The sequence below is a fragment of the Protopterus annectens genome, chromosome 4.part0 (assembly GCF_019279795.1).
Source record: "Protopterus annectens isolate FY-2018-M chromosome 4.part0, PAN1.0, whole genome shotgun sequence".
NCBI lineage: Eukaryota > Metazoa > Chordata > Ceratodontiformes > Protopteridae > Protopterus > Protopterus annectens.
This window is the reverse complement of record NC_056733.1, coordinates 887,661,735-887,913,494: the sequence shown is the minus strand read 5'-3', so window position 1 is coordinate 887,913,494 and position 251,760 is coordinate 887,661,735. Positions and strand designations below refer to the sequence as shown.

The following is a 251,760-nucleotide window of genomic DNA, read 5'->3' as shown; positions in this document are numbered from 1 at the left end:
TCTTGAGCTGTCTCATACTCAACCAGCCTTTTCTTCATTTCACCCTTTGATTTTTGCAGTTTTATCACCTCGTCTGAATATCTGTTTACAGCTTCTTCCATTTTTTTCTAGCCTTTTGTTTGAGTTAATATATCCCTTCAGTGTTTTGTTTATTTTAATCAGGTCTGAGTACGTTTGACTTATTTTTTCCTCTAGGTTACTAGAAATCAAGTCTTGAACTAAAACTAGAACTTGCATTTATTTTCATGCAGAACAGCTGCAGATTTCTTCCCCGGCAGTGTTTTTTCTTCACCTTTTGTGATTGATTTTCTTTCAAGTTTTCTGAATTTCTTCTTTGTAGGCATCCAGGCAGTGCACTTCCTAGACACTTAGTGAAATTTACCCAAAAAAGGCAAGTTCACTGGCTCTCCTTACTGAGTTTCTGTTTTCACACTGGGAGAGCTGAAATTGAGCTGTTACTCAGTGTGCAGCCATCTTGGAAGTCTCATAATGCCTTCATTTTTTAAACAAAAAAGTACTTACTTTTGTATCTTTATCACACACAGCAATTACGGAAAAGACTAACCCACACCCCTCATTTTAGATACCCCGACTACATACAACACACTTGCTGTACTGTATAACATGCAATTTATATCATGAAATGTTTTATACAAATATTAAGAAAAAAAATTTTACTTAGTTATTTTTATTTTAAGTGTCCTTCTAAATACTAGTGACATGGAGTGGGGTAAATACTTTTCAGTCCACCCAGAGGTATAACAAAGTGAACAGAAGTCCATTCTTTCTCAGCCATTTTTTCTTGTAATGGCATATGTAACAAATGTGATCATGCTTTAGAATCTGACATTTATTAACTAGTGTGTGTTGCTCGTCGTCTTCCTGTTCATATCCTTCTCCCAACACCAGACACTGGTTCAAGTCCAAAGTACTCCAGATTCTTCTAGTCAATTCCTTTGCTTTGTCTCTTAAGTGTTTTCCTTAGGAAGATTTGAAAAGGTTTCACTGACTAAGTCTGTCTATGACGTCACAATGATAGGCAGAACCCCCTTCTGTTTGATGGCTCACTTTTTGGTGGACAAACTTTTGTATTTCATCCTCAGCTTGGTCTGCATCAGAAAATATCTTTGTTCCTCCTAGGAAGATGTTCTGAAGACAGTTGGACACAGCAACTTGAATCTTGTACCTGCGTCTTGACATTTCCTGATTGCTGTGATAAATTTGCTTCTTTTCTGCCTGGTGTAGTGAATAATCATTTACCATAAACACTCGACTGTCTCCTATTTTTAATACTTTGCCCTTTTGCCATGGTTTTGTAATGATTGACTCTTTCTGCTGATGTGGTTGAATCTTTACTAATACAGTTCTTTGCTGCTTTCCATAGCCAGGTTTGGAGGATACACTCTATTTTGCCCTTTCAGTTAAGAAATCCTGCTGTGCAATACCAGTCCAGTTGCTTATTTGTGCTTTTATAAAGTTAATACTGTCTGTTCCTTCCAGTTTCTCAGGTACAGCAAGTTTTTTTTCTATGTGGTCTGTCCTCTAACTCAGAGTTTCTCAAACTATGGTCCGAGGCCTCAGGATTTTTGTTTAAATTATTTTTTATATAACAAAAAAAGCCATGCAGAGCCATCGCGACTGCAGTGTCACTTAAAAGAAGGGGTGAAATAGTTCATCCTGCAATGCCACCACGCCTACAGCACTACTTTGAGGAAGACATTTGTACATATGGTGCCATGTTCACAAATGCTTGCTTTTTCATGTTCCCTCCTCCCTCCAAGCTTCAACAATCCAACATAAAGAGATTTTTTTATGATGGACGTCTAATATTGTTGCCAATTTGCTCATACACTGCTTCAGTATCAGACATCCTACCATGCAGAGCAAAGTTTCAAATGACCCCACTCTTTTTCTACACTAGCAGCTGTAAACATCTGACTGCAGTGATCTATTTTTCTTTTCATTTTAATTTCTGAACATCAGAAGAGAGGGGAGCAAAACAGCAAGTGTGCTGCTACTGCAGCTGTTTTCTTGGATCCGTGAACAGTGCAGTTGCTTGAACTGCGAATGGTATGTAAGCTTCAAGTTTATTTTTGTAAATGTGTATAAGGTGAATAACACGAACTATTATAAAATTTTCGTGGCAAATTTATTGCTGTGTTTTAAGTATAATTCTGACCAAGTTTTTGTTGCGACGAAAGTACTCAATTTTATATTTAAATGCAGCATTGAATGTGGTGTTCACCTTTCACACTGCTTTTCATGCCTAGGGCAGCTTTCGGAGATATTTTCTGTTTATTTTTTTGTCCCTCATCTTTATCTATGATTTTTTGATGGTGGATTTATGCATACTGCAGATTCTTGCCTCATAAATTTTGTAGATTTCTGGCACTTCACTGAGAAATGTCACTAAGTAAGGGCAGAAACTTGACTTTCAGACTTCATATTTTTCAGAAAATGTACAATGAGAACACCTGTGCTACCAACTTTCTTTACAATTAAAATATGACTATAAAAATGTGTTCTTTGTATTGGACTTGGCTAAAAATAATAATGGGCCAATGTCCATTTTTTGCTTGCAAAGAAGTTGAAACGTATGGCTGCAAAGTACAATTTTTCAAGTATTTTAAGAGCACTATTTAAAGTGTGTCCCTGAGTTTTGCTCTCAACATTCTATTTTCGAAATGTGGAACAAATGGGTAAAATGTGGACCAAAATTTGGGACATTTGCTAAGAACTTCACATAAGAATTTCACAGGATGGTTAAATGTTACTTTATGTTAATAAAAAATACTTTTGATTAATTATAGCCGCTTGAAAAATACGTTGATAAATGTATGTAGACCCTTTCAATGTGGAACTCTGAAGATGGAGGACTTTTTAGGACCCAACTTGAGGAGTGTTCCTTGTAATGAGGTGCACTTTGACACAGACTTTCCTGATTTTTTTTCGACTGCAGTCATTAATTTGTCCTCTCTTAACAGTAAGCCTACCTGAGATGCTCCTTGCTGACTTTAATCACAAGTATTTCTTCCAGCTGAAAGCAAAATCATGATCACCAACTTCATGATTGTGCTTTATGTTCATGTGTCAAAAAGTGTATCCTTTGCTGCTTTCTGGCCTCCAGGTATCTAAGACGCAGAGTTCAGTCTTTGTACATGTATCCCTGTCCTTCAGCAGTGTATTTTAATGTAAGGACTAACAGTCATTCTTAGTTTTACCGTACAAAAGTGTTTTTGTTCAGTGTTATGAATATGTAGTTTTACTATTTGTATTACTACTTTGCCCTACAGGGAATGTCTTTTAAGTATTATAAATATGTGCAGTATTTCTACTGGTATTATTAGGTTGCCCTACAAAGGTGTTTGATACAGTTTGCTGTCTTACAAAAGTATACATGGGATGGCATTTAACTACTTTAGCAATAAATATATTTGTGTATAGTTGTACGTCTGATGTAAATATCTGGGACAGTGTCTGCATAGCAGGAGTGGGGAACAGCATTTCAGAGGACAGGTCAGGAATGTCTACTTATCCAAGTGGAATGGCCAATGAGTATGTCCCCTCCAGTATGAAAATGTGATATGTTAATATTTCAGTTAGTAACTTGCCCCAAAAGAAGTTTATAAGGCATTTCATAGTATCACATGAAATTTTTGGCAGTACTGAAAAAGCTGCTGTTGTTTCCTAGTAGTAGTATGTAACTACACCACTGAAATGTGCATGTGTCGCTTTTCACCACCACCAAAATGTGCATTTGTCGCTTTCTTCATGTTTTCTAGCTGGTGTTTAGGATTTTTCTAAGTAAGATGTTGAGAAATAGGAAGAGTTTGATACCTTTCCACTGACACTATCGCTGTAGCATGCTGCTGTCTTTTCTGGCAAAAACTGTACTCTGTATATAATGGCAAACATTTGATTTTTAGGCTTTATACCCTTCAGGAACTGCATGCTGCTGTAAGTCCTTAAGTAGGCAAGTGCAATATTTAAAATATGTCCCTGAGTTTGTCTCTGTCCATGATTCTAATACATTTCCGTCTCTATTTTTGGTTGTGTCCTTGATTTATGATGTTGCAAAATATGCCTGATTTTTATATATAAGTCTACTTGAAGTATATTCTGCAAGTGCTACTTTTCTGTGGATGGGAATTCAAGAGCTGTGAGTACTATGCTGGGGGATGCTGTGTGCATATCTATCAGGTGACCCATATTTTGCAGAATGTCCTGAATTTTGGCTCACTTCTTGTTTGTTCCTTGTAAAACGTGTGCCTTTACCAAACTGAGGACAACAGTGAGGAAATGAGACATTTTATTAAATGTATAGTTTGTCATGAATGGAAGTGATTTGGAAGAAATGAAGACCAAGAGAGTCTGTACTAGTTTTTCTAGGAAGTATGATCCTTCATATATTGAGTTGGGTTTTGTAGCCGTAGTAGATGGTGAAATAGTAAAATGTGTGTGTGTTGTATGCAGAGAAGTACTGGCAAATGAAGCAATGCAACCATCAAAGCTTAAGAGACGTTTACATACAAAACATAAAGAAATAAGTTCAAAACCAAGACAGTTCTGTGAAAGAGAGAGGACTGAATTAAAAAGTAAACAGATGCAGATGTTCACTGTTTCATGTTAACCAAAGAAACACAAAGCCTAAGTACCAAGAACTGTGCAACCATGCAAAAAATGCATTAGGCTGGATAAAAATTCCTTCTACATGACATTACAAGCTAAATACCAACACAACCCCCAAAAATTTTGGAAAAATATAAACCAGCTACTAAAATCGACCCAAAAGGCTACCCCCAAACTAACCATCCCTGACACTAAAGTTCCCATCAAAACACAATTCAACTCCCACTTTGTGAACTCAATTCTATCCTTAGTATCACAGGACAGTTCCAACCTCACTATCCCCTCAACACAAATAATACTAATCAATGCTTTACCCTCAAAACAGTTTCCACCACCTCAATCAAAAGCATGCTGTCCAAACTAAAAACCTCGTCAACAGCAGCCGACCTACTCCCCTGCTATTTTTTGAAACTCTCAGCAGATGCTATTGCTATCCCAATCTCCACTCTCATAAACAGATCAGTTGTTGAAAACTATGTGCCCAAACTCTGGAAAATATCCTATGTTACACCCATACATAAAGGCAGGACCTCCACTGAACTTAGTAACTATAGACCCATTGCAATACTCTTCCCCCCCTGGCCAAAATTCTAGAGAGGTGCATCATTACCCAGGTGCTAAAATATCTCCTAGGCAATGACATCTTGTCACCTACTCAACATGGTTTCAGACCTGCCTATAGTACCACTACAGCCCTTCTCTGCTTCAAAGATGCAATAAGCCATCTCAAAAACGAAGGCCTGCAGGTGTCAACTCTTTTTTTGGATATGTCCAAAGCATTTGACAGTCTCACACTAAATCCTGCTAAACAAATTAAATCAATATCACCTATCAAATTCCACTCTTACCTGGTTCCAAAGCTACTTAACTGACAGGTACCAGACTGTGAAATGGGAAATTCTGTCTCTTTTCAGCTACCCATAACTATAGGAATCCCACAGGGTTCTATCTTAAAATCACTACTATTTACAGTCTTCACAAATGACCTCCATACCTCCACACAGCATGCATCTGTCATTCAGTATGCAGATGATGCTACCTTAATCTGTGCTGCACAAAATATTCCCACCCTCCAGCAAACAACTCGACTAGTATTCTCTGACATTGAAAACTGCCTTACCAATGCCCAATTTATCCTCAATCCAAAGAAAACTCAGTTTATGATTACAACCAGTTCTAACAAAAACACTGATAAATCAGTTCACTATCTACGCCACAAATGCTACTCCAGTCACTCCAGTGGCACAGGCTAAGCTGTTGGGAATAACCATAGACTCCCACCTAAAATTTCATAGTCATCTCAACTTAACTATTAAAAAAGTACATGCCAAACTGGGATCACTCTACCGTATCAAACCTTTTCTTACCAACAACACAAGATCAGCTATTGGTCACTTCCAGCTTCTATCCACCCTAATCTATGCATCTCCTATTCTGGGTAATCTCAACAAAACTGAACTAAGCAAAATGGAAGCCTGCTATAACAGAATCGCCCGCTTTGCTGCAAATTGCTCATATAGAACTCATCACTGTACTGCTTTGAGACAGCTCCACTGGCTTCAACTGCCCAGCCTCCTAGCCTACAATCAGCTCTGCCTTTGTCACTGTGTCTGTTACCTCCCCAATAAGTGTCCTGTCCTCAAAAACCTAGTACATCACTCAGCCAAAAGGCCTCTTAGATTATCAAGCAAACTACTACTACAAGTCACCAACAGCTATAATAGCTTTGGAGACGCACTATATAGTAGTTCAGTGACAAAAATGGAATTCTTTCCCCACTAGCATACAAAACACATCGTCCAAAACCTCCTTTAAAAACCTCATTAGGCAACATCTCAAGCAAGGTTGGCATGAGTGCTCCCTAGGCTAGTGAAAGTGGGTAAGGTACACATAGTAAGCCTAGAGTACTTGATAATAGTTTTCACTCTTACTCACAAACACACTGGCTAATGTACAATGTATGTACTGTACCTATGTACTATGTATGTATTCTACCTATGTTCCAAATTTCAGCTGTACACCACCAGTCTATTAATTACCTTTATTTTTAAATTAATGTTTTCTTGTTTGTTCTCTCCACTGTAACTGCTGATGTGCTGCATACCACTGTAAAAATATGTCTACTGTAATTTGTGTATATACTGATCATGTCTAAATATCTGACTGTATCTGTAATTATTTTTCTGTGTGGAGCTTTTCTCCCCGGGCCTCTGCTGAAAAAGAGCCTTTTCGGCTTAGTCAGATACCCCCGGTTAACAAATATAAAATAAAATAAACACTGGTGCTTTGCAAGATTCTTAAAGCACATACAGTTGCTGAGACGGTGAAAGAATGCATCAGAGATCTTTGTCTGGAAATGGGTGAGTCTGCAGCAAAGAAGGTAGCTCAGGTACCACTTTGCAGTGACACCATAGCTCGATGTGTTCAGGAAATGACTAATGACATGGAAGAGAGCTTGTAGAACAGAGTTTTATTCATTGCAGCGTGATGAATGCACAGATATTTTTAACATGGCAATTCTTTTGGTATATGTACAGTTTGAACATGATAGTAATATGGAGGAAGAATTATTTTTCTCGGCTTCATTACCGATAAACTCAAGCTGAACTGTATAAAACTTTGAAGGATTATATTGTTAACAAATGTGGCTTGGAGTTTTTTTGTGTAGTAGTGTGTTCTGATGGTGCAGCTGCAGTAACAGGAAAACATTCTGGGGTAGTTACCCAGGTTAAGGAGCTTGCACCAGAATGTAAATCAGCACACTGCTTCCTCCATCGCCAAAGTCTTGCAGAAAAAAAAAATGTCAGCTGAACTTAACAGTGTGCTTAGTTAAAGATAATCCAATAAATTCTTGATTAATTCTCTTTATTATGTGATAGCATGGAAGCTGATCATAAACAACTGCTATTGCTTGCTGAAGTGCGATGGTTATCAAGAGGAAAAGGTTTGTCAAGAGTGTTTGAACTACGGAATGAACTATTAGTGTTTCTGCAAAACAAGAAATCTGTTTGTTCTCAACTTTTTAAAGATATGAGCTGGATAGCCAGGCTTGCTTATTTGTCATATTTTTGGTATTTTTATTGATCTCGATACTTCCATGCAAGGAAGGAATGCAGCATACTTTTCTGTAGCAGATATGATTGAAGGGCAGAGACAAAAGTTAGAAGCTTGAAAGAATAGTTTCTTCGAATTGTTGTGGACATGTTCCATAATTTATCAACTGTTGTCAATAAAGTAGGTGATAGTGGATCTGTGAGAAAAAATGTCAACAAACACCTTATAAATTTGACAGAGTGCTTTGCATTTTACTTTCCATCAAAAGAAGATCCATGCATAGGAAATTCATGGATGCAAAATCCATTTCTTTTATCAAAAGAAAATTTAAATTTTCCTATAACTTTACAGGATAAATTGTTGGAACTAGCCACTGATGAAGGATTGAAGATGAAATTTGAAAATGCAGCATCACATGGCTCAGTTTGGATAAAAGTTAAAAGTGAAAATATCATGAACTTGCTGAAACTGCTTTAAAATCACTTCTTCCATTCCCGTCAACATACCTCTGTGAGACTGGTTTCTGTAGTACGAGTGCTGAAACAAAACATAGAAACAGTTTAGATATACATTATCCCATTCGAGTAGCATTGCCAGCTATCCAACCTCGGTTAGATAAGTTAATAAGCAAGAGACCAGCTCTTTTGTCTCATTAAAAATGAAGTATGTATTTAACATGCTCATTCAAAGTGTGCTTATATAGATATTTAATTTAAGGACTTGCTGTTTCACTGATGATGTTTGCTTCGTTAGTCTTTCAACTTTTTCTGATTTTATTAAAATTCTGTTTGAATCTAATAAATTGTCTTGTATTTTGTCTGTTTTTTTTTTTTATTCTGTTTTCTAGTAATTAACTTTTGTTGTAGTTGACAAATGCAGGAGTACCCAACAGACTGGAAATAAAAACAAGTGGTCTTCCACCACAGATAATTTTAACAAGCACTGCTCTAACTACTGTTTTTTAAAACAACTATGCTTGAGAAGTCTCCTACTCAGCCAGGCTTTTCTTCATTTCAGCCTCCGGTTTTTGGAAGCTATCAATTTATCTGAATAGCTGCTTAAAGCTTCTTCCATTTTTTCCTGGCATATTATTTGAGTTGATATTTTCCTTCAGTGTTTAGTTTATTTTTATCAGCTTTGAGTACATAATCATTTTTTTTCCTCCAGATTATTAGAAGTCATGTCTTGCAACAAAGCTGAAGCTTGAACTGCTTTTTGGTGAATGGCTGCGGGATTCCTCCCAAAGAGTGTTTTCTCTTTAACTTTTCTAGTTGATTTTCTTTCAGGCTCTCTAAATTTCTTCTTTGCTGGCATCTAGGTAGTGTACTTACTAGCCATTAACTGAATTTTACTAAGGTGGCAGAATTATTAGCCCCTGTCTGTTTCTTTTTTCACACTAGGAGAGCTGACATTCAGCTGTTGATTAGTGTGCAGTCATCTTGGAAGTCATATCATGACCTGTTTTTACAAATACTTTTAAGAACAAAATTATTTTATTAACAGTTGCTTCCTCTTATTAACTTTAATCTGTAACTCTGTTCTAGACAGGAAAAAGGACCTCAGTAAAATGAAGAGTCTGCTAGACATCTTGACTGATCCCAACAAAAGGTATGCTGAATTAATCATTTATTGTTCTTGTTTCCTTTGAGAGAGTTACCCATGTGAAAAGTAAAATGATTTTGTTTATTACTATCAGTTTGGCTTCTGTAGCTATCCACAGTCTCTTCTCCATTGAGTTTTTGGGGATGGGGGTGTGAGATGTTACTCTTAATATGAGCTTGTGTTTTTGTTTTTTTTAATAGTGTACAAGTGGGAATGAACTGGCAATAAATGGGGCAGAACACGCAGTGTGACACATTAAGCATACCAAGCACATGCTTCCATGTGTGTGACAGTGCGAAATCTACTGCACCCCTATCCCCAATTATTGGAATTAAATATGATAACAGTATCCCTTTGTTGACAAGGTAGGTCCACTAGACACACAGTTCTTTTCAAGGGCAACCTGGGAGCAATGTCTGGTTAAGTGTCTTGCTCAAGGTCACATAGTGTGTATATGAGGACTGAGGGAGTCTTTCCCTGTACTATAGGAAGTACAGCTCACTGCCTCAACATTCTACACCAACTCTCAGGTGCTCAAGGTCACACAGTGTACGTATGAGGACTGAGGGAGTCCACCCCTGTACTACAGGAAGTGCAGCTCACTGCCTTTACATTCTACACCAACTGTCAGGTGCTCAAGGTCACACAGTGTACGTATGAGGACTGAGAGTCCACCCCTGTACTACAGGAAGTACAGCTCACTGCCTTTACATTCTACACCAACTCTCAGGTGCTCAAGGTCACACAGTGTACGTATGAGGACTGAGGGAGTCCACCCCTGTACTGCAGGAAGTACAGCTCACTGCCTCAACATTCTACACCAACTCTCAGGTGCTCAAGGTCACACAGTGTACGTATGAGGACTGAGGGAGTCCACCCCTGTACTACAGGAAGTACAGCTCACTGCCTCAACATTCTACACCAACTGTCAGGTGCTCAAGGTCACACAGTGTACGTATGAGGAATGAGGGAGTCCACCCCTGTACTACAGGAAGTACAGCTCACTGCCTTTACATTCTACACCAACTCTCAGGTGCTCAAGGTCACACAGTGTGCCTATGAGGAATGAGGGAGTCCACCCCTGTACTACAGGAAGTACAGCTCACTGCCTCAACATTCTACACCAACTGTCAGGTGCTCAAGGTCACACAGTGTACGTATGAGGACTGAGGGAGTCCACCCCTGTACTGCAGGAAGTACAGCTCACTGCCTCAACATTCTACACCAACTGTCAGGTGCACAAGGTCACATTGTGTGCCTATGAGGAATGAGGGAGTCCACCCCTGTACTACAGGAAGTACAGCTCACTGCCTCAACATTCTACACCAACTGTCAGGTGCACAAGGTCACATTGTGTGCCTATGAGGAATGAGGGAGTCCACCCCTGTACTGCAGGAAGTACAGCTCACTGCCTCAACATTCTACACCAACTGTCAGGTGCACAAGGTCACATTGTGTGCCTATGAGGAATGAGGGAGTCCACCCCTGTACTACAGGAAGTACAGCTCACTGCCTTTACATTCTACACCAACTCTCAGGTGCTCAAGGTCACACAGTGTACGTATGAGGACTGAAAGAGTCCACCCCTGTACTACAGGAAGTACAGCTCACTGCCTCAACATTCTACACCAACTGTCAGGTGCACAAGGTCACATAGTTTACGTATGAGGACTGAGGGAGTCCACCCCTGTACTACAGGAAGTACAGCTCACTGCCTTTACATTCTACACCAACTGTCAGGTGCTCAAGGTCACACAGTGTACGTATGAGGAATGAGGGAGTCCACCCCTGTACTACAGGAAGTACAGCTCACTGCCTTTACATTCTACACCAACTGTCAGGTGCACAAGGTCACATTGTGTGCCTATGAGGAATGAGGGAGTCCACCCCTGTACTACAGGAAGTACAGCTCACTGCCTTTACATTCTACACCAACTGTCAGGTGCTCAAGGTCACACAGTGTACGTATGAGGACTGAAAGAGTCCACCCCTGTACTGCAGGAAGTACAGCTCACTGCCTTTACATTCTACACCAACTCTCAGGTGCTCAAGGTCACACAGTGTACGTATGAGGACTGAGGGAGTCCACGTTTACTTTTTATGACAGCTGTTGAAACTTTTTCTATGAGAAAAAAAATAAAGCTAGGAAAGTGTTTTTTATTGATATCACATGATTTTTAGTAACTTTTAAATAGGAGGATTACTTTTTACTTATATGGCAAAAAAGTTTAATTTAAAACTACTTTTTCTGAGATAAAAGTTTTGTTTATTTACTTTCGCAGACTGAAGTTGTGTTTAAAGTGCTTCTGTATTTTTTTATTGGGGAAAAGCTACTTTACCACTTACCTGTATTACTGACTACTGTTGCCAGGCTTCCCAGGGAATATGGCATCTTTTTTGGGTTAACCATGGAAAAACCTACTGGTTCCTTCTTCCAGCCACAAACAGAAGAAAATTAACACCCTTTGCCACCACAGCAAGCTGCTAAGATCTAAGTCCCTTGACCCTTCCAGTTCAGCTGTTTGTGGTAAGAGAAAGAGATTATTCATTTTCTGAAGAAATTCTTGAATTTGAACCACAAAATGATCATGAAGGGGCAGATTTTATTTTGTATTATCAAGTTGGTAATAGTGTGGCTTCTGCAAGTCCCTTCAAATAATTCTCTTGTACTGAAACAGTTTCCAAACGGAATCATCTGTTTCAGTAGGAATATAACATTCCACTGCCTAAAGAAGTATTCCAGTTTATTGCATCTGGATTTTCCTGAACCTACTCCATTTCCTACTGCACTGTCAACATTGGAGGATGTTTTTGTCTCAGCCTCTTATTTGCCTGATAGTGCCCCCCTGCTGCCCTGACGAAAGCATGTTACAGGTATGTGCTGCTTAACATTCGGGATAGACTTTATCCCATAGAGCATTAAGAGAACACCCTATACTTTGCATTATGCTTTGCTTAACGTCAGTCTGCACTTCTGCCATTTGCATTTACATCTGCTTAGCACAGTATGGATGTAAATGCAGTCGGACATTGTGTGGAAGGATGTTAAGGGGTATAGATAGATATAGATGTACATACACACACTAATCACAGGTCAGTCCCAGCAGCTACTACTCTGCCTTTTATAATCCTGAACAGCAGACTAATTAACACATTTGCTTCCTGAGATCTTCAAAGCCAGGAAACTACTTGCTTCCTGAGTATCTGAAAAATGGTATGAGTTACAAAAATGTAATATGTGGAAGCTGATTGGTAGGTAGTGTGCTTTACATTGGTGTTACCATCAGATTGTCTGCATATCTTGATTTTATATTGCAGATATTAGAAAGGAAAATATATTTTGTATGCCAAACTTAATTAGTGTGGTCAAACAATTTAATTTCTGTAAGTATTAAGTATGCAAGATAAATCCAAGATTTCAGTGGCTGAAATGTTCATCTGTTTGAGAGCTTTAGCAAACTGCTTTTCAGTGATACTGCAGAAGCTCTTCAAACTGCACATATAATAGCTTCACAATATTTAAAAACTAATATTAATCTATAAAACTGTGTGTGTCAGATGGCAAGTATCAGTGGCAACCTAGTGATCCTTAATGTTTTGTATAATATGGCACGATTTGTTCTCCTGTAGGTCACATATCTTTAAAAAATATAACTAATAGTCACAGTTGCTTTGCCAAAAAAAGCATTTATATTTGAGAATGTCTTCAGATAACACAGCATGTCCTAACCCTAGTTTTTACCAGTCCTCGTTGTTTGCATGCACCATTGGTAACATGATAGTGTCACAATGTCCTAACCTTAGTTTTTTACCGTCCCCGTTGTTTGCATGCACCATTGGTAACATGATAGTGTCACAATGTCCTAACCTTAGTTTTTTACTAGTTCTTGTTGTTTGCACGCACCATTGGTAACATGGTAGTGTCACAATGTCCTAACCTTAGTTTTTTACCGTCCCCATTTTTTGCATGCACCATTGGTAACATGATAGTGTCACAATGTCTTAACATTAGTTTTTTTACTGTCCCCGTTGTTTGCATGCACCATTGGTAACATGGTAGTGTCACAATGTCCTAACCTTAGTTTTTTACCAGTTCTTGTTGTTTGCACGCACCATTGGTAACATGGTAGTGTCACAATGTCCTAACCTTAGTTTTTTACCGTCCCCATTTTTTGCATGCACCATTGGTAACATGATAGTGTCACAATGTCTTAACCTTAGTTTTTTACTGTCCCCGTTGTTTGCATGCACCATTGGTAACATGGTAGTGTCACAATGTCCTAACCTTAGTTTTTTACCAGTTCTTGTTGTTTGCACGCACCATTGGTAACATGGTAGTGTCACAATGTCCTAACCTTAGTTTTTTACCGTCCCCATTTTTTGCATGCACCATTGGTAACATGATAGTGTCACAATGTCTTAACCTTAGTTTTTTACTGTCCCCGTTGTTTGCATGCACCATTGGTAACATGGTAGTGTCACAATGTCCTAACCTTAGTTTTTTACCAGTTCTTGTTGTTTGCACGCACCATTGGTAACATGATAGTGTCACAATGTCTTAACCTTAGTTTTTTACTGTCCCCATTGTTTGCATGCACCATTGATAACATGGTAGTGTCACAATGTCCTAACCTTAGTTTTTTACCAGTTCTTGTTGTTTGCACGCACCATTGGTAACATGATAGTGTCACAATGTCTTAACCTTAGTTTTTTACTGTCCCAATTGTTTGCATGCACCATTGGTAACATGGTAGTGTCACAATGTCTTAACCTTAGTTTTTTTACTGTCCCCGTTGCTTGCATGCACCATTGGTAACATGGTAGTGTCACAATGTCTTAACCTTAGATGTTAAGTTGTCTATCTCGCCTTCATTCTTGCTGGATGGGTTCGGAGCCGACCTCGGCTCCACTGCCACTCTAAAAGCTCGAGAGTTGGTTCCACCGGCTCGAGGCTCCCCTTATATCCCACAATGCTAGGCGAGAGTTACCTCAGATCTCGTTTGCCGCTACAGCTATCGAGGTTGGTTTTCTACCGGTTCTTGGTAAGTGACTTTTTCTTGTGTAATTTAGTCTATCAAAACCCCTTTAATTTTAATATTTTTACTTATTTCCCTTAGTTTAGAGAAATTTTTATCCCCGTCTAAAAAATTCCCGCTTTTTCCCTCAAGAACTTTAGGTTCTTCCCTTGGGCCTACAGGCCTTTTCTCTTCCCTAGTGGAGTGTGTGTATTATTTTAAAATCCTAGTTAGTGGTTTTATTATAATTTAAACTTGACAGGGTGTAATTAGTGTGTTTGTGTGTGTGTTTGTTTACACCTGTTTAAAAAAATGTCTAAGGAAGCAAAGGTCTCCGGATTCAAGAAGTGTGATGCGTGCTGTCAGAAAATGTCTCTGACAGACGCTCACACTTCTTGTGTCTACTGTCTGGGACCTTTGCACCTGCAGGACTCCTGTGCTGTGTGCCATGGCTTCAGCCCCAGGGTCCTGCAGGAAAGAAAAAATAAATTGATATTAAGAGGCTTACTCAAGCCAGAGGATTCCCTTTCTGTTTCTACAGGGAAGCCCTCTAAGGCATCTAGGTCTTCGGCTCCGACAACTGAGCCGAGACCTAAGGTTTCTCAACCTCTGCCTTCATCGGCTCCGGCTGGAGCCGATAAGTCTCAGTCCACAGTTTCTGTGGCTCCCTCGGCCCGGAGCCGAGGTATTAAGTTCCGTGTCGGCTCCGACCAGACCTTCGGAGCCGACAACTAGGAAGAGGTCCAGGTCACCATCTCTTGGCTCCGTTCATTCGGCTCCAGGATCTCCCCTGCTGTCTGAACGGAGCCAAAGATCTCACTCCTCTAGGTCATCGAGGCTGTCGGATCATGACCTTCAGAGGGTAGTGAGTCGACTTAAGTCCGAGGCACTGGCCCAGATGCTTCAGAGCCTGACTCATCAGTCGATGCCTGCCCCGGTCCATCATTATATTCCTCCTTCGACTCTCTTGAGCTCGGAGCCGGGTCGCGTCGGAACCGAGACTGTGATAGCGTCGGAGCCGATACAATTGTCTTCGGCTCCATCGTCGGCTCCGATTTCTTCCTTGGAAGAATCTCGGCGCCGGACTTCCCTCGTCGGCTCCGAGGGGGTGAGTGGCATCGGACCCTTGTCCGACCCCCCTCTCCCTCTCGGTGCTTCGGCGCTGGTGAGTTCGGCTCCGACATCGGCCTCGGAGCCATCACTGTCGGTGCCGAGGGGGGTTCTTAGCTTCTCGGAGCGGGGACCTCTGGCTCTGCCTGACAGGGGTGCATTCGAGGTCATGCGGAGTGTGTTAGAGCCTATCTCTACTCCACAGTCGGTTCCGTCAGCCCCTCCCTCTACAGTGCCTCAGGTTAAGTTGACTCACTCCCTCATCCCGGACCGCAGAGAGCCAGCTCCTCAGGAACCCCCTGTGGGGATTTCATCCTCTTCCGAGGCCTCTCCTGATTTGGCAGAAGAGCCCCCTCGGAAGAGGAAGTGTAAGAGGAAACACATTGACTCACCTGAGTCCATCACGTCAGACACAGATTTGGATGATTCTGAGGGTTCCCCCCGTTCCCCTTCTGAAGATGTCTCATTTGCAGACATCCTAGAGATCCTGAAACAGAGGGGAAATTGGCCAGCCCTCAACCCTTCAGAGGACGAATCTGTGTATCTTGAGGCATTTGGCTCTCGCCCTTCCACCTCCTGGGTGTCCCCCCCCCTTGACCCCCTCATGCAGGTGGTTGCTAAGAAGGCATGGACGGCTCCTGATTCAGTGGACCCCACTCCCAGGAGACCCTCCAAGTTCATAACGGCACCAGCAGACAAACAATTCTTAACAAAAGGAGTTTCTGTGGATGCTATGGTGGTAGCTGCTGCCACTAAGAAGGAGCTAGCTGATCCTTCAGTACCTGTCCATCCACCTAACAAGGAATCTAGGTCCATGGACAGGTACGGGAAGCTGATGTTCTTGTCAGCGATATTTACCATGCGTTCGCTGAACTACCTGTGCCATTTTACTCGTCTTCAAAGGGACTTGATCAAGGAAGCGAGTGAAATGTTAAAGGACCCTACAGCTGCGGGTTTCCAAGATAAGATGAACACGCAGCTGGCTACCCTTAACTCCATAACCAACTCCTCCATGCGCCTTCTTTCTTACGCGGCTGATGGAGCGAGCAGAGCCGCAGGGACAGGTGTGGCCTTACGTAGGCATGCCTGGATGCGGCTATGCAATTTTGGACCTTCAAGACGTCTTTCACTAACTCCCCATTTGATGGATCATCCCTCTTTGGTCCTCAAGTGAAAGAAACCTTGACTAGGTGCGAAACTGATGGCAAGACCCTTTCTGCCGTCGGAGTCCGTTTTTCTACTCCTTCTAGGCCTTACCCCAAAGGCCAGAAAGGTGGAAAGATGTGGTTCCGTAAACAGAGTCATTTCCCCGCCAGAGGCAGAGGCGGGAATAACAATGGTAGACGTCGCCCTAGGGGCAGGGGGGGTCCGCAGAACCAGGGCAATCGGGAAGTCTTCCCTGACAAGCCCTTTCAGCATCCCTGAGGTGTTGCCCGACTGCCCATCTTCGGAGGCAGTCGGGGGAAGATTGTCACTGTACCCAGAAGCCTGGCTATCCCTGACTCAAGACAAATGGGTACAGTCCATCATTTCCGAAGACTATTCTATCCCCTTTCTTCGCATTCCAAATCAGTCAAAAAAATCCCTTCCAGATGTTCCACCCGCTCAAAGGGATCTAGCGGTTTTGGAGATTTCAAAACTGCTTGCAAAAGAGCAATTCAGCCAGTTCCAGCAGACCAGCAAGGATCCGGAATCTACTCAAGGTTCTTTTTAGTTCCAAAGAAAACAGGGGACTGGAGACCAATTTTGGATCTCAGTGTCTTGAACAGATCAGTCAAGAAAACAAGATTTCGGATGGTCACGCTGCAATCCATCCTTCCCTTTGGGCAAAGGAAACTGGATGTGCTCTATAGACCTTCAGGATGCGTACTATCACATAAAAATGAACAGATGCTCCAGAAGATTCCTCCGCTTCAGGCTGGGAACCAGTCATTTTCAGTTCAGGGCCCTGCCCTTTGGTCTCACCACTGCCCCCCGGGTGTTTACCAAATGCATGGCAGTGGTAGCTTCTCACCTGAGACGACAAGGATTCCAGGTGTTTCCATATTTGGACGACTGGCTCCTCACAGCTCCCACCAAGCATCTCCTTCTGATGGCCAGGGATTACACTTTTCGCATTTGTCAAAAGCTGGGTATTTCAATAAATTGCGAAAAGTCTGTTTTGTCGCCTTGTCATACTATTACCTACATAGGCTAAATCTAGATACAGTAAACATGTCTGTAGACTAACACATCAGAGAATAACAGACATTCACAAACTGGTATCACTCCTTTTCAACAACAACAGAATCAAAGCCAGGTTAGTTCTGAAAGTGTTGGGAATTATGGCAGCGGCCATACCTCTGCTTCCATTAGCCAGATTCCACATGCGGATCCTTCAATGGATGCTCTTTACTCAATGGTCATACCAGCAACTTCCAATGTCTCACACCATTGTGATCACGCAAGCGTGCAAAAATCATCTCATGTGGTGGATGTCTTCCCTCAGCTCTTGTTGGGAAGACCCTTTGTTCCACCTCCTCCGGTTGCTACTCTGACAACGGATGCCTCCCTGATCGGGTGGGGGCATTATCAGGGCAGGACGGTCCAGGGCACATGGCAACCAAACGAATGCCACTTGCACATAAATGTTCTGGAGATGAGAGCAGTGCTTTTAGCGTTGCAAGCCCTTCAAGACTCTCTTCCCTTGGGAACGATTGCAATCCAAACAGACAATATGTCTGTAGTGTGGTACATCAACAAACAAGGTGGAACCAGGTCATACCCCCTGTGTCGAGAAGCACTCAGACTGTGGCAATGGGCGATTTCTTCTCAGCGGTTTCTGATAGCAATGCACATCCCCGGAAAGTCCAATCAAATTGCGGACAAGTTGAGCAGAGCTATACTCATGCCTCACGAGTGGTCTCTGAAAGACTCTGTAGTGAGAGAAATTTTTCTCAAGTGGGGTCAGCCTTGCTGCGATCTTTTGCTACTCCCCAAAACAGCAAGTGCAGAGAATATTTCACTCTATTCCCTTTACCAGGCCAACCCAGCAGAGACGCTCTAGTCCAAGTTTGGCCCGGGACTTCTGTATGCATTTCCTCCCTTCCCACTAATCTCTCAAGTGATACAGAAAGCTATCGCTCAGAAGGCCTCATTGATCCTCATTGCTCCTTACTGGCCTCGACAAGTGTGGTTCCCCTTTCTACATCGCTTTCTTGAGCGACCGTGGAATCTGGACCTAGTTCCAGATCTTTTGATCCATCAGTCGGGTCAGTTTCATCGCTCCTCCCTCCCCTCTGAACCTCACTGCTTGGTTCCTCCAGTTCCAACCTTAGCCAGGCTTCCTCAATTATCTCACTCTGTTAGAGATATTTTGATAGCTTCCCATAAATCTTCCACTCGGAAGATTTATTTGAGTAAGTGGAAACGCTTCACATATTGGGCTCAAGGAAAGGACATAGATCCTTTCACTGCTTCCATCCAATTAGTCCTTGATTTTCTAGCTGAACTCTTCCACGCAGGTTCATCTCCCTCTACACTTAAAGTTCAATTGGCAGCTATTTCTAATTTTCATGTGGGTATTTCTGAATCTGCCTTAATGTCCCACAAGCTTTGCAAAGCCTTTTTGAAAGGAGTTTTTCTTCTCAGACCTCCTATAAGAAATCCTCCTTCTCCTTGGGACCTAAATTTAGTTCTTGCTTCTTTGATTCTCCCCCCTTTCGAACCTGCAGTCTCCTGTTCTTTAAAATTATTATCATGGAAGACTCTTTTTCTGGTAGCTATTACATCAGCTAGAAGAGTTTCAGAGCTTCAAGCACTCAGCTGTCGGCCTCCTTATCTTTTGTTTCATAAGGACAGAGTATCCTTACGAACTAACCCGTCCTTTTTGCCTAAGGTGGTCTCGACGTCGAATCTAAATCAAAGCATTGATCTACCTGTCTTTTTTCCAGAATACTCCAATAGGTCTGAACAAAAATTACACTGCCTGGATGTTCACCATCAATTGAGGTACTACTTGGATAGAACAAAACAATTCAGAAAATCTGATCAGCTGTTTGTCTCCTATGCGGAAAGCAGAAAGGGACTTTCAGTTTCAAAGGTATCATTATCCAGATGGCTAACATCTTTGATTTCCCTTGTATATGAAATTAGACATCAAAAGCTGCCTAATAAACCTAAGGCCCATTCCACCAGAGCTTTGGCTACTTCTTTAGCCTTCCAAGACAGACTGCCTATTGACACCATTTGTGCAGCGGCTACTTGGGCTACTCCTCACACTTTCATTTCTCATTATAAGTTGGATTTAGCTTCTAGGCATAGAGCTAACTTTGGTTCCACTGTTCTCAGGAGTCTGTTCCGTTAGGCCACCCGGGACAAGGTGCTAGGGACGCGGTCCCATCCAGCAAGAATGAAGGCGAGATAGACAACTTAACATATAGAGATGTTCTTACCATAACGTTCCATGTTAGTTGTCTTCTTCTCGCCTTCTTCTTGCGTCCCACCCTCCTTCCCCCTGGCCTGGATAGACCTAGAGGAGTTGTGATTGTGACCTCTCTTTCTACCACCTCTTTCTTAGACATATGCTGTTATGCATATTTCCTGGTTCAGGATGTAGGTCACCCTTCTTTCTTCCTGTTGTTAGAGGTGGACTCTGTTTACAGTTATACTGTTACTATTATAAGCTGGGGTTAGCTTACAAACGAGATCTGAGGTAACTCTCGCCTAGCATTGTGGGATATAGGGAGCCTCGAGCGGTGGAACCAACTCTCGAGCTTTTAGAGTGGCCGAGTCGGAGCCGAGGTCGGCTCCGAACCCATCCAGCAAGAAGAAGGCGAGAAGAAGACAACTAACATGGAACGTTATGGTAAGAACATAACTTCTATTTTTTTACTGTCCCCGTTGCTTGCATGCACCATTGGTAACATGGTAGTGTGTCAATGTCTTAACCTTAGTTTTTTACTGTCCCCGTTGCTTGCATGCACCATTGGTAACATGGTAGTGTCACAATGTCCTAACCTTAGTTTTTTACTGTCCCCGTTGTTTGCATGCACCATTGGTAACATGGTAGTGTCACAACTCTTCTTTCCTCCTTCCCTGCAGCATCAGCTCTCTCAGAGGGTGAGAGAAGCAGGCCCTCTTCTTCATCTTAAAAGGGTTTTATTCAAGAATGTTTCTGGTTCTAAAGAAAGATTTATTTATTTATTTATTATTTATGTATTTTATATTTGTTGTCCGGGTTTGTCCAACTGGGCTACAATTGCCTGTTTTCAGCAGAGGCCTGAGGAGAAAAGCTCCAACAGAAAAATAGAAATTTTACATACTGAATACATATAGACTACATTCATCAGTACCACACATTATTACAATACAGTGTCGTACATTAAACTGTGCCAAGTGAAATGCATAGAAATACATTCATCAGAGGGATATATTCAAAATTACATATTATATACATAATAGTGCAATAGTTACATAGCTGAAATATTTTACTAGTTATGTTTGTACAGTGATGTACCAAGAGGAGAAGATAAAGTAGTAAGTTTGTTTATTGAAGGGAAGGATGAGAGAAGGGAAGTAGAAGGTTATAGGGGAATGTTTATGGGGGATAATTACATTGGCAGGTCTATTTTTCATGAATGTATTTTCTTGTAGCGGTATTGAATTGATTGGGATGTTCAAGGGATATTATATCTAATGGTAGGCGATTTCAGGCCTTGGAAGGGTTAAAGCTATAGATTAGTTGACCCATTTTGGTCCTTGGTTTGTAGATTTTTAGTAAACCTTGTTCAGAACTGTGGAGTAATCTAGTGGGTAGGTAATGAGAGATTAGAGATGCGATAGTTGGACAGAAAGAGGGTTTGTAGAGAATGAAGTGAATCTGAAACTGATTATACTGAAGCAGGTTAGGTAATTCTAGCCAATTTAGTTCTTTTAGTGAGAGACAGTGATGGGACTTGTAAGAATTTTGGGCAGCAAATCTGGCAATCTTGTTATAAGTTGTTTCTAACTTGTTTAGTAGTCCAGTGTTGAGGCTGCTACACCCGTCTGCTTCTGTGGCTCCCCTCGAGGAAACAGTTTCAGAAGCGCCATCTGGCACATCCGCAGACATGTCTGAAACATCTAATGTGAAGTTGTTCAATCTCGCCGTTTGTTCTTGCACACGGGTCGGAGCCGAACCCTCAGCTCTGAATCGGCCACATCCCAAGCTCTGCATCTAAGAGAAGCTCGAGGCACAGTCCCTATCCCATGATCCCCTGCTGCTAACCCTCAGATCTAGTTTGCCGCTGCAACAGGTCTCGTCGAGTGAGAGCTCGGGCCAGTATAATCTATATTTTTTCTACTTATATATACATATATTTAGCCAAAATTCTTAGATTTTTGAAGTTTTTGATTGGATAGATAGTACAGTATAGTAGTTAGTATGGTGTAGTTGTGTGTGTTTTAAATTAGCGTTAGCTTGTTTGGGAGTGGCTGCCTCTAGACCTTAGGCCATTTTCCCTTTTTTCTGTCAGGGCTCTGGCAGAAACTGTTACTGATAATCCCCTAGTTAATCGATAGTTTCCTTACTAGTTGTGTGTTTCTTAGTGACAGTACATTTTATATTTTTCTCTTGCTGATATAAATTTAGACTACTGTTATTATTATTAGGATTAGTGTGGTGTGCTTTTTACATGTATAGTTGCATTTGCTTTTCTTTCTAAAAAAATGTCAGAAAAAGCCAAATCTGGCTTTAAACGTTGCCAGTGTGGACAGAAAATGTCCATAACTGACAACCATGTTTCCTGCGTCTATTGTCTGGGTCCTTTCCATCTTCAAGAGGATTGTTCCATCTGCCACTCGTTTAGTAGCAGAGTGATGATGGAGAGACGCAGGAAACTGGTTGAGAGAGGTCTCCTGAAGACGGAGTTTCAGGAGACATTGGACAAAGGCGGACCAGCCTTCAAAGGGGTTGAAGTCTTCGAAGGTATCGGAGTCCAGGTCATCGGCTCCGAGTACCTCTTCTAAGATTCGGTTGCTGGCTCCACAGACCTTGGAGCCGAGCACCGAGATACTGCCTCGAGTCGAGGTTCAGGTCTTTGAGCCAGAATCAGAGGTACCCCCTTCATCGATCCTTCGCTAGGTGACCTCTTCGGCCCCTTCGACCCATTCCTGTAGACTGTCTGGCACCGATGTGGATCGAGTGGTGCAGAAACTGATGGAGAACACGGCCTTATCCAAACTGATTGCGGTTTCGTCCCAGTTGGTTTCGAAGCTTGAGACCCTTCCAGTCCCATCTCTTGATCCTCCTCCGAGACCCGTGGAGTCATCGGAGCCGAGAGTCGAGGATCTGATGATCGTGGATCCACCGGGGCCGAAGCCTTCCTTAGTGCTCTCTGCTCCACTGACCTCGACAGCCTTGGTACCCTTCAAGGGGTCTCGGAGCCAACAATCTCTCCTTGGTTCTGGGGGGGAGAGTCGAACCGAACTTTCAGTTCCGACTCTTCCCCTCGGTGCAGATTAGTTCGGCTCCGTCCTCTGGATCGGAGCCTGTATTTCCAGGTCCGGGGAGGCCACCATCTTCTTCGGAACCGGTGGAACCCTCGGCCCGGGGTTCCGGTGCTTTCGAGGCCATGAGGAAGGTCTTGTCTGCTAAGACTTTCACATCATCAGACTCCTCTTCTCCCTCCCCAAAGGGTCCATGTTCTGTCGCTGCACCACTGATCCCGGCCAAGCGTAGAGACCAAAAGCCTCAGTCAACCCCAGAGGGTGAACCCTGCTCCTCGGAAGCTTCACCAGATGCCCCCTCTGATGATGTCCCGAGAAAGAGGTTGTGCAAGAGGAGGCACATTGATTCCCCACAGGAATCTCTGACATCGGATACCGACTTGGATGAGTCAGAGGGGTCCCCACGGTCCTCCTCAGAGGATGTCTCGTTTGCCAACATCCTTGAAATTCTCAAGCAAAGGGGTGACTGGCAGTCCCTTGCCCCCACTGAGGATGAGTTGGTGTTACTGAAGGCTTTTGGGGCTCAACCTTCCACCTCCTGGGTAACTCCGCCCTTTGACGAGTTAATAGCTCGAAGGCCGTGGGAGTCCCCTGATACATTGGAACCAGTCCCTCGGAGGCCCAGTAAGTACATCACTGCCCCACAGGATAAGGCATACCTCACCAAAGGGGCCCCAGTTGATGCTATGGTGGTGGCAGCGGCCACCAAGAAGGAAATGTCTGAAGCATCTTCCTCTGTTCATCCTTTTAATAAGGATTTCAGGACGATGGACAGGTACGGGAAGCGCATCTTTAGTTCAGCAACGTTTTCCATGCGATCACTGAACTACCTCACTCACTTTACCCGTCTTCAGAGAGATCTCCTCAAGGAGTTGGGAGATGCTCTTCAGGGTACCACAGATGCTGAGGTCTCAGACAAGGTGACAGCACAGCTCAATACCCTAAACTCTATCGTGAACTCGTCCATGTGGCTCATTTCATATGCAGCCGAAGGATCGAGTAGGGCTGCAGCTTCAGCGATCGCTCTGAGGAGACAATCCTGGATGCGCCTATGCTCCTTTGCGGAAGCCTTTAAGTCTTCCTTTATGCCCCTTTTGATGGCTCCTCCTTGTTTGGGCCCAAAGTGAAGGAGACGCTCACTAGGTGTGAGCAAGAAGGAAAGACCCTGTCTGCCGTTAGGGGTCCGTTTTTTCGTCCCTTCTAGACCATATCCCAAAGGGCAAAGAGGTGGAAAAATGTGGTTCTGGAAGACTCAGGGAGCTTTCCAATCCACACCTAGTGAAACCCCCTCCAGAGGCAGAGGAGGGGGAAGGAATGGAAGACGCCACCCAGGTGGCAGAGGGGGGTCCGCAGAACCAGGGCGACAGGGATAGCGTCCCTGGCAAGCCCTTCCAGCACTCCTGAGCGAAGGCCCAGCTGTCCTGCTCTAGAGGCAGTCGGGGGTCGCTTGGCTTTATACCCAGAGGCCTGGCTAAATCTCACTTCAGATTCCTGGGTAAAAAGCATAATAACCAGAGGATACAATATCCCGTTCTTAAACAATCCTCCTATCCAAAAAAGATTCCCAGATGTTCCACCCAATCTGAGGGATCAGGCAGCCATAGAAATACAAAGGCTGTTAGAAAAAAGAGTCATCCAGCCAGTCCCGGCAGACCAAATAGGATTCGGAACTTACTCAAGGTTCTTTTTAGTTCCAAAGAAAACAGGGGACTGGAGGCCAATACTGGACCTCAGCAAACTCAGTACCTTCGTGAAGAAGGAAAAATTCCAGATGGTCATGCCACAATCGATCCTTCCGTTTCTTCAAACGAACGATTGGATGTGCTCTATAGATCTCAAGGATGCGTACTACCACATCAAAATGGCCAGGCCATCCAGAGATCACCTGCGCTTCCGGCTGGGAGCCAGTCATTTTCAGTTTCGAGCTCTGCCCTTTGGCCTCATCTCAGCCCCCAGGGTGTTCACCAAGTGCATGGCAGTAGTGGCGTCCCACCTGAGACGACTAGGATTCCGAGTGTTTCCATACTTAGACGACTGGCTCCTAACCGCCACCACCAGGCATCACCTATTGCAAGCCAGGGACTATGCAATCGATCTCTGTTCCCACTTAGGCATAACTCTAAACTTCGAAAAATCTGTCTTATCGCCCTCACAGCATATATCATTCATAGGAGCAGAATTGGACACTACCTTATTCCCTGATCAGACTTCCCTATTCAAGGGTCTCAACCCTGAAGGAACAGGTTTCTGTTCTCCTAGAAAACAAAAGGGTCCCAGCCGCACAGGTTTTGAAAGTTGTAGGTATGATGGCAACAGCCCTTATCGCGGTCCCCCTAGGGAGAATGCACATGAGGATCCTCCAATGGCTACTCTTCGCACAGTGGTCTTACCAACAGCTGCCGTTGTCACACAACATCCTACTCACGGAATCGTGCCAACGGGATCTTCGTTGGTGGATGAACAGTCAGGAACTTACGATAGGCCGCCCGTTTGTTCTTCCTCCCCCTTTAGCCACAGTGACCACGGACGCTTCCTTGATAGGGTGGGGGGGGACTTTTTCAGGGGAGAACAGTTCAAGGCCAGTGGTCGGAAATGGAGTACAAACTGCACATCAATGTCCTAGAGCTAAGAGCAGTGTTCCTAGCGTTGCAACACTTTCACGACTACTTACCTCAGGGAACAGTGGCAATTCAAAAACAAGCAAGGAGGAACCAGGTCTTACCCCCTATGCAGAGAGGCCCTGAGGATCTGGCAATGGGCTGTGTCCACGGAACGCTTTCTCATAGCAACGCACATCCCGGGGGCGTCCAACGTAATAGCGGACAGGTTGGGCAGAGCCATCCTGTTGCCTCACGAGTGGTCCCTCAAAAATCAGGTAGCAGAGAGAATTTTCCGCAGATGGGGCCAGCCTTGCTGCAACCTTTTTGTTTCCCCCTTGAATGCCAAATGCAGAAGCTATTTCGCCCTACTTCCTCCTCCCGGGGGCGCCCCCAGGGACGCACTTGTAACACGATTGGCCCCCGGGTCTCCTATATGCCTTCCCCTCCTGTTCCACTAATCTCGAAATTTCTGCAGAAAGCCAAGGGTCTGGAAAGGACGATCACCTTGATAGCCCCATTCTGGCCTTGACAAATCTGGTTTCCCCTTCCTCCAAGCTCACCAAATAGAAGAACCTTGGACACTGTACCCAGTGCCAGACCTGCTGACCCACTCGTCAGGAGTTCTTCGCCCCTCTCTCTCGTCCCTCAAACTGACAGCATGGCTGCTCCACTTCCCAGCTTAGCCAGGTCGGATCTTTTATCTCCAGTAGTACAACATATTCTGATTTCTTCCCACAAATCCTCCACTAGAAAGTTGTATAAGAGCAAGTTGGGCCTCCAAACAAGGTTTAGATCCCTTGGTTGCTCCTATTCACAAGATTCTGGAATTTCTATCTACTCTTTTTCACCAGGGGTCTTCAACATCCACCATAAGGGTATAGCTGGCTGCCATATCTAATTTTCTTGTGGGAGAAGGAGGCATGACAATTATGTCGCACAGGCTTTGTAGGGCTTTCATGAAGGGAACTTCTCTCCGACCACCTATTCGGAGCTCAGTCTTTCCTTGGAATTTAAATCTGATGCTATCCCAACTCATGCTTTCGCCATTTGAACCAGCTTCGGCATGCCCACTGAAATACCTTTCTTGGAAAACTCTTTTTCTGGTGGAAATCACCTCGGCCCGCAGAGTGTCGGAGCTGCAGGCACTGTCAGTTAGACCTATTTCACCCAGACAGGGTCACCTTACGTACTAATCCATCTTTTCTACCAAAGGTCTGCTCAGAATCGACTCTTAATCAATCCATAGAGCTTCCCACTTTTTTCAAGAATCATACCAATAAGCTGGAATACATGCTTCACAAGTTGGACGTGCACAGACAACTGAGATTTTACCTAGACAGAACAAAAGAATTCAGGAAATCGGACCAACTATTTGTGTCTCATGCAGACAGTAAGAAAGGACTTGCAGTCACAAAAATCACGCTATCCAAATGGCCCTCAGACTGCATAAACTTTGTTTATTCATCTTCAAATCAGCCTACTCCCCTCAAAATTAAAGCTCACTCTACTAGAGCTGTTTCTACTTCTCTGGCACATGCGGCACTCTTGCCTATAGATACCCTTTGTACTGCAGCTACCTGGGCCAAACCTCATACGTTTATTACTCATTACGAAGTGGACAGGGCCTCCAGGGACAGGGCTTCCTTTGGTTCCACTGTCCTCAGGAATGTTCTCCCGTGAGCCACCCAGGGGTTAGAGTCCTGGGGACGCTACCTGTGTGTAAGAACAAACGGCGAAGTGAACAACTTCACATAAAGAAGTTATGTTCTTACCATAACGTTCCATGTGAGTTGTTCATCTCGCCTTTGTTCTTACATTCCCGCCCTCCTTCCCCCCTCCATGTTCTGGAGAAACAGGTACGACTCGTGGCTAGTCGTCTTCTCATGGTTCCCTGTGACTGCCTGTGCCCATGTATGCTTGCGTAGTCAGACAGGTATAACATAGTTGCCTGTATTTATATTTACCTTCTAGGGATATATGTGTATAGGTAAATTTGGTGCGTATGCATGTGTAGGCAGGTAGATATGTTGTTACCTGGTTTCTTTGCAAACTAGATCTGAGGGTTAGCAGCAGGGGATCATGGGATAGGGTATGTGCCTCGAGCTTCTCTTAGACGCAGAGCTTGGAATGTGGTTGACTCGGAGCCGGGGGGTTGGCTCCGACCCGTGTGTAAGAACAAAGGCGAGATGAACAACTCACATGGAACGTTATGGTAAGAACATAACTTCTTTTTATTTCCGAAGTCGAGGGGAAACCAGGTTCCTTTGGATGCCCTTCTGGATCTCAGGAATCCGAGTCTTTCCTTTGGTAAGGCCTCAGAATGTAGGCTTAAAGTGTCTCCCAAAACTACTCCTTTAAAAAGGAAACAAAAAACTAAACATTTATCTACCCGTCCTGAAGGACCACTGGACTGGCAGTCTTTTACTCAGTCCCTGATGCAGGCCTTCATGGCCCTTAAGCCTACAACCTCCTCAGCCCCCTCTCTTCCAGTGCTCAGCCCAAGGCCTACTTCTGCAACCTCACTCCTTCCCTCTATTCCCCAGGAAGAAGAAGAGGAGGCCCTCTCGTCTTGCTCTGAGATGTCTATCACCTACTCATCCCAAATAGCCTTCCCCCTGGAATCTTATTCTCCAGATGAGGATTCCGTTGAAGGAGGTTCCCCTTCAGAGGACATAACATTTGGTGAAACTATCACTAAGATTAAAGAATACTTCAAATGGAATACTTCCCAAATGACAGAAACTCAGAAAAGATACTTTGAGTTGTTTCAGGTTGAATCACCCTCCCCATCAGCCATTCTTCCAGTGATCCCTGCATATATTGACGCTTTTACGTCTTGCTCTAAGAACCCTGACTCTCAGCTACTTGCGCCAAAGAGACCACACCGTTTCTATAAAGTGCCTGATGACCACAAATTCCTAGTAAATCCCCCCTTGTCGGACCCCTGTTATAGGTGTGGCCCCAGATAGACTATCTAGACTGCTCCCTTTGTCTCTTTTACTTTCAGATAAGGACAGTAAAATTATGGATAGGCTGGGCAAGACTTGTACCTCTTCCACCCTGGCCTTCAGAGGAGTTAACTGCCAAACACATGTGGTGAAGTATGCCTTGGACTTGGTATCCCAAGCCTCTACACTTCTGAACTCCCTACCTGACTCTCCTAACAAAACTGAAGTACCATCTAAGCTGTCCCTGGCATCCCAGGTGGCCAGGCACTCCTTTAGATGCACTTGCAGGTGATCTAGAAGATGCCTCTGCTGCGTCATAACTGCAGTTCTGCGTAGATACTCCTGGCTTAGGCTACAACTACTGCCAGAAGATTTTAAGTCCTAAATCCTAGATGCTCCTCTTGATAATAACCTTCTGTTTGGTAAGCAGTCTGCAGAACTATTTAAAAATCTACAGGAGAAGAGCAGAGAGCTACAAGATGTTAAATAACTGCTGATATCTCGTATACCCAAGTACTGTAGAAAGTATCATGCCAAAACATCCTATGTCAGAAGGGCCCCCTCCATGACCACCCCGTCTTCTACCAGGCATAGGAAAGGGACTAGGAGGCAGTCCTCTTCAAGGACTATCTCTTCTCAGCCAGCCCAAAGATAGTCCTTTCAGGACAGAAATAATGGCAACAATAAGAACACAGCAAAACAAGCCGGAGCCAAAAACTTAGAGTTTAATATATTAATATATTAAACTCTTTAAGTTTTTAGCTCTGGCTTGTTTTGCTGTGTTCTTATTTTCAGCAGTTTGTCGAGAGTATATTGTTTGGCTTAATGGCAACAATGCTTGACTGCCTTGCCCATCTCCCCATGTCTTCCACTCTCTCTCACTGTCTGCCCCTTTGGAAAGAAATCGCCACAGACCGCTCAGTGCTGGCAATAGTGGAAAAGGATATTTCCTATCCTGGTAGGAAAGACCCACCCCACAATGCATTTCTTTTCCACCAAAAATCAGCTTCACCTAATTCCCCACATTGTCCAGGATCTACGGGCACAAGGCACCATAGAACCTGTCCCATCAAGACAAAAAGGAAAAGGCTTTTACTCCAGACTTTTCCTAGTTCCAAAAAAGGATGGACCATGGAGGCCAGTCCTGGACTTATTCGTTCTAAATCTTTTTCTAAAAGTTCCTTCTTTCAAAATGCTGTGCCTACAAACCCTGCTTCCACTATTGCCACCACAAGCATTCATGGCCACTTTGGACCTGAAGGTGGCTTACCTTCACATCCCCATTCACCCAAACCACAAGAAGTACTTGTGCTTTGGTGGGTCTTGCTCTCATTTTTAATTTACTGCCTTGCTTTTTGGTTTGTCCACTGCACCAAGGGTTTTTACCAAATGCCTAGCTGCTGCCATAGCCTTCTGCAGGACCAAGGGCATACAGATCTGTCCCTACCTAGACGATATTCTAATTCTTGCAGAAAAAGAAGAGACCCTCAAAAATCATCTCCATTTCCCCATGTTCCTACTCCAGAGACTGGGTTTCACACTGAACCTCCCCAAGTCATCTCTTTCCCCAGAACAAGATCTTCCTGGGTTGCAGGATTTGGACAGACCTAATGAAAGCATTCTTAACCCAAGACAAAGTAATCTCCGTGACGCATTTCCAGGACCTCCTCCAGGTAGACCAGCTGTCAGCAAGACAGTTTTTGCGTCTTCTGGGTTTTATGGCAGCCACCATCCCTATGTTTCCCCTAGCCAGGATGCACATGATGAAACTACAGTGGTATTTAAAAAATGTATTGTCCCAGCACAGCCATCCTCTAGACTTCCAAATACCCTTCCTACCTTGTCTACAAACAGAACTAAGGTGGTGGATACACAGGTTCAAAGGAATCCAGGACTACCCCTCCTACCCCCCTAAACCAACTCAACATATGCACACAGATGCCTCGGATCTGGGCTGGGGGGCTACTATGAAGGGACTTGAGGTGCAAGCACCTTGGCAGGCATCCCTCTTGAAACCTGTCAACGTCAGGGGAATGACGGCGTTTCATTTAGCCCTGAAGGCTTTTCTCTCTATCCTTCAGCCAGGCCCAACACCACTGTCATGTGGTACATCAACAAATGGGGGGGCCAGGTCCTAACGTCTATGCAGGCTGGCAATGCAGATTTGGGAATTAGCCTCACTGAACAACTTATCTCTACAAGCAACATACATCTCTTCCCAAGACAACCTTCAGGCAGATGCTCTAAGTAGATAATTCTCTCTACATCACGAGTAGACGTTATACATGGAAGTTTTCTAGACATAGTCCACCGATAGGGTACACCATATGTAGATCTGTTTGCCTCACCCCAGAACAGACAACTGAGAAAATTCTGTACCAAACACCACACTCCCCTGGCTTGGAGAGTGGGTGCTTTCACCATCTCATGGAAGGGATGGTTTCTGTATGCCTTTCCCCCTTCTCTCTCATTCAGAAAGTCCTCCTGAAGACGAGGAGAGACGTACCAAAAATCTTTCTGGTACTCCCTATTGGCCAAGGCAGCATTGGTTCCCCTTTCTACAATCCGTCGCTAAGGGCAGTCACCATGTTACCTCACAAGGTGGACCTACTCACAACAGAAGGAAACTCTCATCCATCCACACCTAGAAATGCTGAGCCTTACAGTCTGGGTGGTAAACTTCTAGTACCCCTCAGACACTGCTACACAGAGGATGTGCTTTCTATCCTGCGGGAGGCCAGGAAACCCAATACAAGGAGATTCTACACTTCTAAATTGGAGATATTTTCCAAATGGTGTTTCCAAAGACATAAGGACCCCCTTCTAGCGGATGTCCCTTTAGTCTTAGCTTTTGTGTGTGAGCTGATTAAAGCATATCTTTCATACTCTTCAGTGAAAATGCACCTGTCTGCTGTCTGTGCCTGCTTATCCCTGGAACCTCCTTTACTCTCCAGGTTGGATGTTAAATTATTGTTAAAAGGGGTCTTACACATAAGACCACCCAGAAAGCCTACTCAACCACCCTGGGACCCAAATTATATCCTGGAGAAACGTATGCTGACTCCATTTGAACCAGCCATCTCTGCATCCCTGCAGATGTGCACATGGAAAACAGTTTTGCTGGTAGCCCTCACTTCAGCAAGAAGGGTTTCAGAGTTGCAGGCACTCCTGGCATGCCCTCCTTACACTATCTTCCTTAAAGACAGGGTGCCCCTGCGCACCAATGCTTCCCTCATGCCCAAAGTGGTCAACGAGCTATCACAAAATCAGTCCATTCACTTGCCAACCTTCTTCTCCTCTCCCCCCAGAATGACAGTGAGAGAATACTACACTCCCTGGATGTTCAGACAATTAAGATTTTATCTGGACAAAACCAAGTCTATCAGAAAGTCAGATCAACTTTTTGTTTCCTTCCATCCCAGAGCCCTGGGCAAGGCAGTCTCCAAACAGACTATTTCCTGTTGGATCAGGAAAAACTGTCTGTTTCTGCTACTCCTACCATGGAAAAGACCTGAATCGGGGGATCTCAGGACTCATTCTACTAGAGCAGTAGCTTCTTCTAAAGCCTTCTTTAAAGGCCTAGACACAGCTACCATCCTTGAGGCAGCCACCTAGTCCAGTGTATATACCTTCACCAAACATTGCAACCTAGACCATATCTCCAGAGCAGGTTTCGCAAGGGCAATCCTGCATGGATTTCTGGAATCCTCTACCTCCACCCTTTCTCCTTCCTGAGCTGTGGTACTCTCTCACAGTAAGAGTACTGCAACATGAGAATAGAAGGACATAGAATAGTTGTGTAAAATCTTACCATAAACATAGATGTCCTTCTCTTCTTGTTGCAGTATTTCATCCCTCCCTCCTGACCTCCTAGTTTCATATCTATAGGTCTAGGGTCCTTCACAGAGCCCCTACCAGCACTAGGTTCATTTTTGGAAATTCCGTGGCATTCCAGCAGTCTGAAGGATATATTTTGGCAACTCCTAGGCTACTGTCCGACTGGGCAGTTAGTTCTGAGGTCTGTGCATACAGACTTCACATTTAAGGTCCCTGGTTTATGGGTCTATGTGTGACGTCCCGTTCACCAGCAGCAACCAGGCTGAAAGCTTTTGTATAGGCGCTGACGTTCGGGTCGACTGAGGCGGAGGATCCCACAGTAAGAATACTGCAACATGGAAGAGAAGGGCATCTATGGTTATGGTAAGATTTTACACAGCTATTCTTTGTAAGGTACAGTATCAGGAGCATATTAGAGGCATAGAAGTGATAACTGTAAGAATCCCATAGTAGTACATTTTAGAAAACATCATGCAAGTAATTTTAAACTTCTTAGAGGATGTATTTTTCAAATGGGTGAACTGACAGTTTTGAAAAATAAACTGCTGTATAAAGAAGCACTTTATATTTTAAAATATGACACTTTAAGTCTTGGACTGAATGTTGAGCTTAATTGGAAATATTTGATTAACTGAAATGTGTTCATAATGTAATTGATTTAAGTATTTAATGGGTGTGTTTTTTCTGGTATTTTGTACTCCTTGAAGACTTTGAGGCCGAGGTGCTAGAGTGAATAACATTTCCTATGGATCTTGTTGGTTTTTCTGTGGCTTTATTTATTTGTGGCTGCAGTTCATCCATATATGTCCTGTAGAGAGACATTGATCCAGAAGTTGTGTTGACCATGTATTCTCCTGCCCTTGTGCCATCAGGAGATGGGGATAATGTTTGAGGTAGTTTTCTCTTCTGCTTGGCGTTCTTCTGGGTCCCCTTTTTTGGTCAGTATTAAATATTTTGATCTTTAGTACAAATCATATTAGGGGTCATGGGTAATCCCTGCCTGCCAGTACCTCGGACACCTGAGCCTGTAATTGAATCCTGGTCACCTGGACCATAGTCATAGTGTTATCCTTCTACTTCATGGTGTTAGCTGGAGGTCTTTATCTTGTTTGGTGCCATTATTGAATAGCAAGCTCTTTCCTCTAGAAGGGTAGTTTTCTTTTGTAATGGAGAGCAGCTTAGCTTCCATATGATGTAGGATGTGCAGTCGTCTCTGCCAAAGCAGACTCTACAATAACCATTTGGAGATGAGTTGTCTCTTGGTCCTTGTAGCCTAGAAGATGAAACTTCTTCAGAGTCCTCTACATCCAGTCAGGCAGCCAGTTTATCTTGTAGTATCTAAATAAGCAAGGTTTCTGGAAGGGAGTGAATGTTTACTTGTCATTGTGTTGTAGTTGTACACACTTTTGTCAACTGCTAAAATTCCCATTAATGTGAGCAAGCTGATGGAGTTTTAATCACTTCTGCAGTTGTGTCCAAGAGTTGCACATTCAGAGGCCTTTCCTGGTCCCAATCTTCTGGAAGTGGTACAGTCTGGAAATAGATCTCCTCCTCACTTGGGAAAATGAGATCTTACTCCTTTTCTGTTTGGTACAGTAGGGCAATAGTGAGAGGTAGTAGAAGGCATGTTCTCTCTTCACTTGCTTTGAAGAGACCTGTACTCATTCCCATCACACTTGGTGATTCCATGCCTCACTGTGAAGGTTTGAGAAGAAAGGTGAGATGAACTCTCACCACCTTGTGATGGCTGAGAAGGGGATTGCCTTCAGGCTGTCAGGTCTCTGGTCATGCAGAAAACTTTTCTAGTCCAGACCAGTGTTCTCCACAGCTGTGCCAGTAACCATTTGTAGCTCAGAGCCTGACTTCTGATTCAGATCCAACCTAGTCCATCCATGGTTACCCACATGGATCTTCGAGGTTCAGGCTGCAAAGAAATCCTGCACTTCGCAGGCCTGTGTCTTGAAGTTGGAAGTGGTGTACTCCATTTAGATGGATCCTTGTTTAGGGAGGGATGGTCTTGCATTTGCTGAGTATTTGCTTTCCAAGTGGATAGACACTTGAGGGTAAAAAGAAGAATATGGCAAAATGCCCACTCTCATAAAATGCTGTGAATACCTGATCCATTAGAAGAGTGCATGCATGCATGCAGTACAACTTTAGAAATGTGTCTGTTGCAAACGTCTGTTGTGTTGCTATGTGACTTTTTTGGTTGTCAGTTCACACCAAATGTTGTCTCAGCAGAGATTCTGAATCAAGTCTCCTTTGGTAAGAGAATACTTAAGGAATTCACTTTCTGAGCTCCCATTTTTGTGGAGATGTTCTTTTAGTTTGTCCCAAACAATAGTCCGTCAAGGAGGGTCCTCAGTGTTACAGATAACAGAAGTAAGTGTTCATAAAGTTCACTGCTGCTGTATAATTCCTTATATATAGGAATTGAGCCATGAATTGTCAAATTGATAGTCTGTCTGGCAATTTCCAAAGAGCGATAAGAAACCAATTTAGGAACATTTTTTTTTCAAAGTTTCTTATTTAGAAACAAACTTTAACAATAAAGCCATGCTCTGAACCAGAAATCTCAGAGCCTTCCTGAAGCAGAAGAAGCTTTTTGCACTGGGCCAAGGGATTCCTTCCCAGGAAAAGTCAGGGAAAATGTCTTAGGAATGTGGAAAGACCCCACAAATTAAGGATTCTGTTGGCTGGTAATGCATGGCCATAGTTGTAGTATGTGGGTTATATAGCTTTAAATGAGTCACTGACTGGCTAAAGGAATCTGCATGTCATATGGTACATACTCCTTTTAGAAGACTAAATAGGCAGTTCATAGTGGCCAGAAGCTCCCCCACAGTTTCCCCTTCTGCAGATTGACAAACATTCATGCATTATGTCCTGTAGAAGTAGGGAAATGATTGCAGAAATGAAGAAATATTTGATCTGATGTCGTCAGTCTTCATCTATTCTTGACTGTTGGGTGTCTATTCCAATCCTCAGAACCAGTCCGGCCATTATACAGCTCGCGCCAGCTAAAAATCTCTTGAGCTAATAAGTCTACTTACAATGCCTCTCCCCCCATTTACCTCTGATCTCGTTTGCCTCTTGCAGCTAAGTAAATTTTAAAATATTTTAGTCTTTCTTCCTTTCATTCTCATAAAACCTTAATTTTCTTCATATTTCTACCCACCTTTTCCTCTGTGTGTTTCCATACCTGTTGGTATCCTTTTCCTACCATCTCTGGTAGTCTTTCCTCTCTCCCTTTTTCTTTACCATTTTGTGTAGTTTTTTCTTTCATAGTTGGTAGAACTCCCTTTTTTTCTTTTCTTTCTTTGATTTGTGTGTGTGTGGTGTGTTTGTTGACTTCTCCTCTGCTACTTGTCAACATGGCAAAATCATAAGGATATGACTGGTTTTAAGCAGTGTCAGGACTGCGGCCGAAAAATGCCTAACTTTGACGGGCATTTGGCTTGCATGTATTGTCTAGATGCTTCTTATTTAGACATGTAGTGTGCTATCTACTAGGCCTTCAGTACTAGGGCCTTGGTAGAATGACAAAATAAGCTCATTCTTGAAGGGCTTAAGTCCCCTTTTGAAGAAGCTTTATCCAAGGCCGACAAGTCTCCTAAGACCTCTGGTTCCAAAAGCAGTTCCTCCATGCCTGTGTCTCCATTGGCACCGACATCAAGAAAGCAAAAGTCTCCTTCTGTTGGTTCCTCCTTGGAACCAAGAGCTAAGGTACCGAAGCTCTCTGAACCAATTCCTTCTTCGGCACCAGTCATTTTGGCACCTTCGGCACAAACTCTGACATCAGCACCGACACTGGCTCTCCTGCACTGGCACCGGCTTCTTTAGTTTCCATGTCTGTGCCGACATCTCCTTCTGCACCGCAACCAGTCACCCCCCTCTCTTTGGTGCTGAAAATTGATCCGCTATATACACCCAGGATAAAATCTTCCCCTTCCATTAACCCCTTCTGTGGTCAACTTCCCAGTCCCCTTTTAGAAAGGCCAGAATCTCCCTCTTGTTTGTCTATTCGCTTCTCCAGGAGTCTTATAGAGGTTGATGTAGTGAGGTTGATGGACCAGCTCCTCACCGCGAGCAGTCTCTGTCCTTCTTCCCAAACCCCTCTCCTTCCTGGAGCAGGAATCTTTTTCTCCCAGAGCTCCTCCGGCTGTTCCTCCTCTGACCTGTTCGGTGGATTTAGAGCTCCCCGCTCCAACTGTTCAGGTTCCTTTTCCTCCAGCACTGACTGCCCCCTTCCCTTCAGTTATGGACTCTGCTCTGATTTCCTCTGTTCCTTCGGAACCAGTGCAGTCTGAGATTGTGGCTCCACTGTCCGGGTCCAAGAGGTTTGGGTCGACTCCTGTTTTTTCTTAGGAGTCCTTTCCTCTTGGGACTCCGGCGACTGGGGGTCCTTTCTTTGTGCCAGCCTTGGAGGTTGGTCTCTCTGGGCAGGGTGTGACCCCCATTCTGAGTTAGTCTTTCTCTGTTCCAGGCTCCCATTCCTCCTTAGGGGTGCCTGCTTTCCAGGCTATGGAGAGGGTATTGGCCACCACAGGTTCTCAGTTGGCTCCTACTGTATTGGAGTTTCACCCCTCACCCCTTTTTACCAGGAGCTTCCACCAACCTCTGTGCCCAGACAAGTGAGCTCCAAGGTTGCAAGATATCCCAACTGAGGACCCCCCCCCCTTCTTCCGAGACCTCCTCAGACATTGCCACTGAGGAGCCTCCTTGGAAGAAAACATGTTAGAGGAAACACCTAAACTCCATTGAAGAGGCAGATTTTGATGATGGGGAGGAAGTGCAAAGACCCTACCTCTGAGGAGTCTGTGTACTTGCAAGCCTTTGATTCTTGCCCATCTACTTCCTGGGTGACCCCTCCCACTGACTATCTCATTAAACTGATCGCTCAGCAGGCTTGGAAATCTCCTGACTCCATAGAACTGATTCCCTGGAGACCAGATAAGATCCTTTTTGCACCTGAGGACTGCCAACATTGGGCTCAAGGGCTAGCAGTAGATGCCATGGTCATAGCGATGGCCACCAAAAAGGAACTCGCTGAGGAAAGTTCCTCTGTTCATCCCCATAACTGAGAGTCTAGAGCAATGGACAGATTTGGAAAGCAGGTCTATGCATCATTGACCTTTGTCTTAAGGTTCTTGAATTTTTTGGCACATTTTACTAGGCTCCAGAGGGATTTTATCAAGGAACTGTCTGACACCCTAGCAAGAGCTGTATCTGATAAGGTCCAAGAAAAAGTGGCCTCTGGGTTAGTTACCCTGGAATCTATTTCCAAAGTGTCCATGAGGCTTTTTTCACATGCAGCTGAAGGGGTGACCAGGTCAGCTGGTTCAAGTGTTGCTATTAGACATGCCTGGATGCACCTGTATGAATTTGCGGAGCCATTTAATTATTCCTTAGTCAATGCTCCTTTTGACGGATGATCTTTGCTCTGCTCCAAGTTAAAGAAACTCAAGGCAGGTGTGAGAAGGATGGAAGGCCCTATCTGCTGTGGGCATACATTTTTCCACCCCCAGCGATCCTGTGCTAGGAATCAGAGGAGTGGGAAGATGTGGTTCAGAAAATCCCAAGGGCCTTTCCAGGACACGTGGTGAGAGCTATCTTGGAGGCAGAGGAGGAGCTTTAATATAAGACGCCGACCCTAAGGCTGAGGTGGCTCACAGAAACAGTGTTCCAGAGGCTCTTTCTCTGGCCAGCCCTACCAGTGCTTCTGAAAGTGGGCCCGATTGCTTATGTCTGGAAGCTGTCGGGGAAGGTTTTCTGTGCATGCAAAAGCCTGAAGACAGTTAACCACATATGTTTGGGTACAGAGAATTATTAGCAGAAATTATTCTGTCCCATTCACCCTTTATCCCAGACTAACAAGTCTTTCCGATGTTCCACCCAATCAGAGAGACCAAGCAGCCTTAGAAATTCAAAAGCTGCTACAAAAAAATCATCCAAGAAGTCCCACCAGAGCAGATAGGATCCAGATTTTACTCAAGGTTCTATTTAGTGCCAAAAAAGACAGGGGATTGGAGACCTATACTGGATCTCAGCATTCTAAACAAATTTGTATAACGGTCCAAATTCCAGATGGTCACGATTGAGTCCATACTTCCCATTTTAGAGAAGAATGATTGGATGTTCTCAATAGACCTTCAAGACGTGTACTACCTCATAAAAATGGACAAATGCTCCAGAAGGTTCCTCCGCTTTTGGCTGGGAGCCACTCATTTTCAATTCAGAGTGCTGCCCTTTAGTCTCACCACAGCCCCCAGGGTGTTCACCATATGTATGGCAGCAGTGACAGCTCCCTTGAGACTGCACGGATTCCAGGTGTTTCCAAATCTAGACAACTGGGCCATCACTGCTCCCACCAGGCATCTACAGTTCTAGCAACAGAATTCACTTTGCATTTGTTCCTGAGCTTGGGAATCAGTCAATCAAACAAAATCTCAACTAAGCCCCCCGCAAGATTTAGAATTCATGGAAGCCCGTCTGAACACCATTTCTGGTGTAGCCTCTCTTCCCTAACACAGATTACAGAAGGTAAAATCCCAAGTACATCCCATTCTTTGTAGAAACAAAGTACCAGTGTTTCTAGTCCTTCAAGCATTTGGGGTCCATGGCAGTGACCATCATTGTAGTCCCATTAGCGATGTTCCACATGCACCTGCTACAATGGCTTCTAGCATTACAATGCTCTATTGTAACCCACTCAGTGAACTACCCCATATTAGTCACCAGCTGATGCAAAAAAGACCTAGCCTGCTGGATGGAATCTGAGGAAATCCTATTAGGCCGTCCTTTTGCCCTCCCCCTTCAACCCAAGACCATAGTGACCACGGATGCTTCCCATATTGGGTGAGGGGGAATTATCTGGAAGAACAGTCCAAGGCATTTGGCCACCGATAGAGGTCAACCTACATATCAGTGTTCTGGAGTTAAGGGCAGTGCTTCTAGTGTTGCAAGCCTTTCAATCTGTCCTCCCCCTCGGAACCATTGCGATTCAGTCAGACAACATGTCTGTGGTCTGGTACATCAGCAAACAAGGGGGAACCAAATTTTATCCCCTGTGTCGAGAGGCCCTGAGAGTGTGATAATGGGCTGTTTCTTCCAACCACTTTCTAATAACAATGCACATCCCGGGGAGTTCAAAGGTGATAGCAGGCAAATTGAGCAGATGCATTTGACTGCCTCACAAGTGGTCTCTCAATCCCGAGATAGCAAGGAGAATTTCTAGTCGCTGAGTGAGGCCAGCCTTGCTGCAACCTTTTTGCATCACCCCCAAAACAACAAATGCAGAAGCTACTTTGTCCTGATACCCACTCAGGGGGAGTCACAGAGGGACGCTCTTCTCCTCGATTGCCCCCCCCCCCCCGGTCTCTTCTATGCCTTTCCCCCTAATCCCACTTTTTCTCAAGAAAGCAGCCAGGTTGAGAAGCAAAGTGATCCTCATTGCACCCTATTGGCCTCAACAAATTTGGTTCCCTATCCTGTGGCCTCATCTAGTTCATAGTCCATGGATTCTGAATCCAGTTCTAGACCTGCTGTCTCACCCTCAGTGACTGGTGCACCCCAACCTTAAAAACCTCAAGCTGACCGCTTGGTTCCTCCAATTCCACTAGTTGTATGTGTGGCTGCAGCAGTACATCACTCTATGCCTTTCAGGGTCTCTCTCTGTATATCTCTCTCTCTTTCTGTATCTGTGCGTCTCTCTCTCCCCTTGTCTCTGCCTCTCTTTGGTGCAGAAAATTCTGCTGGTTTCCCATAGACCATCCAACAGGAAACTTTACCTTAGTAAGTGGAGGAGATTTTCAGTCTGGGCATATGATAACCATCTCGATCTTTTCTCTGCTGTGGTGGAGAAAGGTCTAGAATTTCTAACTATTCTTTTTGATCAAGGGGCCTCCGCCTCCATTAGCTTCCATTTTTAATTTCCATAATGGTTTTGGGGACCTTCCTCTTAACTTTTCATAGACTATGTAAAGTGTTCCCCAAAGGAACTCTGCGTTTAAACCCTACATTTAAAGACCCTCTACCGCCATGGGATTTGACCATTGTTCTCCAGTCTTTGGTGATTTCCCGTTTTTAGCCATCAGCAACATGCAACCTAAACTTTCTTTCATGGAAAATGCTTTTCCTCATAGCTGTAACTTCAGCAAGACGAGTTTCTGAGACGCAGGCCTTATGAAAATCCCCTTACTTAATTTTTCACAAGGATTGAGTTTCACTCAGAACCAATCCATACTTTCTTCCACAGGTAGTCTGAGTCCAACATTAATCAAACCATAGACTTGCCTGTTTTCTTCCCCAATTTTTCCAACAAAGTCGCGTATTGTGTACATTTGTTTGATGTTCACAGACAATTATGTTTCTATCTCAACAGAACTAAAGAATTTAGAAAATCAGAACAGTTTTGTTTCCTTCTCCTGCCCAACTTTAGGGAAGTCCATTTCTATAGTTATCTTGTCAGAATGGCTAAAAGATTGTATTACTTACATATACAATAAAAACAATTTCAAATTACCTGTGCCAGTGAGAGCACACGCCACCAGGTCAAAGGCCACCTCAGCTGTTTTCTATTCCAAGGCTTCCATGAATGAAATATGCACAGCAGCAACGTGGGCTACTCCACATACCTTTATCATTCATTACAAATTAGATCTGATCTCCTGGGGAATAGCTTACTTTGGTTCTATGGGGATCTAAAGTCCAAGTCCTTCCTAATCCATTTCAAATGCAACTTAGACAGTTGGATGGGAAACCGGAAATTCATCCCTGGTTTAGCACCTATGTCTCTGATGCAGACAGGTAACCTGTAAATGGTTCATCTCCCAGGCCCATGCTTACACTTATCAAGGTTATCAGAACTCGTCAGAGATTTGTGATGCATGGCTAGGCGTAAAAAAGGCCCAAGTGGTCATTAGCCTAGTAAACACCTGTGAATCTATGAACCTGTAAAGTAGCTGGGGACTCTGTCCCAACAGTCAATCGATGAATATTGAAAACATCAGATAAAGAATTTATGTCTTACCATAACATTCAGTCTGTGTTGTCAGTCTTCATCTGTTCTTGGGATCCCACCCTCCTTCCCCTCCTATGAATTCCTGGGGGAGTGAACTCCTGTCCTGGCTGCTTTGTTAGGGTTCACCTTGACCTTGAACATGGCTTCTTCATATGGGGCTAATGGTTCTTCTGGCTTACTGTAAGTCTGCAAACTCGATCTGAGGTAAATGTGAAAGAGGCATTGTGGGTAGACTATTGGCTCGAGACATTTTTGGCTGGCGCGAGCTGTTTAACAGCCGGCCCGGTTCCAAAGATCGGAGCCAACACCTAACAGTCAAGAATAGATGAAGATCACACAGATGGAACATTATGGTATGACATAAATTCTTTTTATTTTCAGAGTTTGTTTGGAATTATATACGTATAATTTGCATTTAGAAAAATGCTGCAACTGCAACCACTAGGATTTCTCTCATTGGGAGGATGTTTAGAAGAAGACTTGAAACTTTGTATTCAATATCTCAGTTTGTTCCTTGTTGTCATCAGATAAAGAAGCCTGAATAGGTACAGTGTGTCACATTTGTGAATGTCACTGGGAAAGCTGCATTTAATACTTTTACTTTTCTTTAAAAAAGATGAAAGCAGAAAAGCAGCAGTTGAAGAGATGTTCAAGAATAAGTCTGAGCCTAGAAAAACTTGTCATTTATTCCGCTTTTGTTCTTCATAGAAATTATAGATGGCTTTTGATACTGAGATACAGAATTGAGTCAAAGATTGCAAATTTAGTGAGTTGTGTGATTCATTACTAAGAAATAGAATAGTTGTATAACAATTATCAGACAAGGTGGAGGCTTTTAAGAGATGCATACCTGAGCTTATGAGATGCTGTGGACAGGTGTAGAGGGAGAAGTACAGGTAACGCAGATAAAAGGTTTAACTGAGGTAGTAAACATGACTAAGGTAAACTGTGATCCAAATTAAAAAAATAAAGAAATAAATAAGAAACAGAATAAGAGTGCTTTATATTATTAATGGTGACAGAGAGCCATGACAGGCACGGAAAATATACTAGAAAGTCAAGTTTCATTTACTCGTTTTGGCTGTAAAAATTAAAGGAGGTGGTGTTCCTGTTTCTAGTCAGTTTTGCAAAATTTGTGGTAAATTAGAAAGAAGCATTTTGCAAAAATGTACAGAGTAAAAACTGAAAATGTTAAAAATAGTCTAACAGAAATGTGAAAGAGTTGCACCAACATATTTGGATGCTGTTGAAGTGAAAGACTTGGTGCAGTAAAATCTGAAAATGTAACAGAAGCATTGAAACAAAAATGCAGGTAAGGCATCCTGCAGTAGATGCTGAGAATTAAACAGCCTGTTGAATTTAACCTAGACAAAGGTGCAGAATGTAATATGTTTGAGGATTATTTCCCAAATCCTTAGGCTCAAAAGCACATAAAAGAGCTGAGTGCACATTTTTGCATATTCAGGGCATGAGGTAAAGCCATTGGGCCAAAATTTACAAATGTTAATATAAAAATAAGATCAGGATCGCATTTCATATAATATCATTTATGTTGTATAATTCTGGTAATATTTTGGGCTTTTTGCCATATGGAAAGCTAGAAATGATAAAATCCATTCACATTTTGAAAGCAAAGTGAGATTGCAAGTGCTTCAGTCACGTTCCTGCAGACATCTTTGAGAAGTCTAGCAGTGATATCCTCCATGACTTTGCTTATTTATTGTCAGCTTTAGTAAATTCGCCACTAGAATTTAAAGCCCATATAAATTCAGATGCTACACCAGTGATGCTTACTGCAAGGAAAAGGACCAGTAGTGTAGAATCAGGACTCAGCTTTCTGAGCTCTTTTTTATGAGGTCATTCTGTTCCTTCAGCCCAACCAAGGTGGACCAGGAGTTTGATTTGAGTAAGAACCGAATTCTGTAGAAAGTTTGTATTGTCAATAAGAATCAGTTAGAGACAAGATAATGAGTGACTAGTGTGGTTGTATAAGATCTGAATAAAGTTACTAAGAGAGGACCACGTTTTACCATTTTTTTTAAATTGTAATTCCATCCAACACACACACCTTCCAACTTAAGATATGCTGCAGTGGGTACTTCAATTCCACCTGCATTCAAAGCTCCACCCTTCTACTAGTGCCTGTCACCATCCTATGAGATACCCCAGTGCTTTCCCTTGTTGAGAAAGAAGAGGGCTGTCCATGAGAAACCACCTTTCATTTGGTGAGGGGTGCTCTTGCCCTTATACCTGGAAGTGGAGCAGATATTTGGAAGTCATCATACTGTGATCAACTCTGAAATGTGTGTTGGTGAGGACTGTGGCATTCCTATCTGTATGCATAGCCTGGCTGTACTTGCCATTACCATATCCCGGTCTCGGTTTACTATCTTTTTAGCAGTCTCTACAAGTTGAAATCGCTAAGTAATGCAACCAGAATGTTGCAAGACTAGAATGCCAAGGACTACTTGTTTGAACAGTGTCAAACCTCAGATCTCCTGACCTGCCTGAACACAGGAACCAAGTGGTAACTTGGGTCTAGAAAGGGGGGGGGGGCAAAGCCAGGTGTTCCAGCAAGTATTCGTAGGCATTCTTGTCTTGTGACCTTCTGGTCACATTGTTAGTGATTCAACATTGTAGCAATATGAAAACAATAGTAAACCATTTCGGTTTGGTGGTAGCTATGGTAGCTATGGTCAGCTTCCAAGTATATTGTCCCTTCCCATCACCTCCAAGGAGAGGTGAGCAATCTTAAGTCTAATCATTCCTATCCTCCCTTTCTTCCCCACCAGCAAGCCTGTGCACTAATAACCAGACTCAAGCTGCCTGTGGCATAGTTTGGGCTTTATCCTGTGTGCAAGTGGCACTGGCTACCTACTGGTTATAGTTGTGGAAATGGTTTCTGTATTGCTAAATTATGAGCTCTTTTCAGATCTAGATTCAAACCAGGTATTGTGACAGGTAAGACATGATGAAAAAAGTTTCAAGTTATGTGTATTTAGTATGCATTAAATAAGGTACATTTTGCTTAGAGTTATATTTATTTCATCAACACCACTGGAATTTCAGAGAGACATTTTACTAGTAATTGAAAGCTTCATAGGTGTTATATCTGTTATTGGGAGCAAGAAACAAAGACTGATATAAATACTAAACAGGTAAATGTTGCTCAATTTTAAGTTAAGTAAGAGCAAATGTAAGAATGACAGGTCTGAAATCAGTGGATCATATAAATAAAGAGGGACTGAAGAGTGGTACAGGGAAATCAGAACACTTTTGCAAATGCCAAAGCCGGAAAACCGTCAAAAAATTAGGTTTCTGGGATTTGTACAGTGTCCTTCACTATGCATCTTAAAAGAGCTGTTAAGAATGAGTTGTGGCCGATAGAGCTGTGAATAAGACAGTAGCTTTAAAATGATGAAGAAACTCATTTTAGATGCACAAACATTAGATATTTTGATAGAACTATACCAGCTAATGTTGCGATTAGAGGCCTGTTAGAATAGTTGATGAGCTATTAGTTGTCCGTGGTTAAAAGATATTTGCAGATGCATAAGAGATAATATGCTTAGATAAAAATGAATTATTAACAGTAGTAAATGAATATCGCAAATATGATTGTCTGTGGCAAAGTAGTACAGATTAGAATGGATAAACTCTTGCAAAGAATTTTCAGAAACTTTTGGCACAAAGAGCTTCCAAGATTACAAAATTATGATTTGAAAGGGAAATACAGACCAGTCTGGGTCCTTTCCCTGAGCTATTTAAGACAGGGCTTGCATATGCCTTGGCAAAAGCACATCTTTTAGTCCTGTCAGCTTGCATACTTCCCACTCACCTTTAACATTCTTACAACCAGTCAAATGGTTCTTAAAGAAGTATTGCATTTGAGATCACCCAGAAAGGAAATTGCTACTCCATGAGACTTGAACCAGCAGCAATTTTACCCCTAAAGTTTCTGAAATGGAAGATAGCATTACTTCCTGTTTTTACATTAGCCAGTAGACTTTCCAAATTGCAAGTCTTCATGTGGACAGAGACATTTTTGGTGTTAAATCAGGCCATACACCTGCCATTTTTTCTTGGAACAAAGAGGGGCAAGTTTTTTGCATTCTTGGTATGTTGATAGGCAGCTGAGTTTTTGGACAAAAATACATCAGAACTTCAAAACAGCTTTTGCATCCTTTAGCTCTAAAAGTGGAGGGAAACAAATGCCTGGCACACCCCTTCTTTTTGTTGCTCAGCTGTTGAGAAAAACTTAGGTAGACCTCTTAGATATCACAACTAAGAGCACAACAGCCTCTGCTTCCTTCATTTGGGGGTGAGTATAGTGTGTTTTAGAAGCTGCAATATTGTCCTGTGTCTGAAACATTATGTGGTGGGCACCTCTGGGGTCAGATCAGGGTTTTCCACAGTCATCTTGGAGAATCTCCTGCAACCTACTGTAACAAACTCGTATGCTTTCTCAACATTGTGAGCTCTGGGAATTGTGCCATTAGTTAGTGTATTTCAACAGTGATGCATATGATGAACAAAGTACAGTTTTGTGTGAAACTTACCATAATATAAAATGTATGAGTAGATTACTTTTGCAGTTCAAGTCCCTCCTAGCCTCCCCTCTTTTCCATTGTGCATCCTGCAGCTTGTATGGGGTACTTTTCTTTCTTTTTCTTTTTTTTTTAAACCATTGCACCAGTTCCCCTTCAGACATCCACATCCATTCTGCTAGGGCCTCCAGCCTCCTCCAGTCAGTTTGGACTTGGAGGATTCCAGAAGCTGCCTTGATTCTTACACCTGGAGGGGGAGCTTTATGGCGGGTCTTACCTTTGGTCAGTACTTTGCCTAGGGACCAGTCTGGGGGCCTTCCACATTGGACCTTGAGCAAGAAAGAGCCAAAGATGGAGCTGGGCGGACAGTAGCTTTATACTGGGACCATGCTGACATCTCAGGTACACAAATGTTCGTTCAGGAGGTGGAATAGTACAAAGCTGTGGAAGCCAGACTGCCTGTGACAGGAGTCCTCTTAGGCACTACTACTACAACAGTTATCCACTCACGGATCTACTTTTACAGTAAGCTCCTTAGAGAACTGTACTATCACTGCTGGCACACAAATAGAAACTGTGCCAACCAATGATTTCCTATATTTTGTTAAGGAAAAACGAGTGATCGGGAGTTACCTCTAGGTAATAGAAAATGGTGAATTTGAATTTGTCTACTTTATAATAACCAAATGTAGGACACCCGAGCTTCTTTCTTCTTGTCTTGCCAGCTACAGAGGTTTGAATACATCCTGGCATTACATTATAATTTCCTTGGCTGCAGTGCGGTGTCCCTTTTTTTGAAGAGGGCAACCTTAATGAAGCTGGTATAATGCTGTTTTGTATAATTCTTGGAAAAGGTGTTTGCAAGGTAAAAAGCTTTTCATTATGATCTGCTGTTGGTTACATTGAATGCTGGTACCTAAATTATCAATTTTTGTTTGCTTTTTTGGCATAGGTGTCCTCTGAAGACACTGCAAAAGTGTGAAATTGCACTAGAAAAGCTAAAAAACGACATGGCAGTGGTGAGTCCGAACATTTACTATTTATGACAAAAACAGTAATGTTGATAAGAACTGATGTTTATCATAAAGATCACAGCTGCATCATTATTCATAAAGACTGGGAATTGGCTACAGGTGGATGCCCAGTTGCCCTGTTTCCCTGTTGTGGAGCTTGTTTCCTCCCCATGACAAGGCAATCAACTGGCAAGCCCAGAAGAAAACGAGATAATAGCCTAAGTCTGTAGTCCTCTTTATGTGTGGCAGAGTAATTCTCGTTCAGGCAGCTACCAGAGAAGAAAGTACTGTTGAAATGTTGTTGTTTTACCAAACTGTAGAAGGTATCCCTAACATTGGTGTTTTTATTGCAGTTTTGGAAACCTTTCTAAGACAGGTGACATCACTGGAAAAGATCACTGGGCATTCCTGTGGGAGACCAGTTCTGGTGAAGGATTATTGCCATTAGAAATGTGATCCAGGGACCATTGAAGAAGTCTAGCCTAATTTTCATTTGCCTCAGAGCGCACTGTATGCCCAGAGTCATCACAATGTAGGTAAATGGAACTGCTGATATGGCACCACACTAAAAACAGCAGAACTTTGGAGCACCGCTAAAATAATAGAAAAGTAAAAAAGAACTGGAGAAAGTGCCATTACGAAAAGAGGAAAAAAGCAAATGATAGACTCCTCAAGTATGAGTGATGACAAGAGCCAAGAGGGGAAAGCCAACGGGAAAAGGAAAGATGCATATATAATTGTAGGTAGCCGAGAATGAAGAACAAGGGTAAAAGAGAGGGAGCTAGTGAGCCTTGAAGCAATCTGATATGAGCTGATGGAGGTGAAGTGCACACTACCTGAAAATCTTGTCACATAAGGAAAGAGACTTGAGGTGGTAGATGGCCTAAACATGCATACAGCAGGCATACAAGACATATCGGCTGAAAATAAAGAACTGAAAGTGTGGGCTGATATAGCAGAAGCCCAGCTGGATTTTCTAGAAGCCAGAGTAGATGTTGATGATGGGGTAAGATACAAAAATATTAAAATCACAGGGAGAAATAAAATGAGATGGTGTAGATGGTGCTAAGGATATGAAAGCACATTTAACTAAATGGACTAATATCACTGAAGATCAAATGCTAATTGCAAGATCCTGTAGAAAGGAGTGATGGCCTAGTACAAACTAGCCTAGGAAAGCCCACACAGTGATTTTTAGATTTCAGTCATGTGCGTTGAGAGAGGATCATGTCTGAGTTGTGGAAACGAGACAAAAAGTAAATAATTATGAGAAAACAGTTTTTATAAGTCAAGACTGTTTCTATGAAACACAGAAGTTAGAGTGCTTTTATACCAGCTATGAAAGGATGCAGGGAAAGAGGTGTGAAGTGGGGCTGTTGTATCCCATCATTGATGAGGTCGTTTTCACTGACCCTTGAAAGAATAAGCAGCTACCCCAAAGGTGCACTGGACTTTCTGAAAAAGCCAGCAAACACAGGAAATACCCAACATTATCGGAGGACCACAACACCCAAGGGCAAAGCTTAAAAGAGCAACCAGAGGAACATGGAAAGAGAGAGAAACAGAATACTTTCTGCTAGTTAGGAAACAACAGCATTTTTTGTAAACACCCATTATTAAATTATCACTTAAGACATAGGCAAGCATATATTAAAATAAAAAAAATGTTGGCATTTTTCGATTTATATGCAATATACATTACATGTATTTTCTTTGCTATCATCAGTCCAACATCACAAAAATTGCTGAATTTCTTGCCTTCCTTTAAACCTTACTCCTGTACCTCCTCCTAAACATTATTATGCATGTATTGCTACCACAATTTCCATGTACTTAGATTTAATTTGCTCCTTCTCTTTTCTAATGACCCCTTCCAGTTCTTTTGTCTCTTTTATAATATTAAATACCTCAAATATAGTTAGTATACACTCTGATTTCCATTTTCTAGGAGTTGCTTTTATGGCAGCCAAAAGAACTAAAGTAAATAAAGCCTTACTATGTCTAGACAATTCAGATCCAGTATCCCAGCTCAAAAGAATCGTTCCATTACTTACATCCATTTACTCACACAATATTTCTGATAGAGTACTCTGGAGGGAATTTTTAAAATCTGCCAACTCTTTACACTGCCAGCACATATATTCCCAGTTACCACTTTCTTTTTTTTAAAACACGTTTATTGAATTATCACTTGTGACATAGGCAGATTTACGTAAAAGTAGTCAAACTGTATTAACACGTTCACGTTTGCCCCAGTTACCTCTTTCTTCTGCATCACACCTCCAAAATTTGCTATGTACCTGAGGAAAAATTATTTGCACTCTGTTTGGGGTATAAAAATACCTGTGCAAACACTTGATAGATCCTAAACCTTCTGTACTTTATTGCATACTTGGAAGCCATACATGTGTCTTCCCATTGTTTTCTTGTAAATTGCTATTCCAGTCTCTCTTACCAGTCTTTTCTAATCTCTTCTGATATTCTTATAGTTATCGTGCAATGTTTTATATCATCTACTAATTATCCCTTTTTTTTAAACAGGTTCTGTTCTAGATTCAGCTAAAAACTCTACCAGAGCAGGTCTTTCACTTAAAATTCCCGTATCTCCTTCTCTTTGCCTGTACTCTGAGATCAAGCCCTGGGAGGGAAGGTAGTATCTAGCCTGCAATCTAAATGTCTTCTTGACCTTATCCCACTCTATTACTTTTCCTGCTTGAGTTATTTGCTCTCATTATATTGGTTCCATTGCCAAGTTTCTCCAGTAAATTCCAGTCCCCCCTTGACTATTTTTTGTACCCCTGCTTGCAGTCATCCTTGTTGGCAAAATTCATTTCTCCGCTCTTATATTGGCTTAGTTCTCTTCTTAAAATACTTAAATACTTTTTGCTACTTTATGAATATACTATTGTGTGTGATGGTTATTATTTTTAAGGAACTGCAACCAAAATCCCTCCATGTATTTCTTGAACTTCCCCTTGCTTCATCACCTGTTTCCATTTTGAATTATAATTTTCTGCTTGTGCTGTGTATATGAGCCTCAACTGTGTGGCTGTAAAATATCCCTTTAAGTCAGGTAAACCTAAACCACCTTGTTCACACTTCAGGCCTTGTACATCCCAGTAGAGTAAACCATAGTGACAGACTAAGAAGATCCCAGAAGGACAGTCACGAGTGGAAACTTGGGACAGAGGTCTGTCTGGATTTGGTTCAGATGTCAGGAACACTTTAAATAATTCAGTTTGCCTCCTTTCAAAACAGGCAGTTGGAAAATTTCTGTTCGAGGCATCCTTCAGCTATGCTTGAAGAACAGAAGCATTCTAATTCCCTTGGATGGGAATATTTATTTTATGCATTTTCATCTATGCTCAAGATACTTCTGAAGGTTCAGAAAAAATTACCAAAGATCCTTGTGGTGGACCTCATTTGGCCCAGGCAAAGTTGGTTCTCCCTTTTAAATTAATTAGGCAAGGGCAATGACCACAAGTTTTCTGATCTCTCTCAGTCTAAGGGGTGACGTGCACCCCAACTTAGAATCAATCCAGGTTATCAGTAGCAGTTGCTCTTTCTTTATACCTTTTAGGCACTTGTTCCATGAGGATGTGATGCAGGTATTGAAGTAGGCAAGAAAACCTGCAAGTAGAAAATCTTTAACAGTGGAAGAGGTTTTCCAGGTAGTACCCAACTGATATCAGAACACCTGGTATGATGTCTACCCCGTTGTTTTGAAACATTTGTGTGAGCTGCTCAATGATAGCTTATCTTATGCTTCTGTCAGGGTGCATCCTTTGGCCATGTCATCTTGTCTGCCCATGGATTCCCCTCTTTCTTCTCTTTTGTGGTCAAACAGCATACGAAGGGAGTGTTGCACTTGACACCCTTGAAAACAAATTCTTCCTCCTCCTTGAGATCTTTGTTCTTGAAAATTGACCCCATCTCCTTTTGAACCCTCCTTCCAGGCTGGTTTCAGGTTCATCACTTGGAAAACTGTTTTGTTTACATTTCTGATATCTGCAGGGTGAGTCTGTGAGCTACAGGCTCTTACAGTGGGACAGTCTTATCTGATTTTTCACAAGGGTAAAGTGTTCTACACCTGAATCTTTCTTTCATGCCAGAAGTTTTCTAAATTTACCCCGAGTCAGGTCATCAGTCTCCTATTTTTCTTTCTAGAATCTTAAAACACGTGAGATACTATTCTACATATGTAGGATGTGCATGGGCAGCTCAGGTATTACCCTGGCAGAACTAAACCCTTCAGGAAAGCTGAACAGCTGTTTCTTTTCTGGGGCTAAGAAAGGTTGACCTGTCTCTCTAAGGAAATGATTGTTCTTGGGTTGTTCACTACTGTTGTTTTTCTGTTACTCTGCTGTTTTTCTGTTACTCCCACCATGGTATATCTGTCCCAGGCAAGATTAAGGCACATTCCAGCATAGCCTTATTCTCTTCGGTGGCATACTGGAAAGGAGTGGACTGTAGAGGTAGCATGTTCTGGTCCTGTGTTCTTACCTTTACAAAGCACTACAAACTGGATTCTTTCTCGAGCTCAAATTTCACACTACCCTAGTGGCAGCACCCCCCCTCCTCATTATTTTGTGTATAGTTCCAACCTTGTTGTGGTATTGGGTGCATTTGATTATTTGTGTTGGTGTTCTGTGGCTGCAAATTGGTTGGTTTCAAGCAGTTCTTGCTTCTGGTCCTCTTTGGTTCATCCTGCTTAGCACTAAAAGCCTGAATAACTGACTCTCTGTAATGAGGGGTGAGCTTCCCCTGATGGGAGGGGCTTAGTCAACCCCCTACCACAGGGAGTCAAAGGAAGGAATTCTGACCTCTGGAAAGCTGCCACTGTAGGTTGGCTGTGCTGGCATAGAGCCCATATGCAAATGAGGCTGTGTGAAGTTTGAACATTTACTGTTACAGGTAAGTAGGACTTAATGCAATCGTACTTTACTCAACCAGATGGGTTTGTAGGACGAGCATAGGCAGAATGGTGAACGGATTACGTGCAGAACATGGCTGGAGGCATCCAGCACAGACAGCAAAATGGGCTTGATGTGGTGAAAGTGGAGGGGAAGGGCTACGTTTAACAAGGTAATGGCATGGGGGAGGAAGTGAAGGAGGTGTGAGCCTTTATGGAGACGCAGTAAGATTTTATCCAGTCGCTAAGTGGGTATTAGAAGTCTGAAGTCCGGACAGTTGAAAAAAGTGGAAAGTTAGACTCAAGATATGGAAAGAGTTAACCAAAGTGATCGCTGGGGAGGGGTGAATGCATGATTTGCTGCATCTAGGCTCCACTGTCTTATCAGAAGAGATGGTTGAAGTGTCTGCAAGTAGGACCAATTAAGACGTGTGTCCAACCCGGCCCTTGCGCCATGCTCCTCACATCCTCCATCCTCCCCCTTTGACGTTAAAGTACTCATTAACAATTTTTTATTTTTTTCCCATGTGTTTTCGTCGTCGTCCTTTATCTTTATGCATGATTACTTAATTACTTTTTTTTTTTTTTGCCAGCGTCTTTTCAAGCTGGTATGCATCTTGTAAAAGCACCGTCATGTCGTTTTTGTGCAACTGAGAGAGGAACTACAGTGAATTACTACACAGTACATCTGCAGTAACAGGTGTCAAATTAGTTTTTTTATGGAGTATTTTTTTGAATTTGTGTTTTTGTCTTGATGTTTTTTTTTTGCCCAGATAGGCGTGTTTTGATCACAAACATCAGAATGCTAAATGCATGCATCAATAATGCAAAAAAAATGCAACAAAGTAAAAAGAAATGGAAAAAATGCCAAAAAACAGACTACAACCAGGTCTGAAATTAAATGAAAGACACTGTGAAGATTCTGATCTAAACAGATGCAAAGAAGCCAAAAAGAGTGAAGTCTAAAGTTTGCAGCGTTTTAAGAGATTGAGGGAGAGAGGGAGCAATTTTTTTTACAAGCATTTTTTTGTGAGGTTTGGTTTTATTTGAGTTTCTATTTTCATGCATCTATCAATGCATTTTATGGCTGGCAATTTGAAAATAAAATGCTGAAAAGATAAAGTTGAAAAAGATGTAGTTATATACATAAAACCACCATATTACACCACATAATAATTTTAATATATTAATTATTATAATAAGTTTATGTAAATTGACTTTGCTCCTTTCCAAACCCATCTCATATGTTCTCATATGTTCAGTGTAAAAATAGTACATGACATTTCATTACATGAGCCATATGATGCATGGAGGATTCTGAAGACAGAAAATACCTTTCAGAAACAGAAAATATTTATAAAAAATGTTTTTTTTTAATGTAAAAATTTCTATGGCATAATTAAGTACATCAAGATTAATTTTAAATTTAATTTTTTCAACAAAAAACAAAAGAATTTTCAAATTAAATAAAAGAACAAAACAAACAAAACAAATAAATTTAAAATAAAAAAATGGATGTTATATATGGGTATATAATATTATTTTTGTTTTATTATATTTATTTATTTTTGTTTATGTTTATTTTATTTATTTATGTTCCAAGTTCATCCAGTCAAAGTGACCATTTTTTTTGAGGGGAGGCCCAAGAGGTTTTCAGACTAGGCAGTATTTGTATTGACAAAATTTTGTGTAGGTAACTACTGAAATTGAGGGACTTTTGGGAAATTGACTATATGTGATGAATACAGGTGAAAAATATAAATGATTTAATTTTTTTTGTATAAATATATATAATATTAATATATGTAATATTGATATTGACATGATGCCTATAGTGAATGAAAAAATGAAAATAAATAAAGTTTCTCATTTTTGCATTCTTTCCATTTATTCTACAAATGCTGCAGGTAGGTGGGTAGGTAGGGTTGATACCCCTGGTGGCCTAGGCTGGAAGGAGCCTGACTAGATGGTGGTACCCTGACTACCCTTTATTGCAAAATGCAAGAGCCCCCTGGCCAGTCAAGTCAAGCAGCACTGGACATGACACAGCTTTCTAGGATAGGAGGTCCATTAGGATGTCCAACATTAGGAGATTTGATTATTCCTCTAGTCTTTTGTCCTCCAAACTTTGTTAGCCAAAAGACCTTCTGTGTTAGCCTGTATCAGAGAGTATATATACCAAAAGAGAGGACTGAAGGACTTGAACCTGTACTCCACTTGTCTCTGGTCTGAAGTTAGAGAGTCTGCTACTTTCATCGTGTGGGGGTTAGGTCAGTGAGCAGTTGGCAACCATCTTGTGAAATAGGATTTATAACTAGTTTAGTTGAGTTTAATATAATTTCAGTGGGGGGATGGTGTGAAAAGCTTGGTGAGATCTAATTAAGAGAATAGGTTGAAAGTAGCATTCTCAAAAGTGTTAACCTGTACCAGCCAGAAGCCAGTTTGTTGAGAAAAGTGTGACTTAGGGAGTGCAATGACTTCAACAGTGGACAAGGAAGAAAGGCTTTTGTGGCAATTGTCGCTCATCTTGTGTATTCAAATAAGACGATGAGGCTTGGATGTTCGTTTGTTGTTTATTACACAAACACATCAGGATGGATGACTGAAACATAAAACCTAAAACTGACTGACTGCTCACTTAAAATGGCACCCTTGCTTGCACATGCTCAGTACTTATATGCACGTACCCATAGACTCTTAACGGTCCAACACACACACACTGATCTGCATCCTCCTCTTTGACTATTCTGTCATGCAAATGGAAATGACATTTAGATGAGCATGCATATTATACAGACATATACAAACAATAACAATCATGTCCAGGTCGCTGTGTATCTGGTACTAGTCTTGAGATGCGACCTGACCTCATAATGTAATAATCAGAACTGCGTTTACCAACAGAGACGGTCACTGGGGAATGTTCTGCTTCAGGGTTTTCAGGATACTTTCCGGAACGAAAGATGAAATGTTCTCTGGAACAGGAACATTGGACAATTCACTCTGAGAATTAGTCTCTCCATTACAGGCAAGATGCTGTAACACTGGCTCGGACACTGGTAGTAAATGTTTGATTTCGCCTAAATTCCATCCCTTGTGACTCAATGATGTACAATCTTGGTTCCTCTCACAAATGTTTCACGGGTCCTATTAAGTCAAATCCTTTTACTGTCTGCATCCTCACTATCTGTCCTTCTTTTAATGGATTCAGAAACTTGTTGCTTTTGTCATAGTAGGACTTTTGGGACAAGCTCTTCTTTAGAAGTTGAGCTTATACTGCTTTGTTGTTTTTAGCACTCAGAATCAACAAATTCTTATTGACTGGTAGACTGGTTCTGGTTTGTCTCAAGGGAAGTCTCTAAGCAGGTAAACCAAGTAAACTGATGCGAGAAATGTTTCTGAGATTAAGCAGATTAAGAAAAAGTCAGTCTTCTCTTTTGGATTTCTCCAACACCTGTTTCGCACTTTGAACTGCATGTTCAGCCAATCCATTAGATTGTGGGTATTCATCAAATCTTTTGAATTGCTGATTTGTAAACTGTGTGCCATTGTCAGAAATGACTTTGAGGACTACCATGGACAGAAAAAAGCCTTTTCAGTTTCATAATGACAATACTAGAAGATAGGTTAGGAAGTAGGTCAATCTCGAACCAATTATAGTAAGAGTCTACTAATACCAAGTAATCAGAAAAGACAAAGTAAAACACCGTAAGGGGTAAACACGGTACTGCTCAATAAAAAAGTAAAACCGGTGATTAATAGCAGAGCAGTCCACGAACCATGCAGTCCATATAAAAATTCAAGCATAAAGTAATGATATCTATTTTATTTAAAATTGGTAAGCACTTTTGCATAAAAGCTTCTTCAGACCATCAAAAGAACAATGGTCACAGTTCATTTAAATACTATACATCTACGAGTCAGCTTATACTATAGCACAAGTGCATCAGTTTAAAGTGGAATCAACAAAGCTAGCAACATATAACCATATCAGGCACATATCAACATAATCAAACTAAGCCTTCCATACTTACCATATGAATAAACAATATATATTTATGAAAAACAAATATAAAAAATAAATACACATAAATAAGCATATATATCTCGAAAATGTATATGACTTCTCGAAAGTTTCCTAGATTTTTATGTGGGGTTAATAGAGGCTCTCTCATTTAAGGCCTTGCCTCTATCTGCCCTAAACCTCACTATCCATTTTACTTCCTTACTCTCCGTTATATTCTGAATGTCACCTTCCCGTATAGTGGGTTTAACTGGATCTATTACCATGAATTTAAATGTATGTTCATCACCCTGTGCCATAATATGTTTAGACAGAGCATTAATTTGTGATCTAACGCTAATATTGTAGACATGTTCCCTCATTCTGTCTTTAAATAGCTTATCCATTTTCCCCACGTAGAATAACCCACAGGTCACACACTTATCGAGATAGACCACATGTGATGTTCTTCAGTTTGCACTAATCTCAAAGTTAAAATGTTGGCCTGTATCAGGGTGTATAAACCCCCCTGTAGTGTCAAGATGGCCACAAAAGTTACAATTTCTACATGGATGGGTACCACTCGTACCTTCAATATGTCTAGCACTATTCCTAAGATGACATAGCAGTCTCTTCAGGTTACATTTGTTCTTATACAAAAAAGTAGGATTCTCCCCTACCTCCCTCTTGACTGCTGGGTCAGTAGTTAAAACTTGCCCAGAATTTAAACAGTTAATCAAGGATGGGAAAGTGAGGTAACAAGTGCCTCAGAACTATGGCATTCATGAAGTTGTTAAAACTGTTACTACCCCCTCACAGGAGGGAGGAGGAAAGACTGGGACAATTTGTAATGTACAGAGTTCATCTATTTCAGCTCCGTTGTTATCTGACCACAATGATGCCGCATTACAAAATAATATGAATACTATTGATATGTCATCTGAGGTTAATGGGCTTGCACATGTAGGAAATGTACAGCCTAAAACAGCATTAACCTCATGTGCCATACCTCCTATATTACCCTCTACTTCTGTAACAGCCTCCTACCCCCCAGTACCCTTTACCCATCAATTGGGATGAAGGAGCCTACAAGGACTTGGTCCAAAAGTCGAGGAAGGCAGAAGCAAAAACCTCTCTATAGAAGGACAACTGATTTAATCCATCAAAAAGATATGGAGTCAAGTGGGGACTCACTAGTTTGAAATCTTTCCATACGCATTTTAAATAGAGAAGAATTATCTGTATTAAACAAAGGACTAACATTTATTCCCTCCAGGTCTAGTGATTTAAGTGAAACTTTGATGTGAAGTGTTTCAGCAGGAATGTCATGCTTAAACTTGAGTTTGGTAATTCATTACATAACAATACGAGTACTTTTAAAAGACCTAGTTTATATGTCTATCTATATAAATATATATATATATATATATATATATATATATATATATATATATATATATATATATATATATATATATATATATATCCCTAACCCTCACCCATTAGTTGCAGCTTTTAGTAAAATGGTGGAGGATGATTTGTATAAATTTTATGGTGACAAACGGATACATAATATGAATAGAAATGTGAAATTTAATCTAGGCTATAAGGAATGATGTGCTTAGAATCATCAGCTTGCAGGCATTTCAATCATGATCAGGCCTGCAGATAAGGGAGGCCCAAATTTACTCATGGATAGATGTAATTATGTTAGAAGCATGAATATTATGTTAAGTGATGACCATTTTTTTTTGCCATGTTAATATGTTCATAGGTAGGTACTAGGCTGCCGGCCCGAGGGCCTACTTAAGCCTAGTCAACAAGGTTCCCTGGTTTACGTCACCCAAGAAAGTTATTTTCCTGTGCCACTGTCAAGCAGAGAGACAGCAGTGATCCCCAGGGTGTATTTCCTATTTCCCATCCACTCATCAAGATTTTTCTTGAAGAGTGCTAATGAAGAACTTTGCTTGACATAAATGGGTAGCCTGTTCCAGGGTATGGGGGAAGTCTCTGGGACAGGAATCTATCCCTCCCGCATGTCCTGTTTATTGTGGTGACAAGGTTTAGGTCCCTAGACTGTGTAGCTTTGTGGGATTGGGATTTCTTTAGGTGTAGCATGTCCAACAGCTCTGGGTTTGACATAGCTTTATATGTTGGGCAGAGATCACCTCGGAGTAGGCGATATGCTACAGAGTAAAGCTGGAGTTTTGAGACGGTCAGTGTAGGACGTCTGTTTGAGGCCAGTAATCATCTTTGTGAGGTACTTCTGTGGCCTTTCCAGCTGCTGCAGATGTTTTGTGAGGTGCATTCCAAAAGGGGTGTTGTACTCTATAGTGGGTCTAATGAGTGTAGAGTAGAGGTGAACATTGACCTCTTTTTTTCCTGGATGAGAACCCTTTTATGATGAGGTGTGCCACGTAGAAGGACTTCCTGACTACTGTCGCGATGTGACTATCAAAGGACAGACTACTGTCCACCTGGGTCCCAAGGTCTCTTATCACACATTCGGTGTCAAGTAGACTGCTGTCTATGTAGTAGTTCATGAGTACAGAGTTTTTACCAAAGGGGATTACAATGCGCTTTTTGGCATTGAGCTTGAGGCCATGGCTGTGACACCAGGCATCTGTCTCAGCAAGGCCCTTCTGTAGGATTTCTGCATCATTTGGGGACTCGACTATGGTTCCTAGTTTGCAGTCATCTGCGAACTTCATTAGCCAGAGGCTTTCTGTGTTAGTCTGTACTTCAGAGAAGTAGATACCAAAATGTGACCAGACAGTGTCCCAGGCTGCGTCCTACACGAGCTCAAAGATGAACTAACCCCTCACCTAAACACAGTGTTTAAACTCAGCCTCTCCACAGGCTACGTGCCCACAGAGTGGCGCACAGCAACGGTTATTCCACTCCACAAAGGTGGAGCCACAACAAACCCTGGGAACTATCGCCCTATAAGCCTGACTAGCTTGGTCTGCAAAGCTATGGAGTGCATCATCATGGATCTCATTAACAGAGACATTGGAAATCTCCAAACACTGAACCCTACCCAGTTCAGCTTTAAGGGCAGATCATGCCTCCTAAACCTGGTGGACTTCTTTGAGACAGTTCCCAAGGTTATAGACGAGGGAAAGGTAGTCCACACAACCTACCTAGACCTTGCAAAGGCCTTCGACACCATTCCCCACTCAGGTATTATGGACAAGCTCACCAGCCTGAACATAAACCCCTACGTCACGAGATGGGTTGCCAACTGGCTCACGGGCAGAACCCACATGGTAGGAGTTGCGGGAGCTAGGTCTGACTCTAAACCGGTTACAAGTGGCATTCCCCAGGGCTCAGTCCTAGGACCCCTCCTGTTCGGCATATACTTCTCAGAGGTACAGGCAAGCAGAGGAGGACTATGGCTAACGAAGTTCGCAGATGACTGCAAACTAGGGGCTATAATTGACTCTCTGGCTGACACAGACATCCTCCAAAAGGATCTCACTGAGACAGATACCTGGTGTCAAAACCATGGCTTCAAGCTAAATGCCAAAAAGTGCATAGTCATCCCCTTTGGAAAAAACAAAGTACCCACAAAGTACCACATAGATGGTAGCCCCCTAAATACGGAAGATGTAATAAGGGATCTGGGGACCCAAGTAGATGGAAACCTCTCCTTTGATAATCACATTGCCAAAGTGGTTAGAAAATCCTTCTATGTGGCCCACCTAATCACAAAAGGGTTTGCATCCAGATCGAAAGAGGTCATTGGGCCCCTCTATGCATCACTCATCGGACCCATCATAGAGTACAATGCCCCATTTGGGATGTACCTTACAAGACACCTGCAACAACTGGAAAGACCACAGAAGTACCTCACCAAGAGGATCACTGGCCTCAAGCAGATGCCCTATGCAGCTCGACTGAAGAAACTCCAGCTGTACTCTGTTGCATACCGCCTACTCAGAGGTGATCTCTGCCTGACATACAAGGCCATGTCCAACCCAGAATTGATGGGCATGCTCCACCTAAAGAAAATCATATCCCCTCGAGCCACACGTTCCAGGGATCTAAACCTCACCACAACAATAAATAGGACGTGCTGGAGGGATAGATTCCTGTCCCAGAGACTTCCCATGCTCTGGAACAAAATTCCAATCTACATTAGGCAGAGCTCCTCACTAACCCTCTTCAAGAGAAACCTTGATGAGTGGATGGGAAACAGAAAGTTTACCCCAGGGATCACTTCAATGGCTCTGCTGGACAGAGGCACAGGGAACTAATCTAAGGGGGCAGCGAAAGCCAACACATTCCGGCTAGGCTTATAAATGCCTTCGGGCAGATAGCCTAGTACCTACCTATGAACCTAGGAGAGGTCCAAGGACTGAACCCTGTGGTACTCCATTTGTCACTGGTTTGAGGTCAGATTTGGAGTATGCAACTTTTACAGTGCGGGTTCTGTCAGTGAGCCAGTTGGCAACCCATCTTGTGACGTAGGGATTTATACCTAGTTTAGTGAGTTTAGCTATAATTCCAGAGTAGGGGATGGTGTTGAAAGCCTTGGCAAGGTCAAGATAGGCTGTGTGAACCACCTTACCCTTATCTACGGCTTTGGTGACTGCCTGAAAGAAGTCGATCAGGTTCAGGAGGCATGATCTGCCTTTCACAAACCTGAACTGGGTGGGATCCAGAGTTTGGAGGTTACCAATGTCTTTGTTTATGAGTTCCATGATGATACGTTCCATGGCCTTGCAGACCAGGCTCGTCAAGCTAATAGGGCGATAGTTCCCGGGGTCAGTGGTGGCTCCCCCTTTGTGGAGTGGGGTAATTGTTGCTGTACACCATTCAGTGGGCACAAAGCCTGATGTGAGGCTATGTTTGAACATGGTGCTTAGGTGGGGAGCCAGTTCGTTCTGAAGTTCGTGTAGCAGCCTGGGATGTTGTCCGGTCCCATGGATGCTGTTTTTTTAGCTTTAGAGAGTGCAGCTTTTACCTGTGTAGTTGTGATTACAGGGACTCTGCATGCTTCCTGTATAGATATGGGCCCTTTAGGAGGTGGTTGGGGGGGGGGGTAAAGTTAGCACTGAACCTGTCTGCCAGGATGTTGGCAATATCAGTTGGTTCTGTAATTTTTATGCCGTTGTGCTGTAACTCAGAGCAGATCTGGGTGTTGCCATTGAGATTCTTGACATAGCTATAGAATGTTTTGTGGTTGTCCTTCGAATCAGTGGCGATTTTGTTTTCGTAGCTAGCTTTGGAGGATCTTATAAGGAATCTCAGATTCTTACTGAGGCTGTCTAGGGAGCTCCTCCACTCATGGGATTTTACTCTTTTGCAACAATTTCTTCCTTCTGTTTTACAGTTTGTTTATGGCAGGGGACCACCAGATTGGCTTCCTTTTTTTGGAGGATAGCGTCTTGGTTCTGTTTGAGATAGCACGATCCATGCACTCGTGTAAGTGCTTAGAGTGCATTTGTGTAGGATTCAGCAGTCGTAACTGTATTGTCCATCTGCATGGGTGTCATGAAGTTCACCACTTCTGTTTTAAGAAGCATGAAGTTTGCTTTGGAGAATTTTTTTACCATGGTTTCCTTAGTGGGGAGTGGGGGCGGGATGTGGATATCAAGGGTGATTAGCTTATGGTCAGATCGGGCCAACGAGGAGTTGACTTCAGGTGTGGAACACCGATCACTCATGTTGGTAATGACTAGGTCTAGGATATTGTTGCCACTGGTGGGGGTGTGGATAAGTTGATCCAGGGCATTGGAGTTTATGAATTCCAGAAAGCGTTGCGCGAAGGAGTTGGTACATGAGTAGTTTTCCCAGTTAATGGTGGGGTAGTTGAAATCGACCATTATTAGGGTGTTTGGTGGAACCCTAATATTTTCCAGTACATCAAGAAAAGAGGAGTTGGGAATCCTGGGGCATAGTGGGTGATCTGTAGCAAGCTACAATTTGGATTGCAGTTTTGCCCAGAGTTAGTTGCACTTGGATAACCTTGGATGCATTGTGCTGAGCAACTAGGCTGGAGTTGTGGATATCCTTAATTAATATGGACACACCTCCGCCTTTGGTGTTCCGGTCCAGGTTACATGGCCGAAAAGTGTGATATGAGTTATAACCCCTAAAAAAGGCACTGTAGGGGCAGCAAAAGCCTTAGCCAGTATCTGGAATCCCAGGAGCGACAGGTGCAGGCCATCTCTGGCAAAGCATCGTGGTCTGTCGACCATGTCATCCCAAGCAGACAGATACTGGATCCCCTTAGAATGACACCAGGAGCTTATCCAATTGTTGAAGTCAGTCATTTTGTCCTTGTACTGTGGTATCATTCTGGGCGATGGCAGAATGCTACTCAGGGCTAGGGTCATACCTGCCTGGGCTACAAGATCGGAGAGCCCTTCCATGTCTCTTTTCATGTAGTCCAGGGAGGTACGTCTCAGGTTGTTCACACCAACATGGACAATGACAGAGTCATATTTGTACTTGTTGTGGAGTGACCTGAGTGCGTGGGTTATGTGGCGGATCCTGGCACCCGACAGGCAGCTGGCAGTAACCTTCTCCTTGTTTAGCCTGGTGAGTGGGACATCAGTGTGGCTGACTATAGAGTCACCTATGACTAATTTAGATAGGATACACCTTTTGCAAGGGAGAATCCTATTTATGTTGGAAGACTTATTGAAAAGTGGAATGATTGATGTGAAATTGTATAAGTTTCTGAAAGTGGAAAACTCATTATTACCTACCATACAAGGCTTACCCAAAATTCATAAGCATGGTCAAAATCCCACAATGAGACCTACAGTTGCTGGGAGAGGGAGGGTTACCGAGCCCTTCTCCCAGTATGTGGAAAAATGTTTACGGCCCATTTTGGATAACAATTTTATATTGAAGGATACTAAGCAATTTTTGATCTATCTATATCATTATAGTCGCTCTATGACATTGGACCCTGATTTTTATTTTGTTACATTAGACGTACAGTCCCTTTTCACCATTATACCCAATGCCGTAGGAGTCCAGTCTGTACAAAAATATTTATATAGATATAGTGAATATGGGGAAATGTAAATAGATTTGATATGTTTGTTTTTAAAAACGATATTGGAGAACAATGTTTGGGTGCTCCGGTTTCCTCCTACATCCCAAAGACATGCTGTAGGTGGATTGGACACTCCAAATTGGCCCTAGGTGTGAGTGTGTGTGTGCCTTCTGTGGAAGGTTGGGTGCCTGGCTGGCAACTCGACACTGTAAAACTCCACTGCCAATCATGAGCGGACAGGTGATCCGCTGTGGCGACCCCTAACCGGGAAAAGCCGAAAGAAGAAGATTGGAGAACAATGTTTTCACCTTTGAAGATCATGTCTGTTTACAGTGGGATGGTGTAGCTATGGGCAGTTGTGCCAATAGCTACACCAACATTTTTATGACACTGTGGGAGGAAGAGACTTTGTTTAAAATTAATTTATATTCAAGTTATGTTAAGTTCTATCTACGTTTTTGTCGATAACCTGTTCCTTGTATGGGTAAGTAAATCTAGTGACTTGGAGAGATTTCTGATGCAACTTAATAAGAAGCATGATTACTTGCAATTTACCAAGAATTATTCTCAAACCAGGATAGAGTACTTGGATGTATATGTGGAAAGGTAACACAGGGGTATACAGGAAACACTGCTACAGGAATACTGTTTTACACCCAGTGCATCTTTAGAAATGTTAGAGAACAGGGGATGAGGGCCTCAAGGTTGAATGCGTCAGATGAGGGGTTCAATCAGGAGTTGATTGAACTGATTGGTAGATTAGTTGACAGGGGCTATGGCCCCGCTGAGATAGAAAGGAATTTCCAAGGGCTTGGCGACCTCAGGCAGGATGGAGTTAGACCCTGTTATTATTCCACTATTGACATTATGAATTATCCAATGGGAGTACCTCCTTCCACTGGTATGAAAATACCGATGTTCTTCACTACTGATATTAAACCTATCACAGATATCATCAGGAAAAATTGGCAAGTTTTAACTACTGACCCAGCAGTCAGGAGGGCATTAGGGGAGAGTCCTACTTTTTTTGTATAAGAACAAACGTAACCTGATGAGACTGCTGTGTCATCCTAGGAATAGTGCTAGACATATTGAAGGTACGAGTGGTACCCATCCATGTGGAAATTGTAACTTTTGTGGCTATCTTGACACTACAGGGGTTTTTATACACCCTGGTACAGGCCAACACTTTAATTTTGAGAATAGTGCGAACTGTAGAATATCACGTGGTCTATCTCGATAAGTGTGTGACCTGTGGGTAAATGGATAGGCTATTTAAAGACAGAATGAGGGAACAGGTCTACAATATTTGAGTTAGATCACAAATAAATGCTCTGTCTAAACATGTTATGGCATTGGGTGATGACCATACATTTAAATTCATGGTAATAGACCTGGTTAAACCCACAATACGGGAAGGTGACATTCAGAATATAACGGAGAGTAAGGAAGAAAAATGGATATTGAGGCTTAGGGCAGATAGAGGCAAGGCCTTAAATGAGAGAGCCTCTATTAAGTCCACATTAAAATCTAGGAAACTTTCGATAAGTCATATATATATATATTTTGAGATATGTATGCTTATTTATTTGTGTATTTAATTTTATATTTGTTTTTTTACAAATATATATTGTTTATTCATATGGTAGATATGGAAGGTTTAGTTTGATTATGTTGATATGTGCCTGATTTTGGTTATATGTTGTTAACTTTGTTGATTCCACTTTAAATTGATGCACTTGTGCTATAGTATAAGCTGATTAGTAGATGTATAGTATTTAAATAAATTGTAACCATTGTTCTTTTGATGGTCTGTAGAAGCTTTTATGCGAAAGCGCTTACCAATTTTAAATAAAATAGATTTCATTACTTTATGGTTGAATTTTTATATGGACTGCATGGTTCGTGGACTGCTGTGCGATTATTCACTGGTAATACCAAGTAATGTTGACTATTCCATTAAAAAAAAAAATCTGTAGCTACTGTCGACCAAGGTAGTTCAGGAATCTGGTTTAGTTGAAGTGGTTCTTTTTGTTGATGCAGTTTAGCACTATTACAAACAGAACAAACTTGAGAGTTCCTTCTCAATATCTTTTGACACTGAAGGCCAAAATACTATTCTTCTCGCCCTTCTTGTGGTAGATTCAGTTCCTGGGTGGCCACAATGCAAGATTTTAATATACTCTTGTTGCAAGGATTTTGGAACAATCATACCATCTTCCATCAAAATCTCTTCTCTGTAAGGAAAATACTGCTGCACATCTACTGGTAAACAAGATTGCTTTGATGGTCATCCTCGACTGATAAAGTGGTTGAGCTTCTGGAGAACTGGATCTGATGCTGTATGAGTTCAAAGCTCATCAAGATGTGTGGAAGAAAAATTTCTCACTTCCATGATTTCAAAATCAGGTTTCTCATTTTCATGCTGTTCAGTGTTACTCTTTTGGGCGATCTGGGTAAAGTATCAGCAAGATAAAGAAGATTGCCTTTTGTGTAAACCAAGTGGAAATTGTACTTTTGTAATTTTAACATCATAAGTTGCAATCTCGCAGGAGCTTTGCACATTGGCTTTTTCACAATAGTGACCAAAGGTTGGTAGTCGGTCTCGATTTGAAAAGGTCAGCCTTAAATATAATCATGGAACTTTGAACATGCAAACACAGTTGCCAAAAGCTCTTTGTCTATTTGTGCATACTGCATTTTGGTTTGAGTTAGAGTTCTGGATGCATAGGCTACTGGTTGGCTCTCTTAAAGAATGACTGCACCAAGACCAAACTTTGAAGCGTCACAGGAAAGAGTTACTGGTTTGTGAACATCATAATATCTTAAAGTGGGTTGACTGCAATTTTCTGTTTCAGGACATCAGATGCTCTTTGGTGTTGTTCTAACAAGGACCAGGTTGCATCTTTGCATGTCAGCTGTCTTAAAGGTGCTGAAGATTAACTCAAATCTGGAATGAATTTGCTGAAATAATTGACCATACCAAGAAAACGTAAGGCTGTGACATTGTCTGGAGCTGGCATCTCAAAAATTGTAGTTTGCTTGGAAGGGTCTGAACGTAAACCTGAAGTGGTAAACAAATGACCCACATAAGTGACTTCTTGCAACCTAAATTTACATTTCTGAGGATTTAGCTTAAGATCCACTTCACGAGCATGTTCCAGAACTTTCCTGAGGTTTCTATCATGTTCGACTTCACCATTGTCTCCTACAAGAATATCGTCTACTATTGTAACACAGGGATAGCCAGAAAAAAATGTGTGCCATCGAATGCCTTCACTGGCAGAATTTATCCCAAATGACATTCTCAAAAATCTGTACCTTCCAAATGGCGTACTAAAAGTAGTTAGCAAAGAAGATTTTTTATCAAGCAAAATTTGTTAAAATGAACTATTTGCATCTAAGACAGAAAAAAATAGTGGCATTTGGCATAAGAGCAGCAACTTTTTCAACTGTACACATTGGATGATGAGGTCTTTTTAGTGCTTTGTTCAAATCTCTTGGATCAATACATATTCTAATATCATCTGAGATTTTCTTATGAGCTACCACCATGGAGGATACCCATTCAGTTGGTTCTTCTACTGGGCAAATTACTCCTAGGCACACCTTTCTGTCTAGCTTGGCTTTGACTCTGCCTTGCAAGGCTACTGGAACTTTCTGTGCTGGTCTAATAACTAAGCTTGCCTCGTGGTTTAACTTCATGCAGTACACAACTGGGAGTTTGCCAGAGTTGTCTTCAAAAATATCAGCGTAGTCCGAAAAAATTGTGCAAACTTTTCATTGTTACAAGTGTTTATAAGGGGGACTTCTTCATTAAATGAAAGTAGTCCCATTCGCAAACTTTGAGGCCTAATAATGACTACACATGTCTCTTGACTAAGCAAAATTGCATGTGATAGCTGTTCCCGGCAGAATAACATGAAAGCACTACTGAGCCTTCAGTTTGAATTTCTTCACCACCATAAGCAACAAGCTTTGCACACTTTGCTAGAACAAGTTTCTCACCAGATTTTACTTTAGCAAACACATCTGCTGACAACATTGCCCTTTGAATAGGTCACATTAAAGGTGGGAAAAGTTTTGAAATTCTTTATCGTGGTCTCATTTTTTTATATCACAAAAAGCTGGCATTTTAATAGGGGTGTGTACACTTTTTATATCCACTGTACATCCGTCTTTGTCAGAAAAAGCAACCTGTATGAAAACAAGAAGTTATGTACTCACCATAACATTCGATGTATGTAGTCCATCTCGCCTCACATTCTTACCCGTGGGTTCGGAGCCGAATATCGTCTCCGACTCGGCTGATTTTACTAGCTCGAAGTCTTTCATTGGCTGGGCTAAGCAGGTATCCCATGGTGCACTGCTCCATATCCCCAGATCTAGTTTGCTGCGAAACTCATTTGTACTCCATGCATACATCACATCCAGGTAAAGAATAAGGGAACTCTGCAGATGACAACCTAACCTCCAAATCCTCCAGGAAGGGGGAAGGTGGGAGGGTAAGTAAGAATGTGAGGCGAGATGGACTACATACATAGAACTTTATGGTGAGCACATAACTTCTTGATGTTATGTAGTCCTATCTCGCCTACATTCTTACCCGTGGGACAGCATCCCTAGCACCTACATCCTGGGTGGCTCATAGGAAAATACTCCTGAGAACTATGGAGCCAGACGAAGACCTGCCCCTGGAGACCACGTCCAATTTGTAATGAGAAACAAATGTGTGAGGAGAAGTCCAAGTAGCTGCAGCACATATATCATCCATTTTCAATCTGGCTTGATAGGCTGTGGATGTGGAAACAGCCCGAGTAGAGTGAGCCTTGACCGGAAATGGCAGATCTTTACCTCCTGCTTGATAGATGAAAGAGATACAACTAGATATCTAGCTAGACAGTGTGACCCTGGAGACCGGGGAACCCATTTGGTTTTCCGAAAAGGAAACAAAAAGTTGGTCAGACTTCCGGATATCTTTTGTTCGGTGTAGATAGAAGCGTAATTGTCTATGTACATCCAACTGGTGAAATCTAAATTCTGCCTTGTTAGAAAAGTGGGGAAAGAAAACAGGCAGCTCAATGGACTGATTTAGGTTAGACACGGAAGCCACTTTAGGAAGGAATGAGGGGTTTGGTCTGAGAGAGACCCTGTCTTTATGGAAGATTAAATATGGAGGTTTGATAGAGAGGGCTTGAATTTCTGAAACTCACCTTGCTGAAGTGATTGCTGTTAAGAAGGCAGTTTTTCAGGTCAAGAATTTCAATTTGCAGGTAGCTGCAGGCTCAAAAGGTGGTAAAGTAAGGGCTTGTAGAACAAAATTGAGATCCCAGGGCATGATAGGTTTGGACACCGGGGGACAGAGCAACAGAGTACCTTTCAGGAACGCCTTGCATATTCTATGCGCCATGAGACTAGGCTCATTCGCTACGTGGAAATTAGAGATCGCCGCCAGTTGAACTTTGTTGGTGGCTGATGCGGACCTCTGATGGAAAAGCATAGACAAAAACTCCAAAACTGCAGCTGTTGGAGCTGTGCAAGGCTCACTGCCTCTGGTATGTGCCCAGATAGAAAACCTTTTCCATTTACTAGAATAAATCTTCCTAGTGGATGGTTTATGAGAGGACGATAATATATGAACCACTTCTGGTGAGAAATTATGTGACTAACGATGGAAGTGGAGGAGCCAGGCTGTCAACCGGAGGGTCATCAGGGAGGGGTGGACCTGTCCCGACATATGTGTCAGTAAATCTGGTTGAGGGTCCAGAGTCCAAGGAGTATCCACAATGAATTACTGAAGAAAGGGGAACCAAACTTGTCGAGGCCAGTGTGGAGCAATCAGAATGATTCTGCTTTCCAAGGATTGTGCTTTCTGAATCACCTTTGACAGCAGGGGAAATGGAGGGAAAGCATAAAGCAGACCGGAGGGCCAATCGTGAACTAGAGCGTCCCTGGGTGATCAGCGTGAAGTAGTTGCTGCATTTCGCATTGAGGGGGCTGGCAAAAAGGTCGCAGCAAGGCTGACTCCATCTGCTGAAGATTCGCTCTGCAACCAGGCGATTCAGGGACCACTCATAAGGCATCAAGATAGCTCTGTCCGCAATCACGTTGGACTTCCCTGGAATGTGCGTTGCCACCAGAAACTTTTGGGTAGTTACTGCCCAATGCCACACTCGCATGGCCTCTCTGCACAGAGGGTATGACCTGGTTCCCCCTTGCTTGTTTAGATACCACACTACTGACATGTCTGTGTATCACAATCGTCCCTAGAGGAAGAACACACTAAAGTGCCTGCAGCGCAATTAGCACTGCTCTCATCTCTAGGATGTTTATATGCAGATGTATCTCGTGTTCTTGCCACGTGCCTTGGACTGTCCTGTCAAGGTAATGCCCCCCCCACCCCGTCTGGGAGGCGTCCGTGGTCACCGTGGCAACCGGGATGGGTGGAACGAAGGGCTTCCCCTGTCCAAATTGTTGGTGCACAGCCACCAGCCGAGGTCCTGCTTGCATCTGTCCGTGAGTAAGATGGGATGAGATGGTGGAAGTCTTTGGAGAGACCATTGAACAAAGAGGAGCCATTGGAGAATTCTCATGTGTAATCTCGCTGGAGGGACCAACATGATTGTTGCTGCCATGGTCCCTAGGAGCTGGAGAACCCATCTTGCCTTCGCTTGTCTCAGGGGCATCAGCATGTGTATCTGTTGTAATACTCTGATCCTTTCTTGCGGTAAAAATGCTCGCATTCGAATGGTGTCTAATTCTGCTCCTATAAAGGTGACACGCTACGAGGGCAATAAGGCAGATTTTTCCCAATTTCTTGTTATACCCAACTGGTGACATAGATTGATGGTAGCGTCCCTGGTTTGAACTAGTTGGTGCCTGGTGGGAGCGGTAAGGAGCCAGTCGTCCAGATACGGAAACACCTGGAATCCCTGATGTCTCAAGTGAGCCGTCACCACCGCCATACACTTGGTGAAAACCCTGGCGGCTGTGGTGAGACCAAAGGGCAGGGCTCAAAACTGGAAATGACTGGCTCCCAGCCGGAAGCGTAGGTGACTCCTGGATGCTCTGTCCATTTTCACATGGTAGTAAGCATCCTTGAGGTCGATGAAGCACATCCATACCTCTTCTCCCAACAATGGGAGAATCGATTGTAGTGTGACCATACGGAACTTGTACTTGTGGACGTAGTTGTTCAGTTGGCTGAGATCTAGTATGGGTCTCGGGTCCCCTGTTCTTTTCGGCACCAAAAAGAATCTTGAGTAAGTCCCTAATCCGATTTGGTCTGAGGCGACACGCTGGATGGCTCCTTTTTCTAGCAGCTGTGAGACCTCTGAGACTGCTTGATCCCTTTGACTGGGTGGTATGTCTGGGATTTTTCTGATTGGCGGGTGTTCTGATGAGAATGGAATGAGATAACCTCCGGAAATGATCCGTAATACCCATCGGTCCTGGGTAATGCTTTCCCTGGCTTCTGGATATAAGGAAATTCAACCCCCCAACTGGCTCCAGATAAGCACAGTCGGGCACACCCTCAGGAACAAGAGTATGGAGAGCCACGAAAGGAATCACGGTCTCCCTAATTGCGGGGGCCCCCTCTGCCTCTGGGGCGACGTCTCCCTGAATAACCCCCCTCCCCTGCCTCTGGAGGGGGGTTCACCTTGTGCGTCAGGAAAAAACCTCTGTGATTTCTTGAACCACGTCTTCCCCCCCTGCTGGGCCTTGGGATAAGGCCTAGAAGGAAGGGAAAAATGGACCCCTACAGCAGACAGGGTCTTTCCCTCTTGCTCGCACCTGGTGAGGGTGTCTTTCACTTTGGTCCCAAACAGAGGAACCATCAAAGGGGGCATCAGTGAAGGAAGACTTGAAGGCCTCCGCAAAGTGACACAGGCGCAGCCAGGCTTCTAAGGGCGACCCCTGAGCTTGCTGCCCTACTCGCTCCCTTGGCTGCATATGAAATGAGCCGCATGGATGCGTTAACAATGGAGTTGAGGGTAGAGACCTGAGCGTTAACCGTCTGAGCCACCGCCTCAGGAACGTTACCCGCAAGAGTATCTCCTAACTCTTTGAGGAGATCTCTCTGGAGCCGAGTGAAGTGAGACAGGTAATTCAGCGACCGTAATGTAAAGGTTGCTGACGAGAGGGTACGCTTCCCGTACCGATCCATGGTCCTAGACTCCTTGTTAGGAGGATGGACGGATGAAGAAGACTCTGCTACTTCCTTCTGGGTGGCTGCCGCCACCACCATGGCATCCTCAGAGACTCCTTTAGACAAACTCTTTGCCCTGGGGGGGGCAGAAAGAAACTTGTTGGGACACCTGGGCACGGGCTCCACAGAATCAGGGTTCTCCCACACTCTTCGACAAATCAGGTCAAGGAGTTCGTCGAAGGGTGGAGACACCCAGGAGGCGGAGGTTTGAGCACCAAAAGCCTTAAGGAATACTGACTTCTCCTCAGAAGAGGCTTTGGAAGGCCAGTCACCTCTTTGTTTCAGTATTTCCAGGATATCTGAGAAGAAAACATCATCAGAGGATGACTTGGGGGACCCCTCCGATTCCTCTAGGTCAGTATCAGAGGTGAGAGACTCATCTTGGGAGTCTATGTGCTTCCTCTTGCACATTTTCTTTCTGGGTGGGCTCCTCAGGCACGAACTCTGAGGGACCCTCAGAAATTTGGGGACCACTCGTGGGGGTATCCCTAGGCCCTGGTGCTCTGCTGTCCATGGATGGGTGGTGATCAGAAGCTCTCACCGGAGTGGTGGGGGACAGAGTGACCGACCTGCCTGATGTAGCTGACGATCTGGCCAGCGCGGTCTGCATAGCCTTGAAGGCCGCCCCCCGCCCCCAAATCCGAAGAGCGACCAGTCTCCGAGGCCATGACAGGGGTCGGAGTTCCCCGAGCCGATGCACTGAGAGGGAGGCTCAGAACCGAAATGAGCCCCGAGATGTCCCCCTCGGGCCCGACCGAAGAATCCCGAGTCCCGAGAACGGGGTCGGGGCCGATGCTGGTACCGATGGAGCCAAATGGGGCATCGGAGCCGGCCTAGAAACATCACGCGGCGCAGAACACTCCGGCTCCGAAGACAGAGATGCGCTCGGAGGAGGAATGATCGAAGACAGGGTCGGGACGGGCTCCGGAGCTGACTGGGTCGGAGCTGAAAACAATTTTGCCAAAACCGGTGACTGGAGGAGCCTCTGAACCACCCTATCGGCATCCACACCCGAAAGGGTCCTGGAGGATTTGGAGGACTGGGATGGAGAATGCGAACTCCTCTCAGGAGAAGCTGGTCTGAGACTGGGCGATCGGCTCCTAGGAGGTTCCAGTACATTTGGAGCCGACGTCGGTTCCGTCAATACCGATCCTTCCTGCGGCCCCGAGGACAGTGGAGCCGAGGAGGTCGATGCAGTTTTAGAGATTTTCTCCGGAGGCTCCGATGAAGCTGACTGAGCCGGAGATCTCTTTTTTGACTTGCCAGATTTTGACTTACCACTGGAAGACGAATCCATAGCCTCCTCAAAAGAGGGTTTTAATAGTCCCTTTAAGATTAGCTTATTCTTTCTCTCTTGGAGAACTCTAGGGCTAAACGCATGACAAAAACTGCAGGATTCCTGCAGATGGATGGCTCCTAAGCAGTAGACACAAATGGAATGCCCATTGGTAATGGACGTTTTGTACCCACATTTAGAGCACTTTTTAAAACCTGAAGGTTTGTGCTCCTTGGTATCCTTAGACATCTTAACTGCTGCGCCCACAACTCAAAACCAAGTCTGAAACAATACACAGGCGTTCACTGTATAAAGGCGGGAACGACGCTAAAAGTAACCAACACTAAAACAGTGATCAAACACACACCAAAAACTAGCACAAACTCTGAACAAGGGATTGGAAGCCGAAACCTCTAAATTAAACGGTCTGGACCGAACTCACACAGAAGGCAACAGAGGAGAACTAGGCCCTCTAACTGAAACGGGCCTAGCCCAAGTGAACATTCAGTGGGATATCACACAACAATCACACAAACACAATACTTGACCAACTAGACAAACTTAGACAATTAGCTATGAAAATAGCTTTTGATAGGAATCAAAATTTTTCTTAAGCCAAGAAAAAAGAGGGTACTTAGCCGCAGCCAAGCGAGACCACGTCCGAGCTACACGAGCGGTAAACGAGATCTAGGGATATGGAGCAGTGCACCATGGGATACCTGCTTAGCCCAGCCAATGAAAGACTTCGAGCTAGTAAAATCGGCCGAGTCGGAGCCGATATTCGGCTCCGAACCCACGGGTAAGAATGTAGGCGAGATAGGACTACATAACATCATTGTACTCTTGCTCAAACATTTTTCAATTTTCTGCAACATTTATTATCAAACACAAGTGGACAAGGTTTGCGAAAGCCTCCTGTTACGCCAACAAATTTGTTGGGTATTTTTTAGACACAATACAGACTTGGCCCTTGCAATTATGTCAAACATGCACACCAGGTACTTAAATGTTCAACTGCACAACAGTCTCTTTGAAATGACTGTATTCTGCAAAATAACTGTACTGTAATACTGTACACACTTGCCAACACTGTGTGCACTTTGGATACTTTGAATAGCTTTAGTTAATATGAAAAAGAAACACAAAGCAACAAAATACGGTAGTTATTCCTTTTTTATACATTTTATGCGATTCAAAAGTTTTTAAGCATTTTTGTATGCATTTCAAGTACTTTTATCAATGCATTGTAATTGAGTAAAAAAATCATTTAAATGGGTTTTAGTATCTGGAATTATCTTTCTGACCTGTTTGCGAGTTGTTTGAGCTTCGGATGATTCACTTGTGTATATTCCTTCAGTTGTAACTCCGTGCCTCATGGTTTTGAGGACGTTTCACTTTGAATTCCATTCTGGCACCATGTCACTCGTCTTGTGTATTCAAATAAGACATTGAGCTTGGGTGTTCCTTTAAGTTGTTTATTGCACACAGTTCAGGATGGATGAATGGAATATAAAACCTAAATGAACTGACTGCTGTACACATACATGCTTTCACTCCAGCTGCTCACTCAAAATGGCACTCTTGCTTGCATGTGCTCAGTACTGATATGCACGTGCCCATAGACTGGAATGGCTGTTAAGGGTGTAACACACACACTGATCTACAGTAATGTTGGCTTACTGCTGGCATGCATAACTAAATGGCATAACATGTATTTGAGAATGTGGCCAATGCAGTCGCATCTAGCTGCTGTAAGTAAAAAGGTGGTTTGTTTCAGTATTATGCTCCCCCTAGGTAATGTAGTCTGAGCAGCTAAGCTCCCCTAAACCTAAAACCCTAACGTCTAACCGTAACCTTAAATCACTAATCCTAACCTAAAACTCTCTCCCTAACCCTAAAATCCTAGTTCTAAGGCTAGCCATATCCTTAATTCTTAACCCTAACCCTGTATTAACAGTTACCCCAAAATTGCAAGTCAAATGGACCACTGAGAATAATATGAAAGATGACATAGTAGCATTTCTGTTAATTACATGTTTACTTGTAGAAGGGCTTGCCCTCTGTAAGATAGTGGGGACCGATTTTGAACAGGTAAGAGGTTGGGGGAGACTGGACAGACCAGCTCTACAGAATGGTTAGCAGAACAGACTGGTAGGTTGGAAAGGAACAGTCTAGTGATCATACTTTTAAACTAAGCTGTAAGGGGAAAGGGAATCTGACAGAAACAGAATTGGAGATAGGTAGCTACTAAGGCAGAAGATGTAGGGTGAAAAAGAATGTAACAGAGGAACAAACGGGTAACTAAGCATTACTCAGTATTTTCTTATCTGCAGTGCAGAAAGTCTGACTCGAAATATGTGAAATATTTGTTCAAAGTAAATATAGGTCATAGTCAACATAAAGTTAAAAATAAACACACAAAGAAAAAACATGTTTGGCCCATTTCCAAAGTTAGTATGAAGAAAACTCACCCCCATAGTCTTTTTTTTTTTCTTTCTTTCAGCAAGAAGTACATTTTCTCTCTAACTTCAAAATCTCATTCATTAGTTAACATCAGACACTTTGTAATCCAAGTTACAAGTAGTAAAAAAAATGGAAATAAAACACACATCGCAAATTCCATAAATGCCTCTGTAAAGACCTACTCACACTACCCCCAGTAGCACGTTTAAGCATTTTGTTTTCAGTCCCTCAGCAGTAAATGTTTATAAATGTTAAATTGAAAGAGCATTCAAAAAGCAGATGAGCAGTAGTCTCTTTTACAGATAGAAATGCCTGTGTGTGGTAATAGCACCTTTCATCCTTCTAGCTGCATTTGAGAACAGTGCTTGATGGAATCCTTTCAGGGGCAGACATCCAGTTTACATCTTGTATGTAAACTGGAAGACCTACTCCATTTGTCAGTTATTTCATACTTATTTGTCTCTTTCTTATGTGGTACCAAAAAGTAAGAAAAACACACCCCAGTCTTTAACTCGTCCCATATTTTTCTGTTGATTCACAGAGTCTCAGTCCAGACTTTCAGGACCTTTACCAAGTTGATAATTTACTACGAAAATAGAAAATTAAAATGCACAAACAACTTTTTCTCACCGAGTTATATTCTGTAACCCACTTCACTGGATTTACTTTTGAACCCCCATATTGTAAAAAAAAAAAAAAGTCAGCAACCTCATTTCTAAATGTGATGGACACAAAAGACTCATCTTCTATTTTAGATTCCACCTGAGCTACCACCAACTCAAGCAGATGGGACTTTGGTTTAACATTTTGTCCAAAGAACATCACACTCAGGAGTGTAGCACCTCCTTTATGCTGCACTGCAGTGTCAGCAGTCTGGTGTGAGAACACGACCCATAGCCTTTTGCACCAAAGGTGTGTGCGCTACCAGTGACACTGCATAGGATGCAGATCATTACTTCTGTTCCTGATAGCTATGTAGGCCTTACTTCACATTGTCAATTAAAGACATAATGCATCCAGTATGCTACATACAAATGCAGACTTAAAGAGCTTCCCTGGCAAATACTTCCCTTTACGTAGAAGAACTTTCAGTACTTTCCATCCTCAGCATCACACTCTACAGACCACTACATGACAACCTAATAGCTAGGTTTTTCCATAGCCCCCATGCGCAGCATTGTCGTAGCTCTTCTCTTGATTTAATAGAAAAGCACATCTGTCTGGCTGTTCTTTCCTTAGTCAAAAATGTCCCATAATATTCTCAGACAATCAAAAATGCTCTTTTTTTCCACCCATGTATGTAAGCAACCCTGCTCGGCATGTGTGTAAAAGCTTCATAATCAATTTCATGTGTATATTTAATAAACAAATAGTCCCCCAGTTACATGCATCTCAATAAACAAATAGTCCTCCAGTTACATATATCCCATAGTCTGTTTCATATCTGTTTTAATAAACACAGTACCCCAGTTACATGCATCTCATAATCACTTTCCTATCTATATTTATAAAGTTTTCCAGTTACATATATCTCATAATTTCATATCTGTATTTAATAAACAAATAGTCCTCCAGTTACATATATCTCATAATCACTTTCCTATCTATATTTAATAAATAGTCCTCCAGTTACATATGTCTCATAATCACATTCATATCTATATTTAATAAACAAATAGTCCCCCAGTTACTTATATCCCATAATGACGTTCCTGTCTATAATAAATAGTCCTCCAGTTACATATGTCTCATAATCACATTCATATCTATATTTAATAAACAAATAGTCCCCCAGTTACTTATATCCCATAATGACGTTCCTGTCTATAATAAATAGTCCTGCAGTTACATATGTCTTATAATCACTTTCATATCTATATTTAATAAACAAATAGTCTTCCAGTTACATACACCTTGTAGAATCCCTTTTTTTACTTGGGGGAGCGCCCACCTTAATAAACCGTCATCTCTGTTGTTTAAAATACATTGAAACTTTTCCACCAACTCATCCTGAAGTTAAATGGTTCAAAACTGTATACACTTCATAAGACAGGTTCTCTCACTCTGGAAATGTGCCTTTGTCTTCTTCCTTTGTAACCTCTTTTCTTTTGCCAGTGTCACTGTCCGTACCATGCACTTTCCAGTTCACGTTATGTTCATTAACTGTTTTTGCCATGTACCCTGTAATATGCTTAGTCAAACCATCAGTAGTTGAAATGGACATTTCCTTGCCATGCCTAATTCTTTCATAGTGAAATCTTTTCATCTCCCAGCATTTCAGAAAGACTGAGCAATCTCTACCTGCTCAGTGCATGCCTCCACACTTTGGCAGATTGAAAGCTTTCCCTGTGGCTAGTCTGCTGTCTTGTTGCTGATTTATTTTCTTCAGTTTTATTCAGCACAACTTTTCCTGTTTGGTCATACCATTGCAGTAACATCATTTTGTATTATTCATGTTCATTTTCAGTTCAGCACACCTGCCTGCTCGGTCTGTGCAGTAAAACTAAAACCTTGCTTAAAGTCCCTCACAGTTATATTTTTAGTCATAGAATTACCAGTTTTCATTTCATGAGCCAAACTAGACATCCGGTTCTGAATATATTTATTCTGGAAAAGGAACGCAACAGTTTCCGCATTTTTCCAACTTCGTACCACACACCTCAGCCAGTATTTCTTTGTTTATAAAAAACCTGCACATTTTGATTTCCGAACATGTCATACCTCTAAGTAGAATAAACAGTGCAATGATTTTGCCCACTAAAAAAAGTAATATTTACAGACTGTAGTACATTTTAATCCAGTACTTATTTTTCCAACTGCTTAATGTCAGCTAAATGCTTTACAACTTCCCTGTCAATAATTATATGTAAAGTCCTAGCCCTGCACAGTATTTTTAACAGAGTTTCATGGAGACTTATGTGTGTGTGTGTGTGTGTGTGTGTGTGTGTGTGTGTGTGTGTGTATGTATATGTGTGTATGTATGTATGTGTGTATATATATATATATATATATATATATATATATATATATATATATATATATATATATATATATATATATATATATATACACAAATATATATATATATATATATATATATATGTATATATAAGGGAGAGAGGGATGTGTGTGTGTGTACATATATATATATATATATATATAGTTTATAGATATGTGCGTATTTGTATTTTTTCTAAAATTTTACATCAATTAATATTCTTTTCACACAAGTGCCATTTCTTCAGCACAACCCTGTACCCACCCCTTCAAACCTATCAACACCTGTGAACATTTTTGTTTTACTATTTCTATAACTTTGCAGTTCCCCCAATCCTTTTCTGACTGTTGTATTTTGTACATGCTAAGACAAATGCCCTTCAAAAGTAAAATAAGCATAGAGCTGTTCCCACTTTCTGTTAACTGATTTAACACTGTTAACATTCAGTGATGCACTTTTTTATTATTCGTAGATTGTTACTAGGCTAATGACCTAGGGGACCTTTCTAAGCCTAGCCAAGTCTTCCCGAAAGAGTAATGATGTTCTGTATCCAAATAGGATGTTATGGGCCAGGCATTTATAAGTTGCTTCTGTCCATAAAAGACATGGGTGCCAGGCTCGGTTTAAATTTCCCATTATCCATCCAGTGGTCTAAGTTGCACTTAAAAACTAGGTAGTAGACGAACTTATTTCACATGGATGGGAAGCCTCTTCCATAGAAGGGGAAATCTCTGGGATACACATCTGTCTGTCCAGCCATGATGTTCTTCGTGTTTCACTGTTGCAGTCCTCGCATATGGGTTATCCGGCTACCCGTAGCCCTCAGTCGGCCCGAATACCAGAGTCCTTGGTATATGACGTCGGCTGCCGCCGGTTGTAAAACTGACGTTAGAACGTCAGGTGTAAAGGGAGGCAGCAGATGCCATTTCCTCAGTCTTTCTTGCTGCGGAGCCTGAAGCAGATGCAATTCGCACTAGTGCTGGTCGGCCGTTTGCCTTCGTTTTGCTTTCTGACTACCAAGTTGACAAGTTGAAGACGCCTTCAGATAAGTACCCCGTTCGGGATCCTCTTTTCTTGCTTTAACGAATGTCAGATAAAGTTAACTGTCTTGCCTGTGGAAAACACACCGTGATTTCCATTCCTATTGTATAACTTGTTTGGGCCTTGAGCACGACTTCCCTAACTGCGATCTCTGTGCTTCCTTTAACCCGCGTACTATATGCCGTAGAGCTAAGATTTTGTATAAGCATTTCGGAGTCTGGCCTAAGTTCATCGGTATGGCGTCTTCTGGTCTCCCGACTTCGGATATACCTAGGAAACACAAAGACAAGGACTGCAACAGGCCTAGGGTTAAATCTGCCGACAACGCACTGGTGAAATTGGTAGTCAGCACAGCGGTAGTCAGTGAGGAGCGTTCACAGCCCCTGAAGTCCACAGATTTTCAGCCGCAAGCCTCTGCCGAGACCTTTACGGAGTCCTCCATGCTGCAGGCTGCTATTTCGTCTTCAGACTTCGCTTGTCGCTGCCTCAGATGGGTCCGGAGCCACTTTGCAGGCACCGGCTTCTGACACCTCTTCTTTTGATATGAGACCAAAACCAGACAGACTACCTTAGTTCAGACTTCTGCAGTTGCTAGGCCTCCCGGGTCCCTCCGGATTGCTAGTAAACCTTCCAGCCCCAAACCTGCTCACAAGCAGGCGTCGGCCTCCCCTTCTGTGCCTCAGTCCCAGTTGGTAAAGATGGCTGGTGATCATCTTTCCCTGATTAGGGGCTCTCACCCCCCCTTCAAAGAGGGCTAGGGAATTATCTCCTGATGTTTTGTCCGTCTCAGATTCTGAGATTTCCAGTATGTCTGCTGGTGAAGGAGGACATTCTCAACTTTTTTCTGGCTTTGAGGATTCTGATGCTGAAGACTTGATCCCTTTTGCCTCCCCTCCAGAAGATTTTTCCTTTGGGGATACTTTGAATACCCTTAGGGAGCATTTTAAATGGGAATGTCAGGATTTTCCACAGTCTGAAAAAAGAATCAAGGAATTTTTGGATTTGCCTCCGCGTAAGCCTCTGGCTATACCTCCAGTTTTGGAAGTTGTGGATGATGTTTTCATGGAAAATTCTTTTAACTCCTAATTCTGTTCCTTCTGCCCCCAGATAGGTATTATAGGGTTCCTGATTCTCATTGATTCCTTTTTAAAAACTGTACTGCTGATCCAGAAATTATTTCTCAAGGCCCCAAGGTTGTTAAGGCTACTATTGCTAAAAACCCTGTGCCTTCTGATAAAGGAGTCTAGGGCCTTGGACATGTGGGGTAAAAAAGTCTATACCTCAGCAACTCTTGCCATTAGATCTGTGAATTGTCTTTTTCACATGTTTAAGTATCAGCAGCATACTTTGGAGGCTGTTCAGGCTAAACTTGGAGATATTATAGGAGTTATTATAATGCATGTAAACTTATTATCTACAAAATTTTGTAACCTTGATTGCTTATGGAGCTTTTCTCCCCAGGACTCCATTGAAAACGGGTTCACTTTGGCCCAATGGACTATCCTGATAAACCAACTGCAAATAAATAAATATTCCTTCCATGACAGAGAACAAAGATTTACAAGACTTACTGAATTCTGCTACTATAGTTAATAAGCATTCACTTCATTGTGGTTTTGACACTTTGGAGGCTTCCTGCATAGCAGCAGCCACTGGTTCTGTAATTAGAAGACATGCTTGGCTCAGGGAGCAGCCTCTTTCTGAACCTGTTAAGTATAAATTACTGGATGTTCAAGCACAAGGACAATCTTTTTGGTAGTAAGGCTGAGGAGATACTGAAGAAGTTGGAGGATAAGGCAAAATCTACGCAATCTGTAAAAGATTTCCTTCAGGTTCAGCCTCCTCGGTTTAGTAGGCATTATCCTTCCAAGAATTAGTCTTTCCCTGATCTTGGCAAGCAGGGTCGCTCTAGGCCTAGGGGTTTCAGATCTTCCAGAGGGCAACCTTCTGCCCCTCAGAGGGCTAAGCAATGGCATTCTTTTGCTGCTAAATTGGGGAGTTGTAAGCCAGCTCCCCAGAGCAAGCATTCTCAATGACTCCAGCCTTCTTGTGCCTACCTCTGCTGGCCCTGGGTTTCCTTTGGGGGGGGAAGGTTAGCCAGGTTTGCAGAGGTATGGTCTACAGTCACAAACGACAAATGGGTGCTCAATACAGTAAACCAAGGTTACAAGTTTTACTTTCACACCTCCCCTGTTTTACAAGGGTACCCAGACATACCCAGAACTCTCAGGGCAGAGGTAGAAATTCAGATTTCTTCCTTGCTGACTATGGGGGCTATAGAGCCAGTTCCTGCAAATCAGACAGGCCTAGGTTTTTATTCAAGATGTTTTCTGGTACCCAAGAAAGGGGGCACCTGGCGCCCTATTCTGGATCTGTATTTTCTAAACACTTTTCTGTTGATTCCCAAATTCAAGATGCTCACCCTTTAACAGTTACGACCAATGCTGGGCAAGGATTCATGGCTGGTAACGTTGGATCTAAAGGAGGCTTATCTGCACATCCCAATAAGGGAAAGTTGCAGGCAGCTCCTTAGCTTCAAGGCTGGGAAGCAACACTTTCAATTCTCAAAATTGCTCTTTGGCTTATCTACTGCTCCCAGAGTTTTTACCAAGTGCCTGGCTCCAGCCATTGCCTTTTGCAGGCAGAGAAACATCCAAATTTATCCTTACCTGGACGACTGTCTCATTCAAACAAACTTCCCAGAACAACTAGAAAAGGATTTGGATTTTGTGAAGAACACTCACCTCTTTGGTTTACACTCTCAACGAAAAGAAGTCAGTTGGTTCCTACAAGGGAGATTGTTTTCCTGGGAGCAAGTCTGAATACAGCCACCCATATGGTATTCCACCCTCAACAGAAGCAAGATCATCTTTCAGCTTACTTCATGAACTTGGCAAGTATGACCCAGCTTCTGCAAGGCAATTCCTGCAAGCACTGGGGTTCATGCTTTATGTATTTTTATGATCCCATATGCAAGGCTGCGTATGAGAAAAGTTCAATGGTACCTCAAGAATCTTTGGTGTCAACACACTCAGGGCTTAGACTTGATTCTCCCCTGATTCCCTGTCTGCAAATGGAGTTCCTCTGGTGGGCAACAGCCTGTTCTCAGAACAAGGGTCTTCCTTTCCGCCCACTACCTGCCAACCAGACTCTCACCACAGACGCCTCAGATGTTGCATGGGGTGCTCATCTGGAAGGCAGGGGCATACAGGGGACTTGGAGCAACCAGCAGATTCTTCTGCACATAAACTTAAAAGAATTGATGGCAGTGCAGCAGGCCTTGCTGGCTTTCAAGGACCTACTCTACCCTGGGACTCTTATGATCAGGACAGACAATACCACAGTAATTTGGTACATCAACAAGCAAGGGGGACTCACTCTTACCCCTTGTGCAGACAAAGCATGAGACTGTGGTCCATAGCAGCATCCATGGGCTTGCATCTAATAGCCCAGTATCTCCCAGGGAGGCTAAACTCCTTGGCGGATCATTTGAGCAGACATGTTCTGGATCCTCACGAGTGGCAACTGAACAAGGACATTTGCCATTGCATCACTCTTCATTGGGGCACCCCACAAGTGTATCATTTTTCCTCTCGCAACAGTCATCTCCTTCCGACCTTCTGCACCAGGGAGTTTCGCAACAAAGCTTGGAGGGTGGATGTGTTGTCCTTCCCATGGACACATCTCTCAGTTTATGCATTCCCTCCTCTGCCTCTTCTTCCCAAAGTGCTGCTAAAGATAAGGGATGAAAAACCAAAGGCGATTCTGATAGCTCCGGATTGGCCCAGGCAGCACTGGTATCCTCTCCTTCGCAGCCTTTCACAGGCTCAGCCTTGGCATCTTCCCCTTGTACCAGATCTGTTGGTTCAGGGATGGGGGAAAGTTCCTTCATCCTCATCTTCAAACTCTGCATTTAACTGCCTGGCTAATACTTTAAATCTTTCCCTGCAGGTGGTTGAAGTTCTTTGAGGCAGGAGGCCTAGCACCAGAAAATCCTATCCAGATAAATGGAAGAGATTTTGCTCTTGGATGCAGGCTAAAGGAGAAGACTCTTCTCATCCTTCTCTTTCCCTCATTCTTGACTACCTAGCAGGACTGCTTAATGGTGGACTTTCATTTTCATCAGTCAAGATTCATGCTTCAGCAATTTCTGCTCTCTGTTATTTTGATGAAACAGTTCCTGAGGGGAGCTAGTAATCTTAGACCTCACAGAAAGAAGAGGTCCTACTCCTGCTTGGGATCTTAATTTTGTCCTGGAAAAACTTACTCTGCCTCCCTTTGATCCAGCTGCCTCTGCAGATTTGAAGTTTCTATCCTGGAAGACTGCTTTCCTTTTAGCTATTACTTCAGCTAGAAGGGTATCTGAGGTGCAAGCCTAAATGGCAATAGAACCTTTCATTCAGATCGAGTTTCTCTGAGAACTAATCCCGCCTTCATGCCTAAGCTAGTTTCCAGTTTAACCCTTAACCAGTCTATTCACCTGCCTACATTTTTCAACAATCCCCAAAATAAAGATGAAAGGATTCTGCACTCTCTCTTGATGTGCATAGACAGCTGAGATTTTACTTAGGACTAAATCCTTTCGAAAATGTGAACAGCTGTTGGTTAGTTTTGCTCCTGGGGCTCAGGGTAAAGCCATTTCAAAACAAACCATCTCCAAATGGCTTGCTCATTGTATTCACTTTTGTTACCTACAGCATGGGAAGGTTCCCCCTCAGGGTATTAGGACCCATTCTAGTAGAGCAGCCTCTACGTCTGCAGCCTTTCTGAGAGGTGTGCCTACTAAGGACATTCTAGAAGCAGCTATTTGGTCTTCTGTCCATATTTTCACAAAGCATTGCACTCTACCTTTGTTTTCTAAATCCAGGGCTGGTTTTGCCTCTGCAGTTTTGCAGGGCCTTCTTACCAACCCTTAATCTGTGGTCCTTCCCCCACCCTTTGTCTTTTTCCTGGGCTTTGAGAATCAACCCATATGTAATGACTGCAACAGTGAAACACGAAGAACATAGTGCAGTTGTGTACACTTACCATAAATGTAGATGTTCGAGTATTTTCACTGTTGCAGTCCTGGTTTCCCACCCTCCATTCCCCCTTTTTTCCTAAGGCACAGACTATATACATTTTTATTTTTTGTATGACGTGTCCGGGGTGCTTCCTTCCTGGGTTAGTCTTCTTTTGGGGGCTCCTGACAGTTAAGGCAAGAAAAACTGAGGAAATGGCGTTTGCTGCCTCCCTTTATACCCGATGTTCTGACGTCAGTTTTACAACCGGCAGCAGCCGACATCATATACCAAGGACTCTGGTATTTGGGCTGACTGAGGGTTACCGGGAGCCCGGATAACCCATATGTGAGGACTGCAACAGTGAATACACTTGAACGTCTACATTTATGGTAAGTGTACACAACTGTACTTTCTGTTTAAGTCATGGACAAAATTCAAAATTCAGGACCCTAGATCTTGTATTTTTGGTACTGTTTGATTTGCAAATATGCAGGAGATTTATATGTGTGGGATTTGTGGATGCCTTGTAAGCCAGGCATAGATCACCCCTCAGCAATCTATAGGAGACTGAGTTGAGGGAAAGAGCTTTATTGTGTTATGCATAAAGCAGGATTTGTTAAGGTTTGTATTAGTTTTGTGAGGAACTTCTGAGGTCACTATAGTTGCTGCTTATGCCTAGTCAGGTACATACCAAAGGGAGGATTGTACTCTGTGATTGGTCTGATAAAGGTGGAGTACAGTGGGATAATGATCTCTTTGTACATAGATGCCATGGCCTTATTTACAAATTGTGCAACATAAAAGGATTTCCTCACCTCTGTGGCCACATGGTGGTCAAAGGTAAGTATGTCACCAGATTCTGACCACTGGGTTGATTCCTAGGGGGGCATATTATCAATGTGGTAATTAGCCAGGATCATTGACTTTCCAAAGGGTACAATTATGCATTTCTTAGCACTGAGTTTAAGACCATGGTTTTGGCACCATTTGTTAGATAGAGATAGGCCTTCCTGAAGAATGCTTGTGTCTGCAAGGGAGTCAGTGATAACCCTCAGTTTGGAGTCATCTGCAAACTTGGCCGTAAACCATTAGCATTTCCTACCATTTCCGAGAAATAGATGCCAAAAAGAAGCAGGCCGAGTACCGAGCCCTTGGGAACTCCCCTAGTGTTTGGCATCTTATGGTCAGTGAGCCAGTTGTATATCCAGTAGGTGATGAAAGGGATTGTACCTAAATTAGTGAGCTTGTCTAGAATGCCTGAATTGGGGTATTGTTTCAAAAGCCTTTGTCAGGTTGAGGTAAGCTGTTTGTACAGTCTTACCTTCATCCAATGCTTTGTTGACCCTCAGAAAAGTCCACCATATTTAATAGGTATGACTTTCCTTTTATAAGTGAATACATGGCTAACTACCCTAAAATGCTATTTTAAGCTTGAGTAATAACTTAAGGTCAAAACTAAACCCTGTACTTTGTATATATGAGGTGAAGACCTTTAACCATTATGCCTAACCCACCCCTTCTTTTTTTTCACTTTTTGGGCTATGTATTTCTTTCTGCATGTTCGTAGCATAGATGTTCACCTAGGTGTCATTATCTTCTCCTGAGTCACCTTCTTCACTTTTAGTATTTTCTTGTAGAACACTAATCTTATTTTTAAACAGCAGTCCTAGATGGACCTTCATTTGCTTTTAACAGTTTGTCTTCTGCATGCCCCCACAACAGAGAGACTGCATCAGCCTATGCTTTAGAAAGATTAACATTCACTTTCTTTTTATGTGACGAGGCACCCTTTTTGGAGTAGAGCCATTCTTTTCTAGCAGAAAATATATTCCCAAGCTCTCCTTCGGCATGCTTATTGTATTCACTAAATTTAGGTAGTATTTGAAATCATTTGCTTCCATGTTGCAAAAACTTCAAATTTTACAGTGATCCCTGTCATGACATTTTTCTGTGCAATACAAACTTTGCATCTTTCTAGTTATTTTTAACATGACATTGCTTTTCACAGTGAAAGCAAGATGTAGGATAGTCTGCATATAAAAAAGGACACTTCTTTTCAGAAACAAAAACAAAACTGGGTAAAGGTACACGCTGACCCATACCATCCTCCATTCCAGAATCATTCAGTGTTAAAAGTATACTTTGGGGTCTTGCAGAATATCATTTTAAGACTGCAGCCAGACCTTAGAGTCAACAGCTAGCAGTAGTAGTTTGAACAGCTACTTGCTTTTTGAAGTTATAATAAGGGGCAAACTTCATAGTCTTTCCACAGGATGACCTCTGCATGGAAAGCATAGTATGAAAAGCCATCTTCGTCCTGAACTTCATTTCATATGGTTGTAATACCCACAGAAGAATATGTCTGTCTCCAGGTTTCAGAAAACCTAATCCTTTATAAAGAAGACATCTTCCCATAAACATTATGGCAGGTATTTTATTCTTTGGCCCCCATAAAAACAATGCATCTTTCAATAGTAAGGGTTTTATTTTATACCAGCTGATTTAACAGTGTCTCCAAATGATTTTAAGCCACCTTCCTCTGAGTTTCTCATAGGACGCGTCTCCGGCTTTTTCTCCCATCTTTATTGAGAGAGAAAATTAGGTGCTGAACAGCCACCCTACTCTGCCAAGTTTACTAGACACTGATTCAGAACCTGGAATAAATCAGCTGGTGTACAACAGTTCCAGACAGTAATAAAAAAAAAACACCACAGGGTTGCCAAGCAGGAATATGTTACCAAATGTTTTAATATGAGTTGAGCACTTTCATTGTCAATTTTTTATTAAATGAACTTCATCAGAACTGAGCCATCTAGTATTGCTTCTGCTTTAAAAAAAGAAAAGCTGTGTCACATGACTGTCTTCTCCCAATCAACGTTATCCTTAGTATCCTTACACTGACACGGAAACATTTTTGGCAGCTGTCCTGGAAATTTCTACCTCTTCCACCATGGCTAAACCCAATTAATCTTTCCAGGAAGCATTAGTCTGAGTTTCATATACACTGTCTTGCTTCTGAGACAAAACAACTTGTTACAAAACATTACTTTCCATAGTTTACCTTCATAAGGGTTTACTCAAGCATAATGTGACCTCTGTGACCATGCAGGAGGAGGTGGAGTGGGAGCTACAAACTGTGATGAGAAGTAGAGTGCAGACATTACAGGTGTCGTGAAAACATAGGCCAGTGACAAGAGGAGTTAAGTCATCGAAGTGTCTGGTGTAGTTTTTATGCGTGACAGAAAAGGATGGAATGGAGAAGGAGTAGCATTTTGCATAAAAGAGGGCATCTGTTGAAAGGTCATAGTGGAAGAGGAACACCAAATCAAGTAGGGCAAGGGTGTGTGGACAGGGTCAGAACCTGTACAGGAAGGAGGGGAGAGCTGATAGGTTGATAGCAGTCATCCTCAAGTTATATGCAGGAGATATGATGCAAGAGACTGGAGAGGCGAATAAAGAATAAGAAGGAGAATGTAATCATTTCAAGGGCTGTAAGGCTGCTAATAGAAGATGGGAAGCGTCTGAGATGCAGTGGTAGAGAGCACTTATGAGTTGATTACATGTTAGACTAGTAAGGGTTCCACCAACTCGTGCAGGACTGTATCAGAAAAGATAAGTATTCTAATTGTGGTCCTAACCAGTGCAAACTTTGCATCTGCCTTCACAAAGGAAAGAAAAAGGGAGTGCACCAAATCTCAATTCCATGCATGCTTGTCAGAACTAGTAAAATTATGCATCTTTTGTTCTACCATTTAGTGCGACAGAGTACAGTGAGGTAGTAGAAGATAGTGACACTTTTTTCCTGAGATTTCTTAAGAACATGTTAATGATATGATTATGAATAGATTTCAGCTTGAAAATGTAAGTATACTTGTTTGCCAGGATCTGAATGGCAAAAAAAGAAAAAGAAAAATACAGCACCCAAATGAGTAGCTAGGACTGTAACTAAACCATTACAAGTATTGTAGCCAATTTCTCAGAATACTAGCTTCATAGATTTGTAACCATGGTATTCTTTTTTGTAATCATAGGATTTTTGTCAGCTTGTTTGGTATTACTATTTTGAAGGTATACATAAGCTTTGCCTAGGATCTTCTTCCTTGACATCTGCTCTGTCCTAGATTCTGTGTGGAACTCCAGTATTACCACCATTTTGTCTTTCCTTTTCTTTGCCCTTTATCATTTTTCAGGTCAGATATCAGCCCCATATATAGTAGGTTTTTCACGTTTTCCAGGCTGACAAAGAGGCTGTGGGCTGATAATAAGCTCACTGTGCACACTCAGAAGTGTATCCGCTGGTTGGGTCATGTCTCACGCATGATGGATGGCCAAATACCAAAAGACCTAATTTTTGGAAAGCTGAAGTCTGGAAAGAGGCTGAAAGCATGACCCAAATTGTGCTACAAGGACATATACAAGCTTGACCTTGGTGCTCTCTCCATCAGCGCAAACCCTGGGTATTTTCTCAGCTCACACAATTATGCCTGGAAACAGGAAATGAAGGAAGCTGTCACTGTGTATACATGAAACCATCTGGCCCAGGAGAGCAGAGGATAAGAAAGCCCTCAAGAAGATCCGTGCCCGTGATACCAGACCGATGACTGCCTACTGCTGCTCAGAATGTGGAAAGGACTGCCAGCCCCAGATCAAGTTGCACAGCCATTGAAGACATTGATCAAGTCAGTCCAACAGAGGCGTAAACCCATGATCCTTTGGGATAGAAGGATGCCTACATATAGTAGGTAGTCCTGATCTAGTATTCCAGATCTGTCTTTAGTCTCATATTATTCTAGTATTTTTCCTCCCTATTTTAATTGTTCATCTTTTTCCCCGTGTGCTCTTCTGTTTTAAGACAAGACTTTGTTGTCAGGCAGCTATCCTACTAATAATCGCTGAGTTTTTGGATAACAGTTTTTTTTGTGAAGATTTTATGTTGTGATGAGTTTCACTGCAGTATGTTCTGTTGTGCGAGCCAATAGTGTGCTTTTTTCCTTTTCTCCTGTGGTATGGCAATGGAGTTGGTGTATATAATTTTCATGTACTTTAAGTGTTGTGGGGGAGTGTTTTTGTGTGTGTGAGTGTGTGTGCGTTTGCGTGTGTTGGTGGGTGGGTTAAGACAGTTTCTGCTTTTAGTGGTGTTTGGTTTACTATTTTCACATTTAAATTTTCAGTTAACAGGGAGCCAAAAAGATTGTGTCTCTAGTAGGTAAACCCTTTCAGACAGTGACATTGACATGTGCAGCTACAAAATCCTGCTGAGGCTGCTGTGTTTTCCTCTGCGATTTCACTGCAGATCTGCACTGAATTTGACCACCACCCTCATCACTTTACCTGCTTTAAAACATGACATTTGAACCATCACATAATACAGTTGAAAAATATTTTTTTATACAGAACTGTATAAGTTTTACCTCTGATACAGCCTGTAGTGGTAGCTCTCTAAAGATATAACCTGGAAAGTATGACATCCATTGAACCAGGCTGTGCAGAAGTGTTAGTTTCTATATGCGATTTATTGGTACAGTTTTCACTGGAATGTAATGTGACACTTGAATACATTTACTTGAGACTGTAACTGCACCCTCAGATTTAATTGCAAATCCGTTCTGAGTCTGACCTCACAAGATGTCTGTTTCACATGTGGCATGTTATAATTTTTTTTCTTGTGAAATATGTAACTTTTTTTTTTTTTCAATTCGGATGGTAAGACATCTCGGTAAAGATGTATTGTGGACCAGTACTGTACAGAACTTACTATACAAATTAATTAACACCCCCCACGCACTTGTTTATCTAGAATAAATACCTCTCTAAAGGTACCAGAATTCAAGATGCTAACCTGACTACTTTGCTGGTGACCTGATTTTGAATAACAACTCTGGCAGCTGTAGGAGCCATTTGGGGAGGATGGAGTGCGAATGCTGCCAACTCACCCATTTGGAGGGGGGTATTTGCGAGACACCCCAAAGGTGACACCTTGTGGAAGCACTGTGAATTAGCTAGTGGATTTCTACCGTGCTGAACTTGTGCTGTCATAGTGCATTTGTATCCGAGAGGGATTTGGTATGTCGAGACAGCAGTGGCAGAGCTCAGAGCTGACAAGGGGGTAAGGGTGCTCCAAATGAGAGAGGGGATGCTGCCCCCCAACTCAGCACCAGCAAACTGGTCTATCTACCACCAAATTCATGCTGGACAACGAAAAACTGATTGGGTTTCATAAAGGAATCATATATTGCCTAGCATGAGGAATGCTGTGCTGCAACCCCCTCTCTTCCCAGAACAAGTGGGCAGATAGAGTGCTGGTAGTGTAACCATCGGGTGAGGTCAGGGAGAGGCAACTCTTGGACACAGCTAGACAGCCTTCCTCAGTCAGGCCATGGTGGAGGTCTTGCAAAATACTATAAGAAAGCATCCCCAGAACTCCATGAAAGCAAAATAATCCTGAAGGTATTGGAGTACATAGCATCTGTGATCCTGATGGTACCTCTAACAAGTCTTCATATGTGAACTTCTCCACCTGTTGTCAGTACACTTAGTCCTTGTAGGCGATTATCCTTATCCCGCCCTCCATCCAGCAGGAGCTAAAGTGTAGGTACTGCAAGTACAGAGAAGCTGTGGGCTTTCATTCAACAGGCACCCCACTCATTCAGTCTACAGCCTGGAGAGCTCACTCGGATGCTTAAGGCAGATCAACATGAATAAGGGGATAGCAGTGATCCAGGCCCCAGGGCTTTCAGGCATATGTGGAAGCCAAGAGTTATGCATCTAATGGCAGGCAGCATGGCCATGATGTAGTACATAAATAGAAACTCATTTAGTTATTTATTTATTTGCAGTTTGTTTACCAGGATAGTCCATCGGGCCACAAGGAACCCATTTTCAATGGAGTCCTGGGGAGAAAAGCTCCAGTAAATTACAAGTATATCAAGTTTCAGAATTACAAGATTACAGGATAACAGTTCCTACAAATTTTACAAAACAGTTAATCGGACATTAGAAAGAGAATACATGGTATTGAGAGTTTCAATAAATTAGCCTCTGAAAAATTCCATTATATACAAATTAAGGTAGTAAAAAAATGCAAATTCCTTCTGGAGGTTATGGGCTAAAGGAAGTTATTAGTAGATACGATTGGGTAAAGAGAGAATTATAGTAGGATGTTATGTAGGAAAAGAGCTATTAGTAGGTATGTTAGGCAGAGAGAGAATTATATTAGGATGTTATGTAGGATGAGAACAAGTGTATTCCCATTGTGAGATTAGGTGCGAGTGAAGTAAAGTTTTCAAGATAGAGGGACTGTTAGTGGTACGGATAAGAAGTGGGAGAGAATTCCAGTGACGTGCTAAGCAGAAGGATAGAATATGTTTGCCTGGAGGGCAGGCAGGTAGGTTTATGCAGCTTGATTAGGTTTTGGAACTTAGATCGAAGGCATCTGTTTGGACAATGCATTTGGAAGGTAGAGGCAAGGGACAGAGAGAGGGGCAAAAAAAAATTGTGTGTGCCTGGATAAGTTGGATATAAGTAAGATAATTGGGAATTCAAGCTAGTTCAGTTGGTGCAGGGAGATGCAGTGATGGGTATTGGATCTGTGGGTAGTTGCAAATTTTGAGATTTTATAGTATTAGTCAGTGGACACTCTACAGGCTAGCAGTGACTACTTCGTAATAGTCCTAGAGTCTCACATATAGCCAAGGGCTTTGTATATCTCTTCCCAGCAAGACTCCATAGCATATAATCTAAGCAGGTCCTTAAGGTGATCTGGATAATAAAGGAGGAGGGGCTAAAAATGATGTTGATAATTCCATTTTGGTCTAAACAGCATTGGTTCTTCCTCCTGCTAGAAAACTCCATGGAGAAACAGTTCACCCTTCCTCAGTGGATGAAAGTTTTGACACAAATCTGCAGACTTTATATTGATACTTTGGATGATATTGCTGTGCTCTACTTTGGGCACCATTTGGTAAAGGGTATGCTTCATATCAGGAGGAAAGCAAGAAAGCCTGCTACTACAGAATCCTACCTAAAATGTAAAAGAAATGACCATGGGCAAATGAGATTGTCTAGATAGGACTAAAAATGTGTAAGACCAACTTTTAATATGTTTGGCTGCTAAAAGGGAATGGAAGTCCATTTCCAAGCAAGGCATCTCCAAGTGGTAGCACCTGATCAGCAGGTTGCAGTAGGCCTCCACTGGATAGGATTGTACCAAGGATTCAGATGGGGGAGTTCCCTTCTCTCAGCTTCATGGGCAGGTATCTGCTTTGTACTGGGAAGCTGCTGACATCCCGGGATGTGAACTTCTTGCTGATCAAGAAACTGAAAGGTGCTGTGAAAGCTGACCCAGAAGTTGGGCCTTCTGTGTCAAAAGTACCAGTGGCTTTATACTACTGCAGTGACAGTCCTATTTGAATCTGATATTATGGGAAGTTCCCTACACAACCGTAGTGTTAATTTACATGCATACTGTCTGTTTGGAGTGTGCCCCTTCTAATGAGATTCACCTTCTTTGATTGTAAAAATGATCCTTAACTATATTGGTCAGATTAGTGCACTTTAGCTTGTTGCTGTCAGATTCATAGGTAGGTACTAGGCTATCGGCTCGAGGGCCTAAGTAAGCCTAACCAACAAGGTTCCCTGGCTTACGCCACCACGTCACATATTCGTTTATTCTGATCAGGGAAGTCCATTAGATTAGAGCATTCCACTGAGGATGTGCGCTCACCGCAGTGGTAGTCTAATTTGATTAAATTTAATTTGTTTGTGTCTTTCGGCTTTTCCCGGTTAGGGGTCGCCACAGCGGAACTCCGGTCCGCTAATGATTGGCAGTTGATTTTTACGTAACGGCTTGCCAGGCCTCACGCACAACCTTCAACGAAGGTGCGCCCATTCACACATGTCTCCACGCAGAAGACGCTCTAGCTGAGAATCGAACCGGACAACGTCTTCCTGTGAGGTGACACCACTACCGCAGCACCACCACCGCGGGTAATTTGATTAAATTTAATAAGGCTAAAAATTTTAACTTTAAGTGAGTAGGAATGTTGTTTTTTATATTTGAGATTTCTATAGAATGAAGGACACCTTATACTGCACATAGTGGAAAGAAAATAGAAATTTAACATGTAGTCATGGATCTTCGTGTTAGCAGAAGAAGGGTTAAGATGGTGACCATGTTTTTAGATCGCGCTAGTTATCCTTTATAAATTTAGTAGATATAGATAAAGAATTGTTTCACATACTTGATGTAATAAATTAGATAAAAGGGATTAGACAATCAAAATAGGTTTACAAATGTTAAACAAAGAAGAATGCTTCTGAGAAAAATTAATATCATACTCTGGCCACTGGATGGCAGCAAAGTGGAAGCAAAGAAACTAAGGAAAATAAAACCTATTGGTATGACATACTCGGCAATTATAACCAGTAACATAGCAGATGGAATACTGCATATTAGCATATTGCTGACATATGATGGGCCAATGCTAGCTATTTTAACCAGAAGCAAAGCACCAATGACTGGCGTTATGAGACTTTCTACCAATAGAGACTGATGTTTGTGTCTTTTGGCTTTTCCCGGTTGGGGGTCGCCACAGCGGAACTCCGGTCCGCTAATGATTGGCAGTTGATTTTTACATACCGGCTTGCCAGGCCTGCCGCACAACTTTCAACGAAGGTACGCCCATTCACGCATGTCTCCACACAGAAGACGCTCTAGCTGAGAATCGAACCAGGCAGCGTCTTACTGTGAGGCGACAACGCTACTGCAGCACCACCACCGCGGGTCTACCAATAGAGACTGATAAGTTAATATATTAGCATAATTTTGGCGCCATTTTTAGATAGTAGCCATAGGCTACTCAATAATGAACAAGAAAGTCTACTGGATATTCAAACAACAAAGGCGAATGAATTGATATGATAGGCTAAGAAGTTAATTAATTCCAAATCCTATTGGTTAGTTTTTGTATACATATAAAGCATTATTATTAAAAGTTAACAATCTGAAGAAGGCTAAACAGCTGAAAGCGCTCATCATTTTACATGTTTGGAATTTTACAAGCTGCTTTTATTTTATTATTTTTTCTATTAAACCTGTTTGCAGTCTGACACAGGACTTTATCATGGTGGAATTTTTAATGTGCTGTGGTGGATTACGTTGCTCCATTTTTTCCACTGGTAAACCTTCAACAAGTGTTAAGATAGTTTTTCTTGAATTTTATAAATATATATGTATTTTGTGTGAGGAGTTGTGTGTATAAGCTGTTGAATCCTACAAGTGTGGCTTGACCTTTCAGGTGTATGTATAGTCCAGGACCTACTGTTGAAAGATGACCACTGATATGGCGTGTTTTCATATGACAAGACCACATATTACTGCTACAGCTGTTTAATGGCAGATCCATGGAATTTATGCCGAGTACTGCTAAAAAGGACCGGGACAACACTAAATTCATTTTTAGCACATATTCTTGCTTGGCTGACTTTGGACAGTGCATGTCCTTCAGTCCTACTGATTTTTTTTTTTTTATTTCTCCAACAGCCTAGCATGTTGCAAATTGACTTGAAGTAAGAGTAGATACAGAAAGAAGGTACTTTGTGGCAGGCCTTATTAACCCTTACCTCATTTTTCTTTTTCTTGCTTCTTGGGCATGGGAGATGTTTTTGGGTCTTGTTCCAGTGCTGTTCTGAAAGGTTATAAGAGCATAAATTTACTAAGTAGATGGGATCCCCTGCCTCACTGCTGCTTTACAGCATTAAGGTGAAGTACAGCACTTTTCAAATGCTACCCTGCATATTTTTGTATGGATTCCTTGCAACCCACCTGCAAAAGGTTTATTCTGCTGGTGTTGGCATCTTGCCAGTGCCTTTCTCACAGAGATCTACTGCTGTGTTTTTAAGTAACTGCTCTTTTTTAACTTATTTTCATCAGTTTCATTTTCTAATCCGTACTTTTGTGTTTCAGCCCACTCCTCCTCCTCCTCCTGTTCCCACAGCAAAGCAGCAGTACTTATGTCAGCCGTTACTAGATGCTGTCTTGGCAAACATCCGCTCTCCTGTGTTCAACCATTCCCTTTACCGCACCTTCATGCCGGCCATGACTGCAATTCATGGTCCAACAATCACGTATGTTGCACTTGTTTTATTCATGTGTGTGTTGTACAACTTTTGTGGGGCATCAGACATGTAGAATATGTTTGACTGTACGTGGGCTGCTGTGTGCTTTTGGTTATTAAAGTGTAAAGTACACACACAATGTGTGTAATGGTAGAAGTTTGTAAACATTGTCATTGCCATTTCTCCTTGCTCTGTTCTCAGGTGTTTCAGTACCTCTTGAAGAACCAAAATGTTTTTGAGGATGTGCACTGACATGAGATTACAAACTGTGCAACTTCACACAACTTCTGGGTTTGGGTTTAGTTGAGTTTTAAGAATACTATTTCATGTCTCACAGATGTAATGCATATTTCAGAAGTGAAATCATATTTGCATGAGGCACAGATCTTTCTGTAACTTGTATGAAGAGACAGATGGCTGGTACATTCTGGTGTGTGTGTGTGTGTATACATATATATATATATATATATATTTTTTTTTTTTTTTTTTTTTTTTTTTTTTTCTTCTTCTTCTCTCTAATGGACTAAGTGATCCTGAAAGGTGATTTTGCTCATCTTTAGGTTATTTGCTGCAGTACATTCCTTAGAATATGATTTAGCTACAGGTGGATGTCTGCATTCTGGCTAAATTTCAGGATGGATACCCTCTTACCAGGTGCCAGGCAACCTCGTACATGGAGTATAGTCAGCAGCCAAGGAACTCTGCTCTAAAGGGAGGACTACCCAAAACCATTGTCTGTTCACTTTGTCATTCTCCATTGTGTGACTCCAATAGGAACTTGGAGATTTTCAACAGTATAAATACCATTTAGTTTTTTTTCGTTTTTTTTTTTTTTTTTTAATGTTAGATGTTTACTTTTAGAATGCTAGCTGTTGTAATGCTTTTCACGTTCACATTATTGAGTGACATGATGTCCCTGGCAAGGGAGCCCGCAGGATTTTTTGCAGGGGGGTGCAAACCCAAGCCCCGCCCATGCAGCCCCCCCCCTCGGTTGCCCCGCCCACTCAGTCCCCTCACCCACACAGCCATTCCAGTGTCCTATTACGTGGCTATTTCTCCCCATTTGTCATAGACACTGTTCAAATCTCTGTGTGCATACTGTTTTATGCTTTACTTCTACAATGATTACAGATATCTGGATTTCATTTACAACTTTTATTTCAAATTTTATAGCACAAACACTGACAGACATTTACTAAACCTAAACAAAGCAATAGTCTTACAATGAAAACAGACTTGGCATTAAAACTTCTCTACCTTTGAAACCCACATTGAAACCCACATTCAACGAACATGCATCTGGCCAATGGCGGGGTAAGTTTACCTTTGGCCCGTTTCCAAATCATAGGCTCCTTGCACACATTTTTAGAAACATGCAAGAGTTCTTTGATTCACCTTCCTGACTTAATTATACTACATAATAATTGAATTATATCCCTTGTATAATACAGCACCACTTGTTAGAGTGCGTTTTAAAGTTATAGTTCTGAGCATCTTTCCTTTAAGCAATGAAACAAATCATATGAACCAATAATGACAGCCTGCCCAATTCAGAACATTTCAACCATAAAGGAACACTTAAACTTCTGTCATACAATCCACCAATATCAATCAGTATGCAGAATCTCTGCAGAAGTAAAAGTCATCTGAATAATTCCACATTAAAGAGATCTGAAACCAATGAAGAGGTTGTTGCTAGAAAAAACTTTATATTTCAGTGTTTCATTTACAAATTCAGTGCCTGTTGCCCTTGAAGAATAAATTGCATGTGCTACATTAAAATAAATGGTAAGTTGGTATATTGCAATAGGGAATGGGTGGCAGGCTGAAAAACAGGTTCATAGTTATTAGGTGTCTCATCCAAAGGAGGACATACTAAGAACTGCAGTACCATACCCCCTTAAAATACAAATGTACATGCTGTATGAATAGAACCTACAGCCCTTTGCATAAAGACGCAAGTATGCTACCTGCTGTGCTAACACTGCTTTAAAATTATATACCACAATAATGATACCATTTGCTAAACAAAACAGTTGCACCTAAATTTCACCTATTAGAGCTAACTAGGGAATTTCTCTCTGACTCTGTCTCTCACACACACACATACACACACACACCTCAACTTTAGTGCAAGAAATAAATAAATAGATTTTTTCAAAATTACAACTGTAAAATCTGTGTGACCATGGTGTGTGTTTGTTTTTGACAGAAAGGTATAAGGGAACTCATGGCTATGTATATAGATGAATCTCTCTGTACTGAAGTACTCCCTACCATGATGCTGCTTTAATAGTGTGTTTGCATTCAGAAACTTTTACAGTTTTTATACTGAATTTTATAGCTACATGAATTAGAAAATAACCAATTTCCTTTTCAGAGCCTAAGCTAAAAAGTCCACTCCTTACAAGCACTGCTTCCCCTGGAAAACATCTATATATGCATCATCACAGAGACCTAGTTAAAGACCGATGACAGCACTCCTTTAATGCAGGATTTCAATACCTGCCACAAGTTCAGGCCTATCACCAGAGATGAAAAGGTGATGGTGTCTACATATTCTTAAAGAACATTTCATCTCCAGACTTGCTAGGTGAGATAATGATGTGGAATTCCTCTGCATCCAACTTTGCATTAACAAAACTCCTTACTGTGTCATACCTAACTATAGGTCCCCTCTATGTACCCCATCAGTCCATATCTCCTACCTAACTAATATGGTGTCCCTATGCATTAAGCCAACACAATTATTCTAGGAGACTTCAATCACATTTTCTTCCAAAACTGCCATTTTGAGGAAGGATTATTAGGGGAGATCAACATTTTGAGCCAAAATTGGGGACAATGGAGAGGTTTGGATATTCCTAATTCTACAAAGCGATTTGCACATACCTCTCAACCTCTTAATGCAGGAAATCTGGACAAGGCTAAATATATTGGGGAACATACAAACACTAAAAATTGCTCGTGTATAAACTTAAGAGTTGATAGAATAACAGGTCTTGCATTAGCATGCATTTTTCTGAAGGTTATGACGTCTGAAACTCAAATGTCTGTCATTTAGTGACTTCATTGTATGAGGAACAAACCAAAAATAAGAAGCAAATATCTATTCATTCTGCAAAGATATGGACAACTGAGAGGTATAGTTCAACCGGGGCTGTCTGAGTTTGCTACCCCCTCACAAAATCATGGTCGAATGGAGCCTCCCCCCTGCAGCCATTCCAATGTCCCATTCCTTGGTTATTTTGCCCCATTTACCATAAATACTGTAATGTGCATACTGCTTTACTTTTGCGATGATTTAGATTTCATTTGAAAGTTTTATTTTACAGCACAAACTAATACATGTCTGTTAAAGCAATGCAGTCTCACAATGAAAATAGACTTAACATTAAAACTTCTCTGCCCTTGAAACTCACATGCATTGAAACAGCATTGAAACCCACATTCAAAGAAAATACATTTTGCCAGTGGCAGATAAATATTAACTTTGGGCTGTCTTCAAAATCATAGGCCCCTTGAACATAACATACACATGCTCTTTGATACACCTTCCTGACTGTATTACATTATATTCCTTGTACAATAAAGTACAGTTGTTAGAGGGCATTTCAAATTTATTGTTTTGAACATTTTTCCAGTAAACAATGAAACAAAATGTATACACCAATGACAGAACTGCCCAGTTCAGAACATTTCCATCATAAAAAGTCTACTCAACCTTCTATAGTCCACCAGTGTCAGTAAAAAATATGCACAATCTCTGAAGTAGTAAAATTCACATTAAAGAAATTTGTAACTAATAAAGAGGTTGCTGCTAGCAAACAACTTTATATGTCATTGTTTCATCTACAAATAAAGTGCCTGTTGCCCTTGAAGAATAAATTGCCTTTGTTGCATGCAACAAAAAAATAAGTTAGTAATACCGCAATAGGGAATGGATAGCAAACTGGTAAAAGGTTCATGGTTACTAGGTATCTTTGCCAAAAAGGACTACAGCATCTACCCCCTTTACAACACAGTACAGTATCAGTAATGCATCTGCCTACTGTGGGAGTAGAACCCACAGCTTTCAGCATCAAAAGCAAGTACACTATCTGTTGTGCTATTAACAATGCAAGCAGACTAAACATAAGCAGCACTAAACTTTTGCTCTCCTGTAGCTCTCAGGTCCTTATAAAATTTACTCGACACTCAGCTGTATCTCTGAACTTTGCAGCACAAGAAATCTGGAAAAAGCCAAAATTTATTGGGGGGGGGGGACAAAAGGCCAAAAACCAGGGACACATTTTAAACATTGCTTGTATAATGTTGGAAAGTTGCTAGAATAAAATGCTGCATTACCACCATACATTTCACTGCCACGTCTTGAACGCAGGGGACCCTGTGCAAAACAGTCAGAGCAACATACCTCTATGTCAAATCAGCTGTTTTGTGAAAGAGAACGACTGAAACTTAAATGGCTACCATTTAGTGAATTCAGTTCTCACCATAGCACAGCTGTCAACCTCTTAGCACAAAATACCTGAACAAAGCCAATACTGGGTGAATACAGCCCCCAAACATTCAGTGAATTCAGTTCTTACCATAGCTCTCAACCTTAGCACAAAACCTGGGTGAAGCCAATAATGGGGGGGATACAGTCCCAAAGACAGGGATACATTTCAAATATCCATCTTGTACACTTAGAAAATTGCTAGAATAAAAGCTTTTGTTACCATGCACTTTCTGAAGAATATGATGTCTGATGATATTCAAATGTGTCATTTTTTTTTTTTTAACATTTGTTAACCAGGAAAGTCTGACTTGGGAAAAGTATTATTTTTAGCCTAATACTTGTTTATTACAAGGTGATTTTAGGGGAAATGACATTTTAGGGATAATGGAAGCTACAACGTGGGTAAAATTAGCACCAAATTGGTCAGATTACACACACACACACACACACACACACACACACACACACTATATCCTTGGGATCAGAATATGTGAATATTGTGGATGGATTCAGTGCATTGTTGGACAGCATTCTTTCATTTTTCTTGGTATTTTTTGAGACCCTTAAGTTTGTCCACTGCTGCCGTTTTTTGTAATAGTGCTCTTAAGTTCCTCACTGGCATTAATTTCCTTCTTTCATTATACAGTTTAACATGAGAGTTCCATCAGAAAGGTTTAGTCCAGAATTCATCCCTAGACTTAAGGCAGACTGGTACAGACTTTTCTATGCAGCTTTTCAGGGGGTACTAAAAACTGGAAGTGAATGCAGTAGTTCTCTCAGTTGGGTTAACTTGGAGGATTGTTGGGAAATTTTCCAAGATCTTTTCCAGGTCAAACCTAGTTCAGCTTGCAGAAGTCCCTAAAAGAATGGTCTCATTTGGTGGCAGGGTACTACCACTAGGAGCTCATCACAGAATTTGTACCACCGGTGCTCAAATTTTTGCGTGAGTTACTTTCCCCTGGCCTCACTTATTCCTGTGTAAAGGTTCATCTTGTGATCATCTCAATATGTCTGGCCATGGATTCTCCTCTTTCTTTGTTGTTAAGCAGTTTTTGAAAGCAGTTTTGCAACTGAGATCTCTTTGTAAACAGGTTGCTCCTATTTAGGATCTCAGTTATCTGCTGGGGAAATTGATGAATCAACTTTTGAACCTGCTCATTACACTGATTTAAGGTTCTTGACTTGGAAAACTGTACTCATTGTACTGACATCTGCAATAAGAATATCTGAGTTTTAAGCTCTCATAATTTTCTATACCCCCTAGGGTATCTTTAAGGACAACCCCTCTAATTCATGCTCAAAGTGGTTTCAGAGTTTACTCTGAATCAAGTCTTCAAATTTCCAATTTTCTATCCTGTACAAAAAAAAAACGTAAGGAGAACAGATTCTGCACATTCCCCATATTCTGGGAATACATAGGTAGCTCAGGTACTATCTTCCGAGAACTAAAACCTTTTAGAAAAGCCAATGATCTATTTATTTTTTATCAAGAGACAAAAAGGGACACTGTGTGTCTAAGCAGACAAATTTAAGGTAGGTGTTCTACCCTATTGTTTTTGTTATTCCCACCTTGGAAACCCATTCCAGGAAGTATCAAAGTACATTCCACTACAGCCTTGTCTTCTTCGACAGCATACTGGAAAGGTATGGACTCTAGATGTATACATGGTCTTCTGTGTATACATCTACAAAGCATTACAAACTGGATTTGTTTTCTAGGCTCATGTCTAACTTTGATAGCACCATTCTCCAGAGGCTCCTAGATCTATATCCATCATTCTGCAAGGATGGATAAGCTTTAGTGCTCATATATCCTAAGGGCTACCGCAGCACTTGGAACATAGTATAGTTGTGTAAGTTACATGTATTCATACTTATTCCATAGAAAAGGTGCATTATTGCACAACCTGTATCATATTATTACATGTGCAAATGCACAATGTTTCCAAAAATACACAGGAAGAAGCTTTAAGACAGTTATCTGAATGCTTAACTACAAGTGATTATGTACATAAGTAACCAAATATGTTAGTAACATCAGCAGATGAATGGTAGATATAACTGCAATAAAAAACAGTTCAAAGGAGAAAAAGCAGTAGCTGACAAATGGCTAGGATTCAGTACATCGGTACTTGGCTAATGAGAGAGAACCAACCAACCTGACTGACTTCTAAGAGTTTTGAAAGTGAGATACTAATAGGTGTGTCAGTGTGTGTAGTAAATTATAAGTCAAGTAGTAATGTTGGTGAAAGCAAGTTATGTATGAGGAAAAATATGGTAAAGTGTTAAAAGGGCAAAAAAGAAGGTAGGAAAAGTAAGAACAAAAACTGGATTGTGCAAATAAATGTCACCTCCCACTGGACCCCAGCATGGTTTCAAATGAGGTCACAAAACCCTTACTGCTATATACAATGTCACTGACAAAATATACATGGCTAAGGACTCTCTTCCTAATAAGCTCAGTAAAGTAAGATTCTGTTACTGCTAAATGGTTCAAAAACTACCTGGAAAGCAACCTTAACAATTCAGCCTTGCAGGTTTAAGAAAGATATTGGAATTTACATCAAAGATTTCCTAGAATATCTGTCTTAGGCCATATCCTGTTCTACTTGCACATTAATGACATTAAGCCTACCCCCTGACCCCTTTTACAATTACCCATTATGCAGATAACATCATGTTTTCACAGATAGCACCCTCCACCAATCAAGTCCAGAAACACTAATACATTTGACTTAAACTCTTTTTGCTATAAAATGAATCACCTTACTTTTAATACAACTACATTATGCCAGAAAGCGATGACAGATTTGTGTTTTTAACTATGGATGAGGAAATGTGGGAGAAGACAGGTGGATACAGTGTTGAATACATATTCTGTAACCATATCTCACACATACACACACACACACATACACACACACACACACGCACACACACGCGCACACACTACTCACTCTGAAAGTGTGTCCCATCTTCCGCTCATTTCCTCCCACTGTGAACCGGTCCCATCTTCCGTCCATTTCAGTTTCAGTTCCCGCTCGTTTCCTCCCGCTTGTGAACCCAAAACCGTCCGTCCGTGAGAGTTCCCGCTCGCAAACTTGAAAATATGCGCGCGATGATGTCAGCATGCCCGCGACCGGACTTCTTAAAGAAGAACGCATGATGTCAGCACGGACTTCTTTCTTCTTAAAGAAAGAATGTCCTAAAAAAAAAAAAAAAAAAAAAAACTTTTTTTTTAAATTATAACATTATTCAGCCGATTCCAGGGGGGGTGCAAGTGCACCCCCTTGCACCTGCCTGCGGGCGCCCTTGGTCCCTGGGTAATGTTTGCTGTTCGTCTTCTTTCGGCTTTTCCCGGTTAGGGGTCGCCACAGCGGAACTCCGGTCTGTTAATGATTGGCAGTAGATTTTTACGGTGCCAAGGTGCCAGCCCAACCTTCAACGAAGGCACGCCCATTCACTCATGTTACCACTAATTATGCCTTTAGGGGATGGATTCCGTCTATGTTTGGTGTTTCTTGTGTTTCAGAGAAAATGTGGTGATGTAGCTGTGAGCACAGTAAAACCTGTAAATAATGTAATACTACTAAAACTTAGAAAGTCTAAAAAATCTCAGGATCAGAGCTTATTTTAGCAATCCTGTCTTGGGTTGAGATTTACTGTGGAGTTGACTTGTAGGGGAAGTTTTATTTGAATTTATATTTTATTTCTTGCCACTGTTTTTCACTGTTTGTAGGAAGGAGGGGATAGCTTGTAGACAAGAAGAATTACTTTGATTTATATTTTGTTTTACCTTCAATTTTCACTGTTAGTTGATAGACAGTGATAGGTTTTAAACAGGCAAAACTGTAGGAGCCTAGTCAGCTATAAATTCACACAGACTGCAGAGAAGACAGTTGAGAGATTATATAAAATTCTTATCTTGGTTTGTGAGTTATTGATCTGTACTTTTTAAAAGAAGTGCAACTGTGAGCAATTGTGAATGAACTGCAGCTTTTGTCAGAGTTGGTACTTAGAGTATGGTTAGAGCAACAACTTTACTGTATTTAGTTGCATATTGTTTGTGTGATTTTTCTCATAGAAGTTTAAGTTCTCTCTGAATTCTGTTGTAAATGATTTTGATTATTCTTTTTGTCATTTTTTATTCATCTGCAGCTGAATAAGGATTCCTTAAATGACAATGGCATTTATGATTTTCTAAAGCACAAATATCTTGTACAGTGTAATGCGGTGTATATTTAAAGGTAACACCTGATAACACTGGTGATCTGTATTCTTCATGTCAAAGGTTAGATTTGCTTACTATTATTAGTAGTAAATCTAGACTTGCTGAAGGTGGTGCAGTCTCTTATCTTCATTAAGGACTGGCACACCTCCAGACTGGTTTGCCAGCATGACGCACTGGAATTACTCCAGGTGCAACTGACAGTTGGCAAGACACCCATCCAAGTTATAGCCAGCTATAGACCCTCCTCCATGACTCAGGACACCCACTCCTCCTACCTGGACCTACTTGACTCCATCAAGGTACCCCCTAACACTCTGATCCTTGGTGTCTTCAGCTACCCCACCATAGAGTGGATGACATACTTGTTACTGAAACTTATGATCTTTCATCCATCTAAACCTACTAACCTCCCAGCTAACTTTTATATCACTGCCAGTAATAGGATTTTCCCAGATTCCCAAACAAAACTATTAGGTGTCATAATCAACAGACTAAAATTTGACATACACATTTCTAACACAATTAAAAAGGTCCACAAGAAAATGGGAACAATGCATAGAAACAAAAAATTCTTAACAGACGCTGCAAGAATAGCCATAGCTAGAACCCACCATCTGATATTGTTAATCCTTGTTCAATCCTTACACATGGGTATCGGTTCCAACCTCAGAACCAAGCCGGCCATTTTCCAAGCTCACGTCAGCTTCAAACTCTCGAGCTAAACTTGTACCCACAATCCCCCTCTCCCTGTTACCTCAGATTTCATTTGCCACGTTGCCATTCGGTCGTGTCAAGCTAAGTATAGTTATTTGTTGTTGAATAGTCTTTCATATTACTTTTCTGTCAGAAAAGTTTCAATTTCATTGTCTCTTACCCTATCGCATCTAGCGTACATATTTTCTTCAGGTTTTTCTGCTCTTTTCTCTACCTTTTTACCGCAAGGTATTCTCTCTTTACCATTGTTTGTAATCCTTCCCTTTTTTTCTCATACCTTCGGGTATTCTTTTGTACCATTGCTAGTACCCTTTTCTATTGATTTATTTGCTGTCATGGCAGATAAGAAAGGTAGTCCGGGGTTTAAGCGGTGTTCTGATTGTGGACACAAACTTCCTACTTCTGATGCACACTCTTTGTGCGTTTATTGTTTGGGGGTGTCCCACTTGTCTGTTGACCCGCCCTGTACTAGCTGTGAAAACTTTTCAAATAGAACTTTGTTGGAAAGGAAAAACAAGCTGTTGCTGAAGGGATTCTTAAATCTCCCTTTTCAGAGGCTATTTCTGGGTCGGAGGCCTCAACCCCTCCTAGAGCCCATATGAAAATCTTGGATGTTCCTACCAAGGCTAAATCTTTGCCTTCGTCACCGGCTGGGGACTCCCGCCAACCAAAACCTAAAAAGGCTAATGTTTCGGCTCCGGAGCTCACTCAGTCAGCCCCACTGCTTTCTGTGCCTAGACCTTCGGCTCCATTAGTGATTTCAGCTCCGTCTTCTTTTGCAGCCTTCACTATATCGGCACCGAGGGGTTCCTCGGTTCAGACTATTACCACTGTATCTGCACCGAACGTTTAGTCGGCGTAGACCTTGACCATGTCGATTCCGACATCGTCCTCGAAACCGACTCCTTTATTGTTGACTCCAGTTTTGTCGGTTCCAGCTTCGGTACTGACAACCACTTTGGCACCGATCCCTGTGTCGGCACCGATGACTTCTTCGTTGCGGACACCCGTAGTCCAGTCTCTCTCAGCACCGTTGTCCTGTTGTCCTTGGTGCGGACTGGTGAGATGAGCACCGAGTTTGCTTCTTCTGTGACAGGCCTGTTTCTCTTTCAGTTTCCGTGAGGTCCACTAGAAGCCTTTCCGAACATTATGTGTTGCGTCTTGTGGAACAGGTGCTCTTGGCCAGAGGTATCCCACCCCTCAGGAACTATCCTTCCTTGGGAGGTGATCACCCGTCTCCAAAGACCCCTTCTTATTCTCCTCCATCATTGCCTTTGAAGTCCATGGATATAGCACAGTCTCCCCCTTCTGCAGTCCCCTTTATGGCTCTCACTAAGGAACCGCAGTTGCCTTCGTGGCAGGAAAGTTTTGCTAAGGCCCAGGATGTCAGTTGTGACACGCATAGTTTACTGCTCCACAGCCATCCAGGGACTCCAGGTCGGCAGGCTGAGCCACTTGGGGGGTGGGGGGTGACCCCTGCCCCAGACATTCACTCCTCTTCAGGTGGACCAGCCTTCCAACTGATGGTGAAGGCTTTCGCTGCTGCTGGTGATACTGGACTGTCTGTACCTCCACCCTCCTTGTACACTGGTTTCACAAGTCATACCTAGCGGGCACCGGGTGCAAGGGCCTGAGGACATATTCCCACAGGAATCCCCTTTTCCACTGTCTTCTCCAGCTTCTCCCGCTGAGGAGGTCCACCGGAAAAGTTAGTGTAATAGGAAGCACATGGACTCCACAGAGGAGTCCCTCACTGAAGACACAGATTTTGATGAGGGGGAAGGATCCCCCCGGTCACCCTCTGAAGTATCCTTTGGTGATATCCTCGAAATCCTGAAACAGAGAGGTGACTGGCAGTCCTCTTATCTGACCTCTGAGGAATCTGTGTTCCTACAGGCCTTTCGCGCCCGGCCCCCTACCTCCTGGGTTACTCCACCTGCCGATGAGCTTGTCCGGCTTATCGTGCAGCATGCTTGGAAGGCTCCTGATACCGTCGAAGCTATTCCCCAGAGGCCAGATAAGATTTTGTCCCCTCCTGCTTCAGATCCTCATTGGTCCAAAGGTCTTCCTATGGATGCTTTGGTGGTGGCGGCCGCAACAATCCATCCGCCTAACAGAGAGTTCCGGGCCCTGGACAGGATAGGGAAGCGCACCTTTGCATCAGTGATCTTTACTATCATGTCCCTGAATTATATGGCACACTTTACCAGGCTTCAAAGGGTTCTGATTTCTGAGCTCTCTGAAACCTTGGCTGGTGCCATGTCTGATGAGGTCCATGACAAAGTGGCCTCTCAGCTGGCCACCATTGAATCAATATGTGACTCCTCTTTGTGACTGCTATCTCACGCATCAGAAGGAGCAGCGGGTTCAGCTGCGGTCTTGAGAGGACACGCCTGAATGCGCTTGTGCAATTTCGCAGAACCCTTTAAGGCTTCCTTTCTTAACGCTCCCATTGAGGCCTCCTCATTGTTTGGGCCCAAAGTTAAAAGCACACTGGCCAGATGTGAACAGGACGGTAAGACCCTTTCTGCCATAGGTGTCCGTTATTCTTCCCCTCAACGTGCTTTCTCCCGAAACCAAAAGAGTGGGAAGATATGGTTCAAGAAATCTCAGGGTCCTTTCCGTGACACACAGGCCGAGTTCTCCCCAAGAGGCAGAGGGGGAAACTCACAGGGAAGACTCTCCTTTTGGGGCAGAGGGGGTCCGCGTAACCAGGGTTCCAAGGATTCTTTCCCTGGTCAATCCTACTTTCGCTCCTGAAGGAGCGGCCCAACTCCTTTCCTCTGGAGGTGGTTGGGGGACGTTTCTCCTTGTACCCTTCTGCCTGGCTAACCATCACCACCGATTCTTGGGTACAAAGGATTATAACCAGAAGTTATCGTATCCCCTTCCATCTTTGTCCTGCCCCTTCAAAACAGGGAAGAAGCAGCACTAGAGATAGAAAAGTTGCTAAGAAAGAGAGTCATCCAAATAGTCCCTCCAGACCAGATAGGATCCGGATTCTACTCAAGACTATTTTTGGTGCCAAAGAAAACCGGGGACTGGAGACCAATTTTGGATCTCAGCGTATTGAACAAGTTTGTGAGAGTGCAAAAATTCCGGATGGTCACAATACAGTCTATCCTCCCGCTTTTGGAAAAATATGATTGGATGTGCTCCATAGATCTTCAAGATGCGTACTACCACATAAAAGCGGACAGGCCATCAAGAAGATTTCCGTGCGGGAGCCAGTCACTACCAGTCCAGAGTACTGCCCTTCGGACTCTCTACAGCCCCCAGAGTGTTCACAAAGTGCATGGCAGTTGTCACAGCTCACTTGCGACTTCAAGGACTCCAGGTGTTTCCATACCTAGATGACTGGCTCATTTCCACCCCCACCAGACATCTACTGGAAGAAGTCCTGGCACTCTCTCCTCGCTGCTCAAAGGCTAGGCATAACCATATACTGGCAAAAATCCAATCTCACCCCATCTGTCGACAGAATTCATAGGGGTTATCTTGGACACAAAGAACTGCAGAGCTGCTATTCCAGTGCACAGAATTTTAAGGATAAAACAACAACTGATTCCAATCCTTTCAAGGGAGAAATCCACGGCTTACTCTGTCCTACAGCTGTTGGGTTCCATGACAGCCTCCATCACCATTGTTCCCTTGGCCAGGTTTCACATGAGGCTTCTACAATGGCTACTGCTCACCCAATGGTATCCTTTTCAACATCCTCTTTCAGCCATGATTCGAGTAACCCACAGGTGCAAACCGGATTTAAATTGGTGGATGACACAATCTGTCACAATGGTCTCACCCCTTCTCCCCCCAGCAACCCAAGGCCACAGTGACCACGGACGCCTTCTTGATAGGGTGGGGGGCTATGTCAGGGACAGGCAGTCCAACGCACTTGGTCTGAACTGGAGGCCCATCTGCAAATAAATGTTCTAGAGCTGAGGGCGGTGCTTCTGGCGTTGCAAGCATTCCATCCCCTGCTGCCGTCTGGGACAATTGTGATTATAGGTTCATAGGTTGATACTAAACCAGCTTGTCTCATCCCCCACAAGAGGAGATAACATTCTGAACTTGGTTCTCACCAACATGGGTGACCGCTGCACCACTCCCATAGTATGTTCTTACCTGCTGAGATCAGATCATCGGTCTGTCTCATTTGAAGTTTCTATCCCACCCAACCCCCCCCCCACCCCCCCCTGTAACCAGGCAAAAAAACTTCTCAAAAGCTGACTGCAACCTCCTAAGGGAGGGTATCAGTAGCTTCACACCACCGCCCCCCTCAGAGAATGCAGACAACTATGCTGAACAGTACGCCAATGCATTATACAGGCACCTGTACAATTGCATGGACTCAGCCGTACCAAACAGAACTAAAACCTGATCCTCAAGGAATCTGGCTTCTGTACATCCTATCCACGGTCAGCCCACCCAACAGACCTTCCAGACTTCTCTCTCCTCCTCAGTCCTCTCCCGAGTCCCTCACAGAGGAGGTACATCAGAAGAGGGACATGCAAGAGGAAGCACGTGAACTCCCCCTGGAGTCGTTAACCAAAGATACAGATTTTGATGAAGGAGAGGGGGCCCCCGCTCACCACTCGAGGACATACCCTTCGGAGATATTCTGGAAATTCTGAAGCGTAAGGGTGAGTGTTCTGCCTAAACCCCATCTTCCAAGGAATCGGTCTTTCTGGAGGCCTTTGGGACGGGCCCATCTATGTCCTGGGTAACCCCGCCGACAGACAAACTTATTGATTTGGTGTCCCACAATGCTTGGAAGGAAACTGACACCATGGGGCCCATTTCTAAGTAAGCAGAGAGATATTTGAGCCCCCCTGCCAACCATCTTCATTGGAATGAGGGCGTCCCAGTTGATGCTGTCAGTGTCGGCCATAAAGGAGTGGGCAGAACAAAGCTCCACTGTCCACCCCGCCAAACAAGGAGCCTTGGGCGCTGGACAGACATGGGAAGCGCATTTATGCCTCAGCCACTTTTTCTGAGAGCACTAAATTACCTGGCCCATTTCACCTGTCTGCAAGGGGACCTGGTTCAGGAGATTACCAACTCCCTGTCAGAGTCCATGTTGGCGGAGGACCTCCAGAAGGTGTCTCCACAACTGGTCACCCTATCCTTCCTAGCCAGGTCCTCGATGAGGCTGATTTCCAGTGTGGCAGAGGGAACCTTACAAGCTGCCGGAACAGTCCTAGCCTTTAGGAGACATGCCTGGTTAAGGCTTTGTGGGTTTCTGGAACCATTGAAGGCATCTTTTGCTAATGCCGCGTTCGATGGTTCTTCCTTGTTTGGACCATTATTCAAGGAGACGCTCACCCGCAGTAAACAAGAAGGAAAGACCCTATCTGCCATAGGGATCAAGTTTTCTTCCCCATAAAGGACCTTCTCAAGGAACCAGTAGCGGGAAGAAGATGTGGTTCAGGAAGTCAGTGTCCTTTCCAAGAGGCTCACAAGGATTCCTCATCCAGAGGCAAAGGATGAGGATTTAATGGAAGGCGCTGTCCCAGGGGCTTAGGGGGTCAGCAGAATCAGGGCTTTAGAGAACCTTTCCTAGACCAGCCCTACTAGCTTTCCTGAAGCATTGCCCAACTCTTCTACTCTGGAGGCATTCAGGGTACAATTTTCCTTGCACCTGGATGCCTGGACAGAAATAAATGACATCTGGGTGCTGAACATATCTAGAGGATACTACATTCAGTTTTCCCTTCCTTCACCCACCAAAAGAAGACTCCCTGACATACCACCCAGTCAGAGGGAGCAGGCTGTTCAAGAAGTTCATAAACTTCTGGTGCCAAAAAAAAAGGGGACCTAAGGCTTAGGATCTGAGCAAATTGAATCTGTTTGTCAAGCAGTCAAAGTTTTGCATGGTGATGGTTCATTCCAGTCTGCCTTTACTGAGTAAGAAAGATTGGATGTACTCTCTAGATCTCCAGGACGTGTACTACCACATAAATATCCACAGATGCTCTCGGAGCCAATCGGAGCATTGCCCTTTGGACTCACCACAGCCCTCTGGTTGTTTACCAAATACATGGCAGTGGTAGCAGCTCACCTGAGACTGCAAGGATTCCAGGTGTTTCCATACTTGGGCGATTGGCTGCTACCTGCACTGACTAAGCATCAACTGGAGCAGGTGGTACAATTCTTACTACACTTATTCAGCCATATCAGTAGGGGATCACTATAAACATGACTAATTCAAAACTGACCCCTGTACAAACCATAGAAGTCATAGTAGCTCAGTTGAACTACTCTAACATATAAGGCCTCTGGCTAACGAAGTTCGCAGATGACTGCAAACTAGGAGCCATAGTCAAGTCCCCAAATGATGTGGACATCCACCAGAAGGGCCTTGCTGAGACAGATGCCTGGTGTCAGAGCCATGGCCTCAAGCTCAATGCCAAAAAGTGCAGTGTCATCCCCTTTGGTAAAAACTCTGTACCCGTGAACTACCACATAGGCAGCAATCTACTTAACACCGAATGTGTGATGAGACCTTGGGACCCAGGTGGACAGTAGTCTCTTCATTGATAGTCACATCGCCACAGTAGTCAGGAAGTCCTTCTACGTGTGGCACACCTCATCATAAAAGGGTTCTCATCCAGGAAAAGAGGTCATTGTTCCCCTCTACTCGACACTCATTAGACCCATTATAGAGTACAACGCCCCTTTTGGAATGTACCTCACAAGACATCTTCAGCAGCCGGAAAGGCCACAGAAGTACCTCACAAAGAGGATTACTAGCCTCAAACAAATGCCCTACACTGACCGCCTCAAAAAAACTCCAGCTTTACTCCATAGCATATCGCCTTCTCAGAGGTGATCTCTGCCTAACATATAAAGCTATGTCAAACCCAGAGCTGTTGGACATGCTACACCTAATCACCTATTATTGCTGGAGCTGGAGCCTTCCTGTGTCCTGACAGAGTGCTCTTCAAACTATCTGGAGATATACAGAGCTGAGTATATTTTTCTGGCACTTCAGAGTTGTGGACTGGTAATTGTTTGACTAATTTTATATCATAGCTGGCTGACTTCAGAGTTGTGCGCTGTTATTTTTGCTTCACTGTATAGTTTTTCAGATCTCTGCTGAAGGTGTTGGTTTTCCCAAACCCCCCACCCTCCCTATTCCTGTGTTGTTGTTTAAATTTGGAGGCTTTTGCAGTTGCCCGCCCCCACTGTAGATTTTATCTGGGACACTCCCCCCAGTCTCATCTTTTTATCTCATTCTACCTAATCGACTCCTTCTGCACTTGTTTTAGTCATTTTTAATTTAATTGCATTTTTTTAACTGTTTGGTCTAACATTGCTACATACTCAAGTGCGCTAGCTTGCACTGCATTTTAATTGTTTTTACTGCTGTTTTAGCTATTTTCTGTATTTATATTAAAAAAAATACCTTTCCTGTAACTAGTGTAGTCCAGATTCAGATTTGCTGTATCCAGGACTTGTATGTAAGCTTCTGAGCCCCCCACCCCCAAGCTTTCTGTGTTGGAGGGAAGCCTTCTAGCTTATCAGTGGGAGTGATAAGCACTAGGTAACCTGTCTACCACATAAGGAGTGGTTCTGGCCCAGAAATTGTAGTTATTGGCCATTTGGGCAGTTTTTCCATCTCTCTCAACTTTCTGATTTAAAAGCCCGCATTTGCACTTGTTTCCCCCTTTCCTGTAACTAGTTTAGTCCAGATACAGATTCTTAGTTTTAGCACTTGAATTTGCTTGTTCATGCTCAGCATTTGTTCAGAACTTGTGAGCACTAAATAACCTACTAATTACTACAGCACTCAACCTTCCTCATTACCTAGAGGAAAACAGTTCTGGTACTTACTTCCCTCGCTTGCTTAGAGAAAAACAGCTCTTCTACTCACTTTCCTCACTTATCTAGAGGAAAATGTTTTTTTATTCAGGCGTGTCCAAGGGTCAGCTCCCAGTGTTCTCTCCTGTCTATCTGATGAATCTGGGCATCTTGGGGCAATGTAGAAATTGCCTCATATACATAGACATCCCTCTCATCCTACCACCTAACACTACAACCTGTGAGAGATGCACTTATATAGCCAAACTAGAGGTAAAGCTCTCTCCAATCAAAACTGAACTTGACAGTCAAGAGGAGAAGGTAAACACTTGCACCACACCACACTCATCACATAATCTCACTAAATCTACACCACCAAAGTCCACACATAGTAACACAAAAACATTCGCGAAGGCTCTCAATAATCTGTCTAAGCAACAGAGACCTCCAAAGCAGAAACGCAAGCAGCCTGCATCCCCGAACACAACCCAATTGAGACATAGCCCGCAGACTCAGTGTGCCACTCAACCACAGCCAATAAGGCAAACCAACGTACCCAACACACTAGTCATAGGTGACTCTATAGTCAGGCACACTGATGTCCCACTCACCAGGCTAAACAAGAAGAAGGTTACTGTCGGCTGCCTGTCGGGTGCCAGGATCCGCCACATAAACCACGCACTCAGGTCACTCCACAAGTACAAATATGACTCTCATTGTCCATGTTGGTGTGAACGATCTGAGACGTACCTCCCTGGACTACATAAAAAGAGACATGGAAGAGCTCTCCGATCTTGTAGCCCAGGCAGGTATGACCCTAGTCTAGAGTAGCATTCTGCCATCACCCAGAATGATGCCGCAGTACAAGGACAAAATGATTGACTTCAACAATTGGCTAAGCTTCTGGTGCCATTCTATAAAGGGATCCAGTATCTGTCTGCCTGGGATGACATGGTCGACAGACCACAATGCTTTGCTAGAGATGGCCTGCACCTGTCACCCCTGGGATTCCGGATACTGGCTAAGGTTCTTGCCACCCCTATAGTGCCTTTTTTTAGGCAAGGTTCAAATGACAAATTCACCACCGTAACAGGAACAGGCAAGCAAAAACTGAGGGTGATACAACTCAATGCTAGAAGTCTAAATCTCAAAATGCACTCACTCGAGACACTCTTTAAAATGGAGAATATCGATATCTGTGCAGTGACTGAGACCTGGTTCAAGGCTCCAGAGAGCATTCCTGCACTACCAGGCTATAACTCATACTACACTTTTCGGCCATGTAACCTGGACCGGAACACCAAAGGCGGAGGTGTGTCCATATTCATTAAGGATATCCACACCTCCAAGCTAGTTGCTCAGCATAATACAGCTGAGGTTATCGAAGTGCAACTATTTATTTATTTTATTTTACATTTGTTAACCGGGAGAGTCCGACTGGATACATGTCCATTTTCAGCGGAGGCCCGGGGAGAAAAGCTCCAAGTACATAACAGACATATGAACATTGTTAATGCAAAAAAAAGGAAGATAGTTGAGTTCTAAATACAGTATAAAGATACATCACATCTTGGGGAAAAAAAAAAAAAACAACAGCAGCATATAAAAAAAAAACATAGGTCAGTTACAAAGGCGAGGCGCCTTGTTAAAAAGCGGTTAAGGATAGTGAGGTAAGAGAAGGGTAAATGATAGTGGTTAATCAGGTTTGGAACAGGGACATTGCCAGAGAGTATTGAGATGGGGTTTAAGCTTTTTTTTGAATTGTAGGAGTGAGGGTTCTGAGGTGAGCATGGTCGGTAGGGAGTTCCACATTTTACCTACAAAGTAACTAACTCTGGGCAAAACTGCAATCCAAACTGTAGCTTGCTACAGATTACCCACCATGCCCCAGGATTCCTCCTCTTTTCTTGATGTACTGGAAAATATTAGGGTTCAACCAAACACCCTAATAATGGGCGATTTCAACTACCCCACCATTAACTGGGAAAACTAGTAGTGTACCAACTCCTTCGCTCAACGCTTTCTGGAATTCATAAACTCCAATGCCCAGGATCAACTTATCCACACCCCCACCAGGGGCAACAATATCTTAGGTCTAGTCATTACCAACATGAGTGACTGGTGTTCCACACCTGAAGTCAATGCCTCATTGGTCCTATCCGACCATAAGCTTATTACCCTAGATATCCACATCCTGCCCCCACCCCACCCCCATTAAGGAAACAATGGTAAAACATTTCTCCAAAGCCAACTTCATGCTTTTTAAGACAGAAGTGGTGAACTTCATGACACCCATGCAGATGGACAATACAGTTACGACTACTGAATCCTACACAATTGCACTTTATAAGCACTTACATGAGTGCATGGATCGTGCTATCCTCCAAAAAAAAGAAGCCAATCTGGTGGTCCCCTGCCATAAACAAACTGTACAACAGAAGGAAGAAACTGTTGCAAAAGAGAGTAAAATCCCATGAGTGGAGGAGCTCCCTGGTCATCCTCAGTAAGCTGCGATCCCTGATAAAATCCTCCAAAGCTAGTTACGAAAACAAAATCACCACTGATTCTAAAGACAACCACAAAGCATTCTATAGCTATGTCAAGAATCTCAATGGCAACACTCATATCTGCTCTGAGTTACAGCACAATGTTACTAACCCAACTGATATTGCCAACATCCTGGCAGATAGGTTCAGTGCTGAGGAAAGGTTTTAAACAGCGAAACAAACCACAAAGATGGGAGGAAGTGCCACAATAGTATCCTGGCTGGCGGGTGCCAAAAAGTTCACAAAAACAAGCGGTGAAGTAACCTTGGCAAAAACAGTAGGAAACCACGCTACTCCGAAGTAGTAAAATCCAAAAGTTTAATAGAAACTGTACCACAATCCAAAGACAGAACAGTATCGTGAAACGCTTAAGACATGCGTTTTTCGTTCAGGTCCCTGCCTGAACTTCATCAGACTTACGGCAGTGCTGCAAACAGTCTCACCTTAAATACTCTTCTTCCTTAGGAATAAATTTAAAAACACAGTACATCATTTAAAAGGTAGTACATCATTTACAAGGTACTACATCATTTACAAGGTACGGCAAACACTCAATGTCCAGCCTTGAATGTGTATAGAACTGAACCGGTACTACATACAAAGACAAAAAAACAAAAGGATTGTGTAGTGCATTAATAATGTAAAAAATGTATAAAATGTGTAAAATAAATTAAAGAATTATTAAAAATGGAATGTCGTATGTAGGTTCATTAAGGATGTTTTATACTTAACAATTTCAGTTATTGATGGCCTTATAACGAAAAATATAGTTCAGACTAACAATGCCTACCTGACCTGTGATTATACAAAACATGTATATATAAGAAAGTTGTATATGATAATTACAAGAATTAGTATATTAAATATGTACATTTAAATTATTAATTATAAAATTTAATAAGAATGTTTAGTGAAGATTTAGACAAATCATTAACTCATACAAAAAGTCAGATAAATACAAGTATGAATGTGGTAAGCTATTGAAATAAATCACCCAACTACACCACATTCAAAAATTGTACAATTCCAATGGGGTATTGAGGAAAATTACAATAAAGTGTTACAAAAAAATACTACAAAAGGGTACTGCATAAAATGTGATGGTAAGTAACTAGAATTGCAGTAATGGAGACCAGCAGAATGGTTATGTTAACAGGACATATATCTATCTAAATAAACTGTTCAATTTAAGAATACAAATGATTGAACAGTATTCATTAAGGCCAGGTTCTCTATGTGCTGCTAAACGTAACTGCCAACATAACTCTTTCTTTTCTAATTGTAACCTGAGTAAATTTTCATTGGGCAAATTGGTATTGGTAGGGCATACTTGATCGATGACCATGAAGTCAAAGCTGTGGTCCACATTAGTGCCACAATGTTTTGCAAGGGCATTTTCATCCTTTCTGTTATTAATCGCATAACCATGCTCATATACCCTATCCCTCAGACGTCTGTCAGTCTTCCCTATGTAAAACGCGGGGCATTGTTTGCACTGTGCTAAATAAACTACACGCCTACTGTTACAGTTGAAACGTTTCCTAATTCTGAAGGTATGTGAACCCATTGTAAATGAATCTGCTGTATTGATGAAAGCACACTGCCTACATGCTCCACATTTTGAAGTACCTCCCTTAGTCCTTATTACTAAGGGCTTCCTTTCGAGCAATTCTTTCATGTTGTTGCCCCTCTTAAAGGTAATGGTAGGTTCAACCCCAACTAATTTAGTGACGTCTTTCTCTAAGGATAGACAAAACCAGTATTTCTTAACTACTTTGGAAATCTCAATAGCCTCAGGGCAATAGACAAAGGTAAATGAGTTAACATAATTTTTCTGTCTCCCCAGTGGTCCAACTACAGCAAGTTCAGGACTGTTGGTACTGGTCGAACTGCTACTCAACAGTTCCTCCTTATTTTGTTCAGTTTGTAAATCTAACCTATTCTGAATACCCAGGATTGCTGTGTAGACCCCACGCTCTCTTTTCAGTGTGACCTCCCCAAAGATGTTGTCCAGGAATGAACTTGGGTAACCTCTGTGTCTAAACATATGGTATAGGTTGTCACACTCTCTAGTGAAGTCTTCTGCAAGGGTGGTCATTCTTGCTAATCTTACCAATTGGCCTTTCACTACTGATTTCTTTTGGTAGTGAGGATGGGAGCTTAAGAAGTGTAAGTAGGTGTTTGAAAAGGTGCTCTTCCTATATATCTGGGACGTATACTGGTTCTGCCTTTTACTTATAATAGTATCCAGAAAACAGATATCATTGGTTTTAAAATTCATGGTAAATTTCAGAAAGCCAGTAGTGGAGTTGAAAAACTCAACCAAGTCCCTTGCATCTGCCTCGTCTCCTTTCAGCAGAATAAAGATGTCGTCCAGGTATCTTTTATACAAGCAGATACTAGATGACCAACTACTGCTGAAAAGGTATGAGGTCTCCCAGTGGGCCATCACCAAGTTGGCGAAGCTGGCACCCACTGGTGACCCCATAGCAACTCCAATTTTTTGCAAGAACAACTTGTCTCCGAATGAGACAAAGTTATTTTTTAAAATGATGTCTAACAATTGTTCGACCAAGTTGCATTGGTCACTGGAAGCCCCCCTTGACCCTATGAACTCAACTACCCATTCAATTCCCAAATCCTGGGGGATACTGGAATAAAGGTCACATACATCGACGGTTAAGAAGTTCAAAGAACAGTCAAAAGTCACGTCCCGTAAACTTTCCAGAAATGACCAAGAATCTTTAAGAATTTGGTCCTCTCCCTCCACAAATCTTTTGAGAATTGAGTCAACTAGCTTCGCAGCAGGATAAGTGATTGACTGACGGGCGTCAACAAGCAAGCGAAACGGTGGGTTCTCCAAACTTTTATGAAGTTTGGGAATCCCAAAAATTTTGGGGATCCTAGGGGCAAGCATGGTTAAGTATTGACTTTGTTCACCTGTTATTAACCTGTCAATAAACAGGTCATTTAAATGTGACTTAATGTGCTGGTGGGCTTGGTTAAGCTGATTCCTGCTGACCATTTCATAAGTGTCCCTTTCCATTAGTGTGAACATGATGTTCATGTAATCAATGTTGTAAACTATTGCAAGTCCACCCCCCTTGTCCGGTTTCATCAATCTCACCGGTAGTTTCCTAAATGTAGACAACAATTCCTGTTCATCTTTGGAAATGTTAAATTGGTGAGTATTCTTTATTCGGGAAGTTATTTCCCTGAATTCTAACTCACAAAGGTGTTCAAAAAGATGAAGTGAGTTGTTGAGGGGTGGATTAAAACTACTAGGGACACGCAATGGGTCAACTAGGAAGCTAGAGTCAGAGTTATTAAACATCATGTTGAGGTTGAGCTTCCTAATGAACATTTTAAAGTCCAGTAATAAATCTACAATGTTACAAGCCTGTGAAGGCACAAACGTAAGTCCTTTTGCAAACAGTTCAATGAGTTCGCTGTCAACATGACACTCTGTGTAGTTATAAATTTTAAAGTCAGCATCCTTATTAGTCACTGTCTCAAAAAGGGTCAGTCCCACTGTTGGTTGGTGCTCCGGGTGTTGTAACGTCTCACTGGAGCCACTGGTCATTTCTGTTTCCAGCTCGACCCCCTCCCCCTTCTGTAGTTTTTTTGTTGTTGGTTTGGGATAACCCAGTCGTCATCTTCAAACACGTCTGATGTTGGATCGTGTTCAATTAACACCCCTGTCCCCGTAGCATGTTCTTCATTGGTAGAAAAGTCGTCAGTATTGGGAACAGGCCTATTGTTGTTCTGTCGGTTGTTACCTGGTCTGGTCCGAAATCCTGCCTGTTGGTTACGTTGGTTACTTTGTTTTACAAAGGTATGGTTCCGTTGTCCAAGTCGAGGGTGGGCATTGCTCGGGTTTGGGAACGCTGACCCCTCATCATAGGCTTTCAAGTCCCTATTAAGTTTTTTAATTTTTGTCATCTTTAGTTTAGTCAGTTGTTGGGCAATACTAGATAGAGTACGATTGTACTCGAACTCATATCTCTGAAAATCCAAGTCGCCCTTTATTTCCCTTTCAAGTACTGCAGTTTCATTTGTCATACTGTCAAGTTCAATTGAATAGTATTTGACCATACACTTTAAAATAGCTAGCCCATAGTTGTTAAACAGGCCAATCAACTCGTTATAGAAGTCAGAACCAAGTTCTAAACCGTTTGGGTATACAAACAGTCTCAAACCCTTAGGCACTATTTTTTCTTTTAAACACTTGTTAAGGTAATTGATTTCTAGTTGCTTTTTCTTAATTCTGTAAAGTTTATTGTCAAACATTTTTAACTTTTCGGTCAAAGAAATATCACTTACTGTGCCATTCTGTTCCTGGGCTACATTATTCAGGTTTTCCATATCAAGCTCATCACATAACCAGTTCCGCGGGTCAAAATTAGTGCTGTGCCTTCCTTCAGGTCTTGAAATATTTCCCCTATTGGTTCCACGGGTTTGCGTTCTAATTTGAGAATTAGAACTGCCCTGATTCAAGACTGGACTCCGTACGGAGTTCAAAGTGTTGTTCTGTCCTTGCTGGCCAAGTAAAGAAACACTCTCCACCTTTTCAGATAGACGATCCAAACGAGTGTTAATGAGATCCAAGAGCTGGGTAAGGTTACCCTGGGAAAGGTCTTCCCCTTCTTGTCCGCTCGCCATCCTCGATACGTAGACACCAACTCCTAAGACGAACTAAGAACTGAGGAAAGGTTTTAAACAGCGAAACAAACCACAAAGATGGGAGGAAGTGCCACAATAGTATCCTGGCTGGCGGGTGCCAAAAAGTTCACAAAAACAAGCGGTGAAGTAACCTTGGCAAAAACAGTAGGAAACCACGCTACTCCGAAGTAGTAAAATCCAATAGTTTAATAGAAACTGTACCACAATCCAAAGACAGAACAGTATCGTGAAACGCTTAAGACATGCGTTTTTCATTCAGGTCCCTGCCTGAACTTCATCAGACTTACGGCAGTGCTGCAAACAGTCTCACCTTAAATACTCTTCTTCCTTAGGAATAAATTTAAAAACACAGTACATCATTTAAAAGGTAGTACATCATTTACAAGGTACTACATCATTTACAAGGTACGGCAAACACTCAATGTCCAGCCTTGAATGTGTATAGAACTGAACCGGTACTACATACAAAGACAAAAAAACAAAAGGATTGTGTAGTGCATTAATAATGTAAAAAATGTATAAAATGTGTAAAATAAATTAAAGAATTATTAAAAATGGAAAGTCGTATGTAGGGGTCTACACAGCAATCCTGGGTATTCAGAATAGGTTAGATTTACAAACTGAACAAAATAAGGAGGAACTGTTGAGTAGCAGTTCGACCAGTACCAACAGTCCTGAACTTGCTGTAGTTGGACCACTGGGGAGACAGAAAAATTATGTTCACTCATTTACCTTTGTCTATTGCCCTGAGGCTATTGAGATTTCCAAAGTAGTTAAGAAATACTGGTTTTGTCTATCCTTAGAGAAAGACGTCACTAAATTAGTTGGGGTTGAACCTACCATTACCTTTAAGAGGGGCAACAACATGAAAGAATTGCTCGAAAGGAAGCCCTTAGTAATAAGGACTAAGGGAGGTACTTCAAAATGTGGAGCATGTAGGCAGTGTGCTTTCATCAATACAGCAGATTCATTTACAATGGGTTCACATACCTTCAGAATTAGGAAACGTTTCAACTGTAACAGTAGGCGTGTAGTTTATTTAGCACAGTGCAAACAATGCCTCGCGTTTTACATAGGGAAGACTGACAGACGTCTGAGGGATAGGGTATATGAGCATGGTTATGCGATTAATAACAGAAAGGATGAAAATGCCCTTGCAAAACATTGTGGCACTAATGTGGACCACAGCTTTGACTTCATGGTCATCGATCAAGTATGCCCTACCAATACCAATTTGCCCAATGAAAATTTACTCAGGTTACAATTAGAAAAGAAAGAGTTATGTTGGCAGTTACGTTTAGCAGCACATAGAGAACCTGGCCTTAATGAATACTGTTCAATCATTTGTATTCTTAAATTGAACAGTTTATTTAGATAGATATATGTCCTGTTAACATAACCATTCTGCTGGTCTCCATTACTGCAATTCTAGTTACTTACCATCACATTTTATGCAGTACCCTTTTGTAGTATTTTTTTGTAACACTTTATTGTAATTTTCCTCAATACCCCATTGGAATTGTACAATTTTTGAATGTGGTGTAGTTGGGTGATTTATTTCAATAGCTTACCACATTCATACTTGTATTTATCTGACTTTTTGTATGAGTTAATGATTTGTCTAAATCTTCACTAAACATTCTTATTAAATTTTATAATTAATAATTTAAATGTACATATTTAATATACTAATTCTTGTAATTATCATATACAACTTTCTTATATATACATGTTTTGTATAATCACAGGTCAGGTAGGCATTGTTAGTCTGAACTATATTTTTCGTTATAAGGCCATCAATAACTGAAATTGTTAAGTATAAAACATCCTTAATGAACCTACATACGACATTCCATTTTTAATAATTCTTTAATTTATTTTACACATTTTATACATTTTTTACATTATTAATGCACTACACAATCCTTTTGTTTTTTTGTTTTTTTGTCTTTGTATGTAGTACCGGTTCAGTTCTATACACATTCAAGGCTGGACATTGAGTGTTTGCCGTACCTTGTAAATGATGTAGTACCTTGTAAATGATGTACTACCTTTTAAATGATGTACTGTGTTTTTAAATTTATTCCTAAGGAAGAAGAGTATTTAAGGTGAGACTGTTTGCAGCACTGCCGTAAGTCTGATGAAGTTCAGGCAGGGACCTGAACGAAAAACGCATGTCTTAAGCGTTTCACGATACTGTTCTGTCTTTGGATTGTGGTACAGTTTCTATTAAACTATTGGATTTTACTACTTCGGAGTAGCGTGGTTTCCTACTGTTTTTGCCAAGGTTACTTCACCGCTTGTTTTTGTGAACTTTTTGGCACCCGCCAGATAGGTTCAGTGCAACTTTACCCCCCCCCCTCACCCCCTAAAGAGCCCATCTCTAAACCGGAAGAATGCAAAGTTCCTGTAATCACGGCTGCACAGGTAAAAAACACACTCTCTATGGGACCAGACAACATCCCAGGCTGCGTTCTACATGAACTACAGAACGAACTGACACCCCACCTAAGTACCATGTTCAATCATAGCCTCACCTCAGGCTTTGTGCCTGCTGAATGACGCACAGCGACGGTTATCCCACTCCACAAGGGGGGAGCCACCACGGACCCTGGGAACTACCGCCCCATTAGCCTGGTCTGCAAGGCCACGGAACGTATCGTCATGGAACTTATAAACAAAGACATTGGTAATTTCCAAACTCTGGACCCCACCTAGTTTGGGTTTGTAAAAGGCAGATCATGTCTCCTAAACCTGATAGACGTCTTTGAAGCAGTCACCAAAGCTGTAGACAAGAGTAAGGTGGTTCACACAGCCTATCTAGATCTTGCCAAGGCTTTTGACACTGTTCCCCACTCTGGAATTATAGATAAACTCACTAAACTAGGTATAAATCTCTGTCACAAGATGGGTTGCCAACTGGCTCACTGACAGAAACCACACTGTGAAAGTAGCAGACTCCAAATCCGACTTCAGACCAGTGACAAGTGGAGTACCACAGGGTTCAGTCTTGGGTCCTCTCCTTTTTGATATTTACTTTGAAGTACAGGCTAACACAGAAGGTCTTTGGCTAACGAAGTTCGCAGATGACTGCAAACTAGGAGCCATAATCGAAACTCCTAACGATGTGGACATCCAACAAAAGGGCCTCACTGAGACAGATGCCTGGTGTCAAAGCCATGGCCTCAAGCTCAGTGCCAAAAAGTGCATTTTCATCCCTTTGGTAAAAACTCTGTACCCATGAACTACAACATAGACGGTAGTATACTTAAGACCGAACATGTAATAAGAGACCTTGGGACACAGATGGACAGTATTCTCTTCTTTGGTAATCACATCGCCACAGTAGTCAGGAAATCCTTCTACGTGGCACACCTCATCAAAAAAGGTTTCTCATCCAGAAAAAGAGGTCATTGTTCCCCTCTACTCATCACTCATTAGACCCGTTATAGAGTACAACGCCCCTTTTGGTATGTACCTCACAAGACATCTACAACAACTGGAAAGGCCGCAGAAATACCTCACAAAGAGGATTACGGGCCTCAAACAAATGCCCTACACAGACAGTCTCAAAAAACTCCAGCTTTACTCCATCGCATATCGCCTACTCAGAGGTGATCTTTGCCTAACATGCAAAGCTATGCCAAACCCAGAGCTGTTGGACATGCTCCACTTAAAGAAATCCCAATCCCTCCGAGCTACACGCTCTAGGGACCTAAACCTTGTCACCACAATAAACAGAACATGCTGGAGGGATAGACTTCCTATACTCTGGAATAAACTACCTATCTATATCAAACAAAGCTCCTCATTAGCACTCTTCAAGAAAAATCTTGATGATTGGGTGGGAAATAGGAAATTTACCCCGGGGATCACCTCTGTGGTACTGCTCGACAGTGACACAGGAAAATAATTTTCTTGGGTGGCAAAAGCCAGGGAACCTTGTTGTCTAGGCTTGTATAGGCCCCAGGGCCGATAGCCTAGTACCTACCTATGAACCTATGAATCTTTACCTACACACAGGGTGCTCTCTCTCAGACAAGTACAGTCCTTGCTAGACATGCCCAACCCCCCAGCAATGCTTGTATTGAAAGCCCTAGGTTCCATATCAGCTGCCATCCTACTGATCCCACTAGCAAGATTTTTCATGAGAGTTCTTCAGTGGACTGTCAGTCCAGTGTTCTATTCTTTTTCACCCATTGAGTTGTCAGGTCAAGTCTCAGGTCTGCAGATGACATCTTCAGTGGTTGCTTTTCTCGAATGACCTTTATCTAGACAGGCCCTTCTGTCTTCCCCTTTCAATGGCCGCAGTGACCACTGATGCCCCCTTGTTGGAATGGGGGCACATTGCCAAGGAAGATTGGTCCAAGGTACGTGGCCCCTGACACAGACCAAATTGCATATCATCATCCTGAAGATGAGAGCAGTCCTCCTGTCGTTGCAAGCCTTCCAAGATTGCCTCCCTCTGGAATCAATAGCAATTCACTCCGACAACATGTCAGTCGTCTGGTATATCAGCAAACAAGGTGTAACCCATTCATACCCTTTATGCAGAGAGTCCATGAGTGTGGGAGACTGGGCAATCTCTTCTAACCTCTTTCTCCTTGCAATGCACATTCCCGGGAGACCAACATGTTAGCGGACAGACTAAGCAGATCCATCTCGAGTCCACATGAGTGGTCCCTAAACCAAGCAGTAGTGGATAAAATCTTCAGCCATTGGGGCCTACCTTGTTGCGACCTATTTGCTTCCCCCCTGAACAACAAATGCAGCAACTACTGCGCTCTGATCCCTCCAAAGGGGGATTCACCCAGGGATGCTCTAATCTATGATGGGCCTTCGGGTCTCCTGTATGCTTATCCTCCAATTCCCCTGATCCCGAAAGTTCTACAGAAAGCCAACAGGTTGAAGAGTACTCTAATCATCATTGCCCCTTTCTGGCCTCGTCAAGTATGGTTCCCCTTTCTCCGGTCTCGCGCCAAGTATCTACCATGAATATTGGATCCCAGACAGGACCTGATCTCTCATCTGATGGAACAGCACCTTCCCAACCTCAGATCCCTCAGACTGCCCACTTGGTTCCTCCACTTCCAATGATTTTAAGGCAGTCCAGGCTAGCTTCCCCAGTCCGTAACATAATACTTGCATCACAGAAGCCTTCTACCAATAAAGTGTACCATAACAAGTTAAAGAGATTTTCCATATGGGCTTTAGAGAGGAAAATAGACCCCCTTTCAACCCCAGTTTCTGCCATTCTTCTCTTCTCCACGATTAAGTTGCTACTGGCGGTGATTGACAGTTTTTTCACCTCAGAGGACCTGACACCCATCTCCTCCACCATATTGTGTAAAGCCTTTATGAAGGGAATTTTCCTACTCAGGCCCCCAATTAAAGATCCTTCGCCACCATGGGACCTGACCTTGATTTTGCAAGGCCTCACTCAGAAACCTTTTGAACTGGATGCCTCTTGTGATCTAAAGTTTTTGTCTTGGAAGACTGTCTAGTTTCACCAAGAGGATATCAGAACTTCAAGCCTTGTCTTCAAAGCCGCCATCCATAACCTTTTTCAATGACAGGGTTTCCTTGTTGACAAATCTTTCCTTTAGGCATAAAGTAGCCACAGAAGCAAATATTAACCAATCTATTCATCTGCCAGTCTCTTTCCATAATTACTCCAACAAAGGTGAATACATGCTTCATTTACTTGATGTTCATAGACAATTATGTTTCTGTCTGCACAGAACAAAGGAATTCAGAAATTCAGAACAGTTGTTCATCTCCTTTTCAACCAACCGTTTAGGCAGAGCAGTGTCAAAAGTAACTCTGGCAAAATGGATTACTAACTGTATTTCTATCATTTATTCATTGAAAGGGATATCCCTTCCGCATTCCCCAAAAGCGCATTCAAAATGGTCAGTGTCCACTTCATTGACTTTTTCATCCAGGAGTTCTATTGACGAAATTTGTGCTGCAGCAACCTGAACAAATTAACATACTACCAGGGAGCCGAGCATACTAGACATTGTGTTCCTAAAGAAATCACTGTTACTTCATGTCAAGTTTTACCACTGTTTATATGCAGTGATCATGGGTTATAAAGGTTCATTTGTTGCTAGATAATTCTGCCAAACTGAAATCTAAATCAGTTCACAGAAGATTAATTACTGATTATGTGGAAGCAAAACAATTGCTGTGTAAAACTAATTGGAGTGATGCTTCAGTGGAAAAAAGAAAAGTGTAACATTAGGATCTACTCATACAATGTCGGGGGGATATATTTCCATAAGAAAAAGATACTTGATTAAAGCGAGAGAGAAAAAAATGTAAGAAATGGAAGAGAGGTCAAACTACAATGTTGAAAACTAAAATAAGCTGGAAAAATAAATTAAGCATAGTGTGAGACAAGATCAAGAAAACTTTCAGGAAAATGCATATACCTCCTATACCGAGCCAACAGATATTGCCAATATACTGGCCGACAGATTCATTGCCAACTTTAGCCCCCCTGGGACCAGTCACAATACCAGTAGATTGCCAGGCACCCAGTATTACTGTTGCACAGGTTAAAACAGCACTGTCCAAGACCAAGAATACAGCTTCTGTGGGACCTGACAATATCCCTGGCTGTGTTCTGCATGAACTACAGAGAGAACTGCCTCCTCACCTGTGTGCCCTGTTCAGTCACAGCCTCACCTCAGGCTTTGTCCCTACCGAATGGCGCACTGCTACAGTCATCCCTCCCCACAAAGGAGGAGTGACTACAGACCCTGGGAACTATCGCCCCATTAGCCTGACGAGTCTTATATGCCAAGCTATGGAGCGCATCATCATGGATCTAATAAACATGGATGTAGGGAATATCCAAACTCCGGATCCCACACAGTTTGGTTTTGTGAAGGGTAGGTCATGCCTGGCCAACTTCTTTGAATCAGTCTCCAGAGCTGTGGATGAAGTCAGGGTGGTTCATACAGCCTACCTTGATCTGGCCAACGCCTTTGATACCATTCCCCACTCAGGAATCATAGAAAAACTCACTAAGCTAGGTAACAACCCCTATATCACTAGGTGGGTTGCAAACTGGCTCACAGGTAGAATCCACAGTGTGAAAGTAGCTGACTCCAAGTCAGACTGCTGACCAGTCACGAGTGGAGTCCCACAGGATTCAGTCCTGGATCCTCTCCTGTTTGGTATCTACTTCTTTGAAGGTCCAGGCCAACATGAAGGGACTCTGGCTGACAAAGTTTGCAGACGATTGTAAGTTGGGAGCTATTATTGACTCCCTGAGTGATGTTGACATCCCACAGATAGGCATCACTGAGACCAACGACTGGTGTCAGAACCATGGCCTTAAGCTCAATGCCAAAAAAATGTCGTCATCCCCTTTAGGAAAAACCTGGTTCCCCTGAATTACCACATCGATGGTAGTCCACTGAACACAGAAGGCGTTATGAGAGATCTGGGAACACAGGTTGACAGCAATCTCTCTTTTGTCCTTCTGTGTGACACGTCTCATTACTAAGGGTTTTGCATCCAGGAGGAAAGAGGTCATCGTCTCCCTCTACTCTTCTCTCATTAGTCCAGTCATTGAGTACAGTGCCCCATTTGGTATGTAGCTCACTAGACACCTGCAACAACTGGAGAGGCCGCAAAAGTATCTCATAAAGAGGATCCTAGTCCTTAAACATTTGTCCTATATGGACAGACTAAAAAACTCCAACTATTCTCAGTCTCATATCGCCTACTTAGTGGTGAACTCTGCTTGACTTACAAAGCCATGTCTGACCCAGCTCTGTTGGAAATGCTACATCTAAAGAAATCCCAATCCCTCTGCATCACATGCTCCAGTGACCTCAACCTCATTACCACAATCAACAGAACATGCTGGAGGGACAGGTTCATAACCCAGAGACTGCCCATGCTAAGGAATAGACTTCCCATACATGTCAAGCAGAGCACCTTGCTAACCCTGTTCACGAGCAATCTTGATGAGTGGATGGGAAATAGAAAATTCACCCCAGGGATCACTTCAGTGGCTCTACTAGACAGAGGCACTGGGAACTAAGGTCGGGTGCCACAATGCCAGGTGTAATCCTATGGGCTAGGCTTGTAAAGGCCCCAGGGCCATTAGCCTAGTACGTGTCTTTGATGGACAGAGGTCAACAGTAAGTAAATTAATCCTGAACTAACATATCTCCCTACATAATCCCATAACTCTTAGCTACCTCTTTACTAATATACCTCACCATATATGTATCCTGGTAACTTGAAGACAAAACTGTGTTGGAGTGCATACTAGGTAAAGACCCTGATGGTTGTTAACCTAGTATAAACCTATGAACAACGGCCAGCACATAAACTTGTGGGATACAGTTAGGATGCTTGGCTGGGCTTATAAAGATCCCAGCTGTCATATTAGCCTAGTGTACACCTATGCGCAAATCAAAATATATTTTCAGTGGAAAAGTAGTATGTTTTCTTAGTCTGAGTGTGCATTATAATGTAACTACAGCACTGTGGATTTCCTTGATACAACTGGGGGACGGTAGAAAACAGTAACATATCGTAGTCTGCTTTGTCTGAGAGGTGACTACAAACTAGGAGCCATAGTAGAATCCCCAAATGATGTGGACATCCTACAGAAGGGCCTCACTGAGACAGATGCCTGGTGTCGGAGCCATGGCCTCAAGCTCAATGCCAAAAAGTGCATTGTCATCCCCTTTGGTAAAAACTCTTTACCCATGAACTACCACATAGGCGGAAGTTTACTTAATGCCGAATGTGTGATGAGAGACCTTGGGACCCAGGTGGACAGTAAGTCTCTCCTTTGATAATCACATCAACACAGTAGGTAGTCAGGAAATCCTTCTACATGGCACACCTCATCACAAAAGGGTTCTCATCCAGGAAAAGAGAGGTCATTGTTCCCCTCTACTCGACACTGTTTAGACCCATTATAGAGTACAATGCCCCTTTTGGAATGTACCTCACAAGACATCTGCTGCAGTAACTGGAAAGGCCACAGAAGTACCTCACAAAGAGGATTACTGGCCTCAGATGTCCTACACTGACCATCTCAAAAAACTCCAGCCTTACTCCATAGCATATCGCCTACTCCGAGGTGATCTCTGCCTAACATATAAAGCTATGTCAAACCCAGAGCTATTGGACATGCTACATCTAAAGAAATCCCAATCTCTCTGAGCTACACGCTCTAGGGACCTAAACCTTGTCATCATAATAAACAAGACATGCTGGAGGGATAGATTCCTGTCCCAGAGACTTCCCATACTCTGGAACAAGCTACCCAGCTATGTCAAGCAAAGTTCTTCATTAGCACTCTTCAAGAAAAATCTTGATGAGTGGATGGGAAATAGGAAATACACCCCGGGGATCACTTCTGTGGCTCTGCTCTACAGGGGCACAGGAAAATAACTTTCTTGGGTGGCGTAAGCCAGGGAACCTTGTTGGCTGGTCTTACTTAGGCCCTTGGGCCGATAGCCTAGTACCTGCCTATGAACCTATATATCAACCAATTGATTAATGATAGTTATAGAACTATATGTCGTATAAAAAGAAAGTCTAGGAATTCAGAAATGATGAGGTCATTGTTAGTCACATTAGACCCAAACTCGAATAGAATAGCAATACAGAAACCATATAAAAAACAAGCAGAGTAAACTGGAAGTGATACAGCAGAAATATACCAAGGGCATCCATGGATGTGAAAATTTAAGTTATTATGAAAGACTAAAATATCTGAACTTGTGCAATGTCTCTTACAGATATTTAAGATGAAGTGTTCAGGTATGTAGGGCATTTAGAGACATATACCTCTGGGAATATCTGGGGTTATCAAAAATTAGTAGAGAATCATCAGAAAACCTGTGGTAAAGATTCTATAGGAATGAGAAGTGTACTAACTGGCTGTCTGAGAGAGCAGCTGATGCATGAACAGCCTACCAGATTACATTAAAGCAAGTACTAGTTTAGATATTTTAAGAACAGCCTGGATGCTTATTATGGGAACAACTCATCTGATGTTAATCTTCGTTCATTCCTTATGATGGGTTATTGGTTCCGTCCTCGGAGTCGAGCCGGCCTTATACCAAGCTCGCGTCAGCCAAAAAGCTCTCGAGCCAAGATCCTACCCACAATGCTCTGCTCCCTGTTACCCCAGATCTCGTTTGCAGCATTACTGTACAGCTATCAAGCCTTCTCTCTCAGCTAAGTGTTCAATTTTTTAAAGTTTTTCTATTAGTATGTAGAAAGTTTTCAGTTCTTCACTATCTCTATCTTCTTACCCTATCACAACTTTGAGACTCTCTTCCTATAGTATATTGTGTCCTTTTTCTTACCTTTGAGGTAATTCTCCATTACCGTCGTTGGTAATTCTTCCTTTCCCTTTCTCACCCTTCTGGGTAGTTTCATAACTGTTTAATAGTATCATAGTTTTTCCCTTGATGTTACAATGTCATTTAAGAAAAGTAGTGTTGGTTTCAAACAATGTACAGAATGCGGCCGTAAGTTACCGCTTTCTGATGGTCATGACTTGTGTGTTTATTGTCTGAATGTTCCCAACCTGTCAGTGCCCCCCCCCCCCACCTTGTGGGATTTGTAGAAATTTCTCGACTAGGACTAAATGAAAGGAAGAACAAACTTGTACTAAAAGGCCTCCTTAAATCTCCTTTCTGTGAGGCTATCTCTGGTTCAGAGGGCTCCACCCCCTCCTTCTAAACCCCATAAGTGGTGTTCCTCCTCGATGTCGCTCACTTCGTCTCCCTCTAGAGACCACAAGGAGTCGACTCACAAAAAGGTGAAAACCTCGGGCCCGGTGCTGCCATCTCTGGTCCTTTCGGCCCCAGCCTCGGCACTACCCAATTTGTTCTCACTCCAGTTATGTCTTCTTAACTGCCGCCGACACCGGGGTTCCTTGTTCAGACACTCATGGCTCCAACAGTATCATCACAGCCTTTTTCAGCACCGCTGACGTCTGTGCAGACACCTTTGGGCACCGTCTTTACAGGTACAGTCTCCTTCGGCACCGTTGGTGCTGACTCCTTCGGGTCTGCCCTTGCCGATGCAGTCAACTTCTGGAATACTGCCCTCTATGTTCAGACACCTTTGGCACTGACCTGCTAGTTGTCACTTTCGGCACCATCGTTACTGGTGCAGACACCTTCTTTGACGGCACCGTATTCATCAGTGCAGACATTTGCCACACCACCCTTCACAGTGCAGACACCCTCAACGCCTATGACACTACGTTTGTTGGCACAGATACCCTGGGTACCATTCTCCTCGGTCCACACACCCTTTGCTCCGGGATCTACATTACACGAACTCGCCAGAACTAAGTACTCTCCCTCCATAGATCCTTTTGTGGGAAGTCTTGGCTCGAGAGTTTTTTGGCTAATGTGAGCTTGGTGTAAGGCCAGCTCGGTTCTGATGGTGGAAACGATAACCCATCGTAATGAATGAATGAAGGTCAACAATACAGATGGAACATTATGGTAAAGACATAACTTCTTTTTTTGGTAAATTGGCAGGCTAGAAGGGCATTAATGCCTGTGCTTGAAATATTTGTATGCATGTGTTATGGTCACCTTGACAAGGATGTGTGCCTCTTTGGTTTCCATAGAGAGTTTTCTCAGGAGAAAGTCCCCCAAAAACACATACATTGGTGAAAAAGTGGAAAGCATAAAGTTTGTAGTGAATGAAGTGGGCATGTTGCAAGAAGTTTTTACATCATTGGTCGTTCTGAGGCTTGGAGCTGTGCAGTTCACTGAGGCCCTGGTCCTTCTAACCCTGACCCAAGGCCATGATTTAATCTAAGCCCCTCTACTGCTGACCCTTCCAGAGGCAGATGTTCTCCCAGCCTGTTGGTTAGCCAGGTTTCTAAAACTCTACTTACTGTGCCACAGCTGAGTACTGGTTTCCAGGGGGTCCGCAGGCAGTGGTGGTGCAGACTTTTCCTCTACTCCACTTGAGCCAGTGGCTAATACTCATGTTTGGGAAAGAGTCCTGCTAAAAATTTTAGTGACTTTTCCACAGAATGATTTCACTTTGCCTGGTACCTCTTCCTCTTGTCGCCTGAAATCCAGGTGCCTTTCCCTGATCTTGACCAGACAGATGCCCATAGGGTTACCAGCAGCACCTTCATTTGATTGCAGATGCTTTGCAGAAAAGTTTCTGGAAGAGAACAGCTCTGAACATGGCCCTTGCCCCAACCCTGTCTAATTCAGGCACAACTATGCAGCACAGAAGAAAGAGAACTCCTGATGAAACCTACCAGCAGACCCTGAGTTGGGAGAGAAATATTTTGACTAATTGGGACAGTTGCACCCCTGCATGGGCTGTAATACAGAAGAGAAGAGAGTTATCCATTTTCTCTTGGTCCCTTCCAGAAGATGTATCCATTGGTGAAACAATTTCTTGCAAGAACATTTAAATGTGGGTAAAATGGTCTGTGTTCAGAGGAGGTATTTTGAGCTTCTAGGGTTTGTTGATCCCGAACCCTCTGACATCCCTCTGATAGAGTAGACTTTCAGAGAAGCTATTGAAAGCTTGTCCAGCAAGCCGTAGACCTAGTCACCAGTGCCTAGGAAACTAAGTAAGCTTTACAGGATGCAGGAGCAATCCAAGCATTTATAAAATTCCAGTGGCTGATCTGCAGTCTGATGTTGCCCACTTCATTAGGTTCCATATTGACTGATAAACAAGTATTTTTCTAAAAGATATAGTGAGCAGAGTCCTAAACCGGTTTAAGAAGATAAACCAGCTGCCAGACACATGATTCTGTACCAGACAACATACTGAAATGGAAGAGGAAGACACTTCAGATGAGGCTTGTTAAGGTTTGAAAATATTGGACTTCACACAACAGCTCGGCAGAGAATAAGAATTTATTATACATTGACCCCCTCCATTAATATTCCAAAACGTGCACACTTATTGGCCAGCGTGCCCATTGTAAATCCCACAATATACTAACGGAAAAAGGTACAGTCGTCCAGACTTTTTTCCGTTGGTATAAAGTCCTCAAAACATTTTTTTAAAACAAAAAAAGAAAAAAACGGAGCAACGGAGACTTTCTTTTCTCCATTGCTTCCGTTTCAAAGCATTGATGTACTGGGTATGTGTGGGACGCAAGTCCCATAAGCAGCTCAGTACATCAAAACAAGGAAGCAGTGCACCACAACCAATGGAAGAACAGTAATGCGCCGTTATACAAAGACATTATTTAAGAAAAGTAAGTATTTTTTTTCCTAATGTCATTGTATAATAGCAGTAACCGACTCCATGGTTGTGGTATATTGAAATTTACCCATGGCTGGCTTTATTTAATCACTCTGGTTTTGCCCTCGTTATTAAACCACACCAGCCGTGGGTAAATCTTCAATGAACCACACCATGTTGTCTGTTATTGCTTTATTAACACACGCAGAGGGAGACTAAGCAATCAATAACCATCTCCCCGATTAATCATTTTCCAGACTTTTTATACATTTAGAATAATCAATATCAGAACATTTGTATCTTATAAAACTGTCTTGACCAATTAGGAATAAACACTACAGCATTATTTTTGCTTACTATTAGGAATCATAGAGTATATCATACAGCAGTAATATGATGTATTAATAAGTTTTGTATAGGAAGAATCTCATAAGAACACAAGTAAAATTTTCTAAATTAATGTCAGGTATGTATTGTGTACAGTGGATATAAAAAGTGTACACACCCCTGTTAAAATGCAGGTTTTTGTGATATAAAAAATGAGACCACAGTAAATCATTTCAAAACTTTTCCCACCTTTAATGTGACCTATAACCTGTACAATTCAATTGAAAAACAAATCTGTTAGGGGAATAAATATAAAAAATAAAAAAAACATATAATAAGCTGGTTGCATAAGTGTCCACACCCTTAAACTAATTTTGATTTAATTACAGCATTCAGTCTTCTTGGGTACACACTTGGAATCAATTAAAGAGACTCTGATTAACCCCAAATAAAGTTCAGCTGTCCTAGTACGATTATCCTGACATTTACTCAGTTGCCTGTTACAGCAAAAGCTGTGGTTTGCAGAGTGATTCCAAAGCATCAAAAGGATCTCATTGTTGAACGGCGTCAGTCAGGAGAAGGGTACAAAAAAATTTCCACAGCATTGGATATACCATGGAACACAGTGAAGACAGTCATCAAAAAGTGGAGAAAATATGGATAACAGTGACGTTGCAAGGAACTGGATGTCCCTCCAAAATTTATGAAAAGACGAGATGAAAACTGGTCAAGGAGCCTGTCAAGAGACCAACAGCAACACTATAAGAGCTCCAAGAATTTCTGGTAAGTACTGGTTGTGTACTACATGTGACAACAATCTCCCGTATTCTCCATGTGCCTGGACTATGTGGTAGGGTTGCAAGATGGAAGCCTTTTCTTACACAGAAAAACATCCAGGCCCGGCTAAAATTTGCAAAACAATACATCAAGTCTCCCAAACGTGTGTGGGAAAATGTGTTAAGGTCTGATGAGTCCAAGGTTGAATTTTTTTGGCCAGAATTCCAAAAGGTACGTTTGGCGCAAAAACAACACTTCGCATCACCAAAAGAACACCATTCCTGCAGTGAAGCATAATGGTGGCAGTGTCATGCTTTGAGGGGGTTGTTCAAGGGTTAGTCAAGGTGAAGAGAATTATGAACACGTCCAAATACCAGTAACTTTTGGCCCAAAACCTTCAGGCGTCTGCTAGAAAGCTGACGATGAAGAGGAATTTCACCTTTCAGCACGATAATGACCCCAAGCGTACATCCAAATCAACAAAAGAATGGCTTCACCAGAAGAAAATTAAAGTTTTGGAATGGCCCAGCCAGAGCCCAGACCTAAATCCAATAGAAAATCTGTGGGGTGACCTGAAGAGGGCTGTGCACAAGAGATGCCCTCGCAATCTGACAGATTTGGAGTGCTTTTGCAAGGAAGAGTGGGCAAATGTTGCCAAGTCAAGATGTGTTATGCTGATAGACTCTTACCCAAGAAGACTGAATACTGTAATTAAATCAAAAGGTGCTTCAACAAAGTATTAGTTTAACTCCTTAACCCCGAGTACTGTCTCATAGCGCCTCTGTGCTTATATCCGAGCACACTGTGAGATGATAGGAATTGCAAGCTGTTACCCCCGAGTGCCTTCCAGCAGCGCTAGTAAGTTTACAGTCGTAACTAAAAGCTATGGTTGAAAAGGTAACTGAAGGTTGTCAGTTACCTTCTCAACTTAGGATTTAGAGTGGTGTTACCTGATGGTCCTATTGGACTTTTATGGAAAATCACCTTGGAATGCTCCATGTCCTATCTTACGATTACACACAAATGGACTCTGTGTTTTCTGAATTAAGTGATGGCAGCCAATCAGATTCTTACAATGCAAGACACCACTTGCATAACACCTCCACCCCAGTTCTAAGGTTACATTGTCCTGTCCAAATAAATAGAGGGTACAGCAGCAGCTTTTCCCTTTTTTCAATACATTTGCAGAAATGTGCTGCTTTACTACTGGATACCTCTATTTTTTTTCTGTGCCCATTGGATTGCTGGATTGAGGAGCATACAGCCACAATTGTGCCAAAACTCAATCAGCTGCAAAGGAGACTAACTTCAAGGAAGGACCAGCATCATACTTGTCTGCTCAGGTGAAGTTTCGCCAATACTCCGTAAGTAAAATTAGTTTTTTTTGCTGCTTGTTTGATTGTCTGCAGTTTGCATGGTGGGGACATGTGTGTGTGTGTGTGTGTGTGTGTGTGTGTGGTTGTGTGTCTGCTTGTGTGAGTGAATGCATGCATGAAAACAGAATGGATGTCTGTGTGAAATAAGAGGAGACTGTGTGTGTATGTGTGTGTGTTCAGATAGATGGAGCCATTATTTTACAGTACTCCATAGGTAAAATGAGGATCTGAAGTAGTTTATTTCATTTGGTCTTCAACCTGTGGGAATACAGATCTGTATCGGATCCGAGCTGGCAAATATTACTAGCATCAGCTCTGATCTCCAGACTCCTCCCCTTACCCATAATACACCTCCACTACCTCCCATCCCCAGATCTCATTTGCCGTGATTTGTTATACATCATGTCTTCAGAGCTCCAGCTTCAGTGGGTGATTTCTTACTGTAAGTTAAACAAATTCTGTTTCTTTTAGCCGATTTAGGTTAGTGTAGGTGCCCTTTCTCCCCTCCCAACACTTTGGTGTCAAGTCTAGGTTTGTTTAGATAGAGTAGTTTGTCTGTGGTGCCCCCCCCCCCTTTAGTGTTGTCTCTAGTCTAGTGCGGTGAGTGGGTGTGCATCTGTTAGAGTAAAGAAAAAATGCTTTTTGCCTATCTTGTTTAAGGCTTCTTTCTTTTCTTAGAGGATGTCTGAAAAGCTTTGTCTTTAAGCGCTGCACAGAGTGTGGCCATAAGCACTCCCCAACGGATGGCCACACTATGTGTGTTGTGCTTAGGTGTGGCCCACCTTAGTGTGGATTGCCCATTTGTGCGGGGTTCAGTCCCCAAGTGTTAAAAGATAGAAAGGCCAAGTTGGCCCTCAAAGGTCTTCTTCCTGCTACTGATCCTCCTTCCTCGTCTTCGGCTTCAGTCACAGCGGCTGCTGTGACTGCCTCTCCCGCTTCTCTTCCTCTGGCCTCCCCTCCCTCCCAGGCTGGGACTCAAACTCCTGCATCTAAGCCTGTGGTAGCAGAGCAGAGAAGAGGTAGAGAACCGGAGAGAGAGTCGAAGATGAAGGAAAAGAGGAAGAGGTCCCCAGACCTCGCTTCTCCGTGCAAGTCATCACGGATCCATGACTCCCCTCAGCTCCGGTCTCAGAGGTTCTCCCCGGAGCCGGAGGAGGCATGCCCAGTCTCCCGGGCCTCTGTTCCCCGACCTGCCAGGTCGGAGTCCGTGGCCTTGTCACGGTCAACCCGCTTTTTATCAGACATGGATCTGGATAAGATGATGAGGTGCTTTATCCGTACACAGATCCAGACGGGGGTCTTGCTAGCCCCCCTCCCTTTTTTTCAACCCATTTCTCCTTCACTGATCCGACCTTCGGCTTCGGAGTTCTCGGATCCGAGATTGGCCTTGGTCAGGGGGTCGGCGCCGACGGTCCTTGTTTCCTCGACGCAGACAGCTGCCTGGAGCATCTGGGATCCGAGCCGCTCTCTCAGCCAGAGCCTGGGTGTCTGATCCGAGGGAGTGGAGCCTTTCCCATCGGCTCCGATGTCAGGCCAGGTTCCCTCCCTCGGAGCTTCATCCACTTCGGGGCCGGCTCCGATTTTCACGTTGGACGCGGGAGATCGGCCTCCTTATTAGCTTCCCAGGAGGCCCGCTCTCCTTCAGCATTCATTGTGGTAGAAAGGGTCCTCTCCATCGGATCAAGACCCTTGACCGCTCCCTCAGACTCCGCCCAGACCCGCTCAGCTCTGTCTTTGGTCCCCATTGTCTTACCAGAGGGACAGCCCGTGCTCGAAGAAACCCAGACGGTTCCCCCAGAGGAACAGATGGCTTGTGAGCGCTCCCCTGAGAGCCCCACTGGAGATGTGCCTCGCAAGCATACGTGTAAGAATAGGCACTTGGGACTCCCCCGAGTCCCTAAGAGAGGACACAGATTTAGATGGGAAGGGCTCCCCAAGATCACCTCCCGAGGATGTCTCCTTTGGAGACATCATGGAGATCCTGCGCCAGCAGGGAGGTTGGTCTGCCCCCAAGCCCTCCTCTGATGAGTCTATGTTCCTGGAGGCTGCCCATCTACTTCCTGGGTGTCCCCTCCCCTGGATCCTTTAGTGGATTTGATCACCTCGTAGGCGTGGAAGGAACCAGATAACCCAAGCGCCCCGATAAAGTTTTAAGTTCCCCCCATTGACAGGCCTTCCTGGAATAAGTGCTCCCCAGTGGATGCCATGGTGGTAGCAGCAGCTACTAATAAGGAACTATCTCAGGAAAGTTCCTTGGGTCCACCCTCCTGACTGGGAGTCACAGATGATGGACCGCCTAGCAAGCGGGTGTATGCTTCAGCTACCTTTTCGATCAGGGCGCTGAACTACTTGGCACATGTTGCTAGACTCCAGCGCGACCTATGTAAAGGAGCTGGAGGAGTCTCCCCCCAAGTCCATGTCGCAGGAGGACAAGGCTTCATTCTCTGCGAGAATGGCCACTCTGAAAGCAGTATCAAATATGTCCATGCGACTCTTCACCCATGCTGTGGAAGGAGCGGCTGGGTCCGGCGTGTCCTTGAGGCGTAACGCCTGGCCCAGGTTGTGTCAATTTATCGAACTCTTTAAGGAGTCATTTGCCAATGCCCCTTATGACAGCTCAACACTTTTCGGCACTAGTCCAGAGTAAGGACGGGAAGATACTGTCTGCCATCGGGATCTGCTTCAATAGCCCTCAAAGGTCCTTTTCCCGGAACCAAAGAGGGCAAAAGAAGATGTGGTTCCAGAAGTCTCAGTATTCCCGAGACAGTCAGGGCTCTTCTTCCCCTATAGGCAGAGGGGGACAGAATGGACGCTGGCCAGAGGCAGAGGGGGTCCGCGAAACTTCGGGTCTCAAGAGCCATTCTCGGACAGACCCGGGCAGCAATCCTGAGGGGTTGCCCGGCTGCTCTACTCTGGATGCAGTCAGGGGACAATTGTCCTTGCACCCAGCAGCATAGGAGTCCATAACAATGGACCACTGGGTGTTTCAAATCATATCCAGAGAATATTCTGTCCCCTTCGTGGGTTACCCTACATCTCTCAAACACCTCCCGGATGTTCCACCCACGCAAGGGGAGGCAGCAGCACAGGAAATTTCCAAGCTGCTAGGAAAACGAGCCATCGAAACCACCCCCACCCCCCCCCAGATCAGTCTGGATCAGGCTTCTACTCCAGGTTCTTTTTGGTGCCAGAGAAAGCGGGGGAACTTGAGGCCCATTCTGGATCTCTCTACCCTGTACCTGTCGGTTGCCAAAGAAAAGTTCTGGATGGTCACATTACAGTCCATCATGCCGTACCTGCAAGAGAGCGACTGGATTTGCTCGTTAGACCTCCAGGATGTTTACTGTCACATAAAAATGCACAGAAGCTCCAGGAGGTTCCTCCGCTTCCGGCTAGGGGCCAATTATTATCAATTTCGAGTCCTGCCCTTTGGTCTCACCACAGCCCCCAGGGTGTTTACCAAAGTGATGGCGGTTTAGCGGCTCACCTGAGGCTTTAGGGGATTCAGGTCTGTCCGTACCTGTATGATTGGCTCCTCACTGCTCCCACCAGGCGTCTGCTTTCCCAAACCAGGGATTACTTTGACACTTGCCTTGGCTTTGGGTATCTCAATCAACACATCCAAATCTCTCCTAGAGCCTGTACAGGTAATAGACTACATTGGTGCCAGGATAGACACACTCCAGTGCAAAGTGTTCCTGACCTCGGAGAGAGTTCAAAACCTCAGGATGCATGTCTCCCTGATCTACCGTTCTCACCTTCCAACAGCGGAATCAGTGTTGAGGACCCTAGGCTCGATTGCGGCGACCATAACTCTTCTTCTGTGTGCTCAGCTTCACATGCGGATTCTTCAGTGGACTCTAGCGGTTCAGTGGTCCCTGTTGGAATTACCACTGACTTATCCTGTCCACCTAAGTCAAGTGTGTTGGTCGTCCCTCATATGGTGGATGAGCTCTCCGGACATTTTGGAGGGACGACCCTTTGTTCCAGCCCCGGCCCAAACCACAGTGACCACGGATGCCTCCCAACTCGGGGGGGGGGGGGCATTGTTCGGGCAGGACAGTCCAAGGCCTGTGGTCCTCCATAGAGACCAGTTTGCATGTCAGTGTCCTACAGATGAGGGCGGATCTTCTAGCGTTGCAGGCCCTTCATGCCTTTCTTCCTCTGGGGACGATTGCCATTCAATCAGACAGCATGTCACTAGTCTGGTATATCAACAAACAGGAAGGGACCAGATCTTACCCCCTTTGTCGTGAGGCCATGAGAGTGTGGTTATGGGTGATCTCCACCGGTCGCTTCCTCATCGCAACGCACATTCCGGGATGGTCTGACATTCTAGCAGACAGGCTAAGTCAGACCATTCTGATGCCTTGCGAGTGGTCTCTGAATCGGTCAGTAACGGAACAGATCTTCAGCGAGTGGGGTCTACCTTGCTGCGATCTCTTCACGTCTCCTTCCAACGCAAAGTGCAGCAGGTTTTTCGCTCTGAACCCCCTGCTGGGGGAGACCCTAGAGACGCTCTAGTTCATGCTTGGCCTCCCGGTCTTCTGTAGGCTTACCCGCCAGTACCTCTCATTCCGAGGTTTCTGCAGAAAGCCTGTCGATTGGGGAGCAAGGTGATCCTGATTGCCCCATTCTGACCTCACCAGGTATGGTTTCCCTTCCTTTGGTCTCACCTTCTGGCTCCACCTTGGATCCTAGATCCCATTCAGGATCTGATTTCGCACCCATCCGGGGGTACCTCATCAGAGTCTGGACAGCCTGAAGCTCACGTCTTGGCTGCTCCAGTTCCCGTGATCGCTAGGACTCCTGGACTTTCCTCCTCAGTTAAATCTATTTTGGTAGCTGCTCATAAGTCTTCAACGAGAAAGGTTTATTACAGCAAGTGGAAATGTTTTTCTTTCTGCGGCTCTAAGAGGCGTTTAGATCCTTTCACGGCCCCTATTTCCGCTATTCTTGATTTTCTAGCTGACATTTTCCAGCATGGAGCTAGTTCTTCCACTGTCAGAGTTCAGTTGGTTGCTATTTCTCATTTTCATGTGGGCGAGAATTCTGCATCCTTGACATCTTCCAGACTATGTAAAGCCTTTATCAAAGGCACCTTTTTGCTACGCCCCCCCGGTCAAAGATCCTGTCCCTCTGTGGGACCTTACTATGGTTCTCCAAGTTCTGGTCACTTTGCCCTTCGAACTTGCCGCTACTGCAGATCTAAAAATTCTATTGTGGAAAACAGCTTTTCTGGTCGCTATTACCTCTGCTAGAAGGGTTTCGGAATTACAGGCCTTGTCCATCAAACTTCCATATATGATTTTTCATAAAGATAGTTTCCCTTCAAACCAACCCATCTTTTCTTCCTAAGGTGGCGTCACCAGTCAATATCATTCGGACTATAAATTTGTGTTCTTTCCCAATTTTACCAACAGGATGAAATACAAGCTAAACATGTTGGATGTTCATAGACAGTTATGGTTCTATTTACACAGGACAAAAAAATGTTTGTAAATCTGATCAATTGTTTGTTTCATTCTCTAGACCCTTTTTGGGCAAACCTATTTCCAAGGTCACTATAGCTAGATGGATTTCTTTATGCATCCTGCAGGTCTATAAGGACAAAGATATGTCTAGTCCAGGTCATGTGAAAGCCCATTCCACTAAGTCCATGGCTACGTCTGCGGCTTTCTGGTCTAGAGTGTCTTTGGATGACATTTGCTCTGTAGCTCCTTGGTCCTCATCTCATACATTTATTTCTCATTACAAATTGGATTTGACTTTTAGAAGGAGAGCATCCTTTGGCTCCACGGTGCTCCGGAATATCCTTCCATGAGGGCCTCCCAGGAGTTTAGTAGCTGGGGACTCTGTCCCACAGGTTGAAGACCAAATAAAGTAAACTACTTCAGATAAAGAAGTTATGTACTCACCGTAACGTTTCATCTGAGTAGTTGTACTTCATTCGTCTTCAACCGTCCCTCCCTCCTTCCCCCGGACCTTGGCGCATGTTCAGCCTGCGGGCTGCAGTATAGGTCACAAATATGTTATCAGGTCGGGTTCTAAGTATAAGTTCAGCAAACTCGATCTGGGGATGGAAGGCAGAAGAGGTGTATTATGGGTAAGGGGAGGAGTCTGGAGCTCTGAGCTAATGCTAGTAATATTTGCCAGCTTTAATCCGATACGGATCCATATTCCCACAGGTTGAAGACAAATGAAGTACAACTACTCAGATGGAACATTATGGCGAGTATATAACTTCTTTTTTTTTTTTGCTGCTTGTTTGATTATCTGCAGTTTGCGGGGTGGGGGCAGCTGTGTGTGTGTGTCTGTGTGTGGTTGTGTATCTGTCTGCTTGTGTGAGTGAATGCATGAAAGCAAAATTTATGTCTGTGTGAAAGAAGAGGAGACTGTGTGTATGACAGCGAGTGAGCATGGAGAAAGATCGAGCCATTTTATATGTACTGCATTTGTCAAGTGTTTACACTGCTGTAATGGGAATAACTGACTTTTTGGGTTACAACCTATTTCATTAATGGTTGTAACACTGATGGTGTAAGATATGTAGACAGAATCATGGTTGTTAAAGAAGTTTCTTCTTCCCCTTACTGGTATGTGATCTCGGACTAGTATTGAATGTTCTGCGATGCATTGTATTGTCAACAAAAGTGAAGTCATTAAGCAAAGAAGTAAGAGGAAGATGTAACCTGGGAGTAGCACATGTTCTATAATAATCAGAGCATTCCTGTCAGTTTTACCTTCATTTGCGGAATGCACGAACGTCCCTGATGCTGCCTCATTGGCTTCTTTCTCCGAAAGTTTTATATTTACTTGCAGTAATGCCCATAGTTGCGGTTCCATCATCCTGGTATTGCAGTAAAAGTTTTTAGTTAGTTTCATGTTTCCGTCTGTCTGTGTGTAACTCCAGTTACAGAAAACAGTGATTGCAAAATGTGCATCTCTGAAGCATTTGCAGCTGTAGCTGTCCCTTTAGGTGAGCAGCTAATGTCTTTCTGAATTGTTTGTAGTTTTAGTTTCCTGATGTCAGGGGTGTGTGGTTCTGTTTGGAAGGTACGGTTTTATAAACTGCCTTTTCTTCCATGACCGTGTTAAAGGGAGGTCCAATAAAAGCAAGACTATCATCCCTCTTAATTCAGCAGTTGCAAGGGGAGGATTTGACACTAAGTTTATTGTCAAGGAAGGGGCAGTAGCATCTGTAATGCAATTTAAAGGTATAGGTGGATAGTAATGTGGTTACCCAACTCATAACAGGAGCAAATTAGCCTTCTGGAGAAAGGTACAACGGTGTTTTGTTCTCTGTGGTAGGTGGATGAATTAGAAGGTACATAAAGAGCATTGCGCTGCATATACGTTTTGGGTGAATTGTAATGTAAGAATGGAGCAGATATCATTAGAAAACAGTGACAAAAGTACAGTGCCATCATTAGAAAACAGTGAAAAAGTACAGTACCATCATTAGAAAACAGTGAGAAAAGTACAGTACCATCATTAGAAAACAGTGAGAAAAGTACAGTACCATCATTAGAAAACAGTGAGAAGTACAGTACCATCATTAGAAAACAGTGAGAAAAGTACAGTACCATCATTAGAAAACAGTGAGAAAAGTACAGTACCATCATTAGAAAACAATGAGAAAAGTACAGTACCATCATTAGAAAACAATGAGAAAAGTACAGTACCATCATTAGAACAGTGAGAAAAGTACAGTACCATCATTAGAAAATAGTGAGAAAAGTACAGTACCATCATTAGAAAATAGTGAGAAAAGTACAGTACCATCATTAGAAAACAATGAAAAAAGTACAGTACCATCATTAGAACAGTGAGAAAAGTACAGTACCATCATTAGAAAATAGTGAGAAGTACAGTACCATCATTAGAAAACAGTGAGAAAAGTACAGTACCATCATTAGAAAACAGTGAGAAAAGTACAGTGCCATCATTAGAAAACAGTGAGAAAAGTACAGTACCATCATTAGAAAATAGTGAGAAAAGTACAGTACCATCATTAGAAAACAGTGAGAAAAGTACAGTACCATCATTAGAAAACAGTGAGAAAAGTACAGTACCATCATTAGAAAACAGTGAGAAGTACAGTACCATCATTAGAAAACAGTGAGAAAAGTACAGTACCATCATTAGAAAACAGTGAGAAAAGTACAGTACCATCATTAGAAAACAATGAGAAAAGTACAGTACCATCATTAGAACAGTGAGAAAAGTACAGCACCATCATTAGAAAATAGTGAGAAAAGTACAGTACCATCATTAGAAAACAATGAAAAAAGTACAGTACCATCATTAGAACAGTGAGAAAAGTACAGTACCATCATTAGAAAATAGTGAGAAGTACAGTACCATCATTAGAAAACAGTGAGAAAAGTACAGTACCATCATTAGAAAACAGTGAGAAAAGTACAGTGCCATCATTAGAAAACAGTGAGAAAAGTACAGTACCATCATTAGAAAATAGTGAGAAAAGTACAGTACCATCATTAGAAAACAGTGAGAAAAGTACAGTACCATCATTAGAAAACAGTGAGAAAAGTACAGTACCATCATTAGAAAACAATGAGAAAAGTACAGTACCATCATTAGAAAACAATGAGAAAAGTACAGTACCATCATTAGAACAGTGAGAAAAGTACAGTACCATCATTAGAAAATAGTGAGAAGTACAGTACCATCATTAGAAAACAGTGAGAAAAGTACAGTACCATCATTAGAAAATAGTGAGAAAAGTACAGTACCATCATTAGAAAATAGTGAGAAAAGTACAGTACCATCATTAGAAAACAGTGAGAAAAGTACAGTACCATCATTAGAAAATAGTGAGAAAAGTACAGTACCATCATTAGAAAACAGTGAGAAAAGTACAGTACCATCATTAGAAAACAGTGAGAAAAGTACAGTACCATCATTAGAAAACAGTGAGAAGTACAGTACCATCATTAGAAAACAGTGAGAAAAGTACAGTACCATCATTAGAAAACAGTGAGAAAAGTACAGTACCATCATTAGAAAACAATGAGAAAAGTACAGTACCATCATTAGAACAGTGAGAAAAGTACAGCACCATCATTAGAAAATAGTGAGAAAAGTACAGTACCATCATTAGAAAACAATGAAAAAAGTACAGTACCATCATTAGAACAGTGAGAAAAGTACAGTACCATCATTAGAAAATAGTGAGAAGTACAGTACCATCATTAGAAAACAGTGAGAAAAGTACAGTACCATCATTAGAAAACAGTGAGAAAAGTACAGTACCATCATTAGAAAACAGTGAGAAAAGTACAGTACCATCATTAGAAAACAATGAGAAAAGTACAGTACCATCATTAGAAAACAATGAGAAAAGTACAGTACCATCATTAGAACAGTGAGAAAAGTACAGTACCATCATTAGAAAATAGTGAGAAGTACAGTACCATCATTAGAAAACAGTGAGAAAAGTACAGTACCATCATTAGAAAATAGTGAGAAAAGTACAGTGCCATCATTAGAAAACAGTGAAAAAAGTACAGTACCTAGAACCAGGTCTTAGGATACTCCACCAGTTAAGGTTCCCTTCTACTGTTTGTCCTGACTGTTTACTGAATGTCTAATGGATACTCCACCAGTTAAGGTTCCCTTCTACTGTTTGTCCTGACTGTATACTGAATGTCTGATGGATACTCCACCAGTTAAAGTTCCCTTCTATTGTTTGTCCTGACTGTATACTGAATGTCTTAGGATACTCCACCAGTTGAGGTTCTCTTCTGTTGTTTGTCCTGACTGTATACTGAATGTCTGATGGATACTCCACCAGTTAAGGTTCCCTTCTATTGTTGTTTGTCCTGACTGTATACTGAATGTCTGATGGATACTCCACCAGTTAAGGTTTCCTTCTATTGTTTGTCCTGACTGTATACTGAATGTCTGATGGATACTCCACCAGTTAAGGTTCCCTTCTACTGTTTGTCCTGACTGTATACTGAATGTCTGATGGATACTCCACCAGGTAAGGTTCCCTTCTATTGTTTGTCCTGACTGTATACTGAATGTCTGATGGATACTCCACCAGTTAAGGTTCCCTTCTACTGTTTGTCCTGACTGTATACTGAATGTCTGATGGATACTCCACCAGTTAAGGTTCCCTTCTATTGTTTGTCCTGACTGTATACTGAATGTCTGATGGATACTCCACCAGTTAAGGTTCCCTTCTATTGTTTGTCCTGACTGTATACTGAATGTCTGATGGATACTCCACCAGTTGAGGTTCCCTTCTGTTGTTTGTCCTGACTGTATACTGAATGTCTGATGGATACTCCACCAGTTAAGGTTCCCTTCTATTGTTGTTTGTCCTGACTGTATACTGAATGTCTGATGGATACTCCACCAGTTAAGGTTCCCTTCTATTGTTTGTCCTGACTGTATACTGAATGTCTGATGGATACTCCACCAGTTAAGGTTCCCTTCTACTGTTTGTCCTGACTGTATACTGAATGTCTGATGGATACTCCACCAGTTAAGGTTCCCTTCTATTGTTTGTCCTGACTGTATACTGAATGTCTGATGGATACTCCACCAGTTAAGGTTCCCTTCTACTGTTTGTCCTGACTGTATACTGAATGTCTGATGGATACTCCACCAGTTAAGGTTCCCTTCTATTGTTTGTCCTGACTGAATGTCTGATGGATACTCCACCAGTTAAGGTTCCCTTCTGTTGTTTGTCCTGACTGTATACTGAATGTCTGATGGATACTCCACCAGTTAAGGTTCCCTTCTACTGTTTGTCATGACTGTGTACTGAATGTCTGATGGATACTCCACCAGTTAAGGTTCCCTTCTATTGTTTGTCCTGACTGTATACTGAATGTCTGATGGATACTCCACCAGTTAAGGTTCCCTTCTACTGTTTGTCCTGACTGTATACTGAATGTCTGATGGATACTCCACCAGTTAAGGTTCCCTTCTATTGTTTGTCCTGACTGTATACTGAATGTCTGATGGATACTCCACCAGTTAAGGTTCCCTTCTATTGTTTGTCCTGACTGTATACTGAATGTCTGATGGATACTCCACCAGTTAAGGTTCCCTCCTGTTGTTTGTCCTGACTGTATACTGAATGTCTGATGGATACTCCACCAGTTAAGGTTCTCTTCTATTGTTTGTCCTGAGTGTATACTGAATGTCTGATGGATACTCCACCAGTTAAGGTTCTTTTCTATTGTTTGTCCTGACTGTATACTGAATGTCTGATGGGTACTCCACCAGTTAAGGTTCCCTCCTGTTGTTTGTCCTGACTGTATACTGAATGTCTGATGGATACTCCACCAGTTAAGGTTCTCTTCTATTGTTTGTCCTGAGTGTATACTGAATGTCTGATGGATACTCCACCAGTTAAGGTTCCCTTCTATTGTTTGTCCTGACTGTATACTGAATGTCTGATGGATACTCCACCAGTTAAGGTTCCCTTCTATTGTTTGTCCTGACTGTATACTGAATGTCTGATGTGTTCGATAGCTGTTGACACAATCAACAGTGTTTTGGCTTAATCGGTTTGGTTTTGGTTTGCTTAAATGTGCTTGTGATTTACACTTTCAAAGTTTCTAGTCAGCCCAACGAATAAGACTTCTGTTAGGTTTTATTTCTCTTTGCTTGTAAATATTTTTTTCTCTAACCATGTGGATTGAAGAGTATTATGGTCATTTCTGAAACCATGCTGTGGGCTGAGTAGAAGATCTTATTTACTAATTTTGTGAATTAGTCATTTTGGAGAAGTAGATAAGAATGTGATTAAAGTCTCCTAGAGGTTATGGAAGAGTTTATAATGAAAAGAAAATATTAAGAGAACTGAGAAAAAAAGAGGAGGTAAGAGAGTTTGAAGATATGAGTTAAGGGTATAGCTGTAGGGTGAGCTACTAAAAGAAGACCACTGGATGGATGCTAGATTTATTGAGATTAGCTTTAGTGAGAACATTTTTCAAGATGCTCCTTAACAAATTTGGCTATTATGGCCTGAAAGATAGATGTAAACGTTAGTTTTTTCAAGGAAGATGGGAACTGAGTTGGAATTTGCTTATGTTATTGTCTGGTGATTGTTGGTGACTCAAGGTGGTGGTGATGAGGATGGAGAGGATTAACAAACAGGGGTGTCCCTCACTCTTTTGAAGCAATGAAAGGGAGATAATGAAGGATGGAAGCATCATCTTTCTTTTTTTTTTTTTTTTTTTTTTTTTTTAAATAGCTAAAATGACAACACAGTAGAATCATATCCGGGAGATAACTTAAACTTATTTTAGATAGTTTGTCCTTTCAATGCATTGGACTTTGTGAGAAACATTAAAAGTACAACATGCGCATGCCTAATTTTAAAAAGAAATAGATTGTCATACGGCTAACTGTCAGCTTACTCAGTAATATACAAAAAGAGAAACAAATCATACCAGGAGAAATTACTAAAAATGAAGTACATAAAATATTAAAAACTATTGAATTTGTTGATAATTTAGCTGCTATTAACTTCGATATACTACTAATCAATATTCTGTCATCCAGCCTTGGGAACACTGTAAAATCCAATCTTAGTTGCCATGCTAGATATCTATAATCCAGTATTGTTTCCCAAGAATGATGTCTAACATTAAATAAAACCATGTTCAAAATAAAAAAAAAAATGAATGTTTTGAAAATTTTATAGAAAAGTGTACATCTATGCACTGCATTTTACTGATATTCTTCGTGTTTCACTGTTGCAGTCATTACATTTGGGTTATTTGCTTGCAGTAGCCCTCAGTCGGCCTGATTAACAAAGTCTTGGGTCCTGAGTCGGTTGCTTGCTATCCCTTCTTCCATGATGTCAGGTCGTCAGGGGTATAAAACATGCAGCCGACCGACACCATTACATCAGTCTTTCTTGTCGTGCGGTGCCCAAAGCAGAAGCAGTTAGCGAGTGCCAGTCGGCCGACTCCTGAAATTTTTGTTTTAGAGTTTCAGAACCGAAGTCTTCAACTAAAGCTAAGTACCCCGTTGGGGAAACTTCTTGCTCTTTACCAATGTCAGTAAAAGTTAATAATTGCATTATTTGTGGAAAGCAAATACCTCACAAAGATTTTCATTCGTACTGTTTTCCTTGTTTAATCAGAGCACTGTCCATCGTCGGTATATTTTCGCCTCTAAATATTTAGGCCCTCAGTTTAATTATCCAGAAATGTCATCGGTTAGCCATCCGACTACCAGGATTCCGAAAAAATGCAAAGATAAAGACAGAGACAGGCCGCTGAGGTCCAAAGCTGCCGACGACGCTTCTCCTAAGCCAGTCGCCAGTACTCAATGAGGCGCTGTCGCATCCCCTGATACCCGCTACTTCTGACTTGCAGGCCTATATTGAGACCCATTCGGTGTCCGGTATGCCATGAGATGCTTCAACTGTGGAACCTGCGGATGTCTCTACCTTGGATGGGTCTGGAGCTGCTGTGCAGGCACCGGCTTCTGAGGGTGTATTCAGGCCTACGGACTTGCCTATTAAACCGACGCCACCTTCTTCATTTAGGCCAAAATCTCAAACCATGCTCTAAAAAACCAATGTCCAGGCCTCTATGCCTAAAAAACAAAGTACAAGAATGGCTGAAGATCTTATAACTCTAATCAGGGGAAGCCAACTTCCCCCATCTAAGAGACCTAGGACTGAATTTGTTTATGAATCTTCTGACCAGGATTTTAATTTTTCTGATTCTTCTGATGATCTGGATTTGCCATTTTGTACTTATGAGGATTCTGATGCAGAGGATTCTATTCCCTCTGCTTCCCCTCCAGAGGATTTCTCTTTTGGGGAAACCTTACATACTCTAAGGGAGCATTTCCACTGGGAAAGCCAGGATTTTTCTGATTCAAAAAAGAGGCTTAGGGATTTCTTATTCCTGCCTCAGCATAGGCCTTTAGCTATTCCTCCTGTACTAGACATTGTTGATGCCTTTTCAGAATCTAGTTTAGCCCCTGATTCTTTGCCTCCTGCTCCCAGAAAACCTGAAAGATATTACAGGGTTCCTGATTCACACAAGTTAGTTTTTAAAAATCCTATTGCCGATCCAGAGACTATTTCACAGGGACCCAAGGGCATTAAGGCTTCTACTGCTCAAAACCCTACCCCCTCTGATAGAGACTCCAGGGCGCTGGATAGATGTGGTAAGAACGTTTACACTTCTGTAACCTTGTCCATTAGGGCTTTAAACTGCCAGTTTCATATGTTAAAGTATCAACAACATGTTATTAGATTGCCTAAACAGAAAATTATGTTGATTCCGGACTGTGCTGAAAATAAAGAATTACAGGATTTAATGCATTCTGCTGAACAGGTTGGAAAACATACTTTGCAATGTGGATTTGATTCATTAGAGACCTCTTGCAGGTCTGCTGTTACTGGGTCTGTGCTCAGAAGGCATGCTTGGCTTAAGGAGCAGTCTTTGCCTGATCGTGTTAAAGCCAAATTGTTGGATGCTCCCTTAAATCAGGACCGCCTGTCTGGCAACAAGGCTGAGAACGTTCTTAAAAAGATGGAAGATAAAGCTAAATCTATGCAAACTGTTAAAGATTTCTTACAAGTTCAGCCTTCTAGATTTAGTAGGCACTGGCCCTCTAAAACTTGGTCCTTTCCAGCCCCTTCCAGGTCTTCTCAAGCCAAACCCAGTCACAGCAGAAACCCCAGGTTTCAGTCCCAAGGGACACACAAGACTAAGCAGTGGGGGGTTTCCGCAACCAAATCTGGGAGTAGTAAGACCCCCCCCCCCATCGAAAACTGTCTCAATGACTTGCTTTTAAAACTTCCAAGCACTTCCCAACTGAATGCTCCTTTAGGCGGAAAGATTGGTCTGCTGGCCAAAAACTGGGAACTCATTACCCAGGACAAATGGGTTTTAAATATGGTGTCCCAAGGATACAGATTTCACTTCCACACGTTACCAACACCAAGCGGGTGGCCAGATCTACCCCCAAATCAGTTGGCAGAGGCCCAAAATCAAGTACTCTCTCTTAAACATGAGGGCTATTCAGTTGGTACCAGAAGAGGAAAAGGGACAAGGCTTCTATTCGAGAATTTTCCTGGTACCCAGAAAAGGCAGAACATGGCATCCTATCCTGGACCTTTCTACTCTAAACACCTTTCTGGTGATTCCAAAATTCAAAATGCTGACTCTTCACCAGCTGCTTCCTGTGCTAGGAAAAGATGTATGGTTGGCAACACTAGACTTAAAAGAAGCATACCTGCACATCCCTATCAGGGAGTCTTGCAGAAGATACTTTAGCTTCAGAGCAGGCTACATGCACTATTAGTTCTCTGAACTACCCTTTGGCTTATCTACTTGCGCCCAGGGTATTCACAAAGTGCCTAGCTCCAGCCATTCCATTTTGCAGGCAAAGAAATATTCAAATATACCCATACCTGGACAATTGTCTAATTCAGGCAGAAAACTGGGACATTCTTTTGAATCATCTGGCCTTTGTTCAAAGGGTACTGACTTGTCTGGGGTTCACCACAAACGAAAAGAAATCACACCTGGTGCCCTGTCAACAAATTATATTCCTGGGAGCAAGCTTGAATACAACTTCCCAGATGGCTTTCCTCATGCCAGAGAAACTGATTCATTTGACAACCTATTTCAAACAAGTGGCCACAAAAAAACGGCTATCTGCAAGGCAAATACTGCAAGACTTGAGGTTCATGGCCTCCTGCATTCTTCTAATTCCATATGCAAGGCTGCATATGAGGAAACTACAATGGTATCGCAAAAGCCTATGGTGTCAACATGCACAGGATCTAGAAGCAAAGATTCCTATCATACCTTGCCTACGCCTTGAGTTCCTTTGGTGGGCAGAGGCCTGCCACCAAAACAGGGGACTACCATTCACATTACCGCCTGCCGCCCAAATCTTAACAACAGATGCGTCAGACTATGCATGGGGGGCTCACCTGGCAGGGAAGTGCATTCAGGGCAAATGGAACCGAAGTCAAATGCACCTACACATAAACCAAAAGGAAATGTTAGCTGTACAGAATGTTCTGACAGCCTTCAAGGATCACATTCTTCCAGGACAACTAATGGTAAAGACGGACAACACCACTGTCGTGTGGTATATTACCCCGTCTGCAGACTAGCCATGGCATTGTGGAACACAGCCTTGAGCTACCAAGTGAATCTACAAGCTCAATTCCTGCCAGGAAAACTAAATACACCGGCAGACAGACTAAGCAGAAACCTCATGGACACACACGAGTGGAAACTGGAACCAAGGATTTTCAACATGTTGACAAGCAAAGCCCCAGATATAGACCTGTTTGCCTCCCCCCTGAACCATCAACTGGACAAATTTTGCACAAGGATTCCCTACAAGCTAGCTTGGAAAGTGGATGCCCTATCCTTCAGCTGGAAAAACCTGTCAGTTTATGCCTTTCCTCCTCTGCCTCTACTCTTCAAGGTACTACTAGAGATCAAACAGGACAAGCCAAGGACGATTTTAATTGCACCAGACTGGCCTCACCAACACTGGTACCCACTCTTGCGCAGTGTGTCACGCTTGGCACCTGCCTCAGATTCCTTCCCTGTTGTCTCAGCAGGAGAACCAGATTCTGCACCCTCAGCTGCAAACCCCGAACCTAGCAGCCTGGCTAATTACCTAATCTCTCCTTTACCATCCTTCAGTAAATCTGTGATGGATATCATTTTAGAGGCAATGAGGCCTAGTACTAGAAAATCCTATGCTGCAAAATAGAAAATATTTTGTGCCTGGAACCAATCTCAAGGAATGAACGCAGCAGTGCCCAATTTACCTCGGATATTACAATACTTGACTGAGATGCTTCATAAGGGCCTGTCCTTTTCCTCCATCAAATTTCATGCCTCAGCCATTTCAGCTCATTATAGCACAGAGCCTCCCCTCTTCTCTCACCCACTGCCCAAGCAGTTTCTCAGAGGGGCCAAAAAATTAAGGCCACCCAGAAGAGCTCCAACTCCAGCCTGGGATTTTAACTTTGTCTTGGAGAAACTCACTCTTCCTCCTTTCGAGCCAGCTGCTACTGCAGATTTAAAATTTCTTTCCTGGAAAACAGCTTTCCTTCTAGCAATCACTTCTGCAAGAAGTGTATCTGAATTACAGGCCCTTATGGCAGTGGAGCCTTTCATCATCTTTCATGCGGACAGGGTGTCCCTCAGGACCAATCCCTCCTTCATGCCCAAGGTGTGGTATCCAGTGTAGCTCTTAATCAGTCCATTCATTTGCCTACCTTCTTTTCTAATCCACAGAACAAAGGGGAACGGATACTGCACTCTTTAATTGTGCACAGACAACTTAGATTCTACTTGGACAGGACTAAACCTCAAAGGAAATCTGAACAACTGCTGGTGGCATTTGCTGCAGGGACAGAGGGGAAAGCTATTTCAAAACAAACCATTTCAAAATGGATAGGCCACTGCATTCATTTCTTCTATAAGCACCATGGAAAACCTATCCCACAGGGCATCAGACCCCATTCAACCAGGGCTGCATCTACCTCTATAGCCTTTCTCAGGGGCGTCCCTACTAGGGACATCCTAGAAGCTGCTATCTGGAGTTCTGTACATACTTTCACCAAGCATTATCATTTGCCAATTTTCTCTAAGTCCACAGCTGGTTTTGCCACTGCAGTCTTGCAGGGCCTTATAGCTTGTCCTAATTCTATTTAAAATCCTACTCCCAACCTAAGCTTTTGGCATCTACCCAAATGTAATGACTGCAACAGTGAAACACAAAACATAGTACAGTTGTGTACACTTAACATAAATGTAGATATTCGAGTGTATTCACTGTTGCAGTCCTGGTTATCCTCCCTCCAGCCCCCTTTCTTGTTTTGGCTATACTTCTACTCTCACTTACTGTGCTCAAAAGCTTTTTGGTGTATTTGCTTTTTTGTTGGAGGTATATCCTGGTATTTATAGATTTAATTGCTTCCCATTAGGGGGGCACCTGACATCTGGGGCAAGAAAAACTGATGTAATGGCATCGGCTGCATGTTTTATACCCCTGACGACCTGACATCATGGAAGAAGGGACAGCAACCAACGCAGGACCCAAGACTTTGTTAGTCAGGCCGACTGAGGGCTTCTGCAAGCAGATTACCCAAATACAATGACTGCAACAGTGAATACACTCGAACATCTATATTTATGGTAAGTGTACACAACTGTACTTTCTTCCTTTCTATAACATATGTGTTCCCTTGTCCTTTTTCAGTGCTTCCTCTGTTTTACCAACATAATATGCATTACATGAGAGGCAGCTTGCAGTCAAGTCTACCATTGCAGGATATTGTTCTTGGAAAATATTTTACAATCATATAAGGCAAACCTTTAAACAGTTTTCCTGATTTTGGTCTTTAGCCCCCCCCCCCCACACACACACACACACTATTTTTGTCTTTATCCCTCATTGAACCATTCATTATTGCTGCTGGTAGTTCAGAAACATGTCAAAAAGGTGACCATCAACTTTATTTAATTTGGAGACATTTTACAACCATATTCCTACCAGCTGTATTGCCTGTATCACCATTCTTGAAGAACCAGGAAAATTATCAATCAATCAACCCTACAAAGGCTATACATTGATTTGTCATTACAATATGACCACTTTAAAGCCTGTATCTTATATTTTACCTTTGACTTCTTAACTTTGGATCCACCTTTTTCTACACGTAGCCAATGATTTCCATGTAGTACAGTCAGTGAAATAAAGTATTATGCTATGTGATATTATTGCTTCAACACAGCTAACATTTGAATAGCTACAGTGTTGCGTAATTGGTATTTCACTTCACTTGATTGTCCAGGTATTATATCTTTTACATTTTGACTTTGTTGCAGAACGTTTTGGCAAATGAGCAGCCTACAAAGCTTACCTACTCAATGAGTAAATATAAATATCCTCTGTATTAGGCTTTCCGTGTTTCTAAAGGTCCGATGGAGAAGTAAACACCATTGATATGTTGGAAGACAAGTTGCAACAGTTTCATTTCCTTTTTTCTCTTATCATTTTTCTACTATTGACCGAAGTAAAATAAACTTATGAAGAATAAATTTTAATTGTTTTTAAATACTACATTTATTTTAGCATTTGGAGTGGGTAGTTAGTTAATGTATAGGTTGGGATCAGATTCAATGGACCACATCCCACAGGGCTGAAGTAGTATGCAGCCCAGCCACACTTCTCAATTCTTTTTGCATTATTTACTCCGAGAATGAAGAATGAATGGTTTGGCAAAATAACTACATATGTTTAAGGAAGCATTAAAGGTTACTATTAATTTCATTTTATACAAACGGTGAGTACTTTTTATAAAGTTGATAAGAGTACTTGTAATTCTTCTTTCCAGATATATTTTATAGGTTACCTTCTGTAATCAGATTCGTCACAAGAACCACAGCTGGCTGACTGGTAGTTACACATATGTATGTGTATGCATGTATATTTGTGTGTCTGTGTGAATATGTCTAAAAGACTGCAATGTATTTTTTGCAGTTGTAATGCTGGCAATGTTTACCAGATGAACTGTTAATGGATTAATTATGAATGCAATGCACTGTTAATGGATTAATTATGAATGCAATGTATAACGTTTGGAAATAATTAGGTACCTTGCCAGATATTATAAGTTCTGCTGTGGTGACCCCTAACCGGGAAAAGCCAAAAGAAGAAGAACATTACTACAGGTAATCTTGTTTTTTTTTTTTTTTTGATTGGATAAGCTGAATTAAGCACCTATGGCATTAGTACTTAATAAATAAGCACCTATCCAGGCATGTCTAAAGGTCAGCTCCCGGTGTTTTCTCCTGTCTACCTGATGAATCTGGGCATCTTGGGACAATGCAGCTATTGCCTCATGTACACAGACAACCCTCTCCTCCTACCACCCAACACTAAGACCTGTGAGAGATGCACTTATATAGCCAAACTGGAAGCAAAGCTCTCTCTACCGAAGACTGGACTAGACAGTCAAGAGGAGAAGGTAAACACTTGCACCGCACCACACTCATCACATAGTCCCTCAAAACCTACACTGCCAAAACATACACACAGAAGCACAAAACACACACCTAATTCGCGGAGGCTCTCAGTAAAAATCTGCCCAAACAACCAAGACCTCCAAAGCAGAAATGCAAGCAACCTCCACCCCCCAACACAACCCAAATGACACACAGCCCACATACTCAGTGTACCACTCAACTACAGCCCATAAGGCATAACGTATCCAACACTCTAGTCATAGGTGACTCAATAGTCAGGCACACTGATGTTCCACTCACCAGGCTAAACAAGGAGAAAGTTGCTGTCAGCTGCCTGTCAGGTGCCAGGATCTACCACATAACACACGCACTCAGGTCACTCCACAACAAGTACAAATATGACTCTGTCATTGTCCATGTTGATGTGAATGACCCGAGAAGTAACTCCCTGAACTACATGAAAAGAGACATGGAGGAACTCTCCGATCTTGTAGCCCAGGCAGGTATGACCCTAGCCCTGAGTAGCATCCTGCCATCACCCAGAATGATACCACAGTACAAGGACAAAATTATTCACTTCCAACTATTGGCTAAGCTTCTGGTGTCATTCTAAGGGAATCCAGTATCTGTCTCCCTGGGATGACATGATCGACAGACCACACTGCTTTGCCAGAGATGGCCTGCACCTGTCGCCCTTGGGATTCTGGATACTGGCAAAGGCTCTTGCCACCCTATAGTTCCTTTGTTAGGCAAGGTTCAAATGACAAATTCACCATCGTAACAGGTACAAGCAAGCAAAATCTGAGGGTAAATGCTACTCAATGCTAGAAGTCTAAACCTCAAAATGCACTCACTGGAGGCACTCTTTAAAATGGAGAACATTGACATCTGTGCAGTGGCAAAGACCTGGTTTAAAGCTCCAGAGAGCCCCCCTGCATTACCAGGCTATAATTCATACCACACCTTTTGGCCACCAAACCCGGACCGAAACACTAAAGGTGGAGGCGTGTCCATATTCAGTAAGGATATCCACACCTCCAAGCTAGTTTCTTAGCATAATTCATCCAAGATTATCCAAGTTCAACTAACTCTGGGCAAAATCGCAGTCCAGATTGTAGCTTGCTACAGACCCCCCACCATGCCCCAGGATTCCCACTCCTCTTTTCTTGATACATTGGAAAATATTAAGGTACAACCCAACACCCTAATAATGGGTGATTTCAACTACCCCACCATTAACTGGGAGAAACTTCTAGTGTACTAACTCTTTTGCTCAACGTTTTCTGGAATTCATCAATTCCAACGCCTTGGATCAACTTATCCACACCCACACCAAGGGGCAGCAATATCCTAGACCTGGTCATCACCAACATGGGCGACCGATGTTCCACACCAGAGGTCAGCTCCTCGTTGGTCAGATCCGACCACAAGCTAATCACCCTAGACATCCACATCCTGCTCCCACCCCCCCATTAGTAAAACAACAGTAAATAATTTCTCCAAAGCCAGCTTCACGCTTCGTAAGACAGAAGTGGCAAGCTTCATGACACCCATGCAGATGGACAGTAGAGGTACGACTGCTGAATCCTGCACAAATGCACTTTATAAGCACTTACACGAGTGCATGGATCGTGCTATCCCTAACAGAACCAAGATGCTATCCTCCAAAAAAAAAAGGAAGCCAATCTGGTTGTCTTTTGCCATAAACAAACTCTACAACAGAAAAAAAAAACTGTTGCAAAAAATAGTAAAATCCCACGATTGGAGGAACTCCCTGGTCAGCCTCAGTAAGAAGCTGAGATCCCTCATAAAATCCTCCAAAGCTAGTTATGAAAACAAAATCGCCACTGATTTTAAAGACAACCACAAAGCATTTCTATAACTATGTCAAGAATCTCAATGGCAACACACGGATCTGCAGCACAATGACACTAAATATACAGAACCAACTGATATTGCCAGCATCCTGGCAGATAGGTTCAGTGCTAACTTTACCCCCTTCTCACCCCCTAAAGGCCCATCTTTATACCGGAAGAATGCAAAGTTCCTATAATCATGGCTGCACAGGTAAAAACCTCACTCTCCAAAGCCAACAGCAGAGCATCCATGGGACCTGACAACATCCCAGGCTGCCTTCTACATGAACTACAGAATGAACTGGCACCCCACCTAAGTACCATGTGTAATCATAGCCTCACCTCAGGCTTTGTGCCCATTGAATGGTGCACGCGATGGTTATCCCACTCCACAAAGGGGGGGCCACAACTGACCCCAGGAACTACTGCCCCATTAGCCTGACGAGCCTGGTCTGCAAGGTCATGGAACATATCATCATGGAACTCATAAACAAAGACATTGGAGATCTCCAAACTCTGGACCCCACACAGTTCGGGTTTGTAAAAGGCAGATCATGTCTCCTAAACCTGATAGACTTCTTTGAAACAGTCACCAAAGCCATAGATGAGGGTAAAGTGGTTCACACAGCCTATCTAGATCTCGCCAAGGCATTCGACACCACCCCCCACTCTGGAATTATAGATAAACTCACTAAACTAGGTATAAATCCCTATGTCACAAGATGGGTTGCCAAGTGGCTTACTGACAGAACCCACACTGTGAAAGTAGCAGACTCCAAATCAGACATCAGACCAGTGACAAGTGGAGTACCACAGGGTTCAGTCCTAGGTCCTATCCTGTTTGGTATCTACTTCTCTGAAGTACAGACCAACACAGAAGGTCTCTGGCTAACTAAATTCACAGCTGACTGCAAACTAGGAGCCATAATCAAAACTCCTAACGATGTGGACATCCTACAAAAGGACCTCACTGAGACAGATGCCTGGTGTCAAAGCCATGGTCTCAAGCTCAATGCCAAAAAGTGCATTGTCATCCCCTTTGGTAAAAACTCTGTACCCATGAACTACCACATAGGCGGTAGTCTACTTAACACCGTACGTGTGTTGAGACCTTGGGACACAGGTGGACAGTATTCTCTCCTTTGATAATCACATCGCCACTGTGGTCAGGAAATCCTTCTACGTGGCACACCTCATCACAAACAGTTTCTCATCCAGAAAAAAAGAGGTCATTGTTCCCCTCTACTCATCACTCATTAGACCCATTATAGAGTACAACGCCCCTTTTGGTATGTACCTCACAAGACATCTACAACAACTGGAAAGGCCGCAGAAGTACCTCACAGAGGATTACTGGCCTCAAACAGATGCCCTTCGCATACCGACTCAAAAAACTCCAGCTTTACTCCGTCGCATATCGCCTACTCAGAGGCGATCTCTGCCTAACATTTATTTATTTATTTATTTTATTTTGCATTTGTTAACTGGGAGAGTCCGACTGGATACATGTCCATTTTCAGCGGAGGCCCGGGGAGAAAAGCTCCACGTATTAGCAAATAAGAATACACTATGTTGATATAATACAGTATGTTCACTTAAGTATTTTACACAAGAATAGGAGACATTTTAGAATATTTCTACTCATTGCTCAAGACATATAAAGAAAAAAAAATATTCAAAAAAGAACACAAAAACTCATAGTATAACAGACTTTTTCCTTTTAGGTAGACCTTTCGGATAGTAGTAGCAGGAATTAAATAGGATAATAAGACTAGGGAATTATATAGAAAGGGGATAAGAGGGAAGACAGAAGAGAGAAGTGGTAGTGGTACCGTCATTGGTCCTAAAGGGAGGAGGAAAAAAACTTGTTTAGTTGAAGTCAGACTGGGCTTATACATTGGCATAGCCAGTGTATCTGAAGGTGGTGATTTAGTCTCTTTTTGAAGAGTTTTATGGAGGAAATGGTGGTGAGGCTGGATGGAAGGGAGTTCCAGATTTTTCCTATTGCATTGGCAAAGAGGGCATCACCCCCTGAGTTGTTGGATTTTACCGTTTGAGCTAGTAGTTTGTTTGAGGAGCGTAAACTATTGAGATTGTTGTAAGGTTTGATTAAGTTTATCAGTGCAGGGGTTTTGTCAGATTGTTTAAGAATTTTAAATGCTACTATGAGTTGGCTCTGCTGTAGAAGGTTGGGAATTCAATCCAACCCAGGCTTTGTAGGTTGGTACAATGATGGGTTCTATAGGGTGTGCCAGTTGCAAATCTTGCAATATGATTATAACAACATGCAAGTTTGTTTAATTCAGTAGTGTTAAGATTTGTGAAAATAGGGGAAGCATATAAGAGGGTGGAGAGGAGATGGGAGCGGGCAGTGGCTATTTTTGCTATTGGGGTAAGAAAGGATTTTATTCGATAGAGCGACCCAAGTTTTTTGTTTACGGTTTTAACAGTTTGATTAATTATGGATATCAAATTTAAGTTTATTGTCAATGGTCACTCCCGGGAGTTTAGTGTGGGAGTCAGGGGAGATGATTGTCCCATTTTTGGATTGGATATGGAAGGGTGTGGGTATGATCTTGTGAGTGGGGTAGAAGATTAACAGTTTGGTTTTATTTGGATTCAGAATAAGTCGATGTCCCAGTAGCCAATTTTCAACTGCTGTAAAGCATGATTGGGTTTTTGATAGTAAATTAACTGGGGATGAATCAGAACAGACTAACGTCGAATCGTCAGCATATTGAATGCATGTGGCATCTGGGATGGCTTTATAGAGGTCATTAATAAAAACAGTAAAGAGGAGAGGTCCCAGTATGGAACCTTGAGGAACTCCTATGGTATTAGATAGGAGGCTAGAGAGCCTGTTCTGCCAGAGTACAGCTTGCTGTCTATCTTGGAGATAGGCTTGAAACCAATCTAGGGTTATGTTGTCTAGATGGAGATTTTTTAGGGTATTGTGTAGTAGTTGATGGTTCACCATATCAAAGGCCTTTGATAGGTCCAAAAAGAGAGCTGACGATATTTTTTTGTTATTCCGGTTGAGATTAATTGTTTCAATAAACGAGAGGAGAGCAGTGGTTGTACTATGGTGTGGCCTAAAGCCATGTTGAGAACTGGAGAGTAGGTTGTTTTGGGTTAGATAGTAAAGGAGCTGTCGATGCACACATTTCTCCATGATTTTGGCCAAAGGTGACAATATGGCTATGGGCCTATAATTTGATAGTTCAGTCGATGAGCCTCCTTTATGGAGTGGTATCACATAGGATATTTTCCATATTGAGGGAAGTTTGGCTTCAGTCAAGGTACGATTGATAAGAATAGAGATAGTGTAAGCTATGACATCAGCAGCTTTTTGTAGATATTCGGATGGGAGAAGGTCAGCAGAGAGAGTGGTTGGTTTAAGTTTCTTCAGTAGTGAGCAAATATAGGCAGTGGGGACAGGTTGAAATTTAAAGATAGGTATGGACATTTGGGGGATATCTGTTAACTGGGGGCAATTGGTAGATAGCTGATTGGCAAGGGATTGTATTGTGTCCGTGAAGAAGGAATTAAAGGAATTGGCTACTTCCTCTGGGCTCTTATCTGATAGTTTTTCTGGGATAGGAGTTGAGCTTTTACCTGGGTGGAGTAGATTGTTTAAACTGGCCCAGAATTTTTGGGGATTGTTTTGGTGTTTGTTTTGTAGTTGGCAGTAGTAATTTTTTTTGTCTAGGGTTATTGTTTTTTTGGTCAGATTTCTTTGCTGTTGGAATTTAATGTGGTTGAGGGGGGACTTGGTAGTACGCCATGTATTCCAGGTTTTGTTTCTTAGTTTGATTAAGGATTTGGTCTCCTTTGTTAGCCAGGGTGTTATTTTTGTTTTAATTCTAATTTGTCTTTTTGGGGCATTATCCTCAAGTATAGTTAGAAATGTGTTATTAAAATTTAATACTGCCTCTTCTAGTGGGAGAAACTTAAGGGATGCCCAGTTATATGATTTGAGTTCAGTCTGGAATTTTATGAGGTCAAAGTGTTGCCTGTTTCTAACAGATCTATACATGGGCTGATTCGAGTAGGTTATCTTGTTTTTCTTTAGGTAGGTGATGAGGTGATCACTGAGGTCATTTGGTAGGGTCCCTGATACATAGTTATGATTTTGACTGTTTATAAGGATCCAGTCTAGGATGCTCTCTTTTTGTTTGCTGTTACCTATCCTGGTAGAGGAAGTTATTGTCTGTTGGAATCCGTGGAGATTTATTGCTGTGGAATTTAACTCTGAGGAACAGAGATGCCAGTCTAGGTTTACATCTCCTAGGATAATGGTTTCTTGAGGATAGTTGTTTGATAGCCAGCTTAGAAGATTCTCAATTGTTTCGGTGTTTTTCCCAGGGGGGATATAGGTAACTATTAGATTAATTTTTTTGTCCCTGTTTAGTTCTATTTTTAGTGCTAGTATTTCGGCATTAGAGATCTGGGGTGGCTGTATGGGGTTGATAGTGACATTTAGCGTGGCTTTGTAGAGCACAGCAATACCACCACCCTTTTTGTTTAGTCGATCAGCTCTGTGTAAGTTGTAGCCAGGTGGCATGATCTCATTATCTTTGGTCCCTGGTTTTAGCCAGGTTTCAGTTAAGCACATTATTTCTGGGAGGTACATTCCTATTAGGGCATGTAAGTTATGTATCTTTTTATTTAGACTTCTTATATTTAAGTGGTATATTTGTAGGGAGTTGGATGTGTTCCAGGAAGGAGGTGGGTTGTTTAAGCTTAGTAAGGACATGGGGCCTGGATTGGGGTGTATGTCCCCATCTATAGTTATATTCTTTCTTAGAAAGTCTAATATTCTCATAAGTTTAAGTAGAAGTTTATGTTCATGTTTGGATTTTGGGTGCTTTGATTTGACTCTATACAGGTGGTGATGTTTTGTCAGGGGGGATTGATTTGTTATATTGACAGGACCCTGTGTGTCATTTCTCAGCAGTGGGGAGATGGTAGTTTGGTATCTGGGGTAATGGTAGCCTGCATAAGGCTGGTCTTCATATTTAGTTAGTAGGTATAGTGCTGTACACAATGGTAAGGTAAGTATTATTATTATTTTTTTAGCATAGTTCTGATTATAGAGGGAGTGGTAGATTTTTTTCCTTTGGGGTAGTGGCGCTTGTGTGTGCAAGAGGATATCTAGAGGGTTGGATATAAGACGTAGTAGGAGGAGTGGGTGGAGTCTTGGAAATGATTTTGTGTGGCTAGAGAGAGGAAGGGGTGTGGTGATATAGGTATAAATATAGTTGTACTGGGGGCGGGTGGGATATGGGGGCAGGGTGGGGCACGGAGCGAGCCCGAGCGTGGCGAGGGCGAGCGGAGCGGGGTTTTTACGTAACACCAGACTAAGGCACCAGAGAAGAGGTAGGAAAATAATATAACTGATGTTATCAGTGAATATACAACACACTAAATTATTCTTATGTGTAAGTATTAGTTCTGGGAAAGTTAGAAAATTGTAGTTTTGAAGGGGTAGCTTACTGCCATGTACCAAACCCAGTACGCTAGTCTTAGGAATATTTGTTTAGACTATATTCAGTGTTTTGTTAAAAACAGTGGTATTAACCTTATAGTTCTGTTACAATTGTTGTCCTGCTGGTGGGTACAGCTTAACTGTGCCTGCCTTTTAGTACAGCGACAAATCTTGGGAGAGGGTCTTGATAATTTCTAGCGCCTTTGGGGCAGGGTGGTCAGTACCTAGAAAGGAGATACAACATATATATACAAAGCTAGGTTAGAAGTCTAGAATTTACTAATTCTTTGCTACTCCAAATTTGAAGTACTAAATTGAAACTAGCATATAAGTTTAACAATCTGTTGTTCCAACAAGTAGTCGCTAATGAAAAACAGTGCAGGAACATACAAAGCTATGTCAAACTCAGAGCTGTTGGACATGCTCCACTTAAAGAAATCCCAATCTTTCCGAGCTACACGCTCTAGGGACCTAAACCTTGTCACCACAATAAACCGAACATGCTGGAGGGATAGATTCCTGTCTCAGAGACTTCCATACTCTGGAACCAGACTACCCATATATGTAAAACAGAGCTCCTCCTCAGCACTTTTCAAGAAAAATCTTGATGATTGGATGGATGATAGGAAATTCACCCCGGGGATCACTTCTGTGGTTCTGCTTGACAGGGGCACAAGAAATTAATTTTCTTGGGTGGCGAAAGCCAGGGTACCCTTTTTTGGCTAGGCTTGTATAGGCCCTAGGGCCAGTAGCCTAGTACCTACCTATGAACCCAAGAACACAGAGCACTGTGATTGGTTCAAAATTACACAACAGACGAATTGAGACTAAGGGATTCAAACCCAGAACTACATGATTACTTACAACTGCAAGCATTAATCCCCTATGCTAAACTGACAGACCACCAAACATTTCCGAGAAATGTCATGTAATAGATGCGAACTGTAAGCCTCAGCTGCTTGTCACTGGGAAATGCTGTGGAAGTATATTTGTAAGAAATGTATAATTTTAATTGCATGCTGCTATGGCAGCGAAAATGTCACAGTATTCTCAGTAATATCTTGCATCATTTGCTGTTAGCTCATCACAGTCCAGTGCATTGTTTCTGAAGTTTTTAGTATGGAGGCTTTTGCTTTATCCTTCACCTTAGTGTCACTTTTTACCTCATATTCTGATTGATTTGTTCGTGTTCCACAGAATGTCTTTATTTTAAGAGTTAATTCTTTTTGTATACTATGAACTTTTCTTCTGTTATAGAACCTGTTTATATAAGGGACCCACTATAGTGTTTCTTTTTATGTTTGGCATTGCATTTATGCAGCTGTTTACACTTGCATAGAATGTGGTGGTAAAGAATTCTGTGTAAGCAATGGGGCTTTCCTGGTGAGTTTAGCCCAGTCATTACTCAGGTTCTTTGTAAGCAATGGGGCCTTCGTGGTGAGTTTAGCCCAGTCATTACTCAGTTTTAGCAGATTAGCATTCTAATGATGCCATGGGGCCTTCGTGGTGAGTTTAGCCAAGTCATTATTCAGTTTTAGCAGATTACCATTCTAATGATGCAATGGGGCCTTCTTGGTGAGTTTAGCCACGTCATTACTCAGTTTTAGCAGATTAGCATTCCAATGATGCAGTGGGGCCTTTGTGCTGAGTTTAGCCCGGTCATTACTCAGGTTCTGTGTAAGCAATGGGGCCTTCGTGGTGAGGTTAGCACAGTCATTACTCAGTTTTAGCAGATTAGCATTCTGATGCTGCAATGAGGCCTTCGTGGTGAGTTTAGCCCAGTCATTACTCAGGTTCTTTGTAAGAAATGGGGCCTTCATGGTGAGTTTAGCCCAGTCATTACTCAGATTCTGTATAAGCAATGGGGCCTTTTGGTGAGTTTAGCCCAGTCATTACTCAGGTTCTGTGTAAGCAATGGGGCCTTCGTGGTGAGTTTAGCCCAGTCATTACTCAGGTTCTGTGCAAGCAGTGGGGCCTTCTTGGTGAGTTTAGCCCAGTCATTACTCCGGTTCTGTGCAAGCAATGGGGCCTTCTTGGTGAGTTTAGCCCAGTCATTACTCAGTTTTAGCAGATTAGCATTCTAATGATGCAATGGGGCCTTTGTGCCGAGTTTAGCCCAGTCATTACTCAGGTGTTGTGTAAGCAGTGGGGCCTTCATGGTGGGTTTAGCCCAGTCATTACTCAGTTTTAGCAGATTCGCATTCTGATGATGCAATGGGGCCTTTGTGGTGAGTTTTGCCCAGTCATTACTCAGGTTCTGTGCAAGCAATGGGGCCTTCATGGTGAGTTTAGCCAAGTCATTACTTAGTTTTAGCAGATTTGCATTCTAATGATGCAATTGGGCCTTCCTGGTGAGTTTAGCCCAATCATTACTCAGGTTCTGTGTAAGCAATTGGGCTTTCGTGGTGAGTTTAGCCCCGTCATTACTCAGGTTCTGTGTAAGCAGTTGGGCTTTCGTGGTGAGTTTAGCCCCGTCATTACTCGGGTTCTGTGTAAGCATTGGGGCCTTTGTGGTGAGTTTAGCCCAGTCATTACTCAGTTTTAGCAGCTTAGCATTCTAATGGGGCCTTCGTGGTGAGCCGCTTCAGCTTCATCGAACCCAGTCAAACAGTTTAATGTGGAGGAGTTGCATTTGAGACCACCTAGAAAAGGAATTGCTCACCATTTTGCCTGAATTACATGTTGGAAAAGCTCATTTTATCACATTTTAAGCCAGCTGGTTCTGCGCTCACCAAATAACTGTTTTGGAAAATCATTTGATTGGTGGCTCTTGCATCCAGCCGGATTTCAGAGCTGCAAGCTCTCATGCATGAAACATTTTTTGATGTTCCACAAGTGTGCACAGTGGTAGAATTATTCCGGAACCAGGCTGTTTTCCTCCTAGCTGCACAGAACATGGAGGAAGAGATTTTACACTTCCTGGATGTGCATATGCAGCTGAAGTTTTATGTGTACAGGAAGTCAGACCAGTTTTGTTCCCTTTGCTGGGGGACAGAGTGAGTCTGAGCAGTGTTGAAATAGCGAGCAAGACTGCCTTTGCTTTTGTTACTTTTTCCAAGGTAAAACTATCCCTTGGTGTGTGTTAGAACCCTTTCGGCTAGGGCCACTGAAGTCACCATTGCTGTCTTTAGAGGGGTTAATACTCCATCCATCCTGGTGGCAGCTACCTGATTATTAGTCCATACCTTCTCAAAAATTATGCAATCTAGGTATTGTTTCTAGGGCCAGAGCAAGTAGTTTTGCCACAGCCATCCTACAGGTTCTGCTCTCTACAAACCCGTGTCAGGTTCAGGCGCCCACTTGTCCTTGAGCTGTGGGAGTTTACCCCGAAATTATGAATGTAGTAGTGACTATTATGATGAAACATTCTATAGCTGTGTTAGAAACTTAGCATAATTGTAGATGTTCAAGTATATTCAGTATATTCAGTTTTCCAGTCAGATTGTCTCCTACCAGCCCCACTTTTTCTTTCCTTGACATCCTGGGTTGGATTGGGTACCTTATTACAGTTGCCACTCCTCTCTTTGTTCTGTCTTCAAGCATCTCCTTTCCTCAGAACTTGTGTAGCACAGGGAGTAGCGGCTAAGGGCATTGGAGTAGGGACCTTTATCATTGCGGATTGGTCCCAGAGGTCGGTCACCTTGTGCTCTGGCACATCTGATAAGCCCTTTCTCCAGCCAGGGCAAGAAAGAACTGAAGATGGTGCTAAGCAAATATGTCTTTATGCTGACAGCATCTTGAGGTCCAGGTGGGAGGGAGTCTGCCAGAGCATGATGGGGAAAAGTATATATTTTCAGAAGTCAGGCTGGCCGTCAAGCTCCTGCAGGCAGGAATCCCTAGAAATTGACTGCAGCAGTGAATATGCTGAAGCTTCTACAGTTGTGGTAAGTTCTTGAAACAACTGTAAGTTATATTTAATACAGGTTTGTTCTCTTCTGAAAAAACTTGCCTCTCAAGTCATGTCTAATTGTTTATCTCTTCAGCCTCATATCATTTCCGTTAGTAAAACTGTTCACCCAGGACCTGCCAGGCATCTAGTGGCTTTGTCATGGAGTCTGTTTTTTGTGAATAGAAAAATTGACCTTACCCCTGCCCATAAGTGAGGTTGACTTCAGATACTCATCTTAAAAAAATCGCTAAGTTGCAGTCATCACAGCTAGATGAATTTTAGAGCTCTACAGACTTTAATGTGTAAGGAGCTATGTTCAGTTTTCTACAAGTGCAGTTTGTCTTTATCAACAAATCTGTTTTTTTCTGCATTTTTTCCCCTTTGGCCCGTTCCGTAAAGCTTCCTGTCTTTCCCTTGTGGCAATTTTTGATGCAGTGCAGCTTCATTTAGAATAACAGTTTTAGTACTTTCTATCTGCAGTCTTACCGTCACGGTTTTCACAGTTACCTTCCTAAAACACTAACCTCTCTCTCATCTACTCCACGCTTTAAGAAACACCTCAAAGATCACCTAAAAATACATTGGCTTTGTCCCTGCTCAATGCCTGACTAAACATTACTTATCCTCCTTTCACTTCCCCTTTTCCCCTGCCTCCAGGGCTACTGCCCCACCACACTTTTAATTATTACAAGCTAACTCTTTACTACTGTTTATATTTTCCAGCCTACTCTCTTTCTCCCTCTTTGACTAAGTGAATGTCCATTTGTTTTTTTTTTTTCAAATATTGTATAAACTTGTGCTGATTGTACCAGAAAACTCATGACTTGATTGCTGCTTAAACCTATACCATGACTCTGTAACTTTAATCACACAAATTACTTGTACTCTCTTTACAGACATTTTTTGCTTTATAATGTATTTAAGCTTGTTTTTTTTATTCTAACTATTGTATGGAGTAATCTTCTCATACTTGGAGCTTTTCTCCCCGGGCCTTTACTGAAAATGGATATGTATCCAGCTAGACTAGCCCGGTCAACAAATATAAAATAAATAAATAAATAAAAATTACTGTCTCATCTCCTTTTTTTCTTGAAACAGAATTGGTTATGACAGTTCTGGTTTCTTTTTTCTTGGACCTTTGTTTTTCATGTATGTGCATTCTGTACAGTTTTCCCATGATTCCAATGAAGTGAACAGGATTGTGGGTGAGCTACTTCACAAGCAAGTCCAACTTCAGGTTGTGGACTGTCTGACAGTTTCTGGACTTGTGCTTTGTCTGCAGCCTGTACTTCAGCTTGTAAATCTGGTAGTTTTCTGCAGTTCTTATTAGTATGTGTGCCTCTGTCTATGTCTTTACAGCATTTTCTTTGTTAACGCTTTAATAGAAATGTACATTAAGGTAAATGTAGTGGTTGATCTACTTTAAAGGATAAATGAATCACAGCTGTGAATAGTTGTGCAAGTAGCAAGATTGCTAGGGCAGAATTCTACCAGTCCTGAGTTGAGCTAGTGAAAGCAGGAGTCCTTGTAGTAAGGTATCCCTGTATTCCAAAAGCACAATCCTTGCAGCTTTTGCTACAACTCTTTCTTCATCTGTCCACTGAATTCTGAATAATGCGGACTGGGCTTTGTGTCAGACTTTTTGCTCATGTGCAGATATTCTAAATTCTTGACTTGCGTATTGCCAACCATTGTTGGATATGAAACCATGAAGTATCTCTGGTTTTGAGAATGTAGACTAATGCATTAATCACATCTGCACTTGTTTTTGTCAGCTTTGATTATTTCAGGGAACTTGAAAAGAATAATCCACACATAACAAGATACACATATCTTGTTTGGAGCTATTGTGATACGCATTGCAGATGACAAAACTTTGCCGTATTATTTCCATGTTTTTTTGGCGAAAGTGTTGTAACTCTTGCACTTAGCACTTCAGTATTCTTTTCTCTTTATGCATAATCATATCACAGATTTTTTTTTAATACTCAAGCTTCTGTAACTAGCTGTTTGAGCATTCTGAAATTTTCTTCCTTTTCATAGCTCCATTTCCTGACTATGTTTAGCTCTAGCAGTTTTTATAGAGGCGTAGTTTTCAGAGACATACTAGATGTAAACTGCTTGACACTGAGTCTTTCCTTGTAATGCCTGCTTTTTGCTTTATCAGGCGTCAGTCCCTCTAATGTTAGACTATGACCCATGTGTTTTCCATTTCAGATTTGTTAGACTTACTTTATATTTGCTGTTATTTAACTTGAAGTTATGCTGTTTTAATCTGGCGCTGCATCAGTCCCTTGTCATTGTCTTCATTTGTCTGTCCCCACACTAACATATTGCCATTTGTTTGCACTGCCTTCCACTCCTTCAATTACCTGAGCAAACAGTTCTCCAAAACACTTCTGGTTAATTGAAATCCCTGGAATTGTGCGTTAATGATGTAGTAAATGCACACAAATGTAGAGAGTTCATCATCTTCTAGAAACATCTAGTAATGCAAAGAGCTTGCCATCTGTCATTGCTGAGATCACTTCCTCCACTGTAAGGGTTGGTGCTGCTCTATCACCTTACTCGTATCTTGTGGATCCATATAAATGTGAATCCTGTTATATTTTTCAGCAGTACCCATACTATTCTGTCATTGTGTTGGGTCTGCTTTTTGGCACACAACCTTTCAAGTTTCTCCAGATCGCGCTCCGTTTTGCTGTTTAGAGCTGTTAATACTTTCCTGGGCACATGCTTCACTTAGCATAGCATCACAGTTTGTTTATATATGACATACTCCTTACATTGTAAATAAGTCAGGGTATCTCTGATTGATGTTGCTGTTGTGACATGCAATATTTGTGATATCTGCATGACTTTGTTGTGCACAATCTCACTTTTTTATGCTTTGAAATTGCTTTGACATTCTTAGCTTCTTAAAAATCAAACTACGCAGTGTTAGGAGACTTTACTACTTCAATTTGAAAGGCAGATTTTTAGGATAGTTATCTCGTATTACCATTTTAAACACATTCTTGGGCCTTGTACTATATTAATGTATTGATAATTTTGACCCCTTGGTGTGCTTGGTGTCCTTTGAATGATGGCAGTGTACTTAGTTTTCAATGCTGTACAGTCTCACTGTTTTAATGTACCTTCAAACAAAATATTAGTCTGTCTTTCTATAGCTTATGTGCAACATTTTTCTGACTAGTTCTGAGTATTTTTTTGCCAATATTCTATCTTTGTTAACTTGCTGTTGGATACTTTTTCAGACTTCAGTTTACCAGCTGTTTTTAGTTTAGTAGCACCAGCAACTTGGATCATTTTTGTTTTTCTGTTCAAGAACACACTTACTACTTTTATGTAGCTTCACAAAATGGTTTCATGCAGTACAGATTCTAGAAAATTAACAGGAGGACAGCACTTCCTCTCATTCTTACAGCTGCACCTAGTACATACAGCTTGAATTTCATTTGCATGTTTTGTGCACCTCAAAGCCGTTGTTCCTCTTACTGTTATTTTCCTTACTTTTGCCAATTTTATTTGACTTGCATTTTATCTGAAAGAATTCAGTTTTCTCAGTTAATTTGAAATCTGTGGAATTGTTTTTCTGTAGTTTGAAATCGACCATATTTGTCTAATACGCCCTGCATCTGACCAGTTGGTATTAATATCATTGGAATATCTGACATTTCTTCAGTTTTTGAAGGGTGGACCTCTTTCATGGACACCTGGAACCAATATTTGGCCTGGACATTTCTGCAACTCACTCTGAAGCCTGGGTAGCAGTAGCCATCTTAGTCCCACTATTTACCTCTAAAGGGGATCAGGACAAGTGGCGGCAGTTCAATAATTGTAACAAATGGGACTAGGGCACATAAGGCAGACTCTCACTGGGACTGATCTCTGCAGCTCTCTGTAGGACTGGCAAAGTCTAAGGCCTACACTTCCTGTATGCTGTATCTTTAATGGAAGGCTTCTTCATTCATTCTATTTCTCAAGTTCTCTAGTTCTTCAAGGTTTAAGTCTGTTGAAATAAGGTTAACTGTGCACCTGTTTAGCCAATACTGTCTGTTCTAATCCATGTAGGTCCAGAGATGTGTGTCTGTATTTGCTAATGTTTTCTTTTTGAAAGCAGCACAGTACCCAGAGGAAAATTTGCAGGCCTCTTCTAAATGAAAGGGGCACTGTGAGTGAAGTCTCTTGGTGAAATCTACCTTCCTCACATACACTTTATAGAATTTTTTTTTTTTTTTTAATGGACATTGTGAAATTTGAAAAGTTTAGAAAGTCTAGTTGAAGAAAGGAGAACAGTCTTGTAAGAACAAACCATCAGCCACTGGTAGTTAACCATCAGTAATCCAAAGCTAACTAATTCCTTTACAGGGCAGTTATTTTCTAGAAGTTGCCAGGAAAGTTCCTGATAGATGAAATAGACTGATAGATCATTTATTTGCCAAAAAGAACTGACTAATGGTGTTGGCAAGATGCACCTACTTTGAAAGCAAATATATCAGGCTGACGTCTGGAGTGAAAGGAGGAGCCTGCCTTGTGGGGTACGTCTGAGAAGCTTAAAAGTCAGACTGGAACAAAAGATATCCACTTTTTGCTACTCCTATGAAGCAGACATTCTGCTGCACTGACATCCTTCTCAGACATGTACTATTATGTTGAGTTACTTTTACAGCTCTACTAAGAAAGTACGAGATATTCTGTCAGGTGATTTTTATAATGTGAAAGTGTCAATCCCCATCACTATACATTTTGGAGGCTATAATTGTAAATATAAACCTTCAAAAAAAGTTAAAAAAAGTTCACCAAAACTACCTTTAGTAAACATTCTTGGGATATATATATATATATATATATATATATATATATATATATATATATATATATATATATATATATATATATAATCTATATATATGTATATATATATATGTATGTATATATTATATAAATTTTTTTGGGGGGTAACCACTCCCAGCACCCCCATGTGCAGGGACACACCCCACCCTGACCTTATATATACCAACTCCAAAGTCGCACACCACTGAAAAAAAGAGACAAACTCCACTGTCAATGAATGTTGTTTTAGCAAACACACTTCAATCATTTTATATTCACTGTAACTACCTTTGGCGACCTGATGTGTTCCTGTAATTGTACAGCCTTTAATCAGAGGTTAAAACATAAACTCCATGGATCCCTGGTGGCTTGTTATATGCAGTGAAGAATCACCTGGCTAAGTCTTTTGTTATGCTTATGTTTTTAGCAATTAGTTAGGGGTTTAAAGTTCCTAGGTCATTTTACTATTTTAGCTAAAAATTGTAGCAAATTTCATGTATTTATAATGTGTGAAGTTAATAAAAATGTGTTAAGGTGTTTTTTCTTTTCCATAATTGTATGTGAACACATGCCATCGTTCAGTGATTGAAGTTTAAATAAATAGCCTTGAATTTATTGTTGGATAGAAAGGGCATTGAGGGTGAATGTAAAGAGCTGTGTTGGTTACCCAGTACATTTACTGGGATATGTTAAGTATTACAGTTCTTTAATTCACATGTCTGTGGCAAGTTGTGCTGTATTTTAAAAGCCACATTACATACATAAGCACATCAGCTAGTGATGAGCTGTTTGTCTGGTTCGCATGTCACGCTGTTGTGCAAGAATTTGTACATCAAACAAAAGCTGTGTCTTGTGATAAACTTGAAAATATTGGGTTATACTAATTGAGTTTCTTTTCATCAGGCCTCCAATAATTACGTCACAGAAGCGCAAGTATGAAGATGATGAAAGGCAAACTGTGCCTAATGTTCTTCAAGGCGAAGTACAGAGACTCAATCCTAGGTTTCTGGTAAATTTGGATCCTTCATTTTGCAGTAATAATGGGACAGTTCATCTCATATGTAAATTAGGTGAGTTGAAAAAAGCATGGCAGTTTTCCATTGTAAATGCTTTCAGGTTGTTAATTAGGTGAAGTAGAGTGTAGATGTCATAAGTTTTGTTAGTCAAACTGAGGTGAGATCTGTGTATTTTTTCTAGACTTTTATTTTTACGTGTAAAACTATTGATTTGTTTAAAGCTGTGTCTGGGAGTTTGAGAGAGACCATGTATAAACAAGCCCTGGAGTATGTATTCCTGGTTTCTGTACTGAACAGTTTTTGGGTACAGATTTGTTGTCAACACCATAACAAGTCTGGTGTACAGTAAAAATTATAGATCCTAAAGCAAGAAAGGTCTTGGACTTGAAAGCTGACCCTTTTTAGCAGTAGGGTTGAAATGGGATAACGTGGGAGCTCTGATTGCTTGCTGTCACTGTTTAACAATGTATATTCTGAGGTTTATGGTCACGGAATAGGAAAGTTTTTGAACTTGTGGTGCAACAATGTGTTTAAAAACATTTTTGAGGGTTTTATATTGCTGACCATTCCATTGCTTCTGACAGGTGAATTGAATATTTAATATCGGAGAAAACACCCTCTTGGTGGGCCAGCGATTTGGGCCATCGTTTATTTCATACATATTTAGTAGTTGTCCTTTAAAGCTCATCTAAGTGGTGCCATATGTGCTGTGATATCTTACTGCACTAGAAGAGCCTGTCTGTCCCCTGAGCCTATGAGTAGTAGTTGTCCTCTAAAGCTCCTCTACGTGGTGCCACATGTGCTGTGATATCATACTGCACTAGAAGAGCCTGTCTGTCCCCTGAGCCTATGAGCAGTAGTTGTCCTTTAAAGTTCCTCTACGTGGTGCCACATGTGCTGTGATATCGTACTGCACTGGAAGAGCCTCTCTGTCCCCTGAGCCTATGAGCTCTTTGTTGGTGTTTATTGTTCTCATTTCCTTCTCAAGTTGTGGAAAAGTTCCTGCAGTCAATACGTAAGGTGCCAAAGCCTTGAATGTGTTCATATATATATATGCCATAGTGAGCCAGCACTCACACCTGCAGTTTTTGGTCAGCTTTTGAAAAGAGCATGATGGAAAGCATTTTTGTAAGTGCCAGCAGTTCAACCCAGTGAAATTTAAACTTAGGATGGGGAATCTCATAAGCTGTCAGACTTTGCAGGAGCATGGATTTGGTTGAAAGTGTCAAGCACAGGAATTAAGTGTCTTGTTCACATCCTCAAGTGCACGCTAGGTCACCATCACCCAGCCAAAAAAAGCGAAGACAAGTCGTGTGTGTATATGTGTGTGTGTATACACACACACACTCCTGGAATGATGTCAGAAATTCCCTCATGTTTTGAGCCTGTCCTTGGATAGCTGTCATACATGGATTGTATAGCTTTAATACTAGTGAATTAGCTACAGTGATCCGCATGTGATGTTACTGTGTCACTTGTTTAGGCCCAGACCAAGACGTCCCCCGTTGCCGGGTCTGTGCCCTCTTTAATGCAAGAACCATTCACCATAGAGCTCTTTTTGTAGACTGTTATTTTCGTTTTGTGGTGTGTAGCCCTTATAGGGAAGTCTCCGTTTGTACATTTCACTGTTGCTGGATAATCTCTTCAATTTGTAATTAATCCTGACATCGATGCTAGGAAATACATTTGCTTTCAAGACTTTGTGTTTGGAAACATAGAAGTGCTGCAAAGGACAGAAGAATAATTCTCATTGAAAAAATGTTTCTTCTGCCTGCACCCCATGGAATTGTCTTTCTGTACTGAGATTAAACAGAAGACAGGAAGCTTTAACTCTGGAAATTCAGTTTATTCCTCACTGAACTGCATTGCATGTTTTGTCATAGTGATTAAACTTTTCACCTCATAGACACAAAGTACAGGATTTGATTCTGATCTTGGTTTATTGGCTAAGCTAAAAATGGCCCTTCAGGGCAATTAGCCTGATATTCACATGAAAACCTATTCATAGTAAATGTTATCTCTGGTCTTTTATTCAAGACTCTGAGAGGCATGAAAAGCCCTAAACTGTGAGAAACAATCTTTTCATCCAGAGGGGAGAAGAAAAACACTTCTTTAAATTCTGCTTAAATATTTCAAGTTGCACCTAGAGTGACCTATGATTTGATACTTTTTAAGTACTTTTCTGCTTTTTTCCATGTTCTAGCCAAAAATGTATGTTTGCATTTTTGTTTGTTATGAGAGTTTAGTCTTGTAGCTTCATTTGCAGTTACGTGAAGATTTTGTATTACTGCAAGATTTTAGCATTGTTTATACATTATACTGCACTTCTATCTCCGCAAGTGGAATTGCTTGTAAAAGCTAGCAGTTTGTATTTTGACCCCCCCCCCCCCCCCAGCATTTGGGACTTCGTCTTGTAGTTTCATACACTGTTGTGACAGATCTGTGAACTACTGCCAGAATTGAGCCTGAATTAGTCACTCATTACAGCATTTTTTTATAAACAGCATTACTGGTAAATTTCTGCATAGCCTTAGTCGGATTGCAGTATTGTCAGTATTGTGAACTTCCAGGATTTGTGCTTTAGTATTTTTACAGCTATTTAGCAGCAAAACTGGAATATAGTGCATTATGTTCTGCTTATTGTTTACCTGGTTAAAGTTGCATTCCAGTGCCTTTCTGTTTACTTTGCCATGTTTTCCCTGATCTTTGTGCACCCCCCCCCCCCCGAGACATTAAGCTAAAGTTTCTGAAGTTCTAACCATAGGACTAGAGCTCCAGTATTGGATTTATTTGATTGGATCCTTCTGTAGGAAATCTGTTTTTTGCAGCTTGAGTTTTTCCTCCAGCCTTCCCACCCTGTTCCTGTTGTGGTCTTAAAAGGTTGTTCCTCTCGCTTCCTCCCCTTTGGGTAGTCTGACTTCCAAAGCTCACCCTCCCCTCTTTTATTGTTGTCTATTGTGTAAGCTATTTAAGTACTTATCCCACTCATTGTTTTCCATAGATCCGTAGTAGTAAGTGCCCACCCAGCAAACCAGTATTACTCTTGAGTACGTTTTATATATAACACTGTCCTTAAAACCTAAACCTGTAAATTAGTGGGGCTAAAACAAAGCCATTGTGCAGACACAAGCTTAGAGCAAGTAGTTTGAGGGTTAAGCACCACTACTATCAAATCTCAAAGCAGTCTACAAACCCCAGAGACCACCCAAGCAGACCTGTGTCCATAACCTACAGTAGCCCTCCCAAGTACAGGTACAGACAATAAGGATATGCAATTCCCGGATATCTCCGTACCCAGCTTGGTAGATGTGGGCATCCTGAGACAGTGTAGCAATTGTCTCATGTTCACAGACAGCCATATAATCCTTAAAGAAACAAATGCAGTAGGTGAGAGGTGCGCATGCATAGTGTCGCTGGAGGCAAAAATCTTGCATACAGATAAGGTTGTCAGGAACACACACACATTACATCCATGTCACATAATGTCCTCCACACACACAAGTCCAGCTTATGCTGGAGCACTAAAAAGCAATCTTCCCAAATTTTAAAAATCTCCTAAGCCTATAAACGGCAACTGTCCCTCACAGCCTCTGAAGCACTCACCAAAAGCAACACCAAGCACCACAAATACGCCTTCACCCAGAGAAAAGTCCCAAGAGCAAAGCCCGTAAGGGAAGCAAACACATTACCCAGGACTGTTGTCCTAGGGGACTCCATTGTACAACACACAGATGCCCCACTCAGACTGAACAAGGACAAGATAACTGTTAGTTGCTTATTTGGAGCCAGGATCTGCCAAGTTACATATGCTATCAAGAAACTACGCTACAGCTACCAGTATGATTCTGTCATAGCCCATGTGGGCATTAATGACCTGAATCACCTTCCTGGACTATACAAAGAGAGAGTTGTTTTAAACACCTTTATTGCATTATCACTTAAGACATAGGCAAACATACATTAACAAAAGAAAATAAACTGTTTTAATATTTTTCTATTTAAATACAATATACATCACATATATTTTCTTGGTTACTATCATTGTTCCAACATTACAAAAAAAATACTGAATTCATGCCTTCCCTTAAACCTCATTTCTCCTCCTGAAGTATTATTATGCATGTATTGTTCCCATACTTTTCATTTATTTCTATGTAATTTGCTCCTTCCCTTTATAAAACTCCCTCTTCCATTTGTTCTCTCTCTTATAATATTAAATGCCTCAAATACAGTTGGTGTGGACTTGTATTTCTATTTTCTAGTAGTTGCTTTTTTGGCAGTCAACAGAATTAAAATGAATAATGCCTTGCTATGTCTAGGGAATTCACATTCTGTATCCCAGCTGAAAAGAATCATTTCCTTAAGTCATTTGCTTACCCAATATTTGACGGAGTACACTGTAGGCAATTTTTTATTTAAATTTGCCAACTCGTTACATTTTCAAAACATATGCTCCCAGTTACATGTTTCTTCTCCATCACATCGCCAACATTTGCTCTCTACCTAAGGAAAAATTATATGAATTCTGCTTGGAGTATAAAAATACTTATGCAGGCACTTCCAAGCAAAGATCCTAAACTTTCTGGACTTGGCTGCATACTTGGGAGCCAGTGTTGATCACAGACCCCACTCTGTTCATAAATTAATTCTGCAAACTAACCAAAAGGAAGAAATTGGGATAGTTGGGATTAACATGACTAGGCTTGTAAAGGCTCTAGGGCCATTAGCTTAGTAACCTCCTGTGCACGTCTTCCCATTGTTTTCTTGTAAATTGCTTTTTCAGTCTCACTTCCCAATCTTTTCCAACGTTCTCTGATTCTTATAGTTGTCATGCAGTATTTTATGTGGCCTACTAATGATCCCTTTTTAACATCTGCTTCTGTTTTAGATTGAAATAAAAACTGTACCACAGTAGGTCTTGCACTTAAAATTTCTCTATCCCATTTTCTTTGCCTGTACTCACAGATCAAGCCCTGGTAGAGAAGGCAGTCTCTAGCCTGCAATTCAGATGTCTTCTTGGCCTCATCACCCTCCTACGTTTCCAGCTTGAGTTATTTGCTTCCAATATCTTGGTTCCTTTGCCAGATTTCTCCAGTAAATTCCAGTCCCCTTGCCTATTTTCTGTACCCCTACTTGGTCATCCCTTTTGGAAAAGTCTACTTTCTCTATTCTCATGTTGGCTTAGTCCTTAGAATATGTTTTGCCACTTTCAGTATGATATTCTGTATGATGGTGGTTCTCCTTAAGGATCTGCATCCAAAATCCTGCACACACTCTAAATTTCTTCAACTTCCCCCTTGCTTTATCATCACCCCTTTCCACTTTGAATTATAACCTTTTGCTTGTGTTATGTACTTGCGCCTTAACTGTGTAGCTGTAAAATATCAATTCAAATCAGGTAAACCTAAACCCCCTTGTTCTATTGAAATGATCAGCTTATCCCACTTAACTCTTGCCTTCTTTCTCTCCCAGATAAATTCCTTCAATTTTTTATTAATTGTTGTCCACAACCTCTCCTCGGGTTGCTAAAAGTCGCTGCTGGGCCCCCTACTGTTTGGTATATACTTCTCAGAAGTTCAGGTCAAAATGAAGGGGTTGTGGCTGACCCAGTTTGCAGATTGCAAACTAGGTGCAATCATTGAATCTCCAAATGATGTCCGTACACTCCAGGAGGGTCTCACACAGACCAACCACTGGTGTTTTAGTTACGGTCTCAAACTGAATGCAGAGAAATGCATCATCTTTCCCTTTGGCACAAACAATGTCCCTTCACACTATCAAATCAACAACCGTACCCTAAGTACCCACAAAGTGGCAAGAAACCTGGGATCACAAGTTGACTGCAACCTTGACTTCGATCACCTTGTGTCTACTGTAGTAAGGAAGACTTTCTACGTAGCACATTTGATTAGTAAAGGCATCGCCTTGAGAGCAAAAGAGGTTATAAACCCCTCTGTACTCTGCACTAATCCGGCCCATAACTGAGTATAACGCCCCATTCGGCATATATCGTACAGAGTACCTGCAACAAATGGAGAGACCTCAGAGGTTTCTAGCAAAGAAGGTCAAGGGGCTCCAGCATGTGCCTTACACAGACCAACTGAAGTCCCTTTCAGTATACTCTGCATCATATAGACTTCTTAGGGGAGACTTATGCCTGACCTACGGAGCAATCCAAGGCCCAAACTTAATGAACTTACAGCTTTTCCTTAGAGGGTCGATAAATCAGTGTTCGCTTTTTAAGCGTTCGCTGATTTAACATAGACCTGATGAAACAGCTAGGCTTAAAATGACGTCCGGGTCGATAGCCTAGTAATCTCCTATTATCCTATGCCTGACCTGTATACAAGAATAAAGGGCTAAATACATTTTCACTGCTTGTATCTTACTATATATAAATAAGTAAGAGTTTCCAGTTTCTCAGTTTTTGTATTATCTTTAGTCTCTTCCCACATATCCTTGCCTGCCATAGCAGAAGCCTTTTTAATTCGTACTCCCATCTTATCTTGTCCCCATAAATATGGGCATTGCTGAACAAATTCATGTGTGGGTACATAATTTATGGCTATAGCCTTTGTTTTATCTTCATTAATTTTAAATCTCGAAAAGACTTGAAGCTGTCTGAAAGTGTTCCACAACACTAAAATGTCATTTTCTGATTTATCAGGTACAAAAGAGTATCATCTGCAAATAAGGCCAGCTTTTCTTGATTACCATGCCAATTATATTCTGGATATTTGAGTCCCTTATTTTATTTGCCAATGGCTCTAAATGTAAAGCAAATGAAGGGAAAGAGGACATTCTGTCCATTTCCTCTGTTCAAATACAGCTTATCAGAGAGAAACCCATCCACTTTGATTCTTGCCTCCAATCCTTCATGTAGTTTTCCAATTGTATCTAACTTTTTCTTATAGTATTGTAAAGGGAGGAGAAATACCAACATCCTGGAAGAAAGCTGTGCTGACTGTAATAGTTAAAGATGGTAAAGACCCATCAGGACCAGTTCCATATAGACTCATTTCGATTCTAAACCATGATTATAAAGTGTTTGTCTATAATGGCTAAAAAAAGGCAAAGTTGTTGTTGTGTCTTTCGGCTTTTCCCGGTTAGGGGTCGCCACAGCGGAACTCCTGTCTGCTAATGATTGGTAGTTGATTTTTATGTGCCAGGTTACCAGCCCTGATGCACAACCTTCAACGAAGGTACGCCCATTCACGCATGTCTCCATGCAGAAGACGCTCTAGCTGAGAATCGAACCGGACAGCGCCTTACTGTGAGGTGACAACGCTACCGCAGCACCACCACTGCGGATGGCTAAAAAAAGGCAAAGGTGTTGCCAAAATTGATAGATTTGGATCAGTGTGGTTTTGCAGAGGTGAGGCTGACATTTGACAGCATTAATAGAACAATGATCCAGAGGGGAAGCAAAATTTAAGAAATTACCACTTTTGCTGGTGGGTCTTGATGCAGAGGAGGTATTCGACAGAGAAAGATGGAATTCTCAGATTAGGGCAATGGAAGCATTTCCATTCCCTGAAACAGCAATAACGTTAATTAAGAGGGTATACAAGAGATCTGAGGTGAAAATTAAAATGGGGTGGTTCTTCACTCATAAGTTTTCTTTGAACAAAAGAACCAAGCAGGGGTTTCCTCTTTCCCTTTATTTGTGTTATGTTTAGAACCTTTGGAAAAGAAAATAAAGGACTCAGAAATTCGAGGATATAATTGGTATAGTATTCAAGAAAAATTAACTTTATTTGTAGTTGATATTATTTTATACCTGATAAAACTAGAAACGGGCATTAAGTGTTGTAGAACATTCTGAGACAGTTCCAAGTCTTTTCAGGATACAAAATTAATGAAGATAAAACAAAGACGATAGCTGTAAAATATGTACCCACACATGAATTGGTTCAGCAATACCCACATATGTGGAGACATGATAAAATTAAGTTCTTAAGGGTTTGGGTTAAAAGGGATTCTCTTATGGCAACTAAGGATATGTGGGAAGAGACTAAATAAACAAAACAAAAAAAATGAGAAACTGGAAGGTCTTACTTATGGATATGGACAGCAGGATACAAGGAGAGAAAATGTTTTTAGTCCCTTTACTTTTATGTACAGCTCAGGCATATTTTTATCAACTAGAGGAGACATTTTGGATAGAAATTATAGTAAAGACTTGAAAGATTTTATATTGGAGGGAAAGAGAGCAAGTCAAGTAGGATAAGTTGATTTTTTGTGATTTCCTGATTTGAATGGGGTATTTCAGAGCTACACAGTTAAGGCTGCTATATGTAGCACAACCAGAAAGCTGTAATTTAAACTGGAAAGCAACAATGATGAAACGGGGGAAGTTCAAGAAATAAGGAGAGACTGGGATTTTGGATGCAGATTTTTAAATAGAATAATGATAGCCATACAAAATACTATATTCCTAAAGTAGCAAACAGTGTTGTAAAAACTAAGCCAACACAGGAATGGAGGGAGGACATTCTGCTGATAGGGATGACTGCAATTAAGGCTAAAGACAATAGGCAAGTGGGGGGCTGGAATTTACTGCAGAAAACTGGAAAACCAGGTATTAAGAGCAAATAACTAAAGAGGGAAAGGTAGAGACTGCTTCCCCATTAGGGATTGATATCAGAGTATCGACAAAATAAAAAAGCTAGGAAAATCGTAAGTTGAAAGACCTGCTGTGGTAGAGTTTTTGGTTGAATCTAGAACACAAGCTGCTGTTGAAGGTCTAGTTAGTATGGTATATAAAATATTGGATGATAACTATAGGAACCAATCTGAGGAGTTTAGAAAAGATATTAAGAAGAAAGATTGGATGGGCAGTTCACTAAGAAATAATGAGAGGACATATCTGTCTCCCAAATATGGGACCAAGTCCAGAAGATTTGTGGTTTTAGCTTGGTAGTTGCATAGGTTATTGTTATTCCCCAAACATATTCCACAATGAATTTTTCCTCGGGTAGATGCCAAATGTTGGAGGCATTGGGAACATATGTTTTAGGAATGTAATGAGTTGTCAGACTTTAAATAAATTCCCAACAGAGTACTCTGTAAAACACATTAAGTGAGCAAGTGGATGTAACTGAGGAAATTATTTTTTGAGCTGGGATACAGGATCTGAATTGCTTAGATATATAGTAAGGCCTTGTCAAGTTTTAATTCTGGTGGCTGCCAAAAAAGCAATTACTAGCAAATAGAAATCAAAATCTCAACCAACTGTATTGGAAGTTTTGAATATTTAACAGAGATGAAAGAACTGGAAGTGAGATCTTTGGAAAAGGGAAGGAGCACATTTCATGGAAAATGGAAATTATGGGAACAATACCCGCAGAATAATGTTTTGGAGGAGGGATGAGGTTTAAGGGAAGACAGGAACTGAGCAATTTGTCATGTTGGATTGATGACAGCTGTACCTAAGAAAAACATGTGATATGTATAGCGTTTGTAACTGAGAACACGTTAATATGGTCTGTTTTCTTTTATATAAATGGACGTTTGCCTATGTGTTGGATTATGATTCAGTAAAGGTGTTAAAAAGTATAGTATACGTATATCTTGCTCTCTTGTAATTAGATGGGGTATAATTCAACCCAGATATGATTGCAGGACCTTCAGGGTTCCATTCAAGGGCCTTATTTTTATCTATTCTTTTAACATACGTTTTACTTCTATACTTGTAATATCCATATTTTATCATATTGATGTTTGTTTTATCCATTTCTTTTATATCTTAAAAAATCTTCTTTACGCAGTTTTCCCATAACTTTTTTACATTTCAGTAACACATGTTTTGAGATTCATTAATGCCTACACCAAGTATACACCATCCCGAGTGAGCAGAGAACGCAAGCATAACTTGTACCTTCTTCCTCCTAATTTTGGTTTTCCTACTGATTTTCTTGTAATCTTAAGTATTGGGGGGAATTCATAAAAGTTACCACAAAGTGTAGACTACATGTGCACTTAGTGTAATCTTTTGAGTGACTAGAGTAAAATGTTCTTGAATACAGATTGTGTACACTTATAATCTGGCCCATGTTCAGCCGTTGTTTCTTCTTCTTGACAATGCAAACATATTCTATCACTTTTCTTTTTATTTAGCATATTTCCTTTTACTGGTAATTTATCTATTAGGAGTCTCCACAAAAGAATTTTGACATTCTACTTTCTTATTGCACCATTTGCTTATTTATATAACTTAAATTTTTTCAGCTTTTAGAGTTTTCCGTGGTTTTACATAGTAATGATGATCTTTGTGTTTCACTGTTGCAGTCCTGACTTGTAGGGATTTCCTGCTGTGGAAGCCCTTGGCTGCCCCGACTACCAGAGTAAAAATCTCCGTCCTCTTAAGGCTGGCAAACGCCCTACCCTGACGTCAGTACACTTGGGTGTAAAGGAAGCCAACTGACTTCATGATATCAGTCGTTACTTGCCTTTGGAACTCAAAGCAGTGTTTCAGTTTGTCGGTCAGTCCACATTAGAGAGAAGTCTTCTAAAGCTGAGTACCCTATTGTGGAACTCTCTCTCTTGCTTTTAACTTGTGTCAGATAAGGTTAAAAATCGTCTCTGTTGCTGTAAGCAAATCCCACACCGAGCTTTTCATTCATTGTGTGTCACCTGTCTAGGCCCAGACCACGACATCCGTAGTTCCCATTTTTGCACTTATTTCAATCCTAGGACTATCATGCATAACTAAGCATTTTAATCTGCTGTCTTCCTCACATCGTTCAGTGGCATCCGCCAGTTGTTCTGAGGTTAAGTTCCCTAAGCATCAAAAGAGCAAGGAAAAAAGACCCAAGCTTAGAGCCTTGGACAACAACCATTCACAGTCTTCCAGTCCCCCAAGGCTCGTCATCACTGAGGAACGTGAGGCGCTTTTGCAGCCCCCTTCTGTGACCAAGGCTGTGGTGCAGGCCTCTCTTGAGACCTGTGTGGAGTCTGACATGCTGTCAGGTCCCTCAACTTTTGCACAGGCCTTAACTTTTCAGTTCGTCTGTAGGGTCCAGAGTCGCTCAACAGACCTCGTCATCCGACAATCAGTCTTTTATCTGCAACTTCCTTCAAGGTGTCAGCCTGCATAGCATCTGCCTTACAATGAGATTTGTGTCAGGATTGCGGACATGCCTAGGCCTAAGGCAAAAGCTACGTCTAAGAAGGGTTCTACCTCAGGTCCCATGCCTAGGCCTACCGGCTCCCACACTCTAGGATATCAGCAAGACCTGGTCAGGTTAGCTGAAGACCTTATTTCTTTAGTCAGAGCTGTGCTCCCCCTTTGGAGTCTTCCCCAGGAAAAAAGAAGAGGGTTCTTGCCCCTAAAGTTTTCTCTGAACCAATTGATTCAGATGAGGATTCTGACCAGGAGGAGTCTGTCTTTGAGGAGGGACCCTTCCTTACTTCTTTTGAAGATTCAGATTCTGAAAAGAATCTGCCTTCATCTTCACCTTCTGAAGATATCACTTTTGGGGAAACACTACATGCCATGAGGAACAGGAATAGCCACAGTCTAAAAAGAGGGTTAGGGAGTTCCTTAACCTCCCAGAACACAAACCTTTGGATTCCTCCTATGTTGGAGGTGGTAGAGGATGTTTTTATGGACTGTTCCCCCGAATCCAGAGTTTCTTCCTCCAGCCCCTCGAAAACCAGACAGGTTTTACAGGGTGCTGGACTTGCATAATTACCTCTTCAAAAACCCCTCTGCTGACCCAGAGGTTGTCAGTCCAGATCCCAAGGGAGCCAAGAGCCAGCTCTTCAAAGAACCCTTTATCTGCTGACAAAGAAAGTAGGGCCTTGGGTTTAGTAAAATGTATTATTTATTTTATTTTACATTTGTTGACCGGGATTGTCAGACTGAGCTGAAGAGTCCTTTTTCATCTGAGGCCCAGGGAGAAAAACTCCAACATATACAATTTTCATTATAAATTAGCATTAAACAGCAATATTACAGGATTATTGCAAAGCATTAAGTGGCAATACAATGTTATACAGTGTCAATAATCAGGAGTATAGCAAAGCTATTTCAAGCTGTATAAAAAGCAATATGTCATTAAGAGTATAGTTTTTGGGGTAAGTGGTTACAAAAACCCAGATTTATCATGATGTAGTTGCATGAAGGCAAGACAATTACAATAGAATGTTTCTCTGAGGCAATTTGCTTAATAGATTTTAGAAGACAGTAGAAAGAGTAGTCAAGGAAGATTAGAGAGAGCTAGTGAGAAGAATGAGTTAAGGGCAGAAAGTAAATTAAAGTATGAGAAGTAGGGGATGTTTAAAGAGGGAGAGTGCAGTGGCAGGACCACTGACTTTTAAAGTGTTCTTGGTGGCTGTCTTAAATTGTTTAGGATGTGTAAGGGTCCTGATTTCTAGTGGGAGCCTATTCCAGGTAATAGTGGGGTGATAGCTGTACATGTTGCATCCAAATTTAGACTTGGGTTTGTAGATTTGTAGTAGGTCTTGGTTAAAGCTTCTGAGAGGTCTGGAGGGAGAATAATGGGAGATGAGAGGGGATAGTGCTGGGCAGTAGGAAGGCTGCTATAGGATATAATGGATAATCTGGAGCTGAGAGAGAAGAAGCTGGTGGGATTAATTCAAGCCAGTTTAGGTGTTTTAGAGAGAGACAGTGATGGGATTTGTAAGTTTGTTGAACAGCAAATGTAGCTACCTTGTTTGTTGTAGGTAGATTTGAGTTTGGTCAGGAGTGCTGAGTTAAGATTTGTGAGAATTTGAGAATTGTACATTAGACTGGGTAGAAGGTAGGTAAGAAAGAGCGTAATCTTGGCTTCAAAGGTAAGGAATTTCTTGTTACGGTAAAGCAGCCCTGTTTTTGAATGAGTCTTTTTGATAGTTATTAACATGCAAGTCAAATTTAAGCTGATGGTCGATGGTTACACCTAAGAGCCTAGTGATGGATTCTACCTGAATGGGAGTGTTATTAAGGGACTGTATGGAGAAGGAGGGTTTAATATTGTTGAACTTTTTAGGTAGGGAGAGTAACAGCTTTGTTTTTTTAGGGTTAAGGATGAGCTGGTTGTTGGAGAGCCATGTTTCAACTAAGTTAAAAGATGCCTGAGTAGCTGAGAAGAGCTTAGAGGGAGAGTTGGCTCTGGCGATGACTGTAGAGTCATCTGCGTATTGCACTAAAGATGACGGAGGACAGGAGGTATAGAGCTGATTAGTAAAGATATTAAAAAGTAAAGGCCCTAGTATATACCCTTGCGGTACACCCATTTTCACAGGGAGAGGAGGGGAGAGTGAGTGCGCCATCTCACTGATGGAGAACTATCAGTGAGGTAGCTGGAGAACCATGAAACAGTATCAGAGGAGAAGTTAGTTTAAAAAAAAAAACTACACATCTGCTACCCGAGCCATGAGGGCCCTTAACTGCCAGTTTCATATGATAAAATACTAACATAGTATTTTAGATAAAATGAAGCAAAAGATATACTCCCTGGAGGACAATACCATTTCCAAGGAATTGTTAGACCTTTGCCATTCCAGCTGCCAGGTGGCTAAACACTAATTACACTGTGGCTATGATGCTATGGAGGCCTCTTGCCAAGCTGATATATCTGGTTCTGTCATTAGGAGGCGCACTTGGCTTAGGGAACAGACCATACCAGATCATGTCAAATCCAAACTTCTAGATGCATCCCTGGACACGGACATCCTCTTGGGGCCAAAAGCTGAGGCTGTGATCAAAAAGATGGAAGATAAAGCAAAATCTATGCAAACTGTCAAGGACTTTCTCCAAGATCAGCCTCCTAGGTTTATTTGGAATTTTTCTCACTAAACACTTGTCCTTTCCATCTCAGTCAAAAAGCGACCATAGGAAACCCGGTAGGAAAGGCCTCAAAGGCAGTATCAATCACAAAGGCCTAGGCAGTGGTCTTCAGGAACCCCAGGCAGGGGAGTTCTAGGCCACAGAGCCCTGGCAGAGAGCAGCAGTGACTCTTCCTTTCCCCTACTCCACCCCCACCCTCTCCAGAAGAGATAGGAGGGATGTTATCCCTGTTCAAAGAAAACTGGTCCCTCATCACTTCAGGCAAGTTGGTTCTGAAGGTTATCTCAGATGGGTGCAGGCTCACTTTCAAAGAGCCATTAATATACTCAGGTTACCCAGATATTCCACAAAATCAAAGAGCAGAGGCCCTCTCTCAGATTCACAACCTATGCTCACAGGGCTCAGTGGAACCAGTACCAGAGCAAATAGGGAAGGGGTTCTATTCCAGGCTTTTCCTAGTTCCCAGAAAGGAAAGCTCTTGGCAGCCTATTCTAGACCTATCCACCCCCAATCACTCTCTACTTGTACCAAAATTGAAAATGTTGACTCTTCAAAAACTTCTTCCCATGATAGCCTTTCAGGCCTTGGTGGTCACCTTAGACCTTAAAGATGCTTACTTGCACATTCCTTTAGAGGAATCTTGCAGAAGTTTTCTTCATTTCTGAACAGGTAACAGTCACTTTCAGTTCTCTGCACTTTGGCTTGTCTACTGCTCCCAGGGTCTTCACAAAGTGTTTAGCTCCTGTGATTGCCTACTGCAGAACAGGAGGGATTCATATTTACCCCCGTCTAGACGACTGCCTCATTCAAGCCATCATTCAGTCAAAGCTCCTCAAGGATCTGGCTTTCACTCAGGACCTCCTTGGCGTTCACTTAAAATCTTCACAAATCCAACACAGACCCATTCACCAGGGTAGTTTTCCTGGGGGCTCTTCTGGATTCCTCCCTTCAAAAGGCCATCCTCCCTCAATAAAAGGTCTCCTTCCTGACTCAGTACTTCCAAAACATTATGGAGAGACAATGCCTCTCAGCCAGGGAACTCCTCAGAGGATTAGGCTACATGACATCTTGTATCCTAATGATCCTTCTGGCCAGACTGCACATGAGGAAGCTCCAGTGTACCTCAAGAATCTGTGGTGCCAGCACTCAGTCCCTGGAGACAGAAATTCAGCTGATTCCTTGCTTGAAAGAGGAATTTGCATGGTGGACATGGGCATGTGTCCAGAACTTTGGTCTCCCATTCAGGTTCAAACTTCAGGACCAAACTTTAACTACAAATGCTTCAAAGACAGCCTGGGACACTCATTTCTACCACCTTCAATCCCAAGGCAGATGGGAAAATCAGTGCAGACACAAGCATATAAACTGGAAAGAATTGATGGCAGTTCAAAAAGCTTTCAAAGAACAGTGGAAACCAGGGGTCCTGCTGGTCAAAACGGGCTACACCACAGTCATGGGGTACATAAACAAGGAGGGCACTCACTCTTACCCTGTTTGTCAAGTAGCTATGCAGGTCTGGGAGACCGCTCACTCTCTGGAGTTCTACCTCATGGCACAGTCCCTCCCAGGGACTCAAAACGCTCTTGCAGATCATCTTGGTAGGAATTTAGTGGATCCCTATGAGTGGTATCTGCATCAGGAACATTTCCCAGCATAGTCCAGAAATGGGGATCCCCACAGATAACATCTTTTCACTTGAGCATTTTCTTCGGTGGCAAAGATTCTGTTCCAGGAACAAACTACCCACAGGCTGGAGGACAGATGCTTTCTCCTTCCTTTGGAGCCATCTTTTCCTTTATGCATTTCCTCTCCTGTCTCTTCTTCCACAGGCCCTCCTAAAAATCAAGGAAGAAGGCCCAAGGGTAATTCTGTTAGCCCCAGACTGGCCCAGGCAGCACTGGTGTCCTCTGCTACTAAATTTAACTAATGTAAATCCATGGCAGTTACCTCAGAGAGTGGACCGTCAGATTCAGGAAAAGGGGAGGTTTGTGCATCCCAGTCTACAGACTCTCAAGCTGTCACCCTGGATAATTCCCCAAAATACTCCTCTGAGCCTGTCCTAAGCAGACACGTTCAAAACATTCTCAATGAGGCTAGAAGGCCTAGTACTAGGAAATCATACTCAGCCAAGTGGAAAAGATTCTTCATTTGGTGTCAGCAGCAAGGTCTTAATCCGAATTCAGCCAGTATCGCTGCCATTTTAGATTACCTGGCTACTCTGGTTGACAGAGGCCTATCACATGATCATAGGGAGTTATTAGGCTATTGGCCCTGAAGCCCTTACAAGCCTAGCCAAGAATTTTTTTAGCCCATGTTCCAAGTCAGCACCCTATGCCACTGTCAAGCAGGGACACAGGTGGAATCCCAGAGGTGTATTTTCTGTTCCCCATCCAGTTATCCAGGTTGCGCTTAAAAAGGTTTAATGAGGTACTCTGCTGTACATGGAAAGGGAGTCTGTTCCACAAAAGAGGGAGTCTCTAGGACACAAATCTGTCCCACCAGTAAGTCCTATTGATGTCACAGACCAGGACGCTCGTGTGGGTTACTCGAGTGGAGCTTGACTTGCGGATATGCAGCAGTCCCATCAGGGCGGGATCTGAGATTGCTTTGTATGCCAGCCAGATGTCACCTCTGAGGAGTCTGTAGGAGACTGAGTAGAGGGACAGGGCTTTTAGCCTATCTGTGTAGAGTAGATGTTTGAGGCCATGAATTGTCCGGTTGAGGAACCTCTGTGGTCTCTCCAGCTGCTGCATGTGCTTTGTGAGGTACATGCCGAAAGGGGCATTCTACTCAATAATGGGTCTTATAAGGGAAGAATACAGGGATGTTATGACCACCTTATCCCTGGATGAGATACCCTTACTAATGAGGTGGGCCATGTAGAAAGCTTTCCGTACAACGGAGGCAATATGGTAGTCAAAAGTCAGTTTGCTATCAACTTAGGTGCCCAAGTCCCTCGTGACTGGATTGCGTGCTTAGTGTGATAATTTGTGGGGACGTCATTCTCCCCAAAAGGGATGATGCATTTTTGGCATTCAGTTTGAGGCCATGTTTCTGGCACCAGTCATTTGTTTGGGTGAGACGTCTTGGAGATGGAATTGATGACAGCACCCAGCTTGCAGTCATCTGTAATTGTAGATGTCCACCAGACAGGTTTACTCTTCTCTGAGGAGGAGGATTTCATTCTGTCTGGTATTCCCGATTCCATGCAGCTATATAAATGCTCATATAGTACTTTGGTGTAGGTTTGGAGATATGTGCCAGTTCCTGTGGAGGGGGGGGCTGTGAAGCTGTTTATAGTCACCTGAGGGAACGTATAATCAGCTTTGGAGAAGTTTTTTGTTTGACCCTAGCTGGGGGGCGGGGAGGGTTGGGGGAGATGGTGACTTCGAAAGTGACTGCTTTGTGGTCAGATCTTACCAGGGGTGATGACACTGTAGGGATGCTGCAGTGGTTACTCATGTTGGTTGATACCAAGTCCAAGATATTTTTACCTCTTGTGAGGGTGTCAACCAACTGGTACAAAGAATTTGCATTGACGAAGTCAGGGAATCTCTGGGCATTTGTGTTTTGACATGAGTATTTCTTCCAACCTATGGTTGGATAGTTAGTCATCCAGGATCAGGATAAAGGGTTGAATCTTGATAGATTCAAAGAGGTCTGGATAGGTGGAGTGGGCATCTTGAGTCAGAGTTGGAGGCCTATAGCTAGCTACGATTTGAATAGGGGTCTTGTCAATTAAGTGTACCTGGAGTACTTCCTGTGCATTATACTGTTTGACCAGCCTAGAGGTGTGCATGTCTTTCATATGTATTGCAACTCCACCTCCTTTTGTTTTGCTGCCCATGGTTTGGGGTCTGAATGAATGATATGATGAGTAACCTGGTATGGCTGGGGTGCTCTCCGCAGCTTTGAGCCATAATGTTCTTCGTGTTTCACTGTTGCAGTCATTACATTTGCGTAATCTGCTGGCAGGTTGCCCTCAGTTGGCCTGAATAACAAAGTCTTGGGTCCTGCGTCAGTTGCTGTCCTCCTCTTTCAGGTCGTCGGGTATAAAACATGCAGTCAACGCCATTTTAATCGGTCTTTCTTGCTGCACGGTGCCCGAAGCAGAAGCAGTTCACAAGTGCCGGTCAGCCGACTCCTGAAATTTTCGTTTAAGAGTTTCAGAACCGAAGTCTTCAAATTAAAGCTAAGTACCCCATTGGGGAAACTTTTTCTTGCTCCTTACCGATGTCAGTAAAAGTTAATAATTATATTACTTGTGGGAAGCAAACACCCCATAGGGATTTTCATTTGTACTGTATTGCATGTCTAGGCCCTGATCACAACGTGCCTTGCTGTCGGTTTTGTGCTAAATTTAACCAACGCACTATTAAGCGTCGGTATATGTTTGCTTCTAAATACTTTAGTTCAAGATTTAACTATCCTGAAATGTCGTCGGTTAGCAGTCCGACTACCGGAATTCATAAAAAACGCAAAGAAAAAGACAGAGACAGACCGTCGAGGTCCAAAACCGATGAAGTTTCTCCTAAGCCAGTCGCCGGTACTCAGTGAGGCGCTTTCGCAGCCCTTGATGCCTGCTACTTTTGAGTCGCAGGCCTCTACCGAGACCCATTCGGAGTCCAGTATGCCATGAGGTTCTTCAAGTATTGAACCCGCGGATGTCTCTCCCTTGGATGGGTCCGGAGCCGCTGAGCAGGCACCGGCTTCTGAGGGTGTTTTCAGGCCTAAAGATTTGTATATTAAACCGACGCCATCATCAAAAACAAGTCCAAAACCAACTACTATGTCTAAAAAAAACTGACGCATGAGCCACGTGCTCAGGCCCCTATGCCTAAAAAGGAAATGATCAAAATGGCTGAGGATGTAATTACCTTGATCAGGGGTACCCAACCCCCCCCCTGCTAAGAGGCCTAGGCAAGTTACTGATTATGAATCTTCAGATCAGGTTTTCATTTCTTCTGATCAGGATTTTTTTATTCCCCCTTTTGAGGACTCTGATGCAGAGGAATCCATCCCTTCTGCTTCTCCTCCTGAGGATTTTTCTTTTGGAGAGACTTTGCATACCTTAAAGGAACATTTTCATTGGGAGAGTCAGGACTTTTCAGAATCCTAAAAGAGGCTTAGGGATTTTCGTCTTCTTCAGCATAGGCCTTTGGCTATACCTCCTGTTTTAGACATTGTTGATGTTTTCTCAGAATCCAGCATGGCTCCTGATTCCCTGTCTCTGGCTCTTAGTAAGCTAGACAGATATTACAGGGTTTCTGACTACCACAAATTTCTTTTCAAAAATCCTACTGCTGATCCTGAAACTATTTCTCAGGGTCCCAAGGGTGTTAAGGCTTCTACAGCCAAAAATCCTACCCCTTCTGATAGAGACTCCAGGGCGCTGGATGGATGGGATAAGAAGGTTTATACGTCTGCAACCCTGGCAATCAGGGCTTTAAACTGTCAATTTCATATGCTTAAATATCAACAGCATGTCATGGGCTTACTGAAACAGAAAATTATGTTGATATCTGACTGTGGAAAATAGAGTTACAGGATTTGTTGCACTCAGCTGAACAAGTTGGAAAGCATACTTTGCAATGTGGTTTTGATTCCTTGGAGGCCTGTTGCAGGACCGCCATAACTGGATCTGTGATAAGAAGGCATGCTTGGCTCAAGGAGCAAAATCTGCCTGATCATGTTAAAGCTAAATTGTTGGATGCTCCTTTACAGCAGGACAGTCTGGTAATAAGGCAGAAGAGGTTTTAAAAAAGATGGAAGACAAAGCTAAATTTATGCAAACTGTGAAAGATTTCTTGCAAGTGCAGCCACCCAGGTTCAGTAGGCAATGGCCTACTAAGAACTGGTTCTTTCCAGTGCCCAACAGAGCCGCTCAGATCAAACCCAGACACTCCAAAGGCTCCAGGTTTCAGTCACAAGGATCTTACAGGAGAAAACAATGGGGTGCCTCCACCTCCAAATCAGGAAGTAGCAAAGCACCACCCTATGGTAAACAGTCTGACTCAATGACTTTCCTCTTCCATTTCCAAGCACTTGTCTTTTCTCAGCCCCTTCGGTGGGAAAACTAGCACTTCTTGCTCAAAATTGGCATCTAATTACCCAGGACAAGTGGGTCTTAAATATAGTATCCCAGGGGTACAGATTTCATTTCCACACGTTGCCAGTTCCAAACGGATGGCCAGATCTGCCCCCAAATCAGTGGGCAGAGGCCCAGAAACAGGTCATGTCCCTCATGGATATGGGGGCTATTCAACCAGTACCAGAAAAGGAAAAAGGACAAGGTTTTTATTCAAGACTTTTCCTGGTACCCAGAAAAGACAAATCATGGCGTCCAGTTCTGGACTTATCCATTCTAAATACTTTCCTGGACATTCCAAAATTCAAAATGCTGACTCTACAACAGCTACTGCCTACGTTAGGCAAGAATGCCTGGTTGGTAACTCTAGACTTGAGAGGCTTACCTGCATATCCCAATCAGGGAATCTTGCAGAAGATACCTCCGCTTCAAAGCAGGCTATTTGCATTACCAGTTCTCTGCACTGCCCTTTGGCTTATCTACTGCGCCCAGGGTCTTCACAAAGTGCCTGGCACCAGTAATTGCATTTTGCAGACAAACATTCAACTTTATCCATATCTGGACGATTGTCTAATTCAGGCAGAGGACGAGGACACTCTCCTACAACATCTGGCATTTGGAAAAAGGCTTCTAACATGCCTAGGGTACACCATAAACGAAAAGAAATCACAACTGGTACCCTCTCAAATAATTACATTCCTGGATGCGAGCTTGAATACAACTGCCCAGATGGCTTATCTCACACCAGACAAACAAAATCAATTGATAACATACTTCAAGCAAGTGGCAACAAAAGCCCAGCTATCTGCAAGACAAATTCTGCAGGCTTTGGGGTTCATGGCATCCTGCATTCTACTAATTCCATATGCAAGACTGCATATGAGAAAACTTCAATGGTACCTAAAAAGCTTATGGAGTCAACATTGTCACAACCTGGAAACAATGATTCCTCTCATTCCTTGCCTGCAACAGGAGTTCCTTTGGTTGGCAGAGGCATGTCACCAAAACAAGGGACTATCATTCATTCTACCCCCTGCCACCCAAACCCTGGCTACATATGCATCAGACTATGCTGGGGGGGGGGGGTGGCGGCATCTGGCAGGGAGATGCATTCAGGGCAATGCATTCAGGGCGAATGGAGCCCAAATCAAATGCACCTACATATCAACCAGAAAGAAATGCTAGCTGTACAGATGTACAGAATGCTCTGACAGCCTTCAAGGACTTTCTTCATCCAGGACAACTACTGATAAAGATGGACAACACCACAGTTATGTGGTACATAAACAAGCAGGGGGGGTACCCACTCCTACCCCTTTTGCAGACTAGCCATAGCCTTGTAGAACACAGCCTTGACTTACCAAATACATCTTCAAGCTCAGTTTCTGCCAGGAAAGCAAAATACTCTGGCAGATGACCTAAGCAGAAATCTTATGGACCCACAAATCTTCAGCATGTTGACACAAAAATGGAGGAGCCCAGACATAGATTTATTTGCTTCTCCCCAAAACTACCAGTTGGACAAATTCTGCACAAGAACTCATCACAAAAAAGCTTGGAAAGTGGATGCTCTATCCTTCAGCTGGAAAAACCTTTCAGTCAATGCCTTTCCCCCTCTGCTTCTGCTCTCCAAGGTTTTACTAAAAGTCAGACAGGAAAAACCAAAAATGATTGATTGCTCCGGACCGGTCTCGCCAACACTGGTACCCGCTTCTACGGAGTATGTCACACCTTCCTCCATGGTACTTGCCTCAGACACCTCATCTATTGTCTCAGCAGAACTATCAAATTCTGCACACTCAGCTTCAAACTCTGAATCTTGCAGCATGGCTAATCAACTAATTTCACCAATCACATCTGTCAGTAAACCTGTGATGGATGTCATTTTGGAGGCTAGAAGGCTTAGTACTAGAAAGTCTTATGCTGATAAATGGACGAGAGTCCGTGCTTGGAACCAAGCACAAAGAATAAACACAGCAATGCCCAATATTCCTCAGATTTTGCAATATTTAACTGAGATGCTACACAAGGGCCTATCTTTTTCTTCTATACAAAATCCATGCCTCTGCCATCTCAGCTCATTACAACACAGAGCCTCCTCTCTTTTCTCATCCCCTGCTAAAGCAGTACCTCAGAGGGGCCAGAAATTTAAGACCTCACAGGAGAGCACAGACTCTTGCATGGGACCTCAATTTTGTGCTGGAAAAACTCACCCTACCTCCTTTTGAACCAGCTGCTACTGCAGACATAAAATTTCTTTCTTGGAAGACAGCCTTTCGTTTAGCTGTCACTTCAGCTAGGATTTCAGAACTACAGGCTCTCATGGCAGTGGAGCCTTTCATTATCTTTTACCCAGACAGGGTGGCCCTCAGGACCAATCCTCCTTTTATGCCTAAGGGTAGTATCCAGTTTGGCTCTTAAGCAGACCATTCACCTGACAACTTTTTTCCCCAAATCCGCTGAACAAGGGGGAGCGGATCCTGCATTCATTGGATGTATACAGACAACTAAGATTCTACTTAAACAGGACAAAATCTCTAAGAAAGTCTGAGCAACTACTGGTGGCGTTTGCTGCAGGAACAGAGGGGAAGGCTATATCAAAGCAGACTGTTTCAAAATGGATAAGCCATTGTATTCATTTCTGCTACATGCACCATGGTAAACCTGTCCCCAAGGGGATCAGATCTCATTCCACCAGGGCTGCATCTACTTCTGCAGCCTTTCTCAGAGGGGTTCCTACCAGAGACATTCTAGAAGCTGCTACTTGGAGCTCAGTTCATGCATTCACAAAACATTACCATTTACCTCTCTTTTCTAAATCCAAGGCAGGCTTTGCCACTGCTGTCCTGCAGGGCCTTATAGCTGCTCCTAATGCTGTTTAATTCCATCCTCCCATCCATAGCTTTGGGATTCTACCCAAATATAATGACTGCAATATTGAAACACGAAGAACATAGTACAGTTGTGTACACTTACCATAAATGTAGATGTCCGAGTGTATTCACTGTTGCAGTCCGCGTTACCCACCCGCCTGGGGGAAGAAAAACTGATTAAAATGGCGTTGGCTGCATGTTTTATACCCCTGATGTCATGGAAGAGGAGACAGCAACCGACGCAGGACCCAAGACTTTGTTATTCAGGCCGACTGAGGGCAACCTGCCAGCAGATTACCCAAATGTAATGACTGCAACAGTGAATACACTCGAACATCTACATTTATGGTAAGTGTGCACAACTGTACTTTTCTGTGACTGCACAAATGTCAGCTTCTTCCAGGGTTAAGAATGCTTGCAATGAGTGCAATTTCATGTTTAGACTCCTAGGGTTTAGCAGCGTGACCTTTAATTTATGTTTTGATTAAATTTTCATGTCGGCAGTTTGACCTCATGACATTGCCTAAGAAAGGTGCTGTGGGGGAGGCAAGAGCCTTTGCCAGGAGCCTGAAGCCCAAGGGAGACAGATGCAGGGCATCTCTGGCAAAGCATTGAGGCTTGTCAGTCATGTTATCCCAGGCTGTCCGGTACTGGATCCCCTTGGAATGACACCAGAAACTAGGCCAATTGTTAGTCATTTTCTGTTTGCACTGAGGCAGCATTCTAGGTGATGGTAGAATGCTGCTTAAGGCTAGGAACATACCTGCCCTGGGACACGTACTCAGCGAGCTCGATCATGTCTCTCTTCATATAGTCCAGGGAAGTACATCTCAGGTCATTCGCTCCAACATGGACTATGACAGAGTCATAACAGTACCTGTTGAGAGACTTGAGTGCATTGGTGATATGGCAGATTCTGGCACCCGACACACAACTAACCATGACTTTCTCCTTATCCAGCCTGGTGAGGGACACATCTGTGTGTCTCACAATGGAGTCTGCTATGACTAATATGTTGGGTTTATGTTTAGGCCTTAGTGGCTGTGAGACACAGGTGTGTGGACTGTGTGTGGTGTGGTGGGCAGTGGAGTTTGCGTGCGTTTATGTATCGGAGGTCTCTTTTGTTTGGGGTATGCTTTTGTTGAGGAATTACGCATATGTTTGGGGGTGTTGTGTAGGTGTGAGTGGTGCTTGAGGTGTGGTGTTCGTGTTGCCAACCTTCTTAGTGCCAGATTTACTGGTTTTGTGGGGAAGAGCGCAATGACAATATGTGCTTGATGTAATTGCATCTCTCTCAAATTGTGTTCCTCGGTGGTAGTAGTAGAGGATTGTCCATGTACATGAGACAGTTGCTACAATGTCTCTGCCCATATCAACCAGACTGGCAGGAGAAAATGTAGGAAAATTGTCCATCCATATTTGTCAGAAACTGAAAGAGCTAAGAGGGTAAAGGGTGGAAGGTCTAAGAGTAGTACTACCAGATGATAACACAAGTGCTACTAAGGGAAAACTTGTAGCTGGAATACCACAAAAAGGGTTAAAAGCCGTGCAACTGAAACTCGGGATGCAGCAGACCTGTATCTAGACAATGCAACTCAATTTTAAGGTTAAGAACTCAGTAAGAAAAAAGGCAGTGAAGCACAGATTAATTACTTATAGTCAAAAGAATAGAACTTAGTTTAAAAAATGCAGTTAAACAGCAACAAAATGCAGTTAAACAGTAATGAATTGCAGTAGATAGCAATAAAATGTAGTTAATCAGTAGATTGCTTTGAAACCGTAGCTCACAATCACAGCAGTAACAGACAACACATATAATGCAGTGGTTCAGTAGAATTTGTTTGTGTCTTTCGGCTTTTCCCGGTTAGGGGTCGCCACAGCGGAACTCCGGTCCGCTAATGATTGGCAGTTGATTTTTACGTACCGGCTTGCCAGGCCTGACACACAACTTTCAATGAAGGTTCGCCCATTCACACATGTCTCCACGCAGAAGACGCTCTAGCTGAGAATCGAACCAGACAGCATCTTACTGTGAGGCGACAATGCTACCGCAGCACTACCACCATACTGTTATCAATTTAGTGACCACCTGTTAGGTAGATAGGTTCCTGACTCAGTGTCTCCCCAGACTCTGGAATAGACTGCCCATACATGTCAAGCAGAGCGTCTCTTTGGCCCTCTTCAAAAGGAACCTTGATGACTGGCTGGGAGATAGGAAATTCAGCCCGAGGATCATGTCAGTCGCCCTGCTAGACAGGGGTCCAGGGAAGTAAATCCTGTGGACCTAAGGCCGATAGCCTAGTACCAACCTATGGATTAGTCCTTAGTGATACTCTGGGTGGAATATGAGAAATAATATCCTTTTCTTCCATCAAAATTCATGCCTCTGCCATTTCAGCCCACATAGCTCTTCTTCCTGTTGTCTTTTCCCACCCCCTGATGAAACAATTCCTTAGGGGGATGATTCACATAAGACCTCCCAGGAGAATGCCCACTCTTCTGTGGGACCTCAGTTTTGGCCTAGAAAAATTGACACTACCCCCCTTTGAACTGGCAGCTTCTGCTGAATTAAAATTCTTAACTTGGAAGACTGCCCTTTTACTGACAGTCACCTCAGCCAGAAGGGTCTCTGAGTTACAAACTCTCATGGCAGTAGAACCATTTCTCGTATTCCACCCAGACCAGAGTATCACTCAGGACTAATCCATCCTTTATGCCCAAGGTGGTCTTAGACACATCCTTGAATCAAGCTATAAACTTGCCCACCTTCTTCCCCAAGCCACAGAACTGGGGGGAGAGAATCCTTCACTCCTTGAATGTGCACAGACAGCTTTGCTAATATCTTGACAAAACTAAATCTTTCAGAAAATCAGACCAACTCTGTCCTTTGCCATTGGCTCTGAAGAGAAACCGGTTTCCAAACAGACCATCTCCAAGTGGATCTCTCACTGTATTTCCTTTTGTTATAGCCATCATGGTAAAGTCTCCTGAAACTGTAAGGGCCACTTCTATCTCTGCTGCTTCCTGAAAGAATAACTTACCAGAGACATTTTGGAAGCTGTTACCTGGTCATCTGTGCATACCTTTACCAAACACTACCGCTTATCAGCCTTCTCCAAGTGTAGAGTAGTATTTGCCACTGCCATCTTTCAGGGCATCCTCTCTTCCCCACAATCTACCTTCCACTCTCATCTCAGTTTTGGGAATCATCTCACAATTCAGGACTGCAGCAGCGAAACACGAAGAACATAGTACAGTTGTGTGCACTTACCATAAATGTAGATGTTCACGTGTATTCACTGTTGCAGTCTTATTTCCCACTGTCCTGTCCCCTTGACTACTGTAGTAGTCTGCTCCTATCTTCTTCACTAACCAGAGGACCCCATGGGTGTTTACCCTGCAGGGCCCTTTTTCTTCCTTTGACCCTTCCTTATGCTTCATCCTGGGGGCTCTGCCATTCAGGGGGGCAGGAAAAAACTGATGTCATAGTGATGACTGGCTCCCTTTATATCCAAGCGTACTGATGTCAGGGTAGGGCATCCGCCAGCCTTAGGAGGGGGGAGATTTTTACTGTGGTAGTCACTCCAGCCAAAGGCTTCCCACAGCAAGAAATTACTCACAAGTCAGGACTGCAACAGTGAGTACACTCAAACATCTATATTTATGGTAAGTACACACAACTCAGCTTTTTATCATTACATTCTTATACCATACTTTTCTTTCTTTTTTGTATCATCAGTTTTTATTTTCCACAAAAATACTTTTTCTTGGTAACATTTTATCTCTTCATTTATACAGTTTTTTCTCTTTTATTCTTTTAACATGCCCCAAAATTTATCATATTTAATACATTTGTACTACTAATCTCTCATCTTTTTCATTTATCCATTTCGACGCTTTGTACAAATTTAATGAAGCAGCATATGCCACTGAGTTAATTGACCCTAAATCACGTCCTCCTTTATTTACATACAACACTCCTCTTTTTACTGGGTTTACTATAGAGCCCTATATAAATTAAAACATTATCTTCAATGATGCCTTTTCAAATATTTTTGGCACCATGAATATGCTTGCTAAGTATTCTATTTTTCTCATCAGTACTGAATTTATCAAATAAGCCTTTTTTACTGAATGATAATTTATATGTTCTCTGGAAAAGACTGGTTTGTTTTATTTTTGTTCTGTTTTTTTCTCATGGAATTCTACTTCCATCTTGATTTCCATATTTTATACCCAACAGAGAAATTTTATTCATTGTAGAATATATAACCCCTAGCTTTACATTACTTAAACCTTTACTTTTCTCTTTATTTGATAACATCTCTATCACCTCCAGACACTCATTTATGCATATTGTTACTTTTTTATCCAGATTTTGTTTTTTGCAGTTATTATAATGTCATCTGTATATATTAACCGGACTGGAATTCTTAACCCTTCAGGTGTTTTATACCCTGCTTCCTTCATTTTGTAATTTATTTCACATACCATCAGATTCATAACTAATGAAATAAATCTCATTGGACATCCCTGTCTTACACCACTCTTATGTACGTCTTGGCTTAGCTAACCATTTACAAGTATTTTTACTTTATTATAACTATGTACTGACATACATACTTTCCTAACTTTCTCACTTGTATCATTTCATTGTTATCCATAAGATTTCATGTCCAGTAGTATCAAATGCCTTATATTATGCTCTCTTATAATGATTTTTTGCTGCTTCTTTTCTCTTCATATCATCCCACAGTTTCTCTATCATTAATTTTGACAAACCTTCCCCTTTATACGGTATGTATATATGTACTGTCTTAATATTTTTCATTTTAGTTTTAATTCTTTTTTGTATTATTTTCATAAAGATCTTATTATTATGCAATACTTTCACTCTCCAGTTTTTCTATCTTCCTTCTTCCACGTGAATTTAAGTATTCTACTACACAATTTTTCGTACATAAACCTTCATTTAACCACTCATTCAAAATATTTAAAAAAATGTATATATAATTTTTTTGCCAATCCCTTAAATGTTTATACATTTCATACCCTATTCCATCTGGTTTTGCAGCAGAATCTGTAATGATTTGTCTTAATACTCTGTCTAGCTCATATAAAAACCTCTTTTTTTAATTCCTTGTTCTCTTTTTTGTTAACTTTATTTTCCAAGTTATTTTTGCTACCTTCCTTTTTTCTTTAAATATTTCTTTTACATATTGTGCTACACTATTCATAATCTTTTCCCAAGTTTTTTTCTGTTTGTCCTTTTACGTTTTTATTCCTGTCATTACACTACTATCTTCCTTTACTAATCTGCTTAATTAACTCAATACTTCTCTTTTTCCTTGTAGAAATGTCTTTGCTCAAATAATAATTGTATTTTTTCCCGATTTCCTTCATATAATTCTTTTTCTTTGGCAAAGTACTTTCTGTCATTATGTTCCAAGTCTTCTACTGCATCATTGAATGTTCTTTCATATTTTCTTTCTTTACTTTTCTCACATTGTAGTGCCACTGTAAAAAAATATATATATTTTTCCTTAAATACCATCCACCGTTCAGACCAATTTTTATAAAATGGTTTTCAGGGTAGTATGTTCTTTCCATAATTGTATTACTAATCTCTTTCCTTCTTCAGTTCATGTTTTTTTACTTCTTTGCCTAGTTTATATATTCGTTGTTTTCATTTATCTCTAGCTGTATTGCAAGATGATCAGAAAATCCTGTTCAACTACCTCCCCTTCTGATATAACTAAACCTTCTGTTACTATAATCTGTTTCGGTTCTATGCGTACCCCTTTCTATAAGTCTATGGATTTTTGTCCCAAGGTTTTAACTTGCCACATCTTATAACTTACATTTTTCTTGAATCATTTCCTTTCTTTTTAAACTTTCCTCTTAGATCACAATTAGTTTCCTGTTAATATTCATATTGATCACTATGTAGTCTAAAATCTGATTTAAATAAGCTTTGCCTGTAGTGTAAGCATATAATGTTATAATTCTATATACTTGTTCTTTCCATTTTAAATCTACAATGGTTCATCTTCACATTTTTTTCTAAAGTTACATCTGATATTGTTTCTGTAGTTCTACAGAATACAGCTATTTCAGAACATCTGTCATTTAACAAATTCTCTGTTATATTTCCTCCCCATAGTTTATCTGTTCATAGTCTTTCATTTGTTAAGAATCTTGTCTTGTAATATAATTATATCTACATCCCATGTATTGCACCACTCCATAATTCTCATAATGCTTACTATATTCATAATGCTATTTTTCATTTTCTCTCTTCCTTAGATTCATGGTTTCACAGGTTCATTGCTAATTACTGGTCTAGCTGCTTTAGTGGGGCTTTCTGAGTCTAGCCAGTTTACCTCCCAAAGGTAAGAATTAAACTCCGTACCTCGTGTCTGAGAGTCAAACAACTTTACCATTAGACCAACGCCCATTACCTGTATATATTCCTTCATCCATTTCCTTTCTTTTTTTTCTTCTATCATCTCCCAATTTTTCATCACTTATTTCACAGCTTTCCTCTTTATTATTTTTTTCTCATTTGTTTCTTCTTTTTTTTTTTACTTCTAAAACGTTTTGTTCATTTTCTTCTTTTTTTCCTTATTTTCATTTTTACAATCCATCCATAAATGCACAATTTTGTTGCATTTATAGCATTTAAGTTCACATTTTTTTCATTATGTCCCATTTCCCCACAAGTATAACATTTTCACGTGATATTGTAAACGGCGAACGCGTATTGAGTGAACCCTATTGGTTGAAATGTTGCACGCGTAACAAGGAAATCGCCGTAGGGAATATTTTCCCTTTACTTCAATGCAGTGCGATCTCTGAGTAGGAATATTTTAGTAGTAGGGGTGTGGGGGGCGCAGCTCCCCACATGGGGGTGCAGGGGGGCTTGCCCCCTTGCCTACAGCGTTTAGGTAAGTATATATTTTTTTTATTTTTTTTTTTATTATATTTTCAAAATTTCAAATATCGCTCATATGGTGTTCGATGCTTGAAACTTTTGAAGATATAATATAGACCCCATTTTCCTTTATCACAGTTACTGGGTTGGGAGGGTGGCCTAATGGTTAAGGTCTTTGCCTTACAAACACAAGGTGCAGGGTTTGAGTCTCACAAGGGATAATTGGCTAAGCTTAAAATGGCTTGCAAGGGCAGTTAGCTTAGTACTAGTCTATGAACCTTATCAAATGTCCTTTTTTCCCCACAAAATAATGTTTTGGGTTGTCCCCAGTATTTTATGATGCCACTGTTTTCCTCCATATTTATCTTGTTGTGTCTCGTGTCTTTCGGCTTTTCCCGGTTAGGAGTCGCCACAGCGGAACTCCGGTCCGCTAATGATTGGCAGTAGATTTTTTACATGCCGAGTTGCCGGCCCTGACGCACAACCTTCAACGAAGGTACGCCCATTCACGCATGTCTCCACACAGTAGACGCTCTAGCTGAAAATCGAACTGGACAACGTCTTACTGTGAGGCGACAATGCTACCACAGCACCACCACCTCCATATTTATCTTGTTATATGTATCATTTTTCTCTTTCTATTTTTAACACAATGTTGCACTCGTATCCCCCAGTCCCTAAATAAACTTTTGCAATGTCCATTACTACTTTACATAAAATTTTCAATTGTCCTTTCAAAGTTTCTCTTTACACTTCAAAATTGTACATGAATTTTCCTTTTTGTTTCCCCTTTAAATGCTTTTATGACTCAATGATTCGTTTCCCCTTTAAATGCTTTTATGACTCAATGATTCCATGGGTTACAGACTTTTTATTCTCCAAGAGAATTTTCCATTGGAAAAACGATGTCACACAATGTCTCTTAATAAGAATACTTGTAACTCATGTGCTTTTACACCCAAAAGGAACTATTAAATTGCTCCACACTTCATACCTCTCCATTTCTTTGTCTTCTTTACTTCAAATCCCTTACCACATACTTTTTTTCATTTTCTTCTGCCTTTTTCTTTTCTGCTACTCCCCTTTTTTCCTTTTACTTTCTGTGCATGTTTTCCTTTCCATATCACCACTATTCTTCAGGATTGTCTCTGCATCCTCTTTTGTATTTCCCCCATAATGACCCCCAAGGAAACCTCTCTTTCATTTTCTGCTTCATCTGCATCACCATTTCTTTGAGTAAATCATCCTACAACCCTCCCAACTGGAGGTTTGTAGTTATACAGCCATCGTTTGCCAACTCATCTCCAGCAAACAGATTTCTCTGAAATATCTCCTCAGAATCCTGCACACATTCGCCGTTTTTGATATTGGCTTTCTTCTTCATTTCTGTCACCACTGCATTATCTCTCCATCTGCCTTCCTGAAACAGAAAGTGCAAAATGGGTCCCACTCACAGCAATGATGAGTAGGGGAAGTTCCCCAATGTTCTGGCCAAATTTTCTCCTGGTAGTATAAATACTACCTTGGGTCTCCCCTGAAAAGAAGCCGGTAGCCTAGTGGCACTAACCTGGTTAACAATGGAAAGTAAATAAAAGTGTAGAAGATGTGGGAGTGGTAGAATGTTTGTTTTTAAAGGGAGTGATTAGGTTGGCATATTGTCCAGTTCTCACAGTCATGCAAATGTAATATATCTATTTTTATATTTGTGTTTTCAGGCAGTGCTGACTCATGGGAGGGTGATAATGTCGCCTAGCTCAGAGTATAACATCAGGGCATGTTTTGGCAGGAGCTTGGAAATAAGTTGTACTGAACTGGTGATACTAAGAGAAAATCCCAACAGTTATGCACAGCTCAGAAAATGAAACCGGCAAGTGAGCAGTGACAAGTACAACCAGGAAATCTCCCACGAAGCAGATGAATACTGTCAGACAAAATAAAACTTGAACGCAGCTTTATTAATGAAAATAAAAGCGTTTTCGCTGTCAGTACAAGCTGGCAGCTTCCTCAGAATACACATAAAAACAGTTGGCGCCAAAGCAAGTTACTATAAAATAAAATCGGAATGAGGAGTGTCATGATGACATCACTACTTCCTTATCCGAAATTTAAAGGCATCCCAACAAGGACGCAAGTTGCAAACCTTTTAAAGGACCTCAAAGTAGAAATATGAAATATTGTGCAATGAATGCTAAATACATACAAGTTCAATATACCCATCGAATACCACACAGAAATATATATTTAAATCTATGGAAATAAATTATTAAAAAAGCTATTAAAAATATCAGTGTTTAAATTAAAGTCATTCTCACAGTCATGCAAATGTAATATATCTATTTTTATATTTGTGTTTTCAGGCAGTGCTGACTCATGGGAGGGTGATAATGTCGCCTAGCTCAGAGTATAACATCAGGGCATGTTTTGGCAGGAGCTTGGAAATAAGTTGTACTGAACTGGTGATACTAAGAGAAAATCCCAACAGTTATGCACAGCTAACACATCAGGTGATAATCTGAGTGGACATCTGTTAGACTTCACATCCTAGGAAAGGATCCCACCACCTTTACCCCAGCGAGTGTATATATTGTGGGTCTACTGTTACTGGGTATGGTGGTGGTTTATACCAGAGTTAAGACTGTGATGTTTCTGATTTCTTACCATTACTACTACAACCTCTATAGTTGAATGTCTTGGGGTACTTGAATACAAGTGTCTCTGCTGAAAAATGTGTGCAACTATAAGCATGCTTGAGCAGTTTTTCAATGTTATTTTTTTACTTGTGCTATTATTATGTGTTTGCTATTTCTTCATTGGAGCTTCTCACTAAGAACACCTGTTGCTGCGTTTGAATATTTCTTTTGGTATGTGCTTCTTACAGGCAAGCGAGTGTGTGAGATGGAGTTTATTTTGCAGTCATGATCCCTCTATTGGCTGTAGTGTGAGGCATTATATCCCTGTGTCCTGCTTGTTGCTCAGTTACTTAGATTTATAGCCCCACAGTAGTTATAGTATATGCTGAGTATCTCAGTAACTGTACTTTTTGTAGCTGTTCTAACTGTATGTTGTTTAGCTTACATTGCTTTTGCATTTCCAAGCACCAAATTTATGATCTTGGAATAATGACTGTATGTGTGAATAGGATATACAAGTCCCTAGTCATGGTACCTTGAATTATTTCCTTTACTGTCCAAGGTACATCAGTTAACAGGTTTGTGGGGGGCTCGGTCCTAATGACCAGGGATATGGGTGGAGGAACATAGCTGCCTAACAGGAGTTGTGTTATGTTTGTGCATTCATATTTCTTGGAGAATTAGTTTATTTTTTGAACCTTTGGGACTCACAGTTATGGTCTTGTGCTTATTAGATGGAGCTGTTTGGGGCAGGCTTGTCCCTCACTCATTACCAGTCTTCAATTCTTCCTTCCAGATTTTATAGTTATGCTTCTGTTTACATGAACTTTCTTGGTTTATGTCTATTTAACGCTGTTTAAAACACAAATTCACTTCTTTATGCTTCAACAATTGTTTTAGCAGTAATCATATCTGTTTTTTGCAGATGACAAGAACCTGCCAAATGTGCCTCCATTACAGTTGAGTGTACCTGCAGATTACCCTGAGCAGAGCCCTCAGTGGATAGACAATTCAAGGCAATATGGTAACTTTCATGTCATGCTCAGGCTTCTGCTTCTACCTGTTTTACCTTTAGCCTTTTATAACAAAAACATTGTAGATGATGTTGGAGAATGCTGTGCAGGTGAAGCTACCTGAAGTAGCAGTAAGGAAAGATTCATCACTAAAAACCAGCACGTTAGAGTAGTATTTAGGGAAGTTAATTAGCTTCTGTTTGCTCATGACTTGAAGTCAGTCTGGAGCAGGTGTCTGGGGATGTCTCCTAAGCCAAGAATGTTTTGTGTACTGTTGCTCACTACACCATTTAATAGACACACAAGCAAACATGCATAAATCTCCTCTGTTACATTTCCATGTTGTATTACTAACAACGCCATCATCATCATCATCATCCTCATTTGAGCATCTAGACTGCTGACTTATTCATGTGTTGTAACTCTGTGCACAGTCATTCCTAGGGAAGCATGAAGTGTGACCCCGGTACATTTTACCTTTGTAGATGGTGGACATGGGTCCACTAATAGGACTTGCACAACATCCATTCAGAAAAATGTCAGCACCTTTGTCTGCTGGAGCTACATCCTTGTGGCCTGAATATTGTCCCTTAAGTAGTGTGGTTACTGCCACAATATTTAGCTCTTTTCCATATTTTGTACTTCTGTTTCACCTCCTTGTAATTCTGTCAGGAAATTGCCTTTGTTTGATGCAGAACACACAGAGCTAAGCCTTCCAAGCCCGTGCAATACTCAAGTCGTCATGTGCTGGTGAGTGAAAATCACAAGCTTTGTCTTAGACATTTGCACAGTGTTGCCATCTGGTATCTGTGCCTGTGAATTAACTGTAGCATTACTTTCTCTGCATATATTTCCTTTTCCATGAATGGTGCTGTTGTCAGTTTAGCTCAAGGCCCTCCTCTGTAGTTTGAAATGTAATCAGAAAATAGACAAAGTAAAGATTATATAATCATTTAAGGTTATCAGTTTAACTCTTTCCTACCTGTGGTGATAAGGAATCAAGAGTTTAAGCCAGAGGCCTCAAGCTTGATTCCTGAATATAGTATTTTGCCCTGTCACTGGCTGCGTCCTCTTCCAAAAAGTGGTTGGTCACAAGGTCCACATTCAGCCACCTTTTGACATGCAGGACGTGCACTACATTCATTTGCTTTATCACTCAAATGGCAGTGTTTGGATTCATGTTGCACACAGCAGCACATTCCACACTTCATCTGAGAAGATACTGTTAACATTGGTAAAGCAGTAAAAACACTTGATTCCCATGGTGGGTGTGGCTCTGATGTTTGTTTTGAGATTTTTTTTCCAACCTTGTTTTCTGTAATATTTTTTTTTGCTCACCATTTAGAACTGTTACTCAAGATTTTCCCAGAGCTGTCAGTGTGTTCCGTGTTGTGCTTCCACCTGCATTATTTTGTTTAAACATTTATTTTACAGCCAAAGCTGAACCAGCATGCCTGAGAACCCGGTGCATTGGTTAGCTGGAAACATTGCTGTGCAGGATTTTCCACCTGCGGCTTCAGCACCTTTTCCACAGGTGCATGACTTGCCTGGACTAACCTTCTCTACCTCCACTATATCCCTTGCAGATCTTGTGTTATGATTTCCTCATATTTTTGGTGTGCACATCACATGTGCTGCTTTTTTTTTAGCCAGCACCTCTTCAATTCCTGTTGCAAATATTCTGTCACCTCTTCCTTGGCTTTCAGTTCACCAACACCTTTTTTATTTTGAAAATAGTTCCATTCATATAAATTGCTATGTATGCTCATTGCTTTTGCTTTGTAAATAAGTTTAACATCGTATCAGTTTTGTTTATGCTTGGTATCCATGTTAAAAGACCAAAGTTTTGTTTGTCTCTTTCGGCTTTTCCCGGTTAGGGGTCGCCACAGCTGAACTCCAGTCCGCTAATGATTGGCAGTAGATTTTTACATGCTGGCTTGCCGAGCCTAACGCACAAATATGGTATAATTTCTTAGACTAGAAATGTTTGTCTGTTTGTACATTTTAGAGCTGCTTTTTGTTAATTTCTTCTTGCTGTAGAATGTGCTGTAGAAACCTACAAAAGCAGTAAGTATATCATCCAGTGGTAACTTGTTTTTTTCCATTTTCTCTAGAAGCTAATCCCTTCTTGCAGATGGTTCATGAAAATATGACTTCAAAGTTGCTGCAGCTACCTGACAAGCATTCAGTCACTGCATTGCTTGACACCTGGGCTCAGAGTGTCCGTCAGGCCTGCCTTTCTGCTGCCTAACTGCATCTTATGAGGCAGAAATAGAACTGTGACACAGTGCATTCTTTCAGTATGGCTTCTTCCCATTACGTGATCCTTTGGAAAGCAGCTGAAGTGCAAGTGTGTTGCTTGGGAGGTGTTTGTTACTCATCAGATCATTCATGCGGCGATAGTTACGACTGTGACTACATATTTTTGTGGGCAATTTGACACGAGAATGGTAGACAGCTGTAACAGCAAGCTGGGTCAGAACTTGCTGCAGGGTGTACAAGTCTCAAGTACTCCTTTGTGTTACCTGAAATCCTTCGTGATCGCTGTATGCGTTCAAGGTAATAAATGGTCCACGGAAGAGCATTGGAGGAGCCTCTTTTCTTTGCATCTGAGAGTTGTCAGATGTATGTAAATTAGTGAAATGTACTGTAATCATTGAAGTTTTTTATGAATGTGGTTTGGGCAAAAATTATTCCAAAGAGCATTTTTTTAGGTTATTTTTACTTTGGTAACTTCAAATGTCATTTATGTAAGAATTATGAATTTTGTATGTGAAGTACAGAGAGATCTGTTAATGTCACAGAACACTAATAAAACATACTGCTGAAAATGATTTTGTTTTTTTGTGGCAGATGATGATTTGATAAGTGCTTGGGTTAACTTTATAAGGGGTGCAGAAAGTTTTACTTCCTCACAGACCCCACCCTTCACCTCACCAAGGAGCAATCAGTTTTCATCCCAACTACCCTTCATGTCTGTACAATGGGGTACAGATAGGCATATTGAAACTTCATTGATGCCAGCTGTGGCATCTGACAAGATGACACTACAATATAACTTGACAGTTTTCATCTTCATTTGTACTTGTTGCCTTACACTGATAAAATTGCAAGGATTCTCCTCCACAGATTTCCGTTTAGTACTTAAGCAGTCATTGTGCTGTCTGTTAGGACTTTGTAGAACCACATAAGAATACTGAGCAGTTTGCCTCCTGCCCCCAGGCCTCCTATGGATTGTGTAATTCCTAAGATCCTTGATGTTTCCAGAGGTGAGGCTTATTATGCAGATTATTTAATTTGATTGTGAAGAATTAGTAAAACTGTATCATTTGTAGGCTGCCTAGCTGTGTCGAAGTTAATATCCTTGTTGCCCAGACAGTGGATTTTGGAGGAAAGATTTTACTGAATTTGAAAATGTTTAAACCAGAAGTGGATGCATGGGAGGTCTTAACCACAACATCCATTGCAGTTTATTCCTTATTATTAATATCCTTTTGAGATGCTCATTAGGATCAGTACTGCAAGAATCTAAGTTGTATAGTAGAAATTAGCAGAAAATGGACGTCTGTACATTGATCTAATTTCTTTCAGCATTCAGACATCCCTGTAGGCATCTAGGGATGTAGCATCAAGCCGTTACTGTTATGGGAAGCAGTGCCCAGCACAAACACTTTGTTTTTTGCTGCCCTCTGACTGTCGAGCTGTTATGCTTCACTGGTTATCACTCCTAGACTTTGATTTTGTCAGTACTAAAAGCTCATTTTCAGCAGTCAGTCTCGAATACATAGAAATTTATGTACAAGATGTGTGCCTTTATTATGGTACAAAAGACAGTTATCAAATGCGCTATTACGGGCATCCATTTACTCCAGAATTCTTTTTTCTCCATAGCTAGGAGAAGGAATCACAGCTCAGATTATTCTCAACACTTATTTTCTTAAACTACCAAAGGGACAATGTTTTGTTGGAACATACTAAAGGGGTGGCGTAAGCCACAAAACTATGGGCTAGGCTTGTAAATGCCCTTGGGCAGATAGCCTAGTATGAACCTATGAACCTAAATCATTTGCTTTATCTCTCTCGTGATATATTGTAGTTTCTCCTCATGTTTGCCAGAAAACTACTACTAAAAATGAAGTATTTGGAGAAGCAAAAATTCTTTGGAGAAAAAAAGGAAGCATAAGAAGTCTTCTGGTCATAAAAATAAATTAACAGTAGTTGAGCAAACAAAAGGTAAAGAAGGTAAAAATCTTAACTTTTTTTTTAATCAGAACTTCTTCCTTTACCCTCTAAGCCGCTGGTTGTTTTCATATTCATATTCTTCCAAGTGCATCACTGGTTCATTGGTGATCTAAAGGAGTAAGTGGTCATAACACAATTAGAGGTTCCTTCTTACCAGAAATAGTGGTTAGAATTTCACCTAGTTTTGAAAATTTTTAAACTGGAAAAAAGTCTCCCATCCCATTGATCCTAAGGTGCTCAGAACAGGATTTCAGGTTAGTAAGCATCTTTAGCTGGTTGCAGAGACTTACTGGATTCTGCTGTCAGTTCACAGGTGACTTTTCATTCGTTGTCATTGAGCTATCTGGTAACCAGATGTCTGACCATGGAATCGGACACTAGGTCCCCAAGGACATTGCTTGCCTTTTTTGAGTTTGATTATTCCAAGTTTACTCACGGTTACTTTGTTTGCTTTTTGTTTTGCATGCTGTCTTCTCCACATTTGTATTTCATGCCTGTTTACTGTCTAATAGATGCCTTTTTCCTGTGACTCTTCAGTCTTTTCAGCAAGGTGGAGATAAGCTAGAGGTGTCCTGGTATGGTACCATCACACATTTTTGAGACCTTTTCCTTGGCTGACCTTGGACTATACCACTTCATTATGGTGTTACGTGACCATTGTTGAGATTTGTGAGCACATACTACAGTGATACAGATGTCATCTGCTGTGGACATTATTTTAGCTTTTGCAGTTCCCCTTCACTTTTTTTTCTGATTTAGAGCCCTCTGCCCTCCATCAGAGTCCATAGTGAGCTACAACTTCTGATTTCCATCAAGAACCATAGTCTGGGACAAAACTTTCACCTTAGGATGGGTAAACCAGCATATTAAGCTACTTATTTTCTTTCCCCATGTCTGCAGCTTCTGTCGTTTCATAACATTTTTGAATACTAGATGTTATACTTCTGGAACTCAAGACTGATGCTTGGTTTCATCCCTGTTCAATTTTACTGTGGGAGGTTTACAGAAGTGGTCATAGCGGCCTGGCAATGAGCCAGCTCAATGCTCTTCAACCTCCTCTACGCTCCACATTGGAGATTTCGCAAAGGAGAAGGAGGATCCTCTACATGATAATGGTCATCTTAGTTTGACCTGACCAAATGTAAAAAACAGCAGCTACCACCACTTGGAAAACGAATATTTAATCCAACAGCTCAATAAAACAAAACAAGAATGCAAAGTTTGATGAACGCTTTCGGGCTGTGCCCTTCATCAGATAAATTGCTCATATTCAAACAGTCATTTAAAGGGAGTAACAACCAATCTGTGCTCGATACTGAACCTGCCTTTTTTTTAAGGCATGTTTTAATGGAATGACATCATTAAGCCCTGGATGGCTGTGTGCTGGGAGTTCTATTATCCATTTGGCCTTTTCATATTCAATGTCATTCACTATATCTCCACCCCTGATGTTACTCACCATATGCCAAATCACCATAAATTTAAAATAATGTCCTTGATGACCAGATATGTGTCTATATAAGGCATTATGTTCACTTTTCAACCTGATAGCTGACAAATGATTTAATATCCTCTGCTTAAACATGCAGTTCATTTTCCCTATGTAGTAACAATTGCATATCTGACAAGTAGCAAGATAGACCACATTTGTGGTCCTGCAGTTAGCTTTGGTGTTGAAAGAATATACCCAGTCTGTGATGGGATGAACAAAATGAATGGTCCCATTAATGAAATGGCTTGCCTTACATGACCCACGTGGTCTAGTGCCTCTCCTCACGTCAGTCTGCTGTTTGTCACGTCTTCCCTCATTACCCAGTAAGTCTTTCAAATTTTTATTCCTCCTGAAGCCAATACTAGGTTCTCCCCCACAACTTTCCTGATCCTCTCATCAGAAAGTAACATTTTCCAATTCTGTATGACTATATTACATACCTCATGTATGCTGTTGCTATATGTGAACATAAGTCTCATTCCGCAGGAACCCTCCCTGCATCATGTTTCAACCATGGACACAGTCTATCATTCCTGAAATCTCTACTGGTCTGTATAATTCACTGGACCTTCTGCCTATTATAACCCCATTCTATGAAATTACCTTCCAAGCATCTCACTTCCTCTTCAAAATTACTTTCCTTTGTGCATAGTCTAGATACTCTCGGTAGCTGTCCAGTAATGATGTTATCAAAAGTGAACCTAGGATGCATGCTGTCCTGTGTCAATATGTTGTTCTTTCAACATTCTTTTCTGTATAGGGTTGTCTTAAACCCCCCCCACACCATCTTGGATCACCCTGACATCCAAGAAGTCTGTGTGCTGGAAAAACTCACCGAAAATCTAAGAAAGGTTGTGGTTGATTCTAAGTACTTAACAAAATCAAACAGCTCTTTCTTCCCCTTTCCACAACAAAAAAATATCATCCATGAAATTCCTGTATAGGCGTAACTTGTCCCTCCATTTGTTGTGGGACCCCATCACATACTTGTTCTCCCAGTGTGACAGCACCAGGTTAGCATATCTATTCGCACGGGGTGCCCATCGCTACCCTGTGTCTGCTGGTAGAAACTTCCTATGCAGGTGAACACATTGTTTTCTAAAACTGTACCCAAATGATTCGCAATCAACTCTGTTCTGCCCTTCTCCATCAAATTCAGTTCTGGTGAAAAGACTTTTCACATCTAGTGTCACCATAATATAATGCCCTTCCTCATCTGATGAAGGGCACAGCCCAACAGCGCTCATCAAACTTTGCATTTCTTGTTTTGTTTTATTGTTTTTATTGAGCTGTTGGATTAAATATTCATTTTCCAAGTGGTGGTAGGTGCTTGTTTTACATTTGGTTTGACTTTGTTCAGCAGCATTACCTTGAGTGAGGTCCTGTCTGCTTGTTTCTTGCATTTAGTCTGACATGAGACTGAAGGTTTAGCCTGCACTGACTAGCTGCATTCGCCCATGGAGTACAGTCCTAATGACAAAGACTGTATTCTGATTCTCTCCCAAGAAAGTATCTATTGTGAAGAGATGCCATCTCTTATAAGGGAGCATTTTAGGTGAGAATAAATGAGCTTACTGCCACACAGAGAAGAAATTTTGAACTGTTAGGACTAAGGGAACTGAGGCCGCCTTCTGTCTGTGTAATAGTGCAGGTATTTGAAGACATTTTAAATGGTACATTACTGGTATAGCCCCTATACCAAAATGCCTGACCAAATTTATGTGGTACAAAAGCAAATCAAATGCTTGTAAAAACCCTGCTAACAGATCTAGTTGTTTTGTTTTCTCCGGGGATCCAAACTAGATAAGAGACCAGTACTTTGCCTAATAACAGTAAATATAACGTAATGCAAAGCTTCAGTAAAAAGTTTACACTCCTGCGATCTTGGGGATCTTGTCATTTAAATGTCAGGTGTACTTTATACAGTGTCAAGCTGACATCTTAATAGAATTGGGGCATGGTTAAAGATAGGAGTGATTAATGTGTAAGGGAAAAGTTATTGAACTAGACTCACTCCATCAAATGTGGTTATGATGCAATCAGTAACTTCTCCAGGATGACTGTCTCTAAAACAGTGATTAGAAGTATGATGCCCCAGCACTGGGCCAGTAATCAGGGAGTCTCAGTCCTCACTACTTGCAACAGTGAGGGATGTCCACAATGGGAGGGATGACAAGTACACACACTTTATCCCTTAAGAGCACACAGAGATTACAATCAGTCTGGGGCTGGTTTCTCCCTCTTTCTCCAGATCCCCAATAAGACTCCCCAGTGGCACAGCTATAGGATTAAGATCTCAGTTGAGTGGCCAAGCTCAGACCTCCAGCACCCTCTGTCCAACCAGTGCTTCGTATCCCTGCCCAAGTTGCTGACACACGCACACTTTGAGATTTGATTGATATACAAACACACACACCTGGGAAATGCTGGCATAGGTTTACTAGCTATGGCCCCTTTTGCCCAGACTATAAAGTAGTTCCAGCTGCCACCAGCCACCCTTATCAGCTACTATAAGGCCCTTACAAAGGGTCTCCAATTCTGCTGTGCAATGTTACTATTAATCCAAATGGTAGTTTTGACCAAGTGCCAGGCTATTAGGAGTGGCCTGTACAGTGTCACCAAATAGATATGGAAGTACTCTAAGAGCTTAAATATGTCTCACAAATATCAGCCACAAAGATAGGTTTAAATACATTTAATAATAAAAGAACAAGACAATACTCAGTAACTCAACACAGTGACTTCAGTGTTCAAAATCGCAGGAAATATTTTAAAACAACATTGCAAGACGGTCTCGAACACAGAAAACATCTAAACTAATCTTTACTATATTTGTGTCTATATCTTAAAAGAGATGATGTGCCCTAAATCCTACTTACAGAACAACACAGGCAGAAATGCAGATGATGATGATGTGGATGTTCTTGCTAGGTCTAATACAAAATGCACAGTCTCTCTCTGAGAGTTCTTAAATTAATATCACATTTTCCTGCTGGGTTAGCTTGGATGACATCATTTTTTGTCACCTGACTTCAGTTCCCAGGCTAAAACAGAAACTAATAGAATTTTAACATCTCTGTGTTAAAAATATGTATCTCAGATTTTTTCAGATCTTGGAAGCCGTAAAACAATAAAATGCTTTACATTTTAAACCTAGTAATTATTTTTCTTTCAAGACAATAGAAAAACTTCTAGCTCTAGACAGTGTCTGCTATTGTACTAAAACTGAGAGATAACATTTTTTGTTTATGGCCCAGCTATAACGTAACTTAACCTCAACTATTCTTAAGCTTTTTAGGTCAATCTTCTGTGTTCCAGCAGGGTATGTTGTGGTTACATTCTTGAAGCTTAGTACATAACATCCAGTTCTGTATAAATCATAACAGTATTCACAAATAACAGAATTATTAACAAACTTCCAGACAGCTGGGCTAGCAGCGTGACACAAAGGGTAACCATTTGGAATTTTGGGACCCACTATAGTGAGTCCTAAAACATGGAGACTGAATGGCCAAAAGATTGGACTTGGATATGCTAAGTCCAAAATGCCATTCTTGGAATATTCCCTTTTCTCAGATGTATGGTGATCTTGGAGTTGGTATAGACAAGTCTAGGGGTTGAGCACCCCCCCCCCCCCGCAGAAAGAAGTTTTAAGAAGAAGAGCAATTTTTGAGATTAGCTGTTCTGTATTTTCATTTTTTTTTCCAGCTTTTCAAATGCCGACATTTCAATATGGAGCTGATTAGAAGACTTGGGTTCAATGGTTGCAACTAGAAGTACACCAGCCAATATAGCCTCATTGATACACCCAACTAGTTACCCCCCCCCCATAAATGATGGGGAAGTCTGCTAGGCATGGGGTAAATTTCTGATTTTCAGGCCATTTATATGTTAGTTGTGAAGATAGAGTGGTAAGTGCTTTGCTTTACTGAAAGTAGAAATTAGATCCAGAGGTGAAGAATTCTTTGGGAAAGAGATTAGTCATGCCAACAAGTCCTGTTTGTTACGTTATAAATTTAAGCCCTTGATCTTCTATTAATAGTTTACATACGTGTAGTTGATGAAGTAGGATTGAGTCTTGTACATTTCTGCAGACCAGGAATAAATCATACTTTAGCAGGCCGATGAGAGATGGGGCTTTTAGTCATGCTGGGGCACTTAAGCTCATACCTTTAATCTTTATTTAGTGAGAAACTGCTAGGGTTTTCGTTAGATTGGTTTCATATCCATATACACCAAAGGGCACATTTTATTATAGTATGGGCCAGATGAGAGATAGATGTTAGTCTCTTTTTGCCCTAGAGTAGTTTGTTGGTAATCAGTTGGGCAAGTTAGATGAGTACAAAGATTATCTGATGATGTCCTTTTCATTCATTTCTCAACTGACTGGTTTAAATCCGATAGTTGGATCTGTCTTGGCTGCTTCTACCAGATCATTGGATCCAAGAACTCTAGAGCTTCTCCCTTTGCCCATAATGCCCTGCCAACCTAACATACCTCTGATGATATTTGTTTTGGACACAGATCCCATTGCTCTTGAGCATTTTATTGAAGTAATTCCAGTTTTTCTCAGCCTGTTTTTGTCATGAGTTAGTTTATATTTCTAACCTATATATTTTGCTGATGTTCTTCGTGTTTCACTGTTGCAGTCATTACATTTGGGGTAATCTGCTGGCAGGTTGCCCTCAGTTGGCCTGATTAACAAAGTCTTGGGTCCTACGTCGGTTGCTGTCCCTACTTCCATGACGTCAGGTCGTCAGGGGTACAAAACATGCAGCCGACGCCATTACATCAGTCTTTCTTGCCATGCGGTGCCCGAAGCAGAAGCAGTTCGCAAGTGCCGGTTGGCTGACTCCTTTAATTGTCGTTTTCGAGTTTCAGAACCAAAGTCTTCAACTTAAAGCTAAGTACCCCATTGGGGAAACGTTTTCTTGCTCCTTACCGATGTCAGTAAAAGTTAATAATTGCATTACTTGTGGAAAGCAAATACCTCATAAAGATTTTCTTTCGTACTGTATTCCTTGTCTAGGCCCTGACCACAATGTACCTTGCTGTCGGTTTTGTGCTTTATTTAATCAGCGCACTATCCATCATCGATATATTTTTGCCTCTAAATATTTCGGTTCTCGGTTTAACTATCAAGAAATGTCGTCGGTTAGCCATCCGACTACCGGGATTCTGAAAAAATGCAGAGATGAAGACAGAGACAGGCCGCCGAGGTCCAAAACTGCCGACGAAGCTTCTCCTAACCCAGTCGCCAATTCGCTGGTACTCAGGCACTTTCGCAGCCCCTGATACCTGCTACTTCTGATTTGCAGGCCTCTACCGAGACCCATTCGGAGTCCGGTATGCTGCGAGATACTTCCAACTATGGAACCCGCAGATGTCTCTACCTTGGATGGGTCTGGAGCCGCTGTGCAGGCATGTATTAAATTGACTCTGCCTTCATTACTAAGGCCTAAATCTCGATCCATGTTTAAAAGACCGACACCCAGGCCACATGTTCAGGCCCCTATGCCTAAAAAACAGATGATAAAAATGGCTGAAGATCTAATTACTCTAATCGGGGCAGTCACCCCCCCCCCCCCCCCCGAGGCCTAGGCCTGCGCTTGATTATGAATCTTCTGATCAGGATTCTGTTTCTTCTGACTCTTCTAATGACCTGAATTTGTCCATACCTATGTATGAGGACTCTGATGCAGAGGATTCCATTCCTTCTGCTTCTCCTCCTGAGGATTTTTCTTTTGGGAAAACCTTACATACATTAAAGGAGCATTTCCATTGAGAAAGCCAGGAATTTTCTGATTCAAAAAAGAGGCTTAGGGATTTCCTTCTACCTCTGCATAGGCCTTTGGCAGTACCTCCGGTCTTAGACATTGTTGATGTGTTCTCTGAATCCAGTTTGGCCCCTGATTCCCTGCCTCCAGCTCCTAATAAACCTGACAGATACTACAGGGTTCCTGAGTCCCACAAGTTCTTTTTCAAAAATCCTGTTGCAGATCCAGAAACCATTTCTCAGGGACACAAGGGCAGTAAGGCTTCTACTGCTAAAAATCCTACCCCTTCTGATAGAGACTCTAGGGTGCTGGATAGATGGGGTAAAATTTATACTTCTGCAACCTTGGCAATCAAGAGCTTTAAACTGCCAATTTCATATGTTAAAATATCAACAGCATATTATTGGACTGCTTAAACGGAAAATTATGCTGATTCCTGACTGTGTGGAAAACAAAAGATTTACAGGATTTAATGCATTCTGCTGAACAAGTTGGAAAACATACTTTGCAATGTGGTTTTTATTCCTTAGAGGCCTCTTGCAGGGCTGCTGTTACTGGGTCTGTGCTTAGAATGCATGCTTGGCTAAAGGAACAATCTTTGCCTGATCATGTTAAAGCTAAAGTGCTGGATGCTCCTTTAAATCAGGACCGCCTGTTTGGCAATAAGGCTGAAGAAGCTCTTAAAAAGATGGAAGATAAAGCTAAATGTATGCAAACTGTTAAAAAGATTTTTTACAAGTGCAACCTCCAAGATTTAGTAGGCACTGGCCTACTAAGAATTTGTCCTTTCCAGACCCTTCCAGATCCTCTCAAGCCAAACCCAGACAGCAAAAAACCCAGGTTTCAGTCCCAGGGGACTCTCAGAACTAAGCAGGGGGGGGCCTCCACTTCCAAATCTGTAAATAGCAAGACACCCCCTATGGTAAACAGGCTCAATGACTTATTTTTAACATTCCCAAGCACTTATCTTTTAACCGCCCCTTTGGGGGAAAGATTGCTCTTCATGCAAAGAACTGGGAACTCATAACCCCGGACAAATGGGTTTTAAATATAGTGTCCCAGGGATACAGATTTCATTTCCACACATTGCCAACACCAAAAGGGTGGCCAGCCCTGCACCCAAACCAGTGGGCAGAGGCTCAAAAACAAGTACTTTCCCCTCTTCAGCATGGGGGCTATTCAACTGGTACCAGAACAGGAAAAGGGACAAGGTTTCTATTCCAGGCTTTTTCTGGTACCCAGAAAAGACAAATCATGGCGTCCAATCCCGGACCCGTCTACTCTAAACACCTTTCTGGAGATTCCAAAATTCAAGATGCTGACTCTTCACCAGTCACTTCCTATGCTAGGCAAAGACGCCTGGTTGGCAACTCTAGATTTAAAAGAGGCATACCTGCACATCCCAATCAGGGAATCTTGCAGAAGATACCTTCGCTTCAAAGCAGGCTACTTGCACGATCAGTTCTCTGCACTGCCCTTTGACTTGTCTACTGCGCCCAGGGTATTCACAAAGTGCCTAGCTCCAGTGATTGCATTTTGCAGGCAAAAAAATATTCAAATATATCCATACCTGGACGATTGTCTAATTCAGGCAGAAAACCAGGGCATCCTTTTAAATCATCTGGAGTTTGTAAAAAGGGTTCTAACTTGTCTGGGGTACACCATAAACTAAAAGAAATCACAACTGGTACCCCGACAACAGATTACATTCCTGGGTGCAAGCTTGAACACAACTGCCCAGATGGCTTTCCTCACGCCAGAGAAGCAAATTCATTTGTTAAATTACTTCAAACAAGCGGCCACAAAAACCCTGCTATCTGAAAGATAAATACTACAAGCCTTGGGGTTCATGGCCGCCTGCATTCTTTTAATTCCATATGCAAGACTGCATATGAGGAAACTACAGTGGTATCTAAAAAGTCTATGGAGTCAACATTGTCACAGCCAGGAAATAATGATTCCTATCATACCTTGCCTACGCCTGGAGATCCTATGGTGGGCAGAGGCCTGCCACCAAAACAAGGGACTACCATTCACACTACCCCCTGCTGCCCAAACCCTAACTACGGATGCATCAGACTATGCATGGGGGGCTCATCTGACAGGGAAGTGCATTCAGGGCAAATGGAACCCAAATCAAATGCACCTACATATCAATCAAAAAGAAATGTTAGCTGTACAGAATGCTCTGACAGCCTTCAAGGACTACATTCTTCAACTAATGGTAAAGATGGGACAACACCATGGTTATGTGGTACATATACAAGCAGGGGGATACACATTCCTACCCCCTCTGCAGACTAGCCATGGCATTGTGGAACACAGCCTTGAGCTACCAAGTGAACCTACAAGCTCAATTCCCGCCAGGAAAATTGAATACGCTGGCAGACGGACTAAGCAGAAACCTCATGGACCCACACGAGTGGAAACTGGAAACACGGATTTTCAACATGTTGGCAAGTGAATGGGGGAGCCCAGCCATAGATTTATTTGCCTACCCCCAGAACTACCAGTTGGACAAGTTTTGCACAAGGACTCCCCACAAACAAGCCTGGAAAGTGGATGCTCTGTCCTTCAGCTGAAAAAACCTATCAGTCTACGCCTTTCCTCCTCTGCTCTCCAAAGTTCTGCTAAAAGTCAAACAGGACAAACCAAGGATGATTTTAATTGCTCCAGACTGGCCACACCAACACTGGTACCCCCTCCTGCACAGTGTCGCAAATACCTCCATGGCACCTGCCTCAGACCCCTTCCCTGCTGTTTCAGCAGGAGAACCAAAGTCTGCACCCTCAGCTTCCAACTTTGAACCTTGCAGTCTGGCTAATCGCTTAAATTCATCCTTATCTTCCCTCAGCAAACCTGTGATGGATGTTATTTTGGAAGCAGGGAGACCTAGTACTAGAAAATCTTATGCTGACAAATGGAAAAGATTCTGTGCCTGGAACCAAACTTTAGGGATGAGCACAGCAGCGCCCAATTTACCTCAGATTTTGCAATACTTAACTGAGATGCTTCACAAGGGCCTGTCTTTTTCCTCCATTAAAATCCATGCCTCAGCTATTTCAGCTCACTATAACACACAACCACCCCTCTTCTCTCATCCTCTGCTCAAGCAATATCTCAGAGGAGAAAAAAACTTGAGACCACCCAGGAGAGCTCCTACCCCTGCCTGGGACCTTAATTTTGTTTTGGAGAAACTCACTTTACCTCCTTTCGAGCCAGCTGCTACTGCAGACTTAAAAGTTTTTTCTTGGAAAACAGCATTCCTTTTAGCAATCACTTCAGCTAGAAGAATTTCTGAATTACAGGCCCTTATGGCAGTGGGAGCCTTTCATCATCTTTCATGTAGACAGGGTATCTCTCCGGACCAATCCATCCTCTATGCCCAAGGTGGTTTCCAGTGTGGCTCTTAATCAGTCCATTCATTTGCCAGCCTTCTTTCCCAGTCCACAGAACAAAGGGGAACGGATTCTGCATTCCATGGATATGCACAGACAACTTGGATTTTACTTGGAGAGGACTAGATGTTCGAGTGTATTCACTGTTGCAGTCCTGGTTACCCCCCCCCCCCTCCAGCCCCCTACTTTTTTCTGGCTCTACCTCTACTTTCTTTTGCTATGCTTAAAAGCCTTTTTGGTGTATTTGCCTTTGGTTGGAGGTATACTTTTGTGTTTTTGTGTTTATTTGCTCCCCATTAGGGGGGCACCTGACCTCTGGGGGCAAGAAAAACTGATGTAATGGTGTCGGCTGCATGTTTTATACCCCTGGCGACCTGACGTCATGGAAGAAGGGACAGCAACCGATGCAGGACCCAAGACTTTGTTAATCAGGCTGACCGAGGGCAACCTGCCAGCAGATTACCCCAAAAATGTAATGACTGCAACAGTGAATACACTCTAACATCTACATTTATGGTAAGTGTACACAGCTGTACTTTTTCTTCCTCCCTCCCATATTCTTTGAGCTGAATTTAGCTGTCTTCAGCTTCTTTTTGGCTACTGTTTTTCGGTACCATTGCTAGTATTACTTCTTTATTCACCCAATACCCCCCTAAAACCTATTAACTTGGTAATAACACACAACACTATGTACATCTTCAAATGTTGAAGTTTTACCCTCCTAATAGGAACAAATGTTGCAAAATGACAGTGCCACAGACAGACTTGAGAGAGCTGAAAGAAAAGTTATCCATTCTAAGAAGCATGGTACAGCCTGTGCTTCTAAGTGCTATCTGGCTTCATCTTACTTTTATAGCTGTTTCAGTTGGGAAAACACTTGAACGCTTTCAGAAAACATTTTATCCAAGCCATTCCTCTTTATCAGACTGTCTCCTAGAGACAAAAGAACCAGACGTTTGTTTACTAGAAAAACGCCTTATAACATGTAATATTATTTTCCATTTTCTTGCTTTCTCTTAAAATTGGTTAATAGATTAAGCTAAGGGCCTTAACCCAGTCACTCCCCATGCAAGAATGAGAAAAAAAGCGCATTCATTTTTCTTTTGTTATGCTGTTCTAACCAGATTTTCCTTCTTTTTTTTTTTGCATTGCAGTGCCTACATTTCTTTAAACTGAACAAGGAGAAAGAGAGAAGGGAGAAAGAAAAAAAAACAGGACCGTCTATAGGGGGGTGGGAGGTTGGCATAATGGTTAAGGTGTTTACCTTACAGACACAAGGTGCAGGGTTTGATTCTCACATGGGGCAATTGGCTAGGTTTAAAATGGCCCACAAGGGCACTTAGCCTAGTACTAATCTATGAACCTGTGAAGATTAGTATCCCAATTGCACTTAAAAATAACTGAGAAAAACTTTATAGCATGCAAAAAAGTTGTGTACTATTAAAGTAGTACCATTAAGAAAAACTTTTTTACACAGTTAACTTTCCCCCTCCTGTTCCCCTCTCCTGCGTATTTTTCCAAACATTAATGACATAAACTAGGGCATATGCTTTAGAGTCCACTACAATCTTAAGTCCAAAAAAGTCCAATATTTCCAAATTTTCTTGTTCTGTCATGTTTCACAAATATAATTATTGCTTTGTAACCCCACATTTCTCAAGCTACTAATTCTGTTCCTGTTCATCTCCATTTCCCAAATCCTGTATCTGCTTCATTTCCAATAAACTCTTGATTCTTCTAGTTGGCTGTTGTGCGTTTTTCATCACTCAAGCATTTTCCATTGAAACATTGATAAAAGGTTTCACTGGCACAGTCTCTCTCTTGTCTTTATTACCAGAAGAACCAGAAGCAAAATCTCCTTGTGTTTCACAGCTTGCTTTATTGTTGGACAAACTTTTGTATTTTTTCCTTAGCTTTCCCTGTCGCTCCAGGGAAAATATTTTGAAGATAGCTGGGTACAACAGTTTGAATTTCAAGCCTGCTTCTCAACATTCCCCGAATAATGGAACAAATTTACTCATCTTCTGCCAGGTGTACAATGAGTGGTCATTCTCCACAAACACTCTGCTGTCTTCCACTTTTAGTACTTTGTCCTTCTGCCACATTTTTGTCAGAATCAACTCCTGCTGGTAAGATTATATCTTACTATTAAAGGTCTAGGTTGCTTTCTCATAGCCAGGTTTGGAACATACACACAATTTGTCCTTTCAATTAACAATTCCTTTTGTGGAATACCACTCCAGTTGCTTATTTGTGCTTTCATAAAATTTCCTTTCAGCTTCTCTGGTGCATCAGAAAATCTAATATTTTCCCTAGGTGCTCTGTCCTCTAATTCTTTTCGTTTTTGAAACATCTCTTCTTGTGTAGTGTCATATTCAGCCAACCTTTTCTACATTTCAACCTCTGAGTTTTGCAGTTTTGTCACCCTGTCTGAATATATGTTTAAAGCTTCTTCCATTTTATTCCAGCCTTTTATTGTTTGAGTTGATATACTCCATTAATGTTTTGTTTAATCAGGTCTGTTTGCAGTTGCATTATACTTTCTTCTTGGTTACTGGAAGCCATGTCTGGAGCTTGCACTGCTTTTTGCTGAGCAGCTGCTGTACTTTTCCCAGTCCGTGTTTCTTCATCAACTTTTGTAGTGGATTTTCCTTCAGGTCCTCTGTAGTTCTTTTTTTCCTGGCATCCAAACAGTGCACATACTAGCCAGTTACTGAAATTAACCCAGAGATTCAAGGAGTAAACTGTTGACAAAACACCTATTCAAATCATAGCTAGCTACACACCCCCAACCATGACTCAGGACGCCCACTCCACCTATCTGGACTTACTTGAATCCATCAAGATTCAACCCTCTGCCCTGATTCTGGGTGAATTTAACTATCCAACCATAGAGTGGAAGACCAATTGTAGCCCAAACATGAATGCCCAGAGAATCCTCAATTTCGTCAGTGCCAATGCATTGGATCAGCTGGTAGACACCCCTACGAGAGGTGAAAATATCCTGGACCTGGTCCTAACCAACATGAGTAGCCACTCTAGCACCGGTACAGTGTCATCCTCCTTGATAAGGTCTGACCATAAAGCAATCACTTTTGAAGTCACCATCTCCCCTGCGTCACCCCCATCAGGGTCAAACAAAAAAAACTTCCAAAGCTGACTACAATCTCCTCAGCGCAGGTATAAGCAGCTTCATAGCCACCATTCCTTCAGATGGAATTAACACTAATGTCTAAACCTACCCCAAAAAACAATATGAGCATCTACACAGCTGTGTGGACTTGGCAATACCTGACAGGACCAAATCATCTTCCTCAAGGAAGGGTAAATCTGTCTGGTGGACACCAGCAATAAACAAACTCTACAATAAAAAGAAAAAAAATTGCTGTCCATGACTAAGAAAGAGCAGGTGTCAAGTTGGAAGCAATCTCTCATTTGTCTGAACAAGCAAATAAGGTCACTGGTGAAATCCTCTAAGGCTAACTTTCTAGTCCAAATTGGCCACATCCGTTAAGGACAGTCACAAGGCCTTCTTCACATATGTCTGCAGTCTCAAAGGTAACACCCAAATCTGCTCTGAACTGGCGATCAATAACACCACATACACAAATGACAGATATAGCCAACCTGCTGGCAGGTCCAGTGAAAACATCACCGCCCTGTCCCCCCCCCCCATCAGTAAACCAGGATGTCCTTACCACCTGCCCCATCCCCTCATCACCAGGGAGTAGGTTTTTAACGCCCTCTCAAAGGCAAAAAGTACAGTCTCCATGGGAACTGATAACATCCCTGGCTGTATCCTACATGAACTCAGGCATAAGCTCTCGGCTGCATTAGGCACCCTATTCAACCAAAGCCTGAGCACTGGCTTTGTCCCAGCTGAAAGGAGGACAGCTACTGTCATCCCTCTACACAAAGGTGGAGCGTCCACTGACTCAGGCAATTATAGGCCCATCAGCCTAGCCTGATCTGCAAGGCCATGGAAAGCATTATCATGGACCTTATAAACAAGGAAACTGACAACTTCCAAACGCTTGACCTCACACAGTTTGGTTGTGTCAAAGGGAGATCATGCCTGTTCAACTTGGTTAATTTCATCGAAACAGTCACCAAAGCCATGGACGAGGGAAAAACAATAAACACCGCCTACCTTGACCTAGCCGAAGCCTTCGACACTGTACCCCACTTGGGCATAATAGATAAACTCTCCCAGCTAGACATTAACCAGTATGTTACCAGATGGGTAGCTAACTGGCTCACTGATAGAACCTGCTCAGTCAAAATAGGGGAAGCCCACCTCTAGTAGTAGACCTGTAATGAGCTGTGTACCACAAGGATCGGTCTTGGGGGCCTCTACTCTTTGAGATATACTTTTGCTGAGGTGCAAGCCAAAACTAGTGGACTGTGGCTGACCAAGTTTGCAGATGACTACAAGCTGGGCATGGTCTTAAATTCTCCTAGTGATGTGAACATCCTCCAAGAGGGCCTTACCCAAACTAATGACTGGTTCCAGAAGCATAGCCTCAAACTGAATGCCAAGAAATGCATCATTACCCCCTTTGGGGAAAATGGCATCCCCACTAATTATCACATTAATAGCGTACTAAGTAAGCAATCAGTCGTGAGGGACTTGGGCAACCAGGTTGATGGCAACCTGACTTTTGACCACCACATTGCCTTCATTGTATGGAAGGCTTTCTATGTGGCCCACCTCATAAATAAGGGTATTTCATCCAGGAACAAGAAGGTCATAACATCCCTGTTCTCCTCCCTTTTCAGACCCATTATAGAGTACAATGCCCCCTTCAGCATGTACCTTGCAAAGCACATGCAGCAGCTGAAGAGACCACAGAGGTTTCTGATCTCCTGACCAGGTAAATCCAGGGTCTGAAACACCTACTCTATACAGATGGGCTAAAAGCCCTGTCCCTCTACTCAGTCTCGTACAGACTGCTGAGGGGTGACCTGCATCTGGCATACAAGACCATGTCAGACCTAGCCTTGATGGAGTTGCCGCATATCCATAAGTCAAACTCCACTTGCGCAAAATGCATGCAAGGCCTTAATGTGGTATGTGACATTAATAAAACTTGGCGGGATAGATTTTTGTCCCAAAGACTCCCCCATCTGTGGAATAGACTCCCTCTCCATATCAAGCAGAGTACCTATCTAGCCCTCTTTAAGAGGAACCTGGACAACTGGATAGGAAACGGAAAATACGCACCTGGGATCCCGCCTGTGTCCCCTGCTGATCAGGAGAAACAGGTCCTGACTTTGAGGCAACGTTGGCAAAATTCTTGGCTAGGCTTATAAGGGCCCCAGGCCAATAGCCTAGTATTATCCTATGAACCTGTAAATGGAAATTTTTATGGAAGAATTAAATATGCCAAGGGGAGAGGTAGATGAGTCTCAATTACTAACAGGATAGGAGGAGATGAGATAAAAATGGTGATGTATAACCAATCTATAGGAAAGTCACCAGGAATAGATGGTATTCCTGTGGAAGTTTGGAAGCTAAGAGGGAAAAACATTATAAAGATCTGGAATGTTTTGTTTAATAGTATTTTAAAAGGATGAGAAGCATCAACATCCTGGAAGAAAGTGGTGGTAGCTGTAATACCTAAAGAGAGTGAAGATCCATCAGATCCAGCTTCATATAGGCCCATTTCAATACTAAATTAAGATTATAAAGTGTTCATGTCTGTAAAAGAATGGCAAAAGCGATGCCAAAATTGATAGATATGGATAAATGTGATTTTGTGGAGGGGGGGCAAACATTTGACAACATTAACAGAACACTGCAAGAAATCCAACCAGGCAAAGGACACGCATGGCATAAAACCAAACAATTTATTTAGTAAAAAACATATAAGCGCTTTTGTGTAGTACTCCTATGCTTCATCAGTTATGCCTTATGAAAAGTAGGAGTACTGCGCAAAACCGCTTACATGTTTTTTTTACTAAATAGTTTGGTTTTATGTCTTGCATGTTCTTTGCCTGCTTGGATTTCTTGCATTATATTTTTGGAGTCTGGTCTGGACTTTATCTGGTGCAGTGGTTTTGTTTTTGCCTGTATTAACAGAACACTGATGATCTAGAGGGAAACAGAACAGAGATAAAACAACTGGAATTGGGTCTTTAGAAATAGGTAGGAACAAATTACATGGGGAAAATGGGAATAGTGGGATCAGTACATGCAGAGGAGGAGCTATGTTTAAAAGAAAGCAGGATATCAATCAGCTATGTGATGTTTGACTGACAATGACTGGATATATTATAAGTGATGTATAATGTTTGCAGCTGCTGCTGTATCAGCATGGTTTGTAATGAGCGCTCGGATCATGTGGCCCAGGCAGGTATGACCGTAGCCCTGAGTAGCATCCTGCCTTCGCCCAGAATGATACCACAATATAAGGACAAAATGATTGACTTCAACAATTGGCTAAGCTTCTGGTGTCATTCAAATGGGATCCAGTATCTGTCTGCCTGGGACGACATGATCGACAGACCATGCTGCTTTGCCAGAGATGGTCTGCACGTGTCGCCCCTGGGATTCAGGTTACTGGCTAAGGCTCTTGCCACCCCTATAATGCCTTTTTTAGGCAAAGTTCAAAGGGCAAACCCACCACCGTAACAGGTACAAGCATGCAAAATCTGAAGGTAATGCTACTCAATGCTAGAAGTCTAAACCTCAAAATGCACTCTCCCGAGGCACTACTAAAAATGGAGAACATCGATATCTGTGCAGTAACTGAGACCTGGTTCAAGGCTCCAGAGAGCACCCCTTCAATACCAGGCTACAACTCTTACCACACTTTTCGGCCACCAAACCGGGATCAAAGCGCTAAAGGTGGAAGTGTCCATATTCGTCAAGGATATTCACACCACCAGGTTGGTTGCCCAACACAATGTCTGAAATTCTCCAGGTGCAACTAACACTAGGTAAGACTGTAATCCAAATTGTAGCTTGCTACAGATCCCCCACCATGCCCCAAGATTCTCACTTCACCTTTCTAAACATACTGGAAAATATTAAGATACAACCAAACACCCTAATACTCAGTGATTTCAACTACCCTGCCATTAACTGGGAAAATTACTCGTGTACCAACACCTTTGCCCAACGGTTCTTGGAATTCATAAATTCCAATGCCCTGGATCAAATAATCCATAGTCCCACCAGGGGCTCCAATATCCTAGACCTGGTCATTACCAACATGGGAAATCGATGCTCCACACAGACCATAAGCTAATCACCCTTAACATCCACATCCCACCCCGCAGTAAGGAGACTTCCATAAAAAAATCTCCAAGCCAACTTCATGCTACTCAGTTCAGAAGTTACAAACTTCATGACACCCATGCAGACGGGAACTGAAAGTTCAACTGCTGAGTCCTACACTAAGGCACTGTACAAGCACATCCACTCATGCATGAATTGTGCCATCCTAAATAGAACCAAGATGCTCTCCTCCAAAAAAAAAGGAAGCCAATCTGGTGGTCCCCTGCCATAAACAAACTTTATGACAAAAGGAAGAAAGTGTTGCAGAAAAGAGGAAAATCCCAGGATTTAAAAAACTCCCTTACCAGCCTCAGTAAGAAGCTGAGATCTCTCATAAAATTCTCCAAATCTAGTTACGAAAATAAAATTGCCAAAGATTCCAAAGACAACCACAAGGCATTCTATAACTATGTCAAGAATCTAAATGGCAATGCTCAGATCTGCTCTGAGCTACAACAGAATGGCATTAAATATACTGATCCCAAGGATATTGCCAGTATCCTGACAGATCGATTCAGTGCCAACTTCACCCCCCTCAACCCCCTAAATGGCCCATCTCAATACCGGAAGATTGCCAAATTCCAGTAATAATGGCCACACAGGTAAAAAAACGCACTCTCCGAAGCTAAGAATACAGCATCCATGGGACCAGATGACATCAGGGGCTGTGTACTACATGAACTACAAAATGAACTGGCACCTCACCTAAGTGTCGTGTTTAATCATACCCTCACCTCAGGCTTCGTGCCCACTGAGTGGCGCACAGCTACAGTTATCCCATTCCACAAGGAGGCCATCCACCTTGGATCCCGGGAACTACCACTCCATCAGTCTGACGAGCCTGATCTGCAAGGCCATGGAACGTATTATCATGGAACTAATAAATAAAGACATTGGCAAACTTAAAACACTGGACCCCACCCAGTTTGGGTTCGTGAAGGGCCGATCTTGTCTTCTGAACCTGATTGACTTCTTCGAATCAGTCTCCAAAGCCGTGGACGAGGGTAAGGCAGTCCACAGAGCCTATCTGGACCTCGCCAAGGCCTTTGACACCATCCCCCACTCTGGAATCATAGATAAACTTACTAAGCTGGGCATTAATCCCTACATCTCTCGATGGGTTGCCAACTGGCTTACTGACAGAACCCACACTGTAAAAGTAACTGACTCCAAATACAGCTCCAGACAAGTGGAGTACCTCAGGGTTCAGTCATGGGGCATCTCTTGTTTTTCATCTACTTCTCTGAAGTACAGGCCAACACTAAGGGACTCTGGCTAACGAAGTTTGCAGATGACTGCAAACTGGGAGCCATTATTGAATCCCCAAATGATGTGGATACTCTACAAAAGGGCCTTACAGAAACAGATGCTTGTTGCCAGAGCCATGGGCTTAAGCTCAATGCCAAGAAATGTATAGTTATCCCCTTTGGGAAAAAACATGTACCCGTGAATTACCACGTAGGTGGCAGTACACTAAACACCAAAAGTGTGATAAGAGACTTAGGGACACAGGTGGACAGTGGTCTCACCTTCAATAACCACATTACCACAACAGTCAGGAAATCCTGCTATGTGACACACCTCATCACTAAGGGCTTTTCATCCAGAAAAAAGGAGGTCATTGTCCCACTGCACTCGTCCCTCATTAGACCCATTATAGAATACAATGCCTCATTTGGTATGTACCTCTCAAGACATCTGCAACAACTGGAAAGGCTGCAGAAATACCTCACTAAAAGAATCACAGGCCTAAAGCAGATGCCCTATGCTGACCACCTTAAAAAACTCCAGCTATACTCTGTCGCATATCGTCTACTCCTAGGCGATCTTTGCTTAACATACAAGGCCATGTCAAACCCAGAGCTGTTGGACATGCTACACTTAAATAAATCCCAATCCCTCAGAGCCACACGCTCCAGGGATCTAAACCTTGTCATCACAATAAACAAAACATGCTGGAGGGATAGGTTCCTGACCCAGAGACTCCCCAGACTCTGGAATAGACTGCCCATTTATATCAGGCAGAGTGTTTCTTTGGCCCTCTTCAAAAGGAACCTTGATGATTAGATGGGAGAAAGGAAATTCACCCCGGGGATCATATCAGTCGCCCTGCTAGACAGGGGTCCAGGGAAGTAAATAGTGTGGGAAGAAATAGCCAGGGAATTGTGTCTAGGCTTTTTTAGGCCTTAGGGCCAATAGCCTAGTAACAACCTATGAACCTATAATGTTTGCAACTGAAATTATGTTGCTATGGTTTATTTTCATTTATATAAATGTAAAATTGCCTATGTCATACGTGATATTCTAATAATGATGTTTCTTTAAAAAAAATTACCCAGGGTTTTAGGTCCACTGGCTTTCCCTGCTAAGTTTCTGTTTTCACACTGGGAAAGCTAGAATTAAGCTGTTACTCAATGTACAGCCATCTTGGAAATTCCTGTCTTAACTGTTGATTGTTGAGCCTCGTCTACCTCTAACCTTGGCATACTTAAGTCTTTCGTAAATACTTCCATTTGTGTTCTTGTTGAGTTCCACATTTCTCTGCTTTATACAAACTTTCATAAATTTCCCAGTTATGTCTAACACCTGTATAGGATCTGTGGTTATTTTCCTTGCTGTATGCTCACTAAGCTTGGCAACAACTTTTACTTTCTGTTGCCCGAGTTGTTGTGCTGTAGAGTTAATATCAAGAAACAGTTGCTTACTACCACAAATCTACCATTATCTTTTTTCCCTCTTTTGGCACTTTTAGAGCTCCTCTACCAGTTAATGTAAGTACACCACTTTTCCTTTGTCTCCGATATTCTGAAATCCTTTCTTTATCAAATTCACATGTTCACTTCCTTCCAAATATGTCTCCTATACTTTGCTATTTGCTCTTTGCATTTCTTAATGTAATTCAATAATATTACCTTTTTGTCGATACCTGTGAGGCCATTCACATTCCAAAATAGTATGGATAGTGTAGCCATTATGTAAGAAGTTATTTCCACCTATTATATATGATTTGTTTTTAAATGGATATTTCCAGCTTTTATGTTACATGTACCGACTAATGTTTGTCAGTTTGAACCTTTATAAAGTTGCTTCCTGTCATCTCCATTTGAACCTGTGTCATATTTTACAAGACTTTTTGTTTTAATGAACCCCTCCCAAAAAAAAACACATACCCAGAACATCCACATAATCTATTAATGTCAAATAATGAATTTTAAGCCTATTGATGAGCACAGTTGTCTCAAATCGACAGATACACCCACAGGCATTACATTACCTAAAATTAAGATTATCCATGCTAAGAAGCATGTTACAGCCTGTGCTCCTACTTGCACTAATTCCCGTCTGTTCCTGTCTTATCTTTATCCCACCATGTGAATAACAGCGTGCATGCTTTCAGAAAATATTAGATTTTAGTCTTAAGAAAAACTGCACTGCCTATCCTTAAAGAAAAGTAAACTATTCACTGTTCTAGTAAATGCAATAAAGTAGGTACCAGGAAAGGTGCCATCTCTTATAAACTTCCAATAATTTTAAACTTTATTTTTTTACTAAGCTGCTTGACCTTGTAACTTTTGATTTTATGTTTCTCTCAGCAAACAATGTCCAGACCTCTTCCTGGAAACATTATTTTTGGGGGTGTAATGAGTTGGCAGATTAAAAAATAAATTCCTACAGAATACTTTCAGAAATATTGGGTAACGAAGGAAATGATTCTTTTGAGCTGGGACACAGAATGTGAACTGCCTAGACATAGTTATATCCAATTAAGTTTAATTCTGTTGGCTGCCAAAAAATCAATTACTAGAAAATGGAAATCCAAATCAATGTTGTAAAACAGATTAAAAAAACTGGAACTGGAAAAGAGGGATCTTTAGAAAAGAGAAGGAGCAAATTACATAGGAGTAAATGGAATTTGTGGGAATATTGCTCAAAGAGTAATGTGGAGAAGGACAAGGAGTTTGAGGTATAAGGGGAGTCTGAAATTGAATAATTTGACGAGAGACCGTTATAAAGAAAGGGAACATATAATGTATAATGTGTGTAAATGAAAAAAATGTTAATATAGTCTGTTTTCTTTTCTATTAATGTATGTGTGCCTATGTCTTTCGTGATAATTTAATAAAGGTGTTTAGAAAAAGAAATATGGTCACAATGAAGACAAATGAAACAGAATAATAGTCACATGGGTGTCTAGAGGTTTTAAAAAGGTAAGGAATTTACAGAAGCAAAAATAAAAAAAGCTAAGTATTGGTTGTACTTAAAAGTTTATAAGTTACAGCAGATGATGCAGTGAACTTAACAAGAGACAGTTTTTGGTTTGATTACCCCACCTCCATTTGCTTACTGTGTGACCTTGACCAAGTAATTTAACCAGTCAATTTTTGTGGCAGCTGAGGGATTGGGCTAGGCTCTTCAGTGGTCTTCTGGACTGCAAGTCTAGAAACTACCTCTGAACCTGTGAACACAACAGGTTGAAGAGCAATTGAAAGAAGCTAGAATGTCTTTGCAAGAGTACTTATAACATATGAATGAACCTAGAACTGTAGGTTTAAAACTAGTTTTGACAATAATCATAAAGCAACCACATTACTAGTTCAACATTTTTGGCAGCAAAATGTTGAATGAATTATAACTAAAATCCAGAATTATGAGAGTGGTAGAGAAGTGGAACCAGGAAAAAGTAGGAATAAAATGTTAAGCTGTTATAGTACATTATATATAGATAAGATATACAGGCTGAGAGTGACACACATGAACTGGCAACACTTATGAGACAGTTACACCTTCTCCAGTTAACAGAAACAGAGGGAAATTAAAAGTAAGGGAAATTGGAAATGAGTAATCAGAACAAAGAAAAGCTGTTGGAAGCAATACATTTCCAATAGATTTTGGAAAAAGGGACTCCTAGAAGTCTGGCTAATACCTTTTAACTTTACACACATGCACACACTGGATGGAAATGTACCTTTAACTTAGAAAGAGGAAATAATAGATGTTAAGTTGTATATCTCGCCTTCGTTCTTGCTGGTTGGGGATCAGAGCCGATCCTCGACTCCAACTCGGCCATCTTCTATAGCTCGAGAGCTGTTTACTGGCTCGAGGCTTCCCCTTATCCCATGATGCCTAGTGATAGCTACCCAGATCTCGTTTGCCACTTCAGCTGCGAGATGTCGTTTTTCTGGCTCAGGCTCGTATAAAGTTTTTTCGTATAACTTTCTTACTCTAGAATTGTATTTTTTCAGTGTTTTGTTGCTAACATTTAGTCTTGTTTTTTGGAATAGCTAGTATTTAATTGTAGTATCCCTTCCTTTCCTTGTAGAACTCGTTTAACTTAGAGAGTCCCCCCCATCTCTTCTTGTCAGGTTAGCCGTTTAGGTTAGAGGCTTTCCTTCTAACTTTCTTTCATAGGCTAGCTGTTTAAGTTAGAGGCTTTCCTATTAAAACAAAAAATCCTTTAGCTTAGTCTCCTAGTACAGTGTGTTTTTGTGTAGACTGTATTTTGCTTTGGTAGCTGTTGTGGTATTTGTCGTTTCCTTCCTTCAGGATGTCAAAGGAATCCAAAGTGTCTGGATTCAAGAAGTGTGACTCGTGCTGTCAAAAAATGTCTCTGACAGATGGGCACACTTCTTGCATCTATTGTTTAGGTGCTGTGCACCTGCAGGACTCTTGCTCTATCTGCCATGCATTTAGTCCAAGAGTCCTGCAGGAGCGTAAGAATAAGCTTATTCTTAGGGGTCTTTTAAAGCCCCAGGATTCACCGGCCAAGACACCTCAGCCTGTGAAATCCTCTAAATCTACCAAGCCGTCGGCTCCAAGTTCGGAGCTGTCCTCGGTTCAGACTCTACCCTCTACTTCGGTTCCAGCTGGCACCAATAAGACTATCTCCCTGTTGGCTCCATCAGAAATTTCAGAGCCTTCGTGGAGCCACAAGAGGCTGAGGTCCTCTTCATTGGAATCGGTACATTCCACTCCTCGGTCTCCCTTGCTTCAGAGCGAGCGCAGTCACAGATCCTCTCACTCCTCTCGATCCTCTAGGCTGTCGGATCACGATGTGGAGAGAGTGGTCAGTAGGTTGCTAAAGTCGCAGACACTTGCCAAGATGTTGTCCAGCCCTCCTCAACAGGTGTTGGCTCCGTCCACTTCTATCGATGTTCCTCCTCTGACTCCAATGAGTTCAGAGCCAGAGTTCGTTGGGGTTCGAGTAGTGGAACCGTCGGCTCCGATAACTCTATCTCCTTCGGTTCTGTCGTTGGCTCCGATCCCCTCGGTGGTGCCATCCATCAAGGGGGATCTGGGTGCCGGGGCTCCCTCTGCTCCAAGGGGGCGAGTGGCATCGGGCCCTTGTCCAACCCCGTTCTCCCTCTCGGAGCTTCGGCGCAGGTGAATTTGGCTCCTACATCATCCTCAGAGCCATCTCCCTCAGTGCGGAGAAGGATTCTGATTTCCTCGGAACCAGAGTTTTCTCTGCATCATGGCAGGGATGCCTTCGATGTCATGAGGAGTGTGCTGGCCACTGAGTCAGCTCCACTATCAGCCCCACCGGCTCTGTCCCCTGTAGTGCCTCTGCCAACCTCTACTCCTCCTCCAGACCCCAAGCGTAGGGAACCAGTGCGCCAGGGCACCCCACTGGATGTTTCCTCTTCTTCCGAGGCCTCCCCTGATCATTCAGAGGACCCCCCTCGTAAGAAGAAGTGCAAGAGGAAGCACATTGACTCCCCTGAGTCTGTCACTTCTGATACAGACTTAGATGAATCGGAAGGGTCCCCAAGATCCCCCTCTGAAGATGTTTCCTTCTCGGACATACTAGAAATGCTTAAGAAGAGGGGGAACTGGAATCCCCTAGCCCCTACCGAGGATGAGTCTGTATTTCTGGATGCGTTCGGTTCCCGACCTTCCACCTCCTGGGTTTCTCCGCCTTTCGATCCACTTATGGCAGTGGTGGCTCGAAAGGCTTGGTCAGCTCCGGATACAGTGGAACCAACTCCGAGGAGACCTGGCAAATTCATCACAGCACCCCAGGACAAGCAGTTCCTTACCAAAGGTGTTTCTGTTGATGCCATGGGGGGTAGCAGCAGCCACGAAAAAAGAGTTAGTTGAAACCTCTTCGTCTGTCCATCCTCCTAACAAGGAGTCTAGGACCATGGACAGATACGGGAAGCAAATGTTCACTTCAGCGACCTTTTCTATGAGGTCACTGAACTACTTATGTCATTTTACCTGGCTTCAGAGGGATCTCCTTAAAGAGCTCGGAGATACTCTTCAAGATCCATCAGCTGAGGGGGCTCAAGCTAAAGTAGCTTCCTAGCTGGCGATGCTTAATTATGTAGTTAACTCCTCCATGAGGCTCATTTCCTATGCAGCCGATGTTGCGAGTAGAGTGGCAGGTACGGGTGTGGCCCTTAGGAGGCATGCATGGATGCGGCTGTATAATTTTGCAGAACCCTTTCAAGCGTCATTCACCAACAACCCCCTTTGATGGTTTCTTTCTTTTTGGACCACAGGTGAAAGACACTTTGACTAGGTGTGAGCAAGAAGGCAAGACTCTCTCTGCCATGGGAGTCCGTTTTTCCACTCCTCCTAGACCGTACCCCAAAGGTCAGAAGAGTGGCAAAATGTAGTTCCGAAAATCCCAGGGAGCCTTGCCTGACATACGTAGCGATTTTTCCTCCAGGGGCAGAGGGGAAACAATAACAACAGACGCTGCCCTCGTGGCAGAGGGGGTCCGCAGAACCAGGGCAACAGAGAATCTTTCTCTGATAAGCCCTTTCAGCATCCCTGAAGAGTTGCCCGGCTGCTCACCTCTGGAGGCAGTCGGGGGAAGACTTTCACTGTACCCAAAAGCCTGGCAAGTTTTAACGCAAGACAGATGGGTACGGTCCATTATATCTGGAGGTTACAAAATTCCCTTCTGTCAACCCCCCCCTTACCGTCAAGGAAATCCCTTCCAGATATTCCACCCAATCTGAAGGACCAAGCAGTAATAGAAGTTTCAAAACTGCTAGAAAAAAGAGTCATCCAGAAAGTCCCGGCAGACCAGCATGGATCTGGAACTTACTCAAGGTTTTTTTTGGTTCCAAAAAAGACAGGGGACTGGTGACCGATTCTGGATCTCAGCAGACTAAACAGGTCTGTACAAAGAACAAAGTTTAGGATGGTCACGCTTCAGTCCATTCTACCCATTCTGGGTCAGGACAATTGGATGTGCTCTATAGATCTTCAGGACATATCAAGATGGACTTGTGCTCCAGGAGATTTCTTCACTTCCGGCTGGGAGACGGTCATTACCAATTCAGAGCTCTGCCCTATGGTCTCACCACAGCCCCCAGGGTGTTCATCAAATGTATGGCAGTGGTCACGGCTCACCTGAAACATAGAGGATTCCAGGTGTTTCCATATCTAGATGACTGGCTCCTCACTGCTACTACCAGGCATCACCTTCTTCAAGCCAGGGACTACAGAATCACAATCTGCTCCCAGTTAGGCATTACAGTAAACTTCGAAAAAGCTGCCTTGTTGCCCTGTCAATCTATCACCTACATAGGCGCAGACTTAGACACAAGGAACATGTCCACAAGGCTACCGCCAGAAAGGGTGTCTACAGTTTGTCAGCAAGTACAAATTCTGATGCAGGGCAAAAGGATCCAAGTCACGTTCGTCCTTCAAACTGTGTGTTCCATGGCAATAGCCATTCTTTTAATCCCACTGGCCTGCTTTCACATGAGGATCCTTCAGTGGCTTCTGTTCACGCAGTGGTCTTTCTAACAGCTGCCCATGTCTCACATGATCATGATTACAGAAGCATGCAAAAGGCACCTTTCCTGGTCGATGGTCTCCCCACTAGTGACTCAGGGCAGACCCTTCATTCAGCCCCCTCCGGTAGCCACAGTGACCACAGATGCCTCCCTGATCGGGTGGGGGGGGCATTATCAGGACAGGACAGGACAGTCCAAGGCACTTGGCAGCCTCATGAGTACCATCTGCACATAAACGTCCTAGAAATGAGAGCCGTGCTCCTAGCGTTGCAAGCCCTTCAGGACTCTTCCTTCTGGGACCATTGCAATTCAGACAGACATGTCAGTGGTGTGGTACATCAACAAGCAGGGCGGAACCAGGTCCTATCCCCAGTGTCGAGAAGCACTCAGACTGTGGCGGTGGGCGATTTCCTCCCATTTTCTGATTGCGACGCACATCCCTGGGAGGTCCAACGTCATAGCGGACAGGCTCAGCAGGGCTATCCTTATGCCTCACAAGTGGTCTCTGAATCAGGAAGTTGCGGATCATATCAATCAAACAAATGGGGACGGCCTTGTTGTGATCTTTGCCACCCCCTTCAACAGCAAATGCAACAACTACTTCTCCCTTCTTCCACTTCCAGGTCACTCACCCAGAGACACTCTACTCCACGATTGGCCTCGGGGACTTCTTTATGCCTTTCCTCCGTTTCCAAAACTCATACAGAAAGCAATATCGTTGTGTTGCAAAATGTTCCTCATTGCCCCCTACTGGCCTCAACAGATATGGTTCCCATTCCTGCACCATTACCTTCTCAATCAGCCTTGGACTCTGGATCCGATTCCAGACCTACTGATTCATCAGTCAGGCGGGTTGCATCAGTCCCTCCAAACCCTCCAGCTCACAGCTTGGTTGCTCCACTTCCAACCTTAGCCAGGCTTCCCAGCATTTCCCCAGCTGTACGTGAGATTATTGTCTCCTCTCACAAGTCCACAACCAGAAAAACTTATGCTAGTAAATGGAAACGTTTTTCTTGTTGGGCAGAGGCTAGGAGCGTACATCCCTTTTCAGCCCCAGTCCATGAAATTCTGGAATTCCTAGCACAACTTTTTCATTCCGGGTCCGCTTCTGCTACAATCAGGGTTCAATTAGCGGCCATTTCTAACTTTCATGTTGGTTTGTCAAATTCAAACATTATGTCTCATAAGCTCTGTAAAGCTGTTTTGAGAGGGACCGCTCTCCTTAGGCCTCCAGTGAGAGGATCCCCCTCCTCCTTGGGACTTTAATCTAGTACTAACTTCCTTAACTCTGCCCCCTTTTGAACCAGCAGCGTCCTGCTCCATTAAGTTTCTATCTTGGAAGACGCTCTTTCTGGTAGCTATTACTTCAGCCAGACGTGTCTCTGAACTTCAGGCACTATGTGTTCTTCCTCCATACTTGTTTTTTCATAAGGACGGGGTTGCTCTGAGGACTAATCCTTCATTTCTTCCAAAAGTCTGCTCAGAAACTAATTTAAACCAATCTATAGACCTTCCTGTGTTTTTCCCTAACCACACCAACAAGGCAGAGTACAAATTACACCAATTGGATGTTCATAGACAATTGCTTTTTTACCTGCACAGGACTAAGGAAATAAGGAAGTTGGACCAACTATTCCTTTCCTATGCTCTAGGCAAACAAGGTCTCCCAGTTTCCAAGGTGACCTTATCCAGGTGGTTTTCTCACACTATTACTTTCATTTATCAATTAAGGAACAAAGAGTTACCTATCAAACCGAAAGGTCATTCTACTAGGGCCTTGGCCACCTCTATAGCCTTCCAATCTAGGTTGCCCATGGATTCTTATCTGTGCAGCTGCTACGTGGGCAAATCCTCATACCTTTATTTCTCATTACAAGCTAGATATGGTCTCCAGGAGCAGAGCTGACTTTGGTTCCACTGTTCTGAAGAGTCTGTTCCAATGAGCCGCCCAGGACTGTAGGTGCTAGGGACGCTGTCCCAACCAGCAAGAAGAAGGCGAGATAGACAACTTAACATAAAGAAGTTATGTACCTACCATAACATTCCATGTTAGTTGTCTTCATCTCGCCTTTTTTCTTGCGTCCCACCCTCCGTCCCTCTGCCCTATTGGACTGAGAGGAGTTCTGGTTTCACTGGCTGAGTGTTTTTCTTGTTTGTTTTCTCTACTGACTTAGAGAATATGACAGGTATACTCAACCTACTTGTTAGGACAGTTTTTTTCCTCTGGCTATGTCTGGGGTTAGCTATTTCAAATGAGATCTGGGTAGCTATTGCTAGGCATCATGGGATAAGGGTTAGCCTCGTGCCAGTAAACAGCTCTCGAGCTATAGAAGATGGCCGAGTCGGAGCCGAGGATCGGCTCCGATCCCCAACCAGCAAGAAAGAAGGCAAGATGAAGACCTCTAACATGGAACGTTATGGTAGGTACATAACTTCTTTTTCTACCAAAGGGGAAAAATATCATATTGATTCAGCATCATAAAGACCCATTTTGATTCTGAATCATAACTACATAGTCTTTATGATGATTTTGTTAAAAAGAACAGCATCATGGACAATAGATTTGGATCAGTGTGGGTTTATAGAAAGCAGTCAAACATTTGACAAAATTAAGAGAAACCTTATGACTGAAAAAGATGTAATACCCTGATGTTAAGATTGGACACCATAGCATTTGGCAGAATGGGTTGGGCATTTATTAAAAGACGTTTTCAGTCATTTGTGTTCCCACATATACGGACAGCATTAATATTTAATATCTACAGATGAGCTCAAGCTAGGGTGAAGGGGTTAGCTGTCTAAAAAGGGCACAGTATACTCAAATCAAGGGGTGGCATAAGCCAAACACAATCGGGCTAGGCTTATAAATGCCCCAGGGCAGATAGCCTAGTATGAACCTATGAACCTATAAAGTATTTAGTCTTACATAAGGAACTAAGCAGGGGTTTCTTCTTTCATCATTACTATTTGATTAGCATTTAGAGCCATTAGCTACAGACATAAATCTCATTAGGTCACCTGAGAATGCTGAAGAATGGCCTTGCACAAATTCTTGAATGCAGTAGGATTGGATAGAGACAGGATTGGCCATTTGGGAAAAAAATAAGGCAGTGTGGTGGTCTGATTTATCCATGAAGTGGAATTCTTTAGTGTGGAGCTGACCAGTGCTTTGTAAGAACAAGGTTAAAGAGATTACAGCCCAAGATTTAAGATCTTTGCTTGGAAGTGTTTACATATATATTTTTATATCCCAAGTAGACTCCAATGAATTCTTCTGGTAGCAAATGTTGCTGGTGTGATGGGGAAGAAACAGGTAATTGAAAACATATTTTTGGTGAGTGTAATGAGTTGGCAGACTAAAAATTCCCTGCAGGATACTCCATCAGAAACACTGAGGGAGCAAATTGATGTAACTAAGGAAATAATTTTATACAGAATCAGAATTGCCTAGACACAGTAAAGCATTGACAAGTCTAATTATGGTGGCTGCCAAAAAAGGAATGACTAGAAAATTGAAACCAAAGTTTAAACCAACTGTACTAGAGGTAGTGAATATAGTAACAAAGATAGAATATCCAGAATTGGGATCTTTAGAACAAGGTAGGAACAAATTACATAGAAAAAAATGGGAATTGTGGGAACAATGCATGCAGAATAATGTTTTGGAGGAGGAATGTAGCTTAAAAGAAGGCAGGATTTGAATGAGCTATATAATGCTTGACTGACAAAGACCAGATAGATTATAAGTGATGTATGATGTTTGCAACTAAAATATGTTAATATGTTTTGTTTTCATTTATATAAATGTATCATTGCCTGTATCATAAGTGATAATTTAATTACCATGAATAGCCTCATGTTTGAGTTAATAGTAAAAGACAGAGATCGGTTGAGGTTTGGATCATAGGTAGCAGAGGTAAGGCTTTTCTGTAGTATGCAGTGATATGGTAATTGGACTTCGCTGGATTGCTGGGCGCACACTACACAACAGAGTGACAAGTGTGGAGATATGTCAGGAAATTGGAGGAGATTTATTGCTTTTCATTTTGAGATGAGACATTTTTTTTCAAACACCTTTATTAAATTATCACTTAGGACATATGCAAACATGCATTAACAAAAAAGAAAACAAACCATTATAATATTCTTTCATTTAAATACAATATACACCACATTTATTTATTTTTGTTGCTACTGTCGGTCCATTATTACAAAAAATGTTGAGCTCCTGCTTTCCCTTAAACATCACTTCTCCTCCTGAATATTATCATGCATGCATTTTTCCCACAATTTCCATTTACTTCTATGTAATTTGCTCCTTCCCTTTTCTAAAGATCCTCCTTTCAGCTATTTTATAATGTCCAATACCTCAAATACAGTTGGTGTTGACTTTGATTTCCATTTTCTAGTAGTTGCTTTTTTGGCAGCCAACAAAAATAAACTTAATAAGGCCTTATTATGCCTAGGCAATTCAGATCTTGTTTCTCAGTTCAAAAGAATCCTTCCCTTGCTTACAGCCATTTGGTCACACAATATTTCTGATAGAGTACTCTATAGAGAATTTTTAAAGTAAGCCAGCTCATTACATTCTCAAAACATATATTCCTAGTTACCTCTTTCTTCAACATCATACCTCCAACATTTGCTGTCAACCTGAGGAAAAATTCTTTGAAGTCTGCTTGGGGGTATAAAATTACCTATGTAAACACTTCCAAGCAAATATTATAAACCTTCTGGACCTGGCTGCATACATGGGAGCCATGCATGTGTCTTCTCACTGTTTTGTTGTAAATTGCTTTTTCAGACTCTCGTCCCAATCTTTTCTAACCTCCTTTGATTGCTTCTTGTAGTTGTAATATTTTATATGCCCTACCTATTATCATACCTCTCAACCTGGAAACATCTGGACAAGGCCCATGAAAAATAGGTACAAATCTTTACGCTGATTAACGTAAAATTTGTATACATAACCCCGCCCACTCCAGTGGAATTGTGGGATACCAACTTTGAAACGCAAACTGAAGAACAGAACCAACATATAGCACTAGAGCCCCCCTGCAGCCATTCCAATGTCCCATTACCTGGCTGTTTCACCCCATTTACCATAAACACTAATGTGTGCATACTGATTTACTTCTACAATGATTTGGATTTTAGTTTTTTACATTTTATAGCACAATGTGCAAAGACTAATAGATATCTGCTAAACAAAGCAATACTGTCTAACAATGAAAATAGACTTGGCATTAAAACTTCTCTGCCCTTGAAACTCACATTCATTGAAACAGCATTGAAACCCCCACCACATCCAAAGAAACTGCATCTGGCCAGTGGTGGATAAAGATTACCTTTGGGCTGTTTTCAAATCAGAGGCCCCTTGTGCACAAAACAAGAAACATACATGCATTCTTTGATACACCTTCCTGACTTTATTAAATTATATACCTTGTATAATGCAGCACACTTGTTAGACTTAAGTTAGAGCGTATTTTAAATTTGAACATTTTTCCAGTTGGCAATGAAGCAAAATACATGCACCAGTAATGACAAAACTGCCCTATTCAGAACATCTGCATAACAGTCTATTTCTACAGTGTGTGTGTATATACACACACACACACACACACACATATATATATATATATATATATATATATATATATATATATATATATATATATATATATATATATACACACACACATACATACACACAGAATCACAGTAGTGTAAGCCATAGGCATGTTGCATAGCTTATTGCACTTATTTTCAATTGGGGGGGGGGGGGGCAAAAGGCCAAAAAACAGGGACACATTTTAAACATTGCTTTTATAATTTTGGAAAGTTGCTTGCAATAAAATTTTGTGTTACCACCATGCATTTCACTGCCAAGTCTTGGACCCAGAACCCTGTACACTCCAGTCATAGTAACATACCACCAAGCTAAATCAGCAGTTGCCTGAAAGACAGGAAGACAAACTTAAATGGCTATCATTTAGTGAATTCAGTTCTCACTTCTCACCATAGTTCTCAACCTCTTAGCTCAAAAATACAGAACAAAGCCAATAATGGGGGAATACAGCCCTACCACACACACAAATCCTGTGTTCCTTCTGTAACGTACATTGGATGACCGGGCATGGCATGTACCTTAAAGTGCAATGGCAGAAAGTAAAAATCCTGTGTTCCTTCTGCTAAAGTGTATTTGCTGACCAGGCATGGCATGTACCTTAAAGTGCAATGGCAGACAGTAAAAATCCTGTGTTCCTTCTGCTAAAGTGCATTTGCTGACCAGCTCTGCAGTAAATACAGCAGAAAGTAAACACCATTTGCTAAAATATGGCAGAAAGTACAAAAGTAAGGTGAACGGTAAAGTGTAACGGCAGAAAGTAAAACTCCTGTGTTCCTTCTGCTAAAGTGCATTTGCTGACCGGCTGTGCAGTAAATACGGCAGAAAGTAAACACACACCCTACCTTAAAAGACCGGCTCTAGTGTTCAAAAGTAAGCTGAATGGGAAAGGTAAAGTGTTAAAAGTAAACTCCTGTGAAAGAAAAAATCCTGTGTTCCTCCTGCTAAAGTGCATTTGCTGATAAACACACACTCTACCTTAAAAGACAGGCTCTAGTGTTAAAAAGTAAGCCAAACGGTAAAGTGTTAAAAGTAAACTCCTGTGTTCTACCTGAATGACAAAGTAAAAATCCTGTCCTTTGGTCTGCCTTACCTTGAAGTGCATTTGCTAAACTCCTGTGTTCTCCAAATGGCAGAAAGTAAAAATCCTGTGTTCTGCCTTACCTTAAAGTGCACTTGCTAAAATCCTGTGTTCTGCTAAAGTGCATTTGCTGACGACTGGCTCTGCATAAATACAGCAGAAAGTAAAGTGTTCAAAAGTAAATCCATAAGTCTTAGATGCACAGAAAGAAACAAACAGCATTCTATTCAAACAGACAAGCGGCATGCTGATGGGTCTGATGTCATCGTGCATGTGATGACGTCACCTCCAAATGCGAAAATTTAAAAAATAGATCTGAAAAATCAGAAATAATGGGGTGCCACTCAGGAATTCCCAAAACCCGTTAAAAAACGAGATATTTGGGATGGTTGAGAGGTCTGCCTATTATCCATTTTTAAACAGTTGCTTCTATTCTAGATTCAACTAAAACACACTACTAGAGCAGGTCTTTTACTAAATTCCCCTATCCCTTTCTCTTTGCCTGTACTCAGACCAAGCCCTGTTAAGGAAGGCTGTCTCCAGCCTGCAATCCAAATGTCTTCTTGGCCTCATCCCACTCTATTACTTTTTCTTCTTGAATTATTTGCTCCCAGTATATTGTTTCCTTTGCCAGTTTTCTCCACTAAATTCCAGGCTCCACTTGTCTATTTTCTGTACCCCTACTTGCAGTCACCTCTATTGGCAAACTCTCCTTTCTTGCACTGGCATAGTTCTTATAATACTTTCTGCTACTTTATGAATATATTCTGTGTAGTTATTCTCCTTAAGGATCTGCATCCAAAATCCCAGTCTCTCTCTACTTCTTGAACACCCCTACCTTGTTTTATCAACATTCCTTTCCACTTTGAATTATAACCTTCTGCTTGTGTTATGTATATGAACCTTAACTGTGTATCTGTAAAATATCCCATCAAATCAGGTAGACCCAAACCAACTTGTTCTATTGGAAGGATCAACGTATCCCACTTAACTCTTGCCCTGTTTTCCTCTCAGATAAATTCCTTCAGTTCTTTATTAATTATTGTCCAGAGATGAGACAGTTGTTGAGTGTTTTAGGTGCCTCGTGATGATGACCCCATGATCCTCTATAAGAAGTATATTAAAGATGGTCCACTGGAAGGAGACCCAAAGGCAGTTGCAGAACATGCTGGGGTCCAGCTTCCTTGGAAATACCAAGATATCTGGGGATAGCAAAGTTTGGTTTGCCCTGCTTAACATGCTTCCATTACAGCTCTCACCTGTACAGAAAGCTTGGAAACTAGATGGATGGACAAATGCAACTGCAAAGAAGGAAACCTTATAAAAGGGCATACATTTAGAGAAATTGTGACAATTCAGAGAACACTTGGCAGATCACTCCTAAGTCGGTAGTTGGCAAGCATAGATGGATGTTTATGGTAGACATTTTGAAGGGGATAGATCTAAAGATATGACATTAACCAATGCCTACTTCAAAACAAACTCGTAATTTGAGTTCTGATAGTTTTTCTCAAGTTACAGGAACTTTCAAGAGGATAGGTGCTGCTAATACAGTGCAACAAATGATTGAAAGCGAAAGAAGTCTTCATACTCCGTCATACCTCAGACAGGTTACAGTACCTTCACTTCATATATGAGAATTGCACATTTATTCTAGTCATTGTGTATGCACACTGTATTCTAAAGTATATTTTAGATGATCATAATACACATCCATTCTGTCAGATTCACATTTAACCTGCAACTCAAAATACGTTTATAAATTTAGTTTCATGTTCTGAAAAATGACAGTTGCAAACTGTTCCAAAGCAAATTAAATATTTTACTAAACTGCCAGAGCTTACAAGATTATGACTTCAGAATACTGTGTTTGTGGTACGGTCAGCCTGTATGTCGCAGCAAGAGAAAAGATTGCTACATTAGTACCTAAAAGCAGCATGCACACCTGGTGTCAGTCATTGATGACCTTCAGTCAGGAGTAGAATTGCTTTTAGAGGATAGAGAATATGATTGGGTAAAATACCCTTTCTTAACCTCAGTGGCAAGCTGCATAGCACATTATTCATATTTTAATTGGCCACTTAAGGAGCATTCCTGTTTATTTGAGCATGTTCTGTTTTTGACATAGAGTTCTGAACTTCATAGCCCCACGCACATTATTTGACATTTAAAGGGTACATTCCCCAAACATTAATCCTCTAACCCCAGGAATGACACATATACAGACATTTATCTTTTGTTTCCTGCTTGTAATAGACACTGCAGTACAAAATCTTGTATCCTTTAAATTATACAGGCCTCTTTGGATGAGTTATCAAGTAGGAGAACTAGCTATATCTGAAACATTTACAACCTTAGTAAATCAAATTAAGTGATTTTAACTGCAGCAAAGAGCCAATATGCCTGTTTACAGTTTGAAGCTAGGTCTAAGCGTAAACAGTCAGATGGCCAGCTACATCCTTTTTAGCCAGAAACAGTAACATCTGAGATTCTGTTGTTGAACCCAAGACATTAAATTATACACTTTTTCAAGCTTAACATTTACCTTGAAACAATGTTTAGGAGATGGATATTGAATATCAAAGGGGGAAATAAACTGATATTTTGCCAAAGGTCAGAGAAAGCAGGGAATCACAATACTCTGTCCACTAATGGATAGACAGGGCTGCAGTAAATGTTCTGTTCGATATACTGAAACAAGGGAACAGAATGAACATAGCGGAGAAAGGAGCCATGCCTATAAGAAAATCATGTAAGTATGGCAACCCCATCATGCCATTTTAGAGGTTAAAAATTAAAATGATTACAGTGTGATGCAAGGACATTGTTTTTATGTTATCCATCAAGGCAACTAATAAAAAACTTTGTGAAAATAGCATACCTCAACTTTGCAAATGTGTTTTTGCATGCATATAAAATAGATTTTGGATATGTTATTCATTAATTCTGGGTACTGTTTTAATAACCCGATGGAAGGCTATCATTCAGTTCTGAACTTAATTTGACTGTGGTATAGCCAAATATTTTCTAAGTGTTGTTGCTATGACAGCAACATAATTTCCAGGTATGTTTTGTTATGCTAATCGTTATTTCTGAGAGAGAAAGCAATCACATTACCATGTAATTTAGCAAAACGTGTCAGTTGCAAGAGTATTCATTAACCTTTGTGTACATTGCTAAAGTCATTGCTCTGGGAAGGAAGTGGACAGATGAGCTTAGTTAAATATCACATTGTCTGCCTGAATTAAGGTGCCACCCACGAGAACTATCCAGCTGCCCATATAATGCATTCTGTTTTTTTTTTTTACTCAGACAAATGAAAAGCAGATATACGATTACCTTTGACCTTGAGAATCTCTTCTTCATTTTGTTTAAAGCAAATATTCATTAAAAACAGGAATATTCTCAGATGGGTAAGAGTATATTTTAACTGCTTCTGACTTGTGAACGCCCCCCCCCGGTGGTTAGCATTAACCATAATGGCATAAGATATTGCTTGGTAAAGCAATGTTCATTTCTTCCTCTACTAGTTAAAGATCCCCAGCCCCATTTTAACATTATTTTTTTCAGATTCACATCTTATAAGACAAAGTATTTCCATCTTAAAAAATCTAACCTGACCTTAATTTTTCATTGTTTAGCTGTATACTTTCTTCTTCATTTCAGCTTTCTGTTTCATCAAGTTACAATGAAATGCTCACAGCTATCCAGTAAAAGTATCAGTATATTATTCCACTTTGATATAATGTTATGAGGAAACAAACTGCACCTACCTCTGTTGCTGAAGCTTTTGGCTAAAACACTGTTCATCTACTAAAATCTATGGCTTTTGATATACAAGGTAGACAGGAATGCAAGATAAGAGTTGCTGCTTAGCAGATGTGATTATGGTAGAGCCATAACTGCTCTGTTACATGGTGTGTTTATGTTAGAGAAGGTAATAAATGTCGCACACTCTTTTTCCTTGATTTCCTGTACCACTGAGACTCTCCACTCCTGACCCAGACAGGCTTCCCCTTCTGGCTCACACACACTGAATAATATTTCAGTGCCCAGCAGTCATCTGACTTATGCTTTCCTTGCTGCAACCCTGGAACTTCGTTTCTTGCTATAGGTTCTCTTTCTTTGCATCTCTGTAATATTCCTTTTTTTAATGCTCCTTGCTTGTTACTTGTTGAACAACTGCTCTGCAAGACTTGCAGAAAACTAACTCTAGTCTTGACCCATTCTGTGTTCTAGTCCTTTCCAAGCCAGCACACTCTTTTGGTTGTATAAAGCCCTATGATATTATGTTGGTCCTACTGCAACTGAAGCCACTGCCATTTACCTTTTGGTTTACTCAGACATTTTTGCGGCCCTTAGATTCTAAGCACTGCCTACTCATCATACTGACCATAACTCTCAACTGTACAGATTTTTTCCTCGTATTTTTGGTCTGACCCATATAAAATGTGTGTTTTTCTGGCAAATCACTGAGCACCAAGGTCACTAAATAACATGCATTTGAGTTTCAGATTTCATATCCTTCATAAAATGTATGCTAATGCAAAATCTTTTAGTATATTAACTTTTCAGAGTTTATACAAGCAATATTTTAAAATAGTCTCCTTTTAGGGCCTTTGTCCAATCATTATTTTTGTCTTTGTCAGCGTCCATGCTACACACCTCCTATGTTAGCATCCGTTTGTTAACAGACTCACTGAACAGCTGTGTGGTATGGAGACTGGCCATGTCCTTATAAGCTACAGACCTAACTATGTTAGCATCCATTTGTTAGACTCACCGAACAGCTATGTGGTATGGAGACTGGCTGTGTCCTTATATCCTACAGACCTAACTATGTTAGCATCCATTTGTTAAGACTCACCGAACAGCTGTGTGGTATGGAGACTGGCCATGTCCTTATATACTACAGACCTCCTAACTATGTTAGCATCAGTTTAACAGATTCACCAAACAGCTGTGTGGTATGGAGACTGGCCATGTCCTTATATGCTACAGGCCTCCTAACTATGTTAGCATCCATTTGTTAATAGACTCACTGAACAGCTGTGTGGTGTGGAGACTAGCCATGTCCTTTATATGCTACAGACCTCCTAACTATGTTAGCATCCATTTGTTAATAGACTCACCAAACAGCTGTGTGGTATGGAGATTGTCCGTGTCCTTATATGCTACAGACATCCTAACTATGTTAGCATCCAATTGTTAGACTCACCGAACAGCTGTGAAGAATGGAGACTGGCCTTGTTCTTATATGCTATAGACCTCCTAACTATATTAGCATCCATTTATTAATAAACTCCCTGAACAGCTGTGTGGTATGGAGACTGGCTGTGTCCTTATATGCTACAGACCTCCTAACTATGTTGGCATTCATTTGTTAATAGACTCACCGAACAGGTGTGTGGTGTGGACACTGGCCATGTCCTCCTATGCTACAGACCTCCTAACTATGTTAGCATGCATTTGTTAATAGACTCACCGAACAGCTGTTTGCAATGGAGACTGACTGTGTCCTTATATGCTACAGACCTCTTAACTATGTTAGCATCCATTTGTTAATAGACTGACCGAACAGCTGTGTGGTGTGGAGACTGGCCATGTACCTATATGCTGTAGACCTCCTAACTATGTTAGCAACCATTTGTTAATAGACTCACCAAACAGTTCTGTGGTATGGAGTCTGACCGTGTCCTTATATGCTACAGGCCTCCTAACTTTGTTAGCATCCATTTGTTAATAGACTCAACAAGCAGCTGTGTGGTATGGAGACTGGCCATGTCCTTGTATGCTACAGACCTCCGAACTTTGTTAGCATCCATTTGTTAACAGACTCACCAAACAGCTGTGTGGTATGGAGACTGGCTGTGTCCTTATATGCTACAGACCTCCTAACTATGTTAGCATCCATTTGTTAATAGACTCACCAAACAGCTGTGTGGTATGGAGACTGGCCGTGTCCTTATATGCTACAGACTTCCTAATTATGTTAGCATCCATCTGGTAATAGACTCACTGAACAGCTGTGTGGTGTGGAGACTAGCCATGTCCTTATATGCTACAGACCTCCTAACTAGGTTAGCATGCATTTGTTAATAGGCTCACCGAACAGCTGTGTGGTATGGAGACTGGCCTTGTGCTTATATGCTACAGACCTCCAAACTATGTTAGCATCCATTTGTTAATAGACTCACGTAACAGCTGTGTGGTATGGAGTCTGGCCATGTCCTTATATGCTACAGATCTCCTAACTATGTTAACGTCCATTTGTTAATAGACTCACCCAACAGCTGTGTGGTATGGAGACTGGCCGTGTCCTTATATGCTACAGACCTCCTAACTATGTTAGCATCCATTTAATAGACTCACTGAACAGCTGTGTGGTATGAAGGCTGGCCATGTCCTTATATGCTACAGACTTCCTAACCATGCTAGCATCCATTTGTTAATAGACTCACTGAACAGCTGTGAGGTATGGAGACTGGCCATGTCCTTCTATGTTACAGACCTCCTAACTATGTTAGCATCCATTTGTTAATAGACTCACTGAACAGCTGTGTGGTATGGAGACTGGCCATGTCCTTATTTACTACAGACCTCCTAACTATGTTAGCATCCATAGACTCACCAAACAGCTGTGTGGTATGGAGACTGGCCATGTCCTTATATGCTACATAGGTAGGTAGGCTATCAGCCCAAGGGCCTACGTAAGCCTAGCCAACAAGGTTCCCTGGCTTACGCCACCCAAGAAAGTTATTTTCCTGTGCCACTGTTCAGTAGAGAGACAGAAGTGATCTCCGGGGTATATTTCCTATTTCCCATCCACTCATCAAGATTTTTCTTGAAGAGTGCTAATGATGAACTTTGCTTGACATAGATGGGTAGCCTGTTCCAGAGTATGGGAAGTCTCTGGGACAGAAATCTATCCCTCCAGCATGTCCTGTTTATTGTGGTGACAAGGTTTAGGTCCCTAGTGTGTGTAGCTCAGAGGGATTGGGATTTCTATAGGTGTAGCATGTCCAACAGCTCTGGGTTTGACATAGCTTTATATGTTAGGAAAAGATCACCTCGGAGTAGGCAATATGCATGCTATGGAGTAAAGCTGGAGTTTTTTGAGGCAGTTATTGTAGGGCATTTGTTTGATGCCAGTAATCCTCTTTGTGAGGTACTTCTGTGACCTTTCCAGCTGCTGCAGATGTCTTGTGAGGTACATTCCAAAAGGGGCATTGTACTCTATAATGGGTCTAATGAGTGTTGAGTAGAGGGGAACAATGACCTCTTTTTTTCTTGAATGAGAACCCTTTTATGATGAGGTGTGCCATGTAGAAGGACTTCCTGACTACTGTGGTGATGCGACTATCAAAGTAGAGACGACTATCCACCTGGGTCCCAAGGTCGCTTATCACACATTCGGTGTTAAGTAGATTGCTGCCTGTGTGGTAGTTCATGGGTACAGAGTTTTTACCAAAGGGGATGACACTGCACTTTTTGGCACTCAGCTTGAGGCCATGGCTCCACACAGCTGTTCGGTGAGCTACAAATTTCCTAACTATGTTAGCATCCATTTGTTAATAGACTCACTGAACAGCTGTGTGGTATGGAGACTGGCTGTGTCCTTATATGCTACAGACCTCTTAAGTATGTCAGCATCCATTTGTTAATAGACTCACCGAACAGCTGTGTGGCATGCAGACTGGCCGTGTCCTTATATGCTACAGACCTCCTATGTTAGCATCCATTTGTTAACAGACTCACCGAACAGCTGTGTGGTATGGAGACTGGCCATGTCCTTGTATGCTATAGACCTCCTAAGTATGTTAGCATCCATTTGTTAACAGACTCACTGAACAGCTGTGTGGTATGGAGATTGGCCATGTCCTTGTATGCTATAGACCTCCTAAGTATGTTAGCATCCATTTGTTAACAGACTCTTTGAATAGCTGTGTGGTGCGGAGACTGATCGTGTCCTTATATGCTACAGACCTCCTAACTATGTTAGCATCCATTTGTCAATAGACTCACCAAACAGCTGTGTGGTGTAGAGACTGGCCGTGTCCTTATATGCTACAGTCCTCCTAACTATGTTAGCATCCAATTGTTAACAGACTCACCGAAGAGCTGTTTGGAATGGAGACTGGCCGTGTTCTTATATGCTGCAGACCTCCTAACTATGTTAGCATCCATTTGTTAATAGACTCACCGAACAGCTGTGTGGTATGGAGACTGTTCGTGTCCTTATATGCTACAGACCTCCTAACTATGTTAGCATCTATTTAATAGACTCCCCAGACAGCTGTGTGGTGTGGAGACTGGCCGTGTCCTTATATGCTACAGACCTCCTAACTATGTTTTCATGCATTTGTTAATAGACTCACTGAACAGCTGTGTGGTATGGAGACTGGCCGTGTCCTTATATGCTACAGACCTCCTAACTATTTTAGCATCCATTTGTTAATAAACTCACTGAACAGCTGTGTGGTATGGAGACTGGCTGTATCCTTATATGCTACTGACCTCCTAACTATGTTAGCATCCATTTGTTAATAAACTCACTGAACAGCTGTGTGGTATGGAGACTGGCCATGTCCTTA

At 42.0% G+C, this 251,760-nt stretch overlaps 1 protein-coding gene across 1 annotated transcript; it reads left to right on the top strand.

Moving 5' to 3' along the window:
• The first annotated feature begins 8,341 nt into the window (after window positions 1-8,341).
• Window positions 8,342-208,346, top strand: LOC122800361 (mediator of RNA polymerase II transcription subunit 15-like). The gene is made up of 7 exons (XM_044069811.1): window positions 8,342-8,346; window positions 9,187-9,291; window positions 46,784-46,850; window positions 94,728-94,888; window positions 172,067-172,233; window positions 205,425-205,523; window positions 207,627-208,346. Exons 1-7 carry the CDS (start codon window positions 8,342-8,344, stop codon window positions 207,761-207,763), a joined length of 741 nt encoding a protein of 246 aa, XP_043925746.1. The 3' UTR covers window positions 207,764-208,346.
• The last annotated feature ends 43,414 nt before the right edge of the window (window positions 208,347-251,760 follow it).

Excerpts from the sequence above, each read along its gene's own strand:
- LOC122800361 (XM_044069811.1), top strand. Across the intron at positions 172,234-205,424 it reads TCATCTCATATGTAAATTAG|ATGACAAGAACCTGCCAAAT; the intron begins GTGAGTTGAAAA and ends TGTTTTTTGCAG. Across the intron at positions 205,524-207,626 it reads AGACAATTCAAGGCAATATG|AAGCTAATCCCTTCTTGCAG; the intron begins GTAACTTTCATG and ends CATTTTCTCTAG.